The following is a 288,358-nucleotide window of genomic DNA, read 5'->3' on the forward strand; positions in this document are numbered from 1 at the left end:
ATCCTGAGTCATCTACTTCTTTTCCTTTGTAGGAGCTCTCTTCCTTTTGACACCCCTATCTACTTCAAAATACTCAACCTCCCACTCATGTTGATGCACCATTTCTAGCCTCACTAGAGATTGAGATGGGAAGGTTGGTACTATGACTTTTGCACCTTTACCCTTAATAGGTAATGTTGTGGCTTGAAGAGGAATAGCCTAAGGAACTAAATCAAACTTGAAATGTTTCTTGATCCATTCCTTTGTTAATTGGACTATATGGTGTGCTCTATGATTGATATCTATTTTTTCATCTCTTTTGATCTCTGCATTCATTATAGGCCTATCATAAATCTTGTCCTTATTGAATAGAGGATCCAAGATGTCTTATGTATCTTTCTTGACAATCTTTAACAAGATCTTCATTTTGAGTAATTTTTCTGTTATTTATAGAGTCATCTTACAATAATCCCTTATTCAGATATCATATTCATCTAGTGCATTCATCTAATGATCCTCCAATACATCATCGTGTATAAATTGTTTCCCTGCCAAAAACTGCACCATCCCTATCTTATTAAAGTAAGGGCGAGGGGAGTTGTACTCTTCCTAGGGATACTAATACCATTTCAAATCAAAGGTCATTATATCCTTCCTTTTTTGACCTCAAAAGCACCAATCATGATAGGACATACACATGTCTTTTTATGTTGTTTTCTCACTTTTTCATATGTAGAAGTGAGTTGTTACAAAATTTCTAGCAAAATAAGCTTATCTCGGGAGCCTTTTAGGGGTTTCCAATGTACTAGCCACCCTTAGGTTGGTGAATGATTTGAATTGGTGTAGTATTTGTTAATCTCTATGATCCTAGCTGATTCTTCTACTAACATCCTTGTAGCATAATCACCTTTAATGAATTGGATGATTGCATATATGAAACTATCATTCACCACCCTATATTCTATGCTCTACTCTAAGAGTTTCTTCCTTTACCAGTTAAGGGTACACCACATAAGGCTAGGAATTGGCATCTTGCATGATTCCCTTCTCATAAAGTCTTGTGTAGTCTATAGTTCTAGCTACTAGTAAGTACACCAAATATGATGTCATGTAGAATCATGGATTAGCTTTGAGGGCTACCAATTTCTCATCTAATTTATCACTCATAATACTAGCCCAGTTTATTAGCATCTTTGTCATCCTAATGGTTTCTATGAAATTTACCTTCTAGGTTTGAAGGTTTCCTTCTACTAGTAGTCCCATGACCTTGCTCAAAAGCATAATGGCATATCCAATGTCATCTTTCATATAACCCCAGGTCACATGTACTTTTCTAACCCAATGGCCCACTAGTATTCTATTAATCAAGAAGGATGATTGAATTGTCTCTTTAGCTTCTTTCTCATTCTCTTGGTACCATCTCTTGGCTCCATCATAAGGAATTTGTAAATATTGATCTACCCTAGGGAGATGAAATACTTTCTCAATGTTTCAAGGTTGGAGGTTGGGAACTATCTCTCCTCTAATACTCTTAACAACCTTTTCTTTGGACACATACTGAAAGAGCCATTATCAATTCCAAATGCTAAACACATGTAGGATGTTATGTTGCATTAAAAAGACCTAGTCTAATCAAAGTTGACACCATCATATATCATTCCTTTGGTTTTATGCAAATGGTGAGGAATGCATTCCAATCTATATGGCCAAGCTTGGTATCTCTAATTTTTGCATGTTCATCTTGAAACCAGGATTTCCTTGGTGTAGCTTGGTACTGGAATACAATGGGTTTTGAAGCTATTTTTTCCACCATTAAAGAGAATGATGATTCCATCTTTTCTACAAAATAAATGAGATATTAGTTTGGCAAGTCAAATTTTTCCATAAAACAAACCATAATTGACCTAGATTAGTCAAAACTCAATCAATCCCCACCAAAAGCCTTATTATGCGCACCTTGGTGAGGTAAGTGGGAGATTAATTGAGTTTTTTATGTTCCTTAACTATTTTTGTGCATCAAGATGCACACATATGTACTTTGATGAGGTGTGCAAGTGTGCACCCTAATATGCTTAAGCTTTTTTGAAGGCATAAAGGTATGCACATGCACACCTTAAGGAGGTGTACATGTACAAACCTTTTATCTTAGGTGTTTTATATTTGAATTTTTTTTTCAAGCTTTTGATGTTTTAGAAGGTGCACATGTGCACACCTTCTTTTGTTTAGGTATTAGGTCTTAGGTCTATGAGAAGGTGTACACATGCGTACCTTGAGGAGGTGTGCATGTGTGCACCTTCTTCATTTTTTTGACTTTGTGTTTTGTGTTGTCAAGTTAGGGGTTTGGAGTGTATATAGACCTTGGGTCTAGGTGTGCACCTCCATAGGTGCACAAATGTGTAGATGTTCACCCTTTGAAGGTGTGCACCCTCCAGAGGTGCACCCATACATAGGTGGGCATGTGCATATATCTAGAACAAGATGAGTGTGCACTTGTGCATTGTTCGCACCTACACAATCTGAGAAGGTATGCATGTGCACTAGTGCACTAGTGTGCACTTTTGTACTAAAAACACCAAAAAGTTCATTTTTCTCTATATTTGATTCTTTGGACTTCTGTAGTCAAAGACTAGGCACTAACCCAGACTCCTAGGTGAGTCCAATCATGACCCAAGCCCTAGACTAGAGGTCAAGGAGACCAAAATTCACTAGGGGGTCCCATTTCTAGGGGAGATAGGGTGTGCATTATGAAACCACAATAGTAACCAATATTAGAAAATAATAAATCATATAAAAGAGAACACAAGGCAGAAAGGAAAGATACTTGAGCTGGTCCCCCATACATCTGTATGCACAACCTCTAATTTCTCATTTGTCTTTTCCTTCTCACCCTTCACAAAACTAACTATCTTTTATTTTTTATACACACAACTTTCCTAGAAATCCATATTGACACATTTCAAACATGGTAAAACTTTCTTTGAATGAAGTAGTTTCATACCTTTCTCAATTATGTTCCCAAATCTATTGTGTCATAATATTATTTCATAATCTACAACAACTCTTTGTTCTCCCTAATCGACTACAAAAATTGTTCTTGAACATTCATTTTTCTTTGAAACAATTAAAGTAGAAGGAACAATATAACCTCTACAAAGATATAAGGTGCCTACTTTCACACCTTTTGAAACCTTCCAATTTTTATCATCTAAAGTAACTATGCAACCCTCATCACCTAGTTGCCCTATTGAAATTAAATTTCTACTCAACCTTGGAACATGTCTAACCTCTTCTAGTAGCCAATGATTCCCAATCTACAACTTAATCTTATTTTTTTCCCTTTCCAACAATCTAGAAGGTTCACTATCCTCCAAATAAACAAGCCCAAAATAATTTTGGACATTTAATCAAGAAAATAACCTTTATGGGGAGTAGCATAAAATAACCTTTCCAATAATCTTGAATCTAAAACCTATGAATCACCAATACTTTCTAAAGAAAAAAGGCATCCTCTTCAGATTTTTTACTTACCACATTTGTCTCTTTGTTCCCTTCTTGTTTGTCTCCTTCATTTTTCTTTTGAGTCCAATAGTATTTCTTGTTATGCTCTAGTTTCTCACAATACAAGCACTCTCTTAGTCTTCTAGATTGAGACCGCTTTCACTCTAATTTTCCACTTGATTTCCCATGATTTCTAGAATTGCTTTGTCTCTCATTCATTCTACCTCTTCTTTGTGCATTTAAAACACTTCTTGATGTAGATCCACCTAAGGTCTTCCAATAAATTTCCTTACTAAGAATAGCACCAAACATATCATCAAATTTTAGGTTACTAGATCGAGGAACATAAGTACTCATAGCCATTACCAAGCCATTCTAGTTTTTAGTTAAATAACACAAAATTAAGAGAGCCCTAATTTATTCATCAAAATTAACATTTAGAAAAGATAATTTTTTAGGACCATATTAAACTCATTTAAATCATCTTCAATAGCTCAACCTTATGCCATCTTCATATTAAATAAACACTTCTTGAGAAATACCTTGTTTGAAGCAGAGGGATTTTCATACAACCTTACTAGGGTTTGCATCATCTCTTTACTCTTCTCCAATTTAGTAATAGTAAACACCATCGATTATGCCAGGCATGAATGAATACTTCCCAAGTACCTTTTTGTCCAAAATATTCTAGTTCTCATTTGTTATACCTATTAGATTCTTGGATTTTCCTTCCAATGGCAACTATAAATCCTTCTAGTAAAGATAGTCCTCCATTTTAATTTTCCATAATTGAAAGTTCTATGCATTAAACTTCTCAATCTTTAGCCCTTGACCCTGTCTTAGGGGCATTGCTCCCAAACCCTTGTAGTAAAATGGTGGCGAACTAAACCAAATAAAGTGGGAAAAATTAACCATTGAATCTGACTAGGCTCCACATCACAACAATGTTTAGGGTTAGTATAATAATTATGTTTACCATTTTACCTATCAAAAATGGAAGGGTTATGGTTTAACATTAGGAGTGGTTTTATGTGAATGATCTTACATTACAGCTATGGTTAGTATTAAGATTAGTTTTTGGGTATGGGTTATCTTTAAAATTATTTTTATTGTTAGTAAAAGATGAAAATCCTATAATTGAATATTGAGCCATACTACCTTAATAGAGAAGAAGACAGGTAATGTGAATAAATTTATGAAGTTTGACGAGTATAATGGTGGTATTTTTAGATTTGGAGACAATACTCCTTGTTTTATCAAAAGAAGAGGTTCAATTACTCTTGATGGTAAGAATAATATTAATGATGGGTAATTACATAAATATGTGGTATTAATAAAATGTCACTTTTCTTTTTTCCAATTTGAGACATAAAGAGATTGCAATATAGCACAATCACACTATGGGTTGGATAGCCCAATTTATAGGCTCAAGAAATTCAAAACATAGTGAGATAACCCTATAGTGTGATTGCACTTTAGTGCATGTACACTATTTAAAATTCTTAAATAAATGCATTTACATGTAAAAATCCCTTCTAAATTTGAAAGTAAAATCAATTAGACCTTGCTAGACCAATTTCAACACTAGGATCATATAGAAAATGTAATATTTAAGTGTAAGCTACATTTTATGTATACTCTTTCACAATTTTTGAGAGTGGTTTTAACTTCATAGGATATAAGAAAAATTATGGATTTTGAGGGTTTTTATGAAATTTTGGACTTGGTTAAATTTTGGGAAGCAACACATTATTGTGAACATGATTCTTAGTGGAATATTGATTGTAACCTTAAGCCCTTCACTTTTACATTATCATGTAAGGATCATTACTCATTATATTGATTATATTTTGTTGTTAGTTTGTTAATTGTATGTATATTTAACTATGTTGAGGGAGACAGAGCTGAAAATTAGGATGTGAGTAGACACCTAAATCTGATTACATCATTAGGTAATCTTATTTAGTCATCTCTTAGGATAGTACTGATTAAATATTTATTATTTAATTAATTAATTGTCATCCCCTAGTTAATTAATTAATTTAATTAACAATAGTCCAATTGATAAAATCAAATAATAACCCAAAATCAATTTATCAATTAAATCTCTATTCCTCTATTAAATGAAATAAATTCTCAAATCTATTTAATTTAATCCCATATCCCCATTTTATTAAATAAATCATTTAATAAAATATCTAAACCCCTAAAACATCTCTAAAACCTACCTTTATCACTAATCTAACCTATTCACCCATACTAACCTCACTTAGCCTCCTAATTAACCCATCCCATCAAAGCTAAACCACTTTCCCCCTAACCCCCTTCCTAAGCTAATCCTAATCCCCCTCCTAAACATGTGCACAACTTTCAACAAGGGTTAAGACTTGCTAACCCAAGTTAAAGTCAACAAACTCATCCTCACCCTCACCCTCCAACATTTATGACTCTTACACCCCTCTTACATACTCAACCTCCCTCATTACTCCCTTGACCAAACCTTATCCTATACTCTCACACTCATGCTCCTTGTGACAAGTGTCACTCTCCTATTGGCCCCAAAGAAGCACAATCCATGTGCTCCCCTTTGAATGCATCTTAAACCTCCCTCACCATCCTTGCATCCTAGCCATCCATTTCAATACCCCTTGGCCTATAAATGAAACCCTCTCCCTTTACAAAGATCATCCACCTTTCATGCAAAGTTATAATGCTATTTTGAGAGCCTAAAAACTACCAAAATACCATCATAATGCTGAAATCCCTCTATACCTCCATTGTTGAAACCCTCATCCATACACACACACACATGGTGAAAACCCACATCCTTTGGAAGCTTGAGGATCTGAGAATACATCCCCTCCCATCAAGGACACATCCACTTCATCATGTGTTATACCATAAGGAGCCTTCCATTCTTGGTTTTCTTCATTTTGTGGTGATAACTTTGGTCCTATCTTAAGTGTTAACTTGTTTAATTGTGTGAATGCTCTTATTAGATTAGCTTTCCTTTTACACTAGCTATATTAGGTGATACAAAGGGTATATTTATGGAGATAAAAAGAATAAAATAAAGGGATGGAGAGAGAGGGCTAGAGAGAGAACACACTAATAATTGTAGGGTGCATTTTAGGTTTATAAATTGTTGTAATGTATCATATGGGGTCATAATAGGTCATTGGTGGTCCTTGGGCCCATTATGACTCTTTAGGAGACATATTAGTATCTATCAAGTTTCTTTAGGGCACATTAGGAGCTCTTAGGACCCAATCTTCCTAAGGTAAGAATAAAATTTCAAGATCTAGAAGCTCAGGAGATAACACAAGAGAGACAAGATATGATCAAATGAAAATGGATTAATTAGATAATTAGATGAATACATCATATAAGCTCCTTGCATATAAAGGCAACTGATATGTCTAATATTCATACAAGAGATAAGCATAACAACTAAGCACATGTCCACCAAGAGTGGATTATGCTCCATTGTGCATAAATATGCGTGCAACAATGATAGGATAAGAATGTAAAGATGTATATCATAAAGGAACGTAGTAGACAAAATGTGCTCAATTGGAAAGCAAACTACTATTTTGCCTACATGACAACTCATATGAATATGCAAAATCCTAAGTGTGCCAAGTAGTCATCCACAAACAAACTAGAAATGTGTGCCAAGTAGTCATCTGATGGAATTGAGTCTAGAAGACAAGGAATATTTTGTTGTATTGGATCACTTGAATCCATGGCTATGTCAATACAAGAATCATAAAGAGAAAAAATAGATACAATATTAGTAGTTGCAATTGGAGTCTTTGGATTATCAAGACTCTCAATATCATAAAAAATTTGAATCTTCCATAAGGTATGCTCACCATAGGGTATGTTATCTACATAATGAAGTGGAAGGAAACAATCTACAACTAGATCTTCTAGTAATGGAGGAACACAGGATCTCCAAAGTGTTCCCAAATAATAAGCCAATAGGCACTTACTACCTTCTAGCTTGCTATCAACTATTGACACAGAATATTGCACCCTCACCTAAACCCTTACCTAAAGGTCACCTCTTGTAACATGGAAACAATCTTGAAAGTGTGGGACTTTTCAACTTGAGATTGAATCTTCAGAGAAGGCCAACTTCCTTACTATCAAGATACACCTAACTATTTCTTGAGAGGAAAATAGAGAAGGAATGCATGAAATCAAACTACCTAATCTAATCTAAGAGCAGATGATACACCAAATATTATGTTCAACCTTATCTCTACCCAAGAATGCATTGTTGATCAATATAACCTCAAAGTATATAAATTCAATCCTTTCTTAATCCAACAACCATATGTAGATCGTGTCAAAAATTTGATTGAAAAAGAGTATTATCAAAGAGGGAGATTGTTGATGAAGAATGTTTTCAATCATTTTTTTTTCGCTGATGTCAAACCTACCATTTTTTGGAATGATAATTGCTTATAAGACTCAAGTACTATCACTTAGTTGATTGTCTAATAGGATTTAATCAATAATATGTAAAAAAAGTACCAAAAGGGGAAAGGTTGAGTTATGGTTTGTAATGAAGTAGAATGGATCAATTAAGACAATGGTAAAATGATGTATTGATAATATACTTAAAGATATAGAGGTTGGCCACACTTGGAAACATGGAAGAATAATTTGTAACAAGGTTGTCTGCAATGCTTAACTAAGTTCATTAGTGAGTGCCAAGCAAGCTAGTTTGAGCAGAGTAGATTTTTAGTTAGTGCTTAGAAAATACAAAATCTAGTGTGTGTCAAGTGATATAAAAGGAGCTGAGCATGTTTAGGTGCCGAGAAAAGTAATAGGTGTTGAGCATCACAAAAACTTAGTGGATGCTGAGTGAATCCATATTAGGTGCTAAGTATTAGTAAAACATAGTTGGTGTTGAGTAACACAGTATGTGCAAAGCACCATAATTTCAATAGTGTCGAGCTACTACACTATTTGAAAAGTCAAAGATTCACTAGATCTAAGCTAACAAAGTTTATTACCTTGAATTTTGTGAACCAGATTGAGGATAAGGATGATGAGTTGGTGGCATAGAATTTTATGTTAACCATTTTTTGAGTGAATTCAAGAGGATTCTTCATGATGTTTCTAGGAGGAACAAGATATGGGTTAGATTCAATGAATCCTACTTAATCTATTCGAACTGAAATTAAAGGAGGGAAGAATCGAGTGGGAAAAGCAATTCCAGACTTCTATTGTAGGAGTTATAGGCCAAGAAGCAAGAGTAGCGGGGGTGAAAAAATGTGAAGTTGTTGAAGGAATCAAGGAGAAGGTATTAAGGATGAAGAATAGAGCACAAAGAGTTTGCTTTGATAAGTGGACATAGATGAGATTGCATTGGTACATCAAGCATGAAGACTCAAGGAGATGAAACTTGAAAGGAGAACAATCTGTCAAAGCTGTAGAGACTAAAAGCAGGCAAATTGTGAAGAGTTGAATAGAGATCTAAAATTTGCAAGTTAATTTGTGAGTTGTATCAAGTCAAAAGCTCTTGTTGTTACTCTCTAACAATTGTGCAAGCTAGGGTAAAATCCTATGGACTTAGGTTTGTTTAATAGCCATTTGTAAATCCTTTAACAGGGTGACATTCCAAGTGAATTTTCTAAAGTCCTCTAACTAGGCCCACTTCTAACAAGGTGATTAAATCCTTTAACCAAGTCACATTTAACATTGTGTTGTAGCCTTTTATAGGGTAGGCTTTTCATAGGGCATCACTTTAGAAGAGTGGGAATTTAGTAGCATGTTACTAGTGATTTTTTCCAAATTGGGTTTCTATGTAAATCACCGTGTTATGTGTTGATCTTTCATGTGTTATGTTTGCATGCTGATTTTATAGTAACTTGCTAAGTAGAAAAGTTTAAAGCTTGGATGTATGAATAATTTAATGGGCTCACTTTACTTGATGAAAAAGTTTTAATTGGACATTTGGACCTTGAATAATTGATTCACTCCCCCCCCCCCCCCGCCCTAGTTATTCTAAATCATTTCTAACAATTGGTATTAGAACCATCTGTTGATTTAGTTTAAAAGTACTAGAAGCAAGAAGATCAAGATGTCCAAGAGAGAAGTTTCCAAGCTTAACAGAGACAACTTCACTACATGGAAAGGGTTGATGAAGCTACACATTGGATCAATAAGTGACCATGCTCAAACCTCAATTGAAGTAGAACATGTTGATCCAGCTATACCTACTACAAAAGATATGAAGAAAAAGGAGCATAATCAGGCAATGTTGGAGATTTCCTCTACCCTCAACCATGCTGAATCTAATGACATCAAGGGATGTGACTCTACATTCAAGATGTGGAGAGCTTTGATTGATATATATGGAGGAGATCAAAATGTTTAAAGAGAAAAAAGAGAAAGCCTCAAAGGAAAGTTTGATGACATGAAAATGGAGGAAGGTGAGAATGCTACTCAATATGCCTCCAGAATGAAAGAAGTGGTAAGTGCAATAAGAAGTTTGGGAGGTCATTTGGAAGATGACACTATTAAAAAAAAATACTTAAGAACCCTACTCCCTATCTATTCTATTAGAGTTTCAACAATCCAAGAATTAAGATGTTTACCAAGAAACTGACTAACTTTTGAAGTGATAGTAGGAAGACTCATTGCATTTGAATTGTCCAATTTTGATAACTACAGACCTAAGAATCTTGAATCTTCTTTCAAGGCAAAGATATCATTAAAAGATAATGAGGAAGTGAAATCAAAGAAGAAGAAGAAAAAGGTAAAGTATGCATCTAGTGATAGTAGCACAAATGAAGAAGATGTGGAACAATTGGAAGCAATACTGGCTAGAAGATTTCACAGAGGTAAAGGTAAATTCAAAGGTAAGATTCCAATTTATTTTTTAATTGTAATGAAGCGAGACATATTGTAGAAATATGTACACAAAAGAAGAATTAAATAGAAGGTAATAAGAACAAGAATAGAAGAGAAGATGATGACAGAGATTACAAAGAGAAACGAAAAAAGTGCTGCATTGTTGAAGAAGAAGATTCTAATGATAATGATGATGAGGTAGTCTATGTATCCATGAAGGATGAGTTAGATGAAGATGAAATAACAACACTGGTAACTTGTGTGAACAAGAATGAAAAATGGATCATAGACAGTGGATGCTCACATCACATAACAAGAGATAAAAGTAAGTTTATTACCTTTACTCAGTATGATGAAAATAGTGTTAGATTTGGAAATGATGCTTCATGTCAAATCAAAGGAAAAGGTTCTATTAAACTTATAGAGAAAATTTCATGTGATAATGCATACTATGTTGAAGGATTGAACTAGAATTTGTTGAGTGTATCACAATTAGGCAATGTAGGTTCCAAAGTAGAATTTGGAAACAAAACTACCAAAATCTATGACACTGATGGAAATCTGATAGGAAAAGGTGAACAGACTAGGAGTAATCTATTTTATCTAGATATGGAAGATGCAACCTATCTTATTGTAAAAATTGATGATGTTTGGTTATGGCACAAAAGGTTATGTCATGTTAACTTTGACAATCTAATTAGCATCAACAAAAAGAAGAAATTCAGAGGTTTTCCAAAGCTGAAAAATTTGAAAAACACAATGTGCAAACAATGTCAACCAGGAAAGATGACCAATTCAAGATTCAAAAGTAAAGTCTACACTTCCAAAGAAGTACTAGATTTAGTACATACTAACTTATGTGGCCCAATAGAAGTACAAAGCTACCAAGGAGATAGATACATAATGCTATTTGTGGATGACTATTCTAGGATGATGACTGCCATGTTCTTAAAGCAAAAATCTGATGCATTTCAAATGTTTAAGTGGTATTTGGCTAGAGTTGAGAAGGAAACAAGAAAGATTTTGAAGTGCCTAAGATCAAATAGAGGAGGAGAATTTACATCGAAGGAATTTGAGATATTCTGCAATGACAAAGGAATCAAGAGACAAACATCAGCACTAGGAACTCCACCTCAGAATGGGATTGTAGAGAGAAGGAATAGATCAATGTAGATTGTGCTAGAACATTAATGATGGAGAAAAATGTTTCTCTAAAGTACTAGAGAGAAGTTGTAAGTACTATTGTGTACACCTTGAATTGAGTACAAGTCAAGAAAGGTACAAATGCAACACCTTTTAAACTATGGTATGGCCACTCACCTAATGTAAAACATTTCAAAGTATTTGGTTGTAAATGCTATATTCTTAAAGACTCTAGAAATGGAAAGTTTATTGTAAAGATTGATGAAGGAGTATTCCTTAGGTACTCCACTAGAAGAAAAGCATATGAGTGTTTGAATACTAACACTAACAAAATTTTGGAGAGTGCAAATGTAAATTTTGATGAGCATGCAAAAGTTCAAGTTGATGAATCCAAGAAACTAGAGGATTATAGATCTTTTGTATACTTCTATGAAGGAATGTCTACTGAAGATGAAGCTTCCAACCAAGTTGAGAATCAACAACAAATTTCAATATCAGCTGAGTCACAACTAGTGAATGCCAAGCTACATTTAGAAGCTGAGTTGTAAAATGAAGATAATGCACATTCTGATTCTAAAATTAGTACACATAGAAGAGATATTGAAACACCAGATAGTGATGTGAAAAGTGACTCTAAAGTTGAAGGACCAAATATGGAAAGAAGGACATAACCAAGAATATCTAGGTATGTGAGAAGACATCACCCTACTAAACAAATATTGCAGATAAGGAAGCAAGACCAATGACAAGGAACAAACTAAGGAATATCTATTGAGCAAGATTGAACCCAAAATAGTGAAAGATGCACTGCAAGATGATAATTGGCATAAAGCTATGGAAGAGGAGATAGATTAGATTGAGAAGAATAAAACCTGGACCCTAGTTCCTAGACCAACTGATAAGAATATAATTGGTACCAAATGGATCTTTAAAAACAAGCTTGATGAGAATGGTGAGATCACAAGAAACAAGGCTAGACTAGTCTACAAAGCCTATGCACAGGAAGAAGGACTGGACTATGGGGAAACATTTCCCCCTATTGCAAGAATGGAAGGAGTAAGAACACTACTTGCATATGATGCTTACAAAGATTTCAAACTCTACCAAATCGATGCAAAGTTTTCTTTTTTGAATGGTATACTGGAAGAGGAAGTCTACATAGAACAACTAGAGGGGTTTATTGATGTCAACAACAAGGATATGGTTTGCAAGCTGCACAAAGCACTCTATGGTTTGAAGCAAGCACCTAAATCATAGTAGGAGAGACTACATAAATACCTTTTGAAGATAGGATTTGAGAGAATAAATGAAAACAAAAACCTATACATCAAGGCAAAAAAAGGTAAAGATATTTTGATATCTAAAATCTTTGTTAATGATATAATATTTGGAGAAAAAGATGCCCTATGCAAAGATTTTGTTGACCAAATGAAACATGAGTTTGAGATGTCAATGTTTGGAGAAATCAAATTCTTTGTTATATTTCAAGTACATCAACTAAAGCATGGCATATTTGTGACCCAATTAAAATATATCAAGGAGATGTTCAAGAAATTTGGATTAGAAGACTCAAATCTAGTAAGTACACCAATGGTAATAGGAAGTAAGTTATCCAAGAATAATGAGTCAGTTGAAGTAAATTAGACAATGTATAGATCAATGATTGGAAAGTTACAATATGTTGTACATAGTAGACTAGAAATTACATTAGCTATTGGAATAGTGGCAAGATTTTCTATTAACCTAAGAGAAAATAATCTGATGGTAGTAAAGAGAATACTAAGGTATCTAAAAAGAAGAGATGACTTTGGCTTATACTACAAGAGGAGTGAAAAGTCTGAGTTGAAAGCCTGCATTGATGTAGAATAGGGAGCTAATATTGATGATAGAAATAGCACTAGTGGAGGAGCACTTTTCTTAGGCAAAAGATTGATTACTTGGACTAGAAAAAAGTAAAGTTGTACCTCACATTCCACAACAGAAGTTGAGTATGTTGCTACTGCTATCAACTACACCAATATTTTATGGATCAAACATTTGTTGCAAGGTATGAAGGAAGAGGTAACTAAACCTATGCTACTCTATTGTGATAAAAAAAGTGCCATCAACATATCAAAGAATCTTGTGATGCATGCCAAAACAACTCATATTGCAATTAAGTATCACTATGTAAGAGAATTGGTGGAAGACAAGCAAGGATGGAATATGTCAACTCAAAGGAATAGATTACTGGCATCTTTACAAAAGAACTACCTAAAGATGATTTTGAGTATCTTAGAGGTAAGTTAGGGGTGATACCCCTAGCCAAGGCTACTTGAGAAAAAGCAAGGCTTCCCTACATCAAATGAGTTAATTTTTGGCATATTACAAATTGATGTAGAGGATATTTACTTTAGGATCATGCCTAAAGTAATCAAAGTGCTAAAGTTCTAGATCAGTCACAAGAAAAGTGACAGAGGGAGAAATTAAGTACCTGCAAATGCTATATTTGCATGTTAAGATGCTGAGATAATGTATCTTTGGCATTGTTGTCAAAGAGGGAGAAATAGAAGAAACTAATCAAATCTACAGGATCAAATGAACAGAGGGAGAAGTAGTTGATCAATGCATGCAGAGGGAGAAATAATGTAAGAGGGAGTTAGAAGACAAGCACAAGAACAAAGTGAATAGTGGTAATACACAAAAAAAAAAAAAAAACAAAGAAAGTTCAGATATGTAAAGTTAGAATAGAAAAAAACAAACAAAAGGAAATAGCAACTTAGAGGGAGAAAAAAATGAAGCCAAGAATTAATTAGAGGAATAGTAGAACAAAAAGTGAGAAGATACTTTATCAGCAAAAGAATTTAGAGGGAGTCATAAGCTAGTTTATGTTGCTAATAAAATGAATAGTTTTGAATAAAAATTTTCTTTTGGCATTTGATTTACTATTTTAACTTAGTTAATATTTTGATAACTTGGTTGATCAGTTTGGTTTGCCATCAATGCTAAAGAGGAAGATTGTTGGAAATCTGATTGAAAAAGAGTATTATCAAAGAGGGAGATTGTTGATGAAGAATGTTTTCAATCATTTCTTTGTCACTATTGTCAAAGCTACTATTTTCTAGAATGATTATTGCTTATAATATCCAAGTACTATCACTTAGTTTATTGATGAAGAGGATTTAATCAACAAGATATAACAAAAGTACCAAAAGGGGAAAGGTTGAGTTATGGTTTTTTAATGAAGTATAATGGATTAGTTAAGACAATGGTAAAATGATGTATTGATAATATAATTGAAGATACAAAGGTTGGCCACACTTAGAAACACTAGAAGAATAAGTTGTAACAAGGTTGTCTACAAAGCTTAACTAAGTTCATTAGTGAGTGCCAAGCAAGCTAGTTCAAGCTAAGTAGAATTTTAGTTCGTGCCGAGAAAATGCAAAATCTAGTGTGTACTGAGTGATACAAAAGGGGTCAAGCATGTTCAAGTGCTAAGCAAAGTAATAGGTGCTGAGCATCAGAAAAACTTAGTGGATGCTAAGTGAATCCATAGTAGATGTCAAGCATCAATAAAACATAGTTGGTGTTGAGTAACACAGTATGTGCTGAGCACCATAATTTCAATAGTGCCAAGCTACTACATTATTTTAAAATTCAAAGATTTGTTAGATCTAAGCTAACAAATTTTTTTACCCTGAATTTTTTGAACTAGATGGAGAATAAGGATGATGAGCTGGTGACACAAAATTTTATGTAAACCATTTTTTCTGTAAATTCAAGAGGATTCTTCATGATGTTTCTAGAAGGAACAAGATATGGGTTAGATTCAATGAATCCTACCTAATCGATTCAAACTAAAATTAAAGGATGGAAGAATCAAGTAGGAAAAGCAATTATAGACTTCTATTTAAGGAGTTACAAGCCAAGGAGCAAGAGTAGTGGGGGTGCCAAAATGCAAAGTTGCTAAAGGATGCCAAGGAGAAGGTATTAAGAAGGAAGAATAGAGCATAGAGACTTTTCATTGAAAAGTGGTCATAGAGGAGATTGCCTTGGTACATCAAGCATGAAGACTCAAGGAGATGAAGCTTGAATGGAGAACAAGCTATCAGAGCTATAGCGACTGAAAGCTAGGAAAATTGTGAAGAGCTGAATAGAGATTTCAAATCTACAAGTTAAGTTGTGAGTTGTATCAGGTCAAAAGCCCTGATTGTTACTCTCTAAAAATTGTGCAAGCTAAGGTAAAATCCTATGGACTTAGGTTGGTTTAATATTCATTTGTAAATCCTTTAATAGGATGAAATTCCAAGTAAATATTCTAAAGTCCTCTAACCAAGCCCAATTTTAACAAGGTGGTTAAATTCTTTAACTAGGTCACATTTAATAGTGTGGTGTAGCCTTTAACAGGGCAGGCCTTTCATAGGGCATCACTTCAGAAGAGTCAGAATTGAGTAGCATGTTACTAGTGGTTTTTCAAAATTGGATTTCCACATAAATCACTGTGTTATGTGTTGATCTTTCATGTATTGTGTTTGCATGTTGATTTTATAGTAACTTGCTAAGTAGGAAAGTTTAAAGCTTGGATGTATGAACAGTTTAATGGGCTCACTTTATTTGATGAAAAAGTTTTAATTGGACATTTGGACCTTGAATATTTGATTCACCCCCCCTGCCTCTCAATTATTCTAAAGCATTTCTAACAGATGAGAAACCAAAAGAATGCTATAAGGAAGAGACTTCACTTTATATCATTCAAAAAGCCAAGTAGCTACAATCATATAGTTTAGAAATGAAGAAAATACATTAACACAAAGGCAAGAAGGTATTGTACAGTATATCATTAGAAGAAACAAATACAAAGGAGGAGTATCTTAACTTAGAGGCAATGTAAATTAAATTAGTAGAGTATAGACATACAATGCTATAGAATCAGAGAAAATATTGATCCTTAGAAGGGTTAAAAAATCTTCTTTTATAGTGCAAGCATAACTTAGATAGCTTCTACCCTAAGGAAAAACTCAAAAACTACATTCAAGATTGCAAAGAACAATCACTACAAATCTAGGAAAAATCTAATCAGAGAACACATCCAAATGTAGAAAAATTATATATTCATCAAACAAAACCTTGAGAATATAGAAATGGTGTCCATTATCTTCTTGCCTAATTAGATGGATCACTAGGTAGTGATTGAGTGTCCCGTCACATTTATCAGGTATGGGGAATGATGAAAGTCATTGAAGGAAATCAAAAAGATTAGATACACCATTAAAGAGTTTCTTCCTTTGTTATCATCACACCAAGTCAGCCATGTCATGGGTTAATTAGATTAAATCCTTAGGCTTTTCAATGTGGAAAAATCATACTCTATCATTCTGCCACCTAACCACTCTTCTATATTTCATGTTTGACCTTGATTGCCCATGATCCTAGTTTCACAACCCTTTATCTTCATTAACCATTTTACCTTGCAAAACTAAGAACAAATTGTATCACTGCTTCACAACTTTTCCTTAACATCTTCTCCTAATTTTTGCAATTAGGCGATAACACAAAAATGGCATCTCACAACATCGCCACGGTGAGGGCTTTGACATTTTTTTTATCTACAACACTACAAAACTAGAACCTTCACTTTATCACACCATTACAACTTAATACCAAACTAGCATTAGATGCCTCTGACCATGTGGAACTATAATTCAAACTGCCAACATACCATTCAAGTTGTCATGGCTTGAACCTTGACTTAATATGAAATGCCCATGACTTTGAAAAAATGGACTTAACTGCCATTCCCTACTCTCCACCTAGGCCTATTGAGATACATGTTGCACTATCACTATCTCACTATCTATTTTTGTCATACACTTTTTCTTAAAGACATAGCGATAAGCATTGATCTCAGGAGATTAGTTGACCAAGGGAAAACCATAGTTTACCACCCATGTGAAAATTTCTAACCAATTTAGTGTTGCCACATCATCAGAGTCATCTACATGGTGCCATGCCACAACTTTGCAACCTTAACCTAGGATTATCTTTAACTCATTGTGACTATGTGAACAGGAAGATATGCATGATCATAATACTAATTGTGTTTCAAGCCATAACTTTAGAAAAGCTATGATGACCATCTGGTATGCTCATTTCATGTTATTAATTTTTTGCAACTTAACTCTTTAACCCATCACTGATCCTAGTGACCATGTACACAAGGTGATTTGCAATTTTTCCATTCTGACCATGGTTAACACTAAACTCTCTATGATCATGCAAATGAGGAAGGGTCATGACATCACAACTTAAACCTTGAGTCAATATCATAACCCTATGACTAAGAGATAAAGAGAGATCACCATGTCAGCACTCATAACTAGATGTTAGCCTTCTAAACTAAAAATTCATGTTGATCACTAAAAAGACTATGTCACACATTCGTACCTCCCCTGACAACTAAGCCATAGACTACAATGACTAGGTGATGAAGGATAGTCGCATGATCATGACTTGAATCTCCAAGGGGATAAAGCATGAAAAGCTTAAACTTAGGAAAACAAGGGATAAGCCAAAGTTTTTAAATATATCCTTATTTCATTTGAATTATTTGAATATTTGAATAGATATGACCGTTGTCCATTCTTAATAGGAAAATTAAAACTTTGGTAGGAGGGAAAATATGGCTAACATCAACTTTAGACAAGAAAGATGGACTAAGGCTATAAGTAATCACTCTCCTTATATGCATATTCTTATCACACCAAGCTAACATTTTGAAATTGGACTTTGGCTTAGGAATAAGTCCATAAAGATTAGGTAAGATTTTAATCCATCTACAATATGTAATGATTCCCTTTGCCCATGATGCATAATTATCTCCAGTAAAAAATATAACTACAAGATGGATTGTCAATTCCATGAAATTACCCATGATGTGCTTATCTCATGAAAAACAAACTAATACACTCTCCAAAGTGCAAAAAAAGAAGAATCCCCCAACATAGATGCTTTGACACTTTATATTTAATGCAAGTACAATTGACCACTTGTCAAAATGAGCCAAAGTAGACTTCTAATTTTGATGATTAAACCATCATATATGAAGTTGTATATGACTCAACAAGATAAGACACAAGACCCCTCAAGGATCTAATTAATTACAAGTGCCAAAATAGGCCAAAAATGACCAAATGCTAAAAGTACTATGTCCACTCAAAAATACTCTAAACAAATACCAGATCTAGAAGGTAGACAAAAAATCATGCACTTTCAAAAAAATAGCACAAGAATATGTGTCCATATGAGCCTAAAAGAATCCTTTGAAGTTGCAAAAATTGAGATTTGTGATTTTTAGAAAAATTAGGAATAAATATTACAAACAATGTTCATAATTATTTTTCTTGAATCATCATTGTCACATATCCAAAAATAAAATGACACTAAATTTCACCTTAGATGTCTAATTTTGATGAAACAAGAGTCTATTTAGGGGTTTTTTTGACTTTTTGAATGTGATACCAACATCTGATATGCACTAGCAAGCTCCAATATTGACCTACCAAAAAAAATCTCACTAATGGCTATGTAATGTAAGTCCTATAGCTTTGATACCATGTAAAAATTTGGTATAGCTTTGATACCATGTAAGAATCTTCCTAAGAAAAGAATGAAATTCCAAGATCTAGAAGCTCAAGAGATAAAACAAGAGAAATAAGATATGATCGAATGAGAATGGATTAATTAGATAATTGGATGAATACATCATAGAAGTTCCTTGTATATAAAGGTAACTAATATGTCTAAGATTCATACAAGAGATAAGCATAAAAACTAAGCACATGTCTACCAAGAGTGTATTATCCTCCATTGTGCATGAACATACGTGCAAAAATTAGAGGATTAGAATGTAAAGATGTATATCATAAAGAGATATAGTAGACAACATGTGCTCAATTGGAATGAAAACTACTATATTTCCTGCAAGACAACTCATATGAATATGCAAACTCCTAGGTTTCTACATGAAAACTAATATGAATATGCATTATCCTAAGTAAATTTAAGTGTAAATAGTAAATACTTATTTACACCAACACTTACAACACATTAATCATTGTAGGAAACTAATATTTTCTAATGTGAACTAATATATTTTAATATTTCCTAAGGGATTTTAATGGGTCCTAAGTGGTCATAATAACCTTAGGACCCATTATGACTTGACTTGGAACCCATTCATACTCATTATTACATATTAGGATCCCTTATAACACACTAATTGTTGTAGGATACACTTCAAGGTTCTAATGTGTCTTAATCAATCCTAATTTGGAATGAGGGGCTTTAGTGTGTCCTAAGTGGTTATAGGAACCCTTAGGACTCATTACAACCTCTTATGACCCATTAAGACCCAACATGACACATTAGGATCCCTCATAACATATTAATCATTGTAGGACACACTTTAGGGGTCTCATATGTCCTAACAGTTCGTAATATGTCCTAATGGGTCATTATGACACATTAAGGACCCATTAAATCACATGAGGACTTATGAGGACCAATTAATAGACATTACGACCCATTACAACCCCTAATGTTTCATAATGGATCATAATTGGTCCTAACTTGTCTAAAAACCCATTAAGATCCCTTTGGATGCATTCAAAACAATTAGAACATATTAAAACTCATTAATACCCCTTACGCCACTTTAAGTGGCACATGACACACTAATGGATTATAATGTGTCCTACTAGGTATAAATATGTCCTAAGGGGTTCTAATATGATCTAAGTGTGCCTATGACCCCTTATGACCCATTAGGACCCCTCAAGATCCATTAGAGATCATTAGGACACATAAGGAATATTGACATGAAATTTTGCACCCTTGCCTAAAGTTTCTACCTAATGGCAACCTTGTGTAGCATGGAAACAATTTTGAAAGTGTGAGACTTTGTAATTGGAGTTTGAGTTTCTGAAGAAGGTTGACTTCCTTACTATCAAGGTGCACCTGACTATTTCATGAGAGGACAAGAGAGAAGGAATGCATGGAAGCTAACTACCTATTCTAATCTAGGAGGGATGATACACCAAATAGTATTGTTCAATCTTATCCCTGCCCAAGGAAGCATAGTTCATCAATATAATCCTCAAATATAAAATTTCTATCATAGCTTTGACTCAACAATCAAATAGAGATTATAAATCAATGGAATGGTATAAGGAAAGGACTTCACTCTATATCATTCAAAGATAAATAGACTCAACATCTAACCAAATAATGAAGGCAATACAACAATATAAGGCAAAAGGTGTTGCACAATACATTAACGGAAGTAGAAGACACAATTTAGAATTATATTCATTCATAGGAAAAAGTAGAATTGTAGTAATAGAAAATAGAATACTACTACTATAGAATCAGAGAAAAGACTCACCCTTGGAGGGATTACAAAACTTGCTTTTATAGTTCAAGCATAACTAAGAAACTTCTTCCTTAAGCCAAAGCTTAACTACTACCTTGAAGGAACAGAGAAAAATCACTATTGATCCAAAGAAGATTTGATTAAGTGTGTGCCCCTATGTAGTAAATCATTTCTTCCTACTAATTCTAACCTTGAAGAGAGAGAAATGGTGGTCATAACCATATAGCTAGCTAAGAAAGCTGACTCAAAGTGGTGATGGGATGTCCTTTGTATCAAATAGGCATGTAGATCATCAAAAAGTAGTTTTAGATGATTAAGGAATTAGTTCACCATTAAAGATCTTCCTCTAAGAGTGTTTCTAATGTGCTGGATTAGATATGCCACAATTTGACGGTCAAACCTACCACATGGCCCAATAATACTAAAGCATTTTGCCATCTTGTTTAGATGTTCAATTGTTTATTGACCCATGCACACCACCTTGTTTCACGTCTTAATGGATTATTTCCTTCATTAGTTATCTAATTGTGCAAAAGTATGAACTACTTTAGTTTATGTTTATCATTGTTTCATAGTTTACCTTCATTATATTCCTTAACTATTGTGACCCTACAAGAAATGCGTAATTAGCTCTTCGCATTATCACCATAGTTTAGACTTAATAGTCTTCTAATTGGGTGATGGTGCAAGACAATTATGTCTTACTAGTCACCCCTTCATAGCTAAAATTGAACATAACATGAAATGTTTGCAACCCTACGATTGATGCTACCTTTACTGCATATTTTTCCTTTTCGCATGGTTGTGACTTAAAAATGAACTATAGCTTAGACACTAGTGACCTAGCAAAGAATGCCATTGTGAATTTTTGGAGTTAGAGATCACAAAATCACATACTAAAAATGAAGGTTAGCCTTTTGACTTGCAAATTTGTGCTGACAGTTTGAGCTGACTATTTTGCACCTTCGTGACTTGATTGATAATTAGTCCTTAACCACTTGCGACCATGTGAAGTGGAATGATCGCATTGTTGCAGCTCAAAAATGATCATTCAATATAAACCTTCTAAGGCTCAAAAATAAAAGAAAAAATAATGGCTTTTTTAATATTCACATTGGCCTATATGGTAGAATGAACAGTTCAACAAATGTGAACATGGCTACCACCTTGAAAACTAGACTTGGAAGGAGGGGTAAAAAAGGTGAACATTTCTAGTGGCACAGAGGGGATTCTTGCCTATTAAGCATAAGATTAGTGGCCTTAAGAAATCCATTGGGCTATAGAGTCATAAAAAAATGAATCTGCTCTACAAATAACCAGAAAACTACAACCTCTATAACTACAAAATATCAAAACTTATCTATCTCATAGAGAAATAGCTTATGCTTGTGTACTTCTTGAAAAAATGAAAAACTCCTACTCTACTATACATAGAAATTTACAAATGGGAGGTTAAACATACCTATTGATTGGTTTTTTGAAATAGCTGCCCTTCCTTACTAATTAGTTTCTTCTTGCACGCATAAGGGTAAGTGAAAAGATTGGCAGACATGACAAGCATAATGTTGTGTAAAAATCTATATTACCAATGTTGAAAACAATGAAGCTACTCTCTAACACTAGGATGCCTTGATTCTAAGAAAAAATGATTTCTCTTGCTTGTAGGACTCTCCCTCATGCTCTCGAATGAGCATGATTAGGGGAAACTCACATTTTTGTAGAGATAGATGCATTATAGGGAATTGTCTTGATGGTGTTGGGTCTAGACAATAAACCTTGACTTGATGGATGTGCTTTGCAATGGCAGCATCCAACTGATTTGGAAGAAACTCCTTTTCTTGCAAATAAAAAATCTCCACCTTGTCTTCACTGTGTTCATGATCCATCTCCTTAGGAGCTACTAGCATGGCATGGTTTCCCACTCATTGTGGTTGTTCATGAAGAACATGCTCTTCATATATAGGAGATGATGATTCAATATCTATGGAAGAGAATATTACATCAAACTCATTCTAGAGATCATCCTCATCATCAATCTCCTCCATTATAACTATAATGACATGCATAGGTCAAGGGGAACCTCATGTATGTTAGCATGTTCTTCCTCAAGGATAGAGCTATCCTTGAGACTCTTTTCCTCATCCACCACATCATGGAGGACTGTTTGCTACAACAAATGATCTTCTTCTTTCACCAACAATAGATCCTCTTTTTCTTTCAAAGGCTCAAAAGCTATGACTTGTTCCTCAAAAGAAGGAACAACCTTTTCTTCCTCGTTCTCAACAAAGGAGGGAAGCTCTTCAAATAAGAGGATTGGATCCATTTCCTATTGACATTATGGTCAAGTTTGTTTATTACTAATACACACACTTAATCAAATAGTTAGCATCTACTAAGCCTATCGTGTAGTCTACAATATTAACCAAGTATTTCAAGCTATACTGAGTTCTACAGTTGCTACCAAGTTCCAAGAACAATATTTAGTTTGTACTAAGTAGTATCTACCAAGTTAGTGATTATTAGTATAAACTAAGCTTCATAGTGTTTACCAAGCTTCTTAGTACAAACCAAGTTTTCAAGTTTTTACCAAGTTCACACCTTTAGCAATGTGTACCTAGTGTTAAATGAGCTATATTGTGTCAACCAAGTGATTCAATTTATATGTCAAGTTTTACAGTGTCCACTGAGTCACTAGTATAGATTGAGTTTAGACTACTTGGAAGTGATTAGTATGAGCTAAGCTTCTATTTCTACCAAATTTATGATGATGTTGAGCATTTAAAATGGTTTCCAAGTGTTAGAACCTCATCAAATTTATATTCAAAACCTCAGTACCTACAGTTGGGCTGACTTTGTGTATTTGGGTAAAACTTGTATTGTAGCTGACTTTGATGAATTGAAAATTGGATTGGTATATATGTAATGTATTGTATTAACTCAAAATAAGAATGTTATAAACATAGAAATATATATATATATATATATAAGAGTAGAAGTGTGAAGGCTACAAGAAATAAGGAGTAGCAAAGTTTTGTCTATCATAGCAAGGTGATCATTACACTTCAAAGGAATCTCATTTAGGAAATCAAAATTGTAGATTAGACATTAGCTATTGGTTCATCCTAACTGGTGGAATAGTTAAATACTTTCACAAGGTAGCCTTAATAGTCCCTTGTAAATCTCTTTACCGAGTGCATATTTCAGTGTATGTTTTAAAATCCTTTTGCAAGGTGGACCTAGAAGTCCTTATTGCTCCTAATAGGGAAGATCATTAAAATTGATCATTGTAAGCCTTAATAGGCCAAATTTATATTGTGGTACTAGCACTTGTGGGTATCATCCCCACCCAAATTTTACTTTCTATTTGGAAGGTTTCTAGGTTATCATAATGTGTGTCAAAGTGTTATGAATATTTTAATGGTTTTAGTTTTTCATGCATGTAATTAGATAAAAATACATATGAAGGATTAATTGGTGAATTAAGATTAAGTTTTATACATTATTGATTCACCCCTACCCTCTCAATAACATAGCCTATCTTATATTTTCAACAATTAGTATTAGAGCATTGTGGTTCTCAAAGAAGAAGTTTAATTACTTGAGAAATGGTCTGAGGCAATGGAGGTATTTAGACTTGATAAGGCTATTGATATTGAAAAGCCAGATTTGGAATTGGCTATTGAGAAACTTAAGAAACCAAAGGAAAAACTCTCTCAATCCCTAAAAAGCAAAAAATATCTTGTAGTACAAATGAATGAAAAACTCTACACTTAAGAAAGAATTGAAGATATCCATTCAGAAAGTACTTTAGATGAAGCCAATGAGGCAATTAGAGAACTATTAGAAAAGAATGGTATACTTCAAGAAGAAGGAATCTAAAAAGAGAACAAAAAATTTCAAGAAGACATGGATCAATTAAATGAGCAAATACAATATATATAGAAAGGTAAAGAAGGAATTTGATATATAGAAGAAGGTGAATCATCCAAGCAAGGAGCTCAAAAGAATAAAAAACCTACTTGTAATCACTGTGATAAGCTAGGTCATACATCAAACAAACACTGGAGTAATGGTAAAGCTAAATCGATGGAAAATGCTACAATTGCAATAAGCATGGTCATAGAGCTAATGAATGCAAAAAGAAATCTAAATTTAAAGGAAAATGTCACAAATGCAAGAAACATTGGTACAAATCTTCTAAATTTAAAACTAAGATATTGAATCTAGCAGAACAGATTATAAATGCTATATTTGGTTGGGACTACAACACATGGTGCAAATGTCACTACTATGGAGAATTTGGACACATTGGAATAAACTGTGTGAAACATAAGATGAGAACAAGAGACACCACTAGAAGATGTTTTATTTGTATAGAACTTGGACAACTTGCCAAGAACTATATGAACATTGGAAGAATTGAAGATGAAAAGAAAGCCAAGGCTAATAACATCAGAAAATAAATGAGATAGAAATGGATTCTAAAATCTTTTGAGAATGTAAGTTCAAGAAATGAAGCACATGTCACTCAAGAATTAGGTGACTCAAACATTTCTACTTGATCTCCCACAAAGATAAATAGAACTAAGATTTTAAAGCAGACATCTTACATTGGTTCCAATTAGAAAAAATAAAGATCTATATTAGCATTCAAGATGCAAAGGGATTATAGAGTGTCTAAGGAAATTTTGGACCTTATCGAGCTAGGTCAGGTTGCAAGACCTTGCCAAGAAAGGTCAAGAATAACTAAGTTGTACTATGGACACTGATTCATGAATGGTTCTACCAAGTAATTAATTAAAATTGAGTGGAAGATAGTCTGTCATAAAGCAAGAAAATGTACCAAGCATTTATGATGATTGGAAAGTGAAATTTGTTAAAAAGAGTGAAATCAAATTCATTTGTCACCATGAATTTTTAAGAGCTTTATATGAAGAGAAATTTCTATGCATCCAAGTGATCTATGTGATTTGTTATTAAAGTTTTCTATGTTTTCATAAACCCTACCAAGTAATGGCATCCTCTAGCAAAAAAACCAAGAAAGGGTCCAAGATGTTGGTTTGAGAGGTTGAGCACAAAATAGCTAACTTCAAGTTGAGTTTGACAATTGTAGAAATGCTTGATCCTACCGGAGCTCAGTCACAAAGTCTACCAAAGGTACTATTGGTTAACGATATTCAATGACATTTTTTTTATTCAATTCAAGACATAGGAACCCTAGAAATAGATGAAACTTTGGAAAATTTGTGTCTGAATGGTGCATTAAAACCTGAGCATCAACACTTGGAAGCCAAGGGTTCAACCTACATTTCACATATTCCCTAAGACTTTTAGATAAAATGGATAAGGTTTATCCTTAGCCATGTGCATAATGGGTAGCTATGATTAGAACAACCTATCTTGATAATGAAGAAAATGATTCATTGAATCACAAGACTCCTGATGTTGACCAAGGAAAAGACTACCAAAACCCTAAGTTGGGTAGAATTAGAAAAGAAAAATCTTGCCGAATGGAATGGAAGAGGTATGAAGATAAGTTGTGTAGCTAACATAGAGCTAAAGTTTGGAATTCATGTAATTGAACACAAATATATTGTTCTAGCTAACTCAATAGCGTATCATGTGAGGTAGTCAATTCACTCTCAAGGTGGTGAAGAACAACATGCCCTTTGACCTTGCCAAGTTAGTGTTGAACCAATTCAACAAAAACATGGAAATCATAAAACTTTAAAGAATAACCCTTGTAAGTTTGGTTCAATTTTAACTTGTTTATTCTTCTTTGTAAAAAAGTTTTTCCCTCCAAAAGGTACAATTATATGGAGCAAAGATGTACCTATACTATATCAAATCAATGAGTATATAGTAGAGATGGGTGAAAACTATGTCAGTATTATGGAAAATTATTTTGATTTATTCAAGGATAAGATGAATAACAGACTCAAAATTCCAAAGAAACTTGTAGAAGACTACAAGGATGATGTTTTTTTATGGTAGATTGTGACAAAGTGTACATACAAGCAGTCATACCTAGAGTTGTATGGGTCAAACCTCTAGGCTATGAGGTTAATATTAATGATAATAGGGATATCATTGAAGCATTGTTCAATGAACCTATAGATCCCAAAGCCACATATTTCAGTATATATGATGAAGCCAAAACTAGAATTGAACTAGAGATAAAACTTCCTCAGACTATCAATAAGGGAAAGACAAGGATAGAAAAATTGAGACAAACTAGTTCTACTCTCCTATTGACAGAAGGTAAAGGAGATAATGTGATTGAAGATGACGTGGAAAATGAGGCAGATGAAACAAAATCAAAAGAAGAAGATCTAATTAAGAAGAAAGGTAAGGTTATTATAACCAAACCTGCCAAATACTATAGTATTCACAAGAAGAACATCCAGAAAAAAAGCTAAATTGGGTGAAGAAGTAGAGGATATGTTTTCAAATGGCCTTCACCTATATTTCAAGAGAAATTGAAAGAGATTGATGTTGGAGTTGGCATGGAAAATTTCAAATCATTGAGGTATGAGACTATAAATGCAAAGGAAAGGAAGCAAGTTGAAGACATGATTATGTCTAAGCTAGTTAAATGGAAATATTCACCTAACCAACTTGTACAACAGATTCATAATGAATGGATGGAAAGAACCAAGCCAAGATGAGACCATGCCAAGAAAACTAAAAAGGATATATATGAGTAGAATCTAAGGAAAATCATGTTGATTCTTAATGAAAAAGAAGTAAAAGAGTCCATCAAGCATAATGAAGAAAACCTTACATTGAAATTTAACACTTGCTTAATATTGATCAATGAGATTGAACATGTGGTGAGGAATGCCACTAATACATGGAAGAAAATCTACAATCTTCATCAAAAAGGTGATTTTTTTGTTCATGTCAGCAATGAAGATGATGATGAAGATGAAAAGTAAGAAGAGGAAAATGATGATGATGAAGAAACAATTGATGAGAATAAAGATGATGAGGAAAAAGAATAGGAAGCCACTAAGGAGAATCTCCCTGAGATTTAGAGCATTGAGGAAACTAACCCTAAAAAGATTGTAGTAGTAGTTATGGCCTCACTTCCTCACTCTCCAAGAAAATCTTAAAATCTATCAAGCGTAGAGAAAGCTACTACCAAGTTGGTTGTGAAAAACACTGCAAATTCAAGCACTCAACCAATCTTTGCACCTATTCATCTTAATACTTCATTGACTGAAGTAACAATCACTTCATCTACTAAGCACTCAACGCTTCCTCCTTCATCAATTTTGGCTATTTAGAAACAAAGTATTTGTACAATTAGTTTAATATCTACTTTTTTTGCTAGTCCTTCCATTTCCACTATTGTTACTATTCCAAGTATGCAAATAGTTAGTACAAAGATAGTTGAGAGAAAGTCTCCACCAAGTACTAAGGTTTCTAGAAAAGGAAAAGATAAGGGGGAAGACATTAATATTGATGAGGATATAGTTATTTTGAATCAGGATATTTCTACTTTGAATCTTAATCAAATGCATATAGTAGGAGAGATTTTGTAGAAGAAAGCTAAGCAATGAAGGCTTAGAGATGAGAGAAACAGAGAAAATTAAGTGCTAGAAGATGCAAAGAACATTCTTGTAGATGTGCTCAACACTAAGGTTGATACTTATCAACCTAGTTTGGTTCAATTAGCATAAGTGGTTTAGAAATTTAATTAATATCTAAATGAGCAAGAAAATTTGTTGCAAAGAGCAGAGAAGAAATTCAAAAATAAAGTATTGGAGCTAGTTGCATAGTAGATTGAAATATACCAAGTAGACTTGTCTATAATTCTTAGCTCACTAGAAAGCTCTACCAATAATGTCACTTCTCTATATGGTAAACTATGTGATACATCTATCTTTACACAGGAATCAAAGATAAATTCTCCAAGATAGATGAAGATCTGAAGGCAAGTACACACCAACTGTCACTTGATCTGAGTTATAGTTATGCTCATTACACAAAGATCAGATTTCTAATTGATATGCAAGCACAAATACTACGGGAAGAAGCAAGGATAAGGGACACACTTGTAGATATAGAAGGCATGATTCTTCCAAACATGGATGCATTGCATAAACACATTGCACATGCAAAAAGTCTCATCCATGATAACAACTTCTCCATAGCTGATCACATGATGGAATTATCAACAGAAGTTCAGATTGCACTGCATGAAAGCAAGGTGTTGCAAGAAAACTAGGACAAGACAATGTCACTAATTTTAAAGGTACATTCTAACTTCTTGTCACATTTTAGCATTACCATATAGAATACACCTTTGTCATTTGTATCAAAAAGGGGGATAAGATGTAATATAAGATGTGATATATAAGGGGGAGAAGATGTGATACAAAGGGGAGAAGATAAAGATATGAGATATGTTTATGTAGTAAGTAAAGTATGATATGTGATATATGTATGGGGGAGAAGTATAACGTTCATGTATAAATATTTAGATAAATATCTCTTACAAAATCAATTTTCAAAATTTTCAAAAACAAAGTATGTTACCAAGTTGAACACATAGGATGAAGACTAAAGATTGTTTTGAACTTTTTGAGAATTTGGTTTTGGTTGATTAGTGTTTTTGTCACTAATTCCAAAGGGGGAGATCATTGACCATATGGTCAATTTTTATTATTAGAGACACACACACTTAATTAGATGGTTAGCATCTACAAAGCTTATCTTGTAATCTACAACATTAACCAAGTATTTCAAGCTATATCAAGTTCTATAGTTACTACCGAGTTCCAAGAGAAATATTTATTTTGCACAGAGTAGTGTCTATCAAGCTGGTGATTATCAATGTAAACTGAGCTTCATCTAGTGCTTATTGAGTTTTTAGCTTCAACAATTTGAATCTAGTGTTAACTGAGGTATACAGTGTCAACCAAGTGATTCAGTTTATATGTCGAGTTTTGCAATATTCACCAAGTCACTAGTGCAGACTTACTTGGAAGTGATTATTATGAGCCTAGCTTCTATGTCTACCAAATTCATGATGATGTTGAGTGTTAACAATGGTTGTCAAGTGTTAGAACCTTACTAAGTTTGTATTCAAAACCTAATTACCTATAGTTGAGCTAACTTTGTGTATTTTGGTGAAACTTGTATTGTAGCCAACTTTGATGAATTGTAAATTAGATTGGTATATATGTACATGTATTGTATTACATCAAAATAAGAATGGTATGAACATAGAAAGATATCTATAGAGAAAAAGTGTGAAGGCTACAAGAAGTATAAGGAGCAATAAAGTTTTATCTATCACAGCAAGGTGATCATTACAATCCAAAGGAATCTCATTCAGCAAATCAAAGTTGCAGATCAAAGATCAGCCACTAGTTCTTCCTAAGAGGTGGAATAGTTAAATCCTTTTACAAGGTAGACTTAACAGTCTTTTGTAAATCTCTTTATTGAGTGCATACTTCATCATATGTTTGTAAATCCTTTTGTAGGGTGGACCTAGTAGTCCTTGTTGGTCCTAATAGGATAGATCATCAAAAGTGATCATTGTAAGCCTTAACAAGCCAAATTTATGCTACAATATTAAAGCTTGTGGGTATCATCCCAACCCCAGTTTTACTTTCTATTCAAAAAATTTTAGTTTTTCATGCATGCAATTAGATCAGAAAACATATGAAGGATTAATTGGTGAATTAAGATTAATTTTTATATGTTAGCAATTCACCCCTTTCCTCTTAGTAACATAGCATATCTTATATTTCCAACACTTCTTTCCTCTCAATTGATGCCTCCTTTTTCTCTTCAACAAGTGGTAACTCCTCCCATGGAAACTTTGTGGGCTTGGTTTCACTCTCCCAAAACTCCTTATTTGGACCATCATGAGTCCATACAATTGGTCCACCCAAAAAGAGTGAAATGGTGATAGGTTTGAGAGGCTCATGACCCAGCCAATTTTCTCACATAGGGAGTGGAGGGGTTACAATAGAATGCTCTTGTAATGGAGGGGGCTTCTTGAAGCTTGGGATGACATATTTTGGAGAAGGGGATGCCTTTTCTTTACTAGTTTGAAAATGGGCTAACTTGAGTCTCATTTCCTCTTCTTTTACTATAGCAACTTGCCTTGCAAGATTCTCCTTAAAATGTCTTTATTTCTTTCTCGCATCTTGTTGTTGGAGATAGGCCTAGCATGTCATCTCCTCATGTTATCTCTCTATGTCTTGCTTCTTGGCAACCTCGTCAATCTACTTATCCCAGGAAAAAAACTACTTATCTTGTTCATGAACCTTTGAATCAATCTTCTTTTGTAAATCCAACATCATATCTTTAAGCTCTTCATATGGGGATGTTGTGATTAGTGGAGTAGGGGTAGGGGAATAGGAATAACCTTGAGCATACTGGCTATAACTAGCTTAGGGCTAAGATTGAAAATGGCCATATGAGGGCTAAGGAATAGTATTTTCATGGTATGGAGAGGAATAGTAGTTATTTCTATGAAATGGATCCATGGTTAGAGTTTCATAAAAACTACATTTTCATCAAAAACTCAAAAAAAAAAAAACATAAATATCAAGAATGATCTTTACATACCAGCACTATTTCATCTTGAAACCAGTAGTTGTACACTAGAGTCACCATGGTTTTTGGTTGAATGCTTCCAAATGTCGATGAAAATAAGAATAACACCCAAATCCTTACTGAATGAGATTGCAATGGCTACCACCGGACTTATGCAGCTAAATCTTCTTTTCTCACTGGGCATGCCAAAAACTGTTGACATGAAAGTTTGCACCCTTTCCTAAATTTTTATCTAAAGGAAACCTTGTACAACATGGAAAAAATATTGGAAGTGTGGGACTTTGTAATTAGAGATTGAGTCTCTAGAGAAGGCTAGCTTCCTTAGTATCAAGGTGCACCTAACTATTTCTTGAGAGGAAAAGAGAGAAGGAATGCATAAAAGCAAACTACCTATTCCAATCCAAGAGGGGTGATACACCATATAGTATTGTTCAATCTTATCCCTTCCCAAGGAAGCACAATTCATTAATGTAATCCTTAGATATATTGATTTTATCTTGGCTTTGACTCACAATCATACATTGATCAAAAATCAATAGAATGGTATAAGGAAGGGAATTCACTCTATATCATTCAAAGAAAAATAGATGTAGCATATAACTGAAGAATGAAGGAAATACATCAATATAAGGAAAAAGGTGTTACATGATAAATTAATGGAAGAAGGAGATACAATTCAGAATTATATTCATTCATAGGAAAAATGGGAATTATAGTAACAAAGCACATAATCCTACTTCTATAGAATCAAAGAAAAGACCAACCCTTGGAGGGATTTAAAAACTTGCTTTTATAGTTCAAGCATAATTGAGAAACTTCTTCGTTAAGCCAAAGCTCAACTACTACCTTCAAGGCATAGAGAATAATCAATATTGATACAAAGAAGATTTGATTGAGTGTATGCCCCTATGTAAAAAATCATGTCTTCATACTGATTCTGACCTTGAAGAGATAGAAACAATGGTCATAATTGAATAATTAGCTGAGAAAGCTAACTCAGAGTGGTGATGGAGTGTCCTTTGTATCAAATAGGCATGGAGATCATCAAAATATGGTTGAAAATGATTAAGGAATTATTTTTTCATTAAAGAGATACATTTGAGAGTGTTTTTAATGTGCTAGATCAAATATGTCATCAATTCAAATGTCAAACTTGCCACGTGGCCCAATAGTATTAAAGAATTTTTCCACCTTGTTTAGAAATTATACTATTTTTTGACCCATTCTCATCACCTTGTTTCATGGCCTTGTGACTTATTTCTTTCATTAGTTGTCTAACCCTGCAAAATTTTGAACTGCTTCATTTTATGTTTATCATTGTTTCACAACTTACCTTCACTGTATTTCCTTAACTACTATGACCTTGTGAGAAATGTGTAATTATCTCTTCATGTCATTGGAACAATTTAGACTTAACAGTCTTCTAACCATGCGATGGTGCAAATAAAGTTATGTCTTACTAGTCACCCCTTCATAGCTAAAACTAAACATAGCATCAAATATTTGCAACCCCACAATTGGTGCTAGTTTTACTACATATGTTGCCTTTTCACATGGTCATGAATTAAAAATGAACCAAAAATTGGACACCTATGACCTAGAAAAGGTTTCCATTGTGAACTATTGGAGTTAGAGATCATGACATTGCACCCTAACAATGAAGGTTAGCCTTCTAACTTGTGAAGTTGCACTGATTGTTTGAGCTGATTGTTTCCTGCCTCGGTAACTTGATTGGTAGTTACTCCTTAACTACCTATGGTGCAAGGCACCAAGGAAAATTGGAAGAGATCCTAGTTGGAAATTAGGACCAAGATTGCAAAATGTTTTAATAAGAACCAAGATGTAAGATCAATTGGACTTTAGGTGTCAATTATAAACCTAAGTGCCAAATTGAACCAAGGGGTCAAAAATGTGCAAAATAGTTGATTTTTCAAGGAAAAAGGGATTTTCATGTTTCCTAGATTATTTTAGAGGTCCTTAGAATCATTAGGTTAAGTTTCAAGTGTTTAAGAGATCAAATATGAAAAATTGCAAAAAATTACAAAAGTTGTCAAGTGAAATTGCAAAATTACTAACTTTGCAAATTTTTTTCTTAAACATGTAAAAGTTGCAACCACCATTTGAAATGTGGTTATAACCATTGGTATGAACATACATACATACATACATATGTATGTATGTATGTATGTATGTATGTATGAGATGACTTTACATACCTCAAGTGGTGTTGGTTGTACGAATTTGAAGTATTTTGGAGAAATAAAATTTGAATTTTCTACTATTTTTCCTATTTTTTGTTGTTGTATATGTTAGGAATAAGGTGTCTCAACCTTGGATAATTCCTATTCTTATTATTTGTTTTGTAAAATGTATTTCTTTCAAATAATGTTAATGTGTCAACATCTTGAATTGTGTATAAGGAGATCATAGCTAAAACAGTTATGATGGATTCCTATGACACATAAGAGCTATGTTAGGAAGATTCAATGATAGGTGAAGACATGTATCAATTGATAAATTTGAGTATTGTACACTCTTTTTTGGGGTTCCTATTTTCTTGGACAATGGTAAAACCCTAATACGCTTACCTTTGGGAGTAGCCCTAAAAGTGAAGCTCATGTTATAAGATTTTTTAGGGTTGCAAAGAGGTGGATGTGAAAAAGTGTATTGTTGGTACTATGAGTTGCTACTGGAGTCTTCTATTGTCATGGTTGAACTTGCATTGCAAGTGTATTGTAACCTTGTGTTAAGGATAATACATTATGTAGGTTTTGGAAGGGTGGGGTTGTTTTACCGAAAGGTTTTTCCCCACTAGCAAATCTTTGTGTTATGTGTTTCTTTCTCTGTCTAGTTTCTTTATACTTGTTTGGCTGAAATATTGTTTTTTACATGATATTGAATCTATAAGTGTAAAATATTTTAATAGGATTTGCACCATACTTCTCGTAAGAGATTAGTGTAGGAAGTTGTTTCCGCGCCTGAGTTTCCTTACAAGTGGTATCAGAGTCTGATCAAATTTTGATCCTACTTGTTGGGTAGGGTTTTTTGAGCTAATCTCAAGTTGAGTGGGAGTCTTGTGCATAGCATCTTGAATCTTATTTGTAGATTGATATGGTGAGTTCATCATATGGAATAATGGAGGTGGAGAAATTTAATGGCACTAATTTTGAGTTGTGGAAACTCAAGATGGAAGACATGTTGAAAGATCATGACCTATGGGAAGTGACTTCAAATGCTACAAGACCAACAAATATAGCTCAATTAGATTGGGATATCAGAGACTATAAAGTTAAGGGTCTCATAAGACTCTGTTTAATCGATGTAGTTCTTTTAAATGTTCTAGATGAGAAAATCACATATAGTTTGTGGGAAAGACTTAGGTCTGTGTATCAGGCCAAATCTTTGGTGAACAAGTTATTGTTGAGGAAGAATTTGTACTCTCTACGAATGGAGGAAGGTGGATCCTTAACGGATCATTTAAATGCATTTAATCTACTAGCTACATAGTTGACATCAGCTGGTGTCAAGTTAGAGGAGGATCATTGTTACACACTTTTGTGTTCTTTACCAGATTCATGGGACCATCTTGTGATGGCTCTTGGAAGCATATTAGTCACTTTCAAAATGGATGATGTGGTGTCTTCGTTGCTATCAAAGGAGATGCAGAGAAAGGCTTCCATTTCAAAAAAAGAATCCCTTGTTGTTTGTGGGAGATCCATAGAAAGAGGGAAGAAAAATGACAATAAGTATGACAATAAGGGTAGATCCAAATCCCATGGGAAGTCAAAGACTTCCAATAAGTCCAAGGAAAAATGTTGGAACTATGATAAACTTGGGCACTTTCGTAAAGATTACAAAGAGCCAAAGAAGAAGAAGAAAGGTTCACATTCAGCTTCAGAAAGATCTCAAGAAGATGGCGATGCATTCATCATAGCTTTGGCAGCCCATGCATCTGATGATGTGTGGTTGGTTGACTTGGGTGCATCTTTTCACATGACCTCTCATCGAAATTGGTTCTCAAAACATGAAGAGTTCAATGGTGGAAAGGTGTACATGGGTGATGATTCTCACCTAAAGATAGTTGGACACAGAAGGGTCACTATCAAATTTCTTGATGGACAAGTAAAGAGAATCAATGGAGTTATGCACATTCTACGTTTGGCACAAAACCTATTATCTGTAAGTATGCTGAATGATGTAGGTGTGCAAGTTTTTTTTATGAAAGAAGGATGCAAGATGATGAGGGGATCGATAGTGCTTGCAAGGGGTACTAGGAGAGGTACCTTATTTCAACTAGATGCATGTATTCCTCTATGTAATAGTTGTTCATCCTCACCATCTGAATGAGTAGTGAAGAATACTATGGTTATTGGTTCTGATGGCAATGCAAACACTTTGGAAGGGAAGCTTCTTGTAGAAAAGAAAATGTTGTGGCATTTGAGATTTGGTCACATTGGTGAAAAGGGTCTCAGAACCCTAAAAAATAAAAATATCTTCGAGGGGTTAAATGATTGCAATCTTGAGTTTGACTTCTGTGAACACTATGTATATGATAAACAAAATCATGTGCAATTTTACTCTAATTCTCACAAATCTGCTAATGTTTTGGATCTTATTCATTCTGATGTATTTGGTTCTGTAAAAGTTCCTTCAATCTCCAAGTCTTTATTTTTTGTATCTTTCATAGATTATTATAGTAGAAGGACATGGATTTTTTTTTTTAAAGTAAGACACAAGTCTTTAGTTGATTCAAGGAATTTAGAGACCTTGTAGAGAATTAGACTAGTAAAAAGATTAAGTGTGTGAGAACTGACAATGGTGGTGAGTTTTGCTCAGCAAAGTTTGAATAATTCTATAAAGAACAAGGTATCGAGAGGCATAAGAAAACTCCTTATACCCCAAAGCAAAATGGAGTTGCAGAGAGAATGAACAAGATACTAATGGAGAAGGCTAGGAGTATGCTTAGTGGAGCTAGTTTAGAACAAAGGTTTTGGGCCGAAGCTTGGCCATTGCTTGCTATCTGGTTAATAGATCTCCTACATCAGCCCTTGTTGGTAAGACACCCATGGAGGTGTGGTTTGGTAAGAATCCTTCAATTAAACATCTTCGTGTTTTTGGTTGTGAAGCTTATGCACATGTTCCAAGGGAGAAAAGATCTAAGTTGGAAAACAAAGCTGTTAAATGTATTTTCATCGGGTACAGTGCTGGTGTGAAAGGATACAAGCTTTGGGATCCTGTGACTAGTAAGTTGTTGTATAGTAGAAATTCTATTTTTAGAGAGATAACATCTTCTCCTATTGTGCTACAACCAAAAGAAAAAGAAAAAGAAAAATATGTTGTTCAATTGCCTCCTACCCCTGAGAAGACTGAACAGAGAGACCATGTTGGGTCTAATGATGAGGAAAGCTTTAGCAACTCTGATAGTTGAAAAGAAGAGGAAGAACAACCTCAACCACAGCCCTTGAGGAGATCCATGAGAGAAAGAAAGCAACTAGAAAGGTTTGGTTATTCTATGTTAGATTCCAATTGTGTTTTTTCTTTGATTACTAACACTAATGAGCCTAGATCTATGAAAGAGGCTTTGGGCATGGAAGATGTAGGTTCTTGGATTGAGGCTATGGATGATGAGATGGATTCATTAGAGAAAAAAAAAACTTGGGACCTTGTACCTTTGCCTAAAGGGAGAAAATCTATTGGCTATAAATGGGTGTTCAAGAAGAAATTTTGTACAGATGGCAGTGTTGAAAGGTACAAAGCTAGATTGGTTGCAAAGGGGTATTCATAGGTAGAGGGAATAGATTATGGTGAAATATTCTCTCCTATTGCAAAGTTGAAATCCATTAGATTTCTGTTATCTCTTGCTGCATCATATGATTTAGAGATAAAATAGATGGATGTGAAGACAACTTTCCTTCATGGTGATTTGGAGGAAGAGATTTATATGTCACAGCCTGAGCACTACATTGTTAAAGGTAAATAATCCTTAGTTTGCAGATTAAAGAAATCTCTATATGGTTTGAAGCAATCTCCTAGGATGTGGTGCCTTAAGTTTGATGGCTTTGTGTTGTCAGTTAGATTTGAAAGATTGAAATCAGATCATTGTGTTTATTTCAGAGCTATAAATGATTGCTTTCTTATTGTTTCATTATATGTTGATGATATGTTGTTGTTTGGAAAGGGTAAGGGTATGATTTCTGATTTTAAATCTCAGTTGTCAGCATAGTTTGAGATGAAATATCTTGGGGCAGCTAGGTACATCTTGGGTATGGAAATTAGTAGAGACAGGTCTAATAGAAAACTTTGGTTGAGTCAGAGTAAGTATGTGAAGTCTCTGTTGGACAGGTTCAGCATGGCAAATTGTAGACCACTATGTGTTCCTATTCCTGTGGGAACAAAGTTATCTGTAGACGATTGTCCAAAATCTCCTAGTGAGATGGAGGACATGAGTAGAGTACCTTATGCTAGTGCAATTGGCAATCTTATGTATGCTATGGTCTATACTAGACTAGACATTTCCCAAGCAGTGGGAGTCCTGAGTCAGTTTATGGCTAATCCTGGACAGGTACATTGGGATGTAGTTAAGCAAGTATTTAGATATTTGAGGGGTACATCAGATTACTCCATATGTTATCATGGTAACTCTTTTATATCTCTGCACTCAATTTTTATTCATGGGTTTGTGGATTCAGATTGGGCAGGTGATATTGACGGCAGGAGATAGACCAATGCTTATGTGTTCACTATGTTTGGTGGTGCCATTAGTTGGATGAGCAAGCAACAACCTATGGTTTCTTTGTCCACTACAAAAGCTGAGTACATGGCTGCTACTCATCCTTGTAAGGAAGCCATTTAGCTTAAGAGATTATGTTCTGATGTTGGTGTTGATGCAGAATAGATTACTATTTGGTGTGATAGTCAGAGCGCTATTTGCCTTGTGAAGAATCCAACTTTCCATGCCAGAACAAAGCACATTGATGTGCAGTTTCACTTTGTGAGAGATATGGTGGAAGATGGAAAGGTAAATTTGGAGAAGGTATATACTGTGAAGAATGTTGCAGATGCATTAACGAAACTAGTGGGCACTGAGAAGCTCAGATGGTGTTTAGAGTCTATGGGCCTTTTCGCCTATAGCGGTTAGTACTTGTTATGTTCTTGTTGCTGTTGAAAGGTGTTTGACAAGTGGGAGAATTTAGGAATAAGGTGTCTCAACCTTGGATAATTCCTATTCTTATTATTTGTTTTGTAAAATGTATTTCTTGCAAATAATGTCGATGTGTCAACATCTTGAATTGTGTATAAGGAGATCATAGCTAAAATGGTTATGACAGATTCCTATGACACGTAAGAGCTATGTTAGGAAGATTCAATGACAGATGAAGACATGTGGCAATTGATAAATTTGAGTATTGTACACTCTTTTTGGGGGTTCCTATTTTCTCAAAGAATGGTAAAACCCTAATACAGTTAACTTTGGGAGTAGCCGTAAAAGTGAAGCATATGTTATAAGCATTTTTAGGGTTGCGAAGAGGTGGATGTGAAAAAGTGTATTGTTGGTACTGTGAGTTGCTACTGGAGTCTTCTGTTGTCGCAGTTGAACTTGCATTGCAAGTGTATTGTAACCTTGTGTTAAAGATAATACTTTATGTAGCTTCTGGAGGGGTGGGGTTGTTTTTCCAAAAGGTTTTTCCCCACCAAAAAATCTTTGTGTTATGTGTTTCTTTCTCTATCTAGTTTCTTTATGCTTGCTTGGCTGAAATATTTTTGTTTACATGATATTGAATCTGTAAGTGTAAAAGATTTTAATAGGATTTGCACCATACTTCTCTTAAGAGATTAGTGTAGGAAGTTGTTTCCACACCTGAGTTTCCTTACAATATAGATGTGTATGGACTATAACATGTGAAAAAGTGATATGGTTGGATATATATTTGAATCACCTTTCATCTTCATTTGGTGTCATATTTTTATCTATTCATTTGTGCAAGTTATTGTTGTTTTACTAAGGGCTACCTAGTTAGTGTTGTAACATGACTAGTTTGCATTCATGTACCTCTAACTTGCAACCCAACAATGGGACCAGGCTGATTTTTTGTGGGAAGAAAGGTAGGGGATTATTTTAACATATGGAAGAGTTTCAAGGGAAGAAAATATGGTTTTCTATTTTTTCTTGCAGGCCCTAGGCTAAATATCATCATGTATTCAACCTTGTTTTAAAGAAGAAGTGGTCTATAACTCCCAAACTTGTTGTTGTGACCTAGGTGAAGGGTGGAATTTTTTTTTGGCATGGTGAGGAATATTCCCAAGTGGCTATGTTGATTCTATGACCCCATCTCTTGGCACTTGCTTTGGAAAGCCAGCCTAATTAGGCCTATTCGGACTATGAACCTAGTTGGTGTTTGGGTATGCTGGAGTAGGATCAAGCCATAAGACTTTGCAATCTTCAAGAGTCTAGAAAATGGTATCTAGAAATGTATTTTTTTGCCACTTTTTTTGGAGAGTTTTGGAGTTAACTATTGAAAACTAGAAATAGACCTACTAGGATTCCTAGGCCTAGATTTGGGAACTAGGTCTATTGGTGGTGTTTGAACCTTGAAAGTGGATGAATCTTGGTGGGATAGGTCTGAGTATGACAAAAAAAGTCTTTTTTGAACCCTTGAAAGAATTTTCTCTAATTTTCCCTAATTGGCCAAGGTGAGGGCTAGTGTCTATAAAGCCTAATTGAGACCCAAGTTTGCTATCAACCCTAAGGAGAGGGTAAGACCTTGGAGAAGTGGAGTCCTCTTAGAAAGATAGAGATCAGTATTGGGAAGAGGCTAGTGACTTTTCTTGGAATCTTACAGTGGGTTGGGTGTTGCTAGACAATGTAGGAGGTTTTGGTAGATTGTGGCTATAAACTCTGCATCGTCGATTAACCATGTCAAGAGGAATGATCACATCATCATAGCTTGAAAATTCTCATTTGATATAAACTTTCTAAGGCTTGAGAATAAAAGAAAATTCAATGACTTTCATCATATTCCCATTGGCCTATATGGTAGAACAAATAGTTCAACAAATGTGAACATGGCTTCCACCTTTAAAACTGGACATGGAAGGAGGGGCAAAAATGGTAAACAAGAACCAATTACAAACCCTTAAAACACACTAGCCATAATAGGACACACTAATATCTCTTAAGGGTCCATAATGGGTCCTAAGTGGTTATAATTTTTCCTAATCTATCTTATTTGGTTTTAATGGTCGTAATATATCATTAGGGGTTGTAATGGATTATAAGTGGTCCTAGGACCTATTAGGACCTTTAAAGAAATCAATCATTATAGGACACATGAATGGGATGCAAATGATTCTAATGTACCATAAGAGGTCACAATAGATCCTCAATGGCTCTAGGACCTATTATGACCCATTACAACCATTTTGGACACATTATGATGAATTAGGACACATTAGAACCCATTAATGCCTCTTAGAACACATTAAGGGATGCATGACACACTAGGATACATTAATGTGTGCTAGATTGTGGTAACAAGTATGAGAGGGGTTGTAAGGGGTCCTAAAAAATATTAATGTATTTGAGGACCCCTACTAACCCCTTAGGACCCCTCACCATATATCTTATGGTTCCTAAAGGGTCCAAATGCATCGTAAAGGATCCTAGGACCCCTTACCATATATTTTATGGTTCCCAAAGGGTCCAAATTCATCGTAAGGGATCCTAGGACCCCTTACCATACACTAATGTATCCACTAAGGGGTCAAAAGGGGTCCTAAAACACATTAATATGTCCAATGACCCCTTACAACCCCTTAAGAACCCTTACCATATATTAGTGGATGATAATGGGTCCTAAGGGCTCCTAAGGGTCTTTAGTGGTCATAGGATACATTAATGTGTATAGAGATCCCTTATGACCCTATAGATGCTATCTTTTGTCATAATGATCAAGGCTTTTGCAACATTTCTTCTTTCATTATCAACCTTTCTTTTGCAATAAATTTGATGATTATCATTGAATGTTTTGCACTTTCTTTTCTACTAATATCTATTAGAGCCTATTGAAGATGAAAACACATGGATGAGTCAAATTTAATGTCCCTTGAGATTTTCTCTAATTTTTTCTATGCAAACTTATAATTAGTATGAATTAAATGAAAAGGATTAATCAGTGAGTCATATATGAATATGCAATTGTAATTTCCTATTTTTGAACTAATCTCAATAAAGTAGTAAAATACATTTGTGAATAAGGAGTGGGAGACCTTAGATAAACTTAGCAAGAAATTAGTAAAAATAGTTAGAAGTAACTATAGCTAGATATCAAAAAAAGAATAAGAGATGAGGAAATGATGAGGAAACTATGAAGTCTTATGAAGTCTTATAAATAAGATGGTTTCCTTAGATAAATAAGAGTTTGATCCCAAAGTGGTGTTAGGATAAAACCATGGACAAAAATAAAAAACTACATGCAAATATAACCAATAATAGAAAATAATAGATCACATAGAAATGAACACAAGGCACCAAGATTTAACGTAGTTCACCCAATCCCTAGGCTATGTCCACCAAATAGCAAGTCCGATCTTATTACAATCTAGTGATTACAACCTAATTATAATCTGTAATCCCTTATAGCTCAACACCACCGCAAGAACCAATTTTGCATCACACTATAAAATAATCCCTAACCCTAAGCCCTTTTATACAAGTATTAAACTGTTGTAGGGTTATAACATGTCAGCCATAAATTAGCCATAACTTTAGTGGAAAATCTATGAATAGTACCCAAAAAAAAAATTCAACCCCACAAAATTATGGAGTATGTACAATACTTTTCTAATCAATCACCACAATCTAACAAGTGGTAATAATCACCAATACAAAATTTCATATGTGTCCATCATAGCAAGGAAATGCCTGAGGGCCCATTTGGTTGTTGGAATATTATTTAGGAATTGGAATGTAAAATCCTTGATTTGGGATTGTAGAACCTAAAATCTGTATTACAATTTTTGGAATTTATTTAGGGACTATTTGGTTCAAAATACAAATATATGGTTCAAAAATGAATATAAAGGTTATAGCAAGAAAGGTGATTCATATCTCCAATTTGTTCAAGGTCATGTTCATGGTGCTTCCAATTCCATACACTCAAAAAATGTCGATGTTCATTGCAAAATAAAAATTCAAGAAAAAGTTGTAAGAAAGACGAAATAAATTAGATATGTGTGGTACTAGTTATTTTATTTAATCCAAATATATGAACAAGTGTAACAATAGCTAAAATTTTCCCCCCAATTTTAAAAAATTATATTTGTATAAATTTGTGCAATAATCTTTCTAATTTCTTCAAGCAGCACGTACTAATTTTTACAAAATGGTGTTCAAAGGGTGCACGAAGTAGATGAGAAGGGTATTGTTTCTTGAAATGCCTCACTCTCTAAGTTACATCTCAATTAAATTTTAAAAATATGAGCAAAAATAGGTGCTCCCAAATGGGCATCCAAAAGTCAAACCCAATTAAATTTCACTTTAGTTGAAATCCTCATTTTTAGAAAATGAGATTTAAAATGGGAATTAAAACGGGAATTCCAAATAACAAGTATTTTGAAGGGAGATAGAATTTTTGTTTTGGGGTTCAAATGGGGATACCAAATCCACATTTCCCCAAATTCCAATTCCTATTTTGTAGACCTAAACAATGGATTAGGAATTTTTGAGGATTTTGAATTCCAGTTCTCACTCAAATCTATGATCCAAATGGACCCTAAAGGAAGAACGACCTTAATAATAAGGAATTGAATATCTATCATACTTGTATGGGCAAGGACAAAAATAAATGATGCATCAAGAAACTTCTTCCATACCAATGAACTAATCAAAAGGAAAAAATTGTTAGCAAAGCCATTCGAATATAAGTCATTTCATGATGATCATTATAAAAAGTAATGAGTACATCTCCATTGGATTAAGATGTTACCATGATGATTGCTAGAAACATAGACATTTTCATAGATAATCAATATTATATGATAGCTACAAGGATTAGTGCTAGCATTTATACGTTCATAAGGGAAACAACATATTTTTTCATCTTTGTGAAGATCAACTTCAACAAGGCAAAAGGAAATTAATAATCCTATGAAGGTCATATACATTGATGAAGAGCTTTGAAGGAGGCATATTATTAGTAAAGAGCAACAAACAGATAGATTAGTCAACTTAGGCAAGAATAAAGAGAAAAAAAATATCATACATTGATTTAGCATGTTGATGAAGACTTTGGATCTATTCATTAAAGATAAATATAAAAAAAAGACACTAATCAGATGATTACTTAAGATTTTGAAGTGCCAATCAAATAATGAGACAAATAATTATTAATGTAGGCATTAACTAATTGATTCATCTCCAATCAATGAGCAAAGAATGATTGTGAGTGACTGATGACAATCAAGCATTAATGGGAAAAGATAAGCAACATCACCAATATAAAATAAGACAATATCCTAACTATCAATTTTAATTCCAATTGATATTGTCATTTGATTCAAGGAAAAGATATAGGATTTGTTGAGGGTGTGAAGCTCAGTAGTCAAATATGCTCTCCAACCAATTATCTATTTTTATTCAACTTCTTTGTTCAGTAATCAAAGATGCATTTATGATCAATCTCCTATGTATTACAATGCTTTTGTATCTCTAATTAATAAATGAATTCCCTTTACTTTAAAAGTGGATGTATATTGAAGTCAAATCATTATACATTTTTTGTTCTTTGTTATTTTGTGTATAGATATTTTGAACATTTCTTTTCCATTTTTCCATACTTACAAATTGTATCGAAGTAAGGTAACATTGCTGATTGGGATTTCAAAGGTTGAAATTTCATAATTATGGAAGAAGTGAAGGTGCAAAATCTTTAGGTAAAAATTTCAATTTATGGAAAGTACAAATGAATCACTATTATTTACATAAGTTCTTTTTCTTTCTTTAGAGGGAAAAAAGAAGAAGCCATTTTTCATGAATGATGAAGATTGAGAAATCTTGGACAAGAAGTTGAGGGGAACAATTTTTCTTTCATTGTCCATTAATGTTCTTTTAATGTTACAAATGAAAGAAAAACAAAGGTGGTATAGGAGAAGCTTAGAGACACATGTACAATTGAATCAACTAAAAAGAAGGCATTTATCAAGAAGAGGTTGTATAAACTCAAGATGAATGGTGTGATCATGGAAAACCACCTCAAAGAATTTAATACTTCAATCAACCAAGCATATTTTTAGGCATGGAATGATATGATGAGAACAATGTTATTATTTTATTATGTTCCTTACCAAATAGTTGGGATGGGCTTGTGAAAGTGATAAGTATTTTGATATTGAACAAGAAAGAATTAATTTTTAATGAAGTTGCATCCAATATTCTTAGAAAAGACATGAGAGAAAAGAATGACAAGTCTTCATCTAGAAAATTCTTAATGATTACGAGTACTAAAAATAGAGGGAGGACCCATGAAATAGGTGAAAAAATAAACAATAAAAGTAGATCGAAATCTACAAAACGATCAAATTCTAAGGCTAAAAATGGGGATTGCTTGTTTTGTGATGAACTAGGTCACTTAAAGAAGAATTCTTTCTCCTACAAAAAGGAAAACAAAAGAGTTAGGCGCAATAGAGTTTCACTTATGAAAAAGATGAGGGTTTTTTAATCCTATAGTAATAGCACTTTAGATTTGTGGTTGCTTGATTTTGGTGCATCCTTACATCCCTCTTCTTGCATAGTGACTTTTACAAATTACCAAAAAGGTCATTTGGAAGTTTGTATTTTTTGTGAGAATAGATTTTGTGAAGTCATTAGGAAAGATGACCTATTATTGTTATTAAAAGGTGCTTGTACATGGTCGCTAAAACAAAAGTTTGCACCTTGTTAGTACCCAAGGTGGTCTTAGTTTTTAAACTTTCAGTTTCAGAGGTTGAACCTCTTTGAACCACTTCGAAAAGAAGTTCAAAGTAGTTCAAAGTAGTCCGACAGTTCAAAGCAGTTCAGTTCAAAAATGCAGAACGGTTAGAAAAGTTTAAAAATCTTGTCTCAATGCATTCGCTAGGTTTAGTTTGTTAGTCCCATGACTTCAAGAAACTGCAAGGGTATAGATTAAGCGAAGTTCATTTTCTGGATTTGAAATGCAGATTTTTCAGTTCATAAAGTTCGGAGTCCCTGTTAATGCCCGATATGGTTTTAAAAATTCAAGTGCAGATTTGTCGAATCACTTCAAACTGAAGTTCAAAATAGTTCGATGGTTCACATCAGTTCAATATGTAGATTCAAAATCTCAGACTCAAAATTGTTAACTGAATTGATTCATAGCAGAAGTGTTCAACGAAAAGTTATCAGAAGTGCAGGTTCAATGATTTATTATGAGAAGTTCATTCAAAGGTTCAATGGTTCAGGTAGCCCATCTCACAAGTTCAACACAAGAAAAGTTTAGACTCAAGGTTCAAAGGCTTATTTCTGACTCATTGGAGTTCAACAATTCATAGTTCCAGTCACAATTCATTGGTTTAGAGGGATATTTTAAATTGGATTCAGAACGACTTGATAAACTTCTCCCAAGTTCAAACTTGTTTAGGTATCTACATTTGAAGTTAATCATAGTTTTCATAGGTTCAAAATCTGATTTAAGGGGTGAGCTTATTAATTCAAGAATGCAGTCCCTTTTAAAGGATAAAATTCAAAATTTTGGGAAATTTTTGATTCATAATAACTCAACGGGCGTAAAGGTGGTTATCAACTTACATCTGAGCTCTATCAATTTCTTCAAATTCACATAGATTCATATACATCATTCGTGCAATCATTGTCACCTGTTCATATTGTTAGGAAAACATTGAGTTTACAACCAGTGCATTAATTTCCAGATCTGCAAAAAATACTATGAGAAAGAGGAAGAACTCGATGGAATAGGCAATATGGGAATGCATCACTCTTCAACATTTCGCCTATGGACACATGGAGCCTGCGGCATCATACATCTCAAAGACCTGAGCATTAGTTGAGACTATTATGCTATATTGATAATTGCTCAAAGCATAAGCTTGGGCATCTCCGTATAGAGGATCGTGGACATGGATATAAGTAAGATGTTTATGGCACATGAAAGAAGGAAGTAGTTACAAACTCCCATAAAGACACTTTGCTTGGCAACCTCAATTATTTAGTAAAACATTTGCAAAGTGTAATGATAGATGCCGATAACAATAGGATACATGAGATGCAGATATATATGCGTGGAAGGTTTATATCAAAGCAAATGGTGAGTTGCGGCAGTCCACATGTCTATTTCACAAAATGATAACACAAATGATAATATAAAATGCAAATAGAGGTCCTGCATTCTTTCCAAGCCTGATAATAGTTTGACAAAGGAACATGAATCGATTCTTGTCAAATATCCATTAAGTGGCAATAATATGGTGCAGATGTAGACAGTTGGCAACAAGTTATGAAAAGGGTATGCAATTTATTCCTCACACGCGGATTGGTAGTCACTAGATATAGTGCCAGACGTGAAGGAGACCTTCAAATTAAAGGTAATTGAGCCACAAGTTTTCAAGGAGATAATACAAACTATTGCATAGCAAAGGCATCGGGTCTATCATGAGGTGAGCATTCCAAAACATGAAGATTGATACTAACTTCCAAACTCGAGTTGCCTCCAAAGTTAATGCATAAGATGTAAAGCCGAAATCTCAAAGCATTAACAAAGGAGATATCAAGATTATCATGGTGCTTCATTTTTAAAATATTTTGAAAATCATTTTGCACACGATGGTATTATTAGAAGGTGAAAAGACTAGACATCCAAGAAGTAATTTCGAGAATCGGTTACAGAAACTGAACAGCTACGGACAATAGAGAAAGATAAATACATCTTAGCAATGGTGCAAAGGGGATTTTTTTTGGGACGGGTTCTTCCGGCAACTACAGACTATGTGCTATGGGCAGGGGGAGTTTCTTCAATTCTGAGGGAAGGAATACAGACTTTGAAGCTGTAGTAGATCAGAGCTTTATTTGCTAGACTTTGTGTTAGTGATTAAAGGGGATTTTGATTTTGAAATGTAATGTAGGGGAGATGGTTTTCATTTTCTGATGCATGTGTAATAGGATCTTTGTAGTCTTTTACATCTTAAAGAGGGGAGGTTTGAAAGACATCTACAGATTAGAACTTTGAGTCTTTGTAGTTTTCTTTCCACTGATGGTTATGTTGCTATAACTTTCAATTTTCTTTAAGTGCATCAGATTTGCTATTTTCTATATGCATTTGATATTAGGATCTTCTAGAAGCCTTGATTCATCTTTCCTCAAGAGAATTGGAGATTGTTCTTTGACTTTTATCCTTTGTAATGCAGTGTACAATAGGTTAACTTTGTGTAATCTATTTTATTCTATTTCCTTTCTTTTTAGTTCTTAGGTTTCACATCTACTCTGTGTTTACAGGTAGATGTTAGATATCCTTTCGTGCTTTCTGGTAAAAGCACCTACATTTAATTCATTGTAAATCTTGCACGGGGAGCTGTACCCGATAAAATTCAGAGGAAGGTTATTAATCTAATAATAATCTATCCAACTGTTGGTGTTAGTTTGTCCTTTCACTTGGGCATTCAGGGTCGGATTTCCGCACATTCTCTCGAAGGACATTCTATTTACTAATAGATTTTTGGCAACTCCGCTGGGGAAAGAATCATAGTTTCAGTGTTTTCTTTTCTTAGAAATCTGAAGGTACCTCCCCGAGGATGGAGGTTGGTGGCTCTAGTGAGGAAGAAAGTCAGAAAGTCTTCCTTACATATCAAGAAATCTTGAAGGAATGGGTTCTAGCAAGAGATGAAGATAACTCAAAAATCTTTATCTTCATCCCACCTTTCAAAGATAACCCTATCAGAGAGGTTATTGAAGAGGTTGCAAAGCAAGTAGACTCGCTAAGATCCTTTTACGGTGTCATCCTCATAAAGAAGAAACCCTAAGTGCAAGATCTAGAAAAAGAAGGACAGGCATGTCAAAAAGAGGAAATAGCTATAGTGGAACACAAGCAGGGGAAAGATCTTGAAGGAGAACAAACTGGAAGCCGACAAGATGATGAATATCTAGATGCTCTTCAGTCGCACGTGATTCCCATCTCCACATCACATCTAGTGAGTCATGAGGTTGAGGTAAATATCTTGGATTGGCCATCTTCATTTTCCTCTAGAGAAAATTTTACATACATTCAGAAAGAGGAAGACGTCTCTTTTCAGTTTGTTCCTATGAATATAGAGACTTGTGGAAAATCCTTGCCATACCATGAGGATAGCTCATCTTTTGATACCCAAGAAGAGAGTAATAAATCTGATTTCCCTCTTATGCACCATAGCAAAAATATGGAAGATGTGATAGCAGTAAGGAATCAATCCCAAGATGTTGATGGTGAGAGTGTTTGGGGCAGCATGAATGCATTATACTTACCTTCTAAATATACTAAAAATGTTAAAGACAACCCTCTCTTTGTACCCTATGATCTCCTATATAACAAGAAAGAGCAAGGAGAAGGTTGGCTAGTAAATTCTAGCAGTATAGACATGTCTCAACAAAGTGAGGAAGCTACAGCCATAGTTCATCCTGAAGACAACCAGAAATGGGTAGATAAAGACATTCAAGCTGAAAGTAAAAAACATGGCAGCAGTGATAGCAAAGATAAAGAAAGGGTGACAGTGAAAGAAGAAGATTCCTTGGTAATACCATCTTACTTCAATCCTCACAATCCTTCTGTTCTCACTAATCATGTTGATACTCAGGAAAACATGAATAAAGGTACTCTTGAATCTTTCATTTCTCCATGTTTTGAAAGTTTTAGATTTGAAAGTGATGATACTCATCTCATTTCAGAAGTTCTTGTATGTAAAAAATTTGACAACAACATGCTGCTAGAATATCAATCTTTCACTGTTAATGAAATTGATGAAAGTGATCTTTCTTTGGAGAGTTTCCCTTGTAAGAAGGTTCAGAATAACATGCAGTCCGAGATAGAATCTTGTACTTTTATGGAAGATAAAGATGATCTCTCATGTTTAGAAATTTGTAATCAGCACATGGAAGGATATAGAATGTCAAAAGGCACTTTTTGCAATGAAGAAGAGGAAATTATAGCCAGATTTCTATCATCACTCCAGCCATATTATCCCTTTGATGACCACTCAGGTATTGATTCAAATCAGATTGAGAATGAACCATTCATTGATAAATATTCTTTTCATTCCTCTATGCAGGGTTTTTCTAATTTGGATTGTGGAAGTAGTGCTGGAAACTGTGATGGCACTTTGGGAAAGATAAAAGATATTATGCATTACATGCCTGATGATGGTCTGATTCTTGAAAAAGCTAAAGATAACATATACTTGGGAATTAATTCTATGATGGATGAGGTATTCCTTTGCCTGCAAGTTGACCATGATATTAATAACCATATGCAAGAGCTCAGAATGAAATCTGGCCTGTCATATGTTGAAGATCAATCCTTGGATGAAAAAGAATGCTATGATGAGTTGTAGCTGTTTGGGAAGGAATGGTTGGTCAACATCTTGATATGTGCTTTCAACTTGCGGTTTAGCATTGAAGAAGTCACCCATAGGTACTGGTTTAGAGCTGCTCAAATGAGACATGACTTGCTACTGTGGAAAGGATGTTACTTCTTCTAGTTGGTAAATAGTTTCACATGATTCCTATTCTTTCTTCCAGTTCTCGTGGTAGGTTCCCTTCCTACCTTTGTATATATTTTGTAAATAAGCTTTTGTTGAGCATAGTGTAGTTTAGAATAATGCACAAGCTTCAAAGTTTAGAATAATGCACAAGCTTCAAGCTTGCTGGTAGTTTTGGTTGGTTGGTTTTGCCTTGCTCCCCTCTGCCCTCTCTGCAAGCAGCTCCCGATCTTCTCTTACTGACTCTATTTGCCCAATGGATAAGGCATTGTTCTTTTCCTAGAGATTGCTGGAGTTCTCTGCTTTTCCATCGAAATCAGTCCCACAGTTAGAGCCCCTGTTAGTACCTAAGGTGGTCTTAGTTTTTAAACTTTCAGTTTCAGAGGTTGAACCTCTTTGAACCACTTCGAACTGAAGTTCAAAGTAGTTCAAAGTAGTCCGACAGTTCAAAGCAGTTCAGTTCAAAAATGAAAAATGGTTAGAAAAGTTCAAAAATCTTGTCTCAATGCATTCGCTAGGTTTGGTTTGTTAGTCCCATGACTTCAAGAAAGTGGAAGGGTACAGATTAAGCAAAGTTTAGATTCTAGATTTGAAATGCAGATTTTTCAGTTCATAAAGTTCGGAGTCCCTGTTAATGCCCGATATGGTTTTAAAACTTCAAGTGCAAATTTGTCAAATCACTTCAAACTAAAGTTCAAAATAGTTTGATGGTTCACATCATTTCAACATGTAGATTCAAAATCTCAGACTCAAAATTGTTAACTCCGTTGATTCATAGCAGAAGTGTTCAACGAAAAGTTATCAGAAGTGCAGGTTCAATGATTTATTATGAGAAGTTCATTCAAAGGTTAAATGGTTTAGGTAGCCCCTCTTGCAAGTTCAACACAAGAAAAGTTCAAACTCAAGGTTCAAAGGCTTATTTCTGACTCATTGGAGTTCAACAATTCATAGTTCCAGTCACAATTCATTGGTTTAGAGGGATATTTTAAATTGGATTCAGAACAACTTGATAAACTTCTCCCAAGTTCAAACCTGTTTGGGTATCTACATTTGAAGTTAATCATAGTTTTCATAGGTTCAAAATCCAATTCAAGGGGTGAGCTTATTAATTCAAGAATGCAGTCCCTTTTAAAGGATCAAATTCAGAAGTTTGGGAAATTTTTGATTCATAATAACTCAACGGGCGTAAAGGTGGTTATCAACTTACATCTGAGCTCTATCAATTTCTTCAAATTCACATAGATTCATATACATCATTCATGCAATCATTGTCACCTGTTCATATTGTCAGGAAAACATTGAGTTTACAACCAGTGCATTAATTTCTAGATCTGCGACAAATGCTATGAGAAAGAGGAAGAACTCGATGGAATAGGCAATATGGGAATGCATCACTCTTCAACATTTTGCCTATGGACACATGGAGCCTACGACATCATACATCTCAAAGACCCGAGCATTAGTTGAGACTATTATGCTATATTGATAATTGCTCAAAGCATAAGCTTGGGCATCTCTGTATAGAGGATCGTGGACGTGGATATAAGTAAGATGTTTATGGCACATGAAAGAAGGAAGTAGTTACAAGCTCCCATAAAGAAACTTTGCTTGGAAACCTCAATTGTTTAGTAAAACATTTGCAAAGTGTAATGATAGATGTTGATAACAATAGGATACATGAGATGCAGATATATATGCATGGAAGGTTTATATCAAAGCAAATGGTGAGCTGTGGTAGTCCACATGTCTATTTCACAAAATGATAACAGGAATGATAATATAAAATGCAAATAGAGGTCCTGCATTCTTTCCAAGCCTGATAACAGTTTGACAAAGGAACATGAATTGATTCTTGTCAAATCTCCATTAAGCACCAATAATATGGTGCAGATGTAGACAATTGGCAACAAGTTATGAAAATGGTAGGCAATTTATTCCTCACAGGCAGATTGGCAGTCACTAGATATAGTGCCAGATGTGAAGGAGACCTTCAAATTAAAGGTAATTGAGCCACGAGTTTTCAAGGAGATAATACAAACTAGTGCATAGCAAAGGCATCGGGTCTATCATGAGGTGAGCATTCCAAAACATGAAGATTGATACTAACTTCCAAACTTGAGTTGCCTCCAAAGTTAATGCATAAGGTGTAAAGCCAAAATCTCAAAGCATTAACAAAGGAGATATCAAGATTATCATGGTGCTTCCTTTTTAAAAGATTTTGAAAATTATTTGGCACACGATGGTATTATTAGAAGGTGCAAAGACTGGACATCCAAGAAGTAATTTCAAGAATCGGTTATGGAAACTGAACAGCTACGGACAATAGAGAAAGATAAATACATCTTAGCAATGGTGCAAAGGGGATTTTTTTTGGGACGGGTTCTTCTGGCAACTACAGACTATGTGCTATGGGTAGGGCGAGTTTCTTCAGTTCTGAGGGAAGGAATACAAACTTTGAAGCTATAGCAGAGCAGAGCTTTATTTGCTAGAATTTGTGTTAGTGATTAAAGGGGATTTTGATTTTGAAATGTAATGTAGGGGAGATAGTTTTCATTTTCTAATGCATGTGTAATAGGATCTTTGTAGTCTTTTACATCTTAAAGAGGGGAGGTTTGAAAGACATCTGCAGGTTAGAACTTTGAGTCTTTGTAGTTTTCTTTCCACTGATGGTTATGTTGCTGTAACTTTTAGTTTTCTTTAAGTGCATTAGATTTGTTGTTTTCTATATGCATTTGATATCAAGATCTTCTGGAAGCTTTGATTCATCTTTCTCCAGAGAATGAAGATTTTTCTTTGACTTTTATCCTTTGTAATGTAGTGTACAGTAGGTTAACTTTATGTAATATGTTTTATTCTGTTTCCTTTCTTTTTAGTTCTTAGGTTTCACATCTACTATGTGTTTACATGTAGATGTTAGATATCCTTTCGTGCTTTCTAGTAAAAGCACCTAAATTTAATTCATTGTAAATCTTGCACGGGGAGTTGTACTTGGTAAAATTCAGAGGAAGGTTATTAATCTAATAATAACCTATCCAACTGTTGGTGTTAGTTTGTCCTTTCACTTGGGCATTCAGGGTCGGATTTCCACACATTCTCTCGAAGGACATTCTATTTACTAACACACCCTCACCTAAAGTTTTTACCTAAAGGCAACTCATGTAACATGGAATCAATCTCAAAAGTGTGGGACTTTGCAATCAGAGATTTGATTCTCTAGAGAAGGTCAGCTTCCCCATAATCTGGGTGCAACTAAGACTTAGAAGGAAAAGGGAGAAGGAAACATAAATTTAAAATGCTAAAGGGAAAAGTGATGATGTACCAAATATATTGTTGATCTACTTCTTTCCAAAAACTACACTAAAATCCAATAGAATTCACAAGACATGCCATTATATGTATTCTTTCAATATTAGCACCACAAAAAATCCAAGAAATAATATTACCATGCAAGGAATATATGGATTCACTTTACAGATTAGTTAATTATAATAAATAGATACATAAGGTGTTCTAATTGTCAAATACATTTAGAAAAAGAGGCATCCAAAACTACACAAATTTAACTAGATAATAATGGATGAGATAATAGAAAATTCTATTGAATAAGAGGCAAAAACATTTATAGAGGATAAATATGTAAAAGATTATAAAAAAAAGAGCTCTCAAGAACAATAACAAAACTTGCCTTTATAGGGTGCAAGCATAACCTAGATACAACCTTGAGTTCAAACTCCAATAATAATAGAGTTGAGGTTAAGAGTACAATAAATGAATATCAAAGTGAAATCTGATCTTGAAATCAAGTTGTTGTAGTGAAGTGATAAGAAGGGCCAAAGAAAGGATTTGGCGGGTGAAAAGATCATCATTATTGCAAAACCATTAAATAGGCATGAAGGGGAATTATCATTGGTGTTACAAAGCCCAGAGAGACACTCTTCATTAAATGAATAGTCCTAGTAACATACAATGGCCATAACAAATCAATTCACATTGCTATCAAAAAATGTGAGATGGGATAACATGCAATGTTAACCCACCATGAAAATTATAGAATTGGCTTGCATGGAATAAATTAGATCTACCCAAAAATGATGACTATCAATGTAGATCTCTTTGTTTGAATTGGATGGCTCAAATGTTGCAAGAAAATCCTCAATGCATGATTAAAACACATCCATTAGTCAATATTTTCTTTATATCAAATGGATAGCTGGGATGAAGTAAGGAATCTCCCAAAGATATATCTAAATTTGATGTCCATAACATCTTCACAAAAGGCCCAAGAGATAATGTGAAATTATGAGCACCATTAGATCAAAAACATCCCAGAAAGCCAAAGATCCACCACATGGAACTAATTCATTTGTCAACACATTTTCCAATGAATAGTTGAAGAGGCAGCATGCAATTTTGTAGAAGCAGAAAAAATCACTACTCGAAATAGTGAAAAATGGTTAACATGAGATGTTAACCCCTGCAGATACGTGTGTTAACCCACAACTTGGCACATGAAAAAATTGAGCTCACTTGGCCAAAGAACAATCCAAACCAACTTGACTCATAAGGAGACCAAGTTAACATGAAATGTTAACACCAACCAAATTTCATGTTAACCCACAAAAAAGAAACCAACCCATTGAAGATCTCTCAAATTGGTTATCAATGATGGGTTGAATGGGGGGTAGAAATGTCCAACATTTTTGGTGACTCAACAAGATGCTTGCATACTAATCATAGATCAATGGCCTTAAGAAATCCATTGGGCACAGAGTCATTAGTAGGAAATATCCCACCTGCAACTTCATAAAAATTTGTAACCAACAAAAATAAAAAGTTCTAGGGACCTTTGAAAAGCTAGAACAACTCCGAACATGGAAATTTTGCTTGTGCACTTATTGGAAAGTAAGAAAACTATTATAATGTGTATAAAAAACCTTTAACCTCCTCTAAAAGAATTTAAGGTGAATCCCATTGATTGGGATTAGGAGAACTTCACCATCAAGCCTAGACAAGTGAAAAGAATTGGCCTTTTTGCAATTGGTGATAATGTATGGGCCACTCTACGCAGCATAAAATTTGGAGTGCCTTCATGGCTTGGCTCTATCACCATCCCACTTGAGGAAAAGGTCTCCTTCCTTGAAGATTCTAGTCATGGCCTTCTTATCAAAGCTTCTTTTGACCTACTGCTGATATACCTCAAGTGTATGCATAGCTTGCTATATTTTTTCCTCTAGTTCCATTATTTCAGCCAGCCTAACTATCATTGCATCATCCTCATCTAGCTCCAATTTATGAGCTAGTTCAAGAGAGGGGAAATCAAGTGAAATAGGAATCCTTTCTTCCATTGCATATACTAGCATGAAGGGTGTGTTCCCAATTGCTCTTTTTGGTGTGATTCTATTAACCCGAAGGGTAGTCTTCAACTTAGCATGCCAACACCTTTGATTATCTTCAATTGTCCTCTTCATTAGGTTTTTGTTAGAGAATTCTTCCAATCCATTCCCTTGGGGATAATAATTTGAGGAAGTGCTCAAATATATTCCATGTTCTAGATCCCAAGAGTATATATGATTTCCAACAAAAGATTTAGAATTATCTAATATGATAGTTGAAGGAACACCAAATTTGGTTACTATCCCATCAAGGAACTAAACCACTGAAGCTTATGTTGCATCTCTCAAAGCTACCACTTTTATCTACCTTGTAAAATAATCCATGGCTACTAGGATCCATTTGTGACTAGCTCTAGAGGGTGGGTTTATTGGACCAATAAAACCCAAACCCCATTGAGAAAAAGGTTGGTCAACTTGGATGGGATGGAGAGGAAGGTTAGCCAATCTTTGCTTTCTTGAGAAAAAAGAACATTGCTCATAGTTCCTCACATATTTGTGGTAGTCATTGAAAAGAGTTGGCCAATAATAACCAGCCCTCATTATCTTCATTGTTCTAACCCTAGCTAAGAAATGACCATCAATAGGCCCATCACAGAACTCTTTTAATAGCCTACTAATTTGATTTGTTTTGATACACCTCAATAGGACTCCATTAGAATCATTTCTAAATAGTATTCCATCGACCAAGACATAAGGGATATATTGCAATTAGAATTGTCTCCTCTTAGCTCTATTGAGATCTTGTAGATATCTTCCCTCTACCAAGAAAGCAATCATGCCATGCAACCAATCATTCTAATTTTTTTTCTCTACCAGTTGCTCATCTTGTATTAAGAGGGAAACCTCCTTGGATGTCTCAAAAGAGGAGCCATTTTCTCAAACAATCCTTTGCCCATCACAATTTTGGTGATCTTAATATCAATGTCATACTTCATGACTTTGGTAATCCATCCAACTCTTTTTCATTGATATCTTTTCTCAGTAGGAACTCCTTTACACTTGTATGTGGAACCAAGAGCTAAACCTTGATAGAAGATGTCTAAATTTTTTTAAAGCCCATAAAAACATAAGGACTTGCTTCTCTACATAGTTTTATATAACTTCATAGTCCTTAAGCCCCTCACTAAAGAAAGCAATGGGCTACTCCAAATTCTCATCATCTAGCTGTGTTAGAACAACTGATATACATTATCCTCCTCCAAGGGAGTAAAGGATGAAGTCTTTGTCAAAATTGGGGTTGAAAAGAGTGAGAGTTGATGCAATTGATTTCTTGATCTCTTCAAAACTAGCCTTCCCTTCTTTATTCCAAGTGAACATTAGGTTCTTTTTAAAGATAGTTGTGAAAGGATTCACCATGGAGGCAAGATTAGGGATGAACCTTCTTATGAAGTTGATCCTACCAAGAAAGCTCTACAATCCTTTCTTATGACTAGGAAGTGGGAGAGAGAGAATTGCTTCTACTCTCTCTAGATCTATTGTTAGCCCATTCCTTGACACAATATGTACTAGGACCTTTCCTTGGTAAGTGGAAAACACACACTTTTTGGGATTCAAGGACACACCATATTCTCTACATCTTTCAAATACCTATCTCAAATAATCAAAATGATCTATTGCATGTTTTGAAAAGATAGTTATATCATCAAGATAGACTAGCACAAAATTTTCTAGCACACCCTTGAAGGCCATCTTCATTTCCTTTTAAAATGTGGCACTTGCATTGGTTAGTCCAAATGGCATCTTATAGTAAGCATAGGCACCCCATTTGGTAGTGAATGTTGTCTTATATCTACCTGACTCTTCGACTAACACCTGATTATAGCTTAAAAAATCTTCTAAGAAAGAAAACTTTTCTAAACCACTAACCTTGGACAAAATTTGTTCCATAGAAGGAAGGGGATGGTGATCTTTAAGAGAAGCCTTATTAAGGTCCCTAAAATCTACACACAATATGATTTCTCCATTCTTCTTTCTAATAGGAACAAGATTGGCTACCCATGAAGAGTGCTTAATAGGAAAATGATTATGGCTTATATAAGTTTAGATAGCTCCTTTCTCATTAAGGGTTCAATCTTTGAGTTTTCTAGCCTTTGATTTTGATGCAGGAGCATCCAGTGGCATAAGGGCAATCTTGTATCACCCAAAAAAAAAATTCTTAGAAATAGTTTCTATTTAATGTGTTTTCATTTCTAGATACCCATTTGGGTCAAATAAAGGTTCCAACTCTCACAGTTCCACTATTAGTCTTCTGGATTAGAGTTTTAAGCCCCTTAAGAACCTTGGGATACGTGTAAATGTAGAAAATGAGTTATTTTGTAACTGAGCCAAAATTATGATGAGTTAGAGGATGTAAGTAGGAGGGATGATTATACTTGTAATATAGAGCACTTCAAAAAAAGAATCAAGTCAAAAGGTTTTACGGTTGGAAAGTTATTATAGTTTTAATTTTCTTGGAGACCTCTTAAGAGCACTTCAAAGCCAGATTTAGGGCACTAAATGGCCTTTTATGGGACCAAAAAATGGGGGATGAGCATTACTGGGCTATATGGAAATAGAGCACTTTGAGAGCTTTTTGAAAATGTAAACAATTTGTCAATCAGAGTCACAATTCAAAAGTTATGCCTCCCGAAAGTTGGACTACCATTTCTAGATTCTTCTAATTTTACACCGACTTCTAACATGATTTCTAGAACCTTCTATTTTGGCAGTGGATACCAACTAGCATATTCTAGAATGTATTCCTAACTCTAAATTATTTGGGGCTTATTTAAGAACACTTCTCCCATTGTAAAGGCAGTTCTCGATGGAGTTTGAGAGAACGTATTGTGTGGAGGATTTCTTTCTCTAGAATCATACTATTGTAAGCCCATAGGGAATTTTTCATTGATAATAATGTTTCCCTTTTCATGTGTCTTCATTATGGTCTTTGGTTGTGTTTCCATCAAGTGGTATTAGAGAGGGTTTTCCTGAGTGTGTAGATAGAGCACCAACTATGAGGCAGTTTGCACCAGGACTGTGAGGTTGTGGGTTTGAGACAAGAAAATGCCTCCATGAAGGGAACATTTTGAAAGGGCTAGAGTTGTTACTCCTAAGGTTAGAGCCCTCCACAGACAAGTTCAAGCATTGCAAGAGGAGATCCATAGAGGACTGAATGTTGTCGCAGGCAACAAAAGTGAGGAAGAAAATGAAGAAGAAGAAAATATTGGACAAGAAGGGGAAGATGAAGGGGAAGTCCTAAATTAGGCAGAGGAGAGGCTTTTTAGGGCCATTTCTGAGCTTGAAAAAAGACCTAAAATTGATGTGGGTATGTTTTCAAGAACTCTAAACCCAGATGAGTTGATCGATTGGATCAATAAACTAGAGGAGTATTTTGAATATTAGGATATCAAGGACCTAGAGAGAGTTAAGTTTGTGAAGACCAAAATGAAAGGTCACGCCAAAATTTAGTGGCAAGAGATTTAGTTGGAAAGGAATAGAAGAGGAAAGGAGAAAAACACAAGGTTGGATCGAATGGTGGACAAACTAAAGAAGCAATTCATTCTTGTTGATTACAAGCTTGATCTATTCAAGAAAATGCAAGGGTTAAAGCAAGCAGGAAAATCTGTCTAGGAATATATAGAGGAATTTTATCAACTTCTTAATAGGGTAGGGCATGTAGAAGCTAATAAGGAGAAGGTTGCCCATTACCTCAATAGGTTAAAACTTGGCATTTAGGAGGAGTTAAGTCTGGTTAGAATGACTAGCATTGAAGAGGTATACCAGTTTTCCCTACAAGTCAAAGAGAAGCTAAATAAAAGGTTTGAAGGAAGGGGTGGCAATAGGTCATCTAGAGGCTGAAATGAGACCCAAAAGAAAAATAAAGATGTGGATACTAGTAGGAGCCAGAGGAATGAGGGTTTCAACTACTTCCATGATCAAAACTTTGGAGATTAGAGAGGAAGAGGTAGAGGATGTGGAAAAGGATTAGGAAGAGAAGGCATTTGTGGTACCTATTTTCATTGCAATGAAGAAGGTCATCGTGCATTTGAATGCCCTCAATGATAAGGAAGGAAAAATAGGAGAGCTGATGGTCAAGCAAGGGTTGCTCATGTGGATGAGGATGCACAGTCATCACATTCTAAGGATGTAGAAAGAGGAGAAGTTGTTGTAAATGAAATGGTCTTACTAAGCAGTGAGATAGAACTTGAACAAAGGAGTTTGTTTCATACCAGGTGTAAGTGCAAGGATAAGTGTTGTGATGTGATCATTGATGGTGGCAGTATTGACAACTTAGTGTCTAAAGAAATAGTCTCTAAGCTAAAGCTCAAGAGGGAGAAACATCCCAACCCTATCGGATTGCTTGGGTGAAGGATGATCATAAGGTCCTGGTCAATGAATAATATTTGGTGAAGTTCAAGATTGAGAGTTACCATGATGAAGTTCTCTATGACATTATTCCAATGGATGTCTGCCATTTATTATTGGGAAGACCATGGCAATTTGATAGGCATGTTGTACATGATGGTCATACAAATACATACTCTTTGACAAAGGATGGAGTTCACCACAAATTGAAGCCCTTGGTAAAGGAAGGTGAAAAGGTATGCAGTAATGCAAGGATATGTCTTGTTGATGGAAGAAACTTTTTGGATGGTAGGAAACATTAGCGTATGTGTTATGCTTTGATTCCTAGAAAAGATAAGGAAGGTAGTAGTGAAATTCCACCTAATGTTTTATGCCTATTAAGTGAGTATGGAGATGTCATTTTTGATACTGTTCCAAAAGGGTTGCCACTAGTAAGGAAAATTAGTCATCAAATAGATTTAATCCCTGGAGCTAGTTTGCCTAACAAAGTTGCTCATAGGATGACTCCTACTGAAATTGAGGAACTAAATAGACAAGTTCAAGAGCTATTGAGGAAGGGGTTGATTCAAGAGAGCCTAAGTTCATGTGTAGTACCTGCACTACTAGCACCAAAGAAGTATGGAGAGTGGAGCATATGCACAGACTCTCGAGCTATAAATAGAATAACCATCAAGTATCGGTTCCCTTTGCCAAGAATGGATGATCTTATGGACTACTTGAGTGGAGCTCAGTACTTCACAAAGATAGATCTCAAGAGTGGCTACCATTAGATATGGATATGAGAGGGAGATGAGTGGAAGACTTCATTCAAGACCAAGGAGGGTCTATATGAGTGGTTAGTCATGCCCTTTGGACTGACCAATGTGCCAAGCACCTTCATGCGGCTTATGAATGAGGCACTAAAGAAATTCTTGGGAAAATATCTTATTGTCTATTTGGATGATATTTTAATTTTTAGTAAGTCTTTGGATGAACATTTATTGCACATATGTAGAGTCATTGAAAGGTTGAGAGAAGAGAAAATGTTGATTAATTTGAAGAAATGTAGCTTTGTAAAAAAAGAGTTACTCTACTTGGGGTTTGTTGTATCATCTGAAGGTCTCAAAATGGATCCAAAGAAGGTAAAGGCCATCTTGGAATGACCTACTCCAAGGTCTACTACTGAGGTGAGATCATTTCATGGTCTAGTTAGTTTTTATAGGAAGTTCATTAAGAATTTCAATGGCATATGTGCACCCCTGACTGAAACAATAAGGGGGGATAGGAAAGAGTTCAAGTGGACTATAGCAGCTACAAGGAGTTTTGAATTGTTGAAGAAGAAGGTGATGGAACAACCTGTGTTGGCACTTCCTAATTTCACTAAAGTGTTCCAAGTAGATTGTGATGCTAGTGGTAATGCTATTGGGGCTGTATTGACCCAAGAAGGTAAGCCTATTGCATATTTTAGTGAAAAATTGAATGATGCAAAGAAGAAGTATTCTATTTATGATAAGGAGTTCTATGCAATCATTAAGGCATTAAAGAAATGGAGGCATTATTTATTGCCAAAAGAATTTTTCTTATATACTGATCACTGGGCATTGTAGTACCTAAATAGCCAAGGTAAATTGAACCAGAGACATTTGAAGTCGTAGAGTTCATGCAGAGCTATACATTTTTGTTGAAACATAGAAGTGGAAGGTCTAATAGGGTTGAAAATGCATTGAGTAAGAGACAATTGTTATTGGTAGGACACTTTGGTCAAGATAAGACCATTTCCATTCTTAGAGAACAATATTTTTGGCCTCAAATATCACAAGATGTGAAGTTTGTACAGAGTTTTCAAGCATGTCAAGTAGCCAAAGGATTTAGTCATAATACTAAACTCTATCAGCCATTTCCCATTCCATTGAAGCCATGGGAGGACACAAGTATGGATTTTGTTCTTGGATTGTTGAGGACAAAGGGGTAATGACTCAGTGTTTGTGGTGGTTGATAGGTTCTCTAAGATGGCACATTTCATTCCATGCCACAAGACACATGATGTTGTGCAGATTGCAATTTTTTTTTCAGAGAGGTGGTGAGAAAACATGGCCTTCCGAAGATTATTTTTTCCGATAGAGATACTAAATTTGTGGGGTATTTCTAGAGGACTTTATGGAAGAATTTGAGGATAGAATTGAAGTTTAGTTCTACACATCATTTGCAAACTAATGGATAGTTAGAAGTGGTAAATAGAAGTCTGGGAAATTTGTTGAGGTGTTTAGTGGGAGATAAGCCCAAGGGATGGGATTTGATTCTATCATAAGAAGAATTTGCTTACAATAATTCTATAAATAGGAGTACTGGTAGATCCCCATTCCAAATTGTGTATGAAAGTATCCCAAGGACTACACTAGAATTAAGGAAGATGGAGCAAGGGGAGAGGATAAGTGCTGAGGCAGAAGAATTTGCTAAACATGTCAAGAGCCTACATGAGGAGGTCCATGCACACATTACCAAGATGAATCAAAAATATAGAGCTAGGGTAGATCAAAGGATGAGACATAAGGAGTTCCAAGTAGGGGATCTGGTTATGGTACACTTATAAAAGGAGTAGTTTCTAGTGGGTACTTACAACAAGCTGAAGATGAAGAAATTTGGCCCCTGCAAAATTTTGAAGAAACATGACTTGGGAAATGCATATGAGGTGGAGTTTCCAGATGGGATTCATATTTATCCTATCTTCAACATTGCAAACTTAAAAAAATATCATGATGATGGTGCAGATGAGGGGTTTATGTTAGAGCCATCTCAAATTCCTATTTCTAAGAAGGAGGAGATAGAAGAGAATCTGGATAGTCATGTGGGTAGGAGTACCAAAAATAGGCAATATGAGGAGTACTTGGTGAAGTGGAAAGGAAGACCAATAGAGGACTCAACTTGGATATCAATAGCAGAGGTTGCCCATTTTGGTTTTCCTCTACCATAAAGTGACAGGATCACTTTTCAATCTACCTTAGGTGTCTGATGTAGGAGCATCCAGTGGCCTAAGGGCAATCCTATATCACCCAAAAAAAATATTCTTAGAGATAGTTTCTATTTAATGTGTTTTCATTTTTGGATACCCATTTGGGTCAAATAAAGGTTCCAACTCTCACAATTCCATAGTTATTCTTCTGGGTTAGAGTTTTTAAGCACCTCGGGATACATGTAAATACAACAAATGAGTTATTCTATAATTGAGCCAAAATTTTGATGATTTAGAGGGTGTAATTTGGAGGTATTATTATACTTATAATATAAAGTGCTCCAAAAAAAGAATTAGGTCAAAAGGTTTTATGGTTAGAAAGTTATTGCAATTTGAATTTTCCTAGAGACCTTCTAAGAGGGCTTCAAAGTCAGATTTAGGGCACTAAATGGCCTAGTATGGAGCAAAAAATGGGGGATGAGCATAGCTGGTCCATATGCCTCTACAACACTTCGAGAGCTTTCCATAAATGTAAATGGTTCATTAATTAGAGTTGCGGTTCAAAAGTTATGCCTCCCGAAAGTTGGACTACTATTTCTAGATTCTTCTTATTTACACCAACTTCTAACATGATTTTTGGAACCTTCTATTTTGGCATTGGATGCCGACTAGCATATTCTAGAATGTATTCCTAACCCTAAATCATTTGGGGCTTATTTAAGAACACTTTTGGCATTGTAAAGGCAGTTCTCGATGGATTTTGAGAGAAGTTATTGTGTGGAGGATTTCTTTCTCCATAATCATACTATTGTAAGCCCATAGGGCATTTTTCATTGATAATAATATTTCCCTTTTCCTATGTGTTCATTCTGGTCTTTGGTTGTGTTTCCATTGGATTTTTTCTAATAGGCTTTGCATCATGGTTTAAATTTATAGTATGTTGGAACAAACATGGGTCAAAACCCTTAAGTCTTCATATGTCCAAGCAATAGTTTGTCATTGAATTATTGGCATAAATTAATGAAAACTTCTTGTTCAACATCAGTGCATAACTTTCCCAAGTTAAGAGCCTTTCCATCAACAATGGTGACAAGTATGTAGTCATCCCTCTTTGTGGTCAAGTTTCATATGTCCAAGCAATAACATCATTGAATTATTGGCATAAATTAATGAAAATTTCTTGTTCAACATCAGTGCATACCTTTCCCAAGTTAAGAGCCTTTCCATAAACAATGATGACAAGTATGTAGTCATCCCTCTTTGTGGTCAAGTTTGAAATTTTTCCTCTTGCTTGATCATTAGAGTTGAAAATGCCTTCCAAGTTGACTAGACCTTTAGGAAACTTGTTGGAATCAAGATTCATAATATGGTCCCCATAATAACTTTGTAGCTTGGACTAGTTTCTAGCAAAGAATGCTAATTCATTTTGCAAGAAATTGACAATTTGAACATCAAAATCAAACACTTGAAAATCTATGCAATTTTTTGGAATAACAAGCCTTACAATAATTCTTATTTTTGCTTCTTTTCATAAGCAACATGCTCTGGTATATCATAATGAGCAGCAATGGCTGCAAGCTTGTCAACATGTTTATTTTTATTTCTTGGGGCACTTTGAACAACTTGAAAGCCTTCAAGTAGATACCAAACTCTATATTTGTATGATTTAAGAAGGTTGTTCTTTGTGACATTCTAGTTTTTGATTTGATTAACACCCAAATCATTGTCCCCAAATACCTGTAAAAGCTTGACACCTCTTCTTTATGCAAGTTTTAAACCTTGGATCAAAGCTTCATACTCTATCATAGTATTAGTTCAACTAAATTAGAGTCTATATAAAAGCTAGCACTTCTCCAAATTAGGTGAAATCAACATTACACCAGCACCTGAACCATTTTTGTCTCTTGAGCCATCAAAGTACATACTCCACAATCCATTTGTATCTTATTATGCTTTCATGAGATTAGGAATAGGAGAATTCTCCTTAAATAAGAAATATGTTCCAAGACCTATCTCCACAACCTCCTGCACTAGATCAAATTGATAAACAGAAGCCCACTCATCCCAAAAGGTAATCGAGCACCTCTACTAAGGAAGTATCATATTCATGATTTATGCATTCCTCATCTTCCTCTTAGATTGTGCAATTCATGTTTATGGGACTAGGAGTATAAGTTTCTATTTGATAAATGGCTAAAGGATCTTCTCTTAGGGAGGCTTTTGTCCCATATCTTGTCTTGAAGAACATAGAGGACCAATAATAGGCAATATAACCACCTATATGTGCAATGAAGTCCTTAGAAAGGAAAATGGAAAAATATGGATCAACCTTAGCTACTAATATGTATAGTGTGATAGTACAATCTAGGCATGCATGTAATTCCATTTCTACATGTTTTAGGATTCCTACTATCTTAAAAAAAGCTACCATCCAACTAAAGTACATCCTTAACCATTGGCTCATACTTAATATCAAGGAGGTCAGCTATACATTTAGGCATCACAGAACTACTAGCTCTAGAATCAATCATGTAATTATGAATTAGTTTGTCCCCTATTATCAAAGAGACATAAAAGGGAGGAGGTTTATTTTTCTTACTTGCATCTCTGTCCTTTGTTGGTTGCACCAAACTTGTTACATTATTCAAGGTGGCAGACTAATTTTCCACCCTTGTCCTCTCTAATTCTTGCTGTAGTAGTCTCTTTTGTGGTGGTATGGCAATAACTACATCCCATATAGAGATATTTAAAAAATTTATTTTCATTTCATCCACCACATTGAAAGTAGTACTAAGTGATTTGATAGGAACCTTGGGAGCAATATCAACTAATGACTAAAACTGAGCAATTTGAGGTTTCGTAGACTTTTTGTTGCCTATGTTCTCCTTCTATTGGGAGATAATATATGATTGTGTAGTTATAACTAGCACATGAGGAGAAAAACCTAAAGCAGAGGCCTAATTTTGTGGGGAAGGTGAATCACACTCAATGACTCTTCTTTTTCTCTTGGTATTATGATCTATGGCATCATAGTTATCATGGTTGGCATGACAATGTTCCTGTAGTTGATGGTTCATAAAAGAACAATCACCCTACTACTATAGATGAGAAACATTAGTAGATTGATGGACATTATCATGTTGTCCTATCATTTGACCCTGTGTAGCTAGTGCTAGGAAAGATTCTGCCTTCTAGCACATACACAAACCATATGAATAATTACAAGAAGGACAAAAGTCCTAATCTTGAGCTAAATTGTTCTACGGGACAAATCCCTATTGAGGTTTGTATTTTCATTTGCATCAAAGACATTACCAGTAAGCCTATTCTGATTAAAGGGAGTATAACCCTAATTTTGATTTGGAGGCCTATATGTAGGGTTATGATAATAAGGTTGAGGACTCCTACTACCCTGAGCTTGTTGTCTCTCTAAAGTCACCAATTTTTTTCTTCATTTTTTGTATCATGACATTTTTATCCCTATCAAAATTTTGATCCTTAATTTTATCCATATTTTTCATCATAGCCTATATTATGGCCTTAATCTCATCAATTCCACTAGAAGATGTAGAATTTGAAGGAGCAACAACCAAAGGTTGACATGTAGATGTAGTAGCAATAGGGGCTATTGAAGGCTAATGATTGGATATGTTAGGAAAGAAAGGCATTGGAGGTCTTGGAGCTAACTTCCCTCCTTGAATCAAGATATTTTCTACTTTTATAGCAATTTCATATGCAATAGGTAAGGTCTCTTCTCCTAGAGTTTGCAAATTGGTAGCAATATCATTATTGAAAGCTCCTAGGTAATACATGAAAGCATTACTAGGGAAAGGTTTTACTATAGCAGGTATTGTATCCCATGTTTTCAAAAATCTATAGTTAGAATTAGTCATGCATCCATGGGGTGCTCTTTTAGTTGTTGTCAGCTACTCCAAAAGTGAGAAATTGTCACTATTGTCTTCAAAGTGTTTGCATAATCATTCTCCTAACTCATCCTAGTTATTGATAGAGTTATGAGGAAATCCCCTGATTTTCCCTTCAATGATGAGGCTAAGAGTCTAATAGCAACATCATCCTCAGTGATACCATGAATATTACAAACATTGGAAATTTCTTGAATATGTTCTAAGCGGGAAATAGAAGTTTCACTAGTAAAATATAGCATACTTTTAAGAGCGAACACCAGGATATCATGCGTTTGAGATAGAATAAGGGGAATCCCACTTTTGAAGGTGGAAAAAGTATGCACTTTAGGTTGGACCATGTGAACAAGTGATCTATTCAGATGGGAAGATGGTACCCTAGGCTATGATCTATCAATAGGAGGAGTAGAAAGAGATCTTGTAGGCTTATGTGTTGTTGTTGTACTCCTAACTAGTGATAGAGAGAGTCTATTTTTTCTTCCTCTAGGATTTGAAAATGAAAGTTTAGTATATTGGAAAGTACCTCTAGAAGTTGCCCTTGTTTGAGCTTTTGGTATGAATCTCAACAATTCTAGTTTGGAAACCAAGATGTAGATATGGAGTGGCCAAGTGCTTGAATGTGAGCCTCTTGAAGGCTAAAATGCTAAGAGCAGCACTATCTTCTTAGCATATAAGTTAAATTCCTTATTTCAACACTATCAAACCAGTTGAATTCATAGTAAGATTGAATGTAGTCCCACCAAATGTGCCAAAAATTGTTAACATGAAAGTTTGCACCCTCACCTAAAGTTTTTATTTAAAGGAAACCTTATGTAACATGGAATCAATCTCAAAAGTGTGGGACTTTGCAATCATAGATTGAATCTTTGAAGAAGGTTGGCTTCCTTAAAATTTGGGTGTAGCTAACTAAGACTTTGAAGAAAAAGGGAGAAAGAAACAAAAATTTAAAATGCTGAAGGGAAAAGTGGTGATGCACCAAATAGATTGTTGATCTACTTCTTTCTAAAATCTACACTGAAATACAATAGACTTCATAATACATACCATTATTTGTATTCTTTCAATATTAACACCATAGAAAAGCTAAGAAATAACATAATCATCCAAGGAATACATGGATTCACTTAACATATTATAGTTATAATGAACATACACATAAGGTGTTTTGATTGTCAAATACATCTATGAAAAGAGGCATCCAAAATTGCACAAATTTAGCTAGCTGAGAATGGATGAGAAAATAGAAAATTCTATTGAATAAGAGGCAAAAGCATTTACAAATAATAAATCTATAAAAGATCAAAAAAAGAGAGATCTCGAGAGCAAAAAAAAACTTATCTCTATAGGGTGCAGGCATAACCCAGATACAACCTTGAGTTCAAACTCCAACAATATTAGAGTTGAGTTTATAGAGCACAATAAATGAATATTAGAGTGAAATCTAATCTTGAAATCAACTTGTTGTAGTGAAAAGTGACAAGAAGGGCCAAAGAAAGGATTTGGAAGATGAAAAGACCATCATTATTATAAAACCATTAAATAGGCATGGAGGGGAATCATCGTTGGTGTTACAAAGCCCAAAGAGCTACTCTACATTAAGTGAATAGTCTTGGAAATGTATAATGGCCACAACAAATCAATTCATGCTATTGTTAAAAAATGTGCGATCAGATAACATGCAATGTTAAAACACTACAAAAATTATAGAATTGGCTCATGTGGAATAAATTAGATTTTCCCAAAAATGATGACAGTAAATGTAGATCTCTTTGTTTGAATTGTATGGCTTAGATAATGGAAGAAAATCCCCAACACATGATTAAAACATAGCCATTGATCAAGATTTTCTTTATATCAAATGAATTGCTGGGATAAAGTATGGAATTTTCCAAAGATGTACCTAAATCTAATGGCCATTGCATCTTTACAAAAGGCACAAGAGATGATGCCAACATATGAGCACCATTAGATCAAAAGCATCCTAGCAAGACAAAGATCCACCACATGACACTAATTCATTTGTTAGTGCATTTCCCAATGCATAGTTGAAGAGACAACATGGAATTTCATGATTTTGTGAAAAAAAAACTCCTTGAAATAGTGAAAATGGTTAACACAAGATGTTAACCCCTGCATATACATGGGTTAACCCACAACTTGTCACATGAAGAAACCAAGCTCACTCAGTCAAAGAACAAGCTAAACTAGCTCAGCCAATGAAAGAACTAAACCAACTTGGCTCATGAGGAGACTGAGTTAACATGAAATGTTAACACCAACCAAATCAAATGTTAACCTACATCAAAGAAACTAGCCCATTGAAGATCTCTGAAATTGGTTATCAATGATGGGTTAAATGGGGGGAAAAAATGGCTAATAGTTATTAAAGGATCTTCATCATATTCTCTAACTAAATAGAAATTTATTTTTTGTTTATCAATTCCACACTCAAGGCTTCCATACTTTATTCAATCTCAATACATGGAAAGTAATCAAGGAATTTTTGGTGGTTGTAAAGGGAGATAGAGTTGGTAGTTTATATATTCTAGAAAGTAATGGTGAAGCAGGAGCTACTATATCAATCATGTACAGTTCAACTTGGAAATTTAGTATCAAAGGCTTGGTCACATATGGTAGAAGGTTCTTGATCTTATTCTCAAAAATGAATAATTGCTAGGTCTAATATCTATTTCTCTAGATATTGATGGGCATCACCTCAATGATAAGAAGAAGTAGGTCATCTTCTTGAAGACTGGTAGTGAGAAGAAAGAAACACCCTTAGAGATGGTTTATACAAATGTCTTTGGACCTATTAAAGTAACCTCCATTGGCAAAGCTAATTACTTCGTTACTTTTCTAGATGATTGCACAAGAAAAGTTTGGATTTACAAGCATTCAAAGAAATCAAAAGTTTTCTCTAAATTCAAAATATTTAAAGTTCTTTCTTAAAATCAAATTGGAAAAAAAGATTAAGTGTGTAAAAATAAATAGTAGAGGAGAGTTTTACTTCTTAGAATACAATTTATTTTGTGTGGATAATGGTGTATGTACTAGGATTAAAGTTATCCCATTTACTCCTTATGAGAATGGAGCATGTAAGAGGCTAAATATAACAATACTTGAGAGAGAATAGTGTATGCTCTCTAATGGTAGATTAGAAAAAGAATTCTAAGCTAAGGTATGTAACACAATGGTTTATTTTATCAACTAGAGTCGTTCATCTTGATTGTATTTTGGTCAACCCTAAGAGGAAGGATTAGGCAAAAGATTTTTTTTTTAATGAATAGTCCCTTTTCTATTAATTAAATATTAAAGTTACATATTCACAAAAAGGGCCCAAGGATATAGGATCACCCTACAAAAGTTTACAAAATAGCACTAGAAATCCTACAACTATTTATAAAAACAAAAAATAAAAGAAGCCCTCACATGGCTAAAGCATCACCAATCAATGGGAGAGGATCTTGGTGATCATGAAAATCCCAAGCATCAATAGGGTTGGAGGGTGGCTCAGGAGGAGCCCACCTATCACCAACGTTGGCATTTTTCTCTTCTTCTTCTCCCTCTACCTTGGGTGACAAAATTTCCAAATCTAGATAGGGAAATGACCACTTAGGATGAAAACCAACATCAAGCCATCCAGAATCAATAGGAGGAGTAATCAAGGACCAACCAAAAATCTACTATAGAGAGGTAGAACAATGACAATGAACATTCCAACCACCATTGGGAAAGTGATGAGGGGTTAGAGAATATGATTTTCGTGAGTGGTAGGCCAAAGAACTATGGCCCTAGTGGTGACCATGAGTTGGCATCTGATCCATTGAAGTAGAATTAGGTAGAACATGGGTGATCATACAATGTGCATTACCCTAATGATTGAGAAGCTCTTGAAGGTGGGCCACCTCTAAAACCATTTTTTTGGCTTGTACGTGAATCTACACCATTACATTATTACATATACAAGCTTTAGTGTACATGGAAACATTTATATCAAGAAAGTTGTGAGCAAATAAGACTACATTTTTGTCCTTCTTGAGACTGAGAAGAATCTCCATCTTGAAAGCATACCAAATCTAAGAAAAGTTGAAAGGGATTTTGGGAGAATCACCTATGAGAACCATATGCCAAAAAAAAGGCTCTAGCTAGAAAGTCTTAAACAAGTAATGTATCCCCAGCCAATACATTGAAATAACTAAAAGATATGCAAGAAAGACTCTAGTTTCCCACAAAAGAAATGAGGATCAGGAACACCCAAGTTCTTGAGTTAAAGGCCCAAGAGAAAACTATGGAAGATGCAAATGGAAGACTATCTTTATTAGAAGTATTTATGGAAGCCATTAGAAAAAAATCCAAGAATCAAGGATCTATGTCAAATGATGATTAGGACCTTCTAGACAGAAAGGCACTTGGAAGCATTTGATTATGCCTGGCACCATTAGTGGCATTTAATATTACAAAAGAAAAGGCAAAAGAAGAGTTAATGCAAACCCTAGAAAAATTATATGAATAGCCCTCAGCTTCAAACAAGGTATTTCTCATAAAATGTTTATTTAATATGAAAATGGTAAAAGGTGGATTTTTTGTGGATCATTTAAATGATTTTAATGTTATTACTAGTCAGTTATCTTCTATGGGTATCAATTTTGATGAAGAAATTAGGGCTCTCTTGATTTTGTGTTCTTTGCATAAAAGTTGAAATGGATTGGTAATGGCTATGAGTAATTTTGTTCCTAGATCTAGTACCCTAAAATATGATGATGTGATCGGTATTATTTTGAGTGAGAAAACTCATAGAAAATCCTCAGGTGGATCTACATCAGGAAGTGCTCTACATGCTCAAAGTTGAGGTAGAGCAACTAAGAGATGAAGTAATTCCAAAAATCATGAGAAATCAAGAGGAAAGTCAAAAGGGAGGAGGTCTCAATTGAGAGGACCAAATGACTACAGGTACTATGGGAAACTAGGGAATAAAAAGAAAGATTGTTTGAATTGAAAGAAAACTGGAGAAAAAATAGATGGAGACAAGGAGGCAAATGTGGTAAGTAAAAAATCCGAAGAGGATGCTTTGCTTCTATCTTTAGAAAGTGTTGATGATTCATGGGTTTTAGATACTGGTGCCTCATTTCATGCTACACCTCATAGAGGTTATTTTATTGATTATGTCCAAGAGGATTTTGGGCTTGTTTATTTGGGGGATAATAAACCCTGTTAGATTGTTGGAAAGGGAAAAATTAAGATTAAGCTATAGAATGAGAATCATTAGCTACTACATGAGGCAAGACATGTTCCAAGGCTAAGTAGGAATTTAATTTCAGTAGGGCAACTTGGTGACAAGAGATATGTAGTTACTTTTAATGATAAATATTGGAAGGTTTCAAAAGGTTCCCTTTTAGTAGAAAAAGGTGTGAAAGTAGGTACCTTATATCTTTGTACAAGTCATATGATTCCTTCTACTTTAATTGTTTCAGAGAAAAAGGAATACTTAGGAATAGTTTCCACAGTTGAGCAAGGAGAACAAATAGCTACTGTAGATTCTGATACAACACTATGGCACAATAGACTTGGGCACATGAGTGAGAAAAGTATGAAATTACTTCATTCAAATAAAGTTTTACTAGGTCTAGAATATGTTAATATGGATTTCTATGAAAGTTTTGTATATGGAAAATAAAAGAGAGTGAGTTCTGTGAAGACTAGGAAGGAAAATAAAAGAGAGAAATTAGAGCTTGTGCATACCAATGTATGGGGACCAACTTAGGTATCTTCCCTTGGTGGCTCTCATTATTATGTTACATTTAGTAATGATGCAACTAGAAAGGTATGGATTTATTTCCTTAGATAGAAATTTGATGTATTTCAAACTTTTAAGAAATGGAAATGCTTCGTTGAAAATGAGACTAGTAAGAAATTCAAATGTCTTAAATCTGATAATGGAGGTGAGTATTGCAAACATGAATTTGAAGATTATTTCTCCTCTAATGGTATTCATATATAGAAAACTATTCCAAGGACTCTATAGAAAAATGGAGTAGCTGAACACATGAACAAGACTATAATGGAGCGTGCAAGGAGCATGAAGTTGCATGCTAAGTTGTCCTTACACATGTGAGTGAAGGCTATCAATACTACTATATATGTGATTAATAAAGGTCCCTCTACTCCTTTGGGTTGTGTTATTCCAAAGGAAGCATGGACTAGTAGGAAGGTGAGTTATTATTTTCTCAAAAACTTTGGTTGTGAAGCATTTTCTCACATAGATTCTGAAAATAGAACCAAGCTAGAACCTAAGTCAAAGGAATGTGTATTTGTTGGATATGGCATTAATGAATTTGGTTATAGGCTTTGGGATTTTGAAAATTATAAAATTGTAAGAAGTAGGGATGTCATATTCAATGAGAAAGTGTTGTACAAATATCTATTACATCAACATGAGAAGAAAGAAGATGATTATGTAGTCTTGGATGATACTACAAAAGATGATGTTCCAACAATTTCTCATGATGTGCAACAACCACAACAACAAATACCACACATACTAGTGAATGTCAGATGGTCAACAAGGAAAATTAGACCTCAAAAAAAAATTTCTTCCTCTTTGTATTCTATTTTATTAATAGATGTTGTTGAACCTAAATGTTATGATGAAGCTATGCAGGTGGATACTAAGATTCAGTGGGAGTCTACAATGAAAGATGAAATGGACTCTTTGCTAAAGAATAAGAAATAGGATTTATGCAAGTTGGTAGGTAAAAGAGCTTTATAGAATAATAGGGTTTACGGGTTAAAAGAAGAGGATGGAGGTAATAAAATATTTAAATTTAGGTTAGTTGTAAAAGGATTTGCATAGAAAAAGGGCATTGATTTTGATGAGATATTTTCTCCTATTGTTAAAATGACTACTATTCGTACTATTTTAAGTACCATGGCTACTGAAGATTTGAATTTAGAGAAACTTGATGTTAAAACAACCTTCCTTCATGGTGATTGGGATGAAGAGATATATATGGCTCAGCCACAAGGATTTGTAGTCAAAGGTAAGGAGAACTTAGTGTGCCAATTGAAGAAAAGTTTATACGACTTAAAACAAGCACCTCGGCAATGGTATCTAAAATTTGATAGTTTTATGCATGAGCATGGATATAGTAGGTGTAATTTAGATCATTATGTTTATTTGAAGAGGCTAGATGATGATAGTTACATTATTTTATGTTTATATGTTGATGATATGCACCTAGTTGGGTCTAACATGGATCACATTAAGGGGCTAAAATGCTAGTTAGTACATGTGTTTACTATGACAGATTTGGGGGCAGCAAAACAAATCCTTGGTATGAAAATTTGTAGAGATAGGAAGAATAGGAAATTGACACTATCTCAGGCTGATTATGTTGAGAAGGCATTGCAACATTTCTTTATGGAGAATGCTAAAGCTGTCAACACACCTTTACCTGGTCATTTGAAGTTGACTAAGGAGATGTGTCCTAAGACACAAGAAGAGGAGGATAAGATGTCCAAGGTACCCTATGCTTCAGCTATAGGAAGCTTGATGTATGCTATGGTATGTACAAGGCCAAATATTGCACATGTAGTGGGAGTTGTTAGCAGATATATAAGTCATCTAGGAATTGAACATTGGAATGCAATAAAGTGGATTCTTAGATATTTGAGAGGAACATCCTAAGTGTTTACACTTTGGGGGCTCTACTATTGAATTACAAGGCTATGTTGATTTATATTTGGTAGGACATATTGATACCAAGTGAAGTACTATTGGTTATGTATTTAATATTGGTGGGGCAGCAGTGAGCTAGGTTTCTAGGTTATAGAAGGTCAATGATTTATCCACTATAGAGGTAGAGTATGTTGCTACTATAGAGGTAGCAAAAGAGATGTTATGGATTTAGTTTTTCTTGGAAAATTTAGGAGACCCGTAGAGGGATAATTATTTGTTTATAGATAGATAGAGTGTCACTCATCTTGCAAAGAATTTAGCTCTACTTTCAAAGACTAAACACATTGAGTTGTTGTACCATTTCATTTGATTAGTTTTGGATGATGGATAGTTAAAGCTAGATAAGATACATATAGATGACAATCTAGTGGATATGTTTAAAAAGTTAGTGACAAAGGAGAAGCTGAATTCCTATTCAACTTCAATTGTTCTTCTCAACTAAATAGGAATACTAGAACATCAAAGTCCAAAGTGGTTTGATCCAGTGGGAGCCCCATGTGGCAGTAGTATTGCTACAAGATCAGTCTCCAAGTGGGAGATTGTTGTCTAGTGTGGAGTCTAATTGGTCCCCAAGTGGGAGATTGTTAGTTTTTGGTGACTAATTAGGAAAGTACTATACATACTTGATAAATTCTTTGGGGTTCAAGTCATCACCACTAAATTTTGGGTACTATTCACAGATTCACCACTAAAGTTTGGGCTAATATTTTCAAATTTATGGCTAACATGTTGTAACCCTAAAGTGGAAAAAATACTTGTATAAAAGGGCTTAGGGTTAGGGATTGTTTCATAGTGAGTGATGCAAAAATTGGTTATTGTGGTAGTATTGAGTTGTAAGGGATTATGGATTGTAATCAGGTTGTAATCACTAGATTGTAATAATAATGGACTTGCTATTTGGTGGACGTAGCACAGGGATTGGATGAACCATGTTAAATCTTGGTGTCTTATGTCCTTTTCTATGCGATCTGTTATTTTTTGATATTGTTTATATTTGCATGTAATTGTTATTTCTATCTGATATTCAATCCTAACATGGTTAGGAGTCTCAACCATGGGAAAATGAGGCACTAGCCAATGGTATCCCATCTTGGGCTTATAATTAACAAGAGGAATACATGAATAAAACTTCTAGTCTTTCCACCATGGATGGATTGGTTAAATGTGTAGCTTATGAAGCATATGAGGAGGTATAGTAGAGACTAGTGAATCAAAAGTCTAATGGTCTTAATGAGTTAGATGAAACTAAACCTGTGTTTCCTCCCAAGCTCTAATACTCATAATAACTTTATAAAAAAGATCATTTGTAGTCCTAATGTTGGATTTTAAAAAGTGCAAGGTACTAGCACCCTATATCTTGGCTAGGAGCATACTCTGAGTGACAAAAAAGGGTGAGAAAACTTTTTTATGTTGATTCATGGAGAGGCCTTCAAAAAATCTATCTCTTTCCCACCAAAGCCAAGGATTAATAGCCTTCCAAGCTCTCTAGATTATTTTGATAAAAAATGAGCCCTAGATTTGCATAGGTTATGAGCTAAAGAGAAGGTTTTAAAATAAATTTCCCTTCCACACCAATCTATTTAATGGGAAACCTAAGGAGATGCAATGCCTAAGAAGAATTTTCTAGGCCTCATCTCTAGTGAGGATATGGATAATCCATTTATCACACAACACTATTCCCTTTTTCTAAGTGGAAATGAGGCCAAGACCTCTAGATTCCTTTGGAAGACAACAATTTTTCCAAGCGACTCTATAAAAGTCAAGATGCTTAGAATTTTAGGCTTGGAGAGAATCCCTAAGGAGTTTTTCAAGCTTGAGATAAGAGGCCTTGGAAAGAGCCCAACAAGATGAATAATGCACATAGGTGGTAGCCAATGCCTTGGAGAAAATCTAGAGTTTTAGCTAATGAAAAGGGTTTAGTGATTAAGTAATCCATTTTTTTTGGAAATCTTGGCAAGAACAACATTCCAAAGGTCAATAACAGAGGTTTAGAATGCAAAAGGGATGCCTAGAAAATGAAAAATCTCACCATGTTGAATCTACTTCCATAGCTATTGCAAAATCCATGGAAGAGCAGGGAGAAAAGAATACCTATAGCATAATTTTTTTTGTCATTGAATGAAAGACATAGAATCCAAACAAAAATTTTCCAAGAATTGAAGAGAATTCAAGACATTGTCCTCAACCTCGATGAGAGTGATTTCCCATTGACAAGTTGAATAGGAGACTTGGGAAGTGCAATGCCTCTAACATAACCAAAAGAGATGGCATTGGCAAGTAGATGCCTAAATCCTTTAGTATCAAGAACATACAAAGCTAGATCTAGTAAACATCCCTGACAAATGGATTTGAAAAGCCCAAAGGCCTTAGACTACCAATCATTGATTGTGATACAAGAAGAATCATCCCTGAACAATATTTCCATAAAATGAAGAAAAATAGGACCAAATCCTAAGCCACTAAGCATAGAAAGAATGAAAGGTCATTCTATATGATCATGATCCTTGGACAAGTTAATCTTGAGAAAGAGGGTTTTCTACTTGGATTGATGGTCCCGTTCCATACTCATCCAGATAGAAATGATGTTGTCAAGAATGTAGCATGATTTGATGAAACTAGTTTGTTTGGGTTGAGCAATCAAAGGCAAAAAATGATGAATCATGAGAGCTAGGGATTTAGCAATGATCTTCTTTGAGAAAAGTGATGAGCCTGCAATTGCAAATATCCTCAAGATCACTAGCTTTAAGTATGAATTTGATGTTCCCTTCTTTTAATAAGATTACCTAAGGATTTATAATATAATTCTTCAAGGTAAACCTTGTCTAGGTTAAACCAAAGAATTGTAAAATTCATAGGGGAAATCTCTATGCCCACGAGCCTTTCATCTCTCATAGAAAATATGGCTTCTTTGAAGTTATTGTGGGTGAGAATTTGATCACAAAAAGAATGTTCCTTGACTGCAATCCAATTAGGAGTAACAATGATGCAATCCTTCAAAGTCTAGTCCCTCTCAACATAATTTCTCTATGAAGAGAAAACATTTTCATAATTTGGAACAAAGGCTTGAATAATATTAGAAAGATCCAAGAATATCTATTGACATTCATTAATCTTCTTTATCCCTATCAAATTGTTCTAACCTCTAAGAGTGTGCAAAAATTCCTTTGAGGCTTGGTCTCTAATCTCAAGATAGTGAAGATGAACCTTGATCTAGGCACCTCTAGAAACTAATTTTCAAAAACTTTCTTTTGATCGCAAATATTATCAAGGTAAAGTTGTAGACCTAAATCAAAAGGATTTAGGGCAAGGGACTCAGAAGCTACACAAATATCTTTGGTGGTAGCATTATAGGAACACCTATGATATAGAGAAAGTTTCCTTTCATAGATGTGAAGAAATCTCATCACATAGTAGATGGCATTATTCCACCATTGAATCCATCCAATGTGAGTGTAGGGCCAAGGCTCTAAATTCCAAACATGCAAAATGTGAGCAATAGTGGGATCATGACTCAATAGTGACATGTTAAGGAAAAATTATGTTTTAGAATGATGACTTTGAGTTCTTTTCTAGGTAATAGTAAAAATAATTAGATATTGGAAAGATCACATCCTATAGATGAATGATAAGTAATTCCCTATCTTAATAAAAGGATAAAAATGAATGTATAGTAATCATTGCACAATCCAGTCTTTTAAAAATCCTATTAGATCCAACTATTAAATAAGATCAAGTATTGCACATCCCACTAGAATGGTAGTGATGACCATTGGGATAAAAAAGACCTAATTTTTTATGCTTATGAATACCAGGATTCTCTTTCCCGGGTGTCCATAGAAAATGCAAAATTCCATCTTTGTCAAAGGCTATGTCAACCTATTAAAGTCTCCATAGATAGCCCAAGTGGTAGGTGGTAGAAAATATGCCAACCAATGCAATAGATGTGATATTTCCACAACATCCTTGGGAGCATAAATATTAACTATGCCAAAGGATTAATTATCGAAGGACAACAAAATACAAACAATCTTGTGCATGGGGTCAAAGACATGAGAAATAATAAAATAAATTAAATGAGATGAGAGAAGAGTAACTAAACCACCTCATCCAAATTCATGCTAAGAAAAAAATAATTTTATATAACCAATTAACATGGAAAGAAGCATTGAGAAAAAACCTTGAAAATTTAACATCTTGAAGGCATAAAATAAGCGAGAAACCAAGCTGACATCTCTTGTCTTACACAAAATATTTGTGAGGAAGGTTTATGAGACACCATACATTCCATGAGAAAAAAATCATAATAAAAGTTCTTGCTTCATCCTCAAGAGAGGAGAAACTATTGTGCAAGAAAGAACTGGTGATGAAAGCAAGAGAGGAATCTCCACCGAAGATGATCCTCTGCTTGTCAAAACCACTATCTGGCTCATATCTATGACCATTGGGACTACAAGATCTATGTAAAGGATGGGAAACTATCATGGATTCTACTTGTGGAGAGTAAACCCAAGTGGTATGAGAGGCTCCCATAGATGCCCCAGTCCCTATGAAATTGTTGATATCTGATTGAAAAGATCATTTGTTGAAGAAGACTATGTGTTTCAATCATTATTTGTTTTGAGACTGATATAAAACCTACTATTTTTTGGTAAGACAACTTCTTACATGTTTCAAGTACTATCTCTTAGTTAATTGATGAGGAGGATTTGATCAACAAGATGTTACAAAAGTATCTAGAAGAAAGGTTGAGTTATGATTATGTAATGAAGTACAAGGATTCGATAAGATAGTGGTAACATAATGAATTGATGATCTACTTGAGGTTACAAAATGGCTAGCTACACTTAGAAAGTTCAAAAGAATAAGTTAAACAATGCTCATTTGCCAAGCTTGACCAAGTGGATAGTAGGTGCCAAAAAAAGTTAGTTCAAGTTGAGGAAAAAGTTAGTTGGAGCTGAGTGAAAGAAAATTCCAATGGATGCCAAGCAAGTTAATAGATGCTGAGTAATTTTTAGTTAATGCCAAGCACCAGTAAAATCTAGTTGATACCGAGTGATTTTACAGTTGATGTTGAGTGACACATTATGCACTAAGAATCAAAAGATTGATAATGTTGAGCTGTTGCATTATCACAAGGATCCAAGATTCACTAAATAAAAGATGACAAGTTTTTTTCTTGGAACTTGTGAATCATGAGGAAGATAAGATTGATGAGCTAGTGGCACAGAATCTTATGTAAACTATTTTAAAGGTGAATTCAAAGAGAAGTTTTTAGAGAATAAGGTATGGGGTAGATACATTGTATCTTACCTAATCCATCCAGAAACCCTTATTTAGATAATGGAATATAGGAATATCTAGTCATGAAGCAAAAGAGTTAGAGATTTTTGAGGCAAGAATCTGATAAGGAGAAGGAGAAAGGAGTTTTCTTCATCAAGTGACCCAAGAGAAGAGTCTACAATGGCATACTGAGAAAAAAGGCTTAAGAAGATAAATTCTTGAAGGTGAACAAGCTGTCAAAGCTGCAAATAATGGAAGCCAAGTGAGGTTAAGGATTGAATAGAGATCTATAATCTACAAGTAAAGTTGTGAGTTAGATTAGATCAAAGCTCTACTATTACTTTCTAACAATTGTATCAATCTAGGGTAAATCCTTTGGAGTAAGGTTGACTTAACAGTCATTGGAAAATCCTTTAATAGGGTGGCATTCCAAGTGAATAGCCTAAAGTCCTCTAAAAAGGCTCACTTTTGATAGAGTGATTGAAATCCCTTAATCGGGTCACATTTAACAATGTGTATTGTAACCTCTAACAAGGTTGGCCTTTATTGGGGCATCATTTTAGAAGAGTGAAAAAGGAGTAGCATGTTACTGGTGATTTTTCCCAAATTAGGTTTTCACGTTAAATCATTTTGTCAAATGTGTTGTTGAATGTGTTGTGTTTCATGTTTTACATGTCTACAAGTTTTTGTGATAGCAACATATCAATCTTAGTTGATACACAATGAATGCATGCATGGGTATGACTATTTTATGAGTTCATTGAATTGTGAAAAGTTTTATTTGTACATCTGGACTTTGAATAACTAATTCACCCCCCCCCCCCCCCCCCCGCCCCCCCCTCTTAGTTATTCTAAAAGAATTTTAAAAATTGGTATCAAAGCCATCTACTTAAGAGGATTAGTTTTAAGGTACTAGAAGCACAATGATCAAGATGTCAAAAAGAGAAGCACCCAAACTCAACAAAGATCAATTTCATGCATGGTAAAGTCTAATGAAGCTACACCTTGGATGATCTAGAGATCATGCACAATCTTGCATTTCAATGGAGCATGTTGATCTAGTAGGAGCCCTAACTATTGAAGATATGAAGAAAAATAAAGAACACAATTAGGCAATGTTGGAGATTGCCTCTGCCCTAAGCTATGCCAAATTTGATGATATCAAAGGCCTTGATAGTGCAAAGAAGATGCGGGATTCCCTATCCACCATCTATCGAGGAGACAAAAATGTTCAAAGAGCCAAGTTAGAGAGCCTCAAAGATAAGTTTGATGACATGAGAATGGAAGAAGCTAAGAATATTGCTCAATATGTTGCTAGGATAAAAGAAGTTGTTAGTGCAATAAAAGGTGCTACTAGTAAAATAGATGATGATACTATGCTAAGCAAAGTCTTGAGGACATTATTGCCTATGTATGCCATATGAGTTTTTGCAATCCAAGAGTTAAGATGTTTACCAAGAAATGGTCTAACCCTTGAAGGCCTAGTAGGTAGACACACTCTTTTGAGCCATTTAATTTTGACAACTATAAACTAGAGAGTATTGAATCAACTTTCAAAGAAAAATTGTTATTGAAGGATTTTGAGGAGGTAAAGTAGTAGAAGAAGAAAACAAAGATAAAATATGTGTCCAATGATAGCAACATAGATGAGGAAGACATCGAATAATTGGAAGCATTGCTGGAAAGAAGATTTCACAGAGAAAAAGGCAAGTTCAAATGTAAGTTACCCATCATTTGTTTCAATTGCAATAAAGTTAGTCATATTGCTACAAGATGTACACAAAAGAAGAACTACAGAGAAGGAACCAAGTACAAAAATAGAAGAGAACATGATGGAAGAGACTATAGAGACAAAGGCAATAAGTCATGCTACATTGTTGATGAACATGACTCAGCTGAACATGATGATGAAGTAGTGTATGTTGCAATGAAGGATGAATCTGATGAGGATGAGGCAACTACACTTATGACTTGTGTGAACAAGAATGAAAAATGGTTTATTGATAGTGGATGGATGCTCACATCACATGACTGGAGATAAAAGTAAGTTCATTACCTTAACTTGTTATGATGGAAATACTATAAGGTTTGGTAATGATGCACCATGTTTGATAAAAGGAAAAGGGTCTATCAAACTCACATATAAGATTTCATGTGTCAATTCTTACTATGTTGAAAGATTGAATTATAACTTGTTAAGTGTGTCACAATTGAATAATTTGGGATGTAAAGTTGAGTTTGAAAATAAAATTGCCAAGATATATGACACAAATAGAAACTTGATTGGAAAAGGTGATCAAACTAGAAGTAATCTATTCTATCTAGATATAGAAGATGCTACTTGTCTTGTTCCAAAATTTGATGATGTATAGAAGCAAATAAGGAGAAGGTTTCTCATTATATCAGTGGGTTGTGACCTAGCATCCAGGAGGAATTAAGTCTGGTAAGAATGACCAACATTGAGGAAGCATACCAGTTTGCCCTGCGAGTTGAATAGAAGCTAAATAAAAAGTTTGAAGGGAGACAAAGAGGGCATGGTCAAGGAGGAAAGGTTAGTGGTAGGTCATCTAGAGGTCTAAATGAGACCCAAAAGAAAAATGAAGATGTGGGTACTAGTAGGAACCAGAGGAACGAGGATTTCAACTACTCTCATGATCAAAACTTTAAAGGAAGAGGTAGAGGACATGGACAAGGAAGAGGAGGCTTCCATGGTACCTATTTCCATTGCAATGAAGAAGGTAATCATTCCTTTGAATGCCCTCAATGACATGGAAGGACAAATAGGAGAGCTGAGGGTCAAGATAGGGTTGCTCATGTGGATGAGGATGCACAGTCATCATATTCAGAGGATACAGAAAGAGGAGAGACTTTATAAATGAAAGGGTCCTACTAAGTGGTGAGATTGAACTAGGACAAAGGAGGAGTCTATTTCATACAAGGTGCAAGTGTGAGGATAAATGTTTTGATGTGATCATTGATGGTGGTAGCACTAAAAACTTGGTGTCAGAGGAGATGGTCTCTAAGCTAAAGCTCAAGAGGGAGAAACACCCCCATCGCTTGGGTGAAGGATGATCATAAGGTTCAATAAGTGAACAATGTTTAGTGAAGTTCAAAATTGGGAGTTACCATGATGAAGTTCTATGTGATGTTATTCCAATAGATGTCTGCCATCTATTGTTGGGAAGACCGTGGTAGTTTGATAGGCATGCAGTAAATGATGGTCATGCAAACACATACTCTCTGACAAAGGATGGAGTTCACCACAAACTAAAACCTATAATAAAAGAAGGTGAAAAGGTATGCAACAGTGTTAGGATCTATCTTGTTGATGGAAGAAAGTTTTTAGATGGCATGAAACATAAGTGTATGTGTTATGCTTTGATTCCTAGAAAAGATAAGGAAGGTAGTAGTGAAATACCACTTGAAGTTTCAGATTTATTAAGTGAGTTTGGAGATATCATCTCTGATAATGTTTCAGAAGGATTTCCACCATAAGGCAAATCATTCATCAGATATATTTAATCCTTGGAGCTAGTTTGCCTAACAAGGCTACTCACAGGATGACTACTACTAAAACTGAGGAGCTAAACAAGCAGGTTCAGGAGCTATTGAGAAAGGGTTTGATTCGAGAGAGCCTAAGTCCATGTGTAATACCTATAGTACTGGCACCAAAGAAGGATGGAGAGTCGAGAATGTATACAAACTCTCGAGCTATAAATAGGATAACCATCAAGTATCAATTTCCTTTGCCAAGAATGGATGATATTATGGACTGTTTTAGTGGAGCTCAGTACTTCACAAAGATAGATCTCAAGAGTGGCTATCAACAGATATGGATACAAGAAGGAGATGAGTGGAAAACTACCTTCAAGACCAAAGAGGGTCTTTATGAGTGGTTAGTCATGCCCTTTGGATTGACGAATGCCCCAAGCACCTTCACGTGCCTTATGAATGAGGTACTTAAGAAGTTCTTGGAAAAAAATGGTATTGTTTATTTGGATGATATTTTAATTTTAGAAAGACTTTGGAAGAATATTTATTGCATATTCGTAGTGTCCTTGAAAGGTTGAGGGAAGAGAAACTATTAATTAATCTAAAGAAGTGTAGCTTTGCTAAAAAAGAGTTAGTCTACTTGGGATTTGTTGTATCACTAGTGTATATGAGCAATGTTAGTATAGTAATAGAAACCAAATTTAAATAAAGCTTCTACAATCTAAACAAAATTCATAAACTTCAAGATAGACCAAGATGAGCTCTCAATTGAGAATATGAACCATTACTGGGCTCTCTCAATGAGAAGCTCTTGTTGAGTGGTTTCGTATAAATAGATAGGATATATGTTCAAGCTTATGCTTCAAAAAGGGCTTCAAATGGAGCTGGAATTTGGGTGTGAGTGTATGGTTTTGATGTAAAATGGTTTCTTAAAATGGCATTATGACTTTACTTCATGGATTGTGTTAAAATGGCTTGGGAGAGGATTCCTTAAATAGGCAAAGGGCTTGAGAGATCAAGGGCTAGGATGGGAAAAAGCTTATGGAAGGTTTAGATTGAATGAGAGGAGAGCACATGGATTGTGCTTCCTTACAGCCAATCAGGGAGTGACACATGTCAAAGGGTGAGAGGATGGAGGAAAGGGGAAGGATGTGTCAACAAAGGAGGCTCAAGGGATAAAATCTTCATAGAGACCCTCATAATGGCTTGTAAGAGCAATAAAAGGGCTTGGAAGAGTCATTTATGGCCTAGTGGGCTTCATAAAGTTTTATGGTTGGGATATTTTGAGGGAGACGAGAGGAATTTTGACTTGGGCTTGATTAGGAAGGTTTTAAGCTTGCTTAGGATTGTGCAAATGATTAGAGGATGGATTATGATGGTTTAGGATTAGCTTAGGGATGGGCAAGTGGATGGCATTTAATGAGGGTGGGTGAAGGAGGAGATATTTGTTAACTTTGGCTTGGGTTAGTAAGTCCTAACCCATGTTTAGGGAATGTGACAAGGTTAGAAGGGGATTATGATTAGGTTAAAGACATCTTCTAGAAGAGTCTAGACTTTGGATGAGGATAAAGACTTTCTAGAATAGTCTAGAACTTCCTAGGATGATGATGAAGACTTTCTAGAAGAGTCTAAAACTTCTTAGGATGAGGATAAATTAGATTTTTAGGAAATAAATAAAGTTTTATTTATTTCAAGGGTTTGGGTTAAGGAGATATTTATTAAAACTTTTTTAATAAACATGAGGATTAATATTTAATCTTAATTAAATATTTTGAGTTGGGATTAGGGGTAGGAAATGATGGGATTAGCCTTTAATCAAAATTAAAGAAGGATTAGAAGATTTTGGAAGAGGTTAGTGGTCTTAAGGAAATTGGCCAAGTTTTGGGCAAAAAATAAATTTTTTAATTATTTTGGATTTTTTGGTCAATTTATTAATTAAATAATTAATAAATAAGGAAATAATGTTTAAATAAGATTTAAACATTTTTGGGAGGGATTCCTTAATTAAATATTTTTAATTAAGATAAAGGGATTTAATGGCATAAAAATAGATTAATTAATTAAATAATTAATTAATTAATTAATGATGATGTCATTAGGAATTTTTTCAAAAAATAAAAATACTTTATTTTCTAAAGGATTTAGGTGTCTACAACTAGAAGGTCTCAAAATGGATCCAGAGAAGGTAAAAGCCATCTTGGAATGGCCTACTCCAAGGTTTGCTACTGAGGTAAGATCATTCCATGGTTTGGTTAGTTTTTATAAGAAGTTCATTAAGAATTTTAGCGGCATATGTGCACCCCTAACTGACACAATAAGAGGGGATAGAAAAGAGTTCAAATGGATTGCGACAGCTATGAGAAGTTTTGAAATGCTGAAGAAGAAGGTGGCAAAACAACCTGTTTTGGCACTTCCTAATTTTAGTAAGGTGTTCCAGGTGGATTGTGATGCTAGCGGCAGTGCTATTGGGGCTATATTGAGCCAAGAAGGTAAGCCTATTGCATATTTTAGTGAAAAATTGAATGATTCAAAGAAGAAGTATTTTGTTTATGATCAAGAGTTCTATGCAATAGTTCAGGCCCTAAAGATATGGAGGCATTATTTATTGCCAAAGCAATTTGTTTTGTATACTAATCACCATGCACTATAGTACCTAAATAGCCAAGGTAAATTGAATTAGAGCCATATGAAGTGGGTAGAGTTCTTGCAGAGCTATACATTTGTGTTGAAGCATAGAAGTGAAAAGTCTAATAGGGTTGCAGATGCATTGAGTAGGAGGTAGTTGTTGCTTACCATAATGTAGGTTGAAGTAGTTGGGTTTGATAAACTCAAGAATCTATACCTTGAGGATCCTGATTTTGCTAAAGCATGGAAAGCTTGTAAAGAGCCTATTGCTATAGACAGAACCAAATGGCTAGACTATTTGATTCAGGATGGTATGTTGTTCAAGGGCAATCAATTGTGCATACCAAGGAGTTCCATGAGGGAAAATTTGATTAAGAAGAAACATAGTGGAGGGATGGCAGGACATTTTGGTTGAGATACGACCATTGCCATTCTTAGAGAACATTATTTTTGGCCTCAAATGTCACAATATGTGAAGAAGTTTGTATAGAGTTGCCAAGTTTGTCAAACAACCAAGGGATTTAGTCACAATACTGGACTATATCATCCATTGCATGTTCCATCAAAGCCATGGGAGGACATAAGTATGGATTTTGTTCTTGGATTGTCGAGGACACAAAGGGGTAATGACTCAGTATTTTTGGTGGTTGATAGGTTCTCCAAAATGGCACATTTCATTCCATGCCACTGTTAGTGTAGTTTTTTATTTTTCCTATTTTGCTAGGATTTTCCTACACTTTTAATAATCTCGCTTAGGTTAATAAAGCATGTCTTATTAGGTGAATGGTTGTGAGGTGTCACCTTCCTACATGTGAGCATCCATTAGCTATCTTGGGAAGATACTTTTCTATCTTTAGTCCGATAGATGGTTGCTCCTCATTGGTTGGTGTTGCCACCTCCTCCCTCTTCCTAGCCTATATAAGCATGCTACCTGGCTTGTATTTGCATCTCTTGTTTTTACATCCTCTTAATGCTATTTTGCTTCCAGCATTTGCATTACTCTCTTGGAGACTAACTCTATGATGCTATTTTGATTTTGTATCATTTGCATTCATAGTTTAGATATTTACTCTTTGCACTAGTTTTCTGGGTTATTAATCTTTTCAGATTCTAACATGGTATCAGAGCTTTTTTATGTGCAAGAGTAGATTTTAGTTTTCTTATTTGAGAGATTCGGGGGGGGCAAATAAACTTTATTGTAGTTTTTTGAAAAACGAAGTATGCTCTTCTCTTGCATCTTTGGATGATCCTGAAAATCAGAAAAGTTTTGACAAAAACAGTTTTTCTCTGGGGTTTCAATCTCAAATCTGACAACCAACTTGCATATTTGGAGTTTTCAATCAGTTTTGCAGGTTCTAGCATGCCATTAATGGACTTGAGAAGCTGATCCAGCATTTTCATGTCATATTTTGGTTGCTGGGGTCGTTTTCTAATTTTTGGAGCCGTTTTTTACTATTAAAGGCGTCTGATTTACACTACAGCAACATCTTCTGTTCATCAGCAAGAAAAACGCTTTCTGGGTTTTGTTTGCAGCCCCGAAAAACCATCTGGGTATCTTTTAGATTTTGCATGAAAGTTTTATATTTTTCAAAATCGAGCATGCAAAGCTACAGCCATACCCCTCTCCGTTGGCAATCGCAAATTTGAATGCAGTTTTCAAATGTCTCGTTCTTACTCATTTGGACTCCAATTTTGATGATTCTTGTTATGAACTTGGCTATTTTTTTATGCTCTATCCACTAGTAGAGTTGTTTTTTGATTTTCATGCATGAATTCTTCAGAAATTGCAGATTCTCAATCATGACTGTGCACAGTTCTCGTTTTGGAAACTTCGGAGGATCATAACTTTCTCATACGACCTCGTATCGAGGTGATTCTTTTTTTGAAAGTGCATGATTTTTCGAGTAGATCACATTAGTGCTATTTGTTTCTTTGATTATTGTGCCCAAGTTTCACTTCTAGCATATGCTCTTCATGAGGGTTTGTAATGCATTGAAATCAAGACCACTAAGTAATTATTTCTAGTGGTAGTTGTAAATGCACTAAAATAAAGTGCCAAATCATATTTCTTTGAGGGGGGGTTCTTTGATTGAGTAAAGAGGGGGGGGCATTGTCGTGGCTGGGTTCTCTTCTTTTTAGCATTTCTTCTCTGCATTTCTTCATCATGGATCAAACAAATATGCCCATCCTAACTCCATACAATTATTTTGAGTGGAAATCACGCATGACAATTCACTTAAAGAAAGCTGGATTAAATAGGATAACTATGGGACTTGAAACTGAACCTACTAAAGATGAAGACAAGCCTAAGTGGTTTAACAAATGTGATGAGGCATATGTAACATTGTGTTTGTCTGTTTCTCCTGACTTGCTATTTCACATTCAGTCTTTGGATACACCAAATGAAGTATGGACAAAGCTAGAGACACTATTTGGCACACAAGATTCAATGAGGGGTCATATGTTGGAAAATGAATTAATTAGTTTGAGTCTAGGCAATTTCAACACAATCGAAGATTTCTTCACCAAATTGAAATCACTAAGGCTGCAGTTAAAACAATGTGGAATTGAAAAGAAAGATGAACAACTGATTCTTAGTATTCTCTCTAAGCTAAGTTCAGAATATTCTGTGTTTGTTTCTATCTTCTATGCTACTAAGGGTGCACTTGGTACTCAATTCACCATGCCATCTTTAGATGATTTTGCTGTCAATCTCACTCGAGAATAGGACAAGCTAATCCAGATGGGCATTCTTAAGTCCTTTAAGTCACATGCCTTGGCTGCTAACCAAGGCACAAAAGAACAACAAGGACAAAGTAGTAACAACAATAGTAAGGACAAGAAACAAAAGAATAGCGAGGAGAAGAAGGATCAGATGCCGGTTTCTTCAAAAGCAACTATTGATACACCATCTTCCAAGGGCGATAAGCCTAAGAAAGAAAAGGTCAAATGTGCCTATTGTAAAAGACCTGGTCATGATGAACATAAATGTTTGCAGAAACAACTTGATCACTTGACATACATTCTTGAGAAGAATAATATCAGTGTTCCTGAGTCTATCAAAAAAAGTTCTAATGAATGGTCTAACAAAGAAAAAGAAAATAGCAAGGGGAAAGGAAAGGGCAAGGCCCTTTTTGCAAATGCTTCCTCACCATCCACTTGGGTTCTTGATTCGGGTGCTTCACACCAAATGGCTTCATCTAAGGAAGAACTTGCATCCTTGGAGTCATGTACTATGCCTTCTATTTTGATGGGTGTTAACACTCTTGTTGAGGTGTGTGGGAGAGGGTCTGTTGATGTGGGGGATGGTACATTCCATGATGTTCCTTATGTACCCTCATTATCAACTAATCTCCAATCGGTACACCAGATCACTCACACAGGTTTAGGCAAGCGGGTTGAGTTCACTCCTAGTTTAGTGGAGATAAGTGAGTTGCACAATGATTCTACAGTTGCAGTTGGGAGAGCAGATCATCAGTCACGACTCTATATATTTTCTCACTTTGTTCCTGATCCTCCTTTGACTGTTTCACTCACTCACTCTAATGATGTGATCAGATTATGGCATGAGCAGTTTGGCCATCTTAACTTCCACTACTTGCATAAGCTTAACCAACAGAGCATGGTCACAGGGTTGCCTTCTACTTTGACATTGGAGTCACTTGGAATACATGATAGATCTTCTGATGGGTCAGATTCACTTGAGCAGTCTTCTACCTCCACTTTTGATGCAGAGAGTGATTTAGAGGACTCACCTCCTTCCTCTCCTAGTCATCATTTATAGGTTGATGATTCTCCTCTAGATTCTCCATCTTTTGGTCCACTTTGGGCTAGACAGACCTTGCAGTTTGCAGGTGATTGGGTTGGGGATCCATCAGACACCAAAAAGACTTGTTTACAATTCCAGGATGCTCTACATATCTTCATTGCTATTGCCTCAAATCCACAGTCCTTTCATGAGGCTTCTGATATTTCTGAGTGGGATACAGCTATGCAGGAAGAGTATAGTTCCTTGATGAGGAACCACACTTGGGATCTTGTCCCTTTTTCTAAGGGAAGAAAACTTGTTCGATGTAAGTGGATCAACCGAACAAAATTTGCAAGCTTTGCTGGAGGTTCGGGATGCTTCATCTTTTGGGGGGGCCTCTTCCTCTTACTTGGAGTCCTAATTTTCTTTGGGGAGTCTCTTTTCTCTCTCTTTTGGGGGAATTTTATGTACATGGGTACCTCATCAGGCTTGACTTGCCGGGACCCATTTCTACATCCACCTAAGCTTCGCTTATGGGGGGGTGTTAGTGTAGTTTTTTATTTTTACTATTTTGCTAGGATTTTCCTACACTTTTAATAATCTCGCTTAGGTTAATAAAGCATGTCTTATTAGGTGAATGGTTGTGAGGTGTCACCTTCCTACATGTGAGCATCCATTAGCTATCTTGGGAAGATACTTTGCTATCTTTAGTCTAATAGATGGTTGCTCCTCATTGGTTGGTGTTGCCACCTCCTCCCTCTTCCTAGCCTATATAAGCATGCTACCTGGCTTGTATTTGCATCTCTTGTTTTTGCATCCTCTTAATGCTATTTTGCTTCCAGCATTTGTATTACTCTCTTGGAGACTAACTCTATGATGCTATTTTGATTTTGTATCATTTGCATTCATAGTTTAGATATTTACTCTTTGCACTAGTTTTCTGGGTTATTAATCTTTTCAGATTCTAACAGCCACAAAACTCATGATGTTGTCCATATTGCAGACTTGTTTTTCAAAGAGGTGGTAAGACTACATAGTCTCCCAAGGAGTATAGTTTCTAAAAGAGATACTAAATTTGTGGGGTATTTCTGCAGAACATTGTGGAAGAAGTTGAGAATGGACTTGAAGTTTAGTTCTACACATCACCCTCAGATTGACAGATAGACTGAAGTGGTAAATATAAGTCTAGACAATCTACTAAGATGTTTAGTTGGGGATAAGTCTAAGGGATGGGATTTGATTCTACCACAAGAAGAATTTGCTTACAATAACTCTATAAATAGGAATACTAGTAGATCACCATTCCAAATTGTATATGGAAATAACCCAAGGACTACACTAGAATTGAGGAAGATGGAGCAAGGGGAGAGGACAAGTGCTGATGTAGAAGAATTTGCTGAACATATCAAGCATCTACATGAGGAGGTCCAGGTACACATTACCAAGATGAACCAATAGTATAAAGTTAAGGCTAATTAAAAGAGAAGACATAAGGAGTTCCAAGCATGGGATCTAGTCATGGTACACTTAAGAAAAGAAAGATTTCTAGTAGGTAATTACAACAAGCTAAAGATGAAGAAATTTGGCCTCTGCAAAATTCTGAAGAAACATGACTCAGGAAATGCATATGAGGTGGAGTTGCCAAATGGAATTCACATTTCTCCTATCTTCAACATTATGGACTTAATAAAGTATCATGATGAGGGTACAGATGAGGATTTGATGTTGGAGCCATGTCCAATTCCTACTTCTAAGGAGGAGATAGAAGAGATTCTAGATAGTCATGTGGGCAAGAGTACCAGAAATAGGAAGTATGAAGAGCACCTGGTTAAGTGGAAAGGACAGCCGATAGAGGACTCAACTTGGATATCAATAGCTAAGGTTTCCCATTTGGGATTTCCTTTACTATCTATCAAGTGACAGGGTCACTTTTCAATCTACCCTAGGTGTCTGATGTAGGAGCATCTAGAGGTTTAAGGGTAATCCTATGTCACCCAAAAAAAAATACCTAGACATAGTTTTTGTTTCATGTCTTTTCATTTCTGGATACTCATTTGGGTCAAATAAAGGTTCCAACTCTCACAGTTCCACTATTAGTGTTCTAGGTTAGAGTTTTTAAGCACCTTGGGATACGTATAAATACCAAAAAAATAAGACTATGTAATTGAGACATAATTATGGTGAGTTAGAAGGTGTAAATTGGTGGGATTATTATAATTTTAATTTAGAACATTCTAGAAAAAGAATCAAGTCAAAAGGGCCCATGGTTTGAAAGTTATTGCAGTTTTTCAATTTTTGGAGACCTCCTAAGAATGCTTCAAAGTTAGGTTAGGGGCATTAAATGACCTTGTATAGGGCCAAAAAATGGGGTACAAGTAGATCCTATCCATAGGGCTATAGAGCACTTTGAGAGCTTTTTGAAAATGTAAATGATTCATCAATCGGAGCTACGGTTCAAAAGTTATGCCTCCCAAAAGTTCGGCTACCGTTTTTGGATTCTTTTAATTTTGTGCCAACTTCTAATATGAGTTTTGGAGCCTTCTATTTGGGTGGTGGATGCCAACTGGTACTTTCTAGAATGTATTTCTAATCTTTAACCCTTTGGGGTCTATTTAAGAACATCTCTGGCATTGTAAAAGGCAATTCAGAGTGGATTTTGAGAGGAGGTACTGGAAGGAGAAATTATCTCCAATTTTATTATATTGTAAGCCCAAAAGGGCATGTTTTGAAGTCTATTTTCTTGGTACTGAGTGTATTAGCATATTTTTATAGTTAATAAAGTTTTCCCTTTCCTGTTGTGTCCATTCTGTTATTGGGCTTGACCCCATCACCTTTTGACTACTACATAATGTGCTCCTCTTGGATCAGCTTTGAATCTTGCAACAATTCCATCTACACTTGCTATATCTGGCCTTGTGTGAGTCAAATATTGCAAACCTCCAATCATAGATATGTACTTCTTCTGCTCAATAGTAGGTGTCTCATCCTTTTAGATAACTTATGTCCAGTTACCGTAGGTTTTTCAATGGGTTTACATGTTTCCAAACCAAACCTTGTAAATAAATCTTTCAAATACCTAGTATAAGAAATAAATATTCCTTCTTTATTCTACTCAATCTATAATCCTAGAAAATATTTCATTTCTCCTATCATACTCATTTCAAATTCATTTTTTATCTCTTCTACAAACTTGTCACTTTCATCATCATTTCCTCCAAGTATGATATCATCAACAAATATTACCAAAATCATCAAACCATCATCAATTTATTTCTAATATATATTACTATATGTCATACCTTTTCTATACCCAAGCTTTGTCAAATGCTTGTCCAACCTTGAATACCAAGTTCTTGGTGCTTGCTTCAAGCCAGTCAATGCTTTCTTCAGTTTGCATACTATGTCCTTATCATCTGTCAAAGGAAAACCTTTAGGTTGTTCTATGTACACCTCTTCTTCAATTATTCCACTCATAAATGCTGACTTGACATCCATTTGATACACTTTAAATTTCTTTTGCACTGCATGGGCTAAGAATAATCTGACTACTTCTATTCTAGCCAAAGGAGCATAGTGTATGGGTGACTTGTGGGCCTCGGATTCTCACACACACTTCAACATATTCTTTAGCTAAGAGATCATCCTAGAATAAACATTCTATTATTCATCTAAGCAATCTATTCAGTGCAACCTGTTGCCTTCTAACTAGAAGGATTTTGCCTTGCTCTCAAACCAAGAAGTAGGAAACTAGACTTTTTAGTACAAAGGATTTATGCAGCTAAATGATAATGCAATTAATCTAATAATAGATAAAGAAAATTAAACTATATGATTGCATTTTAATCTCTATGACTTTCAAACTAAACAATCAAAGCTATGAGAATATTTAAGCAAATGAGTATGCAATTCGGCAATAATTTGATGCAATTCAAGTTCCAACCTCATAATGAGGAATTAGAAGCCTCTTAAATAGATTCCCAAAATCAGTCAATGGTTGAGATCAACTTAGATCAATGGCTAGGATTGAAGATGAGATCTAGTTAGGATGGAAGATTCCTAGTGTAGGTGAAGTTAATTGACATAGATCCTAAGTGTGATGGAGACTTAACTAAAATTCACCTGAGAGTGAGAATAAGTGGATCAAGTGAATTTCAATTTGAGAGATAGATCACTCAGAATTCCCATTCCTTAACTAAAGAGAAGAATTTGGAAGGTTATTTAATTTAATAAAAGGAGATATGACTCCATAAATGTGTATTTCAATTAATTGAATAATTACATTCAATAATTAAAAATGAAGACATTATTAAATTAAATAAATTTTACTCCTCAGTATATCATCTTTAGGGGATAATTTAATTTAACCAAAGTATAAACACTTTAAATTATATTAAATCTAATCAATAGGTTTAATGTAGCTAATTCAAATCAATACTTAGGAATTAAATAACTAGTGTGATTAATGCAGTTTATGAATTTTTTGCATTTGATAATTAAGTCAAGTAGCAAGAATTAGAATGAGAATTGCCTAGTGAAATAGGACTTTAGGGTTGATCAAATAGACCAGAATTGGTTGACATGGCAATGTGCCAATTTTGGGGTATTATATTTTGCCCCTCTTTGAATGAATGTGCAAGAAACATGTTTGATTCAAAGAAATTAGAAGTATGATGCAAAGATCAAGCAATGAGATTGGTTTTGAAATTGATGATACAAAGACCAATTGATAAGCTTTCTAAGGTTATCTCTAGAATGAAGCTTGACCTTAGGTGATCCAAATAAAATACCTAGATATTTATATATGATGAGATTGGTTCTGAGATTGATGACATGAAAACCAATTGATAAGATTTTTAATTTTATCTCTAAAATTAAGCTTAACCTAAGGGGATCTAGATAGAAGACCTAGCTACTAAGATTAATAAGCTTTTTAAGGCTATCTCTAGAATGAAGTTTAACCTTAGGGGATCTAGATAGAACACCTAGATACTTAGATTAATAAGCTTTTAAAAATTATCTCCAAAATGGAGCTTAATCTTAAGGAATCTAGATAGAACACCTAGATACCTAGATTGATAAAAAGAGATAACAAAACCTATCATGAGTCATAGAATCATCTCTAGAACAAAGCTTGATCCTCAAGAGTTAGGGTTGAGACTATCTCAATACTTATCCATTAAACTCTTACAAGAACTATTATAAGATTGATTAGGTGATGAAAAGATAAGATAGATGGCAAATGATCCCAGATAGAACGGACAAGATGCCTTGAGTAATGAGATTCCTTGAGTGATGAGGACATAAGATTCAGATTGAGTTGAAATTTAGATTCAATAATGTAATCATCCTGCCCCCTCAGGAGAAAAATCAAAAGATGACACACCAAAAAAATGATGTAATGTAGTATGTCAAGAGATATAGAAGAAATATGAGATTTTGAAGAGTATAGAAAGGATCAGAATGATCAGAAGAAAATTTGGAATCAATTCAAAGTGATTGTGAGGTCCAAAAGATCAAGTTTGACCAAAGTTGACCACAGTTAACTTTTTCCAAAAATGTTGGAAAATTTGAAGAAAAGTGTGATTTGAAAAGATTCCAAAAATCACAAAGTATTAGAAAAATTGCACTACACAAGTGTTCAATCGTGTTAGTCCCAAAAAGGTAGAGTATGAATTTGAGATATATCAGTGTGCTAGATTTTGAATTCGATCCCAAAAATGAGTTCAAAGCAACCAAACTAGCTAAGAGGGTGATTAATCTATCATTTTTGTAGTCATAAGGAAACATGATACTAGCCAACAATCCCTCGTCACGAAGGATGCAAGTAAATTAGTGATCAAACCATGTGCTTATGTAAATGTAGCCCTACGTTAGATGCAACCCTAGGTTTGGTTACCAAGTTTCAACAATTATTATCATTGAGGATGTAGTGAATCCCAGATGTCATGCAATCCCCACTAACATTGCAATCATAGGAATATGAATAGGACATCTATTCTAGTTTTGTCAAGATTAAATGTAAGAATTTGAGGCACAAGAAGCCAGAATGACTAGAACATTGTCCCTTTTAATGTAGCAAGTTAACATAAGAATCAAAGCATAAATGCTAGGATGACCATATTGTTTCTTGCATGTAGACACACCGGATACATGAGAGATCCTTCTTATGTTAAGTAATCAATAAGTATTCTATCTACAATGACCCTTACATTTGTAACCTAAGACAAAAGTGTTGACATATCAGTCAAGTTTGTTATTAGTGACACACATCTATTCAGATTGTATAAGGTTACTGAGCTCATTGTACCATTTTTAGTTGTTACCAAGCATTTCAATTGATGTCAAGTTTATCAGTGGTTACCAAGTAGTACAGTGATTATTGAGCTTGCAATTCATGTGATGTGAATCTAGTGTTAACTGAGCCATTCTGTGTTAACCAAATAATTTATTTTATATCGAGCTCAAGGTGATAGTGTTTATCAAGTATTGACATGGTAAACAAGAAATTCAGTTTAAGCCAAGTTGCACAATATCTATTGAGTCCCCAATGCAACCCAAGTTCAAGACTACTTAGAAGTGATTAGTATGGACCAAGCTTCTACATCTACTGAGTGCATGACTATTTAGAGAAAAGATAGTGGATGTCATGTATTAGAACCTCACCAAATCAGTCTTTAGAACCCGAGTGTCTTCATGTGGGCCAACTTTGTAATATTAGTGTAAACTTGTATGATGGCAAACTTTCTAATCTATATAATGGGATTGATATATGTAATGCATTATTTCATATCCAATACATGTATATGTGTGAAAAATATGATGTGAATGTGAATTAAATTAGAGAAAAGTAGAAGGAGTGAATTTAAAAGGCTACAACAATATAAGGAGTAGAAAAGTCATATCTATCATAGAAAGGTGATCAGTACTTAAAGGAATCTCATTCAGCAAGCCAAGTTGCAAATCAAATATTCTCTACTATTTCATCCTAATAGGTGGATCAGTCAAATCCTTTCACAAGGTAGACCTAACAGTCTTTTGTAAATCTCTTTACGTAGTGCATACTTAATTGGATGTTTTTAAATCCTCTCACAAGGTGGACCTAGTAGTCCTTATTACTCCTAAAAAGGTAAATCATCATAAGTAATCATTATAAGCTTTGGTAGGCTAACTCTGTACTAAAGTTGTAGGTATCATCCCCACACTAGTTTTACTTTCTATTTGGAAAGTTTTTGGGTTACCAAATCTTTGTGTCTAAGTGTTATGAATGCTTTCATGTTTTTAGTTTCTCATGCATGCATTTATATTAGATGTGATGAATTAAATATTGAAATTGTTAAAGTTTTATAAGTTACTAATTCACCCCTCTTCTCTCAATAACTTAGCATAGTCTTGAATATTTCCAACAATTGGTATCAGAGCGTTGTGGTTCTCAGGAGAAAGCTTAACAACTTGAGAAAAAATTAAGGCTATGGAGATATTCAAACTTGACAAAGTTACTGATAATGAGAAGCTATATTTAAAAATGGCCATTGCCCAACTCAAGAAAGCAAAGGAGAAACTCTCTCAATCCTTGAAAAGAAGAAAAGAACTTGCAATTCAAATGAATGATCATCTCATCAAAGAAAGAATTGAAGACCTTCATTCAAGCAATTTAGATGAAACCAAAGAAGCAATCAAAGAACTCGTAGAAAAGAATGGTTCTCTACAAGAAGAAGAAAGCTAAGAAGAGAACAAGAAATTCAGTCAGTAAGGTTATGTGAAGTCTTAGAATAGAGAAAGAAGATAAAAGAAGAGATAGATGGAAGGAACAATGAAATCTAGAACTAATCCCTTTAGCAAGCAGACCTTATTGATCAGCTCTCTAATGAAAATGAAGAAATCATGAGCCTAAGATTTGAAAATGAAAGAATCGAAAATAATATAAATTCTAAAAGAAAAATCAATGAAAGAATGAGAAATGATCTAAATTTGAAAGAAAATCAATGAAATATTGAGGAATGATCTAAACTCTGAGAAGTAAATCAATGAAAGAATGATGAAATTTCAAGCAGACATGAATCAATTGAATGAGAAAAACCTTTATAGGAAAAAAGAAAAAGAAGGAATTGGATATATAGAAGAAGGAGAATCATCCAAGCAAGGAGCTCAAAAGAACCAAAGACCTATTTACAATCATCATGGTAAGATAGGTCATACATCAAACAAGTGATGGAGTAATGGAAAAGAAAAATTCAATGGAAAATGCTACAAATGCAATTAGCATGGTCATAAGGCTAATGAATGCAAAGAGAAACCAAGATTTGAAGGCAAATGTCACAAATGCAAAAAACATGGAAACAAGTCATCAAAATGAAAAATCAAGGTATTGAATCTATTGGAAATATAGATGAAGTAACTGAGAGGAGAGGGGTGAATTAGTTACCACAAAAACTATCCCAAAAATTCCTTAGATGTCTATAATACTTACTTACTGCTAATACTAGGTAAATAGTGTAGGAATACTGTAACTCGGTAGGTTAACTAATTACTGATCATCTATCTTTCATTGTTATTGATGTGCATGCAAAGGTTAAATAAATGAACACAAGAGACACCAGATTTAACGTGGAAACTCAATATGGTAAAAACCACCAAGTAACTAGTCACCAATTTTCACTCTTCTGAAGTGAGCCCTTTTAGGAGCCAACCCTGTTAAAGGTTACAATACACATTGTTAGGTGTGACCTTGTTAGAGGATTTAATCACCCTATTAGGAGTAGCCTGGTTAGAGGTCTTTAGAACAATTCGACTAAATTGTCACCTTATTAAAGGATTTACAAAATGGCTATTAAACCAAATTTGTTAAGAGATTCTAGATTCACTGTTACAATGATTAGAAAGCAATAATGAGATGACCTGAATGATATGCAACTTATCTTTTGCTGATCACAAATCTTTTTTCGGCTTCACTGGATCCGTACTGATCAAATACAACTTTGCAGTTCCTCCAAGATATCTAATCGTTCATCAAAATTTGCTCAATATTTTCTTATTCCATCCTCATCCATACACTTACACACACACTTTTAAATCACAACTTGAACATCTAAATATATACCTTTCAGATTATCAAGTTGGCTCAAATATAAGTTACAACAACTAAAAAAAATCATTACATCATTCAGTTGCATGAAACAATTGAGCTTAATATCAAAACAATAAAATCCTTTGCTGATCGACCCAGCTCAATGACCACTGCTCTAGAATGGTTTTCTAGTGTTAACCAAGTGAGGCTCGGTAAACACTGCAAACCCTAAAAAAATCCTTTGGAGATCGAGTGAACTTGGTTAGCACTGACCTTCCTTTGCTGACCTTGTGAGCTCAGTAGAAGCTAACTCTCTGCCACATTTCCTTTGATAATTGAGTGAGCTCGGTAGACATTAACTTTTCTTTGTTAACCTTGGGAGCTTGGTTAACACTAACTTTTTGTTACAAAATCCTTTGATGCCCGAGTGAGCTCGATAAATATTAACTTTTCTTTGTTAACCTTGGGAGCTCGGTTAATACTAACTTTTTGTTACAAAATCATTTGATGCCCGAGTCTGCTCGATAAATATTAACTTTTTTTTGTTAACCTTGGGAGCTCGATTAATACTAACTTTTTGTTACAAAATCTTTTGATGCCTGAGTGGGCTCAGTAAACATTAACTTTTCTTTGTTAGCCATGGGAGCTTGGTTAACACTGTAAATTGCTTTGTTGATCACCTAAGCTCGGTAGATTCTATCTGATGACTGGTATGACATTTGTGTAACATCAAAGACAATACACAATTAACAATTGTATCCAAAAATCTCCCTCTTTGGCATTAATGGCAACACAACATGTCATAGCAGAATGAAATTTGAAAACAAGTCTAACAAGCCTTTTTCTGTCAAAACAATTTTCTCTATTAGATAGCAAACTCTCCCTCTTTCAGTAATCTCCCTCTATGAAGGAATTCCATAGCAAACTTTTCTTCTCAAACAAATTTTAGAAAGATATGACAGTAAAACTCTCCCTCTTTGAAACACATGCCAAAGACAACACAACTTAAATGAATTTTAATGTACCTTTAGTACTGATTCATATGCAATATTTCTTGATTATGTTGCATCAACTGATAGATCTTCAACTTGGTATGTGTTGATGCATCACTAAAACTTTATTTTAGTGAACTTCAGATAGGGGAGTGACCCCTAACTTACCTCTTAGATACAAGAATGCATCCTTAGGTAATGACTTTGTGAATATGTCAGCAATTTGTTCCTTTGTATGAACATATTCCAATTTGATCTCCTTATCTTGCACCAATTCTCTGACAAAATGATATTTTATTACAATGTGCTTAGTTTTGGAATGCATCACTAGATTCTTAGATATGTTTATTGCACTTGTATTATCACAGAACATAACAATTGGTTCTTTGATTTCCACCTTCATGCCTTCCAACAATTGTTTAAACCAAATAATATTAGAATAGCTTACTGTTGCAGCAACATACTTTGCCTCTGTTGTAGATTGGGATGTACAATTCTACTTTTTTCTTGTCCAAGAAACCAACCTCTTTCTAAGAAAGAATGCTCCTCCACTTGTACTTTTTCTGTCATCAAGGTTTCCTGCTTAATTAGCATTAGTAAACACTTTCAAATCTAGATTACCTCCAAATTTTTACCATAAACCATAATCTTTAGTTCCTTTCAAATATCTGATTATTCTTTTGATTGCCATCATGTGATTTTCTCTTGGTTTTGCTGAAACTCTTGCTACAATACCAACTGCAAGGGCAATATCTGGCCTAGTATGAACTACATACTACAACTTTTCAAGCATAGATCTATACAATGTTTGATCTACTTCTTTTGATTCATCTTCCTTGGTAAGTTTTAATCCAATACACATGGGAGTCCCAACTAGTTTACAATCTTCCATACCAAACTTTTTCAATATCTCCTTGATGTATTTTGATTGAGTGATGTAGATACCATTTTTATTCTAATGAATTTGAAGAACAAAAAAGAATTTGATCTCTCCAAAAATAGACATTTCAAATTCTTTTTTCATTTGTTTTGAAAATTCTTTGCAAATATCATCATTCCCTATGAAAATAGTATCATCTACAAATATTTCTGCCAAGACAATCTTATTATTTAGTCCTTCCTTTATATACAAGCTACTGTTATCATTAGTTCTTTGAAAACCAATCTGAATAAGATAGTTATGCAATCTTTCATACCATGCTCTAGGGGCTTATTTTAGACCATACAATGCCTTGTGTAATTTGTAGACCATGTTCTTCTTATCTAGATCAACAAAACCTTCAGGTTGTTCGATGTAAACCTCTTCATCCAGTATACCATTGAGGAATGCTGACTTGACATCCTTTGTGAGTAGCATATGCTAGTAAAGTTCTGACTCCTTCCAATCTTGCAACAGGAGCAAAAGTTTCTCCATAGTCTATTCCTTCTTCTTGAGCATATCCTTTGCATACTAGTCTAGCTTTGTTTCTTGATACCTTACCATCTTCATGCAACTTGTTTCTGAATACCCACTTAGTTCTAATCAGATCTTTATCTTTAGGCCTGGGTACAAGAGTCCATGTCTTGTTTTTCTCAATCTGCTCTATTTCTTCATTCATAGCCTCAATCCAACTATCATTTCCTAATGCATCTTTGATATTTCTAGGTTCAAAATCAGCAAGTAAACAAGTACCTTTCAACTTACTTCTTGTCATGGTTCCTTTAGATTTGTCTCCAATGATCTGATCTACTGAATGATGTCTCCTGACATATTTTTCTAATATAGGTTCCTTGCCTTTTGAATGAATTTCATTTTTATCCTCTTGCACTTCAATTTTAGGTTTTGGCTATTCTGGTTTGGTAGATATTGGTTTGGGTCCTTCAGACTCAGTAGACAATTACTCGGTAGCATCAGAATGTAACTCGGGTTGCTATAGCTCAGTTTGAACTTCGTGTAACTTGGTTATTGATGACTTGAGAGTAGAAGATTCCTGATTGACTGGTACTAGAGTGAAAACAAATCTTCTATAATCTTCTAGTTCCCTTTTTTTTTTTCTTCAGTCCTTTTTGCAAACTCATCAACTTTCACATATGCACTTTCTATGACTTTGTAAGTAGACAAGCTCAAACATCTATATGCTCTACTTTTGCAAGAGTATCCCAAAAATATTTCTCCATCACCTTTTACATCAAATTTTCCTTTTCTAGATTCTTTCAAAATGTAACATTTACTTCCAAATACTTTTAGATAGCTTACATTAGGTTTATAGCCATACCATAGCTCATAGGGAGTTTTGAATTAGTCTTTTTTAAGCTATACTCGGTTCAAGGTATGAATTGTAGTGTTGATAGCTTCCTTCTAGTATTTGATAGCAATGTTCTTTTCAATCATTAAGGTTCTTGCATAATCCATGATAGATCTATTCCTCCTTTCAGCTATTCTATTTTGTTCAGGAGTTCCAGGGGCTGATACCTATCTTTTGATTCCTCTTTCAATGCAAAAGTTATTGAACTCATGTGAAATGAATTCTCCTCCTCTATCTGACCTCAAGAATTTCAATCTTTTTCCTATTTCCTTTTCTACTCTTGCCAAATACCATTTGAATTTCTCAAATGCTTATGATTTGTTCCTTAGATACATGACAATCATCATTCTTGAGTAATCATCAACAAAAAGAATGAAGAACTTTTCTCTAGTATAGCTTTCAATTTCAATGGGTCCACATAAATCAGTATGCACAATTTCTAATATATCTTCAGACTAATAGTTTTTCCTTTTAAAAATAGTCTTTCCCATTTTACCAATCTGACAATTCTTGCATAGACCAACCTCAGGTTTCTTTACATTAGGAATGCCTCTTACTTTCTTGAATTTTTTTATCTTCACCAGGTTATCAAAATTGACATGACACAATCTTTTATGCCATAACCATCTTTCTTCAACTTGAGCAATAAAACATGAACATTCACCAAGTTCAAGATAAAATAAGTTACCTTTTGTTTGAGTGTCTGATCCAATCAGTTTTACTTTGCCATCCAGCAGTCTTGCTTTTCCATACATGAATTCTACTTTGAATCTATTATTGAGTAGTTGTGCCACACTTAACAAATTATGCTTTATTCCTTCTACCCAATAGGCATTATCACATATAAGTTCTTTGGTTAGAGAGATTCTTCCTCTTCCTTTTATATAGCAAGGTTCATTGTTACCAAATCTTACACTGCCACCATCATAGTCTTCAAAGTATTCAAACTTAGTCTTATCACCAGTCATGTGATGAGAACAACCACTATCTATGATCCATGTATCATTTTTTCTCATATGAGAAATGAGTTCCATTTCCTCATCATTATCAAACTCATCTTTCACAGTAATGTAGACAATTTCATCTTCTTCTTCATCATTAGAATCCTTAGAATCTTTAGCCATAAAAAATGTTTTCTTACCTTTATCCTTGAATGATTTGAAGTCTTTCTTGTCATTGTACTTGTAAGCTTTCCTCTCATCTTTGTTCTACTTGTTTGGGCACCTAGCAGCAATATGACCAATTTCTTCACATAAAAAATAGATTAGAGGAACTTTTCCTTTATATTTTCCTTTGCCTCTAGAATATTTTCTTGCTAGTAGAGCTTCAATCACCTCAAGATCACTGTTTGAACTTTGGTCTAATTCATCTTCACTTCTTGACTGAGATTCCTTTTTCTTTTTACTTTTCTCCTTGAGTAAAAGCTTGGCTTCAAATGTTGATTCAATGTTTTTGGAAGCTGGAACATAGTTGTCAAAGTTGTCTAGTTCAAATGCAGTTAGTCTTCCAACTATGGCCTCTAGATTTATCTTATGATTTGCTTCACATCTTCTTTCTTGAATTGCAAAAACTCTAATTGCATAAATGGGAAGTAGAGTTCTAAGAACTTTACTTATAATTGTCTCCTCCTTGATATATCCTCCAGATGCTTTGATTGCACTGACACATGCTTTGACTCTTTCAACATATTTTGCAATGTTTTCATCCTCTCTCATCCTCATCTGATCAAATTGTCCTCTCAGACTTTCTAATTTGTCTCTTCTTACATTATCATCTCCTCCATAGATTTCTTTCAACTTTTTCCACATTTCAAAAGCAGATTTGTAGTCCTTGATGTCATCAAATTCTTCATAACTTAGAGTAGATGCTATATCTATCATCATGATGTTGTGGGTCTTCTTTTCAACAATATCATTGATAGATAGTGTACCAGATGGTTCTGCATATTTTTTGTCAAGGTATTTTAGTCCTGTATCTGCAATAGTAGCTAGATGAAGTCTCATCAACCCTTGCCATGCTAAGAAGTTGTCCCTATTAAGCTAACTCTTTGCCACATTTCCTTTGATAACCGAGTGAGCTCGATAGATGTTAACTTTTCTTTGTTAACCTTGGGAGCTCGGTTAAAACTAAGTTTTTGTTACAAAATCATTTGATGCTCGAGTGAGCTCGGTAAATATTAACTTTTCTTTGTTAACCTTGGGAGCTTGGTTAAAATTAACTTTTTGTTACAAAATCTTTTGATGCCTGAGTGAGCTCAGTAAGTATTAACTTTTCTTAGTTAACCTTGGGAGCTCGGTTAATACTAACTTTTTGTTACAAAATCCTTTGATGCCTGAGTGGGCTCAGTAAACATTAACTTTTCTTTGTTAACCATGGGAGCTCGATTAACACTGCAAATTGCTTTGTTGATCACCTGAGCTCGGTAGATTCTGTCTAATGACTAGTATGACATTTGTGTAACATCAAAGACAATACAAAATACACAATTGTATCCAACAAAATCTAGAATAGAAATTTGTGAAAGCAATATTTGGATGAGACTACAACACTTGGTGCAGATGTCATTACTGTGGAGAATTTGGACACATTGGAATAAATTGTGTAAAACATTATTTGAGGAAAAGAGACACCACTAAAAGATGTTCATTTGTATAGAACTGGTCATCTTGCCAAGAACTATATGAATACTGGTAGAATTGAAGATGAAAAGAAGGCAAAGGCTAAGAGCATTTGAAAATAGATGAGACAACTATAGGTTCCTAAGTCTACCAAGGATGCAATTCTAAGTAATGACAAAGTCACTCAAGAATTGGGTGACTCTACTATTTCTAATTAAGTTTTCAATGGAGAACTGGAACTAGGCTATCAAAGATGACATCCAAATCAATTCTAGTTAAAAGGTGACAAAGATCCAAAATCTACATTCAGGATACAAAGGGATCACCAAGTGAGATCAGTATCAGTTACTACTGAGTTACCTTTTCTACCAAGTGAGATTAGGTCATAGACTCTACCAAGCAAGTTTGGGAGCAATAAAGATGCCTATGGTTACTAACTCATCAAGCTGAGATGAAGAAAGGGTGAGTAAGGCGAGGCCAGCCTAGGCCACCAAGACATCACTAAGTGATCAATGCCAAGTAGTGGATGGTAGTCTATCAATATATCTGCTTCTGTACTAAATATTAATAGAAAAATTTCAAAAAAAGGCATGGAATCAAAATCATTTCTTACCATGAAATTTTGAGTGCTATTGCAAAGAGAAATTTTTAGTGTGACCAAAGTAATTTGAGTGAATTTTCAGCAAAATTTTCTCAAATTCTCTCAATCTACCAAGTGAAAATGGAATCCAACAGTAGCAAGGTTAAGGAAGGATCTAACATGTTGGGTCATGGAGTTGAATAGAAGGCACTAGATTTCAAGCTCACTCTTTTGGTTTCCAAAACCCTAGATCCAAGTAGTGTGTAATCCCAAATTCCTCCAAAGGTACTTCTTATCAATGATATTTGCACTCATTTCAAATGTGATATTCAATAGATTGGTACACTAGAAATGGATGATGCCCTAGGTCATCTATATCTGAATGGAGTTCTAAAACCCAAGAATCAACATCTAGAAACCAAAGGGTTGACACATCCCTCACATGCCCCATGAATTTCAAATCGAATGGATTAGGTTTATCCTCAACTGGGAAAACAATGGGCAGCTATGGTTAGAAAAACCAATTCTGATAACCAAGAAGATAATTCATTGAATCACTAGCCTCCCAATGCTAGCCAAAGCCAAAATAACAAAAACCCTAAGTCAAGAAAAAGGAATGAAAATTAGTAGTGTCACTGATACAAAATTAAAGTTCAGAATTCACATTATTATGCACAAGATATATAGCCCAAATAGACTAAAAAGTGTTTCATGTGAAGCCGTGGACTTGACATACAAGGTGGTTAAGAACAATTTATCATATGACCATGTCGGCCTATTATTGAAGTAGCTCAACAAGAACATAGAAAGCATAAGAAAATCAAAGAAAAATCCATGTAAGTTTGGTTCTTTGTTAACTTTCCTATTCTTTTATGTACAAAAATTCTTTCCCTGTAAAGGCACTATAGTTTGGAGAAAGGATATGCCTATGCTCTATTAAATCAATGAGTAGTAAAAATTATAATAGTATCATGGAAAAAATGAAAAATAGGTTTAGAATTCCCAAGAAGCTAGTTGAAGATGATATATGTTTCATGGTGGATGGTGACAAGGTGTATATTTTGATAGCCAAGCCTAGAATTGTGTGGGTAAAACCTCTTAGTTATGAGGTCAACATTGATGAAACAAAGGATATAATTGAAGCTCTTATCAATGAACCAATTAATCCTAAGGTTACATAATTTGGAACATATGATGAAGCAAAGGCCAGGATTGAACTTGAAATAAAGTTCCCTCAAGCAGTCAACAAAGGAAAAAGAAGGATTGCAAAACTGAAATCAAGTTCACCCCTTTTGTTAACTGAGGGAAAAGGTGAGGATGAGCAAGGTGAAGAAGTAGAGGATGAGGAAGAATCTAAGGAAGAAGAACCACTAAAGAAGAAAGGCAAGGTGATCATCATCAAGCTAGCAAAACCATCCACTACAATTTTCAAAAGGACATATTCAAGGAAGAAGTTTGACAAGGAAGGAGGAGACATTGTATTTAGAAAACCTCTACTCACCTTCCAAGATAGACTAAAAAGATCTAGAAGTAGGGGTAGGCATATTGAATTTCAAATCACTAAAATATGAGATTAGGACAACAGAGGAGTAGAAGTAGATTGAAGACCTGGTGTTGAATAAAATGGGCAAGTGGAAATACTCACTAAATCAGCTCACTTCTCAAGTTCCTAGTGAGTTATTGGAAAAGATAAAGCCAAGATGGGATTTTTCTATGCAAACTGTCAAGGACATATATGGGAAAACCTTGAGACAGCTATTACTGAGCATATCAAATGCTGAGGTAAAAGAGTCATTGAAGAAAAATGAAGAAAAAATGGCTCTAAATTTTAATACTTATCTAGTTTTGATTAAGGACATTGAGCATGTTGTTAGGAATGCAACAATCTCACTTGGAAGAATATTTATTTGTTACATAAATCAAGTGATTTTCCAATCAATGTCAAAGATAATGATGATGAAGAAGATAAGGAGAAAGATGAAGAAGAGAATGTTGAAGAAGTAACTCACTTTGACAATGAAGAAGATGAAGAGGATCAAGGATAAGAGTCTACCAAGGAAGAAAATCTAGATGATGAGGAGACTGATCCAATTCAGATAGTTGTAGCAGTCATTGCCTCACTTCCTCACTCTCTGAGCAAACCAGTAACAATATCAAGCATGGAGACAGCCCCAACAAGTTTGATTGTGACCACCAGTACTAATCCAATCATTCAATCACTCTTTTCTCCTACTCAGCTTAGCACATCACTAATAAAAGTGACTTCCACTTCATCTACTAAACTATAGATTCCTCTTTCATCTACTAAGTTGAGTACTTTAGTTTTAATTTCTCCAATTTTGACTTCTTTAGTTTTGAGCACATCAATTTTGGATTCCTCAAGTATTTCTATATGTATTCCTTCAATTAGTATAGTATCAATTTTTACTACAAGCCCTAGTATCTCTACCATTGTTTCTATTCCAAATACAAAAGCAATATGTGTAAGGAGAGTTGAGCCCAAGGTTCAATTGAACACAAAATTTTTGGGGAAAGGAAAGGAGATAGAGGAAGACATTGATTTAGATGAGGAAATAGTAATCCCCAATTGAGATATTTACAAGCTTACTCCAAATCAAATGCAAAAATTTGGTGAACTCTTCCAGAAGAAGACTAAATATCAAAGGCTAAGAGAGGAGAGAGATAAAGAGTATAAGATAATTGAAGATGCTAAGAACATTTTGGTAGAGACCATAGGAATTGAGATTGATTCTTCTAAACCTATCTTGTATTAGCTAGGAGAAGTAGTCTAGAAGTTTAATGATGACACTGATGAACAAGATAAGCTAGTGTAGAAGGCTAAAATCATTTTGACAATAAAGTGGTGGAGCACATTGCTCAACAGATAGTCATTCATCAAGTAAAGCTTTCTATAATTTTGGGTAATTTAGAAATATCTTGTTCAAATGTGTCATCACTTTTTGGGAAGCTATGTAATGTTTTTGAGTTTACAAAGGAAATAAAGGACAAATTGTCCAAAATAGATGAAGATCTAAAGGTCAGTGCTTAGCAGCTACAACTTGACCCCAGTTCAAGATCTACACACTTCAAGAAAATAAGATTTTTGTTAGATATGTAAGCAAAATTACTAAGGGAAGAAGCAAGGATCAGATCCACATTGATTGACATATAGAACATGATTCTTCCCAACATGGATGCACTACAAAAACATATTACATATTCAAAAATTCTAATCCATGACAATAACTTCTCTACTGCAGACCATATGATAGAATTGTCAACAAATGTACAAATTGCACTTCATACATGTAAGGTCCTACAAGAAAATTGGGATAAAACCTTGGTAATCATTCTCAAGGTACATTTTGAATTTTTATCCCATTTTGATGTTTCTATATAAATAAAATAAAATAAATCTTTGTTATTACTGTCAAAAAGGGGGAGAGAGACACATAGTATGAGGAAAAAGATAGAAGACAGTATGGGGGAAAAATATGTTATGGGGGAGAACTTGCAATAACTAAGAAATAAATAGAAAAAAAAGGTATATAGCAAGAAGATGCATAGTATACTATAAATCATAAAAATAGTATACTCTATCAAGCTAGTATCACCTGGTGATGGATATAAGGTATTTAGTTTGGGCTAATAAGTATTTTTGTCACTAATGCCAAAAGGGGAAATTGTTGACATATCAGTCAAGTTTGTTATTAGTGACACACACCTGTTTATATTGTATATGGTTACCAAGCTCATTGTACCATTTTTAGTTGTTACCAAGCATTTCAGTTGCTATTGATTCCTTTGGACAAATCCCAATGGTTACTAAGCAGAGTCAATTAATATGAAGACTAGCAGTGTAAACCGTGCATTTCAATTGATGTCAAGTTTATCAGTGATTACAGAGTAGTATAGTGCTTACCAAGCTCATAATTCATGTGATGTGAATCCAGTATTAACCAAGCCATTTTGTGTTAACCAAATGATTCAATTTATACCAAGCTCATGGTGATAGCGTTTACTAAGTATTGACATGGTAAACAAGTGATTCAATTTAAGCCAAGTTCTACAATATCTACTGAGTCACCAATGCAGACCAAGTTCAAGACTACTTAGAAGTGATCAGTATGGACTGAGCTTCTATATCTACCAAGTGCATGCCAATGTCAAGCAATGAAAGTGGATGTTGTATATTAGAACCTCACTAAGTCAGTCTTCAGAACCCGAGTGTCTTCATGTGGGCCAACTTTGTAATATTTGTGTAAACTTGTATGATGGCTGACTTTCTAATTTGTATAATTGGATTGATATACATGTAATGCATTGTATCATATCCAACACATGTATATGCATGAAAAATATGAAGATGTGAATGTGAGTTAAAAAAGAGAAAAATAAGAGTGAATTACAAAGGCTACAATACTATAAGGAGCAACAAATTCATATCTATCACAACAAGGTGATTAGTACTTAAAGGAATCTCATTCAACAAGATAAGTTGCAAATCAAAGATCATCTACTATTTCATCCTAATAGGTGGATCAGTCAAATCCTTTAACAAGGTATACCTAGAAGCCTTTGTAAATCTCTTTACCAAGTACATACTTAATTGTATGTTTGTAAATCCTCTCACATGGTGGACCTAGCAGTCCTTATTTCTCCTAATAGGGAAAATCATCATAAGTGATCAATGTAAGCTTTGACATGCTAACTTTATACTATAGTACTAAAGTTGTGAGTATCATCCCCACCCCAATTTTATTTTCTATTTGGAAGGTTTTTGGGTCACCAAATCTTTGTGTCTAAGTGTCATGAATTCTTTCATGTTTTCAGTTTCTCATGCATGCAATTAGATTAGATGTGATGAATTAAATATTGAAATTGTTAAAGTTTTAGAAGTTATTGATTCACCCCTCCCCTCTTAGTAAGTTAGCATAGTCTTGAATATTTCCAACAAGAAGTGTGCTAAGTATACTCACAATGACCTATACGTTCACTTAGTAGGACGAGTATCAATATTTACTATAGCATAGAGAATTCACTCAAACAAGCAAGGATAAGAACCAACCTCACTAATTTATCCATATAAAAGGAGTTGAGGTACACATGACCATCCAATACAGGATGAAGGCTCTTATAGTGGACACCCCTCTTTATATGGCTACTTCAAATCATTGAAACTAAACCACAAATAGAAAGAAAAGAAAAGATCATGCCCCTAGTCCTCACTTCTCTAGTCAAAAGTGACATCATTGAGTTTCTCAAAGAATGACAATAAAGCAAAAAGAAAATAATAAAAATAAAAAAAGCTCAGTATATTCCAAATAAATTCATCATTTTGAGTTCAATTTCTATGTTATAGGATTGATGTCAATTGTCAATGTTCAAAACATATTTGAAAGAAATCTCTTCAGTAGGGTGACAATAATAGGCATACACAATTAGAACAACTAGTGAATGAAGTCAGAGAGGAGTCTTGAGTAAGAAGAACCTTGGTAGGAATTGAGCAATAGTAGATAGACATAGTTAGAACAACTGGTGACTGAAACTAGAGAGATCTTCCATAAGAGAAATTTCAAAAGTGACATGAGCAATAGTAGGCAGATGGAGTTAGAACAATTGGTGATTGACGTGAGAGAATCTTCCATGAGAGGAATCTCAAAAGCTAATAGAAGTTATAGTAGGTAGACATAGTTAGAAAAATTGGTGACTGACACTTAAGAGATTATCCATGAGAGGAATCTCAAAAAGTGACACTAGCGACAATAGGCAGATGTATTTAGAACAACTGGTGACTGTCATGAGAGATTCCTATGACACTGTAGGGTGCTTCCCCTAAGTTATGACAAGATTCAATCCATGGATACATGAGTGAAAGCATCAAACTAAAGCAGGAAAGCAACTGTACATGAGCCTGAAGATGTGCTATAAGATATAGCATTGGGAACAAGAGACGCCTATTTACCAAGTTTTCACCTTCTTGGTAGAAATTCTATTTCTGCCCCATGATGTTTGATTCCAAGTTTCCATCAATGGTATAAAAAAAAATTCAATTTTTTTTGAATTTTTCTCTTTTTGATGTTTTTTTGTTTTTGAGTTTTTCAAAAATTTTACGTATTACTAAGGTGCCTATTGCTTGGTTTTCACCAAGGTAATGATTTTTTTAAGCACTTTTTGCAATTTTTAGATTTTTTCAAGACATTTAGATATATAGAGAGAGCTTTTAAAACTAGATCAATTGTAGAACCACTTCAGGTGAAGAGTTTTGATGGGCTCCTTGAGCACCTCTCCCTTGGTTGTAGAAAGTTGGTAAGCACTACATCTGAACACTACAATGACTATGTATGAACCAAGCCAATTGGGTTTGAACTTCCCCTTTTGTACCCTTTTTTCTTGATTCTTAATGTTTTCTTTGAGAACAAGATCACCCAATTGGAAGTTCTATGGCTTAACTTTCTTGTTGTAACTTCTAGACATATGTTGATGATAAGCTCGAAGATGATCACACAACACTTGTTGATGATCATCTAATAATACTATCTCTTGAAGCTAAGATATTCTATAGTCATAATTAGTAATGAGGCCCTTCATAGAGATTATTAGAATAGGTATCTCAACCTCAATTGGTAGCATAGCATTTGCTCCATAGACCAACGCAAAGAGAATTGGGCCTGTTGGAGTTCTAAAACTTGTTCTGTAAGCCCACAAAGTTGGATTAATCTAAAGGTCCCAGTCCCTTCTAGATTTTTTGACTTTACTATGCAAGATCTTAAGGATTACCTTGTTGGAGGCCTCTACTTGACCATTACCCTTAGGATAATATATAGAAGACTAGTGTTGTCTGATTCTCAACTTTTTGCATAACTCCTTAAGATCCTTCTCTTTAAACTATCCTCCATTGTCGGTAATAATGGAGGAAGGTACACCATACCTACATATGATGCAATTCATGATGAACAAAGCTACAATTTTTCCATTGCCTATAGAGAGAGGGACTACCTCTACCCACTTAGTGAAGTAGTCTATAATAGTAATAATGAACTTATGTCCATTTGAAGATGGGTGAATCTAACCCACAAGATTGAAGGCCTATTGTTGGAATGGCCATAGTGTTAAGCTCATAATGGTTTTTGACACTTGAGTGTCAACACACTTAATCACATTCCACATTGGATCTGAGTACACCATGCATGCCGAGCCACAACAAGTGTCGAGTAGTTTTTAGATGCCGAGTGAAGATCAGATACTGAGTGAAGTGTAAGTGTCAAGTAACATAAAGTGTCGAGTGTTAACAAGTGCTGAGTAACATAAGGTGCCGAGTGTTAACAAGTGCTGAGTAACATAAGGTGCTGACTACTAACAAGTGCCGAGTAACATAAGGTGCTGAGTGTTAACAAGTGTCGAGTAACATAAGGTGTCAAGTGTTAACAAGTGCTAAGCTATCCAAGAAACAACATGTGCCGATTATCAGCAATACTTCAAGAGCCGAGTAACTCAGAATATTAGCATAAGAGTTTATAATTGCAAAAATTATGATGTAAACCATTTTTACAATCGACATAAGGTAAATCTCAAAGGATTTAATGATGAGATTGAATCTTTTATTTTTCCTATGCAATCTACATGCAGCCAATAAGAAAAATGATGAAGGCATGCAACCAATAGAAGAAGTGCAAATAATAAGCAGAAAATGAAGATCGAATATGGATCGTAGGTCCATACCTAACCCTAAATCCTCAAATGTCTTTATAAGGAAGATGAAATTTCATTATAAATGTATGAGTGGAAAAACAAGGGTGCACAATAAAAATCTATTTTCAGAAATGAGGGTTATCAGATCACAAAGGATCAAGATCAGAGAAAGAGAAAAGGTGCCTACATTCAGTAATCAAGGACTGTAATTTATCAAGTTCATTATACCTAATACTTGCTAGCAATTGTATTAGAATTAAAATCCTATGGTAATAGGTTAGCTTAATAGCTATTTCATAGATCCTTTAATTAGGTGATTAAATCCTTTAACAGGGTGACACTTTATGTAAAGTGTTTGAAAAGCCTCTAACCAAGTCACTATTAATACAGTGTAAAGCCTTTAACAGGGTAGGCCTTTAACAGGGCAGACCATCAGAAGTGGTTGAACAATATTGCTATAGTAATTTTTGTGGGTATCATCCCCACCCCAATTTTACCTTCTTATTCCTGGAGGGTTTCTGGGTTACCAAATTCCAGTGTTATGAGTTTTTGATGCATGTGTTTAGTTTCATGTTTATTTGATGTATTTACATGCATGCAATTTAATTTTAGTTAAAAAATTTTTGGCTAAAGTGTGATACTTATGATTCACCCCCCCCCCCCCCCCCCCTCTCATAAGTACTCTTTCCATATTTGAATATTCCAACACATAGTATGATAGATGGAATCATCTCTCTGGCTAGAGAATGAATCAAATTCCCATGGAGTTGGCATACCTTACAAGACTTGGTATATTTGATTGCCTCTTGCTCCATATTCAACCAATAGTAACTAGCTCTAATAAGTTTATGAGCTAGTGTCAGGCCATTTGAGTGAGATATACAAATGCCCTCATGGATGTTGATTAAAGCACATTTGGACTCATCAAGTTCTAGACACTTAAGGAGTGTTCTGTCAAGACCTCTCCTAAAAAATTCATTAGCAATAATGACATACCATGAAGCATTACAGATAAGGTCACATTTTTCATTTTGGGTTAGACCATCCAAAATGGTTTGATCATGCAAATAGGAGTATATGTGGTGGTAATAGGATGAATCATGTCCTACAATAGAACAAATCATTTGAGATTTAGGGGTATCATAGGCAATGTAGAATAATGTTTCCACTAGGAACTTGTGTTGGAGATCATTTTTTAGCATCTATAACAAGGAAGTAAGAGTAGCCATGGCATCAACTACTTTTTTGTTTGCTCAAGGAACCTACTGAAAAGTGATATGAGCAAACTATTTCTTTAGATCATCTACCATGCATTTGTAAGGGATCAATTTCTCATCTTTCATCTGATATACATCATTAACCTAGTTGATTATGAGTTGTGAATCACCAAAGATGTTCAACTAATCAACTCTCCATTCAACTACAATCTTCATACTGTTAATGAGAGCTTCATATTCGGCAATATTATTTGTACAAGGAAACATAATCTTGTATGCCTTAGGAAGTGAATGCCTCTGTGGTGTTATGAACAGTAACCCAGCACTAGATCCCTATTGTGTGAAGGAACCATCAAAGAACATCACCCAAGTTTGGTGTGTAAGAATTAGAATTGATTCGTCAAGAAAATCAATGTTTCATGAGAGGAGACTCTACATCGATGCTTCTACTAGCTAATTAGCAACTGCTTGTCCCTTGATAGCCTTTTATTTAATATACTGAATGTCAAACTCACTTAGTATCATGACCCACTTAGCCAACCTTTTTGTTAGAGCTACTTTGCTGAGTAAGTACTTTAGTGGATCAATTTTAGCAACCAATCATGTAGTATAGGCAAGCATGTAGTGTCTCAACTTTTGGGAAGCAAAGACAATTTCCAAATAAGCCTTCTCAATGATATTGTAATTCTTTTCATAGGAGATTAGTGTGCAGCTCAAATAGTTGATGGCTCTTTCCTTTTTATCATTATCCTCTTGAGCTAGCAAGATTCTTAAAGATGTCTCTATTGTTGAGATGTACACAATTAGAGACTTCCCATGAATAAGAGGTATCAAGATTGGTGGATTAGCAAGGTATTACTTTATCTATGTCATACTCTAATTTTAATCTTGGCTCTAGTTATATTGCACACCTTTATGCAAAGTCTTGTAAAAGGTTGTGACCTATCTGATAGCTATGAGATGAATCTGCAAATGGATTGGAGTCTTCCTTATAAGTCCCTCATTTGATTGATAATATAGGGTGGAGGCATATCCATGATTTCTTGAACTTTCTATGGATCAACCTCAATTCCTTTTGTAGACATAATGTAGCCTATTAGTTTCCTTGATGTTACACCAAATGCACATTTCTCGGGATTAATTCTGAGACTGAATTTCTCCATGTGCTCCAAGATAGGTCCCAAATCTTGAAAGTGAGTGTGGTGTTTTGTGTTCCTTACCAAGGTATCATCAACATAGTCTTCCATGGTCTTATGCATCATGTCATTGGAAAATTGTAGTAACTACCCTTTGATATGTAGCACCAGCATTTTTTAGACCAAATGGCATTACATTCCAACAAAAAATTCCCCATGCACAAGTGAAAGCAATTTTTTCCTAATCTTTTGGTGCAATTTTGATCTAATTATAACCAAAAAAACCATCCATGAGTGAGTACATTTCATATCTTGCTATCATGTCCACTATCATATCAATGCTAGTGAGTGGAAAATCATCCTTCAAACATGCTAAGTTTAAATCTCAGACACCTATACATACTCTAATAGATTTTTCATGCTTGGAAACTAGAATGATGTTTGATATCCATTCAGTGTAATCAATAGCGTGGATGAAACAAACCTTCAGAAGCTTCTCAAGTTCAGCATTGACTAGTAATGAAACATGAGGATGCATTTTCATAAGTTTTTTTTTTACTGGTTTAAAACTTGCTACAATCAACAAGTGATGCATAATGAGATTAGGATCTAATCCTATCATGTCTGAGTATGTCCATGCAAACTTTATCTTTTTCTCTTGGAAGAAGGCAATGAATTCCTCCTTTTCTACTAGAGATAGTGACTGTGCAAGATGTATCATGTGAGGCTATTACTCTATTCCCAAGTTGATCAGCTATGTTGGCTCTATCAACACTGATGATCTTTCCTAAAAAATGACTAGGAAGTGCATCAAATATCTCATCTGAAAGCATCTCAAAGAGTTTTTCACCCTTGGATACATCTTTTATTTTTACTTTTTAGGTTCCAACACTACCACAATGTGGTTTTCACCATCAGACCTTTTATTTCTTTTCTTTTTGATTGTGAGACAAATATTTGATGTCATCTTTAGCCATGTTGATGTTTTTTTGCTAGTGGAAGATGTTACTAGTTCGACAGTGTCTAAGTACCAGGAAAGAGCATAGTTATTTTGGAATGTGAGTTCACTAGATGCATTGGAATTTTGGTCTATGAGCTTAGGATAGGTGAGTGAAAGATATGTGGCACATTCAAGTGCATTCATGGTATAATCATTAAATTCTTGGACAAGCAATTTGAGATCTAAACTAGCTTCATCTATGTGTTTGAATTCCTTTGAGCACTAATGTCATCAATCAAAGACACAAGGACACTAGTTGGATAGGACTCATCTGACCTAACCCTAGATGATTCACCTACTTTGAGGAGGTTTTCATAGATATGAACTTGATCTATGTCTTTCTCTGTAGTTATTTTTGAGAGAGTCGAATTCATCCTCTCAAGAATCTGTACTACATGGAGACAAACTATAGAATTCCCCAATAGTGATAGGAACAAATTCTCCTTCATCATCTAGAATTTTACAAAGGTACTCAATGTGTAAAGCATGAGTAGGTTTTCCTTGTTCTTATTTGGTATGATGTGAACCAATGGTATCCTTGGAAGAATCACTATCACCATCCATGGTGCGAACAAGTGGTACAAATTTTTTTGGTTCTATAAAGAATTTAGCCATATCATTAGGAATTGGATAAGGATGAGGATCCTCATTGTCAGTAGTATCTTCATGGTCATTAGACTCAAGTTGTGACTCATGTTTAGATGAACTTTTAGATTCTAGTATGAATTTGTTACTCCCTAGATGGAAGGAAATCTTCTTGAAGCCCAGACTAGATGTGTCTTGATTCCTTCTAGCTATCACTTTGACATGATCAATCAGACCATTTTTGTTGCATCCAATAGGGCTAGTTCCCTTGTAGCCAAAGCATTTCATGAGCCTAAGACCAAGACCATACTTCTCAAAAGTAGTTTCATGAGACCATTTAGTGAGGTCAACTGGAGTGTCTTCTATGTAGATCCATGTAGCAATAGCTCTATTTTCAGCTTCCTCCTAAAGAGAAATAGTAGCTTTAACAAAAGTAGTATCAAACTTAGTTTGAGGTGTCAACGCGAAAGGTTTCTTTGCTTTATATGGTCTCCCATAATTATGAGGAGACTCAAGAATAAATGTCAAAGATAGAATTAGTTCCATGTGATATTCACCCATTCCAATTTCCTTTAGCTTGAGTGACTTCTTGATTTACTTCAACTTGTTATCATGATAGTTTATAGATTTCCTATTAGTAGGCACAAATTTTTTAGCAAATTTTAGCATATTACAAGTATAGCTAGTACTTGTAGGTATGGTGACATCAGAGCCATGAAATGGGAATTTTATGCATTGATGGTGTTAGAGTAAATAATTATTTATTAATTATTTATTCTATTTGCTTAAGCTTACTTAGGTAAATGCAGTTATTTAATATTTTGTATTTAATGCATGTAGTGGTTAGTTGATGACAACACAGGAGTTTTTTCCCTTCTAGCATGTTCCACCTTTTGTGGATGTGTGTTGAGTTGTCATCCTTATCTTCTACCACCTTCCAGCTTGTTCTACAAGCTTCCATGAGCTCTTTATAAGTAGGCTCTCTCATTGTATTTTCATCACAATATCACTTTTCATATTGTAAATACATTCTTCTTGTGTTTGCATATGTGGACTCTCATGTCCATTTAGGGTTTTTTCCTTGCTCCATGCTCTTCCTCTTCTTGGCTTCTCTTTGACAGGTTCTCGCATGCAGGTGATCTTGGGTGTCTTCAGAGTTGGCTTTCCTCAACTCCAACATGGTATCAGAGCCTCCCTACTATTGCTTGGTTGAAGAATTTTGAAGCCGTGATTTGAAGTCACAAACCCTAGTTTGTTTGTGCATTTTTTCTTCAAATCAGATGATCAAAAATTTTTTGAAACACATTGGGGCCAAATGGACATAACCATTGGATTTGAAAGGCCATTTGCAGTCAAGATTCATATAAAATTTGTCAATTTTGGAGACAGAGCTCCAGGAGGCAAAAAAAATTTTGTTCGGAGGCCCTTCCGTACGGATCGTACTGATGCACAACGATTTAAAAAATAAAAAAATATCATTTTTGGCATGGCTCCACTGCACCACTATGAGGCCAATGCCGCACCACCAGTGCTTAGCCCATAGGCTATTGTAGCTGGCTATGCGGCTGCAGCACCACCGCAGCTCGGCCGCCGCCTGCCTGCAGAACACTGCCGGTAGCGCTTCCAACTTTCATTGTTCTGCCTATTTCCTGCTACCTCTGCTGATCACCTCTGCCATCCAGTCTCTGCTCGATAGGTGTCAGTGCCTATGTTTTTTTTTCAGCACAGTCAGCCACAGTACAGTCAGTGCTTTGTCAGCCATTGCAACCAATCCAGTGCTGACACATGAACAAAGTATTTGCTCTTGCTACATCATCTGATCCACCATGTGGCGTCCATGTGGCACTACTATGTGGTAGCCACATGGCCTAATTTTTTGCATGATAGCTAACGGGCCATCAAATTTTTTCTTGTCAACTGCTGACATCAGCATGATTGTGATATGAATATCAAGATTTAACTGTGTGATTTTGAGTCAAACTTGATGACCCATGATGTCATCAATCCTTGCTTGCACTCTCCTTCTAGGTCATTTTGGACCTACTTGTGGTTTTTCGGCCATAACTTGAGCATACAGAGGTATTTTTCTAATTTGAAAGAAGTGTCGAAAGGCTGGTTTCGAGACAGAGACATTGGTGTAGGTATTTTTAGGTTTTGATAATTTTTTATTGTTTATTTTTTTTGTTGAAGTCCAAAGTCCTATTTTTGACTCTGGCAAGCATATCTTTTGCATCCCATGCCTATTTTTTGAAAACTTTATATTTTTGGAAAGCTGGTTCTATCATCTTTCTAGAAATGTGGTCCTTTTTCTATGCTTTTGGGCTATGCTCTTTCTATCATAGTTTTGGAATTTTAGCTATATGGTGGATATTTTGAGTGTCTTAGGCTCGAGGATCATTTTTCTGGCAGGGATTCTCTTATTTTTAGCTGTACTTTGGTTTGGTTCAGCTTGTTTTCAGTTTTTATCATTGTAGCTATCATTTTGAAGCACTTTTTTGTATCGCACTGAGATAAAGTGCCACTTTTGCATTCCAGGGATCATGAACGTTGTTTTGAGTCAGTTGTACATGCACTATTTTCATAAAGCACCATGGGGGGATAGTTGTTTTCTATTTTAGGCATTCTCCCTTTGTCAAGTGACTATCCCTTCCATGACATTAGCCTCATGCAGAGTCTGTTTGACCATGTCTTTATAGGTGTCTATACCTCTTTTCCTCTCTCCTCGTTCTTGGTTCGTCTACAGGAGACTTTGGCCCTCCTTCTTAGTTGCTTGTCATCACACCTCGTCTACATTAAGGGGGGGTTATGTTGTTGTTCTAATGCATCTGTGGTTCGATGGTTCGATAGTGTGAATGATGTATTCAGTGGGTGATCCTATATACAAGGCAATTGCAGTGGCTGGCTACCTATGCATTTTGGTGAGATGGATCATCTACCATATAGACATGCTCAGTTTGTGCCTTCTTCTTCCATGGAGGTTCTTCAGATCAGTAGTTTGATAGATCTGTGGCTTCTTCATGCTTCAGTGATGCTTCTTCATGATCACTCTTTGTTCCTATTTTAGGGGACATTTCCCTAGTTGAAGGCTTCTTCAATTCTTCACTAGGTTCTTACCTCTTTTTGGGGGAGGGTTTTTCTCACGTGGTTTTCTCTCTTTCCCCATTTTACAGAGGTTACATTTTCTTTTGCTTTGTTCATGGATACCTAACATGGCCTCATTGCTGGGACCCATTTTGTATTTCATCTCAGTTTTGTGAGCTTAAGGCATTTCCCTAAGTTGCACTTAAGGGGGGGTGTTAGAGTAAATAATTATTTATTAATTATTTATTTTATTTGCTTAAGCTTACTTAGGTAAATGCAGTTATTTAATATTTTGTATTTAATGCATGTAGTGGTTAGTTGATGACAACATGGGAGTTTGTTCCCTTCTAGCATGTTCCACCTTTTGTGGATGTGTGTTGAGTTGTCATCCTTATCTTCTACCACCTTCCAGCTTGTTCTACAAGCTTCCATGAGCTATTTATAAGCAGGCTCTCTCATTGTATTTCATCACAATATCACTTTTCATATTGTAAATACTTTCTTCTTGTGTTTTCATATGTGGACTCTCATGTCCATTTAGACTTTTTCCCTTGCTCCATGCTCTTCCTCTTCTTGGCTTCTCTTTGAGAGGTTCTCACATGCAGGTGATCTTGGGCATCTTCAGAGTTGGCTTTCCTCAACTCCAACAGATGGTATGTGGATGGCATAGCATGCATCTCATTTATCCATGGTCTTCGTAGAAAAATGTTGTTAGCCAAGGAATGTTGAGGACTTGACAAGTGAAATCCCTTTCTATAGGACCAAAATGAAGAGGCAACACCACCAAACCTAAAGATTTTGGCTTGACTTCATCATACACTTTGATAGTGATCTTGCAATAGGGATCAATGGACTCTTTAGAATAGTCCATTTTTTTGAGAAAAGCATCAAAGACAATGTTTAAACTAGCTCCATTATCAATGAGCACACAATGGACACATTTCTAGTGTATCATGACCTCAATGTGTAGAGGTTGATTATGCAGGTGACTTGGTCATTTGTCATCCTCTTCAGAGAAAACACATATAGTAAGGTGAGGTCAGATGACCTACCATAGATTGGAACCTCTCAAGATCAAGTTCTTGAGGTATATTTTCCTCATTGAGGGCTTTGTCAAGAATTTTCCTATGAGTAGGCAAGATTTTGAGCAGCTCAAAGATTGTGATTTGAGCATGAGTTTGTTGTAACTAATCAAGGATACTATAGCTAGTATCCGTAGAAGTTGTTGCAAGTTTTTTTCCTTTTCTAGAAGTGCCAACAAGAGATTTGTCTTTTTTTTGTTTGAGATCAGGAGAAGGCGGCATGGGGCCTTTGATTGCTAACTTAGCACAAGAATATGTAAAAATGTTAGCATAGGATTACGATGATTCATTGTCAAATGTGTTGGAAGTAGGTACCCTTAAGACAAATGGTTTCTTAGGTTTATTGTTATCTTGCTTACCCTTGAGGGTGGTGACATCATAGTTCTTACCATCCACAGGATCAACCATGTGGACTATCTCATCATCATCATTATAGTACATATAGTTGATCTTGTTATGAGATTTTTGTTTTGAAGTTTCCCCTTTTTCATAAGATGGGAATGACTCTTTGAAAGCCTTGTGATCCAAGTTCTTGTTATGTGTGTCCACAACAATGTCACCATTGTCAATCAAGTCTTTGACTTTGTGATGCAAGTTTATGTAGTTGCTAGTTTTGTGACCCTTGTTTTGGTGATATTTGCAAAATGTTTTTTCATTCCACCATGGTGGTCATGGTTGTAGATCATAAGGTTGAGAGTTATCCAAAGGAGAAATGAGCTTGTTTTATAGCAAGTTCTTATAGACCACACCCAAAGGTTCACCAAGATCTGTATACTCTCATTTTGGGCATGAGACCCAAGAGTTCCTCAATTCTTTTCTAGATGAAGGTTTCTTAACATTCTTGGATGCTTTTAGATTTTCTATAAGATTAAAGGTTGCCCTAGTAGGTTTAGCAGTGATGTTGTCGACAACCCAATCATGTACAACCTCTCAATTTTTATTCATGTACTTGGGTTTGTCCTTGTTAGAGGTGGTTCCTTGTTTTGTGTCCTTTTGGAGGGTAAGTTTTCCCTTTTTGACCATGAATTCCTCTTATGGATAGCTTTTTTCCTTATTATTAGAAGGAGCTTTCTTAACATTCTTGGATGCTTTCAGATTTCCTATAAGATTAAAGGTTGCCCTAGTAGGTCTAGGAGTGATGTTGTTGACAACCCCATCATGTAAAACCTCTCAATTTTTTTTCACATACTTGGGTTTTTCCTTGTTAGAGGTGGATCCTTATTTTGTGTCCTTTTGGAGGGTAAGTTTGCCCTTTTCAACCATGAATTCCTCTTATGGATAGCTTTTGTGACCATGTCTTCGAAGGTGTATGAACTTTGAAGTTGAACTCTATACCCAAAATTAGGTAGGATATTATTAGTGAAGATGTCAATCTTTTCTATTTTAAGAATCTTTCATGAATATTTGGTGTAAAGCTATCTTTATCTCTAAAGGAACATGAGGAAAGGTTCCCCAACTTTTTGTTTAAGGTTACACAAGTCTCCAGTGTTAACTAGGTGTTGTATGTTGTGAGAGTATTGTTGGACAAAGAGGTTAGTGATCTTGTCAAATATTTTGGCAAGTATGAAAACTACTTCATAGACTGGTCACCTAGACTTCTTGGGAATAGACAAAGAGCATCTAAGGTGTAGGTTTTTGTAGATTTGTCTTTATTATGCATCATTTGGGCTAGTTGTTCTTGCGTGATCTTCAACTATTTTTGAAATTTGGAAGTTTTAGTTTCCTCTTTAGGTGTAATGATGGTTTCCATGTTAAAGCAATGAGGTAGCTTAGCTCCCTCTTGGGCAAGTTTGAGAAAGTATTTCTCTTTCTCTTCATTCATTAGGATTTTCATGACCTTTTGGAATTTTTTTTCCTTACAACATTTCTTGATATGATTAGCGAGTATTTCTACCTCTTCTTCATTCTCATCAGTAAAGAGAGGTGCCTTATGCTATTCAATTCTATTTTGGTCTTGGTCTCTACTATGTTCACCATGTTCAAGTTCATGTTCAGCCATTGTAGGAATGTAAATGGTTTTAGTATGTTTTGATTGGAAAGGTCCTTTGAATAAGAATTCAACTATTTTTTTTGGAGATGTAGGACCTTTTCTAGTTTTGGGATCCTCTTGATACAAAGGGTTCCTGGTTTGTTGTAAGTTTATAGAGAATGTCCTCTAGACATGAGGTGATCTGACAAGTGAAGGAGATCGTGAAGACTCCTCACTAGATGAGCTAGGCATAGATCATGTATGAACTAAAAAGTGACCTCTTTCATGATTATGACCCCTAGCTCTACCTTAACTAAGTCTAAGGGGATAAAACATGTTTCAACTTCTTGTTTCCATAGTAATAGCTATGGACAAAAAGAAAAACCTATACAAGGACCACACTAAAATGTAGTCTCAAAAAAAGGAAAGACAAGAGTGATGTATACTAAGGTACGCATAGTTTGAGTAAAGGCTAAAATAGCTAAAGATTATGACTAGCATGACACATAGTATAACAAGCACTAAAGGGTAAGAACAAGATAACTAAGAGATGAGACTAGTTTAAGTGTAGGTCACAAATGGTTAGCTAAGCAAGATGTCACTATTTAAAACTATTTGTAGATAGAAATGAGGTAACAAGTTGCAGGTATAGACTAGACTTAGAGCATAGATAGATTTGATAGATAGTTTTGACAATTTTAAGGTAAGATCCCATGTGAAGATTCTCTGGGAACCACATAAGAAAGTACAAAGAACTAGGCAAAGACTTAGAACAACAAATTTTGCAAAGGTTTCTCATGTGAAGACTTGTTTAAAGCTACACAAGGATGTGCTCAACTGATAAGAAAATAGGATTCTGACAAAAAGGACAATGTTGCAAGATCTCACGTGGAGATTTACATAGAACTGCACAAAGATCTAGATAGGGCTGCATGAAGAAGTGTTGAGCAAAAGGTTCTTGCACAAAATTTTGAAAAATCGGGTGCAAAATAGGGAACAAATTGATAACTGAGACTGAATTTTGAAGAGATTTAAAAGATTTCAGACTATTCTAGATAGATTATTGGTTTTTTTGTTAGATTTTAGATAGAGAGCAAGGTTGGTTTTCAATTTGTTAGATAGTGTTTGGTTTTGAACAAGACAAGTTGTTTTCAAAAAGGTAGGGGAAACAAGCAGTAATCACATACAATCTAATCGAGGACATCAGAGGGATGGGGAAGTCTAAACTTTTAGTTTTTTTTGATAGGTTTGGACAAGTTAAAAGACTTAATAATAAACACGCTTTATCCCTATAACCAAAAATGGTAGAGGAAACAAAACCTTTGTCTAGCAACTTATGTGCATGTGTTCACCTCACATAGCTGTGTCACCCCACTAGAGGGTGCTCATGTGTTTGGTGTATTCCAAGGGCTCAATAACATATATGTTGAATTAACACCCTTGTGGCATGGGTCAAGTGTGTATACCACCTTCCAACACCCAAGTACATGCCTATGGTAAGTTCTATAGGAGAGATTCTTCCCCCTCCTTGCACAATGATTATGCCCCTTTTGAAGGTGAACTGGGTAGAAACTAAATAAGAAGTTTTTACTTGGGTTCCATTTATATTAATCCCTGATGGCTTTGCAAGTGGAGTTGAGACTAGCAACCCACACTAGCATCTGAAAGTGTGCACACTTGACTAGCAAGACTAGGGCTAACATCAGCTAGTGCAATAGACAAAGCCTCCTCTTAATATGCAATATCAAAAATCAAGAGGGAGAAATTAATATGGCTTTAGAGTCTTTCTCTCTATAAAGCTTCTTTAATATAGTGAGTTGGAATCTTCAGTGAAATGAGTGTGTTCACTTGGGTCATTCTTGGAGGTTGGATCAGTTTGGTAGGCTCTCTAAGGGTTCAGTCAGACTGGTGGTTATGATCCAAGGGTCTGAGTTTCTAATTTACCTCAAGGGGAAAGAGAATACTCCTCTACCTCTTTCCCTTGCCCTAACATGCAACACATTATAATCACCAAGTTAGCTTAATTGATCCAGACTTTTCCTTTCTCAAGATTTTGATTCCCTAAAAGGAAATAATCATCCCTTCATAGAAGAGGACTCATACTAGATAACCACTAACTTTCTTGTCTCCCTTGGATGTCATCTTTCATAGGCTTCTAGGTTTTTAATTTACCCTTGGTCATGACTTCTAAGTGGTAAAGAGCATACTCCCCTATTCCCCTATTTTTCACCCTACAAAGTTCACAAGCCCTAATTATACTATGTGTGGAAAGAAAGAAAAAGATATGACATTTAAAATGGGTTTGAAATTGGTCTTTGACATGCATTTCTTTGACAACATCCTACAATCGCACAATCAATACATGTTTGAAGTGTTTATATAAAGGTGTCTTCTTCAAAAGGTCCAAAAAACCATTGTTATGCTACAAAAAAAAATAGAAATCAAAAGGAAAATGCTTCAAATAAAACACGTTAGTAAAACAAAATGATAAGCTAAATTCTAGGAAAACTCTAATTTGTATGCTGTTGCAAAATTTTGTGTGAAATCCTACATAGACCCGTGTGAGAAAACTTTGTGCACCACATGAGAAACTATACAATTATGCACTTTGTCACATGAAGAAGTGTGAAGAAAAAGGAAAAATCTTCAAATCTTCATGTGAAAATCATATTTCTTGCTTGAAAATCTAGAAATCTATACGAACATGTGTAACAAAAACATTAAAATAACATAAAAAAATGCAAATGAGGCCAAAAAAACTAATTTCTTGGCCTCACGATGGGTGCCAAAAATGTATGGGTGAATTGTGGACCTTGGATTCTCACACACACTTCAAAATAGTCTTTACCTAAGAGATCATCCTAGAATAAACACTAAATTGGTTATCTGAGCAATCTAATTAGCGCAACCATTTTCCTTATAACTAGAAAGATTTTTCCTTGCTCTCAGACTAAGAAGTAGGCAACCAGACCTTTTAATACAAAGGATTTATCTAGCTAAATGATAATGCAATTAATCTAGATGAGAGATGCAGTTAATCTAATAATAGATAAAGAAAATTAAACCATATGATTGTATTTTAATCTATATGATATTAAAACTAAACAATGAAAGCTATGAGAATATTTAGGCAAATGAGTATGCAATTTGGCAGTAATTCAATGCAATTCAAATTCCAACCTCATAATGAGGAATTAAAAACCTCTTAAATAGGATTTCCAAAATCAATCAATGGTTAAGATCATCTCAAATCAATGGCCAAGATTGAAGATGATATCCAATCAGGATGAAAGATTCCTAGTGTAGGTGAAGTTAACTAACTCATATCCTGAGTGTGATGGAGAGTTAACTAAAATTCAACTAAGTGTGAGAATAAGTGGATTGAGTGAATTCTAATTCAAGAGATAGATCACTTAGAATTCCCATTCCTAAACTAAAGAGAAGAATTTGGAAGCTTATTTTATTTAATAAAAGGAGATATGACCTTAGAAATGCTATTTAAATTAATTGAATAATTACATTCAATAATTAAAAATGAAGATATTATTAAATTAAATAAATTCAATTCCTTAGTATATTAGTTTTAGGGGATAATTTAATTTAACCAAAGTATAAACACTTCAAATTAAATTAAATCTAATCAATAGGTTTAATGTAGCTAATTTGAGTCGATACTTAGCAATTAAGTAAATAGTGTGATTAATGCAAATTATAGTTTTTCTGCATCTGACAATTAAGTCAAGCAACAAGAATCTGAATGAGAATTACCTAGTAAAATAGGACTTTAGGGTTGATCAAATAGACCAGAATTGGTTGACATGGACTTGTGCCAATTTTGGGTTATTACACATAGGTCTTATCGTAGTATATTCCTTCCTACTATGAGTAATCTTTACACACCAATCTTTCCTTTTTCCTTATAACTTTTTCTTGCTCATTCATCTTGTTCCTAAATACCCATTTAGTTCCTATCAAATTCTTGTCTTTTGCTCTTAGGACCAATTCTCATATCTCATTCTTTACTATCTAATCCAATTCCTCTTTCATAGCTTATTTCCAATAGTCATCTTTATTCTTAGGTTCAACTTGAGATATCAAACATAGTTTTTCATTGACTCTACTTCTTGTCATCACACCTTTATCTCTACTTCTAATGATCTGCTTATATGGGTGATTCTTTACCATATTCTTACTCAAAGTAGGAGTTACAATCTCAACTCTTGTCTCTATTGAAGGTTCTGAGCTTTGTTCCTACCTTGTCTCTCCTTCATTTTGTAAATCATTGTTAGTCTCAAGAAATACTTCATCATTCCTTGGATTATTAACAACATCATCATCTAAATTATAATCAATCATTCTTTCTTGTATCTTGAATTTCTCATCAATTCTCACATTTGCACGTTCCATAATAGTCTTAGTTCTCAAATTATAGCATCTATAAGCCTTGCTTTTCAATGAATATCCAAGAAAAATACCTTCATTACTTCTAGCATCAAACTTACCAATATCATCATCTCTTTTGATATAACACTTACTGCCAAAAATTATGAGCTACTTAAATATAGGTGAGTGACCAAACCAAAGTTCATAAGGGGTCTTATTTGTGTCTTTTCTGACTTCTACTCTATTCATAGTTTAGACTATTGTATTCAAAAATTCTCTCCAAAGCATCTTGGATAAATTATTCCTAGCTAACATAGCTCTTGTCACTTGTATAACTAACATGTTCCTTCTCTCTACAATGCCATTCTATTCAAGGGTTCTCAACTCAACTCTTTCTTTTATTCTAGGATCAGATCTCTATTCTTCAATTTGATTCCCATTCTATAAATAATTGCTAATGATATAATCCATATTTTCATGGTTAGTCTTTGGATCAACAATAGTTACCAAAGCTATCTCTTTCAATACTTTATTTTTAGCTGATTCAGGTTCATTTTCACAATCACAATCATTCAAGAATCTTTCCATACTTGCTTTAAAATCTTCATCTTCATTAGAATGTGAACTCTTTCTATTTTTCCTTAATCTCTTAGGGAATGTAGATGAAAAATGACCAAACTTATTAAATTTCCAACAAGAAAAAATTCCCATACCTTCTTTCTCTCTTTTCATAAGCAAATCAATACCTTCTTTGATCACCACATCTTTAGATCTCAATCTATCTTTACTTGTGCCTCTATCCTGAACCTCAATGCTCAATTCTATACACAATTTTTATCTTTCACCAAGAAGATCCATCTTCTAGGTGTGAAAATTTCCTCCATCAAACTTAGGACTATCTTTTCTAAAATAACTCACTATTGATCTCCCAAAGCTACTAAGCCTTATCTTCAAGGATGTAATGCTCTGATACCAATTGTTAGAAATAATATTTTACCAAGATAAATGGGAGGGGGGGTGGGTAAGTCAGTTATCTAATAATTAAAACATTCATCTTCCTTAAATAAACATAACCATTCAACCAAAGTAAACAATAACCATATAAAGATGCACATAGAAAATCACACTAGATATGTTTACTATGGTGAGAATGATGCCCACTAGATGATGTACTAATATAAATATTTCTTGTTAGAGGATGGACCTTGTTAGGAGTCTATTACAACATTTAGTACATATGAGTTCTTGTTATGAGACTTTGAATCCCTATTAGGAGATTCCAACCCTATTAGGAGTTGTAGTACAATGTATGCAAAATGAGCCCACTGCCCAAACATGCAATTTCAACTACAAAAATAGCTCACTACTCAAACATTCAATTTACTATTATGTTCTTCTTTCCTTGGTTTTTTCAACCAAACTAAACATTTTCAGATCTTGTAGACCAGGTCATGAACCTTGGATCTAAATATCAAAGCTTGGATCACTTAGTAAAACCTAGGAAATGAAGTTTCCTTCACTTCCACTCTTCTCTACTCAACTTCACATTTTTCTCTCTCTATTTCTTACAATCACTTCCCATCAATACAATTCCATAATCCACAATAAATGAAATTTTCCTTCCTTTATACTAATTCCACAAAACAATTCCCTAAGTCGGCTGTTAAACCTTCTTAACTAATTATTATAGGACCACATTATGAACATGTTACACTTAGCAATAACATTAACCTTTTGTCTTGAAACTTGAATAAATTTCTATAAATGTAATATTATGATGAAAAAACTTAGCCACATCATCATAAACTTGTCTTCTTCATATCTTCAACCTTGATTCTTAAAATAATGACTTTGCTAAGAGATATGACAAGTTTAGCTGAACAAGCCTCTATAAACTCTATCTTAGAATAGACATCACCAAAACTTACATAACTTCTTCTAGACTTATCATTCTTCATCTAAAATTAACTAAATTTACTAGATACTCATATGTATCTCCTATAACCTTAGATAGTGAGAATACTTAAGTACCCATCCATACTAGTTTGATCTTTTTGTTGTTCTTCTATGAGATACCATAGAAAATTGCTATATTGACATCAATGACTATAGGAATATCATAAACATTCATACTTCCAATAGGATTTTGAATGTATGTCGAGATACCTTGAATGTTGAAAATGCAATAGAAGATATAGCATAAAATCCTTCCATAGTTTGAATGTATAAATCCTTGATCTTTGATGGAAAAGTTTCTTGAATACCTTGAATGCTTGAAGAAAAATTGATAACTTGGATTCTTTCTTGTTAATGGATTAATTATGGACAATAAATGGAACAAATGGAAGGGTTTATATAAAGCTCAGCATTAACTAACTCTTGTAGGCTGACCTACCTATAAATTAACACCCCAAACATTCCAGAACATGAAATCCAATGAGGAGACCAAAAACTTGAGCATCATCAAGGGTACACTACACTCCTTCTTGGCCCATTAAGGGTGTACTATGCCCCTACTTGGTTAGGGGTGCACTATGCCCCTAACGATCAGGTGCATAAATCCCTAAGGTTGTCATGGGTTTCCAAAATAGGTCCTAGAATCTAAAAATTTAGTCCAGATTCTAAGAAAATCCTATTTTGGTGTAAAGAGTGGATTCCATGTGGATAGATGAAAATAAAAGGGAGGACCTATGGGAAATAGACCCTACCTCAATCTTAACACCATGAAAATAGGATCTTTAAAGAGGATTTATTAGGTTTTACCTCAATTCCACCTTGGAGGAAGGATGAAAAAGGGAAGAAGAGATCAAAGATAGAATGAGATTGATGATCTTGCATTAAATAGGTGCTAAACCTTCATCTAATTAGATTACTTTCAATTTTAGATGGTACACATAGGAGACATTTAATTTATTTTTTAATTCTCTTGGTATGTTTAGCATGTAATAACAAGAATTGGACCAAGGGAATGTATTTTCTATAAAATTAGTTGGTCTTCAAGTGGGAGATTATTGGAGGTGTCAATCCCAATAGTCAAACATGGTTACATCTAACTATCTCTTCCTATTCAACTTCTTTGTTGTATAATCAAATAGTTCTTATAAAGATGTATTTATGATCATTCTATTATGTATTAGAATTAGTTTTACCTCTAATCAATAAAAGAACACCCCTTTCTATAAGAATGGATTTAGGTTCATTGAACCATTATAAATTTTTTGATCTTTGATCTTTTTTTATTTCTATTTTATGCATTTATGTTTTCACTCCTCCATACTTACAAGATTATTCAATGATACAAGGATCATTATGTCACCAATTACTATATTGACTAAACCATTTAGTATTAAGTGAAACTTTAGTAAAAATAATTATTTTTATTAAACACTAGTTAGAGGAAGGGATTGAATAAGTTTAATAGACATTGGTCAAGAGATTGATTATACTAAGGGGTGAGACAAACAATTATAAGAGATAAATAGTAATAATAATAAATATGAGGATGAGGATCACCACTTAGAGTTTTGATTAAGTGATGGTGTTTTTTTTGTCCACACCTAGGTTCAGACCCCCATTAGGCCATTATTACTATGGGCTTGTGCCTTTTCTAATCTAATGTGCTCATTGACCTAGGTCTCAACTTTGTAATAAGGGGACACAATCCCCCATTTGTGTCCTCACTAGTTCATAGCTCTAGGTCAAAAGTACCTCACTTGGTTCCAAAGGTCATGTCATTCAAATGCTACTAGTCATATTAAAAGTTTATCAACCACTTTAAAAAAATATTTATGAGGGTCAGTGATTATAATTGAAAGCTTGTGTTGGGTAAGTGCACAATGATGGGGAACCAAAAAGTTGTCATTTTATTTATTTGTCAATTCAATCCATGATGCAACCATGCTATAGTGCATGCACATAATAGAGTACACACTATGGCTTAGATTTCTTAAGCCTTAGGTTCATGTCATTCAAAACATAGTCCATACACCATATTATGTGTCTCTATATTAAAAAAAGGAAAAAATAAAGTGGTTGAAACTTTATTTTTTCCAGACTATTATAAATTTTTTGGAGCTAAGATCCCTCCCACAAGGTGTATGTCCCTTTTGTTTGCAACTTTTTTGCTAGATTGAACTAAAAATTCCTCCATGATAGTGACAAGTCCAATTCATTAGAAGAAGTAAGTCATTTTATCTCTTATTTGTATTAAAATTTAAGTTTAATTTTTCAATCAATTTTATGGTCAAAGTGTTTTTACATTTAAGAAAGAATTTAAAATAGATTTTTTTTTAATTTCTAGGAGGAAAGAATGTTGTGCAAGAATATAACCCTCCACAAAACCTTCAGAATGTAGAAAACACTCAAGAAAATGAACCCCAATTGCCTCCACCAATCTAGAGGCCTCTTTGTAGAACACACAATTTTTTTTTAAATCATATAGAAAGAGGGAAAACCAAATTAGAATCTTTAGTTAGGAGGCTAAAATGTTTAGTTCAAACAAATACTAGAAAACCTTCATTGCACATTCATTAGAATCAATCTTGACCCACGTAGGCATAGTTAGTGGGAATTTTAATCTATGGAATAATAATAGAGAATAATAAATTATTTGTTATACAAATAAATTATTGTATGAGGATTTTAAAAAGGAAAAAATAAAAAAAGATTACATTTTAAATTAATTTAATAAGCTAGGGGAAAATGATACATTTAAAACTACAACAAAGATGTTCCCAATTCATTTGGTGCTTGACTAAAGACATAAAAAGAAAATTCTATGATAAATGGTGGATGGTATTTGATTTCCCCCCCTAAAAAAATCATGAGATTCCTATATATTTCTTAAGGAATATCTATTATGAGTTTATGCTTATGGAGGTGCCAAATTATTTTTTCATTCTAGAGTTTTAGGGTAGAGGTGGGGGGTCATCATCTGATAAGTAGGGGGCATGTTGTGACCCTAACACACCTAGGGAACATATTGGCAAGCCACATGTGGAGCATGTTAGTTTTCTTTCTATTTTGAAGGAACATTTAGAGGTGAACACACTAAACATGATTAGTGCTCTAACTCGGAATCTCATTCAATGTGCCACTTCTTTAGTATAGGGTGACCATGGTTGATCCAAAAGGGTCCAAATGTATAATCCATGTGGATATATTCTCATTTGGAACTATTGACAAAGAGGAATAAAATGAATATGGACTAATGGTTGATGATTATCACAATGTGACATTTGGTGTTGATATAGAGGTAAGAATTTACAAATTTATTGTTTATTTTTTAGTTAAATTTCATAGATAAATGAATGAATAATTAAATTAGTACCTATTGATTATGTTCAAAATTCAAGCAAGAGTGTAAGTAATAGTGGTAATGATACCCTAGCCTCCTTTTAAACTATGTCATTGACTCCATAAGTATGCATCAAATAATTCAATTGAATTAATTCATGCAAGAGCATCCTAGGTGTAAGGGAAATCTATTTTTTTCTTTTCATAAGGGTGTTTCAATGCAAAGTTTTTATTTGTAGAAGCTTACTATTTTTAGTAAGTTGGTCATATGACCTTAGAATGTTCTAATTTTAGAGGTGGAGGTTCATCTTAGAAATATCAACCTACTAGTTGATTTTCATTTCCATATCATATGTATTGGTGAATATATTGAGCTTTTTTGTATAAAAAATGTTCTATGAAAAAATTTAGCTCACTTTTGAAGGCTTTAGAGGCTCCAAAAAGAGGGTCAAACCTTGACTATTTAGAGCTTTCATAGTTATGCATTTAAATCAAGATCTAATTTTTTTTAAAGTGATTATAATAGTTAATCAGAGCTATGATTAAAAAATATGCCCTCTAAAAGATGGGGACCTAAAAATATAATTTGTAATTATTTTTAGTCAACTCTAATGTCATAAATATGATAATTTTAGGGTTGGTTTCTCTAAAGGGTAGGGCTAATGTCTAGAAAATTTTTGAGTGGTAGGAACTTGCCTATATAAGGAAGGCTCGTAGGGTTATCTAGGGCTATCCTTGGTGGTGCTTGATAGCTTTGTCTTACAAATCATTGTAAGGAAAGTGCCCATGTAACTTTACATAATTTTATTTCTCAAATCTATAATTGCATACTTTTGAAGATAAAAAGAACCCCATTTTCTATTCTTAAAAAAAAAATTTGTTTCTCTATTTTTCTTATGTGTTTGTGGTATTAATGAGAGTAGTAAGTGTGTAAATAGATGGTTGACTATGAGGCAGTTTCATAATGACCATCATTTAGAGTTCAATGTGTAGATAGATCACCTGCTATGAGGTAGTTTTCACTATGACCATTGTCTATGGTTTCAACTAAATATAAGAGAAAAAAATACCTCCATGAAGGGAATGTAGTGAAATATATAGAGTTGTGCCACCTAAGATTAGAGTCCTTTAGAGACAAGTGCAAACATTTCAAGAAGATATTCATAAAGGGATGAATCTTGCAGTAAGAGATGGAAATGAGGATAAACACAAAGAAGAAGGAAGTGTTGATCAGGAAGAAGAAGGAAAAGTTCTAAACCAAGAGGAAGAAAGGCTTTTCTAGGTTATTTCTAAGATTGGGAAAAGACCTAAGATTGAGGTTCCCATATTTTTGGGACATCTCAACCCAAAAGAATTGATCAACTAGATCAATGAATTAGAAGAATATTTTGAGTTTGAAGATACCAAGGATCCTAATAGGGTCAAATTTGTGAAGGATAGACTAGAGGTTAATGCAAATATTTAGTAGAAGAAGATTCAATTGGGGAAAAATAGAAGTGGAAAGGAGAAAATCACAAGATGGGATTGAATGGTAGATAAATTGAAGAGATAATTCATTCCCATTGATTATGAACTTGATCTATTGAAGAAAATGAAAGGTTTGAAGCAATAAGGAAGATCTATTTAGGAGTATACAAAGAATTCCTACAAAGTCCTTGCTACAATAGGCCATGCAAAGGCTAACAAGAAGAAACTAGTTTTCTACCTTAATGTGTTAAGGAGGAGCATTCGGAAGGATTTGAGTCAAGTCCAAATAAATAGTATTGAATAGGCATACTAACTTATCATAAGAGTAGATAAAAAGTTGAACAAGAAACTTGAGAGAAGTCAAAGTGAAAGAGCTTGTAGCAGAAGATCTAGTGTACAATCTTATAGAGGCCATAATAAAGATAAACAAATGATGGATGAGGTCAGTAGAAGTTAGAAGAGGGGAAATAATTTAATTGCTTCCATGATAAAAATAATAGAGATCATAGAGAAAGAGGAAGAGGACAAAAATTAGGAAGAGGAGGATTACGTGGAACATTTTTTCAATATAGAGAAGGTCATAGGGCTTATGATCATCCTCAAAGCCAAGGAAGGATGGATAAATGAGCTGAATGGAAGGAAAGAGTTGCACATATGGATAAAAATTCCAAGTCATCACATTCTAATAATGCTAAAAGAGAAGTCCTAGTTAATAAAAGAGTCTTGTTGAGTGGTGAGAATGAACCTAAGCAAAGGAGGAGTATGTTTCACACTAGATCCAAACATGAGGATAAGTGTTGTGATGTGATTATCAATAGTAGGAACATTGCCAATTTATTGCTAGAGGATATGGTCACAAAGTTAAATATCAAGAGGAGAAAAACCCCACACTCATACTATATTATTTAGATGCAAGATGATCAAAAGGTCATGTTCAATGAACAATGCCTAGTGAGCTTCAAGATTGGGAGCTACCATGATGAGGTACCATGTGACATCATGTCCATGGATGCATTTAATATGTTTCTAAGAAGGTCATGGTATTTTGAGAGGCATGTTGTACATGATTGTTGTGTGAATACATATCCTTTAACAAAGGATGGAGTAAGACATAAGATAAAGTTATTGAAAGACATAGAAGAAAATGTATGTTTTAATGCTAGAATAAGTTGTGTTAATGGAAGAAATATCCTACGGGATATGAGGAATGGTCATATGTTCATGGATATAACTCCAAAATATGGTAAAGAAGAAGTAGAATATGTACCTGTAGAAGTATCAGATTCTTAGGATGATTTTCAGGATATTGTAATAGATAATGTTCCTGATGGATTACCACCAATAAGGAAGATCGATCATCAAATGGAATTGAATATAGGAGCTATTTTTTAAATAAGGAAGTGCATAGAAGGGCACCAATAGAAAGTGAAGAGTTGAACAGATAATTATAAAAGTTATTGCAAAAGGGGTTAATTCAAGAGAGTATGAGTTCATGTACTGTAGAAATAATATTAGCACCAAAGAATAATAGAGAATGGAGGATGTGTATAGATTCTAGGGCTATCAATAAAATCACAATCAAGTTCATATTCCCCTTTTTGAGGATGGATGATATTATGGACTATCTGGGCAGATTTGTGTGTTTCACAAAGATAGACATGAAAAGTGGGTATCACCATATTTGGATCAAAGAAGGAGATGAATGAAAGACTGCCATGAAGACAAAAGATGAATTTTATGAGTGACTATTCATGCCTCGTGGGCTCACCAATGCACCAATAACTTTCATGAAACTCATGGATAAGGTACTAAAAGATAACTAGATGATATTTTGATCTTTCATGAGATATTTAAGGAACATATAATACATATTTGGAGGGTGTTTGAGAAGTAAAGGAAAGATAGATTGTTGATTAATTTGAAGAAGTGTAGTTTTATTAAGGAGTTAATGTATTTGGGATTTGTGGTTTGTGCTTTTTGAAGGTATAAAAATGGTCTTACCAAAAGTGAAGGCTATCCTTGAATGGCCTACACCAAGGAGTACAACTAGGGTAAGATTTGTTCATGGCTTGGCTAGATTTTATAGAAAGTTTATCAAGAGTTTTAGCAATTTTTTGTGGATTCTTGAATGGAACAATGAGAGGGGATAAGAAGGAGTTTAAGTGGACTATAGGAGAAAATAAGAGTTTTAAACCATTGAAACAAAAATTTATATAACAACCTATTTTACAACTTCCTTATTTTAATCAGGTATTTCAATTAGAGTGTGATGCTAGTAACACTGCAATAGGAGTTGTTATGAGCCAAGAAGGTAGACATGTTTCTTATTTTTGCTATAAGTTAAAAAATGCTAAAAAAATATTATTTTTATGATCAATCATTTAATGCTATATACTTCAAGCATTGAAGAAGTGGAGATGCTATCTTCTTCCTAAGGATATCTTTTGGTATAATGATCATCAATCTTTGCAATATTTGAATAGTTAAGGAAATTTGAATCAAATGAATTTGAAATTTGTTGATTTGTTTAGAGTTACACCTTTTTTTAAAAACACATGAGAAAAAAGTCAAACAAGATTGTAAATGCTCTTAGTAGGAGACAACTTTTTCTGATAGAGATGCAGATTGAGGATGTTGTTCAAGGAACTCAAGAGTTTGTATCCAAAGGATTCAAATTTTGGTGAAGCTTGGAATGCTTATACAAAACCTATTACTCTAGATAGATTGAAGTGGTTGGATTTCATTATCCAGGATGGTATTTTATTTAAAGGGAGGTGATATTGTATCCCAAAGAGTTCTATGAGGGAGAATCTAGTCAAGGAGAAGTATAGTGGAAGATTAGATGGACACTTTAGTCAAGATAAAACTATTGCTATAGTTAGGGAGAATTAATATTAGCCACAATTACAAAAATATGTCAAGAATTTTTTATAGACTTTTAGAATATGTCAAATAGAAAAAGGAGAAAAGAAGAATATAGGGTTACATTAACCATTACTTGTACTAGAGAAATCATGGGAGCATTCTAGCATAGAATTTATTCTTGGTACACCAAGAACTCAATATAAATATAATTATATTTTTATGTTTGTTAATAGGTTTTCAAAGATGGGACATTTCATTCCCTACAAGAATAATAGTGATGGTGTTCATGTGATAGAATTATTTTATAGAGAAGTTGTGAGACTACATGGTCTACCAAAGAACATAGTCTTAGATTGAGACACTAAGTTTGTTAGGTATTTCTAGCATACATTGTTGAATAAGTTAAAGATAGATTTAAATTTCATCTCATCACACCATCCTCAAACTAATGGATAGATGAAGGTGGAAAATAGGAGTTTGGGGAATTTGTTGAGATGTTTGGTTGGAGATAAGCCAATGTGATGGGATTGTATTTTACCACATGCAACATTTTCATATAATAATTCTATCAAAAAGATTACTGATAAATCACCATTCTAGAAGTAGTCCTAGAAATTCTTTATAATTGTGGAATTGGACAAGGAGAATAAATAGTGCTAAAGTCGAGGATTTAGTAGAGTACCTGAGGAACATCCATGAGGATGTGAGAAAGAACATTTCCAAGATAAATATACAGTACAAGGCTAAGGTTGATGAGGAAAGGAGCTATAATAAATTTTATATTGAGGATGAATTCATGGTTCATTTGAGCTAGGAATTATGTCCAATAGGTACATATAATAAGTTGAAAATAATGAAGTTTGGAGCATGCAAGATACTCAAGAAGCATGATCCAATAAATGCCTATGAAGTATAATTTCTCACTGAACTAAATATTTCACCAATACTTAACATCTTAAATCTAGTAGATTATCATGAATGGGGTGTTGAAGATGAGTTCATAGAAGTGTCATGGAGTATTCTAACAAATACTTCAGATACAAAAGAGATTGAGGATATATTGGACAATTATGTTGGTAGAAGTATAAGGAACATAATTTATCAAGAATATCTGGTCAAATGGAAAGGATGACCTATAGAAGATTCACCATGACTAACAAGGGAGGAGGTTAGCCATCTTTCTTTTCCTCTTAACATCTAAGATGTGACAAGGTCACTTCTCAAATTACCCTAGGTTTTTGATGCAAGAGCATCCTTGGTGTAAGGGAAATCTTGCATCACCTAAAAATATTTCTATTTCTCTCTTTTTAATAAGGGTGTTTTAGTGTAGAGTTTCTATTTATGGAAGCTTATTATTTTTATTAAATGAGATTAGAATTTTCTTATCTCACAAGTGGAGGTTCATATTAGATATATCAGCCTATAGTTGACTTTAATTGTCATATCATATGTATTGGTGATGTTATTGAGGATTTTTGGTATAAATTTTAGGTATAAGAACTTTGAGCTCAATTTTGATGGCTTTAGACGATCCAAAAAGGGGTCAAACCTCAGTTGATTGGAGCTTGTGCATTAAGGAATTATAGATCATGAGCTACTATTTTTAGAAAGTGGTTATAATAGCCTTGATTAAAAAGTAATGGCCTCTAGAAGTTGGGATACCTATTAAGATAATTTGTAAGTATTTGAGCTGAGTGTAATGTAATAAATACAATAATTTTAGGGTTGGTTGGTCTCAAGTGTTAGGGCTAATGTGTAAAACTTTCTTAGGTGGTAGAAATTTACCTATATAAGGAAGGCCTATAGGGATGTCTAGGGAAATTTTGGGTGGTGGTTTGTGGTTATTTTCTTCTAGATCATTGTAAGGAAAGTTTCCATGTGGCTTTGCATATTGTATTTCTAAAATATGTGATTCTATACTTCTAGAGATAATTAGAAGCCCATTTTTTGTTCTTGAAAATTGTCATTGTTTCTCTATTTATGTTTAATGTATGTGGTATTAAGGGTAGCACCCTTCTTCATTAATATTTTTTATTATTATATAATTATATGAATGGTTATCATATCTTATTATACATGTGCATTAGTTAACTATTGGACCATCAACATTCACATTGGACAGTGAACATGAGCATCATACCACTTACATTGAGGAATCTTTATTTGCAGGTTAATTTGATTTACTTGATTATACTTATTTAATATATGAATTAATAACTAGAAGAGTTGATTAATTATGATGAATATCTAGAGTCAAAGTGGTTATGATGGTGATGAAATTTGTGATGAAATTCCTTCGCCTAACTTTGGGATAACATCATTGAGTCCATAGGTATATATGTACTAATGCATTATAATATGCACATCAATAGTACATTCTTATAGGAATAGGTGTCTTATAAATTTACATACATATGCATTATTAAAATGTTAGAGCTTCGACATTGAGACCACAAAGTGAATGACACGGTGACACCTTCATAGAGGTACCATTTATTCATTAGAATATTTGTAATAAAATAGTATATGTATTCTTGATAACTATATTTGATACTTACATTATTTCATCTTCAATTATTGATATCAAAGACCCCTCTTATTTTTCATGAGACTATGGATCATTGAGTTGTTGCAACTTTAGCTAATTCTCAAGCATTGACTGAGATATGAAAGAATTTACTTAATTTTTATTTTTATAGATTGTATTTAAATTTTTAATTATATTCATTTATGTATTTTAGTTATTATTTTAATTATTATTATAGAAACTTATTACTCAAGATCATCATTGTTCCCCTTCGATGGATGTATATAGTGACCATATGGTAGTGGTAAGAAAATATTCTATTTAATGTATATTTATAATTTAATTTTTATGTATACTATTTACTGAAGCTTCTATTTTTTATTTTATTAGCTCAATTTGTAGAAGAGCCTAGATAGGAGGACTAGTGAACGCATTTGGAAGACTACAACATCCACAAAATCTCCATTGATGTAGTGGTCAAAGATAACTCGTGATTTTTTTTCTTCCCCTTGCAAAAAAGGTGTAGATTAGGGATTTACATTCTATGCCTATATGGAATTAATGGATATATTTTTCATATATTATGTTGGATATATTTTATGTATATTATTGGACATATAGTTGAGTTATGGCATTATTGAACATACAGTTGATGTATGACATAATTGGACATTTTTAATTTTTTTGCATGCCCTAGAAATATATATAATTTATGTTTAAGTATTGATGTATGAAAATCATATGTCATGTAGATCAATGTATGTAATTCATGTGTCATGTGTATAAATGTATTCAAGAACATCTTCTTTAGTTGTATTTGATAACAATCCTTACTACTAGTATTTTCATTCAACTCTCTATATTTTATTTGGTGAATTGTATATGTGTAAATTCATCTTAATTAAGAACAAAATATATGGCATAGCAAAAAATGAACACACATCATGAGTTGTATATCTATAATTTCATCTTAATTAGAAACATCTTGTATGCACATCTTCAATCATTTTATTTCATATGGTGACATCTATATTTCTTCAAATGATATCATAAGGATTTCCAATTATTGATACTGTACTTGACTATTCCAATGAACTTTTTGTCATTGGTTTATAATTAACCTTCTAATCATGCAAAGTTACAAACTTGGAAATGACTACTTTTGAAACAAATGTGAAACTTTGTCATTTTGACACCAAACAACTTAGACGTTAAAAACACATCAATTGTGATTCAAAAAATCTACTTCCACAATTCAAATATTTCACCACTTTGACTCATCATTCACCAAAAATTATTGCCCAATTTGGCTTAGTGCACGTTAGGAACACATTGGTGTGACATAATCCAAAATGCTCAGGATTCTCTATGGAATGAGGTCATAACTAGCTAACCAAAGCTAATGAAGATGATGGTTGGTTGCCATGAAAAACAACTTGAAAGATGCATGACTTTTTGACTTTTAACTAAGAAGCAATGCAACTTTATGCACCAAACAAGATCAGTTTTCTTAATGAAAACCAAGTGGAATATTTCAAAAAAATTCTAGATTCCTATAGACATCTATAACATGATCCTATATAACTTTATAGTTTGTTAAAACCTCACACAATCTCCAAGATACATGCCTCAAAAGACCACTACCAAATTTAGCTTAGTCTACCTTGGGAACACTCTAGTTTGGCATGGTCATGAGAATTTGAATGAATCTATGGGAAAAACGAGATTTATTATATCATTTACCCATTCAAATAGAGATATTCATGACCTATAATTAATAATTTGGAAGATACATGGCTATGCAACTTTCAAGTGAGAAACAATACAAGTTTTGGTACCAACTAAGATCAATTTCTAAAATCCAAACCAAGTGGAATATCTCAAGAATTTATTAGAAGCCAATAGTAATCTATAGCATGCTCCTATAGCACTTGACTACTTATTGTTACTACACACAAGCTCCAAGATAAAGGCCTTGAAAGATTACTATCTGATTTGGATTAGTGCACCTTGGAACACTCTAGTCTAGCATGTCCATGAAAATTTAAGTGAATCAGTGGGCCAAAAAATATTTTCTATAGGATTATCCATCCAACCAAATCCATTGGATAAAATAGTTGGGGCCTAAAATAAATAGTTTGAAAGATGCATGAATATACAACTTTTAATTAAGTGACAATGTAACTTTTGGCACCAAATAAAATTGGTTTTCTAAATGAAAACCAAGTGAAACATGTCAAAACCATGGTAGATGATTGTATGTGTCTATATAATGATCCTATATAACTTTATTATTTTTCAATACCTCACACAAGCTCTAAGATTCAGGCCTCAAAAGATCACTACTTGATTTGGCTTAGTGCACCTTGAGAACACCCTATTCTAGCATGGTTGTACATGTTTTGGAAGCTCCATGGGATAAAAAGGTTTTTCTCCACCATTTACCTTGACAATTATAGCTAATGGAGTATATGTTTGGGGCTTAGGATGAATGGTTTTAAGTATGTGTAATTATGCAACTCTCAACTAAGAAACAATGTAACTTTGGCACCAATTGAGATCAGTTTAACAAATAAAAATCAAGTGTAACCTCTCAAAAATACAATAGATTCCTATAGGAGGATATATAATGGTCCTATAATACTTGAAATTTTTTCAATATCCTATACGAGATATAATATATATGGGGCTCAAAATATCATTTCCTAATTTTTCTTAGTACACCATGAGAAAAATCTAGTCTAGCATAGTCACTAGCATTCAAGTGACTCTATGGGCCAAAACTATCATATATAGTATTTAACCAAATAAAAAGAACCAATGTAGTAGACTATTGGGGCACACAATGAATTTTTTGAATATGCATGATTTTATAACTTTCAACTAGGTGATAATGCAACTTTTGACACCAACTGACATTGATAAATGAAATGAAAGTTTAATCTCTCAATAATATGATAGATGAATGTAGGGATCTATATAGTGGTCCTACAAAACTTGATAGTTTTTCAATACCCAAAAATGCTCTAAGATATGGACATCAAAAGATTACTACCCATTGGCTTAGAGCACATTGGGAATACTCTAGTTTGACATGGTCATGAGTGTTCGAGAAACTCCATGGGGAAAATAATTTTTTATTTAGTGTTTATTTGACTAATAAATCCAATGGAGTGGACAATGTCAGAAATATGTATGATTATGCAACTTTCAATTGAGCATAAATGCAACTTTTAGCACCTATTGAGATTGGTTTTTGAAATGAAAATCAAGTAGAAACTCTCAAAATGATGGTAGATTCCTATAGGAATATATAGAATGGTCCTAAATAAGTTGAACTTTATTTAATACTCCCATGAGGTCCATGATATGGTCTTGGAAAGATCATACTCAATTTGGCACTACACCTTGGGATCACTTTGGTTCACCATGGGCACAAGAGTTTGAGATACTCCATGGAAAAAATAAGGCCATCTCTAGAATTTACCCAAATAACTAGATCTAATGGGGAAGACATTTGGGACCCATGATGAATGATATAAAAGATGTATGATTATTCAATTTTCAACTGAATAATAATACAAGTTTTGACAACAACTAATATTAGATTGTTAAATAAAAATAAAGTGGAAGCTCTCAAAACTATGTTATGTGAAAGTAGTCATCCATAGCATGGTCCTATAGAACTTAACAATTTTTTGATACCTCACATAAGCTTTGAGATACATGCCTCAAAAGATCATTTCCTAACTTGGGAACAAACTAGTCTAGCATGGCCACAAGCATTTGAGAGTTTTTGTGGACCAATAAAGGTCATCTCTAGAATTTAGTTGGCAACCAAAGCCAATGGAGCAGATAGTTGGGGCTCATGAAAAATGGTTTTAAAGATGCATGAATATGCACCTTTCAATTGAGAAAAATGCAACTTTTGGTGCCAACTACAATCAATTTTCCAAATGAAAATTAAATAGATTCTCTTAAAACAAGGGTATATGGTTATAGGAATCTGTAGTATGGTCCTATAACACTTTCTGGATTTTTTATACTGCACACAAGCTCTAAGATATGGGCCTTGAAATATCACTACTTGATGTGGCTTAGTGCACCTTTAGAACACTCCAGTCTAGCATGTTTGTTAGTAGTCAAGTGATTCCATGGGCCAAATAAGGTCATCTCTAACATTTACTTGACTAATCAAAGCCAATGGAGAAGAAATTTGGCACCTATAGTTAATGATTTAAAACATTCCTAATTATGAAACTTTTAACTAAGAAACAATCCAAATTTTGATATCAAATGAGATAGTTTTTCCAAATTAGAACCAAGTAGATTCTCTTAAAAAAGTAATAGATGCATGCATACAAATAATGGTCCTACAAAGCTTGAATATTTTTTGATACCACGTACAAGCTCTAAGATATGGGCCTCAAATGATCACTACTTAATTTGGCTTATTGTACCATGGAAACACTTTGGTTTGGCATGAGTGTGAGTCTTTGAGTGACACTATGGGCCAAAAACTTCATCTCTAGAATTTTCTTGGCCAACTAGAACAACAAGTTGTGTATGGGCCAAAAAAAACATCATAGTGCTTAGAAAATTTAATATTTACCTTAGAACAACAAGTTGTGTATGTGTGTGTGATTTATCTTCACACAAAAAGTGTAAGAATTTTCCATAGGGGAAAATTCACCCAAGAACTAAGAACTCAAACACAAGCACAACTATAGACTAGAAAGAGTATGATCAAAATATCGATATGTATTCAATTCAATGTGAATGAAACTACACTAGGAGTTTTATAAGATGCATCTAGAATTCCTAGGAATAAACATCATGATAAGACATACAACCAAGCACATGTCCACCAGATATGGGTTATACTCCATTCAGCACAGAAGTAAGTGCGATGATGAGAGGATAAGCCTATAGTGGTGTAGCATGCAAATTTATGTTGTAGATACCATGTGCTAAATTAGAGTTGCATACTTCTATGTTGTCAACATGATAACTCATAAATGTTCACAAAATCCTAAGTGTCTCACAAAATAAATAATAAAATAATGAATTAACCTAAGTAAGTGTAAAGAGTAAATATGTATTTACACCAACACCCTCCCTTAAGTGCAACTTAGGAAAATTCCCTTAAGCTTATGAAAACTAGAATGAAATGTATAATGGGTCCTGGCTACTAGACCATGTTAGGTACCCATGTACATAATGCAATCTCTCATAAAGTGGAGAAAGAGGGAAAACCACAAGGGAAAAACCCTCCTCCAAAAAGGGAGATGAAAAAAACTAGATGCATGGATGGAGGGAGTAATCAACACCCCCCCATTACGACATACATCAAGTATATAAAATAGTGAAGAATGAGAAGAATAAGACTTCATAAGAGGAAAAAGTCCCCCCCTATAAGAAAGAAGAGGAAGAGAGATAGGATAATTCACCCCAAATGAAGAATGGTGAGCAGTGATTGTTGCTCCAAGGAAGAAGTTGGTCCAAGAGTGCAGAATGATGTTCCTCCCCTTTGGAAGAAACAAAGGCAAAGGAACAATCCTAAAGATGTATGGTGGCCCTGAAACCTACTCAAGTGTCCCTGTGTTGATGCTAATGTTTTCCCCTTCCAACAATGTTGAAAGGATGAATGCAAATCTGGCAAGGATGTTTGTAGAACCTATCCCAATGATCCATCTATCTCCTCAGCAAATAAAGAGACCTCCACCAATTGCTATTCATAAGGATCCACAATCACACCAACCTATGAAGATTGATCATGTAGAAAATGGATATGAGGGTCAAAGTGAGCCCTCGCAACAACTATAGAAGGATCATCTTCATCAAAGAGAAGATGTAAATCATCAAAGTTGTCTACCAAATCTGTGGTGTGTAACTGCATGAACAAACTTGCAGTGTCTACCATTTAGTCATCTTCTATTGTTGAAGTTGGAAGACAATGTGTACCCTGTTGTGTGGGACCTATCAATGTGGCAACATAAGCATGTGGACTATGCTGATGTTGTGACCTTTTGCTACAACTATTGATAGAACCCCATGTGTCTAAATCTATTGAAGCACTATCATTGGTGTCACTATCAGTTTCCATAGTGTATGAAGTGTGGAAAGGATTAGAGGATAAGCTAGGTGAACTTTCCTCAAAATGAACATCCTTCTCCAAAAAAATCTCATGTGTCTCTAGATCCATAAGTTTGTATTCCTTTACACTATCTTCATATCTGATGAAAGTACAAGGCCTTGGTGGTGCCTTGCATCCCATGGAAGATATATTTTCCCATGCTAGACAACCAAAGACTCTAAAGTGACTCACAACTAGTTTTCTACCACATCATGCCTCAAAAGGACTCTTCCCATCTAAGGCATTATGAGGAGACCTATTAAGTATGTGACTGGCACTACTCATAGCTTTGACTTCAAGTGTTGGTTCAAGAGACTTGGCTTTAATCATACAAATTTCCATGGTCTTAAGAGTCCTAATCCTCAATGTTGTAACATTTGTCTTGTGTAGACTGAATGCTAGTAGATTCTGAAGATCATTTCCCTCAAGTTTGCAAAAGTCTTTAAGTCTTTTGTCCACATATTTTTTTTCATTTTCCATCTATAGAACCTTGATGGCTTTCCTATATTTCTATTCAACATGAATCTTGAAGGCTTGAAGCTTTTCCAACACTTAATTCTTATGATGAAGGAAGTAGACCCATGTGAAATGTGAAAAGTCATCAATGAAAGTAAGGATGTAGCAGCCTTGGCTAACAAAAATCACTAAAAAAGGACCTATTAGTACCATATGAACCAACTAAACAACAATTGGTGCTCTTGAAGATTTCCCTTTATCATACTTCTCCTTGAGATGCATATCCACTAAACACGATGAACACTCACCCTTAGAAAAGTTGATGTTAGGTAGACCTTTGATCATGTATTTTGAGCAAAGTTGTTGAAGATAGCATAAGGTAAGATGACCAAACCACTCATGCCATAGTTTTATTTGTGAATTAGATTGAGTTAACAAGGCTTGAGAAGGAGACTTAGGCACAAAGTGAGAGAAAGAATAAAGCCTTTTGTCATGATTGACTTTCCTCACTGCAACTAATGAATCATCTTTAAGATTGTACACCATCACTAAATTTGGAAGGAGCTCAACTTTGTGACCATATCCAAGGTGAGTGATCTGGTAAACTAAGAGGAGATTGGAGCTAAGGTTTGGAATGTGGAGAACATCTTTGAATTCCTAATTTTCCATTTCCACATGTCCTTTCCCTTCAACTTCCATTTTAGTATCATCTCCCATGAAGATGTGTGGTACCTACAACTGCTTCAATGAAGAAAAGTCTCCCTTTGAAGAAACCATATGATAGGAGGCACCTAAGTCAAGAATCCATTTTGATGAAGAACTTGTATTTTCTATAAGTGCTTTCCCTTTTCCCTTTGAAGAGGTTGGAGTTGAATCCTTGGGAGTACCTGGCTCTTGAATTTTTTTCTTCTTGAGTAGGTTTTCCAACTCATCGATTCTTTTAACCTTACAGTGATGTGCATCATGATTTGGCTTTTTGTAATGTGCATAAAAAAATTTGTCCTTCTTTTCATTACTTCCCTTCTTTTTGGAAGAAGAATTGTCTTGCTGCGAGGAGGATTGTTGTGTCTCAAATTGTGATTTCTGCTTCCACTACTTCTTCTTCTTGTTAGAACCTTTTCCCCCTTGACTTGATTGGTTCTCATCAGTATCCACCAATGCTTTGGTCTTTGATGTTGTGAGAAGTCCCAAATCTATCAAGTGAGATTGTTCAACAATCAACATCTCTGAAAATGCATCAAAAGTAGGCTTCTAGAAAGCACTCCCCATGGCTAACCTATGAGTATTATAACTCAAGAAAAAAGAAGCATGCTCTGAAGGTAGCCTCTATTGGAAATATTCAAGACTATGTTAGGTTACTGAGAGGGGAGGGGTGAATTAGTAACCTTAAAAGATTTATCAAACTTAGATCTTAATTGCAATAACCCAATAATAATTTAATTTATTAAATTAGATCTAACTACATGCATGAGAAATTAAAAAAATAAACATTCATCACACATGAACACAATAATTTGGTGACCTAGAAACCTTCCAAATAGAAAGTAAAACTGGGGTGGGGATGATACCCACAAAACTTTAATACAGTAGCATAAAGTTGGCCTCTTAAGGCTTACAATGATCACTTCTGATGATCTACCCTATTAGGAGCAATTAGGATTGCTAGGTCCACCTTGTTAGAGGATTTACTAACATACAATGAAGTATGCACTCGATAAAGAGATTTGACAAAAGATTGTTAAGCCTACCTTGTTATAGGATTTTGGACTGGTTCACCTATTAGAATGAAATAGTAGATCTCTAACTTACAACTAATTTGCTAATAGAGATTCTTTGAAGTACTAATCACCTTTATGTGATAGATATGACTCTGCTACTCCTTTGCTGATATGGCCTTACAATACACTTGTTGTTGATTCAATCCAATTTACAATATTACAAAATCAGCTCAAATGAAGACACTCAAGTTCTGAAGACTGACTTGGTGAAGTTATGATACATGTTGTCCACTATTACTACTCAGCATCATCATGCATTTAGTAGAAGTGGAAGCTCAGTCTATACTAAACATCTTAGAGTATTCTCAAACTTGGTCTACACTAGCAACTTAGTAGATACTGTGTAACTTGGTAGAAACTGAAATCCACATTTACCATACCTAAACTTAGTAAAAATTAATCATCTCATCACTTAGTTAACACTAACTTCACTTCACATGAACTGATGGCTTGGTAGAAATTGCAAAGCTTGGTAACCATTGAACTGCTTGGTAAGAATTGTAGGACTTCACACTTTCTAAATTTATTTGGTAACCATTGGAATGCTTGATAGGAACTGTGAAGCTTGGTGGCTACTAAATTACATGGAAACCATTGTTGACTATTTAATGAGTTCAATAGGCATATAGAATCTGAATAAGTGTTGTCACTAATAAAAAACTTGACTTAATGTCAACAATCTCCCCTTTTGGCATTAGTGACAAAAATACTTATTAGCCAAAACTTATATACAGTACAGTGTGATACTGGCTTAATGCTAATATACTAAATTTGAGATTTTCAAAATTTGTCTTTGTAAGTATATACTTTCTTTTCCTTTGCTTGTCATGATTCTCCCCCATACAATATACATACTAAGTGTTTCTCCCCATATATACATACAGACTCTCATATATATATATATATATATATATATATATATATATATATATATATGATTTATTCAAAACTTATTTACACAAAGATGCCAATATAAGAAAGAAACTCATAATGTACCTTAAGTATGAGTGCTAAAGTCTTATCCCAATTTTCTTGCAAAACTTTGCACATATGTAGAGAAATTTGAACTTTTGCAAAGAGTTCTATCATGTGATCTACAATTGAGAAGTTGTTTTCATGGATCAATGTTTTTGAGTAAACAATGTGTTTCTACATTGTGTCCATGATGGAAAGGATCATATCCTGAATATCTATCAGTGAGGACTGGATCATTGCTTCTTCTCTCAACAATTTTGCCTACATATCTGACAAGAATTTGATTTTTATATGATGTGCAGAGCTTGAACTAGGGTCAAGTGTCAACTGTTGTGCACTAGCCTTCAAATTTTCATCAATCTTTGTTAGTTTTCTCTTTATTTCATTTGTGAACTTGGTAACATAACATAATTTTCCAAAAAGTGATGTTACATTTGTGCAAGAATTTTCAAGATAAGTCAAAATTGAGGAAAGCTCCACTTGTTGAATAGAAATTTGTTGAGCAATGTGCTCAAGAAATTTGTTATCAAATTTGTTCTCTACTTTCTCAATCAATGTTTCTTGACTACTGGAGTTCTCATTAAGCTTTTGAATTGCTTCTTCTAATTGAAATAAAATGTGTTGAGAAGTATCAACTTCAACACCTATTACCTAATTCAAAATATCCTTAGCACTCTCTATGATTTTATATTCTATGTCTCTTTCCTCTCTTAATTTCTTCTATTTCACTTTCTTTTGGAGGAGTTGACTAGCTATTTGCATTTGTTCTACAATGGCATTATCAAAATCTCACTTTGGAATCTCAATCTCCTCATCTAGGTGAATATCCTCCTCTATCTCCTTTCAACTCAAAAGTCTTGTACAAGGTTGAGCCTTGAGTTCAATTGCCTTAGTACATACTGCCTTAGAATATAGAATGGAAATAATAGTAGAGATAGTAGGACTAGCAGTAAAAACTGATATAGTACTGATAGATGGAATACTGACTGGTATGCTTACTAAATCCAAAACTATTATACTTATAGAAGTATCCAAAGCTATAGAAAATAAAATTGTAGAATCCAAAATTGTAGAACTCAAAACTATACTTATTGCTAAAGAACACAAAATTGTAGAACATGTTGTACTCACTACTAATGAACTTGACTCAAGAACTGAAGAGGGAGGTTGCATCTCAGTTGATGAAGTGGTAGACACTTCCATTAGTGATACGTTGAGCTGTGAGGGAGCAAAGAGTGATTGGACATTTGATGTATTTGTTGTGGTCACAATCAAATTTGTTCAACTTGTAGGGCCCATTTTCCGTTGCACCAAAAGCCATGACTTTTAGTGAACATGGAACACCACATAATTAACCACCTGTGGGCAAGGGAGCGCATCGCATCACCCAACAATCTCCCCCTCGACGCACATACCAGGTGCTTACGCAGGTTGGGAAGGCACCGGGGAGATTTGAACCCATGACCAGGCCAAAACCAGGCTCTAATACCAATTTTTGGGCCCATTTTCCGTTGCACCAAAAGCCATGACTGTTAGTGAACATGGAACACCACATAATTCACCACTTGTGGGCAAGGGAGTGTGTCACATCACCCAACACAACTTGACTCCAAATTTGAAGTAGCTGCTAATTTTCTTGGAGAATAAGGAAGTGACGCAATGATTGTTGTAGCTATCTTCATAGGATTAGTCTCCTCATCATCTTCTTTGGCTTCCTCGGTGGCTTCTTCCTCTTTATCTTCTTCAACTTCTTCGTTGTCAAACTGTATTGTTTCAAAAAAATTTCCTTCTTCTTCATCATCACTGTCATCATCCTTGAGTTCTACTAGAAAGTCACTTCATTTCTATAAGGGATAAATATTCTTCCACATACCTATAGCATTCTTGACTACATGATCTATATCTTTTAACAAAATTAAACAAGTATTAAATCTAAGAGTCATCCTATCTTCATATTTCTTCATAGACTCTTTTACCTTAGCATTGGTAAAGCTTGGTAACAACTGCCTTAGGGTTTGTTCATAGATATCTCTTGCTATTTGCATGGTTGAGTCCCATCTTCACTTCAATCTTTCTAAAAGATCATTAGAAATCTAAGAGGCTATCTGATTAGGGGAATACTTCCATTTATCCCTCTTGGTTAGCACCAATTCCTCAATCTATTTCTTCTCAGCCTCTATCCTAGTCTCATAATTTAATGATTTGAAGTTGGTTATGCCTACACCTTCTTCCATTTTTTTTAGTCTTTCCTAGAGGGTGAGAGGAGGCTTGCTAAACACAACTTCACTACCTTTCTTCCAAGATCTTCTGGCAAACACTATAGTGGATGGCTTTGGTGACTTAGTGATGATCACCTTGCCATTCTTCTTCACTAGCTCTTCTTACTTTTCAGGCTCATCTTCATCCTCTACTTCATCATCATCATCTTCTCCTTTACCTTTAGTCAACAAAAGAGATGTGTTGGTTTTGATTTTTTCTATTCTCCTCTTACCTTTGTTAACTGCATATGGAAGCTTGATTTCAAGCTCTATTCTTTCCTTGGCCTCATCATATGTTCCAAAGTGTAGTGCCTTTGGATCAACAAGTTCATTTAATAAGGCTTCAATTATGTCTTTTTCTTCATCAATTTTCACCTCATAGGGAAGAGATTTTACCCATACAACTCTCAAAATTACTGCTTGAATGTAGACTTTGTCAGTGTCTACCACAAACAAACATCATCTTTGTAATCTTCGACCAATTTCTTGGGAATCGTAAATTTGTTATTCATTTTCTCTTTGAAAACATCAAAGTAGTTATCCATTACATTGACAAATTTCTCACCCATTTCTGCAATGTACTCATTAATCTGATACAAAACTGACACATCCTTTCTCCATATGACTATACCTTTAGAAGGGAAAAACTTTTGAACAATGAAAAATAGACATGTCAACAATGAACCAAATTTACAAGGATTATTCTTGGATTTCCTTATACTTTCCATGTTTTTGTTAAACTATTTCAACAATAAGTCTGCAAGATCATATGATTGGTTGTTTTTCATGACTTTGAATGCCAAGTCTATTGCTTCACATGACACACTATTGAGATGACTCAAACTATAAATCTTGTATGCTATCACATGTATGCCAAATTTTAGTTCTGCATCTATTACACTACTAATCTTATGCCTCTGTCATCCCACTCGACTAGGGCTTTCTTCTCTAACTCCAACGGACCTAAGGTTTTAGTAGATTTGGATTTTGAGAGCATGGGAAGGTTGGTGATATGATGAATCATCTTCTTATTGATTAAAACTAGTTTGTCAAGCCATAACTGACTACTGTAAACTCAGCTTAGGATGTATCTAATTCATTTGATTTGGAAACTTCAAGGTAGGCAAGGAATGTGGGCTAAACCCTTATCTTCCAAGTGCTTATGCTTGAGTTTAAGAACACCATTTACACATAATTCACTTAGGGAATCATCCATCTCTAACTTTCCAATTTCTTGAATTGTACACTTACATGAGTTTAGATATCATTAATGAGAAGTACCTTAGGAGGGATTTGCAATTGTGCTCCATTTGGATTGAGGGTTTCTGCAATTGTTGGTACAAGTTTGAAATCTAGTGGTTTCCATTTGACTCCTTGGACCAACATTTCTAACCCTTTCTTTCCTTTTCTATTGTTGCTTGATGCTACCATGGCTACTTGGTAGTTTACAAAAAATTACAAAAAAATTCAAAAAATTTTACTACAAATTCCACTCAAAATCACTTGATTGCTCTACAATTTTCTTGATCGCAATAACACTTCAAGATTTTGGTGAAAAATGAATTCAATTTCCTACCTTTTGATAATATTTTTCCATTAGTTCTCAGTACAAAAGTAGCTATGATGACATCATTATGTGTGATAGGCTATCATCTACTATCTATTTGGATTGCCTTGTGAATACTTCATGACTCAGTAACCAAACATGTGTGACTAGTTTCTCCTGACCTTGCTCAGTAGAGTCCATGACCCAACCTTACTTGATGATAAATAATACTGATCTTCTATGATCCCCTTGTATCTCAAATACTGATTTCGATCTTTGCTTCCACTCAATTTTGGAACTATTTCGATGTGACCATGATTATGCAGTTCAAATTCTTACTTAAGAACTTAGTTGGAAATGGTGGAGTCACCCACTTCTTGAGTGACATAACCATCATTGCTTGGACTAGCTTCCTCGGTGGATTTAGGAATCCATTGCTGCCTCATTTTCTTTTTTATGTTATCTACTTTTTCTTTCTTTTCATCTTCAATTCTACCTATATTCATGCAATTTTTGGCTAGATGACCAAGTTTTGTACAAGTGAAACATCTCATGGTGGTATCTCTCTTCCTTATGTGATGTTTAACATAGTGCATGCCAATGTGTCCATACTCTCCATAGTAATGACATCTGCACCAAGTGTTATAGTCCCAACCAAACAATGCTTTCACAATTTGCTCTGCTAGATTGAATGGCTTGGTTCTATAGTTTGATGCCTTATGACCTTGTTTCTTTCATTTGTGACATTTTCCTTCAAATTTTGGTTTCTCTTTACATTCATTAGCCTTGTGACCATGCTGATTGCAATTGTAACATTTACCATTGAATTTTGCTTTTTCATTACTCCAACATTTGTTTGATGTATGATCGATCTTACCATAATGATTACATGTAGGTCTTTGATTCCTTTGAACACCTTGTTTAGAGGATTCACCTTCTTCTTTGTATCCAATTCTTGCTTTACCCTTTTGTCTATAGAGATTCTACTCATTTAGTTGATTCAATTGATTCATGTCTACTTTGGATTTCATCTTTCTCTCATTGACATGATTTTCAGTGTTTAGGTCATTTTTCAATCTTTCATTGATTCACTTTTCTAAGTTTAGATCATTCCTTAATCTTTCACTGATTTGTCTTTGACTCATGATTTCTTCATTTGCATTGTAAATTTGATCTATAAGATTTTCATGCTAAAGGGATTGGTTATGGATCTCATTATTTCTTTTACCCATTTCTTCTTTCATCTTGTTTCTTTTCTCCAAGATTTCACATAACCTTACTGACTAAATTTCTCATTCTCTTTTGAGCTTTCTTATTTCTTCTTGCAGGGAACCATTCTTCTCTAAGAGTTCTTTGATTGAATTATTTGCTTTTTTTAAACTTCTTGAAGGGAAAAGATCTTCCATCTTTTCTTCAATGTACTGGTGATCATTCATCTAATTTGCAAGTTCCTTCCTTCTCTTCAGGGATTGAGAAAGTTACTCCTTAGCTTTCTTGAGTTGTGCAATGGCCATTTCTAGATCTAACTTTTCATTGTCAATTGCTTTATCAAGTCTAAAAATCTCCATTGTCCTTGATCTTTGCTCAAGCTATGAAGTTTTATCAACTGAGAACCATAAAGCTCTAATATCAATTTTTGGAAATATTCAAGACTATGCTAGGTTACTGAGAGGGGAGGGGTGAAACAGTAACCTTAAAAACTTTATCAAATTCAAATCTTAATTACAATAACCCAATAATCATTTAATTCATTAAATCAGAACTAACTACATGAATGAGAAACTAAAAACATAAACATTCATGGCACATGAACACAATAATTTGGTGACCCATAAACCTTCTAAATAGAAAGTAAAACTGGGGTGGGGATGATACCCACAAAACTTTAATAATGTAGCATAAAGTTGGCTTGTTAAGGCTTACAATGATCACTTCTAATGATCTGCCCTATTAGGAGCAATTATGATTGCTAAGTCCACCTTGTTAGAGGATTTACAAACATACAATGAAGTATGCACTCAATAAAGAAATTTGACAAAAGACTATTAAGTCTACCTTGTTAGTTCACCTATTAGAATGAAATAGTAGATCTCTGACTTACAACTAATTTTTTGATAGAGATTCTTTGAAGTATTTACCACCTTTATGTGATAGATATGACTCTACTGCTCCTTTGCTAATATGGCCTTACAATACACTTGTTGATTCACATTCGCATGCTTCTTACATATTCTTCATTCTCTCTTTTTATTCATGCATACACACATCTATATCTATGTGGATATGATACAATACATTACATATATATCAATCCAATTTACAAAATTACAAAGTTGGCCAATATACAAGTTAACACCAATATTACAAATTTAGTTCAAATGAAGACACTCAGGTTCTAAAGACTGACTTGGTGAAGTTTTGATACACGGTGTCAACTGTCGTTACTCAACATCATCATGCATTTGGTAGAAGCAGAAGCTTGATCCATACTAAACATCTCAGAGTAGTCTCAAACTTGATCTACATTGGAAACTTGGTAGATATTGTGTAACTTGGTAGAAATTAAATTCCACATTTACCATACCTAAACTCGATAAACACTAATCATCTCATCACTTGGTTAACACTAACTTTACTTCACATGAACTGATGGCTCAATAGAAATTGTGAGGCTTGGTAACCACTGAACTGCTCAATAAGAACTATAGGACTTCACACTGACTAAATTTACTTGGTAACCACTGGAATGCTTGATAGGAACTGTGAAGCTTGGTGGCTACTAAATTACATGGAAAACATTGTAGACTATTTAATGAGCTTGGTAGGCATACAAAATCTGAATAAGTGTTGTCACTAATAACAAACTTGACTTAATTTCAACAACCTCTTCAGGATGTGATGAATTAACTTTTCATCCTTCATGGAATTTCCACAATCTTTAAGTAGTACCCTATACTCATTGGCTTTGTTGATGTAATCTTGAATTGTGTCAAAGTTCTTTGCATCCAATAGAAGTAGATCATCCTCAATCTAAAATTACTTTTCCTCATCCACCTTACCATACAATGATTCAAGTTTGTCCCATGCAAGTTTGGATTCCTAGAAATTAGAAATATGGAAGAAGAGATCTCTATATACACAATTCCTAATAATTCTTAAAGCCTTTTGGTCTTTTTTTCCAATCAATGAGTTCTATAGCATCGGTAGGTTTGGGAATTGAACCATCAACATAAAGACTTAAGCCTTTTTCCATTAATCTACTCCATGCAATATCTTTCCATGTAGAATAATTACATGAAGTTAGAAGAGGACATTTAGGTGAACCCATGATATAGAAAATGAAAAGAGCACACAAGAAAGACACATGAACATAGTACACACCCCCCCTTTTCACTCAATCAAAAAACCCCCCAAAAAAAGATGATTTTGGCACTTTATATGTATTGCATATACAATAGGCCACTTGTCAAAATAAACAAGGTGGACTTCCAATTTTTCTATTCACAACTACCTTTTGAGACTTAGATCTATCACTAAGCATTATAGCTCAGATGTACAAGAATTTTGAAAAGTAATCAAAGCATTACAATGCAAAAAGCCCTAGTTCTAAAAGTGAGATTTTTGTCCACACAACCCTAGAATCTGACTATAGATCTAGAAAGTAGACAAAAAATAACGCACTTTCAAAAAAATAGAACCTAAAATAGTGTCCAAATAAGTCTGTACAGAGTGTTTGAAGTTGCAAAATGTAGGATTGAACAGGTACAGTTGCCAAAAAATACAATTTCTAAAAAATCCTTACACCAAAATTAGAAAAGAACACCACTGAAATGTTCAGGAAATTCTACCCAAAATCAAAAAAATTGCACTTGATTTGGAGCCTAGATGATCGAGTTATGGCCTCTCAAATTCAGGCTACCAAATCAAAAGTCAATTTGGAGACCAGTCTGGAAATAAAACTACTAGCTTAAATGTGATGGTCAAATGACCATTGTAGTAGTTATAAAAATGCTTGGAAATGACGGTCAAATGGCCATCAAATTTAACCTCATGTCTACCTAACATCAACAAAAAGGACTCCTCTACTGACATAGTGGTATAGAAAAGGTGATGTAGTAGTTGTATGGCATATGAAAATGCTGACAAGGATGACATGTGAAGTAGTGACATGTTGAGCAGAGTCAACTTGCTAATGTGGGTAGTCCGTAGGGTCTGTATGGAAAAGCTGACTAGTGAGCCTATGTGGAAGCCCTGTCAATGGATGAGTTGGCATGTAAGACATGCTATGTTGGTAGATTTTGGCTGAGATGGTGTTGACACATGTATCTATTGGTGGAGGACACCTGTTGGTAGAGACATGGCTACTGAGACTGTGCAGGGAGCTGGAGGAACCAAAGTGCAGGCATCAAAAACCTTCAAAATAGCTAGAAACTTTGATAGCAATTACTGGCAATTCATGATGGTAGGTCAAAAATTCATGAAGTGGTTGAAATGATATAGAAAAATCTTTATAGGTGCCAAAGAACCTGCACAGTGGGCGGGATCCTATTTTCAGTGCTGGTAAAGTTTTACAGGCTGTGAAGTGAACCGCCAGGCAAGTTTGTGTTGTCAGTTACTGTGTCTTTAGTCCCACATTTATCAGGGATAATACTATAGCATTATTTTTATATGAAAGCCTACATTTATGAAAGTAAGGAATCCCACCAGAATGTTGGGCTCACCATCATTGGCTTGGCTAGTATATGGTGAGATATGCTCAAATTTAATTTTGTGGTTGCCAGAATTTGTATAGTACCATTGGTTGGAATATGAAGGTTGATGCCGTTGATCCATGCAAAATATTTTACATAAGTATAGGGTTAGGGTGTGACTACCCGGTGCTTATACCAAAAAAAATTTCTCTACTGCCCAAAGGGAAATTTTTTTTTGAAAAATACAGACGAAAATGGCAAAGAAAAAAATGTAGATCTGAATAAAATTAAATTGCAAAACTAAAAAATGACCATACTCAAACTTGTAAATTGGGCCTTCAAGTGTCAATTTGCAAAAAAAAATTACCTCACGATTGAATTTGGCCTAGGGTATTAAAATTTATAGTTGATTTCCACTGAATTTACGTTCTAGACACAATGGCAAGGTTCGTTTAGGCTCTAGATGCTCCCAATTTTTGCAGTACTCTAGATTTAGACCAAGGTGTTGAAGAAACATGTTCTTGAATGGCTATGTGAAGAGATATTCTCCAAGATTTGATACCATGTAAGAGTTTTCCTTAGGAAAAAATTCACCCAAGAACTAAAAACTCAAACACAAGCACAACTATAGATCATAAAGAGTATGATTAGAATATCGATATGTATTCAATTCAGTGTGAATGAAAGTACACTAGGAGTGCATGTATATAAAGGCCTCTGAGATGCACCTAGAATGGCTATGAATTAGCATCATGATAAGTCATGCAACCAAGCACATGTCCACTAGATATGGGTTATCCTCAATTAAGCATGGAAGTAAGTGTGATGATGAGAGGATAAGCCTACAATGGTGTAGCACACAAATTTATGTTGTAGACACCATGTGCTAAATTAGAGTTTCATACTTTTGTGTTGTCAACATGATAACTCATAAAGGTGTGCAAACTCCTAAGTGTCTCACAAAATAAATAATAAAATAATACATTAACCTAAGTAAACTTAAGTAACTATAAATAGTAAATATGTATTTACACAAACAAAAAGGTTTATACATTTTAAAATATATTTGAGTAATTTTGATTTGAGGGTACATACTTGTAAATTTTGCAAGGAATTGTGTTTGAGTTGAATCCAAAAAATGTTTTGGATGTGGGTTGTGGTTTTGACTACCAATCTTCTTACAACATATATTTGATTAGGAGAAACATGTATATTATTCTTCCAAAAATATTCAAGAAAGGATTTCAAATCTTCAAACACTTCTTTATCCTTTTGCGCTAGCCTGCCAAAAAATCCCATAGCTCATGGGTATTTGGATCTTTTATTCTTTCATGTCTTCCCACGACTAATTGGAGACTTTGTACTTATTTTCAATATTTTACTTGTCTTTACAATGAGTTAATATTTCTTCATTTGAGTGCTTACTATTGTTGATGTAAGAATGCATCTTGTGATATTACTATCTTCCATGCATGATGTAGAACTCACATTATCATATTCAAACTAATTAGATTATTTACAAAAAAAAAAAATTGACTCATTCATAGTTCATAGCCCAAGAATCTTCATGATGGACCTAAATTTCATATTTATCAAAATTTCAAAAACTAGTTGGTATCTTCCTATCACATCTAATTCTTTGAAACATAATCTCCATATTTGGTTAGCATATCTTTGATAAGAACATTTTGTTATCTTAGGAGGCATTGGTTCCAAAATATTAGTATCAAAATTAATCAAATATTTTGGCTTTGTATACCAGATTCAAGGAGGTGTTTTCTACTCTCCAGTGGGTCAACATTATGAACATAAACAATATTAGGATTGGATTGTGTACCTTAAACCAAATATTGTGTGCCTTTAAATTTATATGTGAAAGATGGATTATAACCAAATTGAGATGTTAATAGTGTGCCTTCAATAGATATGATGGAGTTTTTAAACCTTTGGATGTAGATAATGTTGTGCCTTCAACATAATTCAATGGTAATCCTAGTTTGAATGTACACAATGATGTGTCTTCAATGTGATATGATGGTGTTCCTCCAACATTGGTTGATGATGTCTCTTCAACATGGTAAATCATAGATGATGTTCTAACATCTTGATAATTCAATTGTCTTGTTGAATGCAAGTCCTAATTCATTTCTTTTTTCTTTCTAATTTCATTTCTCTTTTCCTTTCTATTGATATTTCATGGTCCACATCCAAAGGAAAATATTCTTCTATGGGATGCATTTTTTTTTCATTAAGTAGACTCATTCTTTCCTTTTTCTTCACCAAATATCTTTCATACGCTTTTGGTGTTAGAGTCCTTGGTTTTTTCCTTGACATGATGATAATTTCTACGTATAAATTCATTACAAATTTCTATTTAAAATTTAAAAGTATTATAATAAGTGAACTTATAACATAAATATATTACAATATGTCAAACTGTTCCTTGAAAAAGTTCATATCATTGTGATTTTAAATAAAAAGTTTCTTTATTCACGTTTCATGTTAAAACTCATCTCAAATGACCAATTTTGGTAAATAATGATTAACATTTGCACTACAGTGTTGATTATTAAATTAAAAAAGTAGTGTATATTTATATAGTATCCCTCTTTGTGGCATTCAATGCCATGAAATATGAATATTTATTAGATAGAACACATAAATTAGAAAAAAAAATGGAAAACTTGGGCCTCTCTAATGATTTTTTTGGCTTTTTTACCATTTTTGAGTCTTTTGCATAGTGTGTATACACTATAGTTTGTACACCCATAGTGCATGCATGCATTAAATAGTTCACATGTGCTAATCAAAACCATAAATATGGAAAGGAAGAGGAGGGGTGATGAAGAGATAGAGAGAGAAAGGGTAAAAGGGTAACAATGACCTAATTGACCTATTATAAGCCATGACCCTGTATTGCATAAAAATGTAACTAAAAGAAATAACACTAAGCAACTAATGCATCTATTCCTACATGATAATGCAAACCTCAAAATATGCAAGATAAACATGTAAAAAGCATAACATGAAATCAAAATAGAGTATAAACTATCAAAATACCACTATGCAAACCTCATGAAACCATCAAGTGGAGATGATTTCACCACTCATGGGATGTGGTTCCTCACAAATCCAGCAGCATAAGAATGAGATAGATAGTGCTTTTTTTGTCAAAATGAGGAGAGGGATCTCCTTTTATAGGAAAATGGATGCAACAGACGGCTAAGATTGAATGCAAGATGGAGGGCTAAGATCTCTTAGGATCGATGAGGTCTCAATGAGGTGGAGGCCAAGTAGACTCCACATGGATTAGGGTTTTTGACCATTCAAAGGGGGGGAAATTCTCACACATGTGTGAGCAACCTTTGATGGTGACATGATCAATGAGGTGTGAGAAGCATGGCTTCTCACACATGTGTGAGACAACTTGACTGTCATGCAAGAGGACAAGTGTGCAAGAGGTGTGAGAAGGCATGGCTTCTCACACATGTGTGAGACACCTTGATTCTCATGCAAGAGGACAAGTGTACAAGTGGTGTGAGAAGGCATGGCTTCTCGCACATGTGCGAGACACATTGACTCTCATGCAAGAGGACAAGTGTGCAAGAGACATGCAAGACATGAGGGATGAGGAAAGTGTGAATATCTCTCAAACATGTGTGAGGATTCCTCACACATGTGTGAACACACACTTAGGATTAAAAGGTGATTAGCTAGGTGATTATGTAAAGAAAGCATGATTAAGGAAGTGGGTAGGTTTAGCATGATGGGTTAGGTTAGAGTGGTGAGGTTAGGTGAGGGTTAAAAGTAGGAGCCATGTGTTCAAATATGATTAAATTCAATATTTAATTTCAAGTGGGATTAGAAAAGGGATTAATTAAGTAAATGAAGTACTTAATTAAAGTGAATGGGTTAGGATTTAAATAAACCTTAGTTTATTTAAATCAAGGAAAGGCTAGGATTTAGATAAACCTTAGTTTATTTAAATCAAGAAAAGGTGAATATAATTAAATAAATGTAAATTTATTTAATTAAATGATAATGTAATTAAATAAATAATAAATATTTATTTAATTGGTCAAGAAACAAGGATTTGGACAATTTTAGGTGTCTACAGACCCATTATGACCTATTATGATACATTAGGACCCATTAGGATACATTATCACCCATTACCCATTACGATACATTATCACCCATTAGGACCCTTTAAAGCACATAAATCATCATCCTAAAACCCCTTAGGACCAACTATAGAATTGCATGATCTAAATTAATGGGTCCTAGGATAATCTACAACCCTTTGTGACACATTGGAACACATCAAGAAATATGATCACACAATTTGACCCCTTAGAATATATTGACCATCATAGAACACAATAAAGGGTTCTAGGTAGTCATAATATATCTCTCCCTCTACCCTTATATCTCTCTTTCTCTTATCTTTAGTACCACAAAAACAATTTCAAATCCCTTAGATGTCAATACAAACTTATGACTAAGCCAAATCCTTGCACTGCTTAGTTAGAACAAAATATATATATATTGTAACTTGGTTAAAAAATAAATCTTAAGACATTAATGTGTATTAACCTTTAGTAATTTAGTTTACAAAAGATAAAGGAGTAAGAAAATAACATGAACACATGAGACACCAAGATTAATATGGAAACTCGGTTTGGGAAAACCACCAATACAAATAGTTACAACTTTTCACTCTTCTAAAGTGAGTCCTATTAGGAGCCAACCCTGTTAAAGGTTACAAAACACAATGTTAGGTGTTACCCTATTAAAGGATTTAAATCACCCTATTAGGAGTGGCCTTGTTAGAGTTGTTCAAGACACTTCAATCTAGAAATGCCACCTTATTAGAGGATTTACAAAATGACTATTAAGTCAACTCTGTTAGGAGATTTCTTCACTATTACAATTGTTAGAAAGTAACAATTATTGACTTGATTGATGAAGCAATTGATTTGTAGAGTCAAATCATTATTTTGGTTTATCCTCTGAGTCCTTCCTGATTAGAGTATTCTTTGTAGCTCTTTGGATGTTCTATCCTTTATCAGATATCCTTCTTTATTCGCATCTTTTTATCTTCTTCATTTTTTTTATTCTTCAATCCAAAACTTGAGCTTTCATATATATGAAACCCAATGTCAAGTTGGCTTGAATACTCTTTCAAATAAAAAATTAACATCCAATAAGTTAACTTGTATAAAACAATTCTAATAAACAAAAGAATTATGTTGTCACTCGGTTGGCACTAAAATTGGGTCACTTGATTAACACTGATTTCCTTTGGTAACCGACCTAACTCAATTAACACTAAACTCCTTTGGCAACTAACTTGACTAGTTTACACTAAAATCCTTCATTGACCAACCTAACTCAGTTTACACTAGAATCCTGAACTTGGTTTCTTCTAAATTTCTGATTGGGTGATACTAGAGTCTTCTAATCTTGGTTACTACTAGCATTTCTCTATTAGAGTGTAAAATTTGTGTAGCATCAATGAAAATATGTAATTGAATAATTATTTTCAATAATCTCCATCTTTGGCATTGATGCAAACACAACGTGTCACAAGTAAAGAAAACTTATAGAAAATAGAATGATTTATAATATCCTTAGTTTCATTCTGATTCTTCAACCATGAGAACCCCCTCTGAGATTCTCCCTCTGAAATCTTATCTTTAGACTCCATATTATCAAGTCCTCCATCTTGTTATACAAATTTCTTCCTTTAATTCATGAAATCAATCAAACTCTCTTGCAATTCTTTTGATATGAACATGGCATTTTCAATCTCTCCCTATTCGACATCAAATGCCAAAGACTTTATATAAAGAGTTTTATAATGTACTTGATGCACTGATTCATATGCAATGATCTTCAACTTATTTGATTCAACTTGATAGTTCTTTAGTGTAGTTAGGTTGATGCATCACTAATATGTACTCTAGTGAGCATCACATAGGAGAATGACCCTTATCTTTCCTCTGAGATACAAAAATTCATCCTTAGGTAATGACTTGGTAAATATGTCAACAACCTACTCCTTTGAATTCACATATTCCAATCTTATCTCTTTATCTTGAACTAATTCTCTTAGAAAATGATACTTGATTGCAACGTGTTTAGTCTTAGTGTATATCACTAGATTCTTAGATATATTGATTGCACTTTTTTTATCATAGTAGATGGCCACTCAATCCTTGATTTCTTCCTTCATTCCTAACAAAATTTTCTTGGTCCAAACTATGTTGGAATAACTAACTATTGTAGCAACATATTCTTCTTTTGTTGTAGACTGAGAGATATAGTTTTTCTTTTGGCTTGTCTATGATACTAACCTCTTTCCAAGAAAGAATGCTCCTCCACTAGTGCTTTTCCTTTCATTAATGCTTCTAGTCAAATCTACATCATTAAAGGATTTCAACTCAAAGTTTCATCCTTTATTGTACCATAGACCATAGTCTTGAGTGCCTTTTAGATATCTCCTAATCCTTTTGACTATCATCATATGATATTGTCTAGGATTGTTATTGTCTAGGATTTGTAGAAAACCTTGCAACTATACCAACTACTAATGCAATATTAGGTTTTGTGTGAACAAAATGTTGAAGTTTCCCAATCATGGATCTATAGGTAGTCTGATTTACCTCTTCGTGGATAGTTTATGTCCAGTAGACATAGGTGTTCCAATTGGTTTGGAATCTTCCATTCCAAAGGTCTTCAATATCTCCTTGATATATTTTGACTAAGTAAGGTAGATACCATCCTTCATTTAATGAACTTGTAAACCAAAAAAGAATTTTATCTCTCAAAACATTGACATTTCAAATTATTTCCTTATTTCTTCAAAGAATGATTTACATAAATCATCATGACCTATAAATAAGATATCATCCACAAAAATTTCTACTAACAATATCTTATTTTGTGGTCCTTCGTTTATATATATACTACTATTATCTTTGGTTCTTTGAAAATCAATCTTTACTAGATATCCATGTAGCATCTCATACCATGCTCTCAGAGCTTGTTTTAGACCATACAATACTTTGTGTAACTTACACACCATGTCTCTTTTATTTGGATCAATGAAAGCTTTAGGCTGATCAATGTAAACTTCTTCCTCTAGAATTCCATTCAAGAAATCTGATTTTACATCCATTTGATACACTTTGAATCCTTTATATGCAGAATATGCAAGTAGTGTCTTTACTCCTTCAAGTCTAGTAACAAGAGTAAATGTTTCTCTATAGTTTATTCCTTCTTCTTGAGCATATCCTTTACATACTATTCTTTCCTTATACCTTGATACTTCACCATTTTTATTCAATTTATTTATACACCATTTTCATTCAATTTATTTCCAAACACCCACTTTGTACCAATTACTTTTTTTTTCCTTAGGTCTAGGAATAAGAGTCTAGGTATTGTTCCTTTCAATTTTTTCAATCTCTTCATTCAATGCCTCTATCCAACTTTCATTATTTAAAGCATATTTTATAGTTCTAGGTTCAAATTCAATAAGCAAACATGTACCTTATAGTTTGTTCCTTGTCATGATGCCTCCTATTTGATCTCCAATTGTCTAATCAAGTGCATGATGTCTTTTGACATAATTAGCAAGTACATGTTTCTTTCTTCTAGATTTTGAGCTTGTTCCATTTGGTTTTCCATGCTCAATGGTTTTGAGATTTTCTAGACTTTTCTCAGTCCCTACTATCTGAGACTCGATTCCCACTATCTAAAACTTGGTTCCCTATATTTGTGACTCGAGTTCCTCTATCTAAGACTTGGTTTGAACTATCTCTATCATGGGTTGCATTGGCTGTAACTCGATTTGCATGACATATTTCGGTGACTAGGGTGGTGCAGTCTACTGAGGTCTAATCACATTTTCTTGTACCTTGGGTAAAGTATCAAGCTTAAAGTAAAGAAAGTTTTTTTTAATCTTCAGGTTCCTTACTACTTTGTTCTTCACTCTTTTCTACAAACTCATTAGTTTTTACATATACACTTTCTATAACCTTGTGAATAATAAGATTCAAACATTTATATGGTTTGCTCTTGTTGGAGTAGCCTAGGAATATGCCTTTATCACTTTTTGCATCAAATTTCTCTTTCCTTTTCCCTTTTAAGATATGGCATATACTTCCAAATACCTTGAAATAATAAACATTAGGTTATAGCCATACCATAATTCATAAGGTGTTTGATATGCACCTTTCTTCAATTGAACTTAGTTCAAGGTATGAACCATTGTGTTGATTGCTTCTTTCTAGTATTTGGATGCAACATTTTTCTCTAAAATTAGTGTTCTTACACAATCCATGATGTATATATTCCTTCTTTCTTCTATACCATTATTTTGAGGTGTGTCTGGTGCAAATACTTATCTTTTGATTCATCTTTTATCATAGAACCCATTGAATTCATTAGAGATTAATTCTCCTCTTCTATTTGACCTTAGGCATTTTAGATTCTTTCCTATTTCCTTTTCAACTTTAGCTAGACACCACTTGAATTTTTGAAAACCATCATATTTCTCTTTCAAGTACATTATTTTCATCATCCTATAATAATCATCAAAAAACAAAATGAAATATTTGTCTCCATTATAGCTTTCTATGCCTATTGGTCCACAAAGATTTGTATAAACTAGTTCCAAGACTTCTTCAATATTGTGATTCTTACTTTTGAAGCTATTCTTCTCCATCTTTCCAATCTGACATTGTTTTCATATGGCCACTTCAAGTTTCTTCATATTTGAATACCTCTTACTCTTTTTTTCTTACTTATAGTAACCATATTATCAAAGTTTACATGATATATTATTTTATTCCATAGCCAACTCTCCTCTACTTGTGCCAAAAAGCATGAACCTTCAATGAGATCTAGATAGAATAGATTATCTTTTGTTTGATTGCTAATTCCAACCAAGTTTCCTTTACCATCCAATAGCATGGCCTTCTCATTCATGTTTTATACCTTGTATCCAATGTTGTTTAGCTATGCTAGACTTAGAAGATTGTGTCTCAACCTTTCAACCCAATAAGCATTGTCACATTTGATTCCATCAGTTAATGTAATGCATCCTTTTTCCTTCACATAACATGGTTCATTGTTTCCAAATTTAACACTTCCACCATCATAGTGCTCCAAGTGTTCAAATTTAGTTTTATCACTAGTCACATGAATGAGAACAACTGCTATCTATTATCCATGTGTCATTCTTGCTAACATGAGAAATAAGTGCCATCTTTTCATTATCCTTGTCATATGATTCATCTTTTATAGAAATATATACCATTTCATCTTCATCATCACTGTCAAAATCCTTAGCAATACAACAAGATTTCTTACTTTTTCTTTTGTAGTCTTTGTAGCTCTTGAAATCTTTCTTTCCTTTGAACTTGTTGAATTTTTTGCCATCTTTTCTTTTTTTATTTGGACACCTTTCAGCAATGTAACCAACTTCTTCACAAGAAAAACAAATCAATGGAATTTTGCCTTTAAATTTACCTTTGTCTTTAGGTAACCTTCTTGCAAGTAGGGCTTCAATAGCTTCAAGGTCATCATCTGAATCTTCTTCTTCTTTACTATTAGTCTATATATCTTTTGAATTTCCTCCCTTTATACCAAGAGATAGGTTTTCTTTCAATGTTGATTCTATGTTGCGAGATCTAGGATGATAGTTATCAAAGTTATCAAACTCAAAAGTTTTTAATTTTCCCACTAGTGCATCCAAAGTTATATCTCTTGTAGGATCAGAGCTCGTCTCTTGAATAGCTAAAACTCTAATTGCAAAAATAGGAAAAAAAAGTTCTTAATACCTTGTTGACTATTGTTGTAACATCTATTGTTCCTCATGTAGCTCTAATTGCACTCACACTTCCTTTGATTCTTTCACTATATTTTGTAGTGTTTTCATCTTCTCTCATTCTCATCTAATCAAATTGGCTTCTTAGACTTTCTTCTTTGTCTCTTTTCACATTGTCATCTCCTCCATAGATCCTTTCTAGTTTTCTCCATATATCAAATGTAGTAGGGTAGTCCTTGACTTCATCAAATTCTAAATAGTTGAGAGAGGTAGAAATGCCAATCATCATTATGGTGTGATTCTTTTTATCCACCATCTAATCCACAATCAAAGGATTTTGTGGCTCCACATACTATTTCTCTAAGAAGTGTAGGCATGTATCTCCAATGGTTCCCAAATGTAGTTTCATGAGTTCCCACCATGCCTTGAAGTTTTCTATGTTTAGCTTAGGGATCTCTCTTTTGTTACACATCTTGATCTTTAGCTTAGTTATTTGGAACTTTTTCTACAAGCACCAATAGCTTTAATACCAACTGTTAAAAATATAAGAGGAGTAACTATAATGCCCACCTGTAGTTTGCTTTTATGTTCTGATTGCCAAATTCTTTTAGGCCAATTTTATGTATTGATTAGTTTTAGAGATACTGGATTTATAGTTTTATAATATTATTTCATGACTTGGATTAGTGATATATTAGTGATGATTACTTGGTTGACTATATTTCACATGTTGTTTAATGATTGTGGTTACTAGTGCATTAATGATGCTTTAATGATTCATAATTAATAAATGAGATTTCTTTCACAGAAATATTAGATGATGTTTTAATGATGATTACTTCATATTTGTAACAATGCATTATTTTATCTAAGCATTTGGTGTTTGACTTATTATAGTACTTACCCCATACTTTCATGTGTATGGTGCATGTGTCTATTTTAACTTTCTATTTATCGTGTTTGATGTGGTTAAGGGAGGGAGTTATAGTCACCTGGTAGTCTAGATCTACATGATATACCACTCCCTATCATTGCTTTTTTAGTTTAGATATATTTATATGCATGTATATGCTTGTCTTTTATGTAGAATGTAGCTACTGGGCATCAACTTCTCTAAATTGTCAAGATGAGCATGCCCTATCACAATAACTCAATGGTAAGAATGGAGAGATAATGTTCAAGTCCAATCCCAACCATAGCCTTAATACTTGTCTTTCAAGGAGGATTCATAATTGACTTTCCACCCTTTTTAAACCCATGAGTTTATCTTTGTCTATGTTGTTTGATTTTGAGTTTTTGTCTATTTTGGTAATGTTTCTTTTATGTGAATTTTGCTATGTGATTTATTTGGTAAATGATTTAATTGTAATATTTGGGTTAATCATATAATTAAATATTATTTGATTAAAAAGAACATATTAAAGCATGAGAATATTTAATTAATTAAAAAAATTAAAATGTTAAATATGTGCTTTAATTTAGAAGTCTAAATTTAGAAAATTGTTTTAAGAGAAATTAGAATATGATGATATTTAATTAATTATATGTACTTTAGTTCAAAAGATTTAATTTAAAAGTCTAATTTGAGAACTTGGACAAAGAGATAATTAAAATATTGAAATATTACAGATTTAATATTGCTTTATTATAATTATTTATTTAATAATAATTAAAGTAGAGTTGCATTTAAACAATGAGCTTTGATTATTTTATTAATTTAAATAATAAACTATGCTTTAATTAGTACTTGCACTAATTAATAAATTGGAGGAAAACAAAATATTAAAAAATGAAATTTAAAGATAAACTTATAGTTCTAATTGTGGTGTAGTTATATTTATTTAATTTAATGATAATTATTTAGAAATTTTATTTTAGTAATAAAATCTAAATAATATTATTAATTAAATTAATAAATATATTATTAAAATTGCTTCAAAAATTAATTAAATAGAGAGCTAATTATTTAAAGTAAGATATTTTGTAATTAAATATCTAAAAAGAGGTGTGGATGAAAAGGTAAAAGGTAATAAAGTAATAAATAGTAATTGATCGGTGAGTTCTCTCTCGTGATTGCACAATCAAAGCCCCAATTTAGGAGAGAACTCATTATCAGAGATCTACAGCTCATTTTGCAATTACACAGATTTTGGGGAGAAAAATTTAGAATTGGATCAAAAGAAATGTTGAAAGTTTCAGAGAGGTCAAGATTTGTATGCATTCATAGATTGTTTCAGATTTTAGCTTTGGTTTTGATGTACAGTTTGAAAACCCATTGTTGAATTTTATTGAAAGATCTGTCTACTTCATGTCTTCTTGGGTGTTTCCATATTGCTTATTAATTTATTGTATTGATTGTTGAATAAGGAATTATCTTGTAGATTTTGAAAGGAAAACTTATTAATTAAGAAAACTAGACTGAGAAAAATTATGAAAAACTATAGAAAATTATTATGATTGTAGTCTTTTAAAACCTTTTAGATAATATAGGGAATATTTCATTATGGAAATTTGGAAGAAAATAATAAACTGAATGATTAGGGTTTCAACTTTAAATTTTTCATTAGAACGATTAGATTATCATGAATTTTCTAAATATAAATAAATATTATTCTTATATCTAAAATAATTTTATTGTAAAATTTATTGGAAAAAGAAAAAGATTAATTGAGAGGAAAGCATGTTTAACTGAACTTATGCATGCATGTGAAAACAATTATGCTAAAAATAGAAAGCTAAGTATAGTAGAGTTACATGCATGTGAAAATAATTATGCTAAAAATAGAAAGCATATAGAAGGATTACATGCATGTGAAAACAAATATGCTAAAAATAGAAAACTAAGTATAGTATGGTTGCATGATTTGAGAGATCAAAGACAGAGAAAAATACTAATTGCATGAGTATTTTCGTTTTATATAGTTTAATTTTCAGATTTTTTTATTTAAAAAATTAGTATTATTATTTATTAGTTTCAAAAATGAAATAAATATTATCCATTTAGTTATAAAGTGAATGCTACTATTAGTGATTATTTAAGTTTAATTAAACTATTAGTTGCATATTTTTATAATTATTAATGCAAGAGGGAAATTAATAAATAAATTTATTTTTATTTATTTTTATTTTAAGAGATGTTGTTGAAGAGTTAACTTTGTAATTATTTAGTTAATAACTATTTGACTTTGTGAGAGAAATTGTAAATAATATAATTAAATTTATAGTTTTATCTCTATTTGCATTATAAATTAAAGAAAATTTGAATGTTAATTTTGGACTAAAATAGAAGTCAAATTAATATGTTAAAAATGAAATTGATATTGGTATTTAATCTAATAATATACATTTATGTTATTAATTAAATAATTTATGATTCAAGATTATTTAAATTAATAACATGATTTATTGCATGATATTTTATATGCAAAGAGATTGGATATTTAAATACTTATTGATTTAAATAAGTATATTGGCACAATAATTTATATTAACATGTTTATTCTTACCTTACTTCTAAACACATCCTTATGACCCAAATTAAACAAGAGAAATTGATGGAATTAAATCATGTGGCTAAAAATTATGTATTTGTTAATATTCTATTTATAGTTTTGTGATATTTATTTTCATGATAGTTTTGTGGGTTGTTTAGTTGGGCAAGTTAGGATGTGAACTAGAGGCATTTTTTTAGATCTCTTTTATGATTATTGGATAGAATGTCAGGATGAACTTTATAATTTGAACTGAGATTTATGTTTCACGAGCTTTATACTATTGAGCATTTATGAGAACTTGGGTTTTGAAACCCAATGTTATATTTGGGTTGTCTGTTAAGGAACCAAATTCGATCAATATTACTCTTGTGGTATGCAACACTATTGTGATTTGTGATTTTCGGGAGGTTGTCTAGGTACATATCCATGGGAGTGGCTTACAGTAGGGATCCAAGACTTGAAGTGGTCAGTGTCAGGGTAACCTATTATAAGTTATGTAATAAGTGATAATCTAGTAATTAATATTTTGGAGAAACACACTAAAAGATAATTTAGATATATTTTCCCCACTCATACTTTGAGTGCTTGTATAGAATAAGGATGGGAATGGGATAATAGTATGACTGGTTTGCCTCATCTTCTTGAGAGGGTTTTCTAGTTCTACATGTGTCACATTGAGGGTCTAGGGTTCGGAGTAACCAGCCCAAGATAACTCAATGCTTGAGGGTCTAGGATCTATTGAGAGATCAATCTAGGGTAACTCAAGTAGTTTGACCATGTGATGATACTCTCTAGAATGTAGCCTAAGTCTCCATAGTTTTTTTATATTTGCCTCTAGTGGTGTTATTATTGGTGTACTTGTGGTTGGATGTATTTAATGTGATTATTTACTTTCATTGACTTTATCTTATGATTTTGGTGATTTAATTTATTCTTGGTATAGGTATGATGTTGGTATTAGATTGAGAATTCTTCCTTTTGGAGTATCTTATCTTCTTGATTAGTAAGTGTTACCTTGGAGGTAGTTTTGGCTCTCAAGATTCCTTGTCTAGGATTATTTTATGATTTGATTATCTGTGTGTGGATTGTACATTATCTCTCCTACATGATGTGAGTGGAAGCTTGACTAGGTAATCACATAGTTGGGAGGTAGTGTATTATTACCATTTGGGTCCCCCTCAGATTGATAGATGTTGGATACTCCTTGATATAGTGGCATCATTATCATTCTTCCTCTTATCTTGAAGAATTCTATTCATTTGATGTATCTATGTATCATGTGTTTTGAGATCCTATGAGATATTGTATTGTATATTGATGTACTTGTATCTATTTTCACATACACTATAACATATGTAGTGGATGTTATTCATTAGATATGCTTTCATATTATTAGTTGTACTTATGCATTTTCTTATATGACTATGTATGTGTTTATCCATTTTATGATTATGGATAATGTAATTGAGACTTAAACTTATTAATAAAACCTTCTTAAATGTGACTCAACATGAAAGAATCCTTGAGGAATTGAAACTATATTTGTAATTTATTATGTGTTTTTGATGTGTATGTATATATTACTTTTGTGATATTGTTACTTTGATGTTGTTTAAACTTTTTTTTTAAATTGTTTAGTAAACTTTGTAACATATTAGGTTTATTTCTTTTGGGTTCTCGAGTAGGTCATTACAGTAATTGAGAGGGGAGGATTGAATCTATTACTACAAAAATAATTCCAAATCCCTTAGATGTTAATATAAACTTCTGACTAAACCAAATCCTTGCACTACTCAATTAGAACTAGATATATATTGTAACTCAATTAACAAAGAAATCTTAAGATATTAATGTCAACTAACCTTTTATAACTTAGTTGTAGAAAGATAAAGTAGTAAGAAAATAACATTAACACATTAGATACCAAGATTTAATGTGGAAACCCAATTTGGGAAAACCACCAATGCAGCTAGTTACAACTTTTTACTCTTCTAAAGTGAGCCCTATTAGGAGCTAACCCTATTAAAGGTTACAAATGTACTATTAGTTGTGATCCTATTAAAGTATTTAAATCACCCTATTAGGAGTGGCTTCATTAGAGGTCTTCAAGAAACTTCAATCTAGAAATGCCACCTTGTTAGAGGATTTACAAAATGATTGTTAAGTCAACTCTATTAAGATATGTCTTCACTACTACAATTGTTAGAAAGTAGCAATGATTGACTTGATTGATAAAGCAACTAATTTTCATATTCAAGTCATTGTTCTAGTTTATCCTCTAGATCCTTCCTAATCAGATTATTCTTTCTAGCTCCTTGGATGTTCTATTCCTAATTAGACATCCTTCTTTATTTGCATCTTATTATCTTCTTCCTTATTTTTATTCTTCAATCCACAACTTGACCTTTCATATATATAAAACCTAATGTCAATTTGGCTTGAATACTCTTTCAAATAAACAATCAAAATCCACTAAGTCATCTTGCACAAATCAAATAATAAACAAAAGAATTATGTTGTCACTCCGCTAACACTAAAATAGATTCACTTGGTTAACACCAAGTTCCTTTAGTAACCGACCTGACTTAGTTAACAATGAACTCCTTTGGCAACCAACCTAACTTAGTTCACACTAAAATCCTTCATTAACTAACCTAACTCAGTTTACACTAGAATCCTAAACTTGGTTTCTTCTAAACCTCTTCTTGGCTGATACTAGAGTCTTCTAAGCTTAGTTACTACTAGAAGTTCTCTATTAGAGTGTAACATTTGTGTAACGTCAATGACAATATGTAATTGAATAATTATTTTCAATAGTAGGTAGGGGCATAACCCTAAGAATACCTCACATGTACTCAAATGTATCCTTAGGAAAAGGGTTCGTAAAGATATTCAAAATCTTATCTTTAGTACTTACATACTCTAATATGATTTCTTTCTCTAAAACTTTCTATCTCAAAATATGATACTTAATAGGTATATGCTTAGTCTTAGAATGCAACACAAGATTCTTAGACATACTCACTATACTTGTGTTATCACAATGTATGATAACAAGATCTAAAAATTATATCCCAATAACTTTATGCATCTTCTTCATCCAAATAATCTGATTACAATTGTTTTCTTTTGCTACATACTTTGCTTCAATCATACTTTATGAAATATAATCCTATTTCTTACTTAGCCAAGAAACCAATCTTCCTCCAACAAAAATTGCTCCATGACTAGTTTTTTTGTCATCCATATTTCCTACCTAGCCTGCATCAGTATAAGCACACAAAGTGAAATCACTTGATCTATCATACCATAATCGATACTCAAGTGTACCCTTCAAATATCTGAATATCCTATTTATTGTTGCATAATGAGATTCCTTGGGAGCAACTTGAAATATTTCTACCATTTGAACTACATTTTATACATGTGTTCTAGTATGAGTCAACTATTGCAAATCTCTAATCATAGATCTATATTTCTTATTCTCAACTATAGGTGTCTCATCTTTGCTAGATAATTTGTGACCAGTTACCATAGGTGTACCAACAGGTTTACAATTTTCCAAGCCAAATATTTTCAACAAGACTTCCAAATAATTAGCTTGTGATATAAAAATATCATCTATCTTTTTTAAAATCTGTAAACCTAAGAAAAAATTCATAGCACCAATCATACTCATCTAAAATTCATTCTTCATCTCATCAGAAAACTTATCACTTGCTTTATCATTACCTCCAAAGATTATGTCATCAATAAATATCACAATGATCAATAATACATTCTCAATTTCTTTCAAATACAAATTACTACATATTATAGCTTTAGCAAATCCAAGTTTTGCCAAATATTTGTCCAACCTTGCATACAAGTTTCTAGGTGCCATTTTTAGACCATACAATGCCTTCTTCAATCTGCATACCATGTATTTTTCTTCTGTCAAAGGAAATCCTTTAGGGTTCTCAATGTAGACTTCTTCGTCAAGTTCTCCATTTAGAAATATTGACTTTACATCCTTTTGATACACTTTAAACTTCTTACTTGCTACATAAGCTAAGAAAATTCTTACTACTTCCATTTTGGCAATAGGGGTATATGTTTCTTCATAATATATACCTTCTTGGTATGAATATCCTTTGCATGCCCATCTAGCTTTATTCCTCACAACTTCATCTTGTTCATTCATCTTATTTATAAATACCCATTTAGTTTCTCTAACTTTCTTGTCTTTAGGTCTAGGAACCAATTCCCATGTCTCATTCTTCATAATTTGATCTAATTCTTCCTTCATTGCTTGAATCCAATGATAATCCTTGTATGCCTCATCTGCATTCTTAGGTTCAACTTGAGAAATTAAGCATAATTCCTCATGTACTTTGTTTCTTTTCATCATCCCTTTATTTTTGCTGCCAATAATCTATTCAACAGGGTGATTCTTTGCCAAAAAAATTTTGATATAGGAGTTGCTAGCTCAACTCTTATCTCTTCTCTTGGATTGTGTTCTTCACTCAACAATTTGTACATCATTCTACAAATCACTATTAGTCTCAAAGAAAACATCAACATGATCTCTAATAGATTTAGCATTATCTTCCTCATCATCAGAGACATAATCCAACATTTTTTCTTTAACTCCAAAATTTTCATCCACTTTCACATTTGCACACTCAACAATTGTCTTAATTCTTTGATTAAAACATTTATAATCTTTTTTTTTCAATGAATAATGAGGTAACATACATTCATAGCTTCTTAGATCAAATTTACCAATATCATCATCTCCCATTATGTCACATTTACTTCCAAAATTTTTGAAATACTTTACTAAGGGTGTATGACCAAACCATAATTCATAAGAAGTCTTGTTTTTACCTCTTCTGATTTGCACTTTGTTCATGGTGTATACTATTGTATTGACTACTTCCCTCCAAAATGTCTTGGATAGATCATTTCTATTGCTACCTCTGATATATATTTGTTCCTTCTTTCTACGATCCCATTTTGTTCAAGAGTCTTGGGTGAAGTTAACTGTCTCTTAATTTGATTGTCTTCACAAAACATGTTAAACTCTATAGAGGTACACTCTGCACTTCTATTTGATCTTAAACATTTAATATTTACACTACATTCATTCTCCACTCTATTCTTAAATAACTTGACTTTTCAAATGCCTTAGAATTTTCTTTAAGAAATGGTACCCACATCATTCTGGTGAAATCATCAACAAAAATTATAAAATATATTTCTTCATAGAATCCTCTTGTTTTAGTAGGACCACTCAATTTTGTATAAACAATCTCCAATTTCTCTATGGTAGTGTTCTTCTTGGGAAATGAGACCTTCTACTTAGCCATGATACGTTGTTTGCAAACAATATTTGTAGGCTTCATGATTATGGGTAAATCTCCAACTTCAAATATACTACTAGCCTTCCCAATATTATCAAATTTTATATGACAAAACCTTCTATACCATAACCAATTATTATCCACTTTCACAACAAAACATGTTATCTCAGTAGGATGCAACTAAAACATGTTACCTTTGGATCTTGTGCCTATTCCAATCAACTTACCATCCTTATCTTTGATGATGCAAGTCTTCTCTGTGACCTACAACTGATAACATTTATCAACCAATTGTCCAACACTCAATAAGTTATTATTTAATACATCAATAAAATAAACATCATCAATATTAGTTTTCCATCAAGAGTAATAGATCATATCCATGTGATGTGGTAGGCTGCATTGTTTCCCACTCTAACAATTCCTCCATCATGATTTCCAAACTTAACAAACTTGTTCATATCACCAATCATATGATGTGAACATTGTTGTCTATAATCTAATCATATTTCTTTTCAACTTGAGAAACTAGGGCTTTTATGTCTCTAATTTCAATTTTAGAACTTTCTTCTTTAATAGCCACAAATTCTAACTCATTGTCACTTTCACTCTAAATTCTTTCCTTAGATTCATCATCTTTATTTCCATACAAGCAATCTCTAGGTCTTCTAGGCTTGAAATTTCTCTTATAATTTTTCTCTCTTGTAGGACACTTAGAGGCATAATGACCAAATTCATCACAAGTCCAACATTTAAAAAAATTCTTACCATTTGGTTCTCTTCTTACAGGTAGAGTTATTCCTTCTTCAATTTTCATGTCTTGTTTAGATCTAGATCTACTACTGCTACCATAGTCTCTATTAGTGCTTGCACTTCTTGTAAAACAAGGATGAACACTTAATGCACTAAAAATTGTTTCCATTCTTGTCAATTCTCCAAACTACTTGAAACTTGATTCTGCTACTTCCACTCTTCCAAGCAAAGTTTCTATGGTGAACTTCTAAGTGGAGGGTATCAAAATTTAAATCATCTTTGCTACTTGTTTGAAAGGTGGTGTTAAGGATTTTAGAATCTCTCAGACAATTTCATCTTCATCTTTAGACACTTTACAAGACTTAATTCCTACAACAATCTCAAATATTCTACCAATATAGCTTCTCACATATTCATCTTCCATCATTTTAGCATCATGAAAAAAACATATCCAATTTTGTAGTCTTACTCTTTTAGCATGCTTATCTCTTTCAAAATTATTTTCTAAAGCCTTCCAAATTTTATGAGATATTTCTTAAGATCTTACCTAACTATATTCATTTTTAGGAAGAGTTGTCAGTAATTCTTCTCTGGCTTGCATATTACGCATAAACAAATCTCTTTATGCTTTACTATATTCCTCAAGCTTGTTTTCTTCCACAATTGCTTTGTCATTATTTATCAAAAACCAATATCCCGGACTGATACATATAAAATGAGCCTTCATCTTTTCCTTTCATCTTTTATAGTTAACTCCATCAAATTTAGGACTTTCTTTTTTGAAGTGACCTGTCATTTATATCTGAAAGTTGTTGAGCTTTCTCTTCAAGGACCTAAAGCTCTGACACCAATTTTTAGAAAGTAAAGTCCACCAATATAAGTGAGAGGGAGGTGAATCAATTATCCAACAAATAAAAAAATTATCAACCTTATTAACCTTTAAGTATGTGAAAAATATAATTAGAAACTACAACAATATACTCATGCACAATAACACTAGATATGTTAATTAGGGAAACCCTTGATTAGAGGGAAAATGCTCAGTGGGGATGGTACCCACAAAATGATGTACTAATATAAATGTTCCTTATTAGAGGTTGGACTCTATTAGGTTCCAATAAAATACATTCAATACATATCAATCCCTATTAGGAGAAATTGATTCCTTGTTAGGACATTCCAACCCTATTAGGAGTTGTGCCAACCTTGTTAGGAGACATAAAAGGTAGATGGACCCACTGCCCAAATAGCTTTAGGGGCAAGACATCTAAACTCACTATCCAAATGATCTCTATATTATTCCTTTTAGAATAATAGAAATGAATTGTACTTTTACTTCCTCTGTCCTATCAACTAGACTTCCTCTTCTAATCTCGATACTAGATTACCAATCTTAGATCATTTACTCACATTTATCAATTACTCTGTGATTTTTTTCACAATCATGCTTCATACACATTTTAAAACAATGAAAATAACCTTCCTTTATATCATGTCCTCAAAAAAAATCCTTGATTTAGCCTTTAGGTTTTTCTAATTAATTAAAATAGGACCTCTTTAAGTTAATTAATTATTTTACTATTACACAATATTGTCAACTCACAATCTTTACAAATTCTCACATGTGTAACCTTGAACCTTGTGCACTTGTTGACATCATCATCAGGCTATCTATTGTCACTGTCTAACTATGTGTATCATGATTCTATCTCTATTAGGAGATACAATCCAAACATCAAAAACTACTTCTCATGTACTCTATTTGCAAATTATTCTCTATAAATCAACCATATCTTTTTTATATCTTCAACTTTATTAATTCCCACTTAACCACATCATTAGGATATAGTGTCAAACATTTCTATAATTTCACTTGACATCATCATCAATATTTTGTTCGTACAAACTTGTTCTCTATCTACTACTCTACTAATCTTCACAGAAACCATATTATGTTGACATCAATGAAAAACACAATAATGAATGCAATATTTCAATCATACACAATCTCTCCAATGCTTAGGATACTCCCCCAAAGCAATACCATTAGCATTCATGCTAACAAAGTAGTTACCCCAAGTACTAGGAAACCATAGGAAGGGGGAAGGTTGTTGATGATGAGACTACTTTATTATCACTACATAATAATGTATTACTTATAGAAGATGTGATTGCATCCCTAGAAGTCAAGGTACAAGGAAATTATGACAAGGAAATAAGAGAGTTGTATAGAACATTCTTCTTAGAAGGATCTCTAAAGAAAGAATATAAAGATCTTGTGGAGTCCACACTAAGAAGAGTGGTGGAAACACCCAATTTTGTTCATAAGGAATGGTTAATATTTTTAATGAAAAAATCATGAGAAATATGTATTGTTGGAAAAAACATATAGGATCAAAAAGGCCCAACTTGAGAGGGTAACTGGGTTCATTATATCTAGCATTGATTTATCAATGAATGTGATTTAAGCAAGGTAGAAAACTTGGTTGACTTGAGGGAAGATGGTATAGGAAAAAATGGGATGTACTATGAATGACATTATGAACCCTAAGTTAAATTTTGATGCCATGGTGTTAGGTTACAAACTCTACCATAGTAGTTGAAGAACTATGTTTTCATTAACATGACATATAGAGTAGTTTAGATCATCCACAATAAGTCAAAAGTTGTTCTATCCAGATATCTACACACACAAATAATGGAGAATATGGGAAAGATAATGAATGACCACAAAGATCAATCCCTATGGTACAAATCCATGCTTGTATGTATTTTCTTCTTAGGGGAGAATTTATTAGATCTTCTAACATCAAGTGGAGTGAATACAAACCAATCATGACTCAAATAGGAAAACTTTATAGGAAATTGGAAGGCAAGGGGAATGTCATGTAGTGGGAGTATTTCAAAGGTTTCTAGAAATAAGTGAACCAAAGAGAATGGATACCTACAAGTCTAGTGAAAAGCTACAAAGAAAAATTTTTCTTTCTGGAAAGCACAAATATGTGCATTGTTTATGCAACTCAACTAAGATCTTTTTGGCTAACACTATTTTTCTATGAAGTGAAATATGAGGAGGCTCAACCTTACATTGAAATGATAATAACTATAGATGAAATCTCCATCCTTCCAAGATTTAAAACTTGTGTAAAGATATGAAACATGCTTCTTCTAGAACAAAAGGAAATGCAAAATCCAACTCTACAAAGAGTCACCAGGAGTCAGCCACCCAAACCATTAAGTGGAATGCCATTCTAGGTAATGAGCACCAACGAAATAGAAGAATAAGTAGCAAAAATTCCTTCTAAAAACCCAAGCACCAAAAGGAAGAGAATCATCATCAAATTAACTCGATGCTAAGGAAACCAAATCTAAAGATGATTCAACTCAAGCAACCATGATCACTAAGGCCACCCAAGAAAAAGAATCAAAAGTATCTTTTGTGCTCAAGAAAGGTAAGAAGAAATATAAACCAATTTTCATAAATGAAATTGTTATTACATTTGTAAAGGAATGTAATTATAGTATTCTTAAGAATAGATTTACAAGATTCTCTAAGGAAAACAAAGAAAATATATAGGTTTTGTGCTAACTAGCTTTAAAATAATAGAAAGAAGGTGATATGATGTTGGGTTGTCACTACCCAGAGGCTTGAGAAAGATATTAAATGATAAATGGAGCATGGGAGTAAAATATTGTGAGAAAATGGTGAAAGATTGTTTGATTAAGATGAGACCAAGATTGAATGGGTCTCAAAAGAAAATGTTAAAATAAGCATACATAGGAAGATTCAACAACATAATATATTTATAGACCTCACAACTACTCAAATGAATCAAACTTGAGAAAGAATAAGCCAACATTTGAAGGAGTTCACTTCAGATATTGATTCTTGCCTAAAGAAAAATTAGGTGCTAGGAAGCACAAAGGAACAATTCAATTCAAATGTTGGAGAAGTGGTCAAGCCTAAGGCAATCGAGGTACAAATTGGAAAGAGAACTAAGAAAAAAAGAAAATATAAAGAAGAGAGATAGGAAACTCCTAGTCTAAAAAGAGAGGAAGGTATTTCATAGGGAGAGCAGAAAGAAAAGATCAGTGAAACTCAAGAGGAGTCAACTACACTTAAGTCAACTAATGTAGAAAGATCCACAACTAAAGCCAAAGGAGATGAACAACCAGAAGTTTTCCCATTGGTTACATAGGTAGGAGATAAGATCACAATGAAGAGGATCAAGTCACTAAGAGGTGTGACTCAACAACAAATCAATTAAACAATCAAGACTACTACCATCTCTATCAACTCCTTGCTAGAGAAGGATGAATATGACAAGGATGAATCACCTAAGATAGTTCAAATACCAGATGATGAACCCTTAGATGAAAATTCTCTAGAAATGGAAGAGGAAATAGAATCACCATCAAAGAAAGGGGAAGAGGCTGAACAAGAATAAGAAGAGCAACACAAATAAGGTTAGGGTATTGCCACTAGACTTGCATCCTCAAGATCAAGGGTATCTAGAAGAAAGATATGTGAACAAGAAATCAGAGAAAGAGCACCAAGTATATCAAGAACAATAGGTAGTGAGTATTCAAGGAATAAGTGAAGGCCAGTCATGAACATTATTGCATCATTGTCTTCATCATCATTATCATCTTTAATCTCTAAAGATGAATGATAATTCTATGAGAAGGATGTTGGAGTAGACAAAGGAAAGGAGGAACTTGATGCACTCATAGAGGCAAAGAAAGAAATGATTAACAAACATGGATCTAGAAGAGATCAATGAGTACAAGCAATACTAAAAGAAGCAAGGAGGAATTAAGAAGAAATGACAAGAAAGGAAAATGGTAATCACTAGAGACATCATTGAAAAATTAGCCATAGATGTCCAATATGATTGTAATGAGGATCTCATCAACTAAATCTCCACACTATTTGATAAGGTGAAAGATAATCAAGAAAGTGTAGAAACACTAATAGAGAAGAAGCCTAAAACAAAGAGAGTGAACACGCTCCAAAATATGGTAGAATAGAATAGGGTCACACTATAAGAAGCCAAGTTCAAGTTGATAGAATCTTTACAAAATTCAAGGGACACTAACTATCATTCATCAAATTAATGGTGAGAAGGATAAAAGAGCCATCAAACTCATGGAGGTACGGTGCAAGTTATTCCCGATGATAGTCATAATCCAATGCACAATGCAAATACTGATGCATTAACTAATAACATTACAGGAAATATCATGAGTGAACTTGAAACACTATTAGGAGATCTAAAGACTGATACCATTTCTCTCAAAACTTTAAATACATAATGTTATACCCATCTCACCACCATATAGAGTCAATACGAAGACATATTTAGTAACCTATATCCATCTAGCTAAACCCTTTGTCATTGATGATAAAAAGGGGGAAAATATAGAAGAAAAATTAATAGTAGAGAAGAAATATGTGGAATGGGAGAATAATAAAAGGGGAAGAATAGATACATAGAGAGAATATAGAAGATTCAACATCACATGAAGGAATATAGAAAAAGAGAGATTAAGAGAATCAAATAGTGGAGAATTCAGCTACAATAAGAATAATGGGAATAGAACTAGAAGTAAGTGAGATAGAAAAACTATTAGGAGGTTTTTCCAACAAATATTTACTAATTCCATCTACCAGCAATATCTACCAATATAGGCAAAGGTATGGTAACAAATTTCTCCATCAAAGGAACCTTGTAAAGAAGAAAGAGGGAACATTGGTAAACCAATTTTTTTCCATTAATGCCAAAGGGGGAGGTTTTTTTAACATAAAAGCGTCTTTGGAACAAAGAATGAAACAAGTATGATGTATTTTTCATTTATGACCAAAAGTATATAATTGGAAAAAAAATATGTGCCAATAGCTCAAAGAAAGAAGAAGATGAAGGAAATTGACTACAACTAGTCACAAAGTTTCATCGGCATATACTCTGGCATATCCACATTAGCACAATTATTTTGGAGTAAGTATTGAGTTTATCAGAGTCATCAACACAATGAGTCACCAATGATGTAAAAAAGGGTAAAAGTAAAATGGTGGAAGAAGGAAAGGATGAAAAGGTCACCATTGGTTTATGGAAGAACTAGAAATGCTATCAATCTAGACCCTAAGCATAGGGATCATAGGTCTCCTATGTATGTAGTAGGCATGAAATTCAAAATGTGAATTTGAGATTGAGCAAGATAATATGGACATGGGTAAGTGTGCCCTGATAGTAAAATAAAAGGTATATTAAGAAAAATTAGCAATAGCTATAGGAGGAGAGGTTATTGAAGAAGATTTTTACTAGTGTGAATGATAATTGTATTCCTATGGGGGAGTATCCTAGAAGTGTTGGAGACATGATTCAGAGGTTGTGTGTTGCATTCATGAAAGAGTTTGTCATTGATATCAACATATTGCTTATTCTATGAAGACTGGCAGAGAAGAAGATAGATATTGGCTTCCTATAGTGTGAGGATTGAAGATCAGATTATATACACTTGGGATAATTTTTTATATTATTTATAGATTCTATAATTAAGGGCATGCATGAAAATATGAAGATTGGACAAAGTTATGATGGATTTAGTGAAGACAACATTCAAACAAAGTTTCTGGAAAGTGGGTATTATTTTTTGGATTGTATCTCATAATAGAGATGGAATTTGGTCAAGTAGACTTGAACAAAGATAGAAGAAATGTTGAGGATGTTGTCATTAATCATGCATATTCATATGAGTAGTGAGTAAAGAGTTATGAACATTGCGACCTGACAAATTTCTTGTAATTATGAAATGATGTAATATTGTAAAGTAATGTGTAAATTTAGTATCCTCAGTTGGTCCTATATTATTATTTTCAATTGGGAAAGCCTCAAGGAGAACTTAATAAATAATTCTAGAAATTGGTATAAAGGAAAGATTTTTTTCTTTAGATGTAAAGTGTTTGGTGGAGTTGAGATATGCTAAGCTTTGCAAGGAACTATATTTGGCCAAAAACTTATTGTTGCAGAGTGTTGATGTACAATTATATTATTTAGTAAGGATAGTACTAAAGTTGTTTGTATGGTGGGTCTATATGTCTTCCTATCAACTCCTAAAAGGGTTGGAATATCCTAATAGATATTCAAAGTCTCCTAACATGAACTTATATGTACCTAATGTATTTCATTGACTCCTAACATGGTCCATCCTTTCACAAGAAATTTTTATCTTAGTACATAATTTTTTGGGTACCATCCCCACCAGGGATTTCCCTTTGATCAAGGATTTCCCTAGTTAATAAATGAGGTGCTATTGTGTATGGTTATTTTTTTGTGGTTTTTGCATTTATTGTTTACATGTTTCAAAATAAATAAGGATATTGAGAGTTATTTTAATCGCATAACTCATTCACCTCCACACCCATCTCAGTTATTGGTGCAAGAGCACCTAAAGTAAGAGAAAATGAGAAATTTAAGATTCCTTATTTGAGATATTTAAATCCATTTGAGTCATTTATATTGTATTTGGGTCAAGCTGTAAAGGCTATAAAGCCATTTTGTCAAAAATGTAAAAGTTGCATAAAAAGTTGTAAAATGCAACATTGAGAAAGTTGCTAAAATTTAAAAAATGATGTAAAAGGGTATATGGTTAGTCTTGGGGGTAGTTAGGAAGGTTTCTAACTATAAAATGGATATAAATACCATTGTATGGTCGAACCAAATCAATATTGGAGAAGAGGAAATACTTTGATACATTTTTGGTGCATTCTATTGTTGTTGTTTTAATTGGTGTTTTAGTTTTTGTGTTGTTTCTAAGACTTGTACAGCCCTTTATGATCTAGAAAATATATAATACAGTAATGTATAGATATAATTATGAATCCTCCTTCTCATTCATTTTGTTTGGTTCAATTTTATAAAGAAATGAATAAGTTTTGAGCATTTTGGTGAAAGTGGGTATTTGCAGATTTGAGATTCCGTGAATATAGTCATTTTCCAGCATGTGGTACAAACAAATTTTGAAGATTAAGTACCTCTAATATTATTAATTGGAAATATTTGTGAACTATATTTCATTTCCAATTGGTTTGAATCATTTTTGTGTAGATTTTTGAAAGTTATAAATATTTGAGTGAAAACTGGTTTTTAAATGCCTTCAATGTTGTTGCAAGAAAAGATTTGTGCTTATAAAATTATTTATGAATTTGAAAAATTAATGGCTTATAGATTCAAAAAATAAACTCATATAAGGTAGACTTAAAATTGGTTTTTTTTTCATTTTGAGCCATTTTGAGGAAGTTATTAGATGCCCTAGGCAGGGTTACTAGTTTTACTTCTAATTTATGACAAAGAAAATGGGTCTACATGTAGAGACTATAAATTGTAATGGATTTATTATTTTTGGGTCATCATTGGATATGATTTATTATTACTAATTTGGAACAATTCCTCCAAATGGTTTGGAAATAAATATTAAGGATTAAAAGTTATGAATAAAGGAATCGTATATGGAAATCATGATATGTGAATGGAGAAGAATTAATGTTTCTATTGGAAAATGCTTTGTTTTGGCTCATGAGATGCCTCTATATAATGAAATTATTTCATAGATTTTGAAGGGATCAGCATGTATCCTACTAATTGTTTTGTTTTGTATGATGCTCTACATCAGTTAACTTGGTGGAATTTACTTTTTAACAATTGGTATTAGAGCATTAGATCCTTGAAGGAAAATATTAACAACTTAAGTAGATCTATGGTACATTTGAGGAAAGAAAGTCTAAAGTTTGATGGAGTCAACTATGAAAATTGGAATGAGAAGATGAAGACACATTTTCTATGCATGGGTCCAAGTTGTTAGTTGATTACTAAAAGTAAAAAGGATCTACGTGAAGAGGACAACCTTGAAGGTTGTGATGAAGCTTAGAGATATGTATTCATGTTCAATATTCTTTCTAGAGAAGCACTACTATCAGCTCTTCCTAAAACTAAATTTTCTTAGGTAAAATCTTTAAGATTGGCTCATCAAATTTGAAAATCTTTGCAAATTACATATGAAGGTGATGATCATGCTTAGAAGGTTAGATTGAAGAATTGGATATGCTTGTATCAACATGCCAAAATTATGGAATATGAATATATAAGAAGTTACTTTGGTATAATATTAGAAATTGTTGTAGGAATTAAGACTTGTGGAGGAGAGAAATCTAAACATGAAGTTATATAGAAAATATTTAAGACTTGCACACCTACATATAGACAAATAACATAAATGATAGAACAAGTTATTCCCTTATCATATAATTTTACAAGAGAGACTCTTCTTGGGAGACTACAAGTTGTAGAGATGTGGATGAGACAGAGTCAAGAATTTCCTAGAGTTGAAAATGTTTTTAGTGCATTAAATGTTCAACCTATGTTGACAAGAAATGCAAGTACAAGAGGATATTATGCCAATAGGAGAAAATAAAAGTTGAAGAAGACAAGAAGTTAGAGGAAGGTCTTTCCCTTATTATGAAGAGAGAACCTAAAGGTAAAAAAATATTTTAGTGTTAGACTTGTCATGAACTTGGTCATTACTCTTCTAAATATCTTGAGAGAGTAAAGAAGTACAAGAAGCCCTAAAAATTGAGAATGCCTAAGGATTTTCTTTTAGCAGATGATGAAGATTTTAATGCTAGACTAGAAGAATTCTTGAGTGAAATTGATGATGAGAATGATGAGATAGGACTTATTTCTATTAAGGAAGAAAGCCATGAAAAAGAATAAGTTAGAGAAGAAAAAGTATTATCACAAGTTGAAAACAAGAAATTTGATTGGATTATTAATAGTGGTTGTTCTCATTACATGACTGGATATATGAATAAGTTTTTTGAAATGAATATCTATGATGGAGGAATTAATAGAGTTGGAAATAATGCAACCTATCATATAAAGGAAAATTCTCTATTACACTATATGGAAAGACTAACACTGATGATGTTTACTTTGTGGATGGTTTGAAACATAATATTTTGAGGGTTAGATAGCTATTGGACAAGGGATATAAGTTGTAGTCTACAAAGAAGACTTACATTATCAAAGACAAAGATGGTTCATTGATTGGCACTCGTACAAGAATAAGAGGTAATGTATTTGAGTTGAATCCTACTGAGATGACATGTTTAGCATGTTGACGATAGTTGGTTGTGGCATAAGAGGTTCTATCATATCAACTTTGATAACATTACGAAGGACAGTACTATATTTTTAGTAAGAGATTTCTTTAAGATTATGACACCTACTAATGTGATGTGTAAACAATGTGTATTGGAAAAATAGAAGAAAAGCTCATTTCCGAGCAAGAAATTTACTACTTCGACAAAGTTGGAGATTGTTCACATAGACTTGAGTCATCCTACAAAGATAAGAGCATTATATGCTAAATGATATTTTATAATTATTGTTTATTATTTCAATAGAATGATGTGGGTAGAATTCGTTAGAGAGAAATTAGAAACTTTTGAAAAAATAAAAATATTTAAGTGTAGAGTACTTGAGAATGAATCTGGTTTGAAGATTAGATGTTTGAGATATGATAGAGGAGTAGAGTTTACTTCAAATGAGTTTAACAATTTTGTGAAGATAATAGTATAAAGAGACATCTTTCAGCCCCTAAAAAACCTAAACAAAATGGGATAGAAAAAAGAAGGAATAGAACAATGATAGAGGAAGCAAGAGCAATGATTCTTGAGAACAATGTATCTAAGATACTTTGGAGAGAAGTGGTGAATAAAGTAGTGTACACTATGAATAGATTACAAATCAAATAAGGCACTAGTAAGACATCTTATGAACTTTGGTTTTGACATACACCCTCAGTAAAATATTTTAGAATGTTTGGAAGTAAATGTTGCATTAAGAGAGTGATGCAAGAAAAGGTGAATAACCAGGGCCAAAGGCTCACCCAGCTATCCAAACCACCCTACAAGAGTTAACACAATAAAAGAAAACACAAGGAATAGCAACCAAAGGAGGAAGAAGAATGAAATATTTTTATTGATTCTTCAAATATTCAATATACATGCCCAGTTGTAAGGCCTTTTAGGTTATGGAAAATTGCAAATACATTCACATTCAAAGATCCAACTGCAAATTTGCACTTTCAGTTCTACTCTTCAATCTTCTTCTTAAAACTTGCCTAACTCTAAGCCTAAGCACATGAAGAAACACTCAAAATACACTAAGTAACTTGGCACATGAAGAGTCACTCGACATACATTGGGTAACTCATCACCTGAAGGAATTGCTACAGTAACTTGGCACATGAAGGACTGCTAGACACATGAAGGAACTAGACTATTAGGCACATTAAGGAACTAGACTGCTAGGCACATGAAGGAACTGCTAGGCACATGAAGGAACTACTATGCACATGAAGGACTGTTAGGCACATGAAGGAACTACTAGGCACATGAAGGAACTACTAGGCACATGAAGGATTGATAGGCACATGAAGGATTTGCTAGGCACATGAAGGAACTACTAGGAACATGGAGGAATCGTAGAATGAACAAAAATGAGCAAGATAACAAGGCAACCCAGGATGCTCCTGCATCAAAGAGATAATGATATTGGAAAATTTAACAAGTGGTGAAGGAATGTTTGTTGGATATTGATTGAAAAGTAAGTCATATAGATGTTGTATTCAAATAACTAAGACTATTGTTTAGAATGAAAATATAAGAGTTGATGAGGATTTTAGAATTCAAGAAAGAATACTTGATTATAAATCTAATAAAGAGACTAATTCAAGGCCTAAAAGAGAAAATGTTTAACAAGAATTATTTTATGAGACTTACACTTCTTTGTAGAATGAAATTTAGAAATAAGTATAGGGAGAAGAACCTAGATCCTAATGTAGAGCTAAAGTCAAAGTTGAAATCATGACACCAAATAGAACCTTGATAAAGAATGATCCTCTTGAACATATCATTGGAAGCAAAGATAGAGAAGTTATGACAAGAAATAAGGTACAAGAAGAACTATGTTTGATTTATCAAGTTTAACCTAAAAAATTTTGATAAATCTAGTAAACATGATTATTGGATTAAATCTATAAAAGAAGAGCTAGAGAAAATTGAGAAAAACAATACATGGGAGTTTGTTCCTAGACTTAAGGATAAGAAGATTATTGGAACAAAATGGGTACTAAGAAACAAGATGAATAAAAAAGGTGAGTTGTAAGAAAAAAAGAAAGATTCATACGTAAAGGATATTCACAACAACAAGGAATTGACTTCAAAGAAAAATTTTCACATGTTTCCATAATAGAAGTAGTAATATTGTTTTTGGCATATACAGTCAACAAAAATTTTATAGATAATCAAATGGATGTCAAATCAGATTTTCTAAATGGTGAACTACAAGAAGAGGTATGCATTGAGTAGCTTGATGGTTTTCTTTAGACAAATAAAGTTAGAAATGTTTAGAATAACTAAGAGGTGGGGGTGAATTAGTTACTTAAGGTCCATAAGTACCATTTGAACAACTAAACTTAAAACATTCACTATTCTACTTATCTTGTTCTTGCTCAGTCTCTATTGTACTGAGAAAATTATTTTTCCAAACATAACATACACTGTTGAATGTAAATTTTATCAAATTTAAAACATACAAATAATTCAACACAATTTTGATAGTATGATTTTAGGTGGAAACCCAATTTGGGAAAAACCACCTACAACATGTCACCACTTTTTCACTCTTTTGATGTGAGATCTATTATGAGCCAACCCTGTTAAAGGTTTACAATACACATTGTTAAATGTGACCTAGTTAGAGAATTTAATCACCCTATTAGGAGTGGTCTTGCCAAGAGATTTTGATCATTCCATTTAGCATGTCACCTTGTTAAATGATTTACATAGATTATTAAGTCTTTTAAATGATTGTTATGTCAACCTCTATTAAAAGGATTTAAATATAAATTCTTTACAATGATTAGGAAGAAAATAGTAGGTTTTGATCTATATGATTACAATTCACTTTTTAGGTTCAAATCAATGTTCGATTCATGTGTCGATTCACTGATAAGCTCACCATTGTCAACATTGTTCTTGATTCACTTGGTGACCCTTTAAGCAATTAAATATTCTCCTTTCAACAAAACTTAAGCCATCTTTTCATTTTCACTTATCAATATCAGAGGCATCTATACAAGAAATATCCTTTATATTTACATTTACTCTCACACAATTGTGATCACTCTTGTGCATCTTTGATTCACCTTTCTTTGTATGTGTCTCTCTCTCACACTCTATTTAAGTTAGGCTCTATACCTCTTTAAATAGGTAGTTCTTGCTTTCTCATTTTCCATCATCATCATAAATCTTGGGGTTTATGATTAGGCTTAACATGATTCATTGTATATGTTCTCCTTGTTAATCATCCTCAAGAAACTTCTCTGGAATCCATCTGTTAGGTATTTACCTAATCCTCACCTTGAATTTAATAATCCAACTCATCAATCTTATCTTCAACATTGTTTACATCTCCCAAGAAATCAACTGACTTGGTTAGAATTCACAATTTTCTCAAATTCATTCTTTACACTATTGTGCAACAATCACTAAGTTCTAATACTTGGTTATCACTGAATTAATTGGTCACTGTAAAACTTTTGGCTCAGCATCAACTATCTTGCTCAAACGATACTAATGCTTGGTCAACACTAGATTTTCTTGGCACTTATTATGGCTCAGTTGACATTAGCATTGTTGGCCATTTCTACCCCCATTCAGCCCATCATCAAAAACTAACCAAAGATATCTTGAATGGGATATTTTATTTGTTGTGGGTTAACATGCGATCTAGTTGGGCTTAACACTTGTGTTAACTTAGTCTCTTCACCAACTGAGTTGGCTCAATTTCCTCATATGTCGAGTTATGGGTTAATATATGAATCTATAAGGATTAAAATTTTGTGTTAGCCATTTTCATTATTTCAAAGAGTGACTTTTCTTACTTCCACAATATCACAAAATTACAAGTTGCCTCCTTCACCAAGCATTGGTAAATGTGTTGACCAACATATTTTTTCCATGTGGCAATTTTTTATTGCTAGGTTTCCTTTGATCCAATGGTGCTCATATTTTTGTATCATTTCTTGGGCCTTTTGCAAAGGTGTGATGGTTGCCAAATTTAGATACATCTTTGGGAGATTCTTTGCTTCATCCTAGCTATCTATTTTATATAAGATGATCTTCATCGATGGTCATGTTTTGACCATGCATTGGGGATTTTTCTTGTAGCATCTAAGAAATTCAATTCAAATTAAGAAATCTACATTGATGGTTACATTTTTTAAGGGGCAGATCTGATCTTTTTCACATGGGTCAACTCTACATTTTTGCAGTGGGTTAACATTGTGTGTTATCTCATCCTACATTTTTTATAGTTACAAGAATTTTTTTTGTGGCCTTGCCACATTGCAAGGACTACTCATTTAATGAAAATTGGCTCCTTGAGCTTTGTAATGCCAATGTTGGTGCCCCTCTATGCTTATTTAATGATTTTTGTAAGGGATGATGGTCTTTTGAGCCATTGAATGCTTTCTTTAGCCCTTCTTGTCACTTCCATGAATCAAGTGATAATGGAAATCATATTTCTTTCTGATTCTTCATTTATTATGTATACTATAACCTCAACTCTTTTGTTATTAGATTTTTAACTTAAGCTTTTATCTAGGTTATGTCTGCACCTTTAAAGGCAAGTTTTGGTTTTGTTCTTGAGATCTCTCTTTTTCCAATCTATTTCATATTTATCTTCTATAAATGTCTTTTCCTCTGATTTAATGATTTTTGTAAGGGATGATGGCCTTTTGAGCCATTGAATGCTTTCTTTGGCCCTTATCACTTCCATGAATCAAGTGATAATGAAAATCATATTTCTTTCTAATTCTTCATTTATTATGTATACTATAACCTCAACTCTTTTGTTGTTAGATTTTTAACTTAAGATTTTATCTAGGTTATGTCTGCACCTTTAAAGGCAAGTTTTGGTTTTGTTATCGAGATCTCTCTTTTTCTAATCTATTTCATATTTATCTTCTATAAATGCCTTTTCCTATTATTTATTAGAAATTTTTGTTGTATTATCCATTCTTAGCTAGTTAAATTTGTGCAACCTTGGATGCCTCATTTTCCTAGATGTATTTTAACAATTGTAGAACCTTATATATATGTTCATTATAATTAACTAATCATTAAGTGAATTTGTGTATTCCTTGCATGATTATGTTATTTCTTGCTTTTTCTATGGTGTTAAGATTGAAAGAATATAGATAATGGAATGTCTGATAAAATTTATTGGATTTTAGTGTAGCTATTGGAAACAAGTAGATCAACAATCTATTCAGTGCATCACCACTTTTAATTTCAGAATTTTAATTCTAGTTTCCTCCTTCCCTTCTCCTTCCTAGACTTAGTTAGGTGCATCTAGATTGTGAGGAATTTGGCCTTCTCTGGAGATTCAATCTCTAATTGCAAATTCTCCAACTTTTGAGATTGTTTCCATGTTACACAGAGTTGTCAGGGGATAACACATTGGGTGGGGATGTAGACATTTGTGTCAATAGTTTTTGGCACACTCAGTGGGAATAAATTTAAGCTTGCTATGAAGTCTACTAGATTTATAGTGTCTAAATAAGGACTTCAACTTCTATTCTTAGAAGATAGTTTTTCTCTTAGCATTTTAGCCTTCAAGAGGCTCATATTCAAGTACTTGGCAACTACATCTCTACATCTTGGTTTTCATACTAGAATTGTTGTAATTGATGCCCAAGGTTCACACAAGGGCATCTTCTAGAGGTAACTTTTAGTTCACTGAGGTTTCATTTTCAAATCTTAGAAGAAAAAGAAGTAGATTCTCTCTATTACTGGTTAGGATCTCAGAAGTAGCACATACACATGTTAGATCTCTTTCTACTCCTCCAATTGATAGATCACAGCCTAGGGTACCATCATTTTATTTGAATAGGTCATTGTTTCACATGGCCCTTCCTAGAAATTATGTATTTTCTCCTTTTAATGGTGGTATCCCTCTCATTTTATCTCAAAGACATGATATCCTAGTATCTGCTTTTAAAAGCCTACCAAATTTTACTGGTGAAACTTCAATTTCCCCAATAGAACATGCTCAAGAAGTTTTGAATATCTACAGTATACATGGTATTATAGAGGATGACACTTTTTTTAGACTATTAGCTTCATGACTAAAGGGAAAATTCTTACAATGGTATAGAAGATTTCTACACAACTCTATCCAAAATTGTGACAAGCTAGGAGAAAGATTGTGCAAGCATTTTGAAGACAGGAGTGACCACCTATCACTTTTGGAGTAGCTAACTACAATTAAAAGAGAACCCTATGAGTGCATGATAGATTTCAATTATAGGTTCCAAAAAACATGGGATAGAATTCCTATGGTAGTATAACCTACTCCTAGTAATGCCTTCTTGCATTACTTTAAAGCTCTTAATAGTGAAATTGCTACTGTGTTGCAAACAATGGGAGGGGACAATTTGCCAGCTACTCATGGAATTTATATTAAGGTAGAGAACCCTCTAATTTAGGAAGGAAAGCTAGCCCAAAAGCCCCCAATGCCACTATTTCTGGACATGCCTACACACCAACCTGTAATGGCTCCTATCCCAACTATGACAGCATGTCAACCTCTTGTTGTTGCTCCTTTAGCTTCCACATCTTCAAATGGGATAGATGAAATTAAGGCCATGATGTAGGCTATGATGCAAAATATGGATAAAATTAAGGATCATAATTCTGATATGGATAAAAGATTTCATGATCAAAATACAATGATTCAAAAGGTGAACAATGAATCGATGACTCTGAAGAGACAACAAGCTCAAGATAGTAGGCCTTTTTAGCCCAATTTTTAGAGTCACACATTCAATAGGTAACCAAACTATGGTCAAGCCCCATATAATCAAAATATACTTATGGGTAATGTAGCCCCTACAAATACAAGTGCAAATTCAATAAGGACAATAGTTTCTCAAAATAGTTTGTCTCAAGAATAAGAATATTGTTCAATTTGTAACTTTTCATATAAGTAATGCATCTAACATAGAGTGGAACCTTCTCAATATTTGGCTATACAAGAACAAGAAAGAGGGAATCAATATGATGCTAAGTAGCCCACTATTGATTTTCAATCCCAACAAGGGGACTGCACTTTCATGAATTATTAGCCTAAAGATTACTATCATGTAATCATAATGGTAATGATGGGATAGCTCATAACACTAGAAGCAAAAGGAGAGTTGTAGAGGAGGCTTCATCCTTTTCATCAAATTGGGTTGCAACTTTGAAGGATATTCTAGATGCCACAAGTGAAAATGTACAACATAATGTTGCTTCTACATTGCAAAATTAGAATACCAAGAAGACTAAAGAGCCACATCCCACTCTGATTCATTTACTAGACCCTATAGTCACCAAGGTTCTAGCCAAGTCAACATGTACTCCTCTCAAAATTGTAGATCAAATGAAGAGGACCAATATCACTTTTCCTATGTAGCATTTTCTTGCAATGTCATCTCAATTGGAATTGTTGTGACAAGAATTAAAGATTTTCAAAGTGCAGAGTGGACCAACTAGCATGGAAAAAGAAAAAAGATTTATGGAACCTACAAAGGAAGAAGAGACAAATAAGAAGAGTAAGTCTCCCCCATTTTATCACTCTTTTATTATAGGAGATAAATCAGTTCACAATTGTATGATAGACTCCAGAGCTAGCATCGCGGTGATGCCAAGGTGTGTAGATGATCTTCTTGGTATTAAATGTGAACTAATGTCTAAGGGAGTTGTTTAATTGGGTAGTACCTCTGTTCCAATAGTAGGAGTTGTTGGTTTGAATTTTTGTGTAACAGAAGTCTTTTGTTCAATTGTAGAAAAGTCAGACTTTTATTTCTAAGTGAAACATAGGGTTTCTGGATTTTCCATCCATTGGCTAGCCTTTTTTTTTAAAAAAAACTTTTGAAAACCCTACGTTCTCCCATTCATAAATTGTCGAGTGCGAGAATTTGAATTTTCAAATAAGATGAATATTCTGTTTCCTTTCATCTTTTGCGCCCCCGATATACCTTTCCTCTCATATTTCCCTAGCCGTCTGTTCTTAGTAGATCTACCGATGTCGTTACCTCGCTAGGCAAACATGGACACTCTTTATGTATGGTGAGGTAGCGAAGTGCTGAATAATATACTAAACGGGATAGTAAAATGAAGATACAGCGGTCGGAGCTTTGCTTTTTGACTGATTTATTATGTAGGTACACATTGAGATTACCGTCAAAACAGGAAAGGGGACCCAGCAAAATGTCTGAAATCAGAGCCGGAATGATTATTTTTCTGACACTTCGCTATCTCGCTGTCAGAAAAATTATCCACTTCACCGTTAGCGAAATAGCAAGGCCCCGTGAAATCAAGAGCCAGTGACATTGCATTTTGCTGGTACCGTGACTACACCAGGTGGCATGACAAGTAATAAATGTCATTGTCGGAAGCAATTTAAATAATAGAAATAATTATCTGATGCCCCTTGCATTTCACAGTGCTAAAATTCATTAAAGTGTCAGAGCTTCGCTATCTCGCTATCAAAAAAATTAGACACTTCACCGTTAGCGAAGTAGAGAGGCCCTGTAAAATTGCAGAGTCAATGGAACCTTTGGTGATGTGGGATGATATTCAAGAATGAAGTAAAATCTTGAAAGGCACCAACTATGCAGAGTTCCATATTTCATCAATGCCCTTCTGATCAGATCCTGAGCGTCAGATTGGAATGGAATCAACAGTCCTCGCTACTTTTCTTTGAATAGTTGCATGCTCTTTAAGCTATGCGACATAGCAAATATGAATCAGATGAATACATGCAGTTTCCTCACCCTTGATTAAACATATGATCAACGGCCATCATCATCTCACTATGAAGAGTTGCAAGGGAGATAGTCATAGCAACATAGTGAATAGGGCCCACCGCCTTCTTTCTGAGCAGGCCCAGTAACATATCATTTGACCAATTTTGGATCAAATCGATGGTTGTCACTGATTAGCTATGGCAGGGTGCTCGTTCTTTATGCATAACGAAGTAGTGACATGCTGACACGTGTCCTCAGTTACCAGTGGAGCTGGATATAAGTGCTATCAAGGAGAGAGTTATGTATGTGGTAAGTTCTCATTGGGTGAATTGATTAACATGTCAAATACAACGCCTAGTTGTTCTCTCTGTATCACATGATTGTAGGATCTTTGAAAATCGACGGTGTAGTTTTAAACACTGAATGTGGTGCCATTCTCTATATTAATTAGACATGAAAGCATCATTCGTGAGAAAAAAATAGAGTATAATACAGAGAGATTTCATTAGTTCATCTTACACAAGCAAAGCTTTTGAGCCACTCTTATGCAGAAGCAATTACTGAAGGAAAGTGTGCCAAAGTCTGGTAAAATTTGCAAAATTCTCTATTCACGAAAAGATTGCATAAATATAGAGGAAAACAGAGATGGAATTCAAGTAAGTAGTACTACCATAATCTTCGTAGGTTTTTCAGTTCTATAAAAAATAGTCCAAGATGCCTCCGAAGAAGGGATTTTTAGGTCAAATAAACTATTTGGATAGAAACGTGCATGATGATTTTCTTGAGTTGCTCCCTGAGTCTACAGTAGAGACAGTGCAAGTTAAAAGGTTAACCTCTCTAAACCCTAGGCTAAGGATAGCTGATTGATTATATGATAAGGGTAATTGGGTCTAGGATGCTCAAACTTCTCAAACTGGTTTGAGTTTGTTCAAAAAATGGTATGCAAAGAGAAAATTATATGCCTCTCATGCCAATATATGGAACTTTGATCTTGGAAAGCTAGTTGTTCCCAGCGTGTTTATGGATTACGACCTTCTTGAAGCTGTAGCGAAAATTTATGATTAGGCCACTAAGGTAGTGAGAAGAATGGATGGTGAGGTTTTAATTACCATCAGTCCAGAAGAAATTAGGGAAGTTTTTAGTCTGGGACCTCTCACTAGGTATCATGTGCCCATTGATTTGATAGAGTTAGAAAAAGAATATATATCCAAAAGGGATGTAGTTAGACAAGGTGCACTGAAGGCCCACATAGGTAGAATTGGAAACCTACCAACAATAACATCATCTTCTAAAGAACCTTTTAAGAAATCATGTTTTAATGCTAGGGCAGTAGAGATATACAGGACCCTGTGCAGAGTCTTCGGAAAGGGTGAAGAAGATTTTATTCCTGTGAGCTTCATGTATATGATCACCCAAATCTCCTCTTTTGGTGTAGAAATAATTTTTGATTTTGCATCTTACCTGGCTAATGAGATTCACAATGGATTGGTGGGGATTGCAAAGGGCAAGGTGGAAAAGGTTTGGGGTCAATACTCCCTATTGATGCATATGTTTCTATTTAAAGGGGTTACATATTTCGGTAAAGAAATGGTTTTAAATAGGGAACAAGAGGGGGAAGCACTACCAGTTCAGTTATGGAGTGCAAACATGACTGGGGAAGTAGAAAATGCTAGTTTTGTCAAAGCTGATAGGCACTTTGCTTCTAATTTAAGATGCCTCATATTAAGTGACAATCCCAAAATTCCTAAGGCACTAATGCACCTTGTTAGGCCTATGGATAGACCCCATAGTCTAAAAGTTTCACATAATTGGGGAGATATCATCCCATATCCAGTCTCAACTGTCATTAGGGTTCATGGATTCAAAGGGACACCCCATGTACTACCCTATCAGGTGCCTTTAAAGGTAGGAGTAGCTGAATTTTTATGGCAGTTGGGAGGAGTAGAGGAGACCCTTTTGCACCAAAGGGGAACAAGATCAATTTTTCCTACTTGCACTGTAGCCCACCAGTTTGTAATAACTACAGAAGGGTGGGTCTTCCTCTACAAATTTTTGGATCAGTATAAGATGGCAGTATCTCATGCTCATTTTTGTGACACAGAAGGTTTCTTTAATTCTGCTCTTAGACATAGGATCAAGCTTTGTCCAAGTCAGCATGAATTCTATTTCCATGAAGATATAATAAGGAATGAATACTCTCTCTAGGAGAAAGAAACAAAGAAAGAGAAATGGAGAGTCTATTCAAAAGTTTTGGAGTTTATTAATTGTTTTGACAAAGATTACAGTCCTCCTAGCAATGCTGCAACTAATGCAGATAGAATAAATAAGCTCATGAGTACATTCTCGAAAATAATGGAGGTAATGAATGAGAAGAAACAACATTTTATTGATTCTTTTCCAGATAAAGCCAGAGAAGTTATGAAGAAATTGGGTTTCACCCCTAACATAGGGGCAGGTCCACTGGTTGTGCGAAAGAGGACAGGATATATTGTTATTCGGGATCAGATGCCCATTGTAAACAAAGAAAAGCAGATAATTGAATCTACTAGTACTGTCCTTCAAGAAAGACCCCCTGAACCTTCTCCCAAGAGAAGAAAAATAATAAGGAAAGAGGAATCCCATCATGAAGATTACTCACCTTCCCAAACTCCAATGAGAATTGAGGAAGAGCAGCTCACCAATGAGAAAATTGAACAAATGGGGTCACAAGGAGGAGTTTTTGTTACTCAAGTAGAAATTGATGAAGGGAACCCCCAGGAGCCTCTTGTGCCAATTTTTGAATTAACTATAGCAGATTTCAGAGGAAGCAAATTAGACCCTATTTTGGAACAAGTCAGTCAGCAATTTTTGTCTGATAACAATTTTGTAAAGTCTAGGGCTTTCCATCAGTTTGCATGGAGGGAAAACATGCACATTTTTTAACAAAGATGTAGGAATACGAAAACAAAGCATCCAAAAATGGATGAAGCCTCCATTCAGAATCAAATAAAGGAAAAAATGATACAAGAGTTCTAGAATATAACCCCTAACAAGGGTAGACAGATGGTGAAAAATGAAAATATTTTATTATTGCCCAATTGGGATATTGTTGATGCATTAATTTTTAATTCTATGTCAAATAATTTAGGATTACAGGATCTAGATAAAGAGGAATTCTTGGGAATAGCATTCAGTAATGATCAAGCTGCCCTTGTTATGTGGTCACTAAGAAGAGGATCCAGGACTACTCCATTACAGCCTGATGATTCAGGACTAACAAGGAGCATCATTGTGAGGAGGGTCGCAAATACTTCACATGTACAGGCAGCCCACATGAATGTGGATTATTCTAAATTTTCCTTGGCCACTGTAGAAAGAGAAGAAAAGGAAATGACTAATCTACAGAGTAAGTATGAAATAGTGGTGGATGCCTACAATCAAGAAGTAAAAAAGAGAATTGATCTAGAAAACAAGGTATCTCAATTGGAGAAGATACTGGGGAAAAGAAAGGTGGGAGAATCTAGTACACTTAGAATTGCATACCCTCCACAGTCATTTTTTGGATCAACCCCTATCATTGAAATACTTGACACCCATGAAAGGCCCCAATTCTATACTGCAGAGGACTTTGAAGCAGAAAAAACCAAATTACATGAGTTGCAGATAGAATTTAGAAATCAACAGGAAGAAAAATTGAAGCAGGGTGTGGTATATTTGAGGGATAAAATAAAATGGTCAGCTTTTTATGATTAGTTAACAAGAATTGTAACCCTCATGGATGAGTTGAACAGAGATAGGGATACACTGACTCTTCTTGCACAGAAATGTAGGGAGAGAAATAATGATATTACATGATAGACTCAGGAGCTTCCAATAATATAATGCCTTTCAAAGTAATGGAAGCCTTAGGATTGAAGGTGGATACCAAGCAAGGCAGATGCAGAGGGATGGATGCTAGAGAAGTCCCAGTCATAGGTACTATAAATGCCTTACCATTCAAACTAGTTGCATATCTTGAAGTAGAATTGACCATGTCTATCCTTGTGGTAGATATACCTCCACACTACGGAATGTTACTCTCCAGAAAATGGAGTGCTGCCATGGGGGGAAGCCTACAATGTGATCTTACTTATGTCACTTTTCATATAGGAGACAAAGCTGTCAGGGTAAATAGGGAACCAAGGGTTAACCACATCTTAGGTGAAGAAATTGACAAAGATACCACTTGTTTCTTAGATACTGGGATTAATGCTTTCAGGGCTGAATTAATTATTCAAGAAGTTGAAAACTTACCTGCTATCATCAAAAATGAAGTTGAATGTTGCATGAATTCACCAAAATTATGGACAATGTTCTTTGATGGGACTAGTTCTAAAGAGGGTGCAGGGGCAGGTGTAGTCTTTGTGTCCCCTGAAAATAACACTTTTAGATATTCATTCACCTTGAAGTTTTCCTGCACTAATAATATTGTAGAATATGAAGCATTGCTACTAGGAATCAAAGTTTTCATACATCATAAAATTAAGAAATTATGTGTCATAGGGGATTCTGAACTAATTATCTCTCAGATCAAAGGAACCTACTCATCCAAGAATAGGAGATTGAAACAATATAGAAATGCAATTTGGGATCAGATAGAATTCTTTGATGCTTTTGGGATCTCATGGAGAGATAGGACCCAAAACAAGATGGCTGGTCTATTGGCAAATGTAGCCATCAAGCCAAAAGAAATATCATTTGCAGGAATCTCCCAGATTGAGGTGCAAAACAGACCTTCCATACCTGACAACATTGAAAACTGGAAGGTTTTTGAAGATGACAAAGATATTACAAATTTTTTGTTAAATGAAGACAAGTACCACGGTCAGGAGATGGATTGCAGTGGATTGATTGAAACCATAAATGGGAAGGAAACCATTTTTGGTCAAGAAATAATGCAATTGTAAACAAATAAGATGCCAAAGGGGTTAGTAGTCTTGGAAAATATTTTTGATAACCAAGACAGAGTAAAATTAGGAGTAAACGACCCCAAACCCCAGGAGTTAGAAGAAATAAATTTGGGTACTGATGAGGTTCCTAAAAGGGTTTATATTGGCCAAAGTTTGCCTATTGAAATCAGGAAAACATTGATTGGCCTACTTAGAAAATATAGACATGTTTTTGCTTGGTCATATGATGACCTTAAGGCTTACAGGGAGGATCTTTTCCAGCATGTCATACCATTGAAGGAAAATGTAAGACCTTTCAGGCAAAAACAGAGACCAATCAATCCTACCCTTGCCCCAAAAATGCAAGAAGAACTGACAAAACTAAGAGATGGTGGGATAATTAAACCGATCAGGCATTCCACCTGGGTTTCAAACTTGGTTCCCGTCAGGAAGAAGAATGGAGATATTAGGCTTTGTGTTGATGTTAGAAATTTAAACATTGCATCTCTAAAAGATAATTATGGCTTGCCTAATATGGAAGCCATGTTACAGCAAGTGACTGGCTCTGAATTGATGTCAATGATGGATGGTTTTTCTAGATATAATCAAGTTCTAGTAAAAGAAAGTGAACAGTTCAAGACAGCCTTTACAACCCCATGGGGAACATATGTGTATGTGAGGATGCCTTTTGGCTTGATTAATGCAGGAGCTACTTTCCAAAGAGCCATGGATGTAGCATTTCATGAGTATATTGACAAGTTTATGGTTGTGTACCAGGATGATCTTACAGCGTATTCTAATAAGGCTGAAGATCACTGTAAACATTTGGAAAAAATCTTTATTAAAGCCCTGGAATATGGAGTATCTTTAAACCCAAAGAAATGCACATTCGAGGTCACAGAAGGAAAATTATTAGGACATGTAGTTTCTAAGGATGGGGTAAAAATAGATCCTAAAATGGTAGTAGCTATTGACAAAGTCCCCAAATCAAAAAATTTGAAAGGAATTCAGTCCTTTTTTGGCTAAGTCAATTTTCTGAGGAGATTTATTATCAATTTTGCTTAAATCAGTAGACCCATCTCAAAGATGCTTAAGAAGGGAGCCGTTATAGATTGGAATGGTGAACCTTCACAAGCATTCCAAGATATAAAAACTGTAATAAAGAATGCTCCAGTGTTGAGGACCCCAGATTATGCAAAACCCATGCATATTTTCTCTTTTGCATCATTCCATACTATAGTAGCAGTCTTATTGCAGAAGAATCAAGAAGGATATGAGTAGCCAATTGCCTTTTTCAGAAAATCACTATAGCCTACTAAACTAAAGTATGAGATAAATGAAAAGCAAGCATATGCTTTGGTAAAGGTTGTAAAAGCTTTCAGAAGTTACTTGGTAGGTGCTACTATTATCGCTTTTGTACCTAGTGCTACAGTGAAAGATGTATTCTCTCAACAGGAAGTATTAGGCAAGAGGTGTAGATGGATCAATAGAATCTAAGAATTTAACATTGATATAAAAATAAAAAAAGTTAGTAAGAGGTCAAGGTTTGGCCAAACTCATGGCTGAAACTAATCTAGAGGCTAATCAGATAAATCTGGTAAATGATGATCTCAAAGCTGACTTATGTGACATGGACCAATGTGATTGGTACACCAATGTCATATATTACTTGCAACATATGGAAGCTCCTCCCCATCTGTCTGAAAATGAAAAGAGGAATACTAAATTGCAAGCCATCAGGTATGTAATTGTCCAAAATAACTTATGGTGGAGAAATTTTGAGGGAATTTTGTTGAAGTGTGTTGATAAAGAAAAGACATAAGAGGTTTTGAAAGAAATGCATGCTGGAGTATGTGGAGGGCACTATATGGCAAAAACTACTGCACATAAGATAATGAGAGCTAGGTTTTGGTGGCCTTCTCTGTTCAAGGATGCCCAAGTTATGGTTAGGAAATGTGACCCCTATCAAAGGTTTGTTGGAAAACTGAAATTCTCAGGAAATACTCCATTAAAGCCAATGGAGATTCAAGCACCTTTTCAACAATGGGGTCTGGACTTCATAGGAGAGATTTTCCCCGAGTCTAGCACTGGCTATTCTCTGATTATGGTTACCACTGACTACTTTACAAAATGGGTAGAGGCTATCCCCACAAGAAATGCAACAAGTAAAGTGGTAAATAATTTCCTATTAAATAATATTATTTCTAGATTTGGATGTCCACAGAGAATTGTAACAGATAATGCTATGTGCTTCAGATCTGAGGAGTTCATCAAGTTTTGTGATAAATATGGAATGACAAGGTCATCATCTGCTCAATATCATCCACAAGGGAATGGACAAGCTGAGTCCACAAATAAGAGCCTGTTGAAGGTCATTAAAAGAACCTTGGATGATAATAAAAAGGCATGGGATTCGAAGTTACAATTGGCAATATGGGTTGACAGAGCAATTGTAAAGAAAGCAATTGGTGTAGCTCCATTTGATTTACTGTATGGGATTCAAGCCAGAATGCCTCAGAACAACTTGATGGGACTATACAATTACATCCAATTATATGACGAAGATACTACAGATGAAATTCAAGAAAGAATGGATGAATTGGTAGGACTAACCGAAACCAGAAAAGAAGCATCTTTAAGGAACCAAAAGTTGCAATTGCAAGTCAAGACACTCTACGATAAAAGAATTGTAAGCAAAAAATTTTAAAATGGGGATTTAGTCTTAATGTGGAATGCCAAAATTGAAGATAAAGGAAAACATGGAAAATTTGATCCTATTTGGTTAGGCCCATATCTCATTGAAAATACTCGAGGTGAAGATTCTTATATACTCAAAGATATATTTGACAACATTCTTGAATTGCTAGTTCATGGACAGTTCTTGAAGAGGTATTTTTCTTGAAAAATACTTATTTTCTTCCATGAATAGTAGTTTTAGGTTTTCCTATCATTTTTTTTTCTGTAAATCCTTGTAAATATCCTTGTGCGGTCTGGTTCCTTGTTTTTGTGTGTTGCTTTGTGCTCTCTGAAGAAGTTTTCATTTTTGCACCAAGTATGTGGTCTACTCTCCCATAGATTTTGAATTCTTTCATAGACTCAAGTAGTCTATCATCCCCAGACAGAGCCACTGTTGGTTTGACTTTTTGTGTAACAGAAGTCTTTTGTTCAATTGTAGAAAAGTCAGACTTTTATTTCTAAGTGAAACATAGGGTTTCTAAATTTTCCATCCATTGGCTAGCCTTTTTTTTTAAAAAAAACTTTTGAAAACCCTACGTTCTCCCTATTCATAAATTGTTGGGCACGAGAATTTGAATTTTCAAATAAGACAAATATTCTGTCGCCTTTCATCTTTTGCGCCCTCGATATACCTTTCCTCTCATATTTCCCTAGCTGTCTGATCTAAGTAGATCTACCAATGTTGTTGCCTCACTATGCAAACATGGACACTCTTTATGTATGGCGAGGTAGTGAAGTGCTGAATAATCTACTAAATGAGATAGTGAAATGAAGATATGACGGTCGGAGCTTTTTTTTCTAACTGATTTATTATGTAGGTACACATTGAGATTATCGTCAAAACAGGAAAGGGGACCCAACAGAATGTTCTAAATTAGAGTCGGAATGATTATTTTTCTGACACTTTGCTATCTTGCTGTCAGAAAAATTATCCACCTCATCATTAGCAAAATAGCGAGGCCCCGTGAAATCAAGAACCGGTGACATTGCATTTTGCTGGTACCGTGACTACACCAGGTGGCGTGACAGGTAATAAATGTTGTTTTCAGAAGCAGTTTAAATAATAGAAATAATTATCTGATGCCCCTTGCATTTCACGGTGCCAAAATTCATTAAAGTGTCGAAGCTTCGCTATCTCGCTATTGGAAAAATTAGACACTTCACCGTTAGCAAAGTAGCGAGGCCTCGTGAAATTGCAGAGTCGGTGGGACCTTTGGTGATGTGGGATGATATTCAAGAATGAAGTAAAATCTTGAAAGGCACCAACTATGCAGAGTTCCATATTTCATCAATGCCCTTCTGATCAGATCCTGAGCGTCAGATTGGAATGGAATCAACAGTCCTCGCTACCTTGCTTTGAATAGTTGCATGCTCTTTAAGCTATGCGACATAGCAAATATGAATCAGATGAATACGTGCAATTTCCTCACCCTTGATTAAACATATGATCAACGGCTATCATCATCTCGCTATGAAGAGTTGCAAGGGAGATAGTCATAGCGACATAGCAAATAGGGCCCACCACCTTCTTTTTGAGCAGGCCAAATAACATAAAATTTGACCGATTCTGGATCAGATCGACAGTTGTTGCTGCTTTGCTATGGCAAGGTGCTCATTCTTTATGCATAACGAAGTAGCAACATGCTGACACGTGTCCTCAGTTACCAGTGGAGCTGGATGTAAGTGCCATCAAGGAGAGAGTTATGTACGTGGTAAGTTCTCATTGGGTGAATTGATTAACATGTCAAATACAATGCCTAGTTATTCTCTCTGTATCATATGATTGTAGGATCTTTGAAAATTGACGGCGCAGTTTTAAACACTGAATGTGGTGCCATTCTCTGTATTAATTAGACATGAGAGCATCATCCGTGAGAAAAAATAGAGTATAATACAGAGAGATTTCATCAGTTCATCTTACACGAGCAAATATTTTGAGCCACTCTTGTGCAGAAGCAATTACTGAAAGAAAGTGTGCCAAAGTCTGGTAAAATTTGTAAAATTGTCTGTTCGCGGAAAGATTGCATAAATACAAAGGAAAATAGAGATGGAATTCAAGTAAGTAGTACTACCATAATCTTCATAGGTTTTTCAGTTCTGTAAAAAATAGTCCAAGATGCCTCTGAAGAAGGGATTTTCAGGTCAAATAAACTATTTGGATAGAAATGTGCATGATGATTTGCTTGAGTTGCTCCCTGAGTCTACAGTAGAGACAGTGCAAGTTAAAAGGTTAACCTCTCTGAACCCTAGGCTAAGGATAGCTGATGGATTATATGATAAGGGTAATTAGGTCCAGGATGATCAAACTTCTCAAACTAGTTTGAGTTTGTTACAAAAATGGTTTGCAGAGAGAAAACTATATGCCCCTCATACCAATATATGGAACTTTGAACTTGGAAATCTAGTTGTTCCCAGTGTTTTTATGGATTACGACCTTCTTGAAGCTGTAGCGAAAAGTTATGATCAAGCCACTAAGGTAGTGAGAAGAATGGATGGTGAGGTTTTAATTACCATCAGTCTAGAAGAAATTAGGGAAGTTTTCAGTCTGGGACCTCTCACTAGGTATCATGTGCCCATTGATTTGATAGAGTTAGAAAAAGAATATATGTCCAAAAGGGATGTAGTTAGACAAGGTGCACTGAAGGCCCACATAGGTAGAATTGGAAACCTACCAACAATAACATCATCTTCTAAAGAACCTTTTAAGAAATCATGTTTTAATGCCAGGGTAGTAGAGATATATAGGACCCTGTGTAGAGTCTTCGGAGAGGGTGAAGAAGATTTTATTCCTATGAGCTTCATGTATATGATCACCCAAATCTCCTCTTTCGATGTAGAAATAATTTTTGATTTTGCATCTTACCTAGCTAATGAGATTCACAATGGATTGGTGGGGATTGCAAAGGGCAAGGTGGAAAAGGTTTGGGGAAAGTACTCCCTATTGATGCATATGTTTCTATTTAAAGGTGTTACATATTTCGGTAAAGAAATAGTTTTAAATAGGAAACAAGAGGGGGAAGCACTACCAGTTCAGTTATGGAGTGCAGACATGACTGGGGAAGCAGAAAATGCTAGTTTTGTCAGATTTGATAGGCACTTTGCTTCTAAGTTAAGATGCCTCATATTAAGTGACAATCCCAGAATTCCTAAGGCACTAATGCACCTTGTTAGGCCTATGGATAGACCCCATAGTCTAAAAGTTTCACATAATTGGGGAGATATCATCCCATATCCAGTCTCAACTGTCATTAGGGTTTATGGATTCAAAGGGACACCCCATGTACTACCCTATCAGGTGCCTTTAAAGGTAGGAGTAGCTGAATTTTTATGGCAGTTTGGAGGAGTAGAGGATACCTTTTTGCACAAAAGGGGAATAGGATCAATTTTTTCTACTTGCACTATAGCCCACCAGTTTGTAATAACTAAAGAAGGGTGGGTCTTCCTCTACAAATTTTTGGATCAGTATAAGATGGCAGTATCTCATGCTCATTTTTGTGACACAGAAGGTTTCTTTAATTCTGCTCTTAGACATAGGATCAAGCTTCGTCTAAGTCAGCATGAATTCTATTTCCCTGAAGATATAATAAGGAATGAATACTCTCTCCAAGAGCAAGAAACAAAGAAAGATAAATGGAGAGTCTATTCGAAAGTTTTGGAGTTTATTAATTGTTTTGACAAAGATTACAGTCCTCTTAGCAATGCTGCAACTAATGCAGATAGAATAAATAAGCTCATGAGTACATTCTCAGAAATAATGGAGGTAATGAATGAGAAGAAACAACATTTTATTGATTCTTTTCTAGATAAAGCCAGAGAAGTTATAAAGAAATTGGGTTTCACCCCTAACATAGGGGCAGGTCCACTGGTTGTGCAAAAGAGGACAGGATATATTTTTATTCGAAATCAGATGCCCATTGTAAACAAAGAAAAGAAGATAATTGCATCTACTAGTACTGTCCTTGAAGAAAAACCCCCTGAACCTTCTCCCAAGAGAAGAAAAATAATAAGGGAAGAGGAATCCCATGATGAATATTACTCACCTTCCAAAACTCCAATGAGAATTGAGGAAGAGCGGCTCACCAATGAGCAAATTGAACAAATGGGGTCACAAGGAGGAGTTTTTGTTACTCAAGCAAAAATTGATGAAGGGAACCCCCAGGAGCCTCCTGTGCCAAGTTTTGAATTAACTATAGAAGATTTTAAAGGAAGGGAATTAGACCCTATTTTGGAACAAGCTAGTCAGCAATTTTTGTCTGATAATAGTTTTGTAAAGTCTAGGGCTTTCCATCAGTTTGCATAGAGGGCAATCATGCACATTTTTTAACAAAGATGTAGGAATATGAAAATAGAGCATCCAGAAATGGATGAAGCCTCCATTCAGAATCAAATAAAGGAACAAATGATACAAGAGTTCCAGAATATAACCCCCGACGAGGGTAGAGAGATGGTGAAAAATGCAAATATTTTATTATTGCCCAATTGGGATATTGCTGATGCATTAATTTTTAATTCTATGTCAAATAATTTAGGATTACAGGATCCAGATAAAGAGGAATTCTTGGGAATAGCATTTAGTAATGATCAAGTTGCCCTTGTTATGTGGTCACTAAGAAGAGGATCTAGGACTACTCCATTACAGCCTGATGATTTAGGACTAACAGGGAGCATCATTGTGCTGAGGGTCGCAAATACTTCACATGTATAGGCAGCCCACATGAATGTGGATTATTCTAAATTTTCCTTGGCCACTGTAGAAAGAGAAGAAATTGAAATGACTAATCTGCAGAGTAAGTATGAAATAGTGGTGGATGCCTACAATCAAGAAGTAAAAAAGAGAATTAATCTGGAAAACAAGGTATCTCAATTGGAGAAGATACTGGGGAAAAGAAAGGTGGGAGAATCTAGTACACTTAGAATTGCATACCCTCCACAGTCATTTGTTGGATCAACCCCTATCATTGAAATACCTAACAGCCCTGAAAGGCCCCAATTCTATACTGCAGAGGACTTTGAAGTAGAAAAAACCAAATTACATGAGTTGCAGATAGAATTTAGAAATCAACAGGAAGAAAAATTGAAGTAGGGTGTGGTATATTTGAGGGATAAAATACAATGGTCAAATTTTTATGATCAGTTGACAACAATTGTGACCCTCATAGATGAGTTGAACAGAGATAGGGATACACTGACTCTTCTTGCATAGAAATGGAGGGAGATAAATAATGATATTACAATCATATGTATAACTGCAGTTCAAATGCCTTATCATCAAGTTGAGAAGATTTTTGATTTATTAAATAAGCTAGAGAATTTTTATGATGAAAGAGATTCTTTACAAAGAAGATTAACGCTCTGTTTTTCCCAATATATGGCTGAAAAAATTACTTTATTTCCTTGTGCTTTAGAATCTATTAATACAATAAAGGAAAAGGAAAAGTGGAAAAGGGAGTTGAACAAGTTATTTAATGAAAGAATAATAAACATCATGAGTGAGACTGGCCACTGGTTCTGGGCAAAGACAAATGAAGAGCTAGTAAAAATATAGTTATTTTATACTGCTATGAGAAAAGAATTTGATGATTTAGAAGAAAGTACAAATTCTTTAATAAAGTTACAAAGAGAAGCTCTAAGTTTTGATTGGCCAGATGATGATGCTTTTAATGAATGGAAAAATTAGTTTCTGGAACAGATGTCAAGAGACGATGAGGAGGAAGATGCAAAAGTAACAGTTACCCTTGTAGTTAGTAATGAAGACATGGAAGATCCCCAGGTTAAAGTGAGTTTGCAAGTAACTGAAGATGATACACCACTTTCAGATCTCATGGCTATGTACTCTGAGGATGAAGAATGATTGTAAGATCAGATCATATTTCTTGTCTCAACAACTGAGAAACATAACAGAAAGGGACCCACCAAAGAATTGTTTGTTGTAATAAGCCTTTCTGTTATTTTGTTATTGTCTTTTTGATAGAAGTGTATGTGAGTGCCTTTTAAAAGGACACCTGTCATTTGTCTTTAGCCTGAAGCTTGTTGCATCTCACACTATTTAAGTGAGATCCCAAGGCTAAAGAAGGGTCCGAATTCTATTTCTTCTAAGTATTATGCTTAGTCTGGTTTTTGGTCCAAATTTTGAAAACAAGTTTGTAATGTATTTTTCTTGTCAATTCTCTAAGAATACATTGAATACAAAATGAGTTGTGTTTCTTTCTAAAGGCCATTCTGAGTCTATTGTAAAGGATATACCATTTTCAAAGGAAATGAATACAAATTATGAACTGTCCCCATATCAGTTCTTTTTGAATTTTGTCTCCTTTTAAGTACTTAATTACCTTGATATTGTATGAGTAAAAGCTTGTACAATTGAATGCAATCTAGTTAGGTTGTATATCCATTTATCATTGCTGTTAATTCAATGGATTAAATAAACGCTTTGATGAATGTGATGAGATTTATCAAGTATTGAAAATGATTTTGAATGATAGATTCTGATAAGAATTGCTGATAGAATTTTTTGTAAAGAAACAAATTAGATCTAAGAATTTTCTGTAGACTCTGAACCCCAATGGATTAGGCACTGATCAAGTTATTTCAGCTAAAGGAGAAATATATTATAAATGGTTATTCAAATGCATCATCAAAACAAATTTTACTTTTATTTCCTGTAGATCTTCAAAGTTGGTCAGCACTTGTCTGCAAGGAATGGTTTTAGCTTCAGTTAGCCATTGTTGTTAAAAACATCTACAGATCTATAGAAGAATTATTGGCCATATCTATTTTATGGGATGTGTTTACCAAGTTAGTGAAATTATGTATATGTTTGAGGATCTTGAAATGAGAATCAGAATGAAACTAAGAATAATCCTCATATAGTTGTTCCAGTTCTGAACCATCCTTGGGTACACCCACCCTGGTTTTGCAGAGCCAAAAGAGTAGAAAACCATCTGTGGTTTTTTTGAAGTTGGGTCCAAGTACCTTACATATGCAATTGTTAGTAAGAATAGGCTAGTCTTTAGATTGTGTATGTACTGTCATTTTGGTATTAAGCATTTTTGTCACTTAGTAGTTTTAGTACTTTTTAAAACACCAACAGGAGTGTTTAAAAATATAAAGATGGCATTACATATATTTCCTAGTTGTACTATTATACAAGACATTTCAATTGTTGAGCTTCCTCCACATTTTTCTATGTTCCTATCTAGGAACTGTACTACACAAATTGGTGGCTAAATTTGCATCTGATTGGTCCTACATGTTATTTAGGACTAGATATGGAACAAAATATTCCATAGAGGTAGAACCATTGGCCTTTAATTACATAGAAACTTATACTCCTAGCCCCATAAATATGAATTGCACAATCCATGAAGAAGATGAGGAATGCATAACTCATGAGCATGCTACTCTCTTAATAGAGGTTCCTAATTATCTTTTAGATGAATAGGCTAATGCTTTCCAAATAGATCCAATACAAGAAGCTAAAGAGATAGGCCTTGGAACTTACTATATATTTGGGGAGGGTGCTCCTATTCCTAATCTCATGAAAGGAAAAGAAGATACAAATGGATTGTGGAATATGTTCTTTGATGGCTCAAGGAACAAACATGTTCAAGTGCTAGTATAATTTTTGTTTCCCCTAGTTTGGAGAAATATTAATTTTCATATAGACTCCAATTTGGCTGCACTAATAATGTGGTTGAGTATGAAGCCTTGATCCAAGGTCTCCAACTTGCACAAAGAAGAGGTATGAAGCTCTTGAAAGTATTTGGGGACAATGAGTTGGTTTTTAATCAAATTAGAAATCAGAATGTCATGAAGAACAACCTTCTCAAGTCATACAAACATAGAGTTTGGGATCTACATGATGTCTTCCAAGATTTCAATATTCAGAGTGTCCCTAGGAATTAAAAAGAGCATGGTGATAGACTTGTAGCAATTGGTGCTCATTATTATATACTCGAATATGTTGTTGGTACAAAGGAACAATAGATCAGAGTTGTTGTAAAGTTTTTTGTCCTAGATAACTGCATGAATTGGAAAGTATTTGATTCTAATTTACAAATTTTTAATTTCCTACAAAATGAAGTAGAGATCTCTACTAAAAATTAGTCTAAGCTACAAAGCCAATATGAAGATTAGATTGTGAATCTTAATTCCAACAAGTTACCTAAAGGTCTGGTCACTTTAGATTGCATATTTAATTTTGATGATCAAGCAAGAAGTAAAGGCTTGAACCTAACTACAAGGAGGGATGACTATATGCCTGTCATCATTAACGATGGAAAGACTTTTAACTTGGGAAAGGTATGCACTGAGACTAAACAAGTAGTTTTCATTAATTTATGTCAAGAATTCAGTGATGTTATTACTTGGACATATGAAGACTTAAAAGGTTTTGGCCCAAGATTATTTCAGCATACTATAGATTTAAACCATGATGCAAAGTCTGTTAGACAAAAGCAAAGGCCAGTCAATCCTAAGATTGAAACCTTAATGAGAAAGGAGTTATCTAAACTTATAGAAGCTAATATCATTTTTCCTATTTACCACTCTTCATGGGTAGCCAATCTTTTTCCTGTTAGAAAGAAGAATGGAAAAATTAGATTGTTTTTTAGATTTTAGGGACCTTAATAAGACTTTTCTTAAAGATAACCATCCCCTTCCTTCTATGGAACAAATTCTACCCAAGGTTAATGGAAAGGCCATGGTGATCAGCACAATTAAACTAGATTATTCTTGAGTAGAATCATTGTCTACTCTATATGTGCAAGTTCTAAGATTGATGAATTGTCAACTAGATTCATCTATGCAACATATAAGATATGTGTTTAGAAGGAAAAATTTAACCTCAATGAAATTCTAAGAATGCAACTTCTTGAGAACCTAGAGAAAATCAAGAGGACTAAGAATGGTGTGTTTAGATTTTAGTCACTAATCAATTACATATTTTTTCATGTACTTAATAGATTCCCATATTTTTCAATCATAGAAATTATGAACAGTGAGAGATGTACATTAGAGAAGATTACAAAAGTGTGTAGAAGACATCCAGTAGATAAAATATTGGATAGTGGGAACTTGATAATGAAAAAATTTTAGGATGAGATAAGACAAAGAATTAGAATTGCACCTGCAATTGTAGACAAATTTAAATAAGATATATGTGTTATGGTTGGTACAAATTTTACTTATATTCAAGTCCTTAAAGCTCGATAAATATTTCTTGATCCCTTGGGTTATGAATTGAGTGATGAAACAACAATTGGATACATTGATTTATTGTTGAAATCTGAGAACGACCAAGTTGAGTATAGATTTGGATCTTATGATGAGATTATCCAATCAACTCATCAAGCATCCTTGGAGAAGGCATCTCACAAAAAGATAGAAATGATAATGAATAAAGCTTTATCAGAGGCCGGTATGACTGAGAGTGATTCACAAGAAGTCAAGCAGACTATGAAATAAGGTATAACATATGTGCATCCTTTGACAGTGTTTATTGTAGAGACATCTTTAGAACAAAGCATTCCTTATGTAGTAGTGTCAAATGTGAAGCCAAGTGAGCTAAAGAAGATATCATAGAGATTAGTGGAAGTCATGGCCACCAAGACAAAAAGGGTCAAGCAACAAGCCACTAGACTAGGAAAAAGACAAAAGACATTTTTGAAAATTGTTGAGTCTAGCAAAGAAGAAGAAGAAGAAGAAGAAGAAATAGAAGCTAAATAGGTACAGAAGGTAACCACTTCTAAATAGTGTACAAGAAAATACTAGCAACTCTAGAAGCCAAAGATAGAAAAGATAAATTTAGTTATTTCTAATGAAGGAAACTTTGTGTAGATGAACAAATTGTATGACTTGTATATTAATTTTGAGAAAGATTAGATTGATATCTCTACTGTAAGATACATGATAGCCAATAATCTGAAACTTAAAGACTTTGAAGGCATAGTAAACTAGAAAGTCTATGAAAAATTTATTGAAAAGAAGGCACTAGCCTAAGAAGAGGACATAGACCTTTGGAATTCTATGATAAGAACAATATGCAAGACTGATCATGAAGAAGAAGTCAAGAGATTGTTGAACAATCTAGCACCTTACTTGAGAAACAAAGTAAGACCATTTCTATTTATGGTGGGTGAGAAAGATAAGATAAGAAGTAAAATTACAATAGTTATAAGTCAAATGATGACAGAGTCCAAGATAGCATCTTCACCAGCATCTAGAACCTCAAAAGTGTCAATAAGTGGTGACATAATGTAGATAGATCAAACCAATGTTACTATTAACATTGATGATATTAACCCTTTTGAGATTTTGGAACAAGATGAACCTTACACTAAGGATATTGAAGAACAATTGAAACAAATTGAAAAGGAAAAGAGGCTATTAGAGGAAGAGAAAAGGAAAATAGAAGAGGCCAAGCAGAAATTGCTTGAAGATGAGATGAAAAGAAAATTTGAAGAAGAAAAGAAAAGATTAGTTGAAAAAGAAATGAAGAGGAAGTTAGAGGAAGATAAGAAGAAGAGATTAGAGGAGGAAGAAAAGAGAGAAAAAGAAAGAAAGAGAAAGAGAAAGGAAAGAGGAAGAAGAAAGAATAGTCAAAGAGGTAGTTGAAAAGAAGCAAAGGGAAGATGACACTAAACCTTCTAGTTCATCTACTCCACTTTCTCTTGATAGCTTGACAACTTATGATGATGATCAAACTAACTTGATCTCATCTTTGTCAAAACTTTTTGAGAAGAACAAGAGAATGAAAAGCCTACAAAGAACCTTGATGGAGGTTCTAATAGATTACATAGTGCTCTAGCAGCCCAGCATTCAGAGATAGATCCTAAATAGAGAACACAAGTAGTGCTAAAATCTTTTGATGATAAATTCACAAATCTACTAAATTTTGCAGAATCAAAGGCATGGATTTCACATGATGCTAACTTTTTTGGCACTATTTATCAAAATATCAAGAATGATTTGATAAGTATTGATACTTGTATCAAGGAACTTTGGAAATGTCAATAGGATGGCAAGGTATTATACATTAAGTGTACCTTATCTCACAAGTTGACCAAGGATATTGATAGTCATATTTAAGGTAAGTTGAGTGAGTTAGAGGCTCTATCCAACTAGGTACAGCAACCTTTCAACAAAGTTGATGACTCTGAAGGACAAGTGACTAGTATTCATTGTGATATCAAGAAACTAGATCTTGGGAAGGAACAAATTTTAAAATATTTTCAAATTTTAGAAAGTCTATTGCTCTAAAAATATCTATTATTGAGATACAATTGGAGGAATGTGCCAAGGCCAAGGACACTTATTCTAACTTTTTACATCTTGATCTTAATGCAGTTGAGATTGCATCATATGCCCTATGTTCAATTCTCACCTCTACTGAATTAGCCAAGGATACATGGACAAAAGGTATGAATAGTCTTAAGGAAATTTTTTATGATTGCGTGAAGATACTATCAGATTAAGGAAACAGAATAGAGTTTTTTATAGTTTTGACATTTTAACCTTTGTCATTGATGTCAACAGGGGAGAAAATGCATAAGAAAATTGTAAATTAGGTAAAAGAGAAGATAATATTTTTGTAAAGGTGATCATATGTAATATGGACAAGTCCTAATAGTTGATTATGTATTGTTACTATATTATTTTTGACAAGTTTTTTATACTTAGCCAATATTCCCTATTTTGTTTCCATCAATGTTAGAGGGGGGGATTGTTGACAATTGGCTAATGAAGATATGTAATTATTGTCATTTATGGAAACACATGATGTACATGTTTATAGGAAACCTCAAAAATAAGACACTTAGCTTTTGGCACTTAGAAAATTGTCTAAGTATGAATTTAGTTTACAGCAGTGAATTGTTTTGTATGTAACTTGTTACTGACATCATATTATGACTAGAAAAGTTATATGAAGATTATATACATGTTGATGATGATGTGTATAACCCCAAAAGTTAGTATAGGCTATATGGAAAGGAGATATTTTCATTTTGCCAGTAAAATATGATAGCAGAATTAAAAGAAAGGAATTATTTTGTTTACAAAATAATTACTTGACCAATTAGGGCTGACATCCTAGATCTTTACTCTAAGTTGGAAAAGTCCATTATGTTCTTAGCCAACCTAGTAGAAATTTTTGTAAAGGCATAGTATTTATGAAAAGTACATCTTTCAAATTCATATGGTGAATGAATGATATGTTGTGTTGAGCAATTGTATGCGAACTTTTGTGAAAATGATATATGAAAAGTTTTGTAAAGCTATTTTGTAATCCAAGATTGAGCTAAAGATCAAAGACTAGTCAAGAAAGAAGTTAAATAATCTATATTCCACAAGTCTAATCACTTGTTTGGGGAGTGAGCTCTTCTTGTAATTGGAAGTGCATGTTTGAGCAGTGGGCTCATCTTGCATCTACTATACTACAACTCCTAACAGGGTTGGCACAACTTCTAAAAGGGTTGGAATCTCCTAATAGAGATTCAAAGTCTCCTAACATGAACTCTCTATACTAAATTTTCTCATTGACTCCTAATAGGGTCTATCCTTAAACAAGGAACTTATATATCAATATATAATCTAGTGTGTATCATCCCACCAAGGTTTTCCCTTGGCTAGGGTTTCCCTAATTAACAAAATATGGTGTTATGAGTTATCTTCATGCATGGTTATTGTTATTTTTTAGGATTATTTTATTACTTTTTTATGTATAGTTTAAAGTAACAAATAATATCTAGTTGGAAACTAAAGTTTGTAGATTATTGATCCCACTCAACAATTCCTATTTCTAATTGTCTCCGATGCTTAGCATTCACTATATCATCAATGTTGTAACTCATTTCTTGAATGACTCAACATACTCTATTTACTCAGCTCCTGAGTGACTTGGCACTAACTATTTTCTTGGCACATATTGATGCTCTTCACTTGCTAAGTATATTACTCAGCATGTATTATCTAGAAAATTATGCACAGCATGCTCTGATCACTCAGCTTGCACTAAAATTCTACTAAATAATGGCTAAGTTTTTTGTCATTGCCTTGTCAAAACCAATCTAAGATAAGAAAACTCTTCTTTGATATGAGTGGCTAAAACATTTTTTCATATATATACAATCCTTATTATGAGCATAACTCAGAAAATATATATATGTGACTTAGCTTGTATATAAAACTTCAAATCTTCAAAAAAAATCAAAATGGATGACTAACCATCATACCTCATTTATCCATTACTCCCCCTAAGTAAATGTTTCCTTTCTATATCTATATCTAATACTCATGCTAAGTATACTTGGTGTACGCTATTTCTGCATAATTACTCCCCTTTACTTCACTATCCCCCTTGACTTTATTATATCCCCCTTTTTTTGACACTTATGTCATGGGTGGTATAGTGATAGTGTATGTATCCAAAAATAATTTATGGATCACCATTATGACTTTCAATGTTGCATCCCAATTATTGCACACTACCTCTAGAGATTGATATTAAATTTCTAGCTCAACAACAAGGTTAACTAAGCCATCATGAGTGAAAATATGAGCCTCTCTCTTCATCAATGTTTTAGCACAGGCGAGTCCCTTGTGCAAGACTTCCATGTGTGGGGTCAACATAGATTGGTTGTTGATTAAGGTAGCTTAAATGTTAGCATCTTGTTCTTTTATCTTGGCAACCCTACCTTGAGTGGATAGAAGTCTCTAAAAATGTGACTAACTTGGCCTATGAGATAGTTTTAAGGTATTACCTGTGGTCTTTAGATCTCCCTCCAAGTGATCAACATGCCTCTAAATCTCATGTGTGAATAGATTCACATCACATAACTTGATGTAAAGAGACAAAATGTTCTCCAATAACTTCTTCACACTCTCCATCTTCATAGCTAAATCAACATATCATCATGCAAGGACACTAGATATCTTTTCAAGTACCTTACTGTGAAATTTTCTTTCAAACCATTCTAAGAGTTTAGAATTAGAATCCAAGACTTCATCACTAACCTTATCAACAATATGTACCAATTGCTCAATAATTGATTTCTCTTCATTAGTAGCTAGAAGATTGAAAGCATCAAGGAATATATCTTTGATATCATGAAGCACTTTCTTATGCTTATGTTCCCTTCTTAGAAACTCTTGTTGTTTCTTCCTATATAGATATTCCTATAGAATGTTCATCTTATCAATGGTGATTGTGTTAAGATCAAAATTTTGTAGTACAATCACCTTATCTAGGCTTACATCTCCATAAGATATTTCTTTTGAGCTTCTTGATGTTTTTGCACTTGACCTTGATATCTACAATGGTGTGACATGAGTGTTGAACCTTTGAAGAACTTGAATACTGATAGGAGTAACAAAAACTATTAAGGTAACTAGAGTGTAAGAATTTGGTATAGCACTAATAACATGTAAAAATTTATTTTAGAGAAAAATTCACCCAGGAACTAAGAACTCAAACACAAGCACAGCTGTAGACCAAAAATCGATATGATCAACTAATTAGAGTATGTCCTAATACATTCCTCTATTTAGTATATGATGTGTAAACACACTAGGAGTGAGGGTATATAAAGGCCTCTCAGGAAGCACCTAGAATGTCTCTAGAAAGAACCAGGAGATAAGTTAAGCATCATGACAATTAAGCACATGCCTTATCCATCATTCTAGATGACTGGATAAGAATGAAAAGGTTGTAGACACCATGTGCTTAATTAGTGTGCTAACTCCTATGGTGTAGACACCATGTGCATAAAAGAGGTGCAAAATTTTGTGTTGTCAACATGACAACTCACAAAAGTAAGCATACTCCTAGGTGGCTAATAAATAAATAATAATAAATATGCATTAACCTAAGTAAACTTAAGTAAGTGTAAATAGTAAATATGTATTTGCATCAACACCCCCCCTTAAGTGCAACTTAGGGGAATGCCCTTAAGCTTACAAAAACTAGGATGAAGTGTATAATGGGTCCAGGCTACTAGGCCATGTTAGGTACCCATGTACATGATGAAAACACAATCTCTCATAAAGTGGAGAAAGAGGGAAAACCTCATGGGAAAAACCCTCTCCCAAAAAGAGAGATAAAAGGGATGCATGGATGGATGGAGTAATCAAGACTACCCCATTATGGCATAAATCAAGTATATACAAGAGAAAGATGGAGAAGGATAAAACCCCCTAAGAGGAAAAAGTCCCCCCCAAAAAGGGGAAGATCAAAAATTGTTAAGAAGAAGTGCAGATCGAACAAGGAGTGATATAGAACTTGTTTTGAAAAACCAGTAGTCTTCTCTAATGTCAAAGAGACCTCCTGTAGATGTTGTATATAAGGATCCACAATCACACCAACTTGTGAAGATTGATCATGTAGAGAATCGACATGATGGTCAGAGTGGGCCCTTGCAACAACCATAGAAGGATCATCCTTAGCAAAGAGAAGAGATAGATCATCAAAGAAGTCTTTCAAATCTGTTGTGTTTGACTCTAAGAATAGAGCTAAAATGTCTAGAAAAAAGTTATCACCTAGAAGAAAAAGTGTACCCTAATGTGCTAAAGTACATGAATTTGTCACTATGGCAAAAGAATTATCCTCAAAGAGAAGATGAATATCATCTAAGATGTCTCCCACATCTTCAATGTGAGACTCCATGAATAGGCCTACAAGGGTGAGAAGGATGGCTTTGCATGGAGGTAGAGTAGGAAGACATAAAGGGTCCTATTGCATAAAATTTGAAGCATCTGTGGCTAGAACAGGATCAGTAGGAGAAACATGAGTCAGAGATGTGATCTCATCTAAAGAGGATGTAGCAACAACTAGAGGTAAGATATCTTCTAGGAATGGAGGAATGTTTGGATCTCCATACTTCTCCCAAAGATACATCCAATAATCATGTGGTGGCCATATCTTGGCAACCACTTATAATAATCAAAAGAAGAGAGACTGGTAAGAATGATAACAATTAATCTACCAATAGGTGGTTGTTCTTCAGTGTCATAGATCAATTCGTTGGAATAGAAATAAGGAAATATTTCTTTATGCTCTCTTCTAAGATGATCAAGGAGTGTATCACTCCATGTGTGATAGTTTCCTTTAAAAACTTGGGTCTAATGCCATGCTAAAATGTGGAACAATACTCCTCTTCCATGATGGACCAATCAATGTAACCTCCGAAAAACAAGAATAATGAATGAAAGAACCCCACTAACGTATGATTTAGGCACTTGCTAGCCACTTGCCAATTTAGGGCCTATTTTTGAAAGAAATATTTATATCTATAGAACCTATAATATGATTATATATCTAGAAAGTAGACAAAAAAATATGCACTTTCAAAAAAAATAGAACCTGATTTGGAATCCAGATGAGCCTCTACGAAGCATTTTAAGTGGAAAAATTTGGGATTTGCAAGCTGCAAAAAAATTTAGGAATAGAGATGTCAAACATCCTGCACCAATGTGTAGACCATGAAATCCTACCACAAAACAAAAAAAAATTCTCACAAAAAGGAGTCTATATGAGGGAGATATCGTTGTTTGAAAATTGTTGCTACCATTATTTTTTCTAAATCACCGCCCCACCTCCAAAAAACAAATGGCTCTAGATTTTGCCTCAAATGTCTGATTTAGATGAAACAAAATTTGATTTAGTAGTTTTTGGACCTTTTGAATGTGATGCAAATATCTGACTTGGACCAACAAGCTCCATTCTTCACCTAGAAAAAATCTCTCATATGGCCCTATGGCCAAAAAAATTCAAAAAAATAATCTAGATCCAAAAAAATAGTAGAGATGCAGATGAAAAAAATGCAGATTTGAAAATTAAATGTATAGATCTAAAATGATCATACCAATGTTGTCAATCAGTCCTTTGGGTGTCAGTTTGCAAAAAAAATTGCCTCACAATCGACTTTGGCCTAGGGTAGGTAACTTTATAGCCAATTTTGACCAAATCAACATTCCAGATGCAATGGTGAGGTTAAATCTAGCTCTAGGCACTCCCAATAATAGAAATACTCTAGAGTTGGGTTGTGGTGTTGAAGCAACAATGGTCTCGAATGACTATGTGATGAGAAAATCTCCAAGCTCTAATACCATGTAAGAATTTGGTATAGCTCTGATACCATGTAAGAATTTGCCTTAGAGAAAAATTCACCCAGGAATTAAGAACTCAAACACAAGCAAAACTGTAGACCAAAATGGATATGATCAATTAATCAGAGTATGTCCTAATACATTGCTCTATTCAGTATATGATGTATAAACACACTAGGAGTGCCTGTACATAAAGGCCTCTCAAGAAGCACCTAGAATGTATCTAGAAAGAGCCAGGAGATAAGATAAGTGTCATGACAACTAAGCACATGCCTTATCCATCATTCTAGATGAGTGGATAAGATTGAAAAGGTTGTAGACACCATGTGCTTAATTAGTGTGCTAACTCCTATGTTGTAGACATTATGTGCATAAAAGAGGTGTGAACTCTTGTGTTGTCAACATGACAACTCACAAGAGTATGCATACTCCTAGGTGGCTAATAAATAAATAATAAATAATATTCATTAACCTAAGTAAACTTAAGTAAGTGTAAATAGTAAATATGTATTTATAGAAACATAGAGTTTGTATGGAAATTTGTTCCTCTGGGGTAGTATTCACCTTCAACTCATTAGTTGTGTTATCTTATCTCACTTCTGTCTATTGTGCTTCACCTTGAGTTTGTGGAATAGGTGCAGGACTAGATTCCTGACCTAGTTTAACTTCAGTTCCATCTTTCTCAATTGTAACTTAGGCTTGCTTAGTTGAAATGAGTTGCACTAGAGACAATGCTACTAGTGTTCCAGTAATAACACTTAGTTGTTTAGTGCTTGCACTTCGGTCTTTTGACTCATTTGTCTCTATAGTTGCAGTAGTCACATTAAATGTGTCAATTTGTTTCTCACCTATTGCTACCACTTTTGCCTTTTCAATTTCATTTGTTCTCACCAATACAGGATTTATGCATAACTCTGCTACCATGGTGAAATCCTTCAATATTTAATTCAAATCATCATCAGTCAAAGAATTGATGTTCTAAGTAGAATTGTCAAGAACATTCTTTATTTGTATTGAGTAATATTGACTCACTTGGTCTACATGTAGAGGATTGTCATATGGCACTTGTACATCTTGTATATTTTATTCATCTTACTATTGTTATTTAGTTGTAGCCTCTTATATCAATTCTTCCTTAGTGCCTCCCACACTAGCATCCTTTACTGATACCTCTTGTGATATTTATGTTTTCTCTTTCTCAACTTGCTTAGGGTCTTGCATTTTTTTCTCACCTATCTCTTTTATTGCAGGAGTGGGTAACCTATAAATAGATTTCCAAATAGATGTGCTTTTGGTTACCACATCCTTAATCTTCTCATTTAGTATATGGAAAGCTCTATATTTAGGGGAAATTTTAGACTTTTTCTTTTCCATATCCTTGGTAATCCCCCTTTTATCCAATTTTGACATAACTTGTGCTAAAGTGGATTCCTTAATTTGGCTCTCTATTTGTAAACTATATTTCCATTTATGCTCAACTCAGTCATATAGACTCTTAGGTAGGGAGTTGGAAATCTCGATAGGAGCTGATTTGAATGTAGTCATCATCACTTATATGGCTTCCTTAATAGTATTTTTTCAACTTTTCCTAACTTATCAGAATCAATGTGTTCAAAACCAAATAAATTTGCATTTGATTTAACATTGTCATACAAATTATCTAAGTCAAAGGAGAGATTGTGGCTTACCACCTTGAATTGAATCATGTCATCAGATTATATTTTCTCCTCATTTGACTCAGCTATTGGAGTTTATTTCTTTTCACATATTTCTTCTTTTCAAGTTGACTTGGCTCTATTGAGGAAATAGTCCTCTTTCCTTTTGTTTTCTTAGCAACCTTAACTTTCTTGGTGGTTTCCCTTATGCTAGACCTGCTAGCAAGTACTACTAGCTTTTGTTGTGATATTTTCACAAGCATCTTCTTGGGTTTCTCCACTTTAGGCTCCTTATCCCTTTTCTTCTTCTTCTCAATAGGTTTGGGTGCTTCCTCAACTTCTTCTTCCTTGGCACCTTTTGCATTAACTTCCTCATCTTCTCTTTTTCCTTGAGTGAGTTCCAAAGGGGCTTGGACTTGTTCATCCTCTTCATCATCTTCTTCTCCCCCTTCACCAAATCTCTCTTTCAATTTTTTAACAATTTTTTTCTTTTTCCTTAGAATTATAGCTATTTTCAAGTCAATTGTAATTCTAGACTTGGCTTCCTCATAGTTACCAAATGCGGTGGCACTTTTATCAATTTATTCTACCAATAGAGTTGTGATAGCTACAAATGCCTCATCTACATTGATCTCATATGGAAAGGGCTTAAGCCATCTAATCCTAGGAATAGTTTCCTACACATATGTATAATCTACATCAACTAAGAAGAAAACATCATTCTAATGTTTCTCCACTAGTCACACAAGAATCCTTAGTCTCTATTTCATGCATTTCTTAAAATCCTCAAAATAACTAGTCATTACTCACTCAAAGTTATCTCCAAATTTCTCTATGAATTATGCAATCTAAACTATAATAAACCTTTTGGTCTTCCAAGAAAATTTTTCAAATGTAGGAAATGTGTTAAGCACATAAAAGAATATACAAACTAGTAAAGAGACAAATTTACAAGATGCACTCTTTGTTTTCCTTATGGTGTCCAAGTTTTCAAATAGTTGTTGAAGTTGTAACTTGGAAAGATCATAGGTGTGGTCTCTCTTCACTATTTTGTGTCCCAAATCTACTACCATATAGGATACATTGGTTTTTCTATTAGAATGAAATAATTTTTGAGCTATCACTCTCATAGAAAAGGAAATTAGGGGGTCTAAGGTAGAATCTATAGACATTCCCCTCTTGTTCCATACTGCACCAATGTTCTTCTCAATTATCTCCTTTGAGTCACTTTGCATGCTCTTAGGTTTGCCTAGGGTAGGGTACCCTATCACTCAGTTGATGATCCTTTTAGTGATCTTAATTGGTCCATTTTATAACCATATAAATTCATCATGTATTCTATTTAGCACAATATTTATCCATTCAATCTTGAATACATTGGGGAAATCTAGGGCATGGGTCAACCCTTTATTTTCTACAATTTTGTTTTCTTCCCTTAATACTCTATCATCACAAAGTTTACTTAAAAATCTCTTATCTCCATATCTCCTATACTTCCAACTTTGCAAGTATAACAACACCTTACATCCTAAATCATAAGAACTTTTGGTGGTATCATTGATAACACACCAGATGGGTCTCCTTTGTAAGAAATTTCAAGTATTTCTTAGAAAGGTGGTTGTCTTACATAATTACTAATTAGTTGTACATAAAAAAACTTCCTTTCATTCTTTCCTAACACTTATAAAAGAGCTAACTTCCATATTTGATAATTAGGGTTCACAAAAATTCAAACAATACAACTCAACACTAGTAAAATATCTTTCCAATCTAATGAATATGTGGAGTTGTAGTTGAATCTTGTTTTCAAATGCAAGAATATCTTGTTTCAATTTACCTTCATACTTTTCATGCTCTCTCCAATCATTAGTGAATGCAAATGAGTCAAAAAATGACTATATAACCCTTAAAATTTTGTAATAAATGCTTAATGCTTACACAACTATAAGCTTGGTCAACATAGGGTTTCCAACTCACTCATCTTACACATGATTTCCACTATGCTTGATTCACAAAGAAAACTTAGTCAATACTACCATACCTTCATTACTTGATAATAGCTAAAATTCCATTCACACTCAGTAGTAACTATGAAATCTTTCATGCTTGGAAACAACATGAAAATTAACAAAAGTGTAGATTTCTTCCAAGTTCTAACCAATCCATTGCATCTCAATGCATGCATATATTATCTTTTCATATCTTAGATTCTTGGAACTGATGTAAAATATATCATTGAAATATTAGTCCCACACATACCCTTTGATTGCCTAGTTGGGGGTGATGTGATCACCTGGTCCATTGGATGAAGTGACCTCATCTGAACTTGATGTGCTGCAATCTTCCTTCTTCTTCCATGTCATGTTCATCTACACTTTGACCTTCTCAACATTGACCTTTTCTTTGCCTTTATTGTTTCCATTACTTAGTGTTGGTGATCTAGTTGGACAATTTCTACTAATATGACCAATCTTCAAGTTTCTAAAGCATGTAGTCTCACTCAACATCTATTGTAGTTGCCTCTTAAATATCTTCTAATGTAATTATCAAGAACATGTCCATACTCTTAACAATAGTGACAATTTTGCAATGTATTGTAATCTAAATTGTAGGATTTTCCATTTTGGTGTACCTTTGTCTGCTTGTTTGATGTCCAATTGGTATTAGATCTACATTCATATCCTTTATGTTCATACTTCTAACAATTGTGACAATATCCTTCAAATCTCAATGTTCTTAGGGTCTTGGTCTTGCACTCATGTGCCTTATGTTCTTTCTTGTTTCACTTATGATAGTAACCCTTGAATTTCTTATTAGGATTCTAATTTGCATTGTTGCTACTGTAAACATTTGTTGTATGACTTAACTTTCTAGAATTATGACAAGTGGGTTTGTAGTTCTTACCTTTATTGTTTCTTTTTTCACCATTTTTAGATGATTCTCCTTCCTCAATATTGGTGTATCCCAATCTAGAAGTATCATTGTTAGATCTAGGAGATCTCATCAGTTTCCCAAAGTATTTGATGGCTTCACTAGGTTTGTTAAAATTTTCAGCAAAATCCTTTTATTTTCTCAATTCATTCCTCATTTGTTCATTCTATAACTTCAAGTTTGTGATCCCTATTTCTTTTCCATTTGATTCATGGTTTGCAATCATCATTTGATTCATTATATCTAGTTTCATGTTGGCAATATTTCGGGCATCTGATGTCTTCTCTTATAGTCTTTTGGTCAATTTTGTTTTATCATCTTCAATCATGACTTTGTCTTCCTCAGCTTTCTTTCTCTGCTTGGTCACCTCACATAGAAATGCTTATTGGACTTCTTGTTCTATCTTAAGATTTTTGACCCCTTAAGTTAGGGAACCATTCTTTTCCATTAGTTCTAAAATATTTGCATCAAACTCACTCAATTTTCTGTTTGCAAACAATTTAGTAGTGTCTTCTTCTTGGTAATGAGTGTTATTTTTCGCAATAGCTATCTCTTTCCTTCTCCTTAATGAATGTTGTAGTTCTTCTCTTACTTCCATGAGTTGGTTTCAAGCAAGATGGATTTTAATATTTTGATTCTCAAAAGTATTTCCTAAGTTGTAAACTTCCATCTTCAAACTATTTCCTCAAAGTTGTAAAGCTTTCCTTTCCAGAGAATAAGGCTCTAATACCAATTGTTGGAAATAACAATGGGAAAGCAAACTCTTGGGGAGGGGGGTGTGGGCATGAATTAGTACTTCAAAACTTTAACCATAAAACATTCACCACACATCCATCTCATAATTTAGCATGTAAACTGAAATAGATAACTACACATGTTCATCCATAGTATGAAACAAATAACACATAACACAATAAATTTGTTACCCAAAAACCCTCCAATGAGAAAGTAAAATTGGGATGGTGATGACACCCATGAGTCTTCACTACTACAGTTGTAAAGTGTAGTCAATTAAGGTTACAAGAAGTTTGACCATAAACTACGATCTACCTTGTGAAAGGGCTGCCTTGTTAAAGGCTTAAAAGGGTCTTTAATCTCACCCTATTAAAGGATTTAAACACTCTGCTAAAAGTGTGCCTTGTTAGAGGACTTTAACTTGCAATAAAACAAGCACTCAGTTAATAGATTTACACAAGCCTATTAAGACTACTCTTTTAGGATATTTTCTCTTCATTACTTGTTAGAATAATTTAGCACCATAATCCTTTGATTAGCACTATGTTGCTAGATGTTAGATCTTCTCTTTCCTAATGTGTACTTTATCCTTCTAATTAGATATGTCTCCTATGTCATCTCTTTTCATTCCTCTATTCTCTCTAACTAATTCTACAATTCATAACATTATTGCAACCTCCATAGCGACTATGAATTCTCTCTCGGCACTTAGCATCCATCACTCTTGCATCTCCTTCTCTTCCCTCATGCATTAAAAACTATTTAGGGTTTGTCTCCTTAAGTAAACACAAGTTGTCTAGGGTTAGGTTAGAATCAACGGCCGAGGTTGATCCATTTTTCCTCTTAAAAAATTCCTCAATTTGATTGGTTGCATGTACTACATAGGGATTCATAATATACATCTCCATGCATCTACTAGAATCATAAAACAATCATTAAGTCATCCCAAAAATGGTTTACATAGAAGTTTGTGCCATTACAAATAACTATGTTCAAAATTATTCACTTAGCAATTGAAGTCTCTCATGCTCGATATTCACTATATCTTCATTGTTGTAACTCAGTTTCTAAATGACTCGAAATAATCTATTTACTTAGCTCCTAAGTGACTTGGCACAAACTATCTACTTAGCACATACTATTCTCGACACTTACTAAGTATGTTGCTTGGCATGTATTGTCTAGAAACTTATGCTCGGCATACTTTGATCACTTGGCTTGCATTGATTGCTCAACTTTCTCTGATCACTCAACTTGACTAAAATTAGGTTGAGTAATGACTAATCATTTTCTCATTTACTTGTCATAACTAATTTGAGATTGATGATAAAGATCCAAGGTCTAACTCCTTCTACATCTAATCTAGAATAGACTAAAGACAAACCTATTGCTAGTACTACCAGCAAGAACACAAAATTAGCACCCTCCTCTAGCAATGAAAACTATAGTATCTTAAATCAACTTCAAAGAACCAATTCTTAGATCATAATCTTTGAACTATTGAATATATCACCTACTCATAGGGAGATCCTTGATAAAGCATTTTCTAATTCTAGCATACCAAAAGACTTAGCTCTTGATCAATTCCAATCCATGGTGGGTCACTTGACTTTACCATACTATTTTTACTTCTCTAAGGAGGAGGATCCATCCCCAAGTCATTCTTATAATAAACCACTACATATTAGGGTCATGGTTCGTAAGATACATGTCTAGCATGTTTTATAGATGGAGGCACTAGGCTTAACATTTTTCTACTAGTTTACTGACTTAATTTGGGCTATGATGAGGACTCTATTAATCCTTGCAAGATAATTATCATCAACACATATGAAAAAGAGAAAAGAAATTCTAAGGGACTTGTTGTGTTACCTATCACAATAGGACCTATAGAGAGAGATGTTATATTCCAAGTTCTTTGCATTCCACTCGCATACAATATACTATTATATAGAACTTAGATTCATGAGATGTAAGGAAGTCCTTCTAGATACCACCAGTACATCAAATTTCCTTTTAAAGGAGCATAAGTAACTATCCTTGCCAATGTTAGTTGCTCTTGCTACACTCTTACTCAAACTATTGATAGTCTTATACTGACAAACCATGAAGCTATTGAATACTATGAAGAATAATTGAAAGACATGGGAAAGTCCCTCAAAGTGAAAGATAATGGCATAGGGGAATACAAGATGGAACCTATGCTCTCTTTGATATCCCTACCCCTACCTCCCTAATGATAGGGGAGGCCTTCTATAGAAATAAAACCTTCTACTACACTACCTAAGACTATTTAAAATGGTACTTTTGTTTAGGCAACCATCCCTATAGACGATGAGGACAAAAATAGAGCTATCCCAGCTTGGATATTATTGGTCTCTCTCAGTGTTGTTGTCTATTAGTGTCAAACACTTAGTCATATACAAGGTAGAGTTTGTCATTCATCACTGTGACCAAATCACTCTATATAGGTCAAGTCATGTAAATACTTGTCAATAATCATGTATATTTTGAGCTCTATAGGAGCTGAACAAGTCTTTGGTCATTGATTATTCTCATATAAGTCATGTTCAATAAATGATGAGTAATCAAAGCACATAGATGTTGAGTAATACAAAAGGTATTGAGTTATTCAAGGTCAAGTATTAGGAGGGATAACAATTATAACTGAGCATCAGAGACAATATGTGTTGAGTAAAACAGAGTGAACAAAGATGTTTGAAATTGTACAAACTTAGAGGTAAATCATTTTCAACCTGACATGTAAATAACATTTAATGATCATAGAGTTTGTTGTAGAGGTTGCTATGTGTTTTGACATGGATCATCGATACCTATGAATATGAGACAACCAATCAAATGAAGAGACCAAAGAGGAAACATCTAAATCCTTGATCTTATTCTAGAAGACTCTACAAATGTCTTTACAAGGGAAGATCCAAATCCTATTTTTTGAGAGTGAATGAGTATATGTGCAAGAAAGAGAAGTATAATGTGAAGGAGTTATGTCTTGCATGTAGCAAGATAAAGTTGTAAATTAATAGATTTTAGTGACCTATTGAAGAAGTCAAGGAAAGAGTAAATTTATATTAGATAAGAGATCATATTAGTGATTGTAAAGAGGAGATTCATAATCAATGATATAAGTGTAGACTGAAGGATCAGATACTGAATTAGTTTTGATAGATTGAATCAATATAAATCTCTTAGTAGAGTGGCTTTAATAGGCCTATGTAAATCTCTTTACTAACTGATTACTTCGTTGTAAGTGTCATTAGACCTAACATTCTTTCTAAAGCTCCTAACAGGGTAGAGCCCTCACTAGGTAGATCATCAAAATTGATTGAATTTTTAGTCCTAATAGGCTAAGTTTTTTATTGCAATAATGAAGATTTTTGGCTGTCATCCCCACCCTAGTTTTACCTTCACCTTGGAGGGTTTCTTGGTAACCAAACTATTTGTGTTATATGTCTACATTTTCATATTGATGGATGTGATACATAGTTAGATCTATTACAATATTTCAAGTTTTAAGCTATGTTATGCATAATCTAGATATGAGATGGATAATGTGGTGAATGTAGTTAGATTATTTTGAAGGTTAAAAGTTTTAGTGATCTTAATTCACCCCACCCCCTCTCGGTATCTCAATTTCGCAATAATATTTCCAATAATTAGTATCAAAGTGAAGTTCTCTTAGAAGAAATTTTACCACCTTGAGAGTTCAGATCTTGGAGATGGAGGCTTACAAATTGGGAAAGATTATTGACAATCAAATGATTGACATCTAGCTCTTACTACAGTAACTTGAAGAAGCAAGAGAGGAATTAAATAAATCCCTAAGAAAGAGAAAGGATATGGCTATTCAACATAATGAAACACTTTATCAAGAATTTGATACCCAAGGATTGCTTGACAATGGAAATTCCAATGAAAGTGATGCTACTATTACAAATCTATTGGAAAATAATAGTATTCTAAATGAAGAAGTCAAAGGATTGAAAGAGAAAATGAAATCCATTCAATAAGGATATATGAAGTGACCAAACAAAAGAAGAAAGTTGAAGAAGATAAAGTTGCAACTGAAGAAGATAGAAGATAAAGAGATACTAGACTTAAAGAGAAGTCATCTAATATACAAAAGCTTACAAACACTTAGCTAGACATGATGATGCAATTGATACTTGCAAATTACGAACTGGATAGGTAGGACATGGAGATAGAAAATATGTGATCACAAAGTGACCAATTGAGGAATGAGTTAAGATCTAAGAAAGAACTAGTAAAAAGGATGAACAGGCCTAGTGAAGCAATAAGATATTTTGAAGAACTGATGAGATCACCTAGGTCATCTAATACACCTTTGGATTAGGTCATATCAAGCAACATTCATCTACTAAAGAAGGAGAATTATCAAAGAGTGGAGAGAAAAGAAATAGTAAGTCAAAAGGAAAACCTACATGCTATCATTGTGGTAAATTTGGACATAGAGAAAACATTTACAGAAGTAAAACTAGTAAGAAAAGCCCTAAACCAAAGCTTACTAGTTATCGGTTTAATTACAAGAAGCAAGGTCATCAAGAACATGAATGTAGATCAAAGGTCATAAATACACCTACTACACCTAGATTTTAAGGATATTTCTATAATTGTCAAAACTATGGACATAAAGCTCACAAATGCAGATCATTCCAACTAGACAACCAAGAACCAAGACAATGTACCTATGAAAGGTAACTCTTAGAATTGGGATTACAATGCATGGTATAAATATTATTATTGTGGAGAGTATGGTCATATTTTAGAAAATTGCATAGGAACACATTTCAAAGGAAATTACAAGAAATGGTTGAATGGAAACATAGTTTATTTTAATTGTCACAAGGTTTGACATGTGAGCAAGAACTGTAGGAATCAAGAAACAACACCAAACAATGAACACATCAAGGGAAAAGGCAAACTAGATGTTGAACAAACAAAGAAGGAGATGAATCAATCCTAAAAGAAAAAGGTAGAAGTTGGAAGTAGTGGAACAAATGAAGTTAAGATTACCCAATCCAATGGAGAAGGTAATCACACCACATCAAACTGATCAAGAAAGGTATGTGAGAAATTGTATATTAATGACTTGTCTTACATCAATTCCTAACATAAATTATGCAAAATTTCATATCTATATATGAAAAGATGCATTAGAATAGATTTATTAAAAGGATAGTGCAATGGAATCATTTACATTATTGGGTGTCGAGCATCAGTAACATTGTTTGTATTGACTGAGTATTATAATATGAAATGGGTGCTCCCAATGATCAAATTGATGTATAGTCCAAGTTAGATAGTATTGGTTGATTTGTATGCATAGATTGAGTCAAAAGTATAATGATGACTAAGACAGCTTAAGTCAAAGGCATTTTACACACCTTGCATTCAAATTTCAAGAGCCCAGAGCAATTTGAGAAAACACTAAAGTGATTTTTAAGGTGATTGAAAGCGAGTTTTTGTTGAAGTGTGATTGAGTATTAATTTTCAATTGTGTCAAGTTGTTCAAAAAAAATTCTCAAAACTTTAACATAAAAATGGCATCATCATCATCATCAATGGTGGTGAAGAATCAAAGAGAAGAGGTAAGAAATGTTCAATTGCTACAGAGTAACATTTGTCCTCCACCTAAATACCATGTTATCTCTAAAATTGATGTGAAAGGGGATATAATGGGTGTGTTATCATTGATAACACCTAGGGTTATTATGATTCATGTTGTGCAAAGCTATTATATGTGCAAGATTGGCGTACTATAAGTTGTGTAATGAAGGAATATTGAAGGATGGGTTTTAAGATTGTTGAGAGGAAAGGGTCAACACATGTCCTATATTTTTTAATAAATTTAAAAATTGAATGGATCAAGGTTGTGAGCCAAATTAATGATATGGATTCATTCCTGGACAATGGACCAGTCAACATTACAAAGAAGATAATTAATGTTGTCATCAAATACCCAACATTTGATAAGAAGAAGACAATTTTAATCAAGGGAGACCTAACATTCTTTGTAAAGCTCCTAATAGGGCAGAGCCCTCACAAGGTAGATCATCAAAAATTATCATATTTGTATTCCTAATAGGCTAAATTTTTTACTATAGTAATGAAGATTTGTGGGTGTCATCCCCAGCCCAATTTTACCTTCACCTTGGACGGTTTCTTGGTAACCAAAATCTTTGTGTTATATGTTCACATTTTCATATTGATGGATGTGATACATAGTTAAATCTATTATAACATTTGAAGTTTTAAGTTATGTTATGCATAATCTAGATATGAGATGGATAATGAGGTGAATGTAGTTACATTAATTTGAAGGTTATAAGATTTAGTGATGCAAGATCATCCTAGGTGTAAGAGCAATCTTGCATCACCCAAAAGTATTTTCTTTTCAGTCTTTTCTATTTTAATAAGGACTAGTAGATATGGTGGTTACTATTTATGGGAACTTGCTATTTTTAGTAAGTTTCTCATACGAGGTTGGAATGTTCTCATTTTCTATGTAAAGGTTCATTTTGGAATTATGAGCCTACCATAAAAATCTCATTGCTCCAGCTTAAGTATTAGAGAAGTTATTGTAGATTTTTGGTGGAAAAAATTGTAGAAAAATCTTCAAACTCGCCATTAGAGGTCTTAGGGTGCTCATATGAGGTATGAAAACTCAATAGAAGGGCACTTGTTCTATTCTAAGCCTGTAGATCAAGAGCTAGCATTTTTGAAAAGTGGTTATAATAGCCAATTAGAGCAACGGTTCAAGAGTTATGGCCTTCTGATGTTGGGCTACAAAAATATCTAAAATAATTTGTCAAAAATGTATTTAGCTGACTCTATATGTATTGTTGGGGTCTGACAGCCCTAGGTATTAAGTTTGAGCATCTAGAACCTTCTCATGTGGCATAAAATAGCATATTTAAGAAAAGCTCAAACATTGTCTAAGAGAGCTTAGGGTGATAATTTTTAGCTTGTCATGTAGATTATCATAATGAAGGTGCCCATGTGACTTAACATATTGTAATTTTGAATTCTATAATTCTACATTTAAAGCACAAATAAGAAGTCCATATTTTGTTATTGCATTTTCTATTGTTTATTTGTTTCTATAATGTGTTAATGGCATTAACGAGAGCACCCTTCATCAAGTGGTATCAGAGCTAGAGTTCTTGAGTGTGTGGATAGATTACTAACTATGAGGTAGTTCACACTAGCCTATGGTTCAGGCTAAGTGTGTAGATAGATCATCAACTGTAAGGTAATTTGCACTAGGATTTTAGCAGATGTGCAAAAATGCCTTCACAAAGAGAGCATGGTGGAAGAGTTGTAGATATTACACCTAAAGGTTTCCAAGCCCTCCTAAGAAAAATCCAAGTATTGGAAGAACAAGTGCATAGAGGAATAAATCTTCTCATAAGAGATGAAAGTGAGGATGAGGATGAAGTAGAAGCAATTCTAAACCTAGGAAGAGAGGATTTTTAGGGTCATCTCCAAGATTGGAAAAAGACCTAAGTTTGAAGTTCCCACATTTTTGGAAAATCTTAACCTAGAGGAGTTGATTGATTGGATCAATGAATTAGGGTAGTACTTTGAGTAGGAAGATATTTGGGATCCTAAAAGGGTCAAGTTTGTGCAGGCAAAGTTGAAGGGACATGCAAAGATCTGATGGTAGGAGGTTTAGTTGGAGAGAAATAGAAAGGGAAAGGACAAAATCACCAAATGGGAATGGATGATAGCTAAACTAAAGTGGAAATTCATTCCCATAGAGTATGATCTTGATTTGTTGAAGAAAATACAAGGGTTGAAGCAAGTGGGAAAATCTATTCAAGAGCATATTGAAGAGTTATACTGACTTCTCATTAGGACTAGCCATGCAGAAGTTGATAAGGAAAAAATGGCCCATTATCTTTATAGTTTAAGGCCAAGAATTCAAGATGAGATGAGTCTAGTTTGAATGAATAGTATTGAGTAGGCATACCAGTTTTCCCTAAGAGTTGAGGAGAAACTAAGCAAGAAGTTTTACAACAAGAATAGTGGAAGAGGTTGTGGTGGAAGATCTAACAGACAATCTTATGGAGGTCATAATGATGATCAAAAGAATAGGGATGAGATTGGAAGTAGTAGTCAAAAACAAAGGGGAAAGAATTCCAATCATTTTCATGATTAGAACAATAGAGATCAAAGAGGAAGAGGCAGAGGACAAGGATATGGAAGAGGAGGCTTTCATGGAAATGTTTTCACTATGAAGAAGGGCATAGAGCATTTGAATGTACCTTGCACCAAGGAAGGATAGATTGAAGAATAAAAGGTCAGGGAAAAGTTGTACATGTTGATGAATATGCCAAATCATCACATTCTGAAGATGCTGAAAGAGGAGAAGTCCTAGTTAATAAAAGAGTAATGTTAAATGATGAGAATGAACCTAATAAAAGAAGGAGCTTGTTTTGCACAAGGTGTAGATGTGAAGATAAGTGTTGTGATGTGATCATTGATGGTGAAAGTACTGAAATCTAGTGTCAAAAATTATGGTCACAAAGTCAATGATTGGAAGCTACCAAAATGAGGTACTTTGTGATATCATACCTATGGACATATGTCATATGTTGCTAGGTAGGCCATGACACTTTGACAAGCATGTTGTACACGCTGGATGAGAAAATACCTACACTCTAACCAAGGATAGAGTGAAACATAAGTTGAAGTCATTGAAGGAGAAAGAAGAAAGGGTATGTAGTGTTGCCAGAATATGTTTTGTTGATGGAAAAGAGTTTCTCAAAGGTATGAAGCATAAGCATATCTATTTTTCTATAATTTCAAAGATAGTAAAGAAGAAGTCGAGAAGGTACCTACAAATGTTAAAAATATTTTGGGAGATTTTTTTGATATTGTATCTGATAATGTACTTGATGAATTTCCCCCAATGAGGAAGATTGATCACTAGATGGACTTGGTTCCAAGAGCAAATTTGCTAAACAAGGTAGTGAACAAAATGACACCAACAAAAATTGAAGAGTTAAATAGGAAAGTTCATGAGTTTTTGCAAAAGGGGTTGATTTGAGAGAGTCTAAGTCCATGTGTTGTACTAGAAATATTAGCACCAAAGAAGAATGGAGAATGGAGGATGTGCATAGACTCTTGCGCTATCAACAAGATCAAAATCAAGTATAGATTTTCATTTCCAAGGATGGATGATATTATGGACTATTTGAATAGATTTGAGTATTTCACTAAGATAGATCTAAAGAGTGGGTACCATCAGATTCACATCAGAGAAGGTGAGGAGTGGAATACTACTTTCAAGACAAAAGGACCGTAATCGTGCCTTTTGGGCTAACCAATACACCAAGCACTTTCATGAGGCTCATGAATGAGGTACTGAATAACTTTCTAGGTAATTTTTCTATTATTTATCTAGATGATATTTTGATCTTTAGTAAGACATTGGAGGAGCATTTGATTCATATTCACAAGGTGTTTGATAAGTTGAGGAAAGAAAAGTTGTTGATAAACCTGAAGAAGTGCAATTTTCTAAAGAAGGAGTTGGTGTACCTAGGATTTTTAGTCTCAGTAGAAGGTCTAAAAATTGACTTAGAGAAAGTGAAAGCTATCCTTGAATGGCCTACTCCAAGAAGTGCAAAAGAGGTAAGATATTTCCATGGACTAGCTAGTTTTCATAGAAAGTTCATAAGAGGTTTTAGCAGTATTTGTGAACCCTTGATTGAAGCAATGAGAGGGGATAGGAAAGAATTTAAGTGGACTGTAGAAGAAAATAAGAGATTTAATCTATTAAAATAGAAATTTATTGAGTAGCATATTTTAGCACTTCCTTATTTTAACAAGGTGTTTCAAGTAGACTATGATTTTAGTGGTACTGCAATAGGAGTTGTTATGAGCCAAGAAGGTAGACCTATTGTTGATGCTAGTGGTACTACAATAGGAGCTATTATGATCTAGGAAGGTAGACCTATGACTTACCTTAGTGAGGAATTGAATGATTCCAAAAGAAAATATTATGTTCATGATCAGGAATTTTATGCTATAGTTAGAGCATTGAAAATGTGGAGACACTATCTTCTTCCCAAGGCATTTTTTTTTTATACTAATCATCAAGCTTTGTAATATTTAAGTAGTCAAGGTAAATTGAACCAAAGGCATTTGAAGTGGGTTGAGTTTTTGCAAAGTTATACATTTATTTTGAAACACATGAGTGGGAAGTCTAACAAAGTTGTAGATGCTCTTAGTAGAAGACAACTTTTACTGATAGAAATGTAGATAGAGGTGTTTGGGTTCAAGGAACTCAATACTTTGTGTCCAGATGATCCTAATTTTAGTGAAGCATGGAAGGCTTGTACGGAACCTATTACACTTGACAAGACAAAGTGGTTGTATTTCATGATCTAGGATAGTATGTTGTTCAAATCAAGCTAGTTGTGCATTCCTAGAAGTTCAATGAGAGAGAATTTCATCAAAGAGAAGCATAGTAGAGGATAGGTTGGACATTTTTCCAGAGAAAAAACCATTTCTTTGGTTGCTAAAAATTATTATTGGCCACAGTTGCAGCATGATGTGAATAATTTTGTATAAAGTCATAGAGTATGTCAAATGGAGAAAGGAATGAAGCAAAATATAGGGTTGTATCAGCCATTACCTACACCAGAGAAATCATGGGAGGATGTCAGCATGGATTTTATTCTTGGATTATCAAGGATGGAATGTGGGCATGATTCTAATTTTGTGTTGGTTGACAAGTTTTCAAAGATGGCACATTTTATTCCTTACAAGAAGAATAATGATGTTGTTCATGTGGCAGAGTTATTTTTCAGAGAAGTGATGAGACTACATGATCTTCTGGAAAGAGTATAGTTTCAGATCAAGATACCAAATTTGTTGGGTATTTCTTGTGTACATTATGAAAGAAATTGAAGATGGAGTTGAATTTTAGTTCATCACATTATCCATAGACTAATGGACAAATAGAAGATGTGAATCATAGTTTGGGAAACTTGTTGAGATGTTTGGTTGGTGGCAAGCCAAAAGGATGGGATCTGATTTTACCATAGGTAGAATGTGCATATAATAATTTTTTGAATATGAGTAATGGTAAATAACCATTCAAGATTATATATGGGATTAGTCCCACAAATCCTTCTAAATTGAGGCAATTGGATAAAGGAGAGATAAGCAATTCTAAAGCAGAAGAATTTGTTGACCATTTGAAGAACATCCATGAGGAGGTGAGGAAACACATCATAAAGATGAATACACAATATAAAGCTAAGGTATATGTGAAAAGTATGTATAAGAAATTTAATATTGGAGATGAATTCATGGTTCATTTGAGAAAGGATAATTTTCTAGTGGGTACATATAATAAGCTAAAGATGGAGAAGTTTTGCCCATGCAAGATAGTGAAAAGGCATAATTCTAAAAAAAATTATGAAGTGGAGTTGCCTATTGTATTGAATATTTCACTTGTATTTAGTATTTTATATTTGAAAGAGTATTATGAAAGAAGTGATGGAGATGAAGTTGCAGAAATGTAGTGGAGTATTCTAGCAACTAGTTCGGCTACAAAGGAGATTGAGGACATACTGGACATCATATTGGCAAAAGTACAAGGAACAAAACTTATGAGGAATACCTAGCCAAATGGAAAGGGAAGCCAATAGAGGATTTATCATGGCTAGTAAGGGAGGAGGTAAACCATCTTGGTTTTCCTCTTAACACCTGAGATGTGATGGAGTCGCTTCTTAAATTACCTTGAGTGTCTAATGCAAGAGCATCCTAGGTGTAAGAGCAATCTTGCATCACCCAAAAATATTTTATTTTTGATCTTTTCTATTTTAATAAGGACTACTATTTATGGGAACTTTCTATTTTTAGTAAATTTCTCATACGAGCTCAAAATGTTCTCATTTTCTATGTGAAGGTTTATTTTGGAATTATAAGCCTACCATAAAAATCTCATTGCTCTAGCCTAAGTATTAGAGATGTTAATGCAGATTTTTGGTGGAAAAAATTGGTGAAAAATATTTAGGCTCATTGTTGGAGGCCTTAGAGTAACTAGATGAGGTCTAAAACTCAATGGAAGAGCGCTTGTGTCATTCTAAGCTTGTAGGTCTAGCATAGCCAATTGGAGCAACAGTTTGAGAGTTATGGCCTTTAGAAGTTGGGCTACTGAAATATCTAAAATAATTTGTAAAAAATGTATTTAGTTGACTCTATATGTATTGTTAGGGTCCGTCAACCCTAGGTATTAAGTTCGAGCATCTAGAACCTTCCTGGGCTACATAAAATGGCCTATTTAAGAAAAGCTCGAACATTGTCTAGGATAGCTCTGGGTGATAATTTGTAGCTTATCTTGCAAATTATTTTAATGAAGGTGCCCATGTGGATTAGCATCTTATAATTGTGAATTCTATAATTCTACATTTGTAGCACAAATAAGAAGTCCATATTTTGTTCTCCCATTTGTTTTTATTTCTTTGTTTCTATAATGTGTTTCCTAATCCCCCCCACCCCATCTCGGTATCTTAGTTTCTCAATAAGACTTCCAATAATTGGTATCAAAGTGTGGTTCCCTTAGAATAAAGTTTAGGAGCTTGAGATTTTAGATCTTGGAGATGGAGGCTTACAAATTGGGAAAGATTATTAACAATCAAATGATTGACATCCAGCTCATACTATAGTAACTTGAAGTAGAAAGAGAGAAATTATATAAATCCCTAAGAAAGAAAAAGGATGTGGCTATTCAACATAATGAAAAAAATTATCAAGAAGTTGATACCCAAGGATTGCTTAACAATGGAAATTCCAATGAAAGTGATGCAACTATTACAGATCTATTGGAAAAGAATAGTATTCTGAAGGAACAAGTTAGAGAATTGAAAGAGAAGATGAAATCTAGTCAGTAAGGCTATATGAAGTGACCAAATAAAAGAACAAAGTTGAAGAAGATAAAGTTGTAGCTAAAGAAGATAGAAGACAAATAGATACTAGACTTAAAGAGGGGTCATCTGATATACAAAAGCTTACAAACACTTAAATAGACATGATGAATCAATTGATACTTGCAAATCAATAACTAGAAAGGAAAGACATGTAGATAGAAAATTTGTGATCACAAAGTGACCAACTAAGGAATGAGTTAAGATCTAAGAAAGAACTAGTGGAAAGGATGAACAAGCGTAGTGAAGCAATAAGATATTTTGAAGAATTGATGAGATCACCTGGGTCATCCAGTGACACCTTTGGATTAGGGCATATCAAGCAACATTCATCTATTGAAGAAGGAGAATCATCAAAGAGTGGAGACAAAAGAAATGGTAAGTCAAAAGGAAAACCTACATGCTATCATTGTAGTGAACTTGGACATAGAGAAAACATTTGTAGAAGCAAGACTGGTAAGAAAATCCCTAAACCAAAGTTTATTGGATACTAGTTTAATTACAAGAAGCAAGGACATCAAGCACATGAATGTAGATCAAAGGTCATAATACACCTATTGCACCTAGATTTGAAGGATATTTCTACAATTGTCAAAAGTATTAACATAGAGTTGTTATAATTGGGATTACAATGCATGGTATAAATGTCATTATTGTGGAGAGTATGGTCATATTTCATAAAACTACATAGGAACACATTTCAAAGGCAATTACAAGAAATGGTTGAATGGAAATATAATTTATTTGAATTGTCACAAGGATGGACATGTGAGCAAGAACTACAGGAATTGAGCACCAACACCAAACAATGAACACATCATTGGAAAAGGAAAAGTGGATATTGAACAAAAAAACAAGGAGATGAATCAAAGCTAAAAGAACAAGGTAGAAGTTAGAAGTAGTGGAACAAATGAAGTTAAGATCACCCAATCCAATGGAGAAGGTGATCACACCATCTCAAACTAATCAAGAAAGATATGTGAGAAATCGTATCTTAATGACTTATCTTACATTAATTCCTAACATAAGTTTCACAAAAGTTTATATCTACATTAGACAAGATGCATTAGAATGAATTTTTTAAAAGGGCAGTGCAATGGAATCATTTACATTATTGAGTGTCTAGCATCAGTAACATTTTTTGTATTGATTGAGTATTGTAATATGAACCGAGTACCCCTAATGATCAAAATTATGTATAGGCTAAGTTAGATGGTACTGTTTAAGGTTTATAATGTAGACTGAGTCAAAAAAATAATGACAACTAAGACAGCTCAATTCTAAGGCATCTTACACACCTTGCATTCAAATTTCAAGAGCCTAGAGCAATTTGAGAAAACACTAATGTGATTTTTAAGGTGATTGAAAGTGAGTTTTTTATTGAAGTGTGATCAAGTATTGATTTTAATTGTGTAAAGTTGTTTAGAAATAAAAATCTCAAAACCCTAACACAAAAATGACATCATCAGCAATGGTAAAAAAAACAAAGGCAAGAGGTAAGAAATGTTCAATTAGTAAAGAGTGACACTTGTCCTCCACCTAAATACGATGTTATTCCTAAAAGTTATATGAAAGGGGATTCAATGGGTGTGTTATTATCAATAGTACCTAGGGTTATTATGATTCATGTTGTGTGGAGCTATTATATGTGCAAAATTGGTGAAGTTGAAGATTAAGAAATTAGATTGGTGTACAAGAAATTATGTAATGAAGGAATATTAAAGGATGAGTTTTAAGATTGTTGAAAGGAGAGGGTTAAAAAATGCCCTAGATTTTCCAATAAATTTTAAAATTGAATGGATCAAGGTCGTGCTAAGCCAAATTAATGATATGGAGTTATGGGTGGAGAATGGACTAGTCAAGATTACAAAGAAGATGATTCATGTTGTGATCAGATACCCAGCATTTGATAAGAAGAAGATAATGTGTTGCAAGAGTAAAGAATCAATTAAGGAAAACATGAAAGCTAAGTGGAATGGATGTGGCATGTCTATATCAACCATCATTGATCCATCAATTGAGTTTACAATGAGAGTAATTTCATATAAATTTTATCAATCAAGCTAACTGAATAGTGTGTCATGTATAGTTGTAGATCAGGCTTGGAAGATGATTATGATGTTAGAAATGCTTTAGAAAAACTAAGAGGGGGGGTGAATCAGTTATTCAAGGTCCAAATGTCCAATTAAAATTTTTTCATCAAGTAAAGTGAGCTCATTAAACTATTCATCCATCCAAGCTTAAACTTTCCTACTTAGCAAGTTACTAAAAATCAATATGCAAAAATAACACATGAAGAATCAACACATAACATAGTAACTTATGTGAAAACCCAACTTGGGAAAAACCACCAGTAACATGGTACTCAATTCTCACTCTTCTAAAGTGATGCCCTATGAAAGGCCTACCCTATTAAAGGCTACAACACATTGTTAAATGTGACCTGGTTAAAGGATTTAGCCACCCTATTAGAAGTGGACCTGGTTAGAGGACTTTAGAACATTCGCTTGGAATGCCACCATATTAAAGGATTTACAAATGGTTGTTAAACCAACCTAAGTCCATAGAATTTTTACCCTAGCTGACACAATTGTTAAAGAGTAACAAAAAAAGATTTTGACCTAATATAACTCACAACTTAACTTGTAGATTTTAGATCTATATTTAGCTCTCAATTTTTTTGGCTTTCAGCCTCTATAGCTTTGACAGCTTGTTCTTCTTTCAAGCTTTTTCCCCTTCAATCTCCATGCTTGATGTACCAGTGCAATCTTCTATATGGCCACTTATCAAAGCAGTGTCTCTATGCTCTATTCTTTCTTCTCCTCCTTGACACCTTTCAACAACTTTGACCCAGCAACTCTAACTTTTTGGCCTGTGACTCCTTAAATAGAAGTCTGGAATACTTTTCCCTCTCAAAACTTCCCACTTTTTCTTTTAGATTGAATGGATTAGGTAGGATTCAATGAATCTACCCCATATCTTGTTCCTTCTAGAAATATGAAGAATCCTCTTGAATTCACCCAAAAATGGTTTACCTAAAATTCTGTGCCACCAACTCATCATCCTTATCCTCCATCTAGTTCAAAAAATTCAAGGTAATAAACTTGTTGGCTCAAATTTGGCAAATCTCTGACTTATCAAATAATTTAGCAGCTTGGTACTATTGAAATTCTAGTGCTCAGCACATACTATGTTACTCAGCACAAACTATGTTTTACTGATGCTTGATACCTACTATGGATTCACTCAGCATCCACTAATTTTTTTGATGCTCAACACCTATTACTTACTCGGCTCCTTCTGTATCACTCGGCACACACTAGATTTTGCATTTTCTTGGCACTAACTAATAATCTATTCAGTATGAACTAGCTTGCTCGGCACTCACTAATGAACTTAGTCAAGCTTTACAGACAACCTTGTTACAACTTATGCTTCTAAATTTTTTAAGTGTGGCCAACCCCTGCATCTTCAAGTATATTATTAATACATCATTTTACCATTGTCTTAACTGATCCTTGTACTTCATTACAAAACCATAACTCAACCTTTCCCTTAGGTACTTTTGTTACATCTTGTTGATTAAATCATCTTCATCAATCAGCTACATGATAGTACTTGGATCATATAAGCAATTGTTATTCTAGCAAATAGCAGGTTTGACACCAATGACAAAACAATGATTGAAAGCATTCTCCCTCTTCGCAAAAAATCTTCTTTATTCTTCAATAATGATCTTTTCAATCAGATTTCACAACAATCTCCCTCTTTGGCATTGATGACAAAACAAACTGATCAACCAAGTTATCAAAATGCTAACTAGGTTAAAATAGTAAATCAAATGCCAAAAAAAAATTGTGTTACCATTAATTTTCACGTCTCCCTCTTTGATCTGCTATCCTAATTTCTTTGCTTTTGCTTCTCCCTATTAGCTGATGTTTCTTTTGCTTTCTTTTTTACAAACAATCTTCTGCATGTCTAATTATTTCCTATATGACTCCCTCCTTTTTGTAGTTTACTACTTTGATCAATTTTTCTCTTCTTAACTACTATTTCTCCTTCTTATATTTTGTTCCTTTAAATGTGCTTGTGCCATTTCTCCCTCTACACAGTATTTCTTCCTCTGTATGAGTTGATCAATTTCTACTATTTCTCAGTTTGTGCTATTTCTCCCTTTGTCTTTTAATTATGTAGATTTGATCAATTTTTGTTATTTCTCCCTCTTTGACAACAATGCCAAAGACATACTATTTCAGCATCTTAACATGCAAGTGTAGCATTTTCAAGTACTCTAATTTCTCCCTCTGTCACCTTGCTTGTGAATTGTTTGGAATTTCAGTATGTTGATTACTTCAGGCAAAATCCTAAAGTAAGTATCCTCTGCATCAATTTGTAATATTTCAGCAATCAACTCATTTGATGTAGGGAAATCTTATTGTTGCTCAAATAGCCTTGGATAGGGGTATCAGCCCTAACTTACCTCTAAGATACTAAAATGCATCTTTAGATAGTGCTTTTGTGAAGATGTCAGCAATTTGTTCCTTTGAACTAACATATTCCATCCTTGCTTGCTTCTCTTCCACCAATTCTCTTACATAGTGATACTTAATTGCAATATGCTTTGTTTTGGCATGCATCATAGGATTCTTTGATATGTTGATGGAACTGGTGTTATCACAATAGAGTATCATAGGTTCAGTCACTTCTTCCTTCATACCTTGCAACAAATGTTTGATCCATACAATATTGGTGCAGTTGATGGCACCAGTAACATATTCAGCTTCTGCTATGGACTGTGAGGTACAACTTTTTGCTGGTCCAAGTAACTAATTTTTTACCTAAGAAAAGTGCTCCTCCACCAGTGCTCTTTATGTCATCAATATTACCTCCCTAGTCTGCATCAGTGTAGGCTTTTAACTCAAACTTTTCACTCTTCTTGTAGTATAGTCCAAAGTCATTTGTTCCTTTTAGGTACCTCAGTATTCTTTTTACTGCCATCAGATGATTTTCTCATGGGTTAGCAAAAAAACTTGCCACTATTCCATCAACTAATGCAATGTCTGGTCTACTATGCACAACATATTGTAACTTTCCAATCATTGATTTTTACATTGTTTAATTTACTTCAGCCGACTCATAATCCTTGGATAACTTATGTCATGTTACTATTGGTGCACTGACTAGTTTTGAATCTTCTAAACCAAACGTCTTGAGTATCTCCTTGATATATTTTGATTGGGTCACAAATATGCCATCCTTTAGTTAATGTATTTTCAATCCAACAAAGAATTTGATTTCTCCAAACATTGATATCTCAAACTCATGTTTCATTTTATCAACAAAATCTTTGCAAAGGACATCTTTTCTTCCAAATATTATATCATCAACAAAGGTTTTAGATATCAAAATGTCTTTACCATTTTTTCCTTGATGTATAGGTTGTTATTGTCATATGTTCTCTCAAATCCAATCTTCACAAGATATTTGTGCAGTCTCTCATACCATCCTCTAGGTGCTTTTTTCAAACCATAGAGTGTTTTATGTAGTTTGCAAATCATATTCTTGTTGTTGTCATCAAAAAATCCCTCTAGTTGCTCTATGTAGACTTCCTTTTCCAGTATACCATTCAAAAAAGTAGACTTTACATCCATTTGGTAGACTTTGAAACCTTTATAAGTAGCATATGCAACTAGTATTCTTACTTCTTCCATTATTGCAACAGGGGCAAATCTTTCCCCATAATCCAGACCTTCTTCTTGTGCATAACCTTTGTAGACAAGTCTAGCCTTATTTCTTATAATCTCACCATTCTCATCTAGCTTGTTTCTAAATACCCATTTGGTACCAATCACATTTTTATCAGTTGGTCTTGGAACTAAGGTCCAAGTTTTGTTTTTCTCTATCTAATCTATCTCTTCTTTCGTAGCTTTATGTCAATTATCATCCTGTAGTGCATCTTTCACTATTTTGGGTTCAATCTTGCTTAATAGACATGATTCATTTCTTATTTTGTTCCTTGTCATTGGTCTAGCTTCCTTGTCACCAATGATTTGTTTAGTAGGGTGATGTCTTCTCACATACTTGGATAGTCTTGGTTCTATCCTTCTTTCCATGTTTGATCTTTCGGTCTCAAAATCACTATGCACATTTCTTTCACATATTTCATCATCTCTTTCATGTGTACTAATTTCAAAATCAAAATGTGCATTATCTTCATTTTGCAACTCAACTTTTGAATGCAGCTTGACATTCACTAGTTGTAACTCAGTTGATACTAAAACTTATTGCTAATTCCCAACATTATTGGCAGCTTCATCTTTAGTAGGCATTCCTTCATAGAAGTATACAAAATATCTATAATCTTCTAATTTTTTGGATTCATCAACTTGGACTTCTGCATGCTCATCAAAATTTATATTTGCACTCTCCACAATCTTGTTAGTGTTAGTATTCAAACACTTATATGCTTTACTTCTAGTGGAGTATCCAAAGAATATGCCTTCATCACTCTTTGCATCAAACTTGCCATTTCTAGAATCTTTAAGAATATAGCATTTATAGCCAAATACTTTGAAATTTTTTACATTGGGTGAATGACCATACCATAACTCAAAAGGTGTTGCATTTGTACCTTTCTTGACTTGTACTCAATTCAATGTGTAGACAGCTATACTTACAATTTCTCTCCAGCACTTCAGAGCAACATTTTTCTCCATCATTAATGTTCTGGCATAGTCTATCATTGATCTATTCCTTCTTTCTACAATGCCATTCTGTGGGGGAGTTCTGAGTGCTGATGTTTGTCTTTTAATTTCATTGTCATTGCAAAATGTCTCAAATTATTTTAATGTAAACTCTCCTCCTCTATCTAATCTTAGGTACTTTAGACTCTTTCTTGTTTCTTTCTCAACCCTGGCCAAATACCACTTAAATATTTGAAATGCATCATATTTTTGCTTTAAGAACATGGTATTCATCATCCTAGAGTATTCATCCACAAACAACATTATATATATTTCTCCTTGGTAGCTTTGTACTTCTATTGGGCCACATAAATGTGTATGGACTAGTTCTAATACTTCTTTGGAAGTGTAGACTTTGCTTTTGAAACTTGACTTGGTCATCTTTCCTAGCTAATATTGTTTGCATATTGTATTTTAAGGCTTCTTTAGCTTAGGCAGACCTCTAACTTTCTTCATTTTGCTGATGCTAATCAGATTATCAAAGTTGACATGACATAGCCTTTTATGACATAACCATACATCATCAAGTTTTACAATAAGATAGGTTGCATCTTCCATATCTAGGTAAAACAAATTACTCATAGTTTGTTCTCCTTTTCCTATCATATTTCCATCAGTGTCATAGATTTTGGTAGTTTTTTTTCCAAATTCTACTTTGCAACCTATATTGCCTAATTGTGACACACTTGATAGATTATAGTTCATTCCTTCAACATAATATGCATTATCACATGAAATTTTCTCTGTAAGTTTAATTGAACATTTTCCTTTGATTAGACATGGAGTATCATTTCCAAATCTAACACTATTTCCATCATACTAAGTAAAGGTAATAAACTTACTTTTGTCTCCTACTATGTGATGTGAGCATCCACTATCTATGATCCATTTGTCATTTTTGTTCACATAGGTTACTAGTGTTGTTGCCTCATCTTCATCTAATTCATCCTTCATGGCTATATAGACTACCTCATCATCATTTTTATCAAAATCCTCTTCTTCAACAATGTAACACTTTTTTCCTTTATCTTTGTAATCTCTGCTATCATCTTCTCTTCTATTCTTGTTCTTGTTGCCTTCTCTATAATTCTTCTTCTATGTGTATCTTGTTGCAATATGTCCTACTTCATTGCAATTAAAACAAATGATAGGAAGCAATGCTTCCAATTGTTCCACATCTTCATATGTACTACTGTCACTAGATGCATACTTTACCTTTTTCTTCTTCTTCTTTGGTTTCACCTCGTCGATGTCTTTCAATGATATCTTGGCCTTGAAAGTGGATTCAAGATTCTCATGTTTGTAGTTATCAAAGTTGGACAACTCAAATGTAGTGAGTCTTCCTACTATACCTTCAAAGGTTAGCTGGTTTCTTGGTACACACCTTAACTCTTAGATGGCTGAAACTCTAATGGCATAGATGAGAAGCAAGGTTCTTAAGTATTTGCTATTAATAGTATCATCTTCTAAATGACCACCCAAACTTCTTATTGCACTTACTACTTCCTTCATTATAGAGACATATTGAGCAAAATTCTCACCTTCTTCCATTTTTATGTCATCAAACTTTCCTCTAAGGCTTTCTCTTTTTTCTATTTGAACATTCTAATCTCCTCTATAGATATCAATCAAGGCTTTCCACATCTTGAATGCAGAGTCACATCCCTTGATGTCATCAAATTTAGCATAGTTGAGAGCAAAGGCAATCACCAACATTGCATGATTGTGCTCCTTCTTTTTCTTCATATCTTCTACAGTGGGTATAGTTGGATCAATATGTTCTACTTTAATTGAGGTTTGTGCATGGTCACTTATTGATCCAAGATGTAGCTTCATCAACTTTTTCCATGCAGTAAAGTTATCTCTGTTGAGCTTGAGAACTTCTCTCTTGGACATCTTTGATCTTCCTACTTCGAGTACCTTTAAACTAAATTAGCAGATGTCTCTAATACCAATTGTTAGAAATGCTTTAGAATAACTGAGAGGGGGGTGAATCATTTATTCAAGGTCCAAATATCTAATTAAAACTTTTTCATCGAGTAAAGTGAGCTTATTAAACTATTCATCCATCCAAGCTTAAACTTTCCTACTTAGCAAGTTACTAAAAATCAATATGCAAAAATAACACATGAAGAATAAATACATAACATAGTGATTTACATGGAAACCCAATTTGGGAAAAACCGCTAGTAACATGGTACTCAATTCTTACTATTTTGAAGTGATGCCCTATGAAAGGCCTACCTTGTTAAAGGCTACAACACACTATTAAATGTGACCTCGTTAAAGGATTTAACTAGCCTGTTAGAAGTGGGCTGAGTTAGAGGACTTTAGAACATTCTCTTGAAATGCCACCCTATTAAAGGATTTTAAAATGGCTATTAAACCAACCTATGTCTATAGGATTTTTACCCTAGCTGACACAATTGTTAGAGAGTAACAACAAGGGCTTTTGACCTGATACAACTCACAACTTAGTTTTTAGATTTTAGATCTCTATTTAGCTCACAATTTGCCTAGATTTTAGTCTTTGCAACTCTAATAGTTTTTTCTCCTTTCAAGCTTTGTCTCCTTGAGGCTCCATGCTTGATGTACAAGTGCAATCTTCTATATGGCCACTTATCAAAGAAGAGTCTTTGTGCTTTGTTCTTCCTTCTCCTCCTTAAAACCTTTAAATAACTTTGACCCAGAAACTCTAACTTCTTGGCCTATGACTCCTTAAATAGAAGTTTGGAATACTTTTCCCTCTCAAAACTTTCTAATTTTTCTTTCAGATCAAATGGATTTAGGTAGGATTCAATGAATCTACCCCATATCTTGTTCCTTCTAGAAACATCATGAAGAATCCTCCCGAATGCACCCAAAAATGGTTCACCTAAAATTCTGTGCCACCATCCCATCATCCTTATCCTCCATTTAGTTCACAAAATTTAAGGTAACAAACTTGTTGGCTCAAATTTGGTGAATCTTTGACTTTTTAAATAATGCAATAGCTTGGCACTATTGAAATTCTAGTGCTTAGCACATACTGTGTTACTCAGCACCAACCTCATTTTACTAATGCTCAACACCTACGATGGATTCAGTTAGAATCCTCTAATTTTTTTGATGCTTGGCACCTATTACTTGTTTAGCACCTAAACTTTTTCAAATCCTTCTGTATCACTCAGCACACACTAGATTTTGCATTTGCTTTGCACTAACTAAAAATCTTCTCAGCATGAATTAGCTTGCTCAGCACTCACTAATGAACTTAGTCATGCTTTTCAGACAACCTTGTTACAACTTATACTTCTAAAGTTTCTAAGTGTGGCCAACCTTTGTATCTTCAAGTATATTATCAATACATCATTTTACCATTGTCTTAACTAATCCCTGTACTTTGTTATAAAACCATAACTCAACCTTTCCCTTAGGTACTTTTCTTACATTTTATTGATTAAATCCTCTTCATCAATCAACTAAGTGATAGTACTTGGATCATATAAGAAATTGTCATTCTAACAAATAGCAGGTTTGACATTGGTGACAAAACAATGATTGAAAACATTCTCCCTCTTTGCAAAGAATCTTCTTTGTTCTTCAACAATGATCTTTTCAATCAGATTTTCAACAGATGAAAGATTATGAATATGATCTTTCTGAGCTCCAATGCTTACAACTTGCAGAAAACCTACTATCAATCTGAAAAGTAAAGAATTCTATGTGTAAGTTTGGATCACTTATAATGTGTACTATCTTTTATATATAGAGTTATTTTCTTCCTATTAGAAATGTTGTATGGAACAAGGAAAACTTGCTACTAGGTAGATCAATGAGTATATTGTGAATTTGGGAGACGACTTTGAGAATATTTTAGATGGCTATTTTGGTGAGTTCAAATAGAATATGAGGAAAAGAACAAGGATCCTTGCATCCATAGTTGAAAAGTATTGTAGTGATGTGTGTTTTCTATTTAACATTGATTACACATATGTATAGGCAATTAAGCTAGGGATAGCTTGGGTTAAACCTCTTGGATATAAATTAATATTGATGATGTGAGTATAGAAACTACTATTTTACTTACTAAAGTAGTTGATGCAAAGGTTGATCCCTTTGGAAAATATGAAGATGCAAAAGCAAGAATAATAGTGGACATCAAAATTTCTTCTATTGAAAAGAAGAGAAAGAAATTAAATGATTGAAGACCTAGAAGGAAAGCTAAGCACACAAACTAAAGGCAAAGGACCTTTAATGATTACACAAGGTCTTGGAGATGATCAAGATAGTGAGGGTGATGTAGAGGAAGATGAAGGAAGTATAAAGAAACAGGCAAAATCCCTAGCACTTTTCACCCCACCAATAAAGAAGGAAAAAATAGTCAAAATTATAGTGCCTAAGGCACGAGGAAAAATATAAAGAAGAAAACATTCTAAGCCACTCTCTCCTCCTACACCACTAAGATTGAGAACCACGATAGCAGTAGTAAGTGTCAAGCCACTAGTGAAGAAGGGTGTTGTAAAGATTACCAAATTATCTAGTGGCATGAGTGTAGTTAAAGGAAAATTGCTAGCCAACCAAGGTAAGACAAAGAGGAGAAAATTGAAAACACAAGAATATGTTGAAGAGGAAGATGTAGAGAGGACTAAATTTTATGAATTAGGTCATAGCTGATTTTCTATGTATATAAAGCCTAATACTATTGACAAGGTATGTGACAATATTAGAAACTTTGCAGCCTTCACAAGTTTCAAATTTATCAAATATGGAACATTAAGTGATGCTGATAAATCTAAGGTCAAGGAGACCATATTAGATATGATGGAAAAAATCAAATTGACACCCATAGAGATAGGAAACAAGATTCCTAGTGATTTGTATAGTAGAATTGATGAAAAATGGCAATATGCAACTATAATTGAAAAGCAAATAAGAGAAGTCACATTAGCTAAGATCGTGCCTGAGCTAACAACTAAGAAAAAAATAAAATTTTGAAGAAGTATAGGAATAGATTTGTTCCTAAATGTAGAGCATTCATAATTTTACAAAATAAATTTGAGGTTATTGTACAACAAAAGGAATTATTATGGAAAAACATTTTTGGACTAACTAAAGATGACAAAAGTAAAGGAGGTGAATAGGAGAAAGAAAAATATATTGTAATTATTGAGGATGATAATAGTGATGAAGAAGATATAGGTAAAATAGATTGAGCAACAACTCCAACAAGCCTCATAGACTAAAACATTGATAACTGATGTCAATGACCCAAAAAATGAGAATGAATAAAAGGAGAAAGACAAGGAATCAAATTTAGAATAGACTATTATACGTCAAGAAGGACCACAAGTCTCAACACCTCTATATGAGGGAAATAAAGAGACAGTATAGAAGGAAAATGAGATGGAAAAAGAAGATGATAAGAAGATAGAGTTGAGTGTACAAGCTCACACTCCACCCCCAACAATGTCAGAGTCCACATCTACACAATAGGTGCAAGCCCTTATAGATTACACCATGCTATGTGCTACCATTGTTGTCTCTAGTACTAATACACAAGTTAGACTAAGTGATGAAACACCTTCACCTACTCTATCCCTAGTTTTTCCAAGTATTAGCACTCCTATGAAGGATAAAGAGAAGAAGAAGAAAATCATTTCTCTAGGTAAAGTTGTTAACTTGGATGAAACTATTGAATTACCAAATTGATGTTTAAAGAATCTCACATTTGAGCAAACTGTAATATTATAAGACATATTGGAAAGAAAGAAGAGACAAGAAGAAATGAGAAGAGAGAAGCAACAGAGGAAAGTGTTTCATGATATCAAAGATATATTTTTTGATGCTTTTGATATTCAAAACATTGATGAATAGGCCCCTATTATCTCTCACTTAGTGAGAATTGTTGAGAAAGTTAAAACTGAGGATATAGAAGCAAATTAAAAGTTAATGGTCTAGTTAGAGAAAAAGTTTGAGAAGAAGATATTGGAAAAATTTCTACTATGATTGCACTAAGGAAGGTTGAACTCTCAGCACTTGTACAGAATCTGGAAGAACTTGTGAAGAAAATACAAGATTTGTACAATATTCTTTGTGACATGTTAGGATTCACAAATGAGTTCCAAGATGGAATTCACAAGATTCAAGATGATATGAAATTATCAAGAAACTCCATCTCTTAGTTAGCTAGATCAAGCTCAATGCACTATAATAGATTATTATTTACACAAGGGAGATTGGTTAAGATACATATAGGAGATAGAAGAATGAGGGCCAAGCTTATCTCCATATAGTTGATGTTGATAACTCACTTGGAGGTCGTACAATGAGATTTGGCTTCAACAAAGGATCTAGTTCAAAAATATCATAACCTTTCTACTGCTAATAGCTTAATTGACTTAGTTGCCAATTTGGAGATAAAGTTTCAAGTTTTGGAATCAGATAGAACTGCATGGGATCATGTTCTCTTCATGATAATTCTAACTCATAAACCATTCATTGACAAATATGGTTTGAATCCATCCACCCAAACCCATCAATAGACATAAGCGACAAAATCAAGTGGGGTAGATAAGATAAGAGAGAAAAGTGAAACAGGGATAGATAACAAATGACAAATGAAGAAATCAAGACAAACATGATACAATCAGAGATGTAGAGCTCAGAAAAATAGAAGTTAGAACAAAGGTATGGTAATGTACATTAGACTATTTGACTCATGTAAAATATGTATTATATACTATGTTTTAAAAGAAAGTCTTGAAGTTCTATAAGGATTGAGTCATAGGCATAGGGGGAGTACTACAATTTTTATATTATAATGATGTAATCATGACAAAAAAATTTTGCCACTAATGCCAAAGGGGAATATTTTTTGGTCTATCTAAGTTTTGTTGTCTATTAGTGTCAAACACAGTCATATACAAGGTAGGGTTGGTCGATCATCACTGTGACCGAGTCACTCTATATAGGTCAACTCATGTCAAGACTTGTAAATAATCATGTATTTACCAAGCTCTTTAGGAGCTGATCAAGTCTTTTGTCACCAAGTATTCTCAAATAAGTTGAGTTCAATAAGTGTTGAGTAATCAAATCATATGGATATTGAGTCATAGAGAAGGTGTCAAGCTATTCAAGTCCAAGTATTAGTAGGAAGAATACTTACAACCAAGAATTAAAGATAGTATGTGTCGAATAACACAAAGTGAACAAAAATATCTAAAATGGTACAAACTTTGAGGTAAATCATTTTAAAGACAACATGTAAATAACATTTAATAATCATAGAGTTTGTTGCAAAGGTTGTTACACATTTTGACATGGATCATCAATCCCTTGAAAGAGGGACAACCAATTAGATGAAGAGGAAAAAAGGGAAACATCTAAATCATTGATCTTATTCAAGAAGACTCTAAAGATGTCTTTATAAGGGTAGATTGAAACCCTATTTTCTAAGAGTGAATAAGTATGTACACAAGAAAGCAAAGTGTTATGCAAAGGAGTTAGTTTTTGGATGTTGCAAGTGAAAGTTGTAAAGTAACAAAGTTTAGTGACCTATTGAAGTAATGAATGAAAGAGTATAGATATATCAGATAAGAGATTAGATCAGAGATTAGAAAGAGGAGATTTGTAATCAACATTATAAGTGTAGACCACAAGATAAAGTGCTGAATCAGTTTTGATAGATTGAATCAAGGTAAATCTCTTAACATAGTGGCTCTAATAGGCCTATGTAAATCTCTTAACCAAGTCCTTACTTTATTGTAAGTGTTAAATCCTTTAATCCTGGTAGACCTAACAGTCTTTTTAAATCTCCTAATAGGGCAGACCCCTCATAGGGTAGATCATCAAAAGTGATCAATGTTTTAGTCTTAATAGGATAACTTTGCTACTACAATAGTGAATATTTGTGGGTGGCATCCCCATCCTAGTAATACCTTCACCTTGGAGGGTTTCTATGTAACCAAAATCTTTGTGTTAGTGTTTACATTTTCATATTGATGGATGTGATACATAGTTAGATCTATTATAGCATTTGAAATTTTAAGTTATGTTATGCATAATCTAGATATAAGATGGATAATGTAGTGAATATAGTCAAATTATTTTAAAGGTTAAAATTTTTAGTGATCCTAATTCACCCCACTCCCCCTCTCAATATCTCAACTTCCAAATAAGGCTTCCAATATATATATAGAGGGGAAGATACCACTAGTACTGAAATAAAAAAAACTATGAAATGTCTCTTGAGAGATATGGCAAAGGCCTTAAACTCATGAGAATACTAGGCCATAAAGAGAATGGTCTCCTTGGACAAAATAAAAAAGACTTGACTGACCCAATAGAAGCTAAATTTAGAAGGCCTAAATATATAATAGGTCTTGGTTTCAAGAAGGTACCATTTCATCTATAGATTAAAAAATCTATACCAAAGCCCGATACTCCACATGAACCTAAAGATCAGTCAAAAGTTGAGAATCAAGGAGAAATCTCAGATCAAGATGATACTTTTCCTTTCCCCATACCTATAGAGATTTCCATACGGCTTGTAGAACCTGATGACTTTTTTCACATGTTAGTACTACTAACACTAATAGTGACTCTAATGAAATTGTCACCATCCCTCCTTTGACACAACATGAACAAGGAGAATCTAGTTGAACTCTTACCATTGAAGAAATGGAACAAGATCAAGAAGACAATATTGATTCCCATGAGTACAAACAGAGACATAGATAAGGTTCATACACATGGAGACTAGCTTAATGTAGGAGAGGTGTCTAGTGTTAGATCTAGCATTTGATTCTACTAATATCAACTTGTCCTCTTCTAATGTTGTAGGGATTAGAGGGACTCCAACATACATCTAGATGAGATCTATTTAGGCCTTTACTTATTAGTATGTTCTTTTGATGACTATGTTATGAATGCATTAGAGCCATCTGACTCTCTCTCACTCATCCATCTTGAGCTAATAGATTTGAATGCCAAATCTACATCCATTGAAGTGCCCACATTCCAAAATGACTATGTTCTTACCTATTATCTCAACATTGTCAAACCTTAATATCTTCCACTAGTGAATAAAGTGTAAATATCACTAAAGATGACCTCCAATATCTCAATCATACAATCAAAAATAAAAATAAAAGGTTCTCTAATGGTGAAAACTACCTTGTGTTGGTATCAAAGCCTAAAATAGTATTAAAAAAAATGTATGTAAGGGTGAAACTATCTCTAAGGCACACAAAGATGAGATATTTGATGCAATTCCAAGTCATTTCCAAGAAAGATCATAAGTGTTGATAGAACCAACACAACTTGTGAACTTGGGTACAAAGGAAAATCCACATATTATACTTCTTGCACAATCATTGTCAGCTAAAGGAAAAGACCATTTCACTACTTCTTCTAGGAAAGAAATTAAACTTTGCATGGTCATATTCTAATATGCCAAGTCTAGATCCTGATCTCATAATGCACTAGCTATCCATTGCATTGGGTGTGAATCTTGTGAAATATAAATTCTAGAAAATGCATCCACATGTGGCACTCCTTATAAAAGATAAATTAGAGAAACTATAAAAATTTGTATTTATATGAGTCATTGACTTTGGTAAATTGATAACAAAAATTGTGCCAATTTCCAAGCATGATAAATCTATGAGAGTATGCACTAATTTTTGAGACTTGCACAAGACATATCTGAAGGATGACTTTCCACTACCCAACATTAAGATGATAGTGGATATGAAAACTAGCTATAAAATGTACACACTAGTGGATGGTTTCTTTGGATATAATCAAATCCAGATTGACCCAAAAGACCAAGAGAAAATAATATTCACATGTGCTTGGGGTACCTTTTGCTGAAATGTAATGTAATTTGGCTTGAAGAATGTTGGAACTACATACCAATGAGTTGTAACTATGATATTTTATGATATGATGCATAAAACAATGGAAGATTATGTTTATGATACATTAGCTAAAAGTATGCAAAGAAACAATCATCTCAAAGATGTGGGCCCAATCTTGGACTACATGGAAAAATTGAGTCTCAAACTAAATCCCAAGAAATGTGTATTTGGGGTCACATCAAGAAAACTACTAGGATACTTTATTCTTGATTAGGGCATTGAGGTGGATCCTAAGAAAGTAAAAGCTAACATGAAAATACCTACACCTTGGAATATTAGTCAAATGTGAGGATTACAAAGAAGACTCTAGTCCATTTTTAGGTTCATCTCTCTACTCGCAAATAAGTCACAACCATTCACCAAGACTTTTCATAAAGGAGTAACATATCAATGGAATGAGGAATGAAAGATAATTTTAACTCAGATAAACAAATATCTTTCTAACCCAACTATATTGATGCCTTCTATTCAGAGGAAGTCTCTCATTTTATACATTTCAGCAACAAACACATCCTTGGGTGTCCTATTGGCTCAAGAAGATCACAACAAGAAAGACTGACAAATCTAGTACATCTGTTGAATGCCTATATCCTATGAAATGAACTATAGCATCATTGAGAAAGCCTTCTTGGAAATTTTCTTGGCTTCCTACAAGCTTAGGCACTACATTCTTACTCACTCTAGAAAGCTAGTGACAAAGAATGATCCATTGAAGTACTTGTTGAGCAAAGAAACTCTAATAGGAAGACTAGCAAAATGGTTAACAATACAAAGTGAGTTATGCATCAAATATGTAGAGAGAAAAGCTATCAAAGGGAAATCTATTGCTAATTAGTTAGTAGAAGAACCATTACAAGATCAACACCCAATGAACATTTAATTTCATGATGAATCTATACTACTTCTAAAACAACATATATGGAAATGTTGTTTGATGGTTCATTCAGTCAACAAGGGTTTGGTGTTGGCATAATGTTTATCACACCTTAGAAGTACTCTCTACCTAAGGAGTACCAAATTCTCTTTCCTTATACAAAAAATATTTTTGAATATGAAGCATTAATTAATTGGATAGAAATTACCATTGAATGAAGAGAAGACAAACTAAATATCTTTGGAGACTCACAACTAGTGATTAATCAAGTCAATAATGTTTATCAAATAAAAGATGAGAAACTTATTCCCTATAATAGGATGGTAGATGACTTGAAGAAGTACTTTACACATGTCAATTTTTAGCAAATTATGTTACATGTGTCAATTTTTAGTTGATTCCATAGCTACTCTAGCTTCCATGCTCTAGAAATTGGAAAATGATTACAAATGCAAATTCCTAGTGGAGACATTATATTACCCTACCTATGACTCTCTTGATTCTCAAAGGATCTATTACACCATAGGACAAGACTCATCTCACTACCACCACATCTACACCTACCTACATGACCAAATTATTCCAGACAATCTATCCTAGAATGAAAAATGACACCTTGTCAAAAATGCTTCATAGTATGTCATCATAGAAAAAAATTTATATAGAAGGGGTTTAGATAGTACTCTACTTAGGTGTCTATAACCTAATGATTCCAAGGATGTGCTAGCTGAGGTACATAAGAGTATTTTTGGATCTCACTCAAACAGCCTATACTAGCTCACAAACTTATTAGAGTTGGTTACTATTGACCAAACATGGAAAAGGAAGCTATTCATTATGTTAAATCTTGTAAACAATGCCAGCTTCATGCAAGTAATCTGATCCACCCCCTATCTAGGGAGTTGATTCCATTTATAACACTATAGCTATTCTAATAATAGGCCTTGATATATTAGGACATATTCTCCCTTCTTCAAATGGACATAAATTCATTTTTACTACTATAAATTATTTACAAAATTGGCAGGGCAATACCTCTTATTGAAATTTGAGGCCACTGAGAAAACTATAGCTATGTTCATTCTAAATTATGTCATCGATAGGTATGGTGTACCATCCTTATTTATCACTGAAAAAAAGGGGGCAATTCAAAAACAAGGACCTAAAATAACTTTATGCCAAATACAAAATCATACGACATTGGTCTTCCATATACTACCCCTATGGTAATGGATAATCAAAACCATCCAATAAGGCTATCTTAAAAATCCCACATCGCATAGTATGCAAATCTAGAAGGGACTGACTCCTTCAAATAAATCTAGCTCTATGGGCTTACCATACAAGCATTAGAACACCTACTAGGGCCATGCCCTTTTCTTTAGTCTATGGATTGGATAATTTTCTTCCTATTGAGGTTGAGATTCCCACTTTGTGGGTTTCTATGAGAGGCATCATTTCTGATGATGATTACTACATATCTTGGCTACAAGAGCTAGAACTATTAGATGCACATTGTCTAGTGGAATTTGATCACTTATGGGCTTACAAAAAGAGGATTTCTAAGAGCTACACTAAGAAAGTATGACCACGAGACTTTAAGTTGGGTGATCTTATTCTAAGAAAGAACCCAAAGAATCAACAACATAGGGTATAGAAGGGTAAATTTAAGCCTAACAATCTTGGTCCGTATATCATCACTACAACATTTAGATCATGTACATATCAACTCTCTACTATTGAATGAGAATTATTCAAGGAATCGATCGACATTCTTCACCTAAAAATATTCTATAAGTGATATCCTACTAAAGCTCATATATCCTACTAAAGCTCATTGTACATAGCTAAATGTCTTGAAAAAGGCAATAAATTTGGAAAAAGTCCTTTAAAAAATCTATTATCTTGGTGAAAACTACCAATAGCCACCGTGATAAAAATAATAATAATTTTTAAAAAATAAAAATAAAAAATGAGAAAAAAACAAAAAGAAATGAAAAATGAGAAAAAATGTCATTGATGAAAGCCAAACAAACAAGCATCATGGTAGCAAAAATAGAATCTCTACCAAGACAATGAAAACCTAGTAAATAGGTGCCTCTTATTCAAAATTCTCCATCTATTAGCACACCTCCTAGCTCCTATATAGTTGTTCTCTTCTTTCAATTTCCTTCTTGTGTTTGTTGCTCTATTTGTCTATAAGCTCCAAATATCTTTGAGATACTACTCATACCTTCATGGATTGAAATCAGTCATAGTATAAAGGCAACCTACCTATCTTATCTAGAGTTTAATGACCAAGTGTCTTAGCTAAGTTTATCCTATTCTCTCACTTATGTTGAAGAGATTCTTCATGCACACTTTGAACTTAAAACTTGACATCAATCCATTGAAACAACAACTAAAATCTAAAATTTTTTGAGCTATGCTAAGATTTTCTTTATCTACTTTTTCTTTTTCTTTTTCATTCCCTTTCAAGAAACTTTTGGATGTCTATTTTGACTAGAGGATAAAAGACTAGGGTTATGATCTCTTTATTTTTTTTTTGTTGGTTTTGTTATAGTGACCTAAAAGATCCAAACAAAAGGGGTTTCCAGTGCAAGAGACTATATCCTCTATTGGATGGGCATTTGTACCTCAACTCATTTTAAATGGATACTTCAGTCAAGTTTTTCCTCCTCATTTTCTACTTTGGGGAATTCTCTATGCTACAGTACATATAGATACCTATCCTATGAAGTGGACGTAAGGGTCACTACATGTACATCTAGAAAACTTCTATACTAGGTCACAAATGATAAAGGGTCATTATGGACAGAATAATTATTTTTGCTTAGCATGAGAAGGGACTCTTACATGTCTAGCATGCTTGTATGCAAGAAATGGTCTGGTCATCCTGGTGCTTGTGCTCTGATGCTTATGTTCACTTGTTGAATTAACAAGAAAGGATGTTCTAGTCATTCAGGCTTCCTATGCCTTAATGCTTATATCTACTTTTGACAAAACTTTGACTAATGTCATATTCATATTCTCATGGTAGCAATACTAGTGAGGGTTGTAAGACACGTTATGGCCTTACCAAAAAAATGATCAGTGATGAAAACTATATCATGATGGTTCAGTGACCAAGTCTTAGGTTTGTGTTCAATTAGGTTGCATTGCATTTTTTTATAATTACATTTTGATATGGTTTCACTCACTCACTTGCTCACATTTGACACTATGAGAGGTGAGAAGCTTTCTATACGTGTCACTCTCTATCCTAACTTCACAACTGATTGATTTCTCACCCTATCTTTCAAAACTCACTCAAAGTTGTCATGAACAAAACAAACACTTACATGAGATGTTAGTACCACTTTGAATACTCATCCATACATATCAGCATGTGCATAGAAGGAAATATTTACATATATATCTACATCTGACATCATACATGTGCATATGAAAAATATAAATATTTCATCATCCATACATCTCATATGTATGGAAAAAGAAATCATATATTTGTATCTCATACATTGTTTATATATAAAAACATGTAAGCTAGAAATCCATACATTAATCACATTTGCATAACATATAGGAAAGAAAATATAACATCTATATACACCTCATTAAAGTACCACAATCACATGGAGTCAAATGCAAAAGATATCAAAAGACAAGCTCGTGTATATATATCAAGAGTCAAAAAATGGTGATAATATACAAAAGTTGTACTACTCAAGCACTTTCAATGTCATAAGAGTACAAAAACACAATATCAAAACATCTAATAAATTATTGAGTAAATCAAAAAAAACTAAAATAGAGACCCTAACTACTGTGTGCTAGAAAATGAGACCTACAAGAAGCATGGGTTAACAAACACTAGTTTAAAATCTTGAAATTGCATCAAAGATTTATCAAAATGAAAAGAATAAAATAACAACTAACGCTTGCTTGGATTTTGCAACCCTAAGGAACTAAAAAATCCAACCTTCCAGCCACCTCTACAGCTCAACAAAGGCACCCATGAGAGGCCTTGTTGGTGTGTTAAGATGGGGGGGTGTTTGATGTGCTCTCCCAAACACAACAATAAATGAATCTCTTGAGTGAGTGAGTGCAAGTGTGTATGCAAGTAAGGTATGAATCTCGACGAAATGAGATGAATAACATCTCAAGAAATGGCTATGGAGAGAGCCATTTTTGAAGGCATTCAAAGATGAAGATGATATGTAATGAAAGACTTAACTAGATATGCAAACTATGGTAAAAATGCAAGCTAAAAATGAAGCTACAAATGCATGTAGAAACTAGAATAATAATACATGATGTAAACTAAATCAGCTACCAAATTGTTAGTATGAACCTACAAAGTCACTATGAGACTCTATCAATGCAAGCTCAAACTACCATGAAAGCTCAAACTATGAATGTAAACTCAAATCTCAAACCAACATGGTAGCAATGCAATAAAAATGAGATGCAAATGCTTGAGACAAGCCCTCTATTTATAAGCTTGAGAGAGAGCTTGATGAGGTGGCATCCAAGCAAGTGCCACATAAGGTGACATGCAAGCCATGCAAATGGTCAAGAATTCAAAGTTTGCTCACACATGTGTGTGCAAACTTGAGAAGAAGAGTGGGAGACAAGAGTGTGTAGACATGCCATCTCACACATGTGTGAGCACACTCTTAGGCTAATGAGGGGGGTTAGGGAGATAATTAGGAATGATTAAGTGGGATTAGGCTTAAGAGGATAAAAATAATGGGTGTAGACTAGGCTCTAGGTTAGGTTTAAGACTAAATTAAATGATATTTAATTTAATCATAGGTTTAGAGGAATTAATAGGATGTGAAGATTTAAATAAATAAGATTTATTTAAAAAGGGGGGAGAGATGGAGGATCATGTGTTAAATTAATTTAACACATTAAGGCTAGAAGTATTTAAATAAAATTTAAATACTTAGGAGAATGAACTCATTTAATTAATTAATATAATGAAATAAGTAGAAGAATGTGAACAATATAATTAATTAATTAATAATTAATTACAATGTCATGAAAAATATTAAAATTAATTAATATAGTGTTTAGGATAATTTTAAGCATCTACATTTTGCCCCTCTTTGATGTGATGTTGGAACAACATCATATCAAAGAAAATAAAATATAGGTTGTCCCAAAGAAGGAAGGAGTTCTATGGCGACAACAGAGGAGGAGGGTGCCCCCTCGCAAAAATTGCGCAATAAATTTTTGGCAATTTTTGTGAAAAAGGTCTTAAGAAAGAAGGAAAAGAAGAAAAAGAGAATAAATGACAACATTTGCATGACTTGCGAGTAAACAAGAGACAGATACAGCTCAGGGAAGAGCGGGGCTCAAACGAGGTCCGCCAGGGGGCCTATATAAGCCTCCGAGGGGCCCAAAGAAGGTCATTGTCACACCGCGAGTAGAGCACATAGAGCCGATATGGACCCCATTGATCGATTACAGCTTGGTGAGCGCGTGCGGGAGTACCAACGAGCAGTCGAGATGAGCCCACCAGTAAGTCATATGATCCTCTTCATATTTTTGTAGGTTAGGCTAGACTAGGCGCATTTATGAAGCCATAAATGTGCCTTAAAAAAGGTCTGGGTGGAGACGAAAGTCTCTACCCTGTCGTCTATGCAGACGATAAAGTAGGGATCTCGACGTCTGCAGAGACGACAAGATACAACCTGTTGTCTGTGCAGATGCCAAAAGAGGGGAAAGGGCTCGCGATGATGACAGGATCTAACCTGTCATCTACGTGGATGACAAAGGCAAGTAGAGACGATAAAATATACATCATCGTCTTCGCAGACGACAGAACATGGATGAACTAGCATCTGCGCGGATCAGTGTCTTCGTTGATCGGCGTCTACGCAGATTAGCATTTGTGCTGAAAATGGCCATGCCAATGAGGGTAGAATAGGGGGACATAAGGGAAGATGCCCCACTATAGGAACATCACAGGCTAGCAAAACTGATGCTCTGCATGTCTATGCTGCAGGAGGAGACAGTGGTGTTTAGGTCGAGGGAGCACTATCCTCTGACCATGACGATACAGGAGAGGCTGACAAATGCAGATCAGGGACACATGCAGGTATGTGGGCTAGAGCACGTTCATGAGTGGCCAGATTTGATGGCCCATTCAGTGCAACTATCGGCTCTCATAGAGAAATGGCACACACCCACTGGGAGTTTCCATCTTTCGACGGGGGAGACTACAATCATACTCCTGGATGTGTGGTGGATCCTGCGAGTACCAATCAAAGGTGTGTATCCAGAGTATGTACTAGAGGGGTCAGATCCATTTTTTAGGGAGTGCTTTGGCTGACGATGACAGAGATTTCCCATCCAGTGATCATGGTTGTCATGGAGGGGTGCACTAGAGTAGAGGCTATCAAGGCTGGCAGTATACCTAGCCTCACTGATATGGCGGATGTTGCCAGATCACGCAGGACACAGGTGGTCGATCAGGTGGGCACGAGTGCTGAGCACTCTGCTACAAGAGGAGGGAGCAGTCTACTGCTGGGGACAAACAATCCTGGCTGAGTTATATCACGATTTGCACATGTGTGCATATCGGACTCAGCGCACTATTGGACCAGGATTGATGCTACTGATGGTTTGGTCATGGGAGCACATTGGAGTCACATGGCTGATTACTCAGCGAGAGACCAGGCAGCTTGGGGATCCATATGCTTGTAGATACTAGCCTCCTATCTAGTATACATCAAAAAATTTTGTGAGATTTTGGCGTCAGTGTATAGATGAGATCATTATGTTTGAGTGGACTCCCTATGATAGGGTAGAGCGGTGGGAGCAGACATTGGCAGCAGGTGGGGAGGATGACACGAAGGATCAGATGTATCTCCCGTACACACAGACTGACTGCTGGATCATTGGCTAATCGCTGCGTGTGATTATGCGCTATACGCCTTCTTGGGTGCGATGACAGTTTGGCAGAGTACAGGATACAGTACCAGATAGATTCTTATACCCTATGGTGTCGCGAGAGTATGGTTAGTTATGGGGACACAGGACCACTGTACGATTGGCCCGAGCATCTTGGATGGGGATGATAACAGTGCCATGGGGACATGGTCAGGATAGGGGAGACGCAAGTATGACACCGACGTACACACAGTGGTGGGCAGCCCACCAGTCGGTCAGGCTTATAGTGCCAGGGGCACCTCCACTAGCAGAGTAGGCATAGGGGGAGGGAGATAGAGCGAGGGATGGTGGACAGGCAGCTATGATGCCACCACCAATATAGGGGGCACAGGAGGGACCACACGGGTGCAGAGTCTGAGCGAGGAGAGGGGCAGGGGCCGCACCAGCACGGGGGCCAGCATAGAGAGCACCTCAAGCACAGGCATAGGCACAAGCATAGCCCTAGGCACCACTGCAGGCACCTCCACAGGCACCACCATAGGGACAGGTATAAGGAGAGGACCCAGACATGGTCAAGGCCGAGAGGGACAGCTTGCAGACAAAGGTAGCTCGACTACAGGGTGTAGCACAGGTGCAGCAGGCACGAGCTGTCAACATAGAGCAGGCCATGGGGGCCATATAGGCAAAGCTGCAGGTGCAGAGGGCCAGAGGAGATAGTGCACAGGAGGCCTTAGTGGCGCTACAGGCACAGGTGGATGCAGGGGAGTTTGCAAGGGTGGGCACCCATGTCGAGGCGAGGGATCGAGCAGAGGCAGAGAGGCTCTGAGCGGAGGTAGCCGCCCTACAAGTCGAGCGAGCCACCCATCAGGCATAGTTGGACGGATACTACAAGTGGAGGGATATAGCCATACAGATGGTACAGCCTGGGGTAGCCGTCGCAGTGATGCAAGAGGCCCTCACAGCTAGCCGAGTAGAGACACAGGCCATACGAGAGGTAGCCTATTATAGGTCACTGTATAGGGAGGTCGTGCCTGCTGACCAGCAGCAACCAAATTTTGAGAGGGGAGCCAGCTCATGGATCTTAGGTGGCAGAGCCAGATTAGAGCAGTCTGTAGGACAACAGAAACCTCCTCGAGGGGGGGATACATGGGGGGCAGGGCCCTCACAGCTAGCTACTTGATTGTATAGGGTCATCAGTGTTTTTGACAGATATGTGCAGATGTAGCTATTTTGATGATGCATTTGTACTACATGATTCTACATGATGTATATGGACTGTACAGACATTATTTTTTGAGATATATACATGACATGATTTGATGATTCTATGTGTATGGATGTATGTGATGCATATGTATGGATTTATGATGTGGATACTAACGTTGGTGATGTAGGATGTGATACTATGTGATGTTTCCTATGATGTATGCATATATATATATGATGTCTAACATGTGTGTGATGCAGATTTATGAGATGTATGTAGGGATGCACTATATATATGTGAGATGATGTATATGCCCCTAGGTGTGATGACTAAAGTGTATGCAATTAATGAACTAATGCAATCTAATAAAATGAACTAAAATAATCTAAGGAACACTAAATGAGATGAATCAAATGAATACTATTGTAATGGAAAATGAATGAATGCAATAATGAGAAGTTAATGCAACTGAATGGAAATGAACTAATAAATGAATATCTGTCATAACTGTCACTCATAGAAACCCAGTAGCCTAGCATAGGAGGGGGGAAATAAATAGGACCTTGTCTCAAGCATGACTCAAATGAAACCCTAGACTACATGCATCCTAACTACATGATATCAAGAGATTCCATTGTGTTTATATGGAGAGCACACCTTAAGTTGATTTTGCAAGATGAGCTTATAAAAGCATAAATGTCAGGACTCTTTTGTGTGGACTAGACATAAAAAACCATAGAGACTTTAGGACAATGGGTGTAGTTTGCGTAGTCATGAGGGATCAAATTTCATATACGCAATGGAGAGGTCTGGGCACACCCAAAGTCTTTTAGGGATCTTTGGTGGGATGTGTGCTAACCCATTGCCCCCATTATGCAACGCATTAACATAACCTGAAACTGACACACACGAAGTAAAGCCTCAAAAATAGATCATACCACAAAAACATGTGTAGTTAATGATAGCTATTCTGGTACGATCAAAATATGGAAGATCAAGGTGAACCATAAAAGGCTATCACTAACACACAAATAAAATCAAACAAAAAGAAACCTTATGACCAAGTAGTCATTTAGTCCACAGTTCCTACCAAGAACCTTAGGTCTAAAAGTGAATGTCACAATGTTACCTATAGGAAGGATTCATCCTATGAAAGTGTGTCAAGTTGAAATGTCAAATGATCATAAAATTGTTTGTTTTCAGCAAAGGTTGTGAAGCGAACAAGTTTTTTGAAGCATTAAGTCTTAAATGGTGATTTTATGTAAGTCCAAGGGTGGTCACTATTGTGAAAAAGCTCAACGTAATGGGATGACAACCACTCGACAGAAGATGCCTCATGAACTAGAGGTCTTTCAAAAGATGGAAGTGAAATGGAGCCTCGTAGACAAGAGGTCTTTTATTAGATGCATGAAATGCAAAAGGCTAGATAAGACTTTGCACAATGGAAGTGGAATGGTGGAATGGAATGAAGCAAAATGAGCCTTATAGACAATGGATGAATCCATAGTATTTTTAGGAACATTTTTCTGCTTTTTAGGGGTTTTTTCAGGAACATTTTGTGAATTTTTTTGGATTTTTTGATTTTCTAATTTTTTTGAATTTTTGCGGGACTATAAACACTGTACAAGAACTACAAAGGCTCAAGCATAGAACCACTTAAGATGTTGGATATTTATAGGCTCAGGGAGCGGATCTCCCTCTGGATTATCAATCTGATAGGCCCCAGAACCATATTTGGCTGTAATGATAAATGGACCTAGCCAATTTGCCTCAAATTTTCCTTTCTTTTCACGGTTCTGGAGGTTCTTCATGTTATGTTTCAAAACTAAGTCACCCACTTCAAATTTCCGTGGCTTGACTTTCTTATGATACTAAAGCTGAAGGTGATTTTGATACACGCAGAGGTGGTTTAGGGCATTTAGTCATCTCTCATCAAGGAGTGCCAGCTCTTGCAAGCGAGCAACTTGGTAATCTTCTTCGAATATCAAATCCTTGAGAGAGATTCTGAGGGAAGGGAGCTCAATTTCGATGGGCAAGATGGCTTCGGAACCATAAACAAGGAAAAATGGGGTGGCTCCTATGGGGGTACTGATGGAGGTACAGTAGGCCCAAAGGGCAGGAGCAATTTGGATGTGCCAATCACAGCCAGCTGCATCGACGGTTTTCTTTAGGATTTTTAAGATGGTTTTATTGCTAGCTTCAGCTTGGCCATTGCCTTGGGGGTAGTATCTGGTGGAAAAATGCTAGGTGATGTCAAATTTCCTACATAGTGTGGCAACCTCTTGATTTTTGAAAGGGGTTCCATTATCAGTCATGATATCTTGAGGTATACCGAAATGACAAATAATGTAATTTAGGATGAATTTTGAAATCTATTTGCCAGTGATGTAAGTTAATGGAATAGTTTTGACCCACTTTGTGAAATACTTAGTGGTGGCAATAATGTACTTGTGGCCATTTGAGGAATTTGGGTATACTTGACCAACAAGATCGAATCCCCAACAGGAAAAGGGCCATGGAGTGATGGTGGGTTGAAGGTCTTGGTGTGGAGCGTGTATCAAATCACCATGTTGCTGACATGGAACACATCTTTTCACAAACTGATATGCATCTGCTTCCATAGTGGATCTATCTTGGTAATGAGATATGTAGTATGATTAAGCATATAATGACGTAGTTTTTGTGTACAAAAGACTACATCCAAACATGCTCTCTCAATAGCAGTGTAGTTTAACTCACAGCCAACTAGTGTTCGACTGAGGTAATATATGGCCTACTCATTACCCTTATCATCTAACTGTGCCAAAAGTGCTCCTAAGGAAACTGAAGTAGCTGAAATGTATAGAATCAATGGTCATCCCACAACTGGAGGTACTAAAACTAGAGGATTAGCCAAATGTGTCTTAATTTGTTCAAATGCTTTTTGGCATAGGCAATCCCATTGAAACTTGTTTCCCTTCCAAAGAAAATGCTGAAGTGGATGAACTTTATCTGCTAGTTGTGACACAAATCTCCTAATAGATTGTAACTTTCTTTGAAAACTGTAGAATTGTTTCAATGTGGTAGGTGGAGGCATATCCATGATGGCCTTCACTTTTGCTAGATCTACTTCAATACCTCTTCTCGACACAATGTAGCCTAACAGTTTGCCTGATTTAACCCCAAACACACATTTCTTAGGATTAAGGTGTACTTTATATTTCTCCAACCTATCAAAAATAATGGTAAGGACATCAATGTGGAATTCTCTTGTCTTGGACTTTCCTAGAATATCATCAACATAGTCCTCCATTATGACATGTAGAAGATCATGGAATATGGTAGTCATTGCGCGTTGATAAGTGGCGCCGGCATTTTTCAAGCCAAAAGGCATGACTTGATAACAAAAGGTTCCCCATGGGGTGGTGAACACCATTTTATGTTGATCCTCTTCTGCAATCCTGATTTGGTTATAGCCAGAAAACCCATCCATCAAAGACAACATCCCATGTCCAGCAGTCAAATCCACTATGATGTTTATGTTAGGAAGTGGAAAATCATCCTTAGGACATGCGAGATTTAAATCTCAAAAATTTGAACAAACACGGATGCCCCTAGATGCTTTCCCTATAGGAACAATGTTGGAGACCCACTCAGGATAGTCAATAGGATGGATGAATTTTGCCTCTAACATTTTTTGTAACTCTGCTTTGACTAGGAGTGCTACCTTAGGGTGCATTTTGCACAACTTTTGCTTTACTGGTTTAATCTTGGGATCAACTATCAAATGATGTACAACCAAATCTATATCTAAGCCAGGCATGTCTTTGTACGTCCATGCAAAATTGACTTTTCCTTTTTTTTTAAATTCAGTCATGGCTTTTTGTTCCTCAAGACTTAAGGTAGCAGCAATGTAAGTGATTTGTGGACTACCCTCTGTTCCCAAATTGATTGGAATTGTGTCCTCATTCAAAATAGGTGATTTTTCTGGTGGCAAGGATCTAAATGGCAAGTCAAGCTCTCCCTCTTCTAGTGCCTCTAAGAGGTTTTCACCAGAAGATGCGTCTTTAATGTTATCTTTTTCTTCATCCAAAAGCGCTCCAAGGGAGTTTTCACTAGAGGGTGTGTCTTTTGTTTTTCCATTTTTATTTTCTTTTTCACTTTTGTGACTAAGAGAGTTGACTTGGATACCAAAGTAGGATTCCTCATTGTATTGGATATCATGTTCGTATTCTCGAAGATTCTTAAGGCCAAAAAGTGCCATCACTGCTTCATCAAACTTACAGATATCGAGAGCTGGTGGTGTATCTTGAAGGTCCCAGTCTATCATGTCGGGATTTGTGAGAGGTAGGTTAATTGATGAAATTTCATCTATGGTAATGGCGTGGACATAATTATCTAGGTCATCTTCAATGTATTGGAAAGGTACTTCGAAGAATTCCTCCTCTTCAGTCTCAGAATCAGGTTCAACTGTACAATAGTTGTCAGCAAAGGATACCTTAGGTTTAATGGAGCCCAATCCTCGTCCTTTAGGATAGCTATTAGCTTCTAAAGGTTGTCTAATTCTGTCTTCTTTCAGTCCAAGGCCGGTACCATGGTATCTCATGTTTTCAATAATGGAGGTGTCTTAACATATTTATCCCTAGGAAACTCCATAGGTTCATCTTTTCCATCATAATATAGCCAATCTAGGATATTATCTTCCATGTGCTCATCACTAAGTGAACCCCAATGCTCAAATGTTTTCTTGCTAACTTGCATGGTTTCCTTATTAGTAGAAGGTGACAATTGAGAAGGTTTTCCAAAGGAACGAAGGGAGAGTGGTAGTTGTCCTACACACAAGGCATTTTCAAACTTAGACTCTCCCATTCCTAAATCAGCAAAAGTGACCTTCTTTCCTATGGTGTTAGTTTTAGTATCTTCAACCTTCTCTTTTCAATTGTAGGAGCTTGAATCCTCATTAGCTAATTTGGGTACTGTTGTGGAAGGTGGTTCTATTATGGTGAGAGATTTAGGTACAACTTTGGAAAACTCACTTATTGGACAAAAATTCATTGGTGCACCTTCCAATCTTTTACAAAATTCAAAAGGAGTGGGATCCCCTGGGATTATGATTTCTCTTCCTTGGTGAGGGAATTTCAAGCATTGATGATAGGTGGATGGGACCGCCTTTAGTGTATGTATCCATGGTCTACCAAGCAAGATGTTATATGGCAAATCCAAGTCTAAGACATGCCATTCAGTATTTATGATGGGTGTTCCAACCTTTAGAGGCAACATGATGACTCCTTTTGATTCTCTTTCTCTTTCATCATATGCTTTTATTTTAATCCTTTTATTAACATCTAGGAGATCCTCTGGTAGTCCCAAGAAATGAATCATTTTCAATGTACAAAGGTTCAAACCGGATCCATTGACTATAAGGACTCGTTTAATCTTATGTCACTGTATAAGGACTTCAATGTGGAGTGACAAATTATGGTGGAGATCAGGACCCTGGAAATCTTTATTTGTAAAGTCAAGGTGTTGTTGCGGAAAGGTTTCCAATCATAGCAGTAAATTGGGAAGCATTAATATTTTCAGGAACACGAGACTCTAAAAGAGCCTTCTCCAAGATCTCTTTGTGGATGGGTGATGTGGTAAGAAGCTCAAGAATGGAGATTTGTGCAGGAGTCTTACCTAGCTAGGACAACACATCATAGTGAGAAGTAGGCCTTTGTGAGGTGGATGGCACAGCAAGCGCATGTGACATTATTGGATTAGTGTTATTGGGAGTGGTAGCTTGCAAAGTGAGTCTTCCCCGTCGAGTGGTGGCATCACAATCAGCTGCTTGCAAAACAAGGGTATTCACATGGGCATCTACTTCTTCAATGTGACCACATAAGGAGTCAAACCCTGAGATGTGGTTAGTAGAGTAATCATAAGGTAATGCATTTGATGTGGATGCTTGATTCGCATTATTGGTATTGTTATTATCATTGTTGTGATCGGGACATGGTTTTTGAAATATCTTCAATTTAGCATTTTTAGAAGTTGGACCTCCTTCTACTTCAATTTCCCCATCATCAACAAGATTTTGGATAAAAACTTTGAGCTTGATATATTTGTTAGTGTCATGTCCTTTGATACGGTGGTATTTACAATATTCATTTTCCCTATACCACTTTGACTTTGGTTGATTTTCATCAAAAGGACGTGTGTTAGGAAATACCATCAAGTTGTGATCCACTAATTTTTGAAAGATGGTCTCCAAAGGTTCACAAAAGTTAGTGAAGTTTCTATTTTTATCATGGTCACGATTGTAGTTGTTGCATGGAAAGAATTATGTTTGATTTCTAGATTGTTGATTGCTTTGATTGTCATGATTTGAATTGTTGTTGTTTCGATTATGGTAGTTGTTGTTGTTCCCTCCTTGAAAGTTTTTGACATCAGTAACACTATCATGCGTAACACCCTTATTCTTGGACCAGAATTTGGGTTTGCTATTGTTGTTTGACTCATTGTTGGAGGATGATGAATTATAATGTTTGATGGTACCTTTTTCCAAAAGTCCATTTTTAATATTCTTTCCCTTTTTGACTAAAGTGGAAAAGTCTTCGAGGCTAGCCATTTTCATGTGGAAGGACATTTTGGGTATTAAATTCTTGATAAATATATCCACAAGATGGGAATCCTCAATTTTATATGGCATACGATTAGCAAGATGTCTCCACCTTTGTAGGAAGTTGGCAAAAGTTTCTCCATTTTGTTGTTTTGTGTTGCACAAGTCACTCAATGAGGCATGATGTTCAATGTTGTAAGAGTATTGTGCTATAAACTTGCTTGTCAAATCATTGAAAGAAGTAAATGAGCCCTTAGGTAAATTCATTAACCACTCAAGTATGGGGCCTCCAAGACTTCATGCAAAGAGTCTCTTAAGATAGTCATCACTGTAGGCTACCTCTTGGCACAAAATGGAAAATTCCTTGAGATGGGTGACGGGGCATGTCTCTCCTGTATACTTGTCAAATTTAGGTATTTCAAAACCGGTTGGAAATGGCACCATATTAATGGATTTATCAAATGGAAAAGGACAAATTTCCTCAAAAGAGACATCCTTCACCTCTTTTTTGTTCATGTTAAGGACCAAATTTCGTAATTCTTGGAATTGCTGAGCCAAATCTTGATTAGGTTGCACTTGTGATTGTTGTGTGTTCACAAATCCACCTCCTAAATTATGGGGAGTCCCAAATGTAGTAGGAGGTGGTGGAGGCACTCCACTTTGGCCAATGTATTGATATGCAGTTGTTGGAATTGGCATGGATGTCTTTACCTTAGTGGTTGGCACTTGTAAATAAGAAGAGTGCATTGGTTGTGTTAGAATTGCCATTGGTTGAGTAGGCACTTGTCCAATGCCTAAGCATCCCATAGTTGAAATTGTCAAGGTTGATTGTGGAATACTAGCATGTGTGGTAACATTGGGCATGGCACTAATGATCTGTTGAATATTTTCTGCACTCAATTGAAATGTAGGTTGTGTTGAAGTGCTAGATGTAGGCATAGCACTAGTTATCACCATGGTTTCTTTCCCTTTGCTAGAAGTCAGAGCTCTATTTGAAGTGGGCAACACGGGTGAACCACCTTCTGTAATTTTTCTAAACAAAGTGTTCTCATCAAAGCTTGGGGGAACATTAACACCATCCTTGACCAAGTTTAGAAATATCTCAATTTGTTTGCCCTAATGTATTTTTCCATCATTTCCACATTGTAGGGGTCTGCAAGGAATGTCCTGACACACTAGGTACATCGTTAGGGTCAATAGGATCTTCATCTTGATATATTTCTTCATCATTATCCCCCAAAGTTGTGTTATGGAAGGGATCTTTTGGTTCTTGTGTGGATGTTGAGTTAGGTATACCAAGGTTCAAACTAGAGGGAATTGTATTCCCTAATGAAGTTGTGAGTGGAGGAAAAGGATTCTCCATCTCTGATTGCCTCAATGATTCTCACAAACGTGACATGGGATTAAATGTGAACCTTCCTGATCATGTGTGTACCATACAAGAGTGATCAAGCCAATGGGTGGAAGATTATGGAAGAAAAAGACTATGAGGATAAGAGCTATTAACCTTATGTGACTAAAGGGTCAACTACCCAAGTTTGAACAAAAGACCTTGGTTTAGCAAAAAAAGATTGATTCGAGGATAGTAGTATCTTTCTCCTACCAAAGATAGCCAAGTGATCTTGTAGGCAAGATAGGACAGCAAATTGATTGCTTACTATTTGGAGATAGACTTGTGATCCCAAATAAGTAAGTGTGATTAAGATAAATGTTTGCTTATAGATGAAAGGTCTAGTGTTGTATTGTCAAAAGATGTTTTAAGGTTCAAGATCTCTAGAAGAAAATTTGAAGGTGGAAGACTAGGAGTTTGGAAAGATGGAGGTAGATATGGTTGTGGTTACTAATGTGGCTATCTCAATCCTCATTTATTGGAAATAAAAACCTTGGGTTCACTCCTAGAAAAATAAACTAGTTTCGAAGTTTTCCATTGTATTCAATTCTATCATAATGGTCTTATGTAGCATCTTCTTTTCGAATGTCCTTGATAGTGTATCAGAATTGTTTGTCACCGTATGCTAGGTTCTTTCTTTCCTTGTAGATAGGTGGTTTGGACAATTTCACTTTCTTATGTTTGACTTGGTTGACTTTATCGGTCATGGCAGGAATAAAATAAAACCCAAATTCAGAGTGACTAGACTCAACCAAAATGCAAACTACCAAAAGTAACCGTGAGTCAAGAAGACCTCACTTAACCTATCTCACTCAATAAAAAGGTTACCTCATAATTTCACTAGTTTTAGAACTTGTTTGATGTTTTGGCTTTGGTTTTTTGAATGTTTGAACAAGCACGCCGAACATGCCAACAACCCTAATAAGGCTATCTCTAGGATGAACAAAGCTTATCTAGAGGGAGTCCTCGATATACACAAGGTAAGTGAGGCCCAAATTTGTAGATGAAAGAAAATACTGCCACACAGCCAGGGGGAGACGGTAATCCAAATCTATTCCTTCACTTCCCAAAGGCATAAAGTTCTTTGGGGCTTAGCCAAGAGTGACAATATTCCACTTCCAAGAGAGGTGTCTTTCGATTCACCTCCTGATTTTTATACTCTGCCAGAACACTAGAGTTGAGGTCGTCCCAAGGGGTGATGAAATCCCAAAGCAGGCCTCCTAAAAATAAAAAAATAAAACCACTTATTTTTTGTGCACCCAAGATCGCCCAAAGGCACGAGGGGAGAGAATACATAAGTGGTCTTGGGGTTTAAAAGACACTTGTTCTTTCCCAATGAAGCTTTAAGTTTTCTATCTACTTGAAGACACTCATGATTAAAACATGCAAGGTTCTTTCCAACTTGAAATAGTGCCAACGTAAATGAAAACACAGGTTCATCAACAAGAAAGTAAAGCGAGTGCGTGAAAGTAAAATGCTGAAAAGAAAAATGCAAGAAATAAAGTCAATTTACCTTAGGGCATTCAAGAGTGTATGACTTTATTTTAAGCACCAAACCCAAATGAGATGTAGCCTAGGCATACATGTCCATTTTAAGCACCAATTCCAAATATTGTCTAGCCTAGGCATACACGTCCATTATCATTTAAATCATTCAAGATGGTGTGAATTATTTTTAAGCACCAAATCCAAAGGTGTCTTCTACCCTAAACATTCATGTCTCTTTTAAGCACCAAAGTCCAAATGTTGGCTAATCTAAACATTCATGTCCATTTTAAGCACCATAGTCCAAATGTGGGCTAATCTAAACATTCATGCATTCAAATGAAAGTGTTTAATCCATACAAGTCAATTAGCCCTTAAATTTTTTAAGTGATAAAAATCACTACAAATCTCCTTTAGTGATTAAAATCACTATTGGTTTTGTTTTTAATATTTTTAAGGTTACTCCTCTGCATGAAAACCATTAGTTAAAACCTGCAAGTCAATTAGTTAGTGAAAATTATTGTTAAGAATTGAACAATTCTGGTAAAATGCGAAGATGCCAAAATGTGCAGACAACAAAATACATAGATGACAATTTGAAAAGCAAAGATGCCAAAACTTGGAGATACCAAACTTCACAGATGATAAACTAGCGTTGCAGATGACAAAACAGAGCTCAGAGACAACAGAACTAAAAATGCAGATGACAAAACTAGAAACGCAGACGATAGAACTAGAAATGAAGACAACAAAACTAAAATAGGAGTATTATTTGGAACTACTGTGGAGACGCTAAACAGCGTAGATGCTAGTCTGCTAAGATGCTGGTCTGCGCAGACGCTGGTTTGCGAAGATGCTGATATATGTAGACAACAAACGAAGATGACGTTGCGACCTACAGAGACAACAGTGCAATGTTTTACGACTGAACCAAGGTTGTTTGCAGAATTTTAAAATGAAACCAGGAACGTGGGTCTCACCTGGCATGCCAAAATGTGTGCTAGAAAATGAGACCTGCAAGAAGCATGGGTTAACAAACAAACACTAGTTTAAAATCTTGAAATTGCATCAAAGATTTATCAAAATGAAAAGAACAAAATATCAACTAATGCTTGCTTGGGTTTTGCAACCCTAAGAAACCAACAAATCTAACCTTCCAGCCACCTCTACAGCTCAACAAAGGCACCCATGAGAGGCCTTGTTGGTGTGTTAAGATGGGGGGGGTGTTTGATGTGCTCTCCCAAACACAACAATAAATGAATCTCTTGAGTGAGTGAGTGCAAGTGTGTATGCAAGTAAAGTATGAATCTAGACTAAATGAGATGAATAACACCTCAAGAAATGGCTATGGAGAGAGCCATTCTTGAAGGCATTCAAAGATGAAGATGATATGTAATGAAAGGCCTAACTAGATATGCAAATTATGGTAAAAATGCAAGCTAAAAATGAAGCTACAAATGCATGTAGAAACTAGATTAATAATGCATGATGTAAACTAAATCAGCTACCAAATTGTTAGTATGAACCTACAAAATCACTATGAGACTCTATCAATGCAAGCTCAAACTACCATGAAAGCTCAAACTATGAATGCAAACTCAAATCTCAAACCAACATGGTAACAATGCAATAAAAATGAGATGCAAATGCATGAGACAAGCCCTCTATTTATAGGCTTGAGGGAGGGCTTGGTGAGGTGGCATCCAAGTAAGTGCCACATAAGGTGACATGCAAGCCATGCAAATGGTCAAGAATTCAAAGTTTGCTCACACATGTGTGAGCAAACTTGAGAAGAAGAGTGGGAGACAAGAGTGTGTAGGCATGTCATCTCACACATGTGTGAGCACACTCTTAGGCTAATGAGGTGGATTAAGGAGATAATTAGGAATGATTAAGTGGGATTAGGCTTAAGAGGATGAAAATGATGGGTGTAGACTAGGCTCTAGGCTAGGTTTAAGACTAAATTAAATGATATTTAATTTAATCATGAGTTTAGAGAAATTAATAGGATGTGAGGATTTAAATAAATAAGATTTATTTAAAAAGGGGGGAAAGATGGAGGATCATGTGTTAAATTAATTTAACACATTAAGGCTAGAAGTATTTAAATAAAATTTAAATACTTAGGAGAATGAACTCATTTAATTAATTAATATAATTAAATAAGTAGAAGAATGTGAACAATATAATTAATTAATTAATAATTAATTACAATTTCACGAAAAATATTAAAATTAATTAATATAGTGTTTAGGGATGATTTTTAAGCATCTACAACTACATCCCTCTCCCTAATCTCTTGGAGGTGGAGGAGGTGGTGGCACATCTTCCTCTAGTGGAGGGGTCACTCCATCTAAGGCTCTAACATAATCTGAATATCGGTCTACATGCCTCTTCATGGGCATAACTACTACATAAGTTGCATAGTAGTATGTATCCCTCATAGACTAGTAACATGCCTCCTCTCAAGCATTTGATAGTTGCCTTTGTATCTCTAATCTCATCCCTAAGTGTGGTTATCTCTCAATCTCTATCTATTTTCTTGGCATCCCTCACTACAACCTAGATCTGGAGATCTACAACCTTCCTCTGGTAAGTCCAAGATCTTTCTCTAGCCCTCCTCAATACCTCCTATTTCTTCACCAACATACCTCCAATTGTAGCTCTCTATTCAATTTTCTCCTAAATATCCTTGTCTCCTCCCCCACATTTGGCTAATGCTAGCCCTTGGCCTATGCTTGTTGTGCTAGAGGTATCTCCACCCTTTGCCTCCAAGCATGGCATGTATTTTACTCTACCAAGCTAAGCCTTTCTTCTAGCTCCTCCCCTTGAACTACTCCAAGAAATCCACCCTCTCCTTGAGGCCTCACTATCATACCACTTCTCCTTGTGATTGGATCCACCCTCATGACATGAGCAGGGATCAAAACTTGTATTACCAATTTTTTAAGGTCCCTATTATTGTGCTCGTTGAACTACTAGGGCCTATTTATTTTTTACTATACTAAATCCTAAACCTGTGGCCCCATCCCTATTGGATCTATGAATTGAGGATAGGGGTGTCTTAGAAGATAGTCTCTATAGCTCGAGGTGGTCCTCGCATCTAAAACCTTTTGAAGGTACTCCTATCAGCAACTTATCATCTCTCTCATATCCTATGCCATCAAAGTGGAATTCAACCATACACCTTAACCCTTATTCACCTCATCGATGAAGTTGATGTAACATGTGTACTTTTTGGAGAGGTCCTACATCCTCCTGAACTGATGCCATATAGAGAGATGGGAAATCTCACCAAGGGATGTGGATATTGGCCTATTAGGTACCAAGATACTAACATATATCCCACTTGGGATCTGATGTAGGAGCATCTATCACAAAGGAAAAGGATCCATGATAATGCAAGAATTCATATTTTAAATATATCTTTAATGCATTTAATTCAATATGTAAGGCTAACTAAAGACATTTGTAATAAATTGTCAAAAGTTGTCAGATATGTAATAAAATATTGTCATAAATGTGACCATATGAAAAAGTTGATGTAAGAGAGAAGATGAAAGGTCATAAGAGGTAATTAATTAGTTATATAACTTGAAAAGTCTTTAAAGTATCATGTATTGGTTGTGATTTTCAAAATGTAATGGCTGGAGAAGTTGAAAGAAGGGGTGAAATAAAGAGAAGTTTATTTTTGTGAGTTTTATGATAAATTTGTGAGTTATTTTTTTCCAGATATCTGACCGTTGTTTGTGTTGGTATGAGCACATATGAATAGATATAGATTTTAAACTTATATTTTTGGAAGGTTATTTAAGTTAACTTTCTTTTGGATTTGTTTTGGTTAAATTCCATTAATTTTTTCAAAATTTATGGTCATTTTGGTGACTATGGGTCTAAATCTATCCTAGTTTGTTGATTTAGTTAAAAGTTTGCTAAATGTAAAATATTTCCCTTATGAGTTATGAACTTTTTATTAAGTAATTTTTGAGTCCTTTTACTCCTTACATCATGATCTCACCTCTCCCCATTATCTCTAGGGCCTCTATATCACTGAAGCAAGATCATTTTATGCCCAACCTTACACAAATAAGTCTAGGTAATCTTTATGCTTTATCTCATGATATAGTCCCCCCCTCTTTCTATTGGTCCTCAAACATCATCCTATCTATGGGGAGGTGCTTCCAGGCCAAGATTTGCAATATTATAACCCCACCTTCTTATATGTTCTTCACCCTATGATAGAGCACCTCATGCATCTCATGGTACATGTGGTCTAGCATGCACTAATCCCATCCAAATATAGTTGGTCCCTATAGTATTTCCTCCAATTGTCTACCACATATATAGTGGAATTATTGTTGACCTCTGTCAAGCATCAAGATGTTATCAATGAACCCTACTAAGATTCAATCAAAATGGTGTGTGGCATTGTACCACTAAACTAACTCATCCCACAAGATGAATCAACATTACCTCCAAAAATAATGTCATCACTAAATATTGCTATTATCAACAAATCATTCTCAACTTCTTTCAAATACAAGTTACTATCTATCGTACCTTTAGCAAATCCAAGCTTTGTCAAATAACTATCCAACCTTGCATAACAAGTTCTAGGTTCTTGCTTTAGACCATATAGAGCTTTCTTTAATTTGCACACCATGTCTTTGTCTTCTAATAAAGGAAAACTTTTAGGTTTCTAAATATGTACCTCTTCTTCAAGTTCTCCATTTAGGAAGGATGATTTAACATCCATCTGATAAACCTTGAACTTCTTATTTGTTGCATAAGCTAAGAACATCCTTACTGGTTCCATTCTGGCTATAGGTGCATATGTCTTCTCATAGGCTATGTCTTCTTGCTATGAATATCCCTTGCATACAATTCTAGCCTTGTTTCTCACAACTTTTCCTTGATCATTAATCTTGTTTCTAAATACCCATTTGGTTCCTATCACATTCTTGTCTTTAGGTCTAGGAAATAACTCCCTTGTATCATTCTTCACAATCTAATCTAATTCTTCCTTCATTTCTTGAATCCAATGATCATCTTTATATGCTTTATTTGTGCTCTTAGGTTAACTTGAGGTATCAAACATATCTCCTCATTTACTTTTTTTCTTTTCATCACACCTTTTTCTTTGCTTCCAATTATCTACTAAGCAGGGTGATTCTTTGATATACTTCTATTAGGAGTTGTCAAGTCAACTCTTTCTTTTTCTCTAGGCTCATATCTATGTTCTTCATTTTGATTCTCATTCTACAAATCATTGTTAGTCTCAATGATAACTTCCACATTTTCATAGTTAGCCTTTGGATCACAATAGTTACCAAAATTATCTCTTCTATTACTTCATCTTTCTTAACCAATTCAATATCATTATCTTTATCATTATAGTCATTCAAGAATCTTTTATCATCATAGTCATTCAAGAATATTTTCATACTTTCTTTAAATTCTTCAAATTCATCAAAAAGTGAACTCTTTCTAAATGTTCTTACTCTCTTAGGACATCTAGAAAAAAAATGACCAAACCCTTTAGATGTCCAATAAATGAAAAAATTTATACCTTCTTGCTCTTTTTTCATAAGCAGATCAATACCTTCTTTGATCTTCATGTCTTCTTTGGATCTGAATCTATCTTTACTTGTGCCTTTATTCTTTTGTATGCAACAAAAGAATTTTGGATCTAGAAAATCAATGTTTAGTTCTGTCCAAAATTTTGATATTTAACCAAGAAGCTTCATCTTCTAGGTGTCAAAATTTCCTCCATCAGACTTAGGACTATCTTTTCCGTAATGACTCACCATTGATTTCCCAAAGTTGTCAAGCTTATTCTTCAAGGACCTGATGCTCTGATACCAATTGTTAGAATAAATAGTCCATAAATATAATTGATAAGAGGGTTGAATTAGTTATCTAACTAATATCATAGTTATCAACCTCATTAAACTTTAACCATATGAGCAATATAATCAGAAACTACAACAGGATACTCATACACAATAACACCAGATATGTTGACTAGAGAAACCCTTGATCAAAGAGAAAACCCTGGTGGGGATGGTAACCACAAGATGATGTACTAATATAAATATTCCTTGTTAGAGGATGAACCATGTTAGGAATCTATGAATACATTCAGTACATATGAGTCCCTGATAGGAGACTTTGAATCCTTATTAGGAATTATGGAAGATAGTTGGACCCACTGCCCAAATAGCTTCAAAAGAAATACAAATGAACCCACTACCCAAATGATCTTTGTATTATTCCTTACAGGATAATAGAAATGAAATGTACTTCCTTCCTATTATTTTGTCCTATCAACTAGACCTCTGCTCCTTCTGATCTTGTAACCAGATCATAAAATTCACATCAAATAATACCTTGGATCGCTTACATGCATTCCTCAACCACTCTGCTCCTTTTCACACTTTAAACTTCCATGGATACTATAAAAATAAGGAAAACATCTTTCCTTTATATCATATCTTCAAAATAATTCCTTCATTCAGCCTTGAGGATTTCCCAATTAATTATAATAAGATAAGTAATTAATTAAAATTATAGTAGCACTATTGGCTCACAACATATACAAAAATTTACACATGTAATACTAGGGCTTGCACACTTGCTAACATCATCAATAGACTACCCTCTTTCACTGCTCAACTGCACATCTTCTCATTACATATCAGATGAAAGATAGTGAACAAACATCAGGAACTACTTTCCCAATACTTTGTCTCTGAAATACTCTCTATAAATTAGGTACAACTTCCATACATCTTTGACTTGGACTCTATGCACTTGATCACATCATCAAGACATAATGTAGAACATGTCCATGACTACACATCGCCAAAAAATCAAAACATTGTCTATACCATTAAAATCTCTTTCTGCTACTTAGTCAGTCTTTACAAAAACCATGCTATGTTGACATCAATGACAAACATAATCATGAACGTGTTGCCCAAGTTTCAATCTATATCTTTCCTTTAGGGTTTTTGAGTAAAGCCAAAAATTAAAGTCTTGAGTATGAGTCTAAATTTCCCTTGGAATGGTCTTTCTTCTCATCTCCCTTTGAGTTAACCTAATGCAAGAAATCATATGAGCAATACATTATTTCTTGGCTAGGTGATTAGGTTTTAGGGAAGGGTTTTGTTATGCATTTTTCTAATGAGAAGAAGGTTTGAATATCTCTACTGATTCATTTTCTTTGTTCCTGATTATGTTGAATACAAGATTCATATTGAGAAGCAGTTCTTTATGAAAGCATTTCTTCATCTCTAAAAGTTTCTAACTCCATGTTCAAAGATCTATATCTAGAGAAGGATACATTTGCACGGATATATACAGAGAAAATGTAGAAGAGAACATTGAAGACTGAAGTTGAAGATTAATATAAAAATCATAAGAATAGTTTAGAATCAAGTTCAATTGAAATTCAATACATAATGAACATTTCAAAATGTAGAAATGGTGAAGAACACAGTCAAAGGTGGCAAAGACCAAAGTTGGAATCAAATCAATGAATCAAAGATATCTAAACGTCCACATCATCAAGTTAAAAAAGAACTCAATTGAATAAAAGAATGAATGCTATTGACCAGTTGAAAAGTCAAAAGCTTACCTATCAAATCAAGTCCCATCTAATTATTAAACAAAAAGAGAATGCATTTCATCATCATATCTTAAAAGATCAATCCTTCTCAATATGTCTCTAAGGAGATATGCATAGAAATTAGTCATAGTGATGTAGCAATGTGAAGATACGTGTCTGGTGGGCCATCACCTTTCATGAAGCACCGTCATAGTTTAGTCATAAGGCACCATTAAGGCAAAATAGTCTAACATCAAACAATAGAATTATATCATCTATCTACCACAATGTACCTAGTTGGAAAGAGGGACCCATACCGCAAAGTAAAGAGACCTAACATCATTTTGTTATCACTTTCAAATCAGAAAGAGATCCATGGATGTCACTATCTCACAATGTGAAGTTTCTCGATCATTATTCTATGTGACATAGTGACAAGAAGGACATGTGTATATGGAGGGACCCACAAAGGAAGTTATAAAGGAAGTCATAACATTTTAATCTTGACCATTGATTTGAGATCAACGATGAGAATTTGAAAATGTAGTGACTGTTAGAATATGAAATATATGGATTTGGCATGAAATAACAGAAAATAAAAGAAAGAGTGATTTTTCACAAGATTTTCTAAATATGTAGGAAGTTGAATGGTCATCATGTGTTTTAGAAACATAATGGATTCAAAATTAGTAGTGGAGAAGATGTCACATGTTCTTATGACTAGATAATTTCATATTTGATTTTCTTTTTATTTGATGATTGTTGCTCTGCTAGAATTAAGAAATGATAGAGACCTATAAATGTAACTTCATTTAACATAACAAGGGTTGGAAAAATTGATGGTGAATGAGTCTGTAATTCTATTTACTTTCTATTTACTGGTCATGTTTTGTTGCCCATTCTTAGATTAGTTCTGCATAAAGAGTTGAAGGATAATTATATGTGAACCTGTGATAATTAGGTGGATTCCATTTCATTTTGATGTTTGCAGTGAAAGTGATTCCATTTACTTTCCTCATATATAACTCTACTTCCTCTCTTGTTCATTTCATATTATGTTAGAAAGTTTCATTGGGATTTGAAAGATAGATGGGTATGAATCTATTAGTAACCTACTGAATTTCATTTCATTAAGTTTTTTCTATGCTTTAGAGTTAGATTATTCTTTGAATCAATGTGTTACTCAAAAATAAATTCAAAGAGGGGAAAATGTAATACCCTAAAATTGGTCTCCTAAAATAATTTTCTCCCAACCTTTAAATTAATCAACAAAATCCTAAAATCACTGGGCATATCTAATCCCACTTGCCGCCACTTGATTTGAATATCAATTGCGTAAAATCCATTTATCACAATAATCATTTAAATTTGATAAATTCCTAAATATTCAATTAAAATTGGCTAGATAAATCTCTTTGATTGATTAATTTAATATGAAGTTCTAACACTTTTTATTAAATTAATACACTTAATCAGTAATACATGACAAAACGGATTTGTTAATTCAGTTCAAATTAAGTATCTTCACATATTCATTTATTTGAATTTAAATGTTCACCTTTTTTTAATATTAGAACAAATAACACTTTTCAAATAGAATCTCCATGATGAGACAAATGGAAAGAGGGAAAACATGTCATATTCTCACTCCTGCAAAATCTCCCATTTTTAGTCATATTCCCTTCACACCTTAACTTGGACTTTTGACCCACTTTTCCTACAAATAGAGAGCTCTTATCTCTCACAAAGGATCCAATTTTTTAAGTAATGAAACTCTCTCAAATTGAGGACTCACTATTTGCATCTAAGTTGTGTTGCATGGTGTTCTCATTTCTAGTTTGGATTTAGCATACATTTTAGATTAGTCTTTTTATTTGATTTCATATCTTAAATCTCATTTCTATTGCAATAAAATATTAAAAATATAGATTAATTTTGCATGCATTCTACTCTAGTGTAGATTTCTTTTTCCACTTGTTCTTAGATTGAACATGCATTTTGTTGGACTAACATCTAGTCTTCCCTTTAGGATTCATGACATGGCTTAACCACCTCCTATGTTTTATAAGTCTAGTGATTATATCGAGCATTAACAATTCAATATTTTGGTGCAACAGCAACTCTATCTTGTAACAAGTGGTATCAAAGCTTGGTCACAAGTTTGAATCTCCTCGAGTAATGTTGAGGGGGGAATTGTTGGACTAACTGCCAGCCTTCCCCTTCAAGATTCATGACATGGCTTAACCACCTCTTGTGTTCTATAAGTCTAGTGGTTGTATCGAGCATTAATAGGTCAATATTTTGGTGCAACAACAACTCTAGCTTGTAACACATTTCATAAAGCTTTGCTTCATCTATTTGCATAGAAAATACCAAAAAAATCCAATTCTACATTGCATTCATCTTTATGCTTTCAAGTCCTTTGTTCTAGCAAGGTCTTATGGTTACCAAATGTCTTGAGTCCAAGAGCATGTACTCAAACCCCTACTAAATACAACAAAATGGGTTGATTTTATTGGTTCATTTAGGATGAGAATCTCATGTTCATTCTCAGTTGAACACAACATGTAATGACTATGTTGAAGTATGTGTAGACCATTTTTGACACATACGCCTTCATCTTCTCACCATCTCACCTATTTTCCATACCATCCCATCCCCTCCCCCATTTAACTAATTTATTTATTTATGATAGGCGAAGGGAGAGATTTGGAAATAACAATATAGAGATCAACATGAAGATATATCTATAGGTAGATGGAGATAGAGGGGGAAAAGGTGAGATGGGAAGGTGTAGACATATTTAAGAATCAGGTGTGCTCAAGGGGAGTTAAATGGAGGGACATAAATAGAGAGAAGATAAATTAGGAGAGAGAAAGGGGGGGATTAAAATAATATAAAATAAAAGGTAAATAGAAAAAGAAATAAGTAAATCAAGATAGTGGAAGAGAGGTGTAGAGAGACATTTTCTCATAGGTCATCTTGGTAAAATGTCTAAAAAGGATCAAAGACAACATGGAAAGCCTATATGATTATTTATTAAATTTTTTAATCTCATTCATACATAAAATATAAATTTTTAATTACTTACTTTTAACCATGTCAATTCTTATTTGAGAAAAATTAAACTAAAAAAATGATTTTGTGTGCAAAAGTTGTGATTATTACAAGTTTCACTTCAAATTGTTGATTTTTCTAGATGACTGCAAATGTAATAACATTGCATGTTTTCTATGTGTTTTCCAAATGACAATAATCTCTTATTTAAATTGAGAGTAAGTCATGAAGAGACATGTCCCTTCATGTACATGTCTATTCGTTAATTAGATAATTTAATATAATAACAAATTTAATCATATATATATATATATATATATATATATATATATATATATATCAATCATATATAATTATACATAGGTTTATCCTACTAAAGCTACCAAACATCAACACTCCCTCTTAGCTAGGGAGGATAAACACAAGATAGATATTATACTATTGGTGATATTAGGAATGAAAAATTTTAAGGATATCTTTGATCAGAAAATATCCGCCATTTTGATATCATGAGTATTAGCCTCTAGAATATATAATCTTTACCAAATACTCTGAGTAATGGTCTATTTAACATCAACACATGATATTCACCATTTTAAAATCACATGAGTATTTATTATTGGCCTATCGAATATCAACATATGATATTCACCAAATACTCTGAGTAATTGCATGAAGAATATCAACATAGGATATTCACCATGTACTCAATAAGGTTTGATATCACATCTGCTATCATTAGTATCAGCCTCTTGAATATCAACATATGATATTCACCAAATACTCTTCAAATAATGGCCTCTAGAATGTCAAGATGCAAGATACTCACCAAGTATTGTGAGTAATGGCCTCCTAAACATCAAGTCACATGATATTCACCAAGTACTCTATGTAATGACCTCCAGAACATCAATTTGCATAACATTCACAATGAACTCAAAAAAATATAAGGTATATGCACATGTATTATCCTAATGTATACAATATAAACATCCACCATGCAAAGTATAATCTATCATGATTTACATAGACATCATAACATATCCATCATAATAGAAAATCAAGTTATTATAAGATCATCACCTTTCAATAAATTCTACAAATAAAAGTGATAATCATTTAGAATTTTTCACTTCCTCATAATGTACATAGTGGATAAGCCCAGTAATATCATGCAATCACACACAAGGACTTTTTGAACTCCCTCTAAAAATCAATCATTTGAGCTCATCAACCAAAGTTGCCTTTGATGAAGTGTCATATTCCCTCTGAAATTGATATGATCAAGATCTTCAAGGATCAACTAAAACATATCCTCTATCCACTCCAGGGATTATTTTAGTGGCAAATTTCACTCATCGGGGACCTTGAATATAGCAAAAAAATTGCACTTTCAGGGTGACCATGTCACCCACACTTTATAAAAATTGGTTCCCATGCTCAGATCAATCACCAATAATGATATATATATAAAAATTGGTGATGACTTTTCCATTGGAATCTAATCTTTCCACATGTTAAATTAAATATTTTTTCCTATAATTTTTTAGGCTTGTCTTGTTTGATGGTCACATTTGACGGTATGTGGTAAAAATTTAAGTTATGTTATATGTTAAGTATATATACTTGACACATGTCTCTATTCTAGATACTTTACAAGTAAGTTTTTATCCTTTTAATCTTTGGGCCAAAATAGATTTGATTATAGATAGGTGTCATTATTCTGGAGACTTTCTCTAAAACTTGTTGTCCTTTAACATTTTGGCCCAAAATAGGATTTATACTATTGCTTTAGGATCACCTAATGGTTATTAAAATGAGTTATTTTGTTTGAGATGACATAAAAATATGGTTTCTAGGTATTTGTACTTTTGGTTGCAAGTTTCTTGAATAATTAAAGATTTTCCATGATTTTATAGAATCTTCATATGATTATAAAATCAAAAATAAAATTATTTTTTTTCCTAGTTTGAAAAAAAATCACTAATAGAAATTAATTTTATCCCCCTAAAATAATGTTCAATTCACCAAGAATTTATACTCGTTTCCAAGGGGGAGTTTTTGAAAGTTATCCCTAACCCACTCCTTCAAACAAATGTTTCAAACTCCCTCTAAACATCAATCTTTTAAAATACTTTACCTTTGAAGAAGTGACAGATTCCCTCTAAATCAATTTTCACTTTTTTCTGCAATTGCATTCTCAAAGGAAAAAAATAAGACAAATATCTCTTATAATGTACAAGAGCACCTAGGGATCATAGTGAAAGATCCTAGAATTTTTGGCTTGCAAGTGGTTTTATCCAAACATCATGGAATAAGGGCTAAGTATGAAACCCCAAGGGTGTAATTAGATTCATGTAGATAAGTAGGTGAGTGTGAGAAATTGGAGAGTCAAGAAGTGTCATTAGGATGTCTAAGTTGCTTGTAATAGCTTGAATGGGTCAAGGGTTGACCAAGATTTGACCAAAAACTCTTGATTTGGGAAATAGTGTTAGAAGTTGGTTTTGGTCCTTAATAGATTCATTATAGATTTCTTGAGGTTTATATTTGGTCAAAATTCAAAGTTGTAAAAAGTTGCTCAAGCAACTTCGCATTTTGCAAAAGTTGCACTTGACAACATTGACAATAATTTTCCAAAACAAAGCAACTTGACATTTTTTGGTTATGGGTCCATACAATAAATTTATACACATAGAAATGGAGTATAAAACACTATTACACTCCCAAGAGAAGGGTTGATGTTCAAATTGTGCAGATGCAATTTTGAAGTAATAGAAAACTTTAAGCAATTTCCTATTACAGTCATCTTGTACACTCAAAATCAAAATGTTAATAGGTTGAATGGGTTTACTAGTTTAAATTTATAGTTAGGGGATTGAATGTAGACTTATGTGTTTTGATTTTGTTTCTTGAAATTTTATTTAGTTAGGTGTTTTAAAAACATTTTGTAACTATACAATTCACTGCCCTAATTGGAGTAGCATTTATAAATATGGCTCTCTCTTGAATTCCAATGGTCAAACCTCTATTTCCCTTTGGAATCAAGAAGAGAAATGTACATACTTTATGTATATGAATTTTGGAGTGTTTAAGATTTGGTTTTCTATTTTTAAAGCAAAGCTCTAGGCGAGTAGGAGGCTATAGTTGAAGTTCAACAAAACAGAGGTCAAAGGCATAGTCGCTGGAGTGAAATGATTAATCTAGTTGTTTGGACGAAAGGAGTAATGAATGAAGTTACACCAATCTAATGGACAAGTGTTGGAGAAGTCATCTTGAAATGGTTTTGAATGACCCTAGTGAATTGTTGTTTGGACTCCTTAAAACCCTCAAAAATAGGGATTTTTTTTAAGGGGTTGTACGGACACCTTGGTGACCTAAAACTAGAATCTTGGAGTAATCTGAAATAGGTATCCTAATCTAGAGTTTTTTCACAAGTCCTTTGGAAGGTTTTGAAACTGGAGACCAAAAGATCAAGTAGGAGGCATAATTGCTACCATCCCTTGTAGCCCTCCTAAGCAAGGAAATATTGAGATCGTATATAAATTGATGATTCAAACCTCATCAAGAACCTTGAAGATCATTGAATGCATAAGAATGGAATTCCTACAAGCCATGGAATCCTAGTGAAATCCTTGGTTCATCCTATAGTTGGATTTAAGAGAAGGGATGAAGCTTAACTTTAGGAGTTTGTGAAGAGATTGAAATTGGTGGGATTGGATTGGTGAAGTAGGGGAATAGTGGAGAAATTCCTTAATGGTAGGTGGAGGTAAGACCCAAAGAAGGTTATAGAAGAGCCTTGACTGTCTTGGTGGATAGACTAAGGTAGATTAGGAATCCCTCCTCATCAATATGCATAG

Source organism: Cupressus sempervirens, chromosome 9 (genome assembly GCF_028749045.1).
Source record: "Cupressus sempervirens isolate cs-2001-9-10 chromosome 9, ASM2874904v1, whole genome shotgun sequence".
Classification (NCBI taxonomy): Eukaryota; Viridiplantae; Streptophyta; class Pinopsida; order Cupressales; family Cupressaceae; genus Cupressus; species Cupressus sempervirens.